The sequence below is a fragment of the Tenrec ecaudatus genome, chromosome 18 (genome assembly GCF_050624435.1).
Source record: "Tenrec ecaudatus isolate mTenEca1 chromosome 18, mTenEca1.hap1, whole genome shotgun sequence".
NCBI lineage: Eukaryota > Metazoa > Chordata > Mammalia > Afrosoricida > Tenrecidae > Tenrec > Tenrec ecaudatus.
Genome location: NC_134547.1, coordinates 39,929,062 through 40,217,419, shown reverse-complemented (window position 1 = coordinate 40,217,419; position 288,358 = coordinate 39,929,062). Strand labels below are relative to the sequence as shown.

Below are 288,358 nucleotides of genomic sequence, written 5' to 3'. Positions count from 1 at the left end.
GGGAAATGCAGTCTTATTATTCTATTTCCACTTGTAAATAATTTTCAAAAGTAGGTGTTTATGAAAGCTTCTGCAGTTGGTGGGGCTGAAACAGGAATGTTGATCATTTTGTTGGCTAGGTTTCCCCTTAACTTAACACATCAAGTTGGCCAATAAAGGCTCCCTTTGAGAAATGTTATGCATGAGAGAAAGGTTATCCCCACAGTGTTAGGTTCTCTAAAGAAGCAAAACAAGTGACACTTGTATGTGTTTGTATATAGAAAGATATTTATATCAAGAAATGGCTTACATAGTTGTTCATGTCAGGCTTCTGATTCATGGAAGCTGATAAACAGGAAGCAGGATGATTAAGCAGAGAAATCAGGAGAGGGAGGCCCAGACTGGTGGATACAGAAGTCAGAAGTAGATCAGATGAATCCACCACTGGTAGTCTGTTGATAGCTCCTGGGATCAGCAGGCAACACAACAGGAACCAAATGCAAGATATAGCTCTGGAAGAAGTTGAAGGGTCAAAAATGATTCAACTCTTATACAAAAGGCATATGACACCAAGGAAATTTTCATAAGGCTCCGACCCAATTAATAGGTCTGGCTCTGCCCTACCCCCCTCCCAACCAAGAAATGTCTAGTTGGCATAATCCCTAACCCTCATAGACCATCCCTTGTCAAATTGCCACTTGTATAAAACTCTTTAACCATACATAATAACTAAATAAAGGCAATAATAAAGTCACACTTGTGCGTACCATGATACAACTAACATGTTTACAACTGAAAACACACTAATGCCAATTTAATCTTATATTTTATAAGTGAAAGAAGTAAAGTATTTGGTGCACACAAACAGAAATTACCTGTAACAATTACAGGTCACGTGGCCATAAGTGGCATTTAGAACTACCTTCTTTGTTCCTCATTCTGTATTTCCTTTACCCTCAATGACTACCTAGGCTAGGTATAGTTGTTGGCCTTGTGGGGTGACCCAATTATTCATTCCTGAAGTGGTTTGGATATTAATAGTCATGTCAGTATTGGGGTGCTGTGCTTTAGTATTGACTTTAATCATAGGACATGGTAGTTGTGTTAATCTGGGTAATCCAGGGAAACAAATCCACAGAAACTCATATGTATAAGAGAGAGTTTTATATAAAGGGTAAGTATATATTCAAAAAGCATTTCAACCCAGTGCTGTCCAAACTCATAAGTCCAATATTAGCCCATATGTCTGACACCAATCTACAAAGTCCTCCTCTCTCACAAACACATGCAATGATGCCAACTGCAGGAGGAAAGCCGAATCAGTGAGCATGTAAGCATCTCATTGCTGGCAGGGGTCTCCACATGGCTGCTCCAGCACCCAGGGCTTCATCGGGTTAGGTCCATGTGGCTACATCTCAGGGATGTCTCACAGGAAGTGAGCCTTGCCAGCTGCAGCAGGGAACTGGCTAAGGCAGCTGCACCCTGGTCCAACCATCAGAAAGCAAGTGACTCAAGAACTACAAAGGTGAGGATCACATGCATTTATTGACCAGGTTGACACAATAAACCTTAACCATCTCAGTAGTCTAAAAGATGACTTAAGGAACCCCAGACACATTTTTATTTATCAACACCAATCCAGTTTCCCCTTAGTAATCAAGATCAACCAAATCACTCAACATAGTAACACCCTTATTTACTTATTGACACAGAGGCATGAGGCATCTGAAATGGTCAGGGGGCATTCTTAACTGTCAGTTCAGTAGCTCAGCAGTGTGTTTCCAGGTGGGAGTATTCCTACCTTTGGAACTAGGACCTCCAGACTTGAAGAGGATAGGGTTGCTGGATCAGGAAGCAGAAATGTTGCCAGTGTGTCACTGGGAGTAATAGTGAGCAGTGCCACTCCTGTGTTTGCCTTTTGGTTCCTGGACAAGTGAATCTTGACTATTAGAGATACCACAACATATATTGGCTGCTAGTTTAGAGCACATAAAGCCTCCTGGAGAACAGTGCCTTAATCTTGCAAGGTGTTGTCACCTAGCTGGTACTATAATTGACTTTATAAGGCTATTCCATCAAGCCAGCTGTTTCAGAATTATGAGAAACATGCTATAGCTAGTGGATTTACCAATAGGGGCCTGCCAAAGGCTCTAAATCGCATCTCTGTACCACTGGTACTTCAAGCACCATTCGATCATATGGTCTAGGTCTCAGAGTAGCTTGCATGGCAGACTGAACCAATTGAAAAGCCTTTTCTTGTTCTGGAACCAATTAAAATGAGCAGCTTTTCAAGTCACTTGATATATAGGCTGGCGTAGCATATCCACCATATTTATGTTGCCTCCAAAATTCAAAAAGACTCAAAGGGCATTGTGCCTCCATTTTAGTTGTGGTAGGGCAAATAATTTATATCTCACTTTAGTAGGGATATCTTGATATGCCTCATTCCACTGGACCCCTATAAATTCCACTGAGGTGAAAGGCGACTGAAATATTATCAAGTTAATGTCCCACTTCTAGCATACAAATATTTTATCAATAAGTCTAAAGCCATCGATACTTCTTCCTTATGACCAATCAGCATAATGTCATCAATGTAATGGACCACTGTGACTTCTAGTGGAAGAGAAAAGCAATCAAAGTCCCTCCAGACTAAATTATGGCATATTCATTGGAGCGTTGACTTTACTCTGGGGGAGAATCATAAAAGTGTTTTATTGCCCTTGCCAGCTGAAAGGAAACTATTCCTAATTGTCCTTTGGAATCAGAATTGAGAAAAGGGCATTTGCTACTGCCACTGAGTTGGTGCCAACTCATAGTGTTCCTATAGGACAGGGTAGAAATTCCCCTTTGAGTTTCCAAGACTGTAACTTTTGACAGGAGTAGAAAGCTCCATCTTTCTCCCATGGAGCAGCTGGTGGTCTTGAACTTCAGCCTTTGTAGATCACAGCCCAAGACATAACCATGACACCACCAGGGCTCCTTTAACATGTACCATGAGAGGTATTCATTTGTTTAAGCAGCAAAATCACATTTGGAACGGCAGTTGCAATTGGAGTCACCACCTGGCTAAGTTTTCAAAAATCCACAGTCATTCACCAAGAGCTATCTGAATTTTGCACAAGCCAGATAGGTGAGGTAAATGGGGAGGTGGTCTTTGATGGTGGCATTAATCTCTGTAATTCCTCCAAAAATTTGGCCTCATTTTTCATTTACTATTTCTCTAAGCAAGGGCAGATCCAGTGTCTTCCCCTTGACCTATCCTACCATGATAGACTTTATTCCAAATTTCAGAGATAAAATACTGGGGTTTGACAGTTGCTAATTATGCTTGTTCCATTCATGCATCCTGAAACTGGGGAAATTACTGCAGGATGGATTCTGGGCCCCACTGGACTCACTTTGAGATGGATAGGAGCAAAGCCTCCATTAATATGGCATTCTTATGCTACCACTTTGACTGGTGGGCCTTCAACATGTTTTACGTCTCCTGAGACTAATTCAGAAGCAATGTCCAGTAATCTGAGAAGAGTGATTATTTTCTTTGCCCCAGTGAATAGCCACAGATCCTATTGGGTGAGACTAGGAGGAAGACTAATGGTATAAACATCTGGAGTTCTTCCTCAAACATAACTGGCCTCCCCTGTATTCACGGGGTTGTAGGCCTATAAACTGGCTCAAGTCCGGGAATTTATTGAGGGGTTTTGACTTTCTATACTGGCAATTTGGGTTAGATTGTCATTTACCTGACCTAGAATATTTCCTGCGTGTAGAGGTCAAATAAATATTTTGTACGCTTTCCATCTATTTCAATCTTAGGAACACCTTGCCTAAGTAGCCAGTGCCATAGGTCCATAAGTCAGGCTATTCTGACAACTTCTTTGACTCTGTTGTCCATTATGGTAACCATGCCAACCTTGTCTCTAAAACTTGGCCTCTATCCCCACAGAGCCAACTCAACCCCATTGCAAGCAAGTGTCTTAATACATTTAGGGAAGTTCTCATTGCCAAGCCTGGTGACATAAAAAGCAATCACAGGAATCTTCAGAGATGTTGACACTCCCTTCACAGATTCTTCTAACTTTTAGTAAAGGTATGTCCTCCATGAACTCTCTGTGGATCTGTAGTTCTATCCTGATAAATCCACTCTAGCATTCAAATTTCTCTAAGCGAGTCATTCTCAAGCTTCCAAATGCTGCGGCCCTATAATACAGTTCCTCGTGTTGTGGTGACCATCCCAACCATAAAATTATTTTCATTGCTACTGTTAGGAATCAAGTGACCCCTATGAAAGGGTCGTTTGACCCCCAAAGGGGTCATGACCCACAGGTTGAGAACCACTGCCATTGGATACCTTCTTCTATGGTATACTAAGGTAGGTCTTGACCTTCAACTTTATTTAATGCAGGCCATCTCTCAACCTATGCTTCAGCAAACCAACCGAACAATTAGATCCTCCCCTAACCTCTCTAGCTGAAATGTTGAATAAAGAATCTGTAGTTTGTGGGCATATATGACAAACTCAACCTGATCCAAGTTTCTATTCCTTTCCCCATTATACCACACCCTTAATAACTGTTCCCACACATATTCTCTAGGTTTTGGCCTGTGAATATTAGAAAACTCTAGCATTTCTTTAAGGTTATAGTAATTGTGTTTCTGGGTCACCATCTGGACTTCACCTTGGAGGATTCTTTGTGATTTAAGTCTGGTTATAGGCTTACAGGCAATAATGAATGGTTCATGGGAACCTGAAGCACTATCTTGTCAGGCAGCTGCCTCAGGCAATGCTCCAGATACAGCCTCGGATATCGTGTCAGCATGCACAATTGTGTTAATCTCCTGCAGTGTGAACGAGAGGGATCATTTTTTTACTGAGAGTGGATTAATCACTTTGGATCGGAAGAAACCACTGCAAACTTTATGCATAGCTTCAAAGTATTGTCAAATACTGAAAGTCTAAACAAAGGAATCAGAACACTGTTATAGATACTGCCCAAGGACGGGCCCATCAGGCCTGAGGGCACTCTAAATGTGACTGAAGAGGAGATGGTTTGTGACATGAGTCAGGTAAAGCCTGTGGGAGTAGAGTCTTCAGGATTTGCTGATGGAGCAGAGCTCAAGGTAAAGAGAAGCAGCTGAAAAACCTTCAAATGATTGGAACCTGAGATGTGTGAAGTATGAATTTAGAAGTCATCAAAAATGGAATGCATGACGATTGATATCTTAGGTATTAATGAGCTCAAATGGACTGGTATTGGCCATTTTAAATAAGAAAATCATGTGATTTACTATGCCAGGAATAACATAATCAAGAGAAATGGAGTGACATTCATTGTCAGGAAAGATCTCGCTAAACCCCTCATGAAATAAGATGTTATCTGTGATAGGATTATGTCTATCAAACTTGATTTAAACCCAATCAATACAACTATAATTCAACTTTATGCACCAACCACAAAGCTAGTGATGAAGAAATTGAAGAATTCTACCAATAACTTCAGTCAGAAATTAGTTAAACATGCAATCAAGATGCACTGATAGTTATTGGTGGTTGAAATGCAAAAGTTGGAAACAAAGAGGAAGAGGAAGATATGGACTTAGTGATAGAAATGAAAATGGACATCGAGTGATAGAATTTTGCAAAACCACTGACTTATTCATAGCAAATCCCATTTTTAACAATACAAAAGGTGACTATACACATGTGCTTCCCCAGATGGAAAACACAAATGAAATTGACTGCATCTGTGGGAAGACATGATGTTGAAGCGCTATGTCAACAACTAAAACTAGGTTAGGGGCTGGTCATGGAACAATCAGTTGCTTATAGGTAAGTTCGTATACTACCATGATCCGAATTCTCCCTTGCAGGGCTGGATAGGACAGAGGCTGTACACTGGTACATATGAGGGTTGGAGGTACAGGGAATCCAGGGTGGATGATACCTTCAGGACCAAGGGTGTGAGGGACGATGCTGGGAGAGTGGAGGGTGAGTGGGTTGGAAAGGGGGAACTGATTACAAGGATCCACATGTGACCTCTTCCCTGGGAGAGGGACAGCAGAGAAGGGGGGAAGGGAGACTCCGGATAGAGCAAGATATGACAAAATAACGATGTATAAATTACCAAGGGCATATGAGGGAGCGGAGAATGGGGAGGGAGGGGGGTGGGGAAAAGAGGACCTGATGCAAGGGGCTTAAGTGGAGAGCAAATGCCTTGAGAATGATTGGGGCAGGGAATGTATGGATGTGCTTTATACAATTGATGTATGTATATGTATGGATTGTGGTAAGAGTTGTTTGAGTCCCTAATAAAATGTAAAAGAAGAAAAGAGAAAAAAATGATTAGGGCAAAGACTGTACAGATGTGCTTTATACAATTGATGTATGTATATGTATAAACTGTGAAAAGAATTGTATCAGCCCCAATAAATTGTTAAAATTAAAAAAAAAAGACCTAAAAAAAAAGATAAGATAAACAGCAAAAAAAAAAAATGAGGGAGGTGCTGTCAGCCCCCAAACAGATAAGTCTGAAAAATGTTTCTAAAATTGGAATCTCAGACTTGACAAATATATTAAGTGTAATGGAGAGTACTTTGATGGTGATAAATTTGTTTTGTTAAAATAAATTTTAAATACATAGCTTTGAGAAAAAAAACAAAAAAAAACCTGAAGAACATTAAAATAAACCCACAGGTATCAAATATGACCTTGAGTGTATATCACCTGAATTCTGAGAATATCTCAAGGACATATCTTTGACTAATTGAGCACTAATGACAGAAGACCTGATGAACTATGGAAGGACACCAAGACCATCATTCAGGAAGAAAGCAAAAGGCCATTTAAAATGGGAAAGAAGAGGTAAAAGTGGACGTCAGGAGAGACTCTGAAACTTGCTCTTCATTGTAGAGTAGCTAAAGCAAAGGAAGAAAGGATGAAGTCAAGGCGCTGAATGGAAATTTTCAAATGGCAGCTTGAGAAGGCAAAGCCAAATATTATAACGAAATGTGTAAGAACCTAGAATAAGAAAACCAAAAGGGAAGAACACACTCAACACATATAAACCTGAAAGAACTCAAAGAAAAAATTCATTCTTCAAGTTGCAATTCTGGAAGATTCTATAGGCAAAATATTGAATGATGTGGGAAGTATCAAGAGAAGGTGGAAAGAATACAATCACTGTGCCAAAAAGAACCAGTCAACATTTTCCCCAATTTCAGCTTTGCCAGTTCACTGCATGAATTAACAGTGCCTTCATTACTGGTAGTGATAGGCTTACCCAGGCTTACAGAGACATATTTCTCAGATCCTGTGGGTCTAATTTGGAAGAAAGATGGAGCCTTTTACTCCCATAAAGAGTTACAGTCTCAGACTCCCACAGGGGCTGGTCCATCCTGTTTTATAGAGTCACTATGAGTCAGCATCGATTTGTTGACAATGAGGTAAGGTGGGTCTCATTAGTCTTGAGAACTTTTTTCTCACTCTGGAACCATTCCCAGTACCAAATGTGAGATGTGCTCGATTGGATTCTCTAAGTAAGCAAAACCAGAGACATTTGTATGTGTTTGTATGCAGAAAGATTTTTTAAATCGTTTTATTGGGGGCTCATACAACTCTAATCACAATCCATACATACATCTATTGTATCAAGCACATTTGTACATTTGTTGCCCTCATCATTCTCAAAACATTTGCTTTCTACTTGAGCCCTTGGTATCAACTCCTCATTTACCCCACTCGCTCCCCGCTCCCCACTCCCTTATGTACCCTTGATAATTTATAAATTATTATTACTTTGCCATATCTTACACTGTCCGATGTCTCCCTTCACTTACTTTTCTATTGTCCGTTCCCCATGGAGGAGGTTATATGTAGATCCTTGTAATTGGTTCTCCCTTTTTACCCCACTTTCCCTCCACCCTCCCGGTATAGACACTCTCACCACTGGTCCTGAGGGGTTCATCTATCCTGGATTCCCTGTGTTTCCAGTCCCTATCTGTACCAGTGTACATCCTCTGAACTAGCCAGATTTGTAAGGTAGAATTGGGATCGTGATAGTGGCAGGAAGGAAGAATTTAAGAACTGGAGGAAAGTTGTATGTTTCATTGTTGTTACCCTGCACCCTGACTGGCTCATGTATACAGAAATATTTTTATCAATGAATGGTTTACATAGTTGTAGAAATAGGTTAGAACTGTCCAGTTCAAGTCAGGATTCTCTTGAGTTGTGGAAACTGATGAACAGGAAACAGGATAACAAAACAGAGACAGTGGAGGGCACAGGCTGGTGGATGCAAACATCCCAAGTCAGCCAAATGAATCTACCGTCAGTAGTCTGTTCTTGGGATCACCGGGTGAGGTAACAGGAAATCAACGATGTAGACACAAGGTCCAGCTTCAGCAGAGGGCAGAGGGTAAAACAGTGTTCAACCTTGCTCAGTGTTTCTCTTTTACAAAAAGGCTTACGACACCTAGGAGGTGTCATCAGGCTGAAACCCAATTGATAGATTGGGCTCCACCCCTAACCTTACCCAGGAGTGTGCACTTGACGTAATTTCTTTATTTTTTAAACAATTTATTAGGGGCTCATACAACTCTTATTACAATCCATACATACAGCAATTGTATAAAACACATCTGTATATTCTTTGCCCTCATCATTTTCATAGCATTTGCTCTCCACTTAAGCCCTTTGCATCAAGTACTCTTTTTCCCCTCCTCGCTCCCCTCTCCCTCATGAGCCCTTGATAATTTATAAATTATTATTTTGCCATATCTTGCCCTGTCTTTGACATAATTTCTAACCATCACACTTCCCTGTAGGAGTTGGCCATTAATGCTACATGTTTGGATCCTGGAGACCTTCCTTGGCCGAACCTTCCTATTCTCTAGACAGAACAGATATATTTAGACAGATTGAAAGGCAGGCAACATTTAAGTTGGGGGTTGTCTCAAAGATTCCAACTCATAGTGAGTGACTCTATGTACAGCAGAATTAAATATGGTCCATTGCTGTACTATCCTCATAATTGTTCTTATGTTTGCCAGGGTGTCACTTTACCAAGCATGTGGTCCTTCTCCAGGGACTGGTCTCTCTTGATAATATGTCCAAAATACACGAGCCAAAATCTTGCCATCCTTGCCTCTAAGGAGCACTCTGGCTGTACTTCTTCCCAGATAGATCTTTTTGTTCTCTTGGTAGTCTCTGATACATTCAATGTTCTTCACCACCATGGTTCAAATGCACTCAGCTTTTGTCAGTCTTCCTCATTCAGTGACCAACTTTCACATGCATATGAAGTGGTTGAAAGGACTATGGCTTGAGTCAGGCCCATCTGAGTTCTTCAAAGTAATATCCTTGCTTTTCAACAAGGATATTAAAGAGGTCTTGTGCAGCAGATTTACCAATGCATGCAGAGCATCTCACTGTCATCAATTTGATTCTGGTTCATAACCACCCTATAGGACAGGGGAGAATTGTCCTTGTGGGTTTCCAAGACTGTAACTGTTTACAGGAGGAGAAAGCCTTGTCTTCCTCCATGAGTGGCTGATTGTTTCAAACTGCTGATCTTGTAGTTTGCCCAATAAACAACCATACGCCACCGGGCTCCTTTCAATGCAGTGAATTACGTTAAGTAGCAGAACAGGGACCAGGGATGTCTACCGGGCATGTGCTAATTCAGGCTCTGAGCCAGGCGGGGAGTGGTACACCTGGGTGGGCTCAAAGTAGGCCAGGTGGGCTTAATTCAGCCAATGGGCTCAACCAGTACCATCAAGCACGCCTCCCAGTGGAAGACATCAAAAGGCTGGAACTTGGGAGACCACCATCTTCTTTTTCCAGCTGTTCCACAACCTTCCACTCAGTTGTGCCACAGTCTCTCTCTCTCTCTCTCTCTCTCTCCCCCCCCTTGCCCCCCTCAGGCTGCCACATGTGCGTGTGCAGTTCCATGAGGGTACCTATGTTCAGTTAACTGTAAAGCCTGAAACTTCTTCTATCCTTTATAAAAACTCACATTGATCACAAACCAGGCTTCAGCCTGAATTTTTTTCTCGTGCGAAGTCAAGAACTGAGGTACTTCCCACCTGAGAAATCTAACAAATACATGTCCACATGCAAATCTGTGTTATGTACATAAGGAATTTTTACTAAACATTAAGTCCTTGGGTGATGCAAATGGTTAACATTCTCAGCTGCTAACTAGAAGGTTGGATGTTTGAGCCCACCAAGGGGCATTTCTGAAAGTCTAGGTGATCTAATTCCAAAAAAAAGCAATGGAAAACTGAAGTTGAGTTCTACTGTGACAAATGTGGGGTTGCCATCAGTAAGAGTCATTTTGACAATAGTAATAAGCAAGCTCATGAGAACATTGTTGGTTCAGTGATAGAAGTCTCACATTCCACACAAAAAAAACCATTTTTAAATGTCCGGGTTATGCACCTCATGCTCAGCCAACCGTCTTGCTGTCAGTGGAGGCTTGCATGTGCTTCGGAACACATAGGAGGCAGCTTTCAGATTAAGACCAACTATGAAGAAAGGCCTGGAAATCCATTTCTAAAAGTCAGCCAGTGATTATTTGATGTTCCTTTTAACCATTCTATAGTTGTTTCAGATTTTTAATAAACGTGGAGGGTAAATACATGAGGATTGAGTCTCTAATGAATACCCTCTGGCCATAAACCAGGGACGTGAATAGTCTTGCTATAATACAGAATGCATTGGAAAGTGAATTATTGCAGATGTAACCAGGTTAAAATTGAACAATTTATCATTTGATCTACCTTTTGATGAATTTTAATATTTTCTAGTTTTTAATATCTTCAACTTTCTTTTCAATTGGAGTTTTTTTTGTTATACTTTTTTATTGTTGTTAGGTTTGTATGGGGAGTTTGGCATGTGTTTCTGTATTTGATATCCAGAATAGGTAAATCTATAGAGATGGGACTAAATTAATGATTTCTTGAGGATATGACAAGAAGTTTAGGGGGGAATGAGGAGCTAATAACAATAAGTGTAAGAAAGGAGAAAATGTTCTAAAATCAATTGTGGTGATGATTGCACAATTCAATATGACTGACTTATTGAGTTGTATGGCATGTGGACTATGTGTCAATGAAATGGTTAAAAAGAAAAAAAAAACACCCGGTGAGAAGCCTATGGGTCACAATGATGTGATTCGCAGCCCATCGCAGGAACGGTGCAGGACCAGGCAGCATTTCCAATATGCCTGAGCTAATTTGATGGCAACTGAGGAAAACTACCAAGCACATTGGAGGGTTGCTTCTATGCTGAAATGTGGAGATTAACAAATGATAATAACTTTTATAAACTATGAACTCCATTTGGTTTACGGAATTTTGTAACTTTTTCAGCTCTTAGAAATGTCAAAGGAAACACTGGCATCGAAATCCCATGCCTGAACCAATGCATGTTTGTGGCTAGTGCCTCCAGCCGCCCCACCCCCACCATCTATCTCTCTTGCAGGTTTATTGGCTCTGTCGGGGTGTCCTGGCCACCATCAGCCAGGCCCATGGTTTGGAGAGTACCATGGGTTGGCAGCCTTACCGCACTGGATAGAACAAACAGTGTCGGGTCTAACATGGGCACCTCCCACGGCAACAGCAGGGTAGCCTGCTTTTTTTTTCCTGAACATCTTTGAGCTCAAGATCAGACATAAGAAAAGATTAAAACAAATACGAATTGAATCAAGGGATTCTGCTATCCTGGGGTAAAAATAGGAGCCTGCTGACATAGAGAGAGGCTGCAGCACCAGGGAACCAGAGACGAATCAAAGCCCTTGCTTACCACTAACTGCTCAGATGATCTATATCATAAAAACAAAAAAGAAAAATAATTATTAATTCTTTTTGATGTTGTAGCTCACTCAGCAGCAACTCACTTTTTAAAGAGAGCAAGGTCAAAACTAAGTTATTGTTTTCGCCTGAAACTTTGACAGGGGCTCTGAGTTCTTCTGTGTGACCTACTTAGATGAGAGACATAGGAAAGTCAGAAATGTTCATTTTTTTATTCTGGGCCATGGATTAGGGCTTCCTTGATTCTTCTGCCCTCCTCTTCTCCATTTTCCTCTCCTCTCTCTTCTCACTAAGGAACTGAATGAGATGTAGGACATCCAAGCAAAGGCCATGAAGCAGAAGTTATGTCTTTTTTACGAAATGCTAAGAGCCAAGGTGTCCAAGGTGGGTCAGAGAAAGGTCACCTGTCACTCACTAGTTCACTCATCAGACAGTCGCCATGTAACTTCTATGGCATAGTTGCTATTGTTTATATGTGCTGTGGAATCGATTCTGATTCATAGCAACCCTATGTGACAGAATCTTCACTGAAGTACATAGCCACATATTTTTCCCATGAGTTCAATCTGCTGGCCTTCTGATCACCAGCCAAGCACTTAACCGTTGTCAGCAGGACTCCTACAATGTGGGTACAGCACCTAATGCCAGGGGCACAATGATGAATGAGTCAAGGATCATCCCTGCTCTCAGCGAGCTCTTCTTTCACAGGAAGACATACAATGAAATGTTATTGTTGTTATCCACCATAAAATCAGTTTCAACTCATGGTGACCTTATAATGCATGAGTCTATTGTTATAATGATCTATCGATCCAAAAGCAGAACAGAATACTGGCGCTATCAAACGTTATCATTACTATATAGACTAAAAACACGTTCTGAAGATGATTTTAAAATGAGTATTGTCACTCATTGACAGAGAACAACCAGAAGTTCAAGCCATATTCAAAGGGAACCTGTAATGAGAGATCTCACTGGGAATGATCAAATGGATCTTGTTTGAAAGCAGAGAATTCCCAAACCGCATTTACCTCTATTTTATCACCTATGTGATGGTATTTGACTTTGTGAATCATATAAAATGATGAATAATGTTACCAGAGTGTGAATTCTTTTTACAAGGAATGCACATGTTAAACCTGTACATGGATCAATAGACAGTTGTTTGAAACTAACTGATGATACTGCATGATTAAGAATTGGAAAATTCAAAATTAAATTAAAAAAGAATTGGAATACAGGTGCAACGGGGTTATCTCCTTTTATCTCGTGGAAAGATGTGCAGCAATTAAATTTGTTGCTGCTGTTGTTAGTTGCTGAATCCATTCCAACTCACGATGACCCCATGTGCAGAATAGAACTGCTCCATTGGGCTTTCAAGTTTGACCTTTTGGAAGCAAATCTCCAGCCTCATCTTCCAAGATGCCTCTGGGTTGGTTCAAACTACCAACCTTTAGTCAAGTGCTGAACCCAAGCACTCCTGTTGTAATTAAATAACCTGTTACAATTTTAATAGCTCTATGAATTCACAGGGGTTCATGAGAATACAGGCTCTTCTAGTCTAGACTAAGGGATTCAGAGACACTCTTGGTGGAAGTGGCATTTAATCTAACTCTGGAGGATGAGTATACATTGTCCATCATGAAAGGGAGGAAAGTGTGTTCCAGAAAGGAAGAATAGCATACAGTAAGGCCAGGAGATGAGAAAAGGTACGAATCAAAATTGCTTCTGCTCTGCACATGTAGGTGAGTGTAAACAGAGAGCATGTTGAGACTGGAGGTTTAACTGGAACCAGCTCCTTGGGACCTTGACAGACCCTACAAGGGGTGTGAAGTTCCTCTTCAAAGCAATAGGAAATCACAGCAAAGGCTTTGAGGTGAGGAGGAATGTGTCTAATTTGATTCAGAAAGTCACTCAAGCATGAGTGGGCTACAGGGAGGCGAGATTAGAAGGGAAAGATGACACTGGCTGGGGTCTGAGGTGTGTCATGTGAACGCAGGACAGTTGAGAGCTTTGAAAAAGAAGCCTGCATAAAGGATACAAGCCCCTGCAGACCAGAGAGGGAACAGGATCAAGGCCAGTGCTCACCTTTGTTCCCGGCACCAGCAGGACAGTGAAGGAAGCTGGTTTGGTTACAGAGAGAGGAAGAGGTGGTATTATATTTTGACATTTGTGGATGCAGACGGAGACATCTGATAGGAGGAGTGGGACTGGGGCTTAGGACACTAGAGTCAGGATATATAGAATTATGAGGCCCAGGCACCTGCAAACATGGCCATCCACTATAACTTGCTACCACCTTTTTTTAATCTTCTGGTTTTTGTGCTCGAAAGCTATCCCTTTGATTCGGCAACCTGATATTGAAAACTTGCTGGATGAGCCCCTCATATAGTGCCAAGCCTGGGCATGGGGTGGGAGTGGGCATGTGTACAAGAAGCAGCAACATACATGGCTTCAAGCCTATTAGATTTTCCTAGTTCAAAGGGAAATAAGGCACACTGTGTCCCAGGCTCAGTTCCCCCAGGCAGCCTTAGAAACCAGGATGTGAGTACACGCAGCTGATGGGAGAATGAGCAAAGCAGCTAGCACAGAGAAGCTATGCTAATATGTAGGTTACTGCTGAGTGTAAGTCAGACTTAAAAGGACAAATATTATATGATCTCACTTAAATGAAATCTGCTTTTATTACAGAGCAAGAGCTCAAAATATTACAGAGCAAGAGCCGCCTTCTCAAAGTAGAGTCGACTATAAGACATGAATGGAGTAAATCCTGTGGGAATAAAGTCTTTAGGGCCTTTATTTTTTGATGGGGTATTACTCAAAATGAGAGGGAACATCTGCAAAAGTCTACTAATAATTGGAACTTGGAATGTATGAGAGATGAGGAAGATTTGAAGTAAAAAATTATATGGAACATATCAAGATTACTGTAATGTCCTAGTAATTAGCAAGCTGAAATTTACTGACATTAGTCATTATGAATCAGAAAATCATATCGTTTGCTATGTCAGGAATGACAAGTTCAAGAATATATGATTGCACCTATCATCAAAAAGGACATTTCAAGATCTATCTTGAAGTATAATGTTGTCTGTGATGGATTATGTTATGTGTATCTACATTCAGTGTAAAGGGGTCAACACAACTCTGTTTCAAATTTATGCACCCACCATTAAAGTTTGTGATGAAGAAACTGCAGAACTCTACCATTGTCTTCTGTCTGATTTGGGCCAAACATATAATCTAGATGCATTGATAGTTACTGGTAACTGGAATGCAAAAGTTGGGAACAAAGAAAAGAAATTGTAAAATATGGTCTTGGTGATAAAAACAAAGCTAGAGATTTTGTGTTAGATTTTTGCAAGACTAATGAGTTGTTCATAGAAAATGCCTTTTTAAATTTTTTTTTGCAACTGTACACATGGACTTCTCCAGATAGGATACACAGAGATCAAATTGACTACATTGGTTGGAAGAGATGATGGAGAAATGCACTATCAGTAGCTAGTAGTGAGGCCAAGGGCTGATTATGGAAAAGACCACCAATTTTCTCTTCGGTAAGTTCAGGTTAAAGTTGAGGCAAATTAAAATAAATCCACTAGAGTCAAAATACAACATTGAGTATATCCAACTTGACTTTCCAGAGCATCTCAAGAAGAGGTTTGCTCCACTGATGAGCTGTGGGAGGACATCAAGTACATTGTTTATGAAGAAAACAAAAAGGTCATTAAAAAGAAAGAAAGAAAGGTCAAAGTAGCTGTCAGAGACCCTGAAACTTGCTCTTGACAATCGAGGAGCTACGGCAAATGGAAGACATGGTGACGTCAAAGAGCTGAATAGAGAATCTCAAAGGGCAGCTTGAGAAGGCAAAGTAAAATATTAAAATGGAATGTGCAAAGACCTACAGATAGAAAACCAAAAAGAAAAAACACACTTGGCATATCTTAACCTCAAAGAAGCCAAGAAAATAGTCAAGCTAAAAGCTGAAATGTTGAAAGATTCTCTGGACAAAATATTGCAGGAAACACCAAAAAAAGATGGAAAAAAACATAGTCACTGTACCAAAAAATAAGTCTGAGCTGCACTGAACGTCTTAGCCAAAAGCTGGGCTCCAGGAAGTAATAGAATCCCAGTTGAAATGTCTCAACCAGCTGATGGACGCACTCACCTGTCTAGGCCAGGGAATTTGGAAGGCAATTACTTGGCCAACTGACTGAAAGAGATCTGAATTTGTACCTATTCCATAAAAATGTGACCCAACAAAATTCACAAATTTTAAAACAATCTCATTAATGTCACATGCAAATAAAATTTTGCTGAAGATCACCCAACAAGGTTGCCATGGTACCTTGACAGGGGGCTGTCAGAAATTCAGGCCAGATTCAAAAGAGAAAGTGGAACAAAGTGTGTTGGAACTTGGCTGAAAACGGAGAAGACCAGACAGATGTTTATTTGTGTTTTATTGACTTGGCCAAAGCATGTGACTATGTGGGTCCTAACAAACAAGGGATGTCCTTGAGAATGATGGTGTTTCCAGAACCATCTATGCTCTCCTCTGGAACCTGTACATGGATCAAGAGGCAGTTGTGCAAACAGAATCGGAAATGCTGCATGGGTGAAAACGAGAAACAGGTGTGAGTCAGGGTGGTATCCTCTCACCACAGTTATTAAATCTGTGTGCTGAACAATCAGAGAAGTTGGATTACATAAAGAATGTGGCTTCAGGATTGGAGGAAGGCTTAACAGCCTGTGATATGCAGATGACACAACCTTGCTTGCTGAAAGTGAGGAGGACTTGAAGTATTTGCGAAAGACAAGAATTTCAGCAATCAGTATGGATTACAACTCAATGTAAAGAAAACCAAAATCCTCACAATTGGACCAATAAGTAACACCATGACAAACAGAGAAAAGATAGAAACTGTCGTGAACTTCACCTTATTTAGGGCCACAATCAATCCTCATAGAAGCAGTAGTCAAGAGATCAAAGGACACAAAGTATTGGATTAATTGTTGTATAAAACCTCTTTAAATTGTTGGAAAACAAGATGTTACTTTTTAAAAATCATTTTATTGGGGGCTCATACAACTCTTATCACAATCCATTCGTACACCCATTGTATGTCAAGCACATTTGAACATTTGTTGCCCTCATTCTCAAAACATTTGCTTTCTACTTGAGCCCTTGGTATCAGCTCCTCATTTTCCCCCTCCATCATGAGCACCTGATGATTTATAAATTATTATTATTTTGTCATATCTTTCACTGTTGTCTATCCCCCACGGAAGAAGGAATATGCAGATTCTTATAATTGGTTCCCCTTTCTACCCCACCTTCCCTCCACCCTCTTCGTATCGCTACTCTCACCACTGGTCCTGAAGGGATCATCTGTCCTGGATTCCCTGTGTTTCTGTTTCCTATATGTACCAGTGTACCTCCTATGGTCCAGCCAAATTTGTAAGGTAGAATTGGGATCATGATAGTGGGCAGGGGTGACAAGGGGCCAGGGGAGAAAGCATTTAAGAACTAGAGGATAGTTGTATGTTTCATCTTTGTTACACTGCACCCTGACTGGCTTATTTCCTCCCTTCCACCCTTCTGTAAGGGGATGTCCAGTTGCCTATAGATGGACTTTGGGACCCCAAACTGCACTCCCCGTCTTTTACAATGATATGATTTTTTTATCTTGATGTCTGATAGCTGATACCTTCTACACCTCATGATCACACAGGCTGGTGTGCTTCTTCCATATGGGCTTTATTGCTTCTGAGCTAGATGGCCACTTGTTTACCTTCAAGCCTTTAAGACCCCAAACACTATATCTTTTGATAGCTAGGCATCATCTGTTTTCTTCACCACATTCGCTTATGTACCCATTTGTCTTCAGCAATCGTGTTGGGAAGGTGAGCATCATGGAATGCCAGTTTAATAGAACAAAGTATTCTTGAATTGAAGGAGTACTTGAGTGGAGGCCCAATGTCCATCTGGTACCTTTATATTAAACCTCTAAATATATGCAAATAGATCTATTTCCCGATCATCAGATCATGATATATAAATATATTTACATATGTACATGCCTGTATTTAGACCTCCATAAATGCCCTTTGCTTCTTAGTTCTTTCCTCTATTTCCTTTTACTTTCCTCTTGTCTCACTCTACTCAGCCTTCATTTGGGTTGCAGTAATTCCTCTTGGTTACATTGCCCTTGCTCAAGCACTACCAGGCCTCTTACACCCTCCTTGCCAATGATTTTGAATCACTTATTGTTGCCTTGTCCCTCGGTTGGTCAACACCACCTCCTTTCCCCCACATTCCCCTCTCCCATGTCCCCGCGGAACTGTTGGTCCCATTGTTTTCTCTTCTAGACTGCTCACCCAGCCTATCTTATCTAGATAGACCTGCAGAGATAATAATGTGCACACAAAAACCAAGACAGAGTAAAACAAAGTAACAAAAGAAAACAAAAACCAATGACAAAAATTTAATTAGTAGATTAATTAAAATAAATAAATAAAATAAAAACCTGTAAATAGTTCAAGGTCTGGTTGTTGACCTCTAGGAGTGTCCTCTGGTCCGGTCCAATGGGGTGCCACGCCCTGGCCCCAAAGTCTATCCTTGGAACTCCCTCAGGACCTCCCTGATCTGCTCCCCCCGCAGATCTGCCTCATTGTGGTGGGGCCAAACCAGGCCAATCCCGACACTCTGTCTCCAGTGCTGTCCCCGTAGGGCCATGGGTCAGCGAGGGACATCATGTCTCATAGTGGGGCAAGCCATATGGTCCACTCTGTACATTGGCTGTTCTGAACAGGGATATCATCCTCAAGGCTTGGTGGGCCAGGATGTTCTCGATTCTCTCTTCCTCCCCCTTCATTTGCTCCCGTGTGCTCTGATCAGACATGTCCCTCTCCCCAAGCTGCATTTTCAGTGCTGTCTTCTAATGTAAATTCTTCTGGGAGGTGGGGCAGCTGTCCACATACTTGAGATTGGGGCAGGGCCCTCAGACCTCTCCACTGGCTCCCTACTCCATGCCAGCATGTTGCAGTCACATCCCAGAACACCGGGTTGAAGTCTGGTCCCTCTTTCCCTGTGGAGATATGAACAATACCTTCCCCTTGGGTGACTTAGTACCCTGTTCCCCCACTACACATTTATTTTTCTTTCTCCTTTTTTTCTCTCCCCCACCCCACCCGCCCCATCCTTTTTAGTTGGCTACCACATGTACCCCTGGATTTGGTCTGGCCCCTGCCATACTACCTGGACCTCATCCCAGGAATATTTGTATACAGTAACTTTTTCCCTATGCCTCTTTTGACTTTTTCTAAAGCTTACCTCAGCAGACTCAGGCTGTATTTGTCCTTTTGCGCTTGGCTTACTTCACTTAGAATAGTTTCCTACAGGTCTTCCCATGTGGAAATATGCTTCATGCATTCATCACTGCTTTTTAGCAATACATTGTACTCCATTGTATGAATGAACCACCGTTTTTAATCTATTGGTCTGTGGACGGAAATTTGGGTTGTTTCTAACTCCTTGCAATTGTGACCTGTGCCACAATGAACATTGTAGCACAGATGTCTGGCCCTGGTTTGTTTCTTGCCTCTTCTGGGTATATGCCCAGTAGAGGGATTGCTGGGTTGTATGGTAGCTCAATTTCCATCTGCTTTAGAAATCACCACATTGATTTACATAATGGCTGTACATACCAATATGTCCACCAGCAGTGGATGAGAGTTCCTATCTCACCATGGCCCCTCCAACACTTTTTGCTTTCTGCTTTTTTGAACTGGGCTATCTTTGAGGGTGTTAGGTAGTATCTCATAGTTGTTTTAATTTGCATTTCTCTTATGGCTAATTAATGAGAACATTTTCTCATGTTTATTGGCCATTCAGATGTCTGCCCCTGTGAAACTTTTGTTTCAGGTCCTTTGCCCACCTCCTCGGTGGTCCGTTGGTTTTTCTCTTAATGTAAGCTTTCAAAGTATTGTAGATTTTAGTAATAAGGCCTTTAACTGATATGTCATTGCTAAAGATGTTTTCCCAGTAGGTGGGCTCTCTTGGTGAATTCTTATTTTACTCTCTTGGTGAATTCTGTTGATGTACACAGGTGATTTATCTTCACTATAGCCCACTTGTCAATTTGTGGCTCCTCAGTATTTGTATCCTTACTTATTTCCAATAGCCTATGTATTCCCTGGGCCAAGGTGCTCAGGTTTGTCCCAATTTCCTCATTAATGGCCCTAGTGTTTGGGGGTTTGCCTTAAGTTCTGTGATCTACCTTGAGTTTGTTCTTATGCATGGAGTGAGGTAAGGATCTTGCTTCATTTTTCTGCAGGTAGATATGTATTTTTTCCAGCACCATTTATTGAATAAGGCATTGGCTTCCCATCTGATATTTTGGTGCCCTTATCAAAAATCAGTTGTCTGTATGCTGATGTTTTTATTTCTGGGTCTTCCGCTCTTTTCTATTGGTCTGAATAGCTGTCGTTATACCAGTACCTTGCTGTTTTGACTACTGTGGCAGTATAATCCATGCTAAAGTAGGGTAGAGCACGTTCTCCCACTTTGTCCTTCTTCTTGAAGAGTTCTATACTAATTCTGGGCTCTTCTTTCTCCATATAAAGTTGGTAATCAGTTTTTCCAATTATTTGAAGAAGGATGGTGGTGTTTGTATCAGGATAGCATTAAATTTATATAATGCCTTGGGCAGGACCGACATCATTACTACATTGTGACCTCCAATCCATGAATGTGGGATATTCTTCCATTTGTTGAGGTCACTTTTGGTTTCTTGTAATAGAGTTCTATAATTTTCCTCGTACAAATTTTTCAGTTTTTTAGTCACATATATTCCTAGATATTTCCATTTGTGCGTGGCTGTCATAAAGGTACTACCCTTTTAATTGTCTCACCTGTGATCTTGTCTGATGTGTATAGCAGACCGATGAACTTCTGTTTGTTCATCTTGTATCCTGCCATTCTGCCATATTCCCCTTTTCTTCCAACACTCCACTTGTGGAATTTAGGGGATTTTCAATGTATTGAATCATATCGTCTGCGAATAATAATAATCTCGCCTCTTCCTTCTCCAGATGAATATCGTTGATGTTTTTTCTTTGGTGTTAGCTAGAACCTCCAGTACCTAGTTAAACAGGAGTGGGGACAAAGGGCACCCTTATCTGGTCCCCTTTTTCAGAGGAATTTAATTTGTCTTTTCTCCACTGACTACCACGTTGGCTGTTGGTTTTTCATATACAGCTTGTATAATATTGAGGAATTTTCCTCCTATTCCTATCTTCTTGAGTCTCTTAAACAGGAATGGGTGTTGGATGTTGTCAAATGCTTTTTCTGCATCTATTGATATTATCATGTGGTTCTTATCATTTTTCTTGCCAATGTGGCCAATAATACTGATAGTCTTTCATATGTTGAACCAGTATTCTGTTAAGGTTTTTTGCTTTGATGTTCATTAGGGATATTGGCCTGTAGTTCTCAATTCTTGTGGGATTCTTTCCCGCTTTAGGTATCAGAGTAATGCTAGCTTCATAGAAAGAGTTTGGAAGTTTTCCATCTTTTTCTATGTTCTGGAACAGTTTGTGTAGGATTGGTGTCAGTTCTTCCCTGAATGCTTGGTAAAATTCTCCTGTAAAGCCATCTGGTCCCTGGGATTTTTTGGTTGGTAATCCCTTAATAACCTTGTCTATTTCTTCCATTGCTATGGGTCTGTTGAGGTTCTTGACATCCATCTGGGATAGTCTAGGGAGGCATTGTGTTTCCAAGTATTTGTTCATGTCTTCCAACTTGTTGAATTTGTTAGAGTACAGGCCTTTCACACTACTGTGTAACTATCCTTTTGACTTCATTAGGGTCCATTGTAATATCCCCTGCTTCATTCTTCATACTTGCAATTGACATTTGTTCCTTCCTTTCTTTGCTTAGGTTTACCAGCAGTCTATCAATTCGGTTAATCCTTTCAAAGAACCAACTTTTAGCTGCATTAATTTTTCCGTAGTTTTCTTGTTCCCCTTCCACTGTATCTCAGCTCTAAATTTTATTACTTATATCCTTTTGTTATTATTAGGATTGTTCTCTTGACTCTAATTGGTATAAGTTTTGTGCCAACATATCAACCACAAGTCTCTCTTCTTTTTCCTTCTGTGCATTTATTGCTATCAGCCTTCATCTGATAAATGCCTTTGCTGTGTCCCAAAGATTTTGGTACATCGTATTTTCATTCTCATTGGTTTCTAGAAACTTCCTGATTTCTTCTCTGATCTGGGCCAATAACCAATCCTTTTGCAATATAGAATTACTCTTCCTCCAGTTGTTTGCCCATGTTTTCTTCACTGTCCTTCTGTTCATTTAGAGCCTTATGGCACAGTGATTAGAGAGAGGCGTCTGTATAATCTCTATGTGCTTTAATTTACTCAAGTTCAACAGGTCAAGTCATCCAATTATGCTGTTTAGATCTGTAGCCTCCTTGTTGAGTGTCTTTTCCAATTATTTGTGTTTTTCAGAGTGGTGTATAAAGTCACCTACTATAATTGTTGAACTTGTGATTTCTTTTCTCATCTTTTGGAGTGTTTGATTTATGAATTTCATGGGTCTCTTGTGCATGTACATATTTATTATGCTCACTAGTTCTTGGTCTACTGTTCCCTTGAGCACTATATAGTGCCCCTTATTATCTCTTATTATGGCTTGTACCTTGAGATCAATTTTGTCAGGTATTAAGATCGCTACCCCTGCTTTTTTTTTTTTTTTTTTTTTTTGCATTGCCGTTTGCTTGGTATATTTTTCTCCAGCCTTTAATTCTCAACCTGATTTTGTCTGTAAGCTTGAGATGTTTTCTGAGCCAGTCTGTTAGCCTCTGCCTTTTAATGCCTGAGTTTATGCCATTGATATTCAGCGTTGTTACGTCCATCTGTGAATTCTGTGATGTCATCTTATACCTTTTGTATTAGGTATTTTCTTACCTACCTGTCTTATCCATTTGTGTTATGTGTGTGTGTGTGTATTTCATTCTTGCCTTCGTTCCACTATTGAGCCAATGCTATCTTGAGGTCTGTTTTCTCTTTGTCACTCTCTGGGTGGAGTTGTTCTATGTGATGGTCTCTTATTTCTGCTAGGTGAGTGTTGATCTTCTGCACATCCTGGATTGGCAAGGATCTTTTGTAGGGCTGGTTTCTTTTATGTATTCTTTAAGTTTGTCTTTGTCTGGGAAGACTTACTTCTCCATCTATCTGACTAGATAATTTCGGCGGGTATGGTATTCTTGGGTTTGCGTTATTTTCCTTCAGTTTTTGGATTATGTTACTCCATCCCCTCTTCTTCATTGTGTCCGCTGATAGGTCTGAACATATTCTTATTTGGGTACCTTTATATTTGACTATTTGCTTTTCCCTAACTGCTCTTATGATCTCCTTTTCCTGATAGTTGGATAATTTAACATTTATGGCTTGGTGACTTCTTGGAATTCAGTCTGGCTGGTATTCTTTCATTCTCCTGAATGATTTCCCAATTTTCATCTATTAAGCTGGGGAAGTTTTCCTCAAAGAATTCCCTCACTTTTTTCACTGCTGGCTTCTTTGTTGTGTCTTGTTATGTAGTCTAATTATTCTAATATTGTCCCTATTCATAGAATCAGACAAGGTTCTCAGGTTTTCTTCAGCTTCTCTGATTGTCTTATTTGACTGATTTTACCATTTGTTGAGGTCTGCTTGTTTATCCTCTAAGTCACTGGTGTGATTCTCTACCTCCTCAAGTATGTTGGCACAAAGTCTGTCAATTTGCCACTAGATTTTGTTATTTCATCCCTTAAATCTTTTGTATTTCCCATTGGTGCATTGCCTTTATATATCATTTCATGATTTTTCTTTATTGCATCCCTCATATCCTGTATGATTCCAAGCAGCATTATGAAATTTTCGTCTGTGGCAGGTCAATATCTGCTTCTTCTATACATATCATTAGGTTTGTGACTACTTCTGGCATTGTCTTCTGTTTATCCTGATTTTTTGGTTGTTGTTGAGGCTGTTGGGGCTGATTGCTTTTTGCATGCTATTTTTGAGGAGCCTAGAGCCATCTTCCAGATTCAAAGAGCACTGGGCTCTCTTAGGGGACTCATATTAGTGTTTCTATGGACCACCTGCAGGTAGCTGCACTCGGGGGTCGGTCTACTGCTGTATCTTCCTGTGGTTTCACGCTTACCCTAGCCAACTGGTATTCTGTTATGTGGAATATAAGTTGGATAGTCCTCTTATGAGATGCTGGTCAGATGATTGTGGGTCCACGAGGGTGGTGTTTCACTGGCTGATCTCTACATAATCCATAGTGGTTTGTCTCATGGTTCTTTGAGTGTCTCAGGTGGCATGTTGTGTTTCTCTCTGCAACTGGAGTGCCACAGAGGGTGTGTCAGAATACCCTCCTTGATATAGAGCACTGTACCTGGGAGGTGAAATTATCTTAGTCAGAGAGATCACGATGGAGGTTAGGCAGATCTTCCCATGGCAACATGGAGCATCACCTATAGGAGTTCCCCCAGTCACGTGTAGGGCCTCAGGGTTTAGTCTGGCGTTCCCCCAGCTATTTGAAGGTGAGAACACCCAGCCGCATGGGGTATGGAGGAGGACTGGTGTGATTTCCCCAGCTGTGTGTAAAGCCAACAAATGCTGGTGGGAGCTCCCCCAACTGGGCCTTCAGAGTTGCTCTAGGCGAGGGGAGTAGCCTGGAGGTTTATCATGGCTTGTGAAAGTAAAGAGAGAGAAGAGAAGAAAAAGAAAGGTGAGAGAAGGGAAGAAAACTAGAGAAAAGAGAAAACAAAGACAAGAGGATAAATACCTAGCAAACTAACATGTATTCACCCAAAACTGCAAAGATAAAACACAAAACTAAAAACAGTCAAAAAAAAGAAAACAACAAAAATGGACAACTAAATCTGCTAAGACTGTGGCAGGAAAGAGAGAAAAGATGGAAGAAGAGGAGGAAAGAAGGAAAAGTGTAAGAAGAACAAAAGAAAGGGAAAACGCAAAGAAGAGAGAGAGAAAGATAAGAGATAGCTGAGCCCCATGCTGTGCTGTGTGCAGCACTGTCACAGGGGGCAGGCTATAGCTCTCCTCACTGGGTGGGCAAAGGGTAGGGGGCTGGAAACCAGAAGTGGCTTTTGGAAGGAAAGAGAGGGAGAGGAGAGAAACAGAAAAACAGAAAGAGAAGAGAAGAGAAAAAGAGAGATAGAAGAAAGAAAGAGAAAGAAGGGGAAAACACACCTGTGCTTACTAAGATTTACTGTGATGGTAAAGAGAGAAGAAAGAGGGTGGGAAAAACTAAAGAATAAAGAGACAGCTGATCCCTGATTGTCTGAATGTGGGGTTGGCAGATTTTAAACCCTGCTCCAAGAGGACAGGTTGGTGTGCTCTTTTAGTGCAGGGTCCCAGTAGTGCAGGGTGGAATTGCCCTAGTTGGCAAGACCACCTTAGAGGCCGATGGAGATTTCTTCAGCAGCGTGGAGCACTGCAGAGGGCTGTCACAGCTGCCTTGTGAGGTGTGTAGTGCTCCCATAGAAGGCAGGCTGGAAATCCGCTGTTTGAGTTGAGTTTCCCTAGGCAGTGGCCTAGGAGCCAGCAGTGGTGTATGATAGGAAAGAGAGGGAGAGAAGAGGAGAAAGAACAAAAAAGAAAAAAAGAGTCGGCCTGTTGAGATCGACTGTGGTGGGAAATCTAGAAGGGTGAGAGAATATAGAGAGAAGAAATAGAGTGGTAAGTAAGGAGATAGCTGAGGCTTGATCACCTGACCATGAGGCTGAAGGAGTTCCAACTTGGCCTCAAGGTAATGGGGTGTTGTGCCCACTTGGTGTAGGGTCCCACAGATGCTGGGTGTGATTACTCTTGAAGGAAAATTCACAGCAGAGGCCAGACAGTGGTTCCTACAGTGGTATTGAGCACTGGATTTCACTGGTATGTCTGCCTTGTGCTGTATGTAGCACTACAACTGGGTGCAGGGTGCTGGGTTGTTCCCTCAACCCTGTGTAGGGCCCCAGGTCAGGCATGACTTCCCCAGCTGTGTGTAGAATCACTGAGAGGGAGCTGGGCTTATTGTTCAATCTAGACTGCTGATGCTCTAATAGCTCAGAAGTTTATTTTGTTTTTGTTTCCCCTGGCCAGCTAGAATAGAATTAAATTAAATTTGCTCCCTGGGCTCTGGATCTATGTTCACTTATAAGCTGAGACTTGCTCCAGAGGGTCTTTGTTATGTTGAAAGGCTCCAGGAACTGTAGCTATCTTCTGGTATTCCGAATTAACCTGGGCTTCCTTATTATGCAAATGTATGTTAAGGGACTCCTTCTGCCTGATGCCTTGGAATTGAACAGTGAACCTGGGATTTGTAGTTTGTACCAAGAAAATATTTTTTTCTCTTGCTTTTTTTTCATATTGGGCTTATGAGGTGCCCTGATTTGGGGGCTGTCACGCTGTCCTCCAGAGGGGAATATCCAGCTTTCAGAGAGGTTGTTTGCTTCTTGGCCAACTGGAGCTGAATTCACCCTCCTAGATTATGACTATCCGCTTATCTTCTGCTCCACCACGATCTGACTCAGATAAATTCCTGCTTTTTCCTCTATTCTATTCTATTTCAAACCTATGGCTACCTGCCAACCCTGCTCCCCAGGCTATGAGCTCAAGGAAGCTAACGGAGCAGGGAGCTGTGATGTGGGGTTCTCCTCGTGTCTGGGATTACTAGAGCAATTTAATGCACTCTTGGTTCACTCTGTGAGTGGAAATCATTAGATTTCTCTCATGGGAGATATATACCTTGATCATTGGCTTATCACAAGAAAAGAGTCATGCCAAAGCCTGGTTTGTGATCCAAGTGAGTTTTATGAAGGTAAAAGAAGCTTCAGGTTTACATAGGCGCCTCAGGGCACTTCAAACCCGCTTGTGGAGTTCTGAGTCCAGAGGATATCGCTGCACAACCTCCGACCTCTGAGGAGCAGCTTGGGAAGCAGAAGAGGCCCACAAGGCTCTGGATTCTGGCCTTTCATGTCCTCCGCCAGGAAGCATGGTCAATGATCCTGGTCAACCCCATTGGCTGAATTGAATTCACCTGGCCCAGATGGATGGGCCAATCCATGTGTGATGCCCACCTACATGTACCACACCTTCCTGGCCAGAAACTTGAACCTATAAGCATGCGTAATAGACACCCCAGTCCTTATGCTAGCTACCTGACATCACAAAAAATCAGGGTTCCAGACAGACCCTTGTATGCTAGTTCTAATTTCAGAACTCCACCTCCAAATCTCTTTCACCTTACCTCCAAATTTTTTCGTCTGGCAGCAGAAGCTCCAGGGGGTTGAGCCTTAATTAGACGCCATCTTCTTCCTCCTCACAAAGATGTTACTTTGAGGACTAAGGTGCACCTGACCCAAGTCACAGTATTTTCAATTGCCTCATATGAATGTGAAAGGGCATTGGCGAAGGAAGATCAAAGAAGAATCGATGCATTTGAATTATGATCCTAGCAAAGAATACTGAAAATATCATAGATTAACACATAAGCAAATCTGTCTTGGAAGAAGTATAACCAAAATATTCCTTCTACAAAAGGATGACAAGATTTTGTCTCTAGTACTTTGAACATGTCATCAGGAGATACCAGTCCCTAGATAAGGATGTCATGCTTGGTAGATTGAGGGCAGTGAAGAAGAGGAAGACCTTCAACAAAATGGATTGACACTGTGGCTGCAACAATGAACTCAAACATAAGAACAACTGTGAAGCTATCACAGTACTAGGTAGTGTATTGTTCTGTTGTACATAGATTAGCTATGAGTTAGAATGAACTAAATGGCACCTAACAACATAGGAAAACTAGAATAAGCAAAGGCATAAAAACCAAAGTACTAGGCATCAACAGTAGCTAAAAGCATTTGGGAGATGAGGAGTTAAGGATTAAGGCATACCAAGTTTTCATCTGTTTAGGATGCTTTTAAATTTTTGAAAACAGATGATGGTGATGTTGGCACAACATGGTGAGTGTAATTATGGTCACTGAATTTACACTTTAAAAAGTGGAACATATATGTTATATGAATATTACCACAATTAAACAAACCAAAGACTCAATTCAAACAAGACCACTGGAACATGCCTAAAGGTTGCCTTACACAAGTGGTAACATGTGCCTATTGATGTTTAATGGATTCTGATTCATGGTGACTCCATATGGAACTGAGTACCATCTAATTTTCTTAGCTGTAATTTTTTTTAAATGGATCACCAGATCTTTCATTCAGAACATTGTTGAGTCTTTCAAACGGCACTACCCAGAAATCTCAAGTAGGAATAACGGTGAGGTATTTACTTGTATTTAAAAGTGTTTACCCCCTGACACATCAGATCTGCCCTGTGTGGGTGTGGTCAACCTCCTGACACTAAAGAATGGTGTCAGGTAAAGTTGCAGGTTGAACTAAGAAGTTAAAAATGACGTTTGCCCTCATGAAGAGATGACTGAAGATATGGGTGCTATAGCATAAGGTGGTGAAGAAACCAGATGGTGCCTGGATATGAGGGGTCTTAAAGGCTTGTCTTCAAGCAAGCAGTCTTCTAAGTGAGGTATCAGATAAGTCCACATGGAAGATATATACCAGCCTGTGGGATCCAAGGATTGTAAATAATAAAATCCAAATTTGAAGGGGGGAATGGTATCACAGTTTAAATTTTGAGTAGCAGGTTTACAGTAGGCTATGTATGACTGTGTAAACCAAACATCATTTGCAGGGTCCACACATGTTGAATCACTGGTGACCATAGCTGAGGGATGTGATAACATATGAGACAAAGAGCACAGTAAAATGGATTGTGACAAATGTCGTTAGGTTAAAATGTAATATCTTATCATTTGATCTCCCTTTGGACTGATTTGAAAGATATTTCTGTTTTTTTAAAAAGTGAAGGGTAAATTGTATCCACCCATGGGGATTAAGCCTCTGGTGAATCCCCTCTGACCGTAATCCAGGGCTGTGAACAGCCTTGCTATCATACAGAATGCATTGGAAACTGGATTATTGCAGATGCAGTTAGGTTAAAATTTAATACCTTATCATTTTATCTCCATTTTAAATTTGTTCTAGTTTTTAAAATCTGCTTTCTTTCCATTGAGGTTTGTCTGTTTTACTTACTCTTAGTGATTTATTTTGTTTGTTTGTTTTTTTGGAAGGGGGTTGGGTTGCTGTAATTTTTCCATATTTTTCTGTATATGAAATTCAGAGTAGGTAAATCTATAGCGACAATAACTGGATTAATGTTTCTTGGGAAACCGCTGGTCTCTCCTTACAATATGTCCAAAGAATATAAGGCAAAGTCTTACACCCTTGTCTCTAAGGCGCACTCAGACCTTACTTCTCCTAGAACAGACGGCTTTGTCTTTTTAGCACTCTCTAGTAATTTCCTTTTTTGTTCCCATTAGTTGGGATTTCATACATATTACTATCGTTCCATATTTCAACAATCAGTTTCTCAGTTTCCATTCTTTTTCTACATGGACTCTTGACATCTCCTCCCTTTTACCTACTGCCATCACTGCACCTCCTTCCCCCCGAGCCCCTTATTCTACTTGCTGTCCTTATAGGTTCATCAATCCTCGGTTTCACATGCCGAGAAATGGGAAAGCATATGGCACAGCTGTAAGAGGGCCACCTCCATTTACATAACACATCTAAGATATGCTCTACTGTGAACAAACAAACCAACAATACAGAAAATGTTAGAAACCAGACTGGGACCAGCCTGCGTCATAGAGAGGACCTACTGACAAAGTGTTAACTGTTCGGGTCAGATTTATGCCTTTGATCTTCTATACTCCTCTCTCCCAAGCACTCTGTTCAGTGATCGCTTTCCTCCCATCCCTCAATTTTAGATTGGGGGAGTTCTCTGGAGGTTTATTTCCTATGTAGTTTCACAAATGAACTACTGTCATTCATTGTCTGTGAACACTGGATTCTTACAATTTAGGCTCTGGTATTGATCCCTCCTTCCACTTCAGATTATATGGCTTCCCATCCTTTGGTGACTGGTGGTGGTGTGCTTCCTCCATTTGATTTAGTTGACATTTCTCTTATATGGCTATTTGTTTGGAGACAAGTTTTTAAGACCCCAGATGCTATTTTGTCTGATATCTAAATTCTTCACCCATATTTTCTATGCTTCCTTCTTGTGGGCAAGTATTGACCAGGGACATGATGTAAGGACTAATTTTTCTTAAGTTGGAGCTAGGATTTAGTACAAGCCCAAAACCCATTCTTGGATTTATGTACTGCCCCCCCCAACCTCTTTCTTTTGATTTGCTGTAACTTTGGAGTTAATATCTATGTCATATCATTCCATAGTTCAATCATGTCAAACAGAATTATACATTTTCTTTCATAATCAGTTTCCAAACATACTCATCCTTCCTAGACTCCTTGATATCATTTCTCTTTTATTGCTACCATCCCTCTATATCCCCCATCCCCCCCAAAAAAAAAAACCTTGTTCTATTTACTTTTCCTATAGGCTCACTCTCCCAGGGTTTCATTTACCAAAAAAGATCAACAAGTAACACAACTTCAAGAGGGTGACCCCCAATTGGTGATGCACATTAGTTACACCCTAATGTGAACGTGCATAGCAACATATGACAGAATAACCTTGACAGGCTTGCCAGCATAATGTGTATCTTTTTTTTTAGTAATTTTAACAATTTATTAGGGGCTCATACAATTCTTATCATAGTTCATACATATACATACATCAATTATATAAAGCACATCTGTACAGTCTTTGCCCTAATCATTTTTTTCTCCTCTTTTCTTTTTTTACACATAATGTGTATCTTAATACAGCATACAGGGTGTTGATGTAGCCAGGTCTTGTTTGCCCACAAACCAACAGTACACCACTCTTGGTACAGGTGTCTTCTGCTTCCTCAGGTGCCATGCATATTCCGGCTTAAGTCCTCAGGTTACAAAGGAAAGTACCATAGAGTGCTAAAAGTGGGTTTGAGGTAGAATCCAGTTCCCTCAGTGGAGTTCCCTTATGAGGTCTAAACAATGCAGACTCTGGAGCATACCGTGCACCCAGAGATCCAGGATTTACTGTCCCAGAATTGCAAGGCACGTGGTCTGGGTTCCCAGGATATGTCTAGATGCCCTAGTTCAATTTTGCCCACTAGTGCACATGACTAAAGACACTACCCACTTAATAATGCTTCCCAAAGCATCCTCAGTCACTCTTACCCCTACCCACCCTCCCCTCAACAGACGTGCAACTATATTTCTCCCAAACATAACCAGTCCCTCTCCCCTTCCCTGCGCTGCCCCTCCGTAAGCTACATCCCTCTGACAGGACTGCCCCCCTCTCCAGGCAACTTCACACTAGACCTGCATAGCAACCACTCAGCAGACAGCATCCCCCGACCCCCTTTTTCCTTCCCCAACCATTTGATCCCAGCTCCCATGAGGTGCCCTCCGGCTACAGACACTATTCATATCTGGAACAATGATGTGTGGTTCATTGGCCCTGGTCCGGCTCTTTACCAGGCTGTCTGGTCCGAGCCAGAACACTGGATGCCCTGCTAGCTTGTGCTTGTTCTTACGCCCAGACCCGTTCTGCTGCTTATTCCAACCGCAGTGGAGTATTTGTCCTTTTGTGCTTCACTAACTTCATTCAGCATAATATCTTACAGGTCCCTCCACATCTTGAGGTGCTACATGGTATTATCACTGTTTTTGAGGGATGCATAGTATTCCGGTGTGTATATATACTAGGGTCTTTTCATCCACTTTTCTACTGATGGAAATTTAGGCTGTTTCCAACTTCTTGCTATTGTGAACTGTGCTGTGATAAACCTGGGGAGTAAATGTCTGTTTGTGATCTGTTTCTTATTTCTTTGGGGTATGGGCCCATAACAGTATTGTTGAATCACATGGTCGTTCAATTGCCATCTGTTTTAGGTAATGCCATGTCACTTTCCACAGTGACTGTGTGTATTTACAAGTCCACCAGCAGTGGATAAGAACTTCAATCTCATCTCAGCCCTTTCAACATTTGTTATTCGCAGTTTTTTTTAAATTGGGCTACAGGTATGGGCACCAGATGGTATCTCACGATTGTTTTGACTTGCATTTCCTGGCTGCCTAATGGCGGGAGAGCATTCCTTGTTGTGCTTATTGCCACTTGAGTGTCATCCTTTGTGAATAGTCTGTTTGGGTCCTTTGCCCATCTCCTCCGAGGGCTGTTTTTTTCTTGTTGTAAACTTGTAGAATGCTGTATATTTTAGTAATTAGTCCTTTGTTATGCCATTACTAAATATCCTTTCCCAGTCTATGGGCTCTCTTTTTACTCTTTTAATGAAGTCTTTTGATGCACACGAGTGTTTTATTTTTAATAGATACCATTCATCTATTTTATCTTCCATGGAGTGTTTCCTTTGTTATTTCTGAGAGCCTGGGTATTCTGTGCACTGTAGCTTTTAGCTTTGTCCCAATTTTCTCATTGCTGATGCTGATAGCTTTGGGTTTTGCATTTAGGTCTTTGATCCACCTTGCATTTGTTCTTGTGACTGGAGTGAGCTGTGGGCCTTGTTTCATCCTTCTGCAAGTGGATATCCAGCTTTTCCAACACCATTTATTGAAGAGGACATCTGCTTTTCAATCAATGTTTTGGGGACCTTGGTCAAAAATCAGTTGCCTATATGCAGATGTTTTTATTTGGGGGGTTTCCGTCCTGATCCACTGGTCTGAATATCTGTCATTATACCAGCACCAGGCTGTGTTGGCAACTATGGCTGTGCAGTAGGTTTTGCGATCAGGTGGTACAAGGCCACCTACTTTGTTTTTCTTGAGTTCTTTGCCAATCCTGAGCTTCTTCCATTTCCATATGAAGTTGGCGATCGGTTTTTACATTTCTTTAGAGAATGATGCTGGAATTCTGATCAGGATTGCATTGAATTTCTAGAGTGCTTTAGGTGGTACTGACATTTTCACAATAATGAACCTTGCGATCCATGAACAGGGAATATGTTTCCATTTGTGTAGATCCCTTTTCATTTCTTGTAGTAATGCTCTGCAGTTTTCTTTGTATGGGCCTTTTGTTTTTGGGGGTAAGCTTATTTCTAGGCATTTCAGTTCTTGCATGGCTATTGTTAATGGAACTGATTTTTATATATTTTCTGCATTCTCATCACTGGTAGATAGGAATCCAATTGATTTCTGCTTGTTACTCTTGTATCCTGCTACTCCACTAAACTCCTCTATTGTTTCCAGCAATCCTATTGTGGACACCTTAGGATTCTCAATATATAAAATCATGTTGTTTGCAAATAGCAAAAATTTCACTTCTTACCCAATTGTACACACTTGATACCTTGCTTTTGTCTTATAGTATTGGCTAGGACTTCCATCACAATGTTGGATTGAAATGGGGATAAGGGACATCCATGTTAGGTTCCCAAATTGAGTGGAAATATTTTCATCTTTCTCCATTGAGTGTAATATTGGCTATTGGTTTTTCCTATAGGGTTTTTATTGTATTGGGCATTTCCCCCTTCTATTCCTATACTCTTGAGAGTCATTATCAGGAATCGGTATTGGATGATATCAAATGCTTTTTCTGCATCAATTGATATGATCATATGGTTCTTGTTTTTTTCTTGTTGATGTGGTAGCTTACATTAATTAATTTTTGAATGTTGAAATATCCCTTCAACTGAAATAAATCCCTCTTGATCATGATGTGTTTCTTTTATATGTTGTTGGATTCTATTGGCCACGATTTTGTTGAGAATTTTTGCATCTATGTTCAAAACCAAGTCTTTGCCTGGTTTTGGTATCAGGGTTATGCAGGCTTCATAGAATGAGTTTGGGAGTTTACTGTTCCTCTCTATGTTCTGGAAGAGTTTGTGTGGGATCAGTGTCAGCTCTTCTCTGGATGTTTGGTAGAATTCTGGGAAGCCATCCGAACCAGGGCTCTTTTTTCATAGGGAGTTTCTTGAAGACCTCTTCAAGAGAGATATGGTTCTATTCAAGTCCTTAATGTCCATATACATTAATTTGGGGAGAGGGTGATTTTCTAGGTATTTGTCCAAGTCCTCCAAATTATTGAATTTGTTAGAATACAGTCATTCATAATACTGGGTAATCAATCTCTTTTTATTATTAGGGTCTGTTGGGATTTCCCCTGTTTTATTCCTAATTCTAGATATTAATGTATGTTCCTTCTTTGACTCTGTTAAATTTGCTAGCAGTTTGTTAATTTTGGCTTTCAAAGAATTAACTTTTGGCTTTGCTGACTTTTCCCATTGTTCTTTAGTTTTCCGGTTCATTTATTTCTGCTCTAATTTTTATGATTTCTTTTCTTTTGCTGCTGGAAGGATTATGCTGTTGACTCAGTTCTAACTGCTGTGTTAAGATGCTAACCATACATATCTCCTCTTTTTTCACACTAGTACATAGTGTGATAAAGTGAGCTTTGATAACTGCCATTGCTGTATCCCATAGGTTTTGTTATGTTGTACTGTCATTCTCATATGTCTCTAAGAACTTCCTAAGTTCCTCTCTAATTTGGGCTATTAACCATTCTCTTTTGAGAAGTGTCCTATTGAATCTTCAAGTGGTTTTGTTTGTTTGTTTGTTTTGTTCTTTCTATTGTTGATTTCCAGCTTTATGGCACTGTTGTCATAGAAGATGGTTTAAATGACCTCCATGCATTTGAGTTTTCTCAAGCTTGCTCTGGGTCCCAGAATGCGGTCTATTTTCAAATATGAGCATTGAAAAAAAATGTGTATTTTTCTGCTGTTGGTTGAAGAGCTCTGAAAATGTCTAGGAGGTAGAGTTGTTCAATTATATTGTTCAGCTCTTCAGTTTCTCTATGGATTTTCTTACCTGTTAATCTATCTTTCTTCGAGAGTGGTGTGCTGAAATCACCTCCTATAATTGTCAATCTGGTGATTTCCCTTTTCATCTTTTTGAGGATTTGGTTGATAAAATGTGAGGGTCTTTCACTGGGTACATATATGTTTATATCCATGTGAGGTAGTTAGTTTATTGTGCCAACCTGACTGATAAACACATGTGGGGTTAATTGAAGGGCGGAGAGATAAAAGGCTTGGTGTGCTTTGCCTTTCTAGTTCTTGGGTCTCTTGCTTTCTGATGGTCGGACCAGGGTGCAGCCGCCTTAGCCAGTTCTCTGCTTCGGCTGGCAAGGCTCACTTCCTGCAAGACATCCCCAAAGAGAAGCTGCATGGACCTACCCCGATGCAGCCCTGGGTGCTGGAGCAGCCGTGTGGAGACCCCCTGCTAGTGCTGAGATGCTTACACATTCACTGATTCAGCTTTCCTCCTGCAGTCAGCATGATAGTGTGTGTTTTGTGAGATGGAGGGAGACTTTGTGGATTGGTGTTGGACATATGGGTTAATGTTGGACTTGTGAGCTTGGGCAGCACTGGGTTGGGATGTTTTCTTGATGTGCACTTACCCTTTATATAAAACTCTCTCTTATACAAGAGTTTCTGTGGATTTGTTTCTCTAAAGTACCCAGACTAATACACCATGGTACTTTTAATATTCTTCTCCTGCACCACAATTCAAATGCATCAATCCTTCTTCAGTCTTCTTATTCAATGTCCAATCGTCACATATATATTAGACAATTGAAAATATCATGATTTGGGTCAGGTGTACCTAAGTGCTCAAAGTGACATCCTTGTTCTTCAGTACTCTAAAGAATTCTTAGGTGGCCACGTCATCTCCCCTGCCGTGCTGCCGCCGCTGTCGCCCCGTCTACAGCACTTCGGTCACCGGCTCCCGCAAAATCAAGTCCCAGCAGAGTGAGGTGACGCGAATCCTGGATGGGAAGCGCATCCACTACCAGCTAGTGGACATCTCCCAGGACAACGCCCTGTGGGATGAGATGCGAACCTTGGCGGGCAACCCCAAGGCCACCCCGCCCCAGATTGTCAACGGGGACCAGTACTGTGGAGACTATGAGCTCTTGGTGGAGGCTGTGGAGCAGAACACACTGCAGGAGTTCCTGAAGCTGGCTGAGCCAAGCCCACCACAGTCAGCCTCCGCCCCCGGCACACTCCCCAGTCCTCGCCCCACCAGCGGCCGCCCGCTGTGAAGGGCCTTGTGACCAGTTACATCATTCCTAACCTGACTTTGGCGCCCTTCCCCCAGCCCAGGCCCCCCCTCCCCTCTAACTGTAGCCCCTCTTCCCACTCAAAGGCAACATTCCAAACTCACTAGTCTTCAACCACAGTCCCAGGGCCGGCTGGCTACCCTAGCCAGGCCCGAGGCGGCCACCTGCCCAGTATTGGCCAGCAGGCACTTCTATTGGTGCCAGCAGTCAGGGCTCTGCCAAAGGCCCCGCAATCCCTGTCATGGGAGCACCCAAAGACAATTAAATGGTCCATTCCAAAAAAAGAATTCTTATGTGGCAGATTTATTGAATGAAACATGACTTTTAATCTCTTGACTGCTTCTTCCAAGGGCATTGATTGTGGATCCAAGTAAGACAAAATCCGTGGCAACTTCATACTTTTCTCCATTTATCATGAATTTACCTATTGGCCCAGTTGTGATTTGGGGTTTGGTTTTCAATATTTTTAAATTGGAAAATAACCACATCTTTGTTTCAAAAATCTCATGGATATTTTGATGTTGGTTACAATTGTATTTTTACTGATGTTTTTCATTTCCTTTTTTCCTTGTAGTTTGGCTGGGAGTTTATACAGCAGCAAATTAATTTTCCATTCAACAATTTATGCACATTCTGTTTCATGATATTGGTTGCAATGACCTCAAGTAACAGCGTCCTTCCCACTTCTTTCCTGGGTTCCCTGTTTCCATTCATCCCTCTTTCCTGTCCTTTTCTGACTGCTGAGTCAATTGGCATAACATAGTCCACAAAACAGTGTTCTAGATCCTACTTTGGTGAGAAGCAATTCAAGTTCTAAAAGCTTCCCAGTGGACATCTAATACACAACTATTGATGTAAATTGTTTTAAATAGTAAGCTTTATCCTCAAACTCTGGAAGAATGCTATCTAACTCCATTGAGAACTGGACTGAGTGATAGAGATAATAAAGAACAATATTTTGTTAAATTATTACAAAGAAAAACAATCATTGGGAAAATAAAAGAAAAACTTTTAAAGACCACTTTATTGAGGTCTCTTGTAGCCAAACATCATTCAACAATCCATACATCAATTGTATTAAGTATATTTATAGATATGTTGCTATAATTATTTTCTAAATATTTACTTTCTATTTGAGCCCTTGATATCAGCTCCTCTTTTTATCTTCCCATCTCCTCTTTCACCCTTGTGACCCCCTTGATAAATTTTAAATTAATATTTTCATATCTTACACTGATCACTGTCTCCCTTCTCCTGTGGTTTCTTCCCCCCTTCTCTACCCACCTCTCTCTTTACCTCCTAGTATCACTACTCCCATTTCTGGTCCTGAGAGGTTTATCTGACCTGGATTCTGTGTGTCATGAGCTCTTATCTGTACCTGTATACTTGCTCCAGCCTAGCCCACAGTGAAAGACAGGATTGAGGTCATGATAGTGGGGAGTGAGAAAGCCTCAAGTAACCAGAGGAATATTATATGTCTCATCGGTACAATACTTCATCCTGGTTGACTCATCCCTTCCTTGCTATATTCTGTGAGGGGCTGTCCTGTTCTCTACAGATGGGTTTGGGGTCTCTGCTCCGAATCCCCTCTTTCTCAACAATATGGTTTGTTTGTTTGTTTGTTTGTTTTAGGTCTTCTGATGTCTGTTACCTGATTTTGTTGACACCTCATTATCTCACAGGCTGGTGTGCTTCTTCTATGTGGGCTTGTTGATTTTCTGCTAAATGACCACTTGTTTAACTTAAAGCCTTTAAGAACCCAGATGCTATATCTTTGGATAGCTAGACACCATCCGCTTTCTTTGCCACATTTCCTCATGCACCCATTTTGTCTTCAGCAATCATGTCAGGAGAGTGAGCATCACAGAATGCCAGGTTGTGAGAACAAAGTATTCTTGCATTGAGGGAGGGACTAAGCAGAGGCCCAAAGTCCATCCACTTCCTCAATGTATTGCTTTATAAGTATATGTACATAGGCCAATGTCTATTTTTATTAATCAATGTATTTATATATGTACACACCTATGCTAATATCTCTATCCATAGCTTTGCTTCCTAGATCTTCCCTCTGTTTCCTTTTAAGTTCCTCCTTTCCCACCATCACACACATGCCCTTCTTCCACCTCTTAGTAATTCCTCTCAGCTAGATTGCTATTGCTCCAACATCCCCAGGATCTCTACATCCTCTCATTGTTGATTTTAATAATCTCGTTGTAATCTATAGTGAAGGCTGCATTCCTTGATCTTCATGAGCAAGTGCTTTAATTCTTCCTCACTTTCAGCAAGCAAGGTCATGTCATCAGCATATCTCAGGATGTTAATAAGCTTTTCTACAATCTTGATGGCACAGTCTTCCTCATATTATCCAGCTTCTCTGAGGATTTGCATAGCATACAGATTGAGTAAATACGGTGAGAGGATACAAGCCTGACACAAACTTTTTCTGATCTTAAACAATGCAATGTGCTCTTGTTCTGTTTGTATAACTGCCTCTTGATCCATGTACAAATTCCAAATGAGCACAATCTAGTGTTCAATAATTCCCATTCTTTTCAAGGTTATGCACAGTCTATTAAGATCCACGCAGTTGAATGTCTTTGCATATTCAATGAAACACAAGTAAACATCTTTCTGGTATTCTCTACCTTTGAGCAAGATCCAGCTAACATTATAAATGATATCCCTCATTCCACATCTTCTGAATTCCCTGCCAACGTACTGCTGCAACCATTGTTGAATAATCTTAAGCAAAAGTTTGTGATATTAGTGGTATTGTTCCATAGTTCCATAGCCTTCAGTTGGGTCACCTTTCTTTGGATTGCGCACAAATATGAGTCTCTTCCAATCAGTTGGCCCATTAGCTGCCTTCTAAATTTCCTGGAATAGCCATGTGAGTGCTTCCAGTGCTTCTTCAGCTTTCTGAAACATTTCAGTGGGGTGTTCTTTTGTTTGCGCTAATGCCTTCAGTGCAGCTTGAACTTCTTCCCTCACATCTTGCTCATCTCCTACCTCCTGAAATGGTGGAGTGTTGACCACTCCTTTTTGGAAGAGTTACTCTGTGTATTCTTTCCATCTTCCTTTGATGTTTCCTGCATCGTTCAATAGTTTGCGATAGGATCCTTCAAGGCTTGTGTCTCAAGGCTTGAGTTTTTTTTCTTTTCTTGACTTCTTTCAGTTTCAGATATACTGTTTTCTTCCCCTTTGGTTTTCTAATTCTAGTATTTGAATTCCAAATAATAAAACATACTTGAGTTCTAAATCGTTGTGTTAGTCTAGGTGGACTAGAGAAACAAATTCATAAACACTTATACACTTACGCTTATATGTGTATAAGAAAGAACTTTATATCAAAGAGCAATTGCATATTGAGAAAACATCACAGCTCCATCCAGTTCAAGTCTATAAGTCTGATATTAGCCCTTATGTCCAATACCAGTCTATAAATTCCTCTTCAGACTCACACAACACATGCAATGGAAGATCATAGGCCAGTGGTGGAACATATTGTGGATCCAGTGGTGGTGGAAGCATCTCAGCGCTGACATGGGTCTCCACATGGCTCCTCCAGCTCCAGGGCTCTGGTTCCATCGGTGTAGCTCCATGTGGCTTGTCAACAGGAATGTCTTGCAGGAGAAGAAGCAGAGAGAGAGTGGGTCTGGGCTTCTGTTAGCTATTTATGTCCTTCACACCTCCAAATGAGGTCATCAAGCTGTGACCTGTTTGATAGGCTAGACTCCACCCCTTCACAAGTAGACAGGAGATTATGTAACTGCCACAATAGTAAAACTTGAACACACTTAGGCCTGAGTGGACATCAGTTTCCTTTTCTAAGTCTAAGCCTCTCCAAACTTATTGCACTCAAATTGATGCTGACTCATAGCAACCCTATAGGACAGAGTAAAACTACTCCTGTGAATTTCCAAGACCGTAACTCTTTATGGGGGTAGTAAGCCATGTCTATCCACTGAGAAGCTGCTGGTGGTTTCAAACTGCTGGCCTATGGTTAGCAACCCAACACATAACCACTATGTTGCTCGGTATCTGCCTTGCAGGTCCAAGGGCCTTCTATCCCTGGCTTCATCTGACTCGTCAGATTTCTGTAGTAAGATAGCTTTACTACTCTGAAGAAAAATGTCCTTTATAGTAACCCCCAGCCAGGTAAGAAGAGTTTCTTCATCCAGAGTTCCAAAATCTTGGACTCCAGGGAACATGTGAAGTTTCCCCGAGTCTTCCTCATTGTTCTCTTCCAGCACAGCACAATTGATTCTTGCATAAAATTCTAGAATGATGCCTTTTAATAGCTGTCCTCTCTAACTCATTGGTCAATATCATCCGGTATCACTGTCTGCTTCTCATCCTTTTCATATCAAGGCTCCTCGGGTCAGGATGACCTCAGAGGGGTCCATCACAGATGATAAGCTGTTGAGGCAGTGCCTGTGTCCAAGGCGACAGAGCTTACATCTTTCTGAAGGTGTTCCAGTTGTTCTTTCTGCTGCTAACACTGTTTATTAGCCCGTGTTCATATTCAGGATGATATTCCCCTTTATTCTCTTCTGCAGCACCGGTAACTAGCTATACCCAGAGCAGCAGAGATAGCCACCACCTGCGTGAACTGTAACTCTCATCTAACACGAGCTTCCTGGAATGAGTCCGGCTAGTGACATCTGTAGTGTCTTGATTTAAGGCAACTTGGAAAGCTCAAAATTCTGTGTCCAATCCAGTGCAAAACTATGATCAATGAATTCAGTTTTATTCGTGACCACCATGAAAGGTAGCTTGGTTTTATACAAAATGGTACACGCGCGGAGCTTATTGGACATGAAAGTCACTGGGCTGGTACTTCATGATATGCCCCTTACATACATGTCAGCTGTTCGAAATGCGGGTGCAAGGACTTTAGTGACAAATGTCCCAGAAACTGACCAGGTAAAACCTCAATCTGTCCAGGTGTGTCAATCAAGACATATTTAAATATTTTGAGTCTTCTCAATAAATTTTATCATCTGATCCAATCTAGTAGCAGAGATTGAAGGATGTCACTATGCCAACACTGGACCAAATCCCTATTGTTTTGTGACCTCTTTATACCTCACTGTGTCACTAATAGCTATAATAGTCTTATCTAGACCATTTCAGAAAGATATCTTAAAGTCTTCCAACGGCCCTGGGACAATGTTTTTCCTGGGTGTTAGTGAGCTCAAATGAACCAACATTGGCCATTTTAAATCAGAAAATTATGATTGGCTATGCCAGGAATAAGCCATCAAAGAATGGCTTTGCATTCTGTGTCAAAAATCACATTGCAAAAAAAAAAAAGCAAAAAAAATCACATTGCAAAATTAATCTTGAAGTAAAATTCTGTCTGCGATAAGATTATATCTGTCTTCTTTCAAGGAAATCCGATAAATACAACTGGTATTCAAATGTATATACCCACCACAACAGTTCTCCAAAAAACAAACTCACTGGTGTCGAGTCAATTACGGCTCATAGCCACTCCCTGTAGTTTTCCAAGACTGTGACTGACTATGAGAGTAGAAGGTACATACAGTCTTTGTCCCCTGGAGCTGCTGGTGTGTTTGTACTGCTGACAATCCAGATCAAAACCCAACAAAAACTAGTGTGCTATTTACATAATCTCCTGTTAACTTGAAGGTATTAAGAGTGAAGGAGTGGAGTCTAGTGGATTGAAGAACCTGTCAATCAGGTCATAGCCTGATGATGCCTCCTTGTGGATGTGGCCTTCTCATCAGGATTCTGGGAACTTCCTCTCTCTCTCTTTCACCTGCCCGTTGACTAGCCGTGGAAGTCTGGCTGAGCCCAACAAGAGCTGCTGTCTCTCTGCTTCACCTTCCTGTTGAGGAGCCAGACCCGGAGAGCTAAAGGAGCCTCATGGAGAACGGCACCAGCACTGAGATGCTCCACCAACATTGGATCCACAAGACTTGTGTGACTCAGTAGTTAAGCATTCAGCTGCTAACCACAAGGTGGTTACTTAAAACCACTAGACCCTCCACAGGATAAAAGGACTGATGGTCCACTCCCATAAAAATTACAACCTATGGGCTTCCAGGAACATGGCACCAATGTAGAAACACTGCCTAGATCTCCCAGTGTGTGACCAGGAGATTCACAGGTGAGGAGGCCAACTTTGGGAAATCGGACACAAGACCTAGACTCTCAGTCTCCCGGGTTTTTTCAGACCTCCCTCTCTGATTTTTGCCCACAGAGAGCTCAGTGAAGCTCACTGAAGTCTTCCTTTCTCACGGCACCCGCTCACAGGTTTCCCTCTCCTCCACCCAAACAGTCAATGGGGCCTTGGCTGCTAGTCTCCACCTCTCACCTCTATTTCTGCCAATTGACAGCATGGTGAAAGATCTCCAGACAGACTGCCCCCCAAGTGCAGTCCACAGCCCCAAGGCCTCTTGGACCTCTGAAGCCCCAGATGCCAGAGCCCGTGGCACCTACTCAACACAGCTCCCCTAGTTACAATCCCTTACTGGAGCCCTGCCTTCAAGGGCGCAACTCTCCAGATAGATGCCCCAGCCAACTCAAAAGAGAGCCGTGCCAAATAAGACAGGAACACAGCTTGAACCCACATTGGGCTCCAAGAGGTTTATAAGACTTGCTCCTAGTTTCTTTTGAGAACAAAAACCACAGAACTATTTTTCCCACCAGAGTAACCAGTACCCAGCATTCCCAGGTTTCTTGGTGACTTCCCCTCCCCTATATAGGCAACTGGCAGACATTGGGACCCACTTTCCTTAGCAGGACCGTCCCCTGATTGGAAGCCCATCCTCCTCCTCCACCTTGGACCCTCACTCCAATAGCCTGTTTCCCCCCTGGGACCGCATGCAAGGAGCAGATATTACTGAGTTGAGCAGAAATCCACAATAAAAGGGCTTTCTGTTATAAAAATAAAAAAAGCAGAAGGGCTGCACTCTCCCTATTTAATGTACAGGGATGATCAGTGACTCTGGTATAGTTAATATACCCCTCACCTACCCCAACCACCATTACCTCAAAACCCTGCATCCTCCACCTCAGTAAGGCACACTCTCTTATAACCTACCAAGTAACATTACATCTCTTGTACGACTCTTCTCTAACTCATAAAAAAATTATTATACTCAACAGGAAGACTTCCTAGGATTAATACCACACTTAAAACCTATCCCAAGAACCTATATTCTATTCTTCCCTCCCACCCAACTATCACTCCCTCCTCATCTACATACAATATAATTACCAGCATCTATCTAATACTCCTCTAACCTAGAGGCAACCCCTCCCCCACCCTACACGAACCAAAGCCTACACATCACCTGCAACTCAACCACTATGTGTCAGAAATCATAGCTATCAGTAACTACCACAAAAAAAGTTAAGAGAAACAAAAGTCAACAACTGAAGATTGCCCAAACTCAATGGAATATACAGAAGAAGTCCCCGGATTGCCAGAGAATACAAGGAAATGGTGCTTGAGACTTTACTTAGGGGATCAATCCTGAAAACAGATCTTTTTAAAATGGAGGTACTAGAAACCTTATACCCAAAGGAAATTCAGGAGCTAAGAAATGACGTAGCAGAAATAAAAATAAAAAACAAATTACAAGATCTAACCAATATAATGGAAGAAATGGAAACTCCAATCAATGAATCTGAACACAACCAAGCAGATTTCAGCAAATAAGAGAAACCATAAAGCAAACGATTTTGAAGAAAACCTGGGGATTATGTGGGATTCCATGAAGTGAAATAATATTCAAATTATTTGGGGTACCTGAACAGGAAGAAACAAATAAGTCCACAGTTAAAATAGTACGGGAATTCTCAGAAGAAAATCTCCCTGATATCACAAAGGCGGATATGTCACCATTGTCCAGTACTGTCTATAATAAGAGTTTGGTGGTCATATTGTAAGAAGTCATGTGGAAGTGAATAGGCATATGCATACAATATTTAAACAGTAAGTAACAAAGGTTAAATTATAATTCTGTGAGTGACTTTAAAATCATCCACCATAACTCCCTTACAGAGCTGGAGTACCATGTCTTCTGCAGCCATATGCACATATACCCACTGTAATAGCCTGGTACCCCTACACAGGCCTTTTCCTTTCTGTTTCTGATAAACTGGGGAAGGGAAATATTTCATTTAACTTTAAATATCTATTCTTAAGTTTTTAAAATAACTTTAAATTTCATTCATTCTAAATGAAACTTGAAAGTTCGGGCCTGGGGTGAATCCTTAGGTAAGGAATCCTCATGAAATGCAATTTGTTTTACACATTCTCATGGGGAAATCACTTTATGTCTTTGCTTGTCCTCACACAATTATGACCTTTAATGAATCCAAATTCTCCTTGGTCTACTCTCTGACCTGATGGGAAAGAAGAAGAAAAAAGTGTAATCCTAACCCTGACCCTACTACTACTACACATCCCTCAGGAATTACCCACACTTGACAGTTAAAGGCCTACTAAAGGATTACAGAGGCTGTCTGGGCTGTATTCAGCAACAAATGCAGCAGCTGTGGTATCAGGTTCAATTTAGAAGATAAGGGAGCCAGAAGGTCACAGAGGCCTCAGTCTAAGGACAGAAACCAGAGCCCCAGACCAAGACACCACTGGAGAGGGTAGGAAGAAATCATACAGATAAGAAATATGAACATCACACAGGAAGATAGAGATAAAGACAAAGAGATAGGGCATACTCCTCCCTTCCCCCTTCCTGGCGCATCGCATCTCCCCACAACATATCTAACTCTGTCTGTTCCCTGGGGCTGAGGACAATATGGGGAGATGGAAAGACCATTTAAAACTATTGAGCATTTTGAGCAACTACATTAGTTTACAGTCTTCTCAGCTTGTATAATGAGGGCAGAAGTTAATGGGTTCAGATGCGTACAAGGGGTGGTGTTCCACATGATCACTCCCTGGGAAACACTCAGAGAGATCCCAGGGATCAACTTGATCTCTTTACCAAGGCTCCACAGGCCAAAGTCCATAGTCCCTGAATCATGTGTGATAGTTACATGGTTTAGGGTCATCTCTAAGATATAAAACTGTAGGGATGGAGTCTAGACTGTCAATCAGGTCACAACCTGATGGTGCCTCCTTGTGGGCATGACCTTTTCATAAGGAGGGTCATGGGAACCCTCCTCTCTCTGACTTCACCTTCATGCTGGTGAGCCATGCTGAGAACTGCATGAACCCTGTGATGCGGCCACCACCATTAGACCCATGCAACCCTGCACCCACCGACTCTGCTCTTCCTGAATTCTGCATCATTGCATGTGGCTGCATGAGTCTGAAGAGGGATTTGTGGACTAGTATCATAACTAAAGACTTGATCTGTACTGGTTGGGATGTTTGCTAGATATATCATTACTTCTTTATATAAAGCTCTCTCTTACACATATATGAGTGTCACTGGATTTGTTTCTCTAGTCAATCCAGCCTAACACACCATGCACAGTAGCAATTTGGGGGAAAGCAGGGGTGGGGGGGGGACATGGGGTAGCAGCCTAGACCCTGATCATATCTTTCCATAAGACCTGAATGCCATTTCCCATGAGACATCCTCCTTTGACAGCATCTGACCCCTCCAGTAGAACATGGACTTAGGCTCTTGCTTTGTTCCTAACCAGAAATATGACTTCCCAGGTCCTCCGTCCACCATACCTGCAGCTCAGGACCTTTCCAGGGCCGTCTTTCTAAGGTCCTGTGATTCTTTTCGTCCTCACTACCTATCAAAACCAAAAGCTGTACTCCGGTAATTTGTGAAAGTTTTGCAAAAGTTTACACCAACAATTTAAAAATTAGATGAAATGGACAACTTTCTAGAGGCACATAACCTACATAAACAAACAAGAAACAGAAAATCTCAACATACATAATTAGTAATAACAGCATCCAGGCCTACACACATGCGCGCATACACACACACACACACACACACACACACACACAGCTATCTGGATCAAATGGATTCACCGGGGAATTTTATCAAACATTAAGCTAAATTGACAACAATCCTGCTCGTACTCTTTTAAGTAAAGAGTGGGAAGGAATACTCTCTAACTTGTTTCTATGAAGCCAGAATTACCTTAATACCAAAGCCAAAGATAATGCAGAAAACGCAACTTTTGAAGAAGCTGACACTGTCTAGAGGTATGACATTGGATTTTATAGGGGTCAGATATCAGTACCCCATTGGATCATCTCATCCTTTATCTTGCTTTCCCATTGGCCCTTATTCCTGCCTTCTGATTGGTCCTTACTCCCACATAATGGTTGGTCCCATACTTTAAGGCTGGTGCACCTCATTATCATATGAGGCAGTATTAGTTGATAGGTTATCTGGACCAGATCTCTTCAATGGATAATGTCAGGCAATTTGGGATGGGTCATTCAAATCTCTAATTATCCTTGATATAATTGGTACAATGGATTAATGGAATGGATCAGGTGAGATAATTCAAGATACTTCATTCAGACCTCATAGGTCATCCAGGCCTCTAGCTGACTCACAGGAAGCATCAAAAGAAAATGGAAGGTATACACAAAATCACCGTATCAGAAAAGATTACTCAACATTCAATCCTTTCAAGAGATGGCCTATTATCAAGAACAACAGAACAGAAGGAAGAAATCCAAGATGCAATGAAGCCATTAGAGAAAAACAAGACTCCAGGAATTGATGGAATCAAATCACTAATCTGTACTGGAAGCACTCACTAGTCTATGCTAAGAAATTTGAAAGACAACTACTAGGCCAACCAACTGGAGAACATTCATGTTTATGCTGTAATAGAGCTTAAGTTCTGAGCCCCTATATGCGCTACAACATCCAGGGACAAATTTGTAACAAAGGGAAATACATATGTACATATGTCTCCTGCCAAACCTATTTATGTGTGGGAACATACTTCCACTATTCCTCCCATATCCTTTCAGTTTGCTTCATCTACTCATATGTAGGTTATAGGAGGAAGACATCGTATAAGAAGAGGCAGGCTAGCAAAAAATAATGGAGGCAGGAGAAGATACTGGGAGGAGTGCTAGCATTATAGGCAACAGAGGTAAATACTGTTATATATACTCCTACAATTATGATGATCAACAACAGTTTTTGAAAGAGTCTAATGTTCAAGGCAGACATTTTAGTAATTAAGCTAAATGATTATTTGGCCTTAAGAAGACTTCAGATGGTATTCGGGGTTTGAGGTTCAAGATTATATAAAGGCACTTGTTTCGGGGATTTATTTATTCTACATAGCTCCAGAAAGTGGTGCCCATGAAATTTTGTTATACATTTAGCCTCTGTGGTAGTTACATAATCTGTAACTTGAGACTATTAAAAGGGTGGTGTTTAGCTTATCGATCAGGTTGCTGCTTGATAAGCTCATTTGGAGACACTACAGAGATAAATAGTTCACTGGAGGTGGGACACATAGACTTTATGCTTGGTATTCCTGATGACAAGACACATGGAGCTACACTAGAGCCTTAGAGCTAAAGAAGCCACATGGAGACCCGTGCCAACACTGAGATAGTTCCACCATCACTAGATCCACAAGACTTTCCACCCACTGGCCTGTGATCTTTCTGCATTTGGCATCATTGCATGGCTGTGTGAGTCTGATGGGGAATTTATGGGCCAGTATCGACATATGGGGTAATATCGGACTTAGGGACTTGATCTGGACTGGGATGGGATGATTTCTTACTGTACAATTGTTCTTTGATATAAAATTATCTAACATTTAAGTGTGCTGGATTTGTTTCTCTAGTCAACCCTGACTAACACACCCTTCTTTGATGATAACTCTTCTAATTTAGAATGTTAACGTTAGAAAGCAGGCACCATTCATTTCTTCAGGTCTCATTGCAAAGGAGGCAGTTCTTCTTGGAGGTAAATAAAAACAAATTCCATATCCTCCTCCAAATCCTGATTCTCTCCTTCTTCCGTTGATTCAAGTGAGTAAAAACCAATTGTTGCACCTTAGATGGCTGATGGCAGGATTTGAAGACCCCAAACACTGTGAACAAACTGGATGATAGAACAGACGCACTCCACATATTATTAGGCAATTAACCAGGATGTCCTATGAAACAATGATTCTAAATCCTCAAACCAAGAAACCAAATCCAATGCGACATTTGGTGGCACATAACAGCTTCAGCAGGTATTCATTTCTTTTGGTTTGGTTTGTTTCCGTGGTTGTTGTAAATACTCATATCTATAACACAATTCTTGTCCATTAAACTTTTTACAGAAGTATAATTTATTGACAATAATTATAATAATCAGCTGTGCAACCACCAACCCTCCCAGCTAAATTTTGTTTGTTTGTTTAAAGTGACTTCAGGGGATACTTTAGGTGTAAAGCTCATTTTTCCCCCACAGGAAGAGATTCAGGGATTCCTCCAGTCTCTGTGGGTCCAATAAGTTTCAGTTCCATAAATATCTGGAATTCTGTTTTATATCTTCGCTACCTTTTAGGCATGTGACTCAAGCATTTATTTAATTGGTTCTAAAATTAATGTACATATTATACTTACATTTAATTGACAAGACTTCTTAAAGGTTATACCCACTCCTGTCAAGTCAATTCTGACACATAGCAGCCCTATAGACAGAGTAGAACAGCTTGATAGGGTTTCAGAGTCTGTAAATCATTACGGGAGCCGACAGCATCATCTTTCTCAGAGCCTCTTGGTAGCTTGAAACTTGCAATCACTGTGTCACCAGATCTCCTTTAAAAGTTATAAGAGACCTAAATACTCCCATGTTTGAGGTTCCTGTCATGTAAAATATATCAAGCAATGTTAGAATTAATGTGACAACTGTACATGTGAAAATGTTGAAATAGTAACATGTTTAGTTACATATGTTCATTATGATGATCTTAGACTGGGTTCTCTAGAGAAACAAAACCAATGACACGTGTATGTGTATGTATATAGAAAGAGATTAATATTAAGAAATGGCTCACGTTTATAGAAATGGGTAAGTCCAGTATGGTTCAAGTCCATGGTCAAATGTAAGCAGAAGACTTCTCCTGACTTCTGTAGCTGCAGGAGACTATGAACAAGAATTAGAAAGATGCAGCAGGAATACCACAGGCTGGTGGATGCTGAGCTGAACAAATCCTTGATCAGCCAAATAAATGCAAGGTCTGCAGTCTGCTGATGGCTCTGGGGAGCAGCAGGTGGCATAGCAGAGGTTGGTAGACTTGAAGCAGGATCCAAGTCAAGCAGTAGATGCCTACTTGCTTCCACACACTGTCAGTTGATACTAATGAAACTTCCCTCGATTGTTTCAAGGCTTTGACCAAATTAAAGAAAGCTATTCTCCCCACAACTACTTGCACTAAAGATCCCATCGTGAAATTGACCACACTATATCAGATCAGATCATTGGAGAATCCTGACCCACCCAAGTTTTTCATCACAATTATAAAAACGGTTTTAAATATTATAACACTTTTTAATCTTTACTTTTGTATGTTAAAGCTTTCAACTTCCACAAAGTTATGACTGTACATAAATTCAATAAACATAACTTCGGAAGGCCATGTTTGCTACCCTTCCCAGCTTTTCCTGAAGTGGTTGATCCAACATCAATGTTGATAGTGACAGCAATCAAATGATGTATTGCATTGGGGACATCCGCTGCAGAAGACGTCTTTAAGGTGTTGAAAAGCAGTGATGTCACCTTGAGGACTAAGAAGCCATGGTATTTTCAGTTGCTTCATATGCATGTGAAAGTTGGACATTGAATGAGGAAGACCACTGAGCTGGTGCATCTGAATTGTGGTGCTGATGAAGATACCTAAAGCACTGTGGACTGCCAGAAAGTCAAACAACCATGTCTTGGGAAAAGCATCGTCAGAATGTTCCTTAGAAATGACGATCGATAGTGAGCTTTCATTCCAAGTACTTTGGACATGTTGCCAGAAGAGACGGATTCCTTGGAAGGGCATCATGCTTGGTAAATTGGAAAGGGTAGGAGATGGAGTAATGCAGTGGCTGTAATAATGGGCACAAACATAACAAGGATTGTGAAGATCATGTAGGACCGAGCCGTGTTTCATTCTGTGTACATGGGGTTGCTATGAGTCAGAACCCAATCGACAGCATCGCACTTTATTTAATGCTCTGCTGTCATTGCTGGTTACATGACTGACCATCTCAAGAGTATGTACGATATTTGAATCAGAGGGTACCGGGTCTAGTAAATGCTCCATAAACATTTATTGAATTAATGTGTAGAACAGTGGGTCCACTTTCATGCCAGAACCCCTATACCATCTTTTAAAATATTGAGGACCTCAAACAATTTTTCTTTATTTCAGTTGTTGTTGCTGGGTATTAGTGAGTCCATTCCAATTTACAGTGATGCATGTGACAGATTAGAATGACCCTATAGGAGTTTCTGGGCTGCAATCTTGTTTTGTTGTTTTAGCTGTCTGTATGCTGATGCTTTTATTTCTGGGTTTTCATCTGTCATTGTACCAATACCATGCAGTTTTGAGAACTGTGGCTGTATAGTATATGCCAAAGTCAGGTAAAGCAAGCCCTCCCACTGCGTCCTTCTTCTTGAGGAGTTCTCTGCTAATTCTGGGCTTCTTCCCTCTCCATATGAAGTTGGTAATCAGTTTTTCCATTTCTTCGAAGAAAGATAATGGTAATTGTATCGGGATGGCATTAAACTTATATAGTGCTTTTGGCAGATCTGACATCTTAACTATATTAAGTCTCCCAATCCAAGAGCATGGAATATTCTTCCATTTGTTGAGGTCGCTCTTGGTTTCTTGTAAAAGTGTTCTATAGTTTTCCCTGTATAGATCTTTTGTTTTTTCAGTCAGGTGTATCCCTAGATATTTCAATTTGTGTTTGGCTATTGTGAAGGGTACCACCTTTTTTATCCCTTCTTCTGTGGTCTTATCTGATGTGTATAACAGTCCGATGGACTTCTGTTTATTGATCTTGTATCCTGCCACTCTGCCAAACTCCTCTATTGCTTCCAGTACTCCCCTTGTGGAACTTTTGGGATTTTCCATATATAAAATCATATCATCTGCAAATAACAATAATTTCACCTCTTCCTTCCCCAGATGAAACCTTTGATGTCACTTCTTTGCCTTATGCTGTTAGCTAAAACCTCCAGCACATTATTAAATATGAGTGGCTACAAGGGGCATCCTTGTCTGGTCCCCTTTTTCAGTGGGATTGTGTTAGTCTTTTCTCCGTTGACTACCACTTTGGCTGTTAGTTTTTCATATATACCTTGTATTGTCATGAGGAACTTTCCTTCCATTCCTATCTTCGCTAGTGTCTTAAACAGGAATTGGTGTTGGATGTTGTCGAATACTTTTTCTGCGTCTATTGATATCATGTGATTCTTATACTTTTTCATGCCAATGTGATGAATAATACTAATGGTTTTTCGTATGCTGAGCCATCCCTGCATCCCTGGTATGAATCCCACTTGGTCATGGTGAATTATTTGTTTTATATACTCTTATATTCTGTTGGCTAGTATTTTGTTAAGGATTTTTGCATCAATGTTCATTAGGGATATTGGTCTGTAGTTCTCAATTCTTGTGGGATCCTTGCTGGGCTGCAATCTTTAGGGAACTAGATGACCAGGTTTGGTTTGTTTTTCTGTTTCTTAATTTTGTTGACCTTGGAAATTTACAAAGGAAAATTGACACCCATTCAACAGTGTCTACATGCATAATTTAGTGATATTGATGACATTCTTAGAGTTATGCAACCTTTTTTCCCTTCTTTTATGAGTTGCCCTTCCTTCAGTAAAATAAACTCTGTTCCATAAGATTTCTATCTCATCTTTTGACTTGCTGTTGTCAATTTGATCTCAAAAGACTATGATACTCAAAGCTTAGCCTTCTTTACTAGTTAAGCTAAGCTATTACTGGCTTTATGATTACTTTAGGAAATATTTTGTTTAAATATTTAAAGATTAATTTTTTTCATTTTCAAAATTTGATATTTCATTGACCCCACATTTCTCCAGAAAGTCTACAGTCTATGAGAATTTGAAATTCTGCTATGAATTTTCCCATTTATCAGAATTCTTATACATGTTAGTTCTTCTGGTCTTATGCCAAAAGAGGCAGTTGTTGATGGGGGTAATTAGCCACACATTCTACACACTTCTATTCCTGACTCTCCTTTCTCTGTTACTTCTGGTAAAAAGAAGCCAATTTGTGTGGGTTGGCAGCTTGCAAGCTTTTAAGACTCAATGCACTACACAACAAACTAGGAGACAGAACAGAAGCACTGAGCATATCACTAGGGCCATTGAAAGAAATGTTCCATTAAACACATGACCCTAATGTCTCAAATCAAGGAACCAAATCCCATGAGCTGTTTGGTTGTATACAAGCAGCCTCAGCAGGTGGGTGTTGTTTTCTGCTATCATTTTTGTGAATGTATTCATTACATAACCATGACCAATTCCATCTTTATGTGGTTATTGTTGTCAGGTGTCTTAAATTGGTTCTGACACATAGCAACCCAATTTAAAACAAAACAGAAACATGGGACAGTTCTGCCCCATCCTCACAATTGTTATGCTTCAGTCCATTGTTGCAGACACCATGTCAATCCTTTTGTTGGGGATTTTTCTTTACCAAGCATGATGTCATTTTTCCAGGGTCTCTCCTTCTACTGGTCTTTCTACTGGTCTTCTACTGGTCTTCTACTGGTCTTTCATGCTAATATGTCTAAAATGCATGAGAGAAAAATGTCATCATCCTTACTTCTAAGGAGATTCTGATTTTACTTCCCTCCAGGATGGATTCGTTTGTTCTTCTGGCATAGTACAATATCTGCGTGCAAGAGGTTGGGAAATTAACCCAACAAAGATCCATGCACCATCCATCTCAGTAACATTTCTAGGGGTCCAGTGGTGTGGGGCATGTCAAGCCATTCCTACTAAAGTGAAGAATAAGCTATTGCATCTGGCCCCAACAACAACTAATCAGGTAACACAATGCCTTGTAGGCCTCTTCAGATTTTGAAGGCAACATATCTCTCACTTGGGTGTTCTACTTTGACCTATTTATCAAGTGACACAAAAGGCCAACTATTGAATGGGCCCCAGAACAAGAAAAGGCTCTGCAACAGGTTCAGGCTGCCGTGCAAGCTGCTTTGCCACTGGGACCATGTGATCCAGCTGACCCAATGGTGCTAGAGGTGTCAGAAGTAGATAAAGATGCAGTGTGGAGTCTTTGGCAGACCCCTATTGGTGAATCACAGTGTAGACTGTTGGGATTTTGGAGTAAAGTCCTGCCATCCTCTACAGACAACTACTCCCCCTTTGAAAAACAGCTGGTGGCCTGCTACTGCACATTGGTGGAGACTGAACACCTCACCATGGGCCACCAAGTCACCATGAGGCCTGAGCTGCCCATCATGAACTGGGTATTGTCTGACCCACAGAGTCATAAAGTTGGACATGCACAGCAACGTTCCATTGTTAAGTATAAGTGGTATATACGAGATTGGGCCAAAGCAGGACATGAAGGTACAAGTTAGCTGTATGAAGAAGTGGCCCAAATGTCCACTTCCTGTCACAGTACCTTCCTTCTCCCAGTCTGCACTTATGGCCTCCTGGGGAGTTCCTTACCATACTTTAACTGAAGACCAAAAATGTCATGCTTAGTTTACAGATGGCTCTGCACGATATGCAGGTGCCACTAGTAAGTAGACAGCAGCAGCACTACAACCCCTTTCTGGGATCTCCCTAAAGGACAGTGGTGAAGGGAAATCCTCCCAATGGCAGAACTTTGAGCAGTGCACCTGGCCATTCAGTTTGCCTGAAAAGAAAAATGGCCACATGTGAGACTGTATACTGATTCATGGGTTGTGGCTAACAGCTTGGCTGGATGGTCAGGGAATTGGAAGGAACATGATTGGAAAATTGGTGACAAGGAGGTGTGGGGAAGAGGTATGTGGATAGACCTCTCTGAGTGGGCCAAGAAAGTGAAGATAATCATTTCTCGTGTAAATGCTCACCAAAGGGTTACCTCTGAAGAGGAAGACTTTAATAATCAAGTGGATAAGATGACATGCGTTGTGGAGACTGGTCCTCTTCTGCCATTCCTGTCATCGCCCAATGGGCACATGAACAATGTGGACATGGTGGCAGGGATGGAAGTTATGCATGGGCGCAGCAACATGGACTTCCACTCACCAAGGCTGACTTGGCCACTGCCACTGCTGAGTGCCCCATCTGCCAGCAGCAGAAACCAACATTAAGTCTAAGATAAGGGACCATTCCTCTAGGAGATCAACCAGCAACTTGGTGGCAGGTTGATTACATAGGACCACTTCCATCATGGAGGGGACGGCGTTTTGTTCTTACTGGAATAGACACCTACTCTGGATATGGATTTGCCTTCCCTGCATGTGATGCTTCTGCCAAAACTACTATTCGTGGACTTACAGAATGCCTCATTCACCGGCATGGCATCCCACATAGCATTGCTTCAGATCAAGGAACTCACTTCACAGCAAGTGCAGTGCGGCAATGGGCCCATTCCCATGGAATCCACTGGTCGTATCATGTTCCTCATCATCCTGAAGCTGCCGGCTTGATAGAACGATGGAATGTCCTCCTAAAGACACAATTACGGCACCAACTAGGTGGCAATAACTTGCGGAGCTAGGGCAATGTTCTCCAGGAAGCTGTACATACTTTAAACCAGTGGCCAACATATGGTGCTGTGTCTCCAATAGCCAGAATTCATGGGACCAGGAACCAAGGGATGGAAACTGGCGGGGCACCACTCACTATTACTCCTAGTGATCCACTTGCAGCATTTTTGCTTCCTGTCCCAACAACCCTATGCGTTTTAGGCCTGGAGGTCCTGGTCCCGAAGCAAGGAACTCTTCCACCTGGAAACACAGCACGGATTCCACTGAACTGGCAGCTGAGAATGCCCACTGGCCACTTTGGACTTCTCATGCCTTTGGATCAACAGAAAAGGAAGGGTGTCACTGTACTGAGTGGTGTGATTGATCCTGATTACCAAGGAGAAATTGAACTGGTGCTACATAATGGAGGTAAAGAAGAATATGTCTGGAATCCAGGAGATCCCATAGGCCGACTCTTAGTGTTACCATGTCCTGTTACTAAAGTAAATGGTAAATTATAGCAACCCAATCCTGACAGGACTTATAATGACCCAGACCCCTCAGGAATGAAGGTCTGGGTCACCCCACCAGGCAAAAAAAAACACAGCCAGCTAAGGTGTTTGCTGAGGGCAAAAGTAATACAGAATGGGTAGTAGAAGAAGGTAGTTCTACCTATCACTTATGATCATGTGATCAATTTTAAAAGTGAGATTTGTGATTGTTTATTTTCTTTATATGTGCTTATTGAATATCTTTCCTTTGTTCACGTATGATACATCAGATACCATTGAACTCAGTGTGTTTTCATTTATATGTAGATGTTTGATGTTAAGTATAAGTGTGATTTCATTAATGTCTGGAAATGATATATAGCTAAAGAATTGCATACAGATGCCAAGATGGCAAGGGATGGATTATGATAGGTAGATTTATTGCACCAACCTGGCCAATTAACATATGTGGGATTAATTAAAGGGCAGATAGATAAATGGCTCGGCAAGCCTCAACTTTCTTATCTCTTGGTCTTTGATGATCAGACCAGTGTGCATCTACCTTAGCTTGTCCTCTGCCTCAATTTTCACGCTATACTGCCTGTGGGATACCTAACCCGTAGACTGTGTCATTGTAGTCTGAGGTTCCTTCAAGACCTGCTTCGCCACACTACTGGAATATATATCGCGTGAGTTGGAGACTTTCAGACTATGTCATCTGACTGACTGTTGGTGACCTGCCTTGCTGTTTGCTGGCTGTGGCCAGATAGCTTGAATTGCTCTACAGAGGACTCAGTTGGCTGCTTCCTTGACTTGCACCCAGCGACCCTTAAGACTTGAAGGACTGCCAGTGTATTAGCTGTCTCACAGAAGTGAGTTGCACTGAGCCATTTGTACTACTCTATAGATAAATTAGCTGTTTATTTCTTGTTATATCTATCTATTTATCTATATAAATATATATAATCGTAATTGTCCTGTTTTGTTTCTCTAGTGAACCCTGTCTAGCATAAGTTGTATTAAAGAATTATCTCCATCAGATCAAATTTTCATCAGTAACAACAAGCATAGCTGAGCAGTTCATGGGGTAATGAGTCTGACGCATGGAAGTGAAATAAAAGGGAGTAAGATAAGCAAAAACGGTGATAGAACATGAAAGAAATAGAACCAGTGTCACTGTAGTGTATCATGGGGCATCCCAAAGTTCTTGGAAAATGTAATGGAAAATATAATGGAAAATTTTCATGAGCTCTTTCACGTCCCACAAACATACATTCTTGTTAGGAACCTTGGAGTCCATTCTGACTCACAGCAACTCTGTGTACAACACTGCCCGGTCCTGTTCAGTTGTCCATTGCTGCTACTGAGCCAGGCCATCACATTGAGTGGTTTCCTCTTTTTGCTGCCCTTCTACTTTACCAAGCAAAACATACACCAGTTCAACCATTTCTACATGTATCGTTTCATGCATATAGAAATTGTTGAATGGGTGTATGGTCTCTTTTGCATATTTTCATAAAAATTAAATGGCAATGCCACTGAATTCATGTTAATTCATAGCAATCACATATGAGAGAATAGAACTCCTTCATAGGGTTTTCTAGGCTGAAATTTTCATAGCAGCAAATTGCTAAGGGTATCTCTTGAGGTACCGCCAAGTGGAACAAGGGCCATGAATTATTTAATATTGCTCTTCTCGTCAACGTCTCTAACTTCGCCAAGCAACCTTTCCCTGCATGGGTCTGGTAAGAGAGTGGGGTTGGCACTAATAGGATTTTCCTGCCATCCTGCTGGTCCCTTTGAGAAGCAGGAGGGGGTTCTCAATACTAGCAAAAGCCAGGAGTCCAAAGTTTCCTTTAGCTCCAAGATACCACCCATCCAAGGAGCCAGCGCATGGAACACAGTGGTAGACTTCCCAACTCACGCAGCAAGTAAAGCTGGGTGTTTTTTTGAAAGAAGCTGGCTTGTGCAGTGGAGTGTCACTGAGCATTTAATTGGGGAAACTGGGCTTGCTGATCCATGGAAGCGAGCGGAGTGTTTTAGGGCTGAGGCTTACTGGATTGGGAGCCTCTGGTTGCTGGGTTTGCTGACCCATGGAGCTTAAAGTGAATGCATTCGTGTTGGGGTGACCAGTGTAGTGGTATGCCCCTTTGGGGAATTTATTAACAGATTGGAAAGAACTTTGGTACAGATCCTGATCAACTGTATCATGCGCATTTCTCAGGTGTGCTACAACCTGTCGGTTTTCTTAATAAACTCTTTAATCATGACTACTGTCTGTGAGTTCTTTGCAGCTGTTGCCAAGTATATTAGAACCTAAAGCTAAAATGGAAAACACAGAGTAAGACAACACATCTGGGCCCTTCACTGAGAGAACAAGACACCAAGTCACCACCAGAACTCACTCCCATCGAGTCAACGGTGACTACTAGCGACCCTCCTAGGGGTTCCTGAGACTGTAAGTGTTTACAGGAATCAAAAGCCCCGTCTTTTTCTTGTGGAGCTGCTGGAGGTTTCGAAGTGTCGACCATGTGGGTCGCAGCCCAATGTATAACCATCTTATCACCAGTCAGCCGAGTCGAGCAGCACTGCACCCTTCATTCCCAGAACCAAAGGAGCCCCTTCCTTCAGAGAGCAAAGGGGACGAGCCGCGTCATGCTAGTGGGAAGTACAGCCACCGCCCACTTCGGTGCCCCTGCTCCCGTAATTATTCCAGCAGGCCTTTCATCCCCTCTTGCACACATGCAAAATGTTTATTATTCTATTCTAGCCTTTTTTCCCCAGCCTTCTCTGCTTTTTATGCAAGGGCAAGGGTGTCAAGGGGTCAAAGTCTCCTCCGCCAGCTCCTCTCCCAGCTTCAGTCCTTTCAAACAAAATACCCAAAGCCATAATTTGTCTTAAAATTTCTTTTGAAAGAGCTACAAGAAAGACTAACGACTGCTCTTTTCCTCTGTTTCGGATTCCAGCCGTCCCTTTCTCTGGTTTTCATTAGAGCCTTGGCTGAGCCTCTTTTGTGGGAGAGACTTGAGGGAGCCAAGGCAGTTTTTCAGTCGCTGTGATGTTGCTAAAGATTAAAAAGGATCTTTGAAGCCGTACCAGTTCTCTCTGTGCTTCCCCCGTGCAGGACCTCAGAAAGACCCAAGTCATCTGAAAAAAACCTGACATAAAGACAAAATAAAGTGATTGAAGCAGTCTCTTCAAAGGCCAAACATAGATTTGTTGATTGGGGCATTATCTTTCATGTGTTACCGTCAGAAGTCATCAGTACACCTAGGTAATCTTGGGCCGACCAAACTGGAGTAGATGGAGGCTGCCAGTCCTCAGGAGGCTCCAAGAGGTGCCTTACTGTACCTGGTGGTGGCTGAGGGACGGACTCAAGGCTGTTGGCGATGGACTCCAGGAAATGTAACAACTGAATCTAGAGCTGAGGGCACAGTATTGCATACAGTGGTGTCTGTGAGCCCAGCCGTAACCTGATGTCCCACGCTGGGGAGGCATTCCAAAGACTGGCCAGTCTGAAGCTGCTGGGAGGCTTTCCTGAGCAGGAGGGGATGCACCTGGGGGATGAAAGGCCACATCCCTATTTGTACCCCTAACGCCCATCAGTAATGTTCGGACAGCTTCTCACAGCTCCTGGCTTGGCAAGGCCTATGCATATGGCTATTTGCCAGGCTTTGAAGGAAGGCTGCCCTTGAGAGACTGAATATTGGACAAACAAACCGAACCGAACCTGTGGTCATTAGGTTGATCCTGACTTAGAGGGCAGAACTCTTCCTTTCAGTTCCTGAGACTGTAAATCTTTATAGAAACAGATAGCCTCATTTTTCTTCTGCAGAACACATGGTGGGTTTAAACCCCTGACCTTGTAGTTAGCAGCCCAATTCAGAACCCACTGCTCCACCAGGGCTCCTTATGTACAACCCAGTACTGTATTTATGCCTCACCTGGAAGTCTATCCTCCGCTTTCCTTCTTATAAAAGAGATAGGGCCTACCCTGGCAGGGATGGAGTCCCCCTGCCTTTTGGAGACACATTGTCCATACTCCCAAAGTCTTCTATCCTGGGCACTCCACTGGCCTAAAGTGGAGACTGGTGGAGATTGAGTCAAATCCAATAATACCACTTAAGAGATACATTCACTGAGTTTTAGTCCAGAAGTGTATGAGCTAATACCCCACAAACAAACTTAGCTCATACAAAGCTTCCTACTTCTAATGTGATCTCAGACAAATCATTCCCTTCTTTGTACCTCAAGTTGCCCTGGTTGTACAATTCAATGATTGGAATGGATCATACATATTCAGGTGCTGGGGACCAAGGTTCAGTGGCTATTCCTAACAAGGTAAGAGTGGGCACAAGAGGTGGCTGAATAGGTAGACCCTCTGGGCCACCACTTTACTACAAACAATACTTCTCTGCTTTTAACCCTTACAACGTTGGGCTTCAATTTTTTTTGCTCTAAAGCTCTCCTAATTAAGACACACCTGCAGTTTTAAAGCAATAAGCATAGAGATTTCTCATTCCTTCCTTCATACCCCTTTTGATTTATGATTCTGATCAGACCCCGATGGGCTGAATTAAGAACTAAACTTTATTCTACCTAGTTTCAGCAAACTAAGGAGTTCAAAAATCAGTCCATGAGTCAACAGGCAGTGGTCTATTGAAGAACTACTCTGCAGAGTTATCCAAAGGATGCAATATTTTTTAGTCCATTCCACTCATAATAACAATGGTGCATGGGAGTAGAGCTCTGCTCTATAGACCTTTCAAGGGCTGAATTGTCAGAGGTGGATCACGAGGCCTTTCTTCCACAGCCCTTCTGAGTAGACTGGAATCGGCAACTTTTCCCAGTTAGCAGCTGATGACATCAATCGTTTGACCAATCTAGGAACTCCTCAAATCTGAGGCACAGGAAAGGTTTCTGGAGGATGTAGACCAACACAAGGGACGTGATAAATTGCCATCGGCTTACTAAACCCAAAGAAGGCCTGTCTCCAGGAGAAAGACCCTCTGACCACAGGCCCGGATGCCATTCTTCTACCTTTCACTCAAGAGAGAGGGAGGAGCAGAGTCTCACTCTCCTGCATTCCATGGAGGGCCCAGAAAGGAAACCCTCTTTCCATCTGGCTCCCAAGTGCCTTTCCTTCCTCCAGAAGCACAGCATCCCGAGTGACCGGGTGGGAAGCTCACAGCTGAGTTTCCCCACATCTTGGCAGTGGTGCACTAGCATAAAATTCGACTTCCATCCGTGTGTCCTCCCAAGGGGAGAGGAACTGTAACTCCCTGGAGAGACAGGGTCACAGAAGAAGATGCATTAAGGGGGGTGGCTTGTACACGCATTAAGGGGGGTGGCTTATCTCTGAAGGAATGCTTCCAGACAGACAAAAGGACAACGTGCCCTTTTCTAGAAATGTCTCTCTGTCTTTTCTGCCTGCCATGCTCTTGTTTATCTTCAATGAACACACTCCTTCTGTGAAGCATGTCTTCGCTTCCTGGTTCCTCAGCTCTCATATTCCCATATCCATACATCTTTTGGGAGGCTCTGGAATTGGATAGCCATACTTTTCCCATGGAAAAAATCCACACATATAAAAGTGAAAGGACTTGGGGTCAAATCTTAGCTACCTTATTCACAACTGTGAGACATTTAACAGGACAATCTGACACTTGATGCCTCTAGTTCCTCATCTTTATTGTTTATCCCCTTGGGTTAAGTCAGGCTGTGTAGAAAAACAAATCCAGGGACACTCATCTATGTATAAGAAAGAGCTTTCCATCAAGAAGTAATTGCATATCAAGAAGACACCACAGCCCAGTCCAACTCACATCCATAAGCCGAATGCTAGTCAATAAGTTCCTCTTTAGACTCATGGAGTCACATGCCAGAGACACAGAATGGTGAACCAGGAAGCAGAAAGATCACAGGGCAATGAGTGTAGCGTCATGAGGATACAAGGTCAATAGAAACATGACAGGGTTCCAGGGGCTCTCAAGTCAGATGGCCCACATGGGACCAGTCCTTGAGGCAGGCAGAAATCCAGCCGGCAGGAGAGAGAAGGGGCAGAGAGAAGCAGTTCACAGAGTTCTTCATTCTCACACAAAAAGCCATGCCCACAAAGGTGTCATCAAACTACCACATGACAGGACTAACAATTTTGACACTCCGTCTCTAGGCAGGAGTGTCTAGTTGACATAAAACCATTCAACTGCCACATCCCTAAAGTAATATAAGTGAGCGACTAAAATTCTGTTCAACACACAGAGATGCTTATAATAAATAAAATGTGATGTCAATTTGGTCCAAGATTCTCAGTGTTTTGGTAGTTGAGATCTTGTAGTCCCCCATGATATAATCCAACACAATCACTTCCACAATGGGATCTGATATGTGTAATCAATCAATTTTAAGAACATTAGGTTGCCCATCCAATGTGATCATGAGGTGTCGACAGGATCAGGTATCAAGCATCAGAAGACCCAAAACAGCCATTTCAATGTGAATGAAGGGGCTCAGAATGAAGACCCAAAGCCCATCTGTAGACAATTAGACATTCCCTCACAGAAGGGTCACAAAAAAGGAATGAGCCAGCCAGGGTGCCATACAGCACTGATGAAACATACAAGATTGCTCTAGTTCTTTAATGCTTTCTCTAACCCCCACTCCCACCCCACCCCCACCCACCTCCTATCGTGACTCCAGTTCTGTCTTACAAATCTGGCTAGACCAGAGCTTTTTCAGTAGTACAGATAAACACTCTTGACACACAGTATCCAGAACAGATAAACCCCTCAGAAATAATAATGAGAGTATTGATACCATGAGGGTAGGGGAAGGTGTGGGGAGAAGGGGAGAAAGGGGGAACCAATCACAGTGATCAACCTACAACACCCACCCCACAGGGGAACAAACAACAGAAATGTGGGTGAAGGGAGAGAGCAGATGGTATAAAATATTAAAATAAAAATAATTTATAAATTATCAATGGTTACAAGGGTGGGGGAAAGAGAGAGAGAAGGGGTGGGGGGGGGAAGAGGAGCTGATACCAAGGGCTCAAGTAGAAAGAAAATGCTTTGAAAATGATGGCAATATTTACCTGGCAGGGGAGGTAACATGATCATGAAGGTGGTTTTCCTAGGGTGAAGTTTATCCATTGTCCTCCGGATATGCTGAATCCTGCGATTTCCCCAAATGTGGGAAACTCGACTGCATAATTTGTGATAGTTGGGGACTGACTGCGTTCGTGCTCTCCCCTAAAAAAAATGATGATGGCAACATAGTTATAAATGTGCTTGACACAATGGATGAATGTATCGATTGTTGTAAGAGATATAAGAACCCCCAATAAAAGTATTTAATAATAAATTTTAAAAATAAAATGTGAGCTTCTCAAAGACAGAGACCAAGTCTTTAGTTACTCGCTCATTCATTCATTTGATCATCACCACTCAAGATGGTTATACTTGTAAATTGGTTCACCCGACAGATACTGGCCACCCACAAATGTCACAGTTGCTCTTCCTCCCTCATGAACTCCAGCAGATGCTCTGGCTGACACATCTCTCATCACACTTTGAGAACAAGACTTTTGAAGTTGTTTGGCCAATGGCAAGTCTACAGAGGGCTGAAAGTTGCCTGCCTCCTACGATGATAAATAAGCCTCTCTCCAGCAATGGTGGTACTCAGCACCAAGCCTGCACTATGAAAAGAGAAATGAAGAGGAACCATCATCCCCATTCTCAAAGTAGCCCTGCCCCAACTGGGGAGACATGCACTTCTTCCTAAGAGAGATACATGGTTCTAGCCTTGAGAAATTCACATTTTCCTAATGTTGAAGATTCTTGGTTTGATAGCACATGGATGAATTTTGGTCTGAAGAGGGAGACACAATTATCTCTGATTTTAAAATGTGTATTTGGATGTAAAAGACAAATATCTCACAATTTCAGCCCATTCTGACATTGATGGGAGTGAGACTGTCCCACCTGCAGAAAAGCACTTTATCTTATAGAAGAGGCGGCATAGACAGCAGAGAGTCAGATAAAACAAAATGTGGGAGGGAAAAATGGAATCACATATAATCCCTTTGAAACATTGAGTGTCTGTCTGTGGACTCAGAAGTGATATTCCTGGTTCTGCATGTGCACCATCCTAATCCACATGGCTGAACACAAACTAAACAGAATTGGTTCAAGCAAGCACCTAGCCAAGCCCTTCAATGGAGAATCCAAGCCAGAGACAGCCTGAGACCCCAAAGCTGGCATCTCATGTCAATCTTTCCAGCCAAAAATGTCTCATGATCAGGGACATCTGGGCTGGCCCAGCTCCCGAAGGCTACATGAAAAGCACATCATGAAGCCATTCGGTGTTTCCCAGAGGCTGCCTCCTGTTGTGACTGCATAGGACAATTCCAAGTGGCTGGGTGGCAGAGGCCAGAGTAGAATAGCAACACAGGTGAACAGTGGGACTGGAGTCCTCCCACCTGGCATCTAAACCTCTTGGCAAAACATATCTCCTCTTTGTTCTCCTGCCACTGCTTTTGACAATTCCAGGTTGTGCCTGGTCGTCAAAAGTGACTTGGTGATCCAGGGCAGTACATAGTACTGGATATACACCCAGGTTTTTGAGTCTGGTAAAGCCTGGGCGGGGGGGGGGGGGGGGAATAGCCTTTAGACTTCATTTGAGGATGGCAGAGGATTGTATAGTGTCTCATCCTGTTGTGTATAGGGTAGGTATATGTCAGACTGGTGGCATCTAACAACAACACTTACTGATCTAGTTGTGAAGATTTTGGTTTTCTTTCTATGGGTTGCACTCCACATCAAAGGCTGCAATCTTTGATCTTCATCAGCATGTACTTCAAGTCCTCCTCACTTGCAGCAAGTAAAGTTTTGCTATCTGCAAATAGGTTTCCTCCCTCCAATCCATGCAATATTCATTTTTTCTTTTTACACAACTGCCCCTGGATTCATGTACAAGTTCTGCCTGAGTACAATGAAATGTCCTTCAATTCCCATTCTTCCCAAAGCTATCCATTGTTTGTTACTGTCCACAGTTGAATGCCTTGGCATAGTCAATAAAACACAAGAAAACATTTTTCTGGTATTCTCTGCTTTCAGCCAAGACTCATCTGACATCACCAATGATATCCCTTATCCCACATCATCTTCTGAATACAGCTTGAATTTCTGACAGCCCCTTGTCAAAGTACCACTGCAACAATTGTTGAGTGATCTTCAGCGTTTTTTTGTACTTGTTGATATCAATGATATTGCTCTATAATTTGAGCATTGTGTTGGGTCACCTTTCTTTGGAATGGGTAAACATATAGGTCTTTTCCAGTCATTTAACCAAGAAGCTGTAGAATTTCTTGGCATAAGCAAGTGAGTGCTTCCAGTGTTCTTCAGCTCGTTGAAATATTTCAGTTGGTATCCCATCAGTTCCTCAAGGTTTTGGTGTTGACTCGTGTCTTCATTGCAACTTAGACTACTTCCTTCAGTGCCATTGGCTCTTGATCATATGCTGACTCTTGAATGCTAAATAGTGACTAGTCCTTTTTGGTACAGTGACTCTATGTACTTTTTTCATTCTCTATAGATGCTTCCTGCATTGTTCAATATTTTGCCCATAGAATCTTTGTATATTGAAACTCAAGGCTTGAATTATTTCTTTATTTCGGTTTAAGATATCCTGGATGTGTTCTTTCTCTCTGGTTTTCTACATCTACCTCTCTCCACATTTCATTATAATGCTTTATTTTGTCTTCTCAAGCTGCCCTTTGAAAAACTGTTAAGTTATTTAATTACCTCATTTCTTCCATTTGCCTTAGCTACTCCACAATGAAGAACAAGTTTCAGAAACTCTTCTGACATCCACTTTGCTCTTTTCTTTCTTTCCTGTCTTTATACGAGCCTTTCATTTCTTCACGTATGATATTTTTGATGTCCTCCTACAATTCATCCAGTCTTCCGTCACTAGTGTTCAATGTGTCAAATCTGTTCTTGAGATTTTGTCAACTTTCAGGTGGAATATACTCAAGGCTGTATTGTAGCTCTTATGGGCTTGTTTTAAATATCTTCAGTTCAGTTTAACTTGAACTTACATATGAGAAATAGATGGTCTGTACCCTAACCAGCTCCTAACCTGGTTTTAGCTGCTGATATCGAGCTTCTCCACTGTCTCTTCCAACAGATGTAGTCAATTTGATTTTTATGTATTCCATATGAAGAAGCCCACATGTATAGTATCCTATTGTTTGTTAACAATATTTGTGATGAAGAATTCATTAGTATTGCAAAATTCTATCATATGATCTTCTTCATTCCTATTACCAAGGCCATATTGTTCAACCATTGTTCCTTCCTCTGTTCCCAACTTTTGCATTTCAGTCCCCAATAATTATCAATACATCTTGATAATATGATTCATCAATTTCAGATGAAGATGTTCGTAAAACTTCAATTTCTTCATCACTAATTTTAGAGGTTTGTGAATAAGTTTGGATAATAGTTGCAGTGACCATTTATGTGTATGTAGATAGATATTATCTTATTGTAGACAGCATTGTATTAAACATAGATCTTGAAATCTTTTTTTAAGAAGTCTCATTTTAATTGATATGTTGAAGCATGTCAAAAGAGCCAGGAGCACACCTGTGTTGTGCTCAGGTAACCAGGAGTAAGTCTTAAACAACAGTTCTTTACTTTCCAGGGCCCCAGACATTCTGCGACATCCTATGTAAGACATATTGAAATCTCCAATAACAGTAGATCAAGAGGAACTATATTTTTACATATATATTCTTTTAAATATAAAAGTACTCTAGGAAATATCTCTATATATTTTAAACCAGCCAATCAAACACATATACATGCACATGTGCACACACAAATACATGTAATACTATTTTGAGAGCCAGTAGAATGAGCCAAAAAAGACATGAGAAAGACATGAAACAGTAGAGCCAGACCACTTGACTTCAAATTCTAGTTCAAACATTCACCAATGACACGTGGTTAAACAAATTAGCCTCTGGGGCAGGAGTTTCTTCATTCACAAAGGGGAATGATGGTCGTATAGTAACCACCTCTCAGATTGTTGTGAGGACTTGATAAATCAAAATAGTCAAAGAAATTAAAATAATACTGAGATAAAGCACTTTATAAATGATAATGATTATTTTTCAAATAACAATATCCACCTTTTAACATCGATGTTGTTTATTTCAACCATGATATGGTAAACTTTTTCATCAATATGATACTCGTTGATTCTATATTTTTAAAAAAGATCTCTTTAATTTCTGTAACAGAGCAAATCCTTTTAATCCTCCATATCACTCTATGTCTATGAAAAGGGCCGTGTGAGCACTAGACAGCATGCTAACTGGAAGCTTGAAAGAAATACAAGGTCATAGGTTCTTAGAGTGCAAAGAACAGTACAACTGGGATTTTGTGTGTGATCTCAGGCAGATCACTTGCTTTCTCTTTCTCTGAGCCTTTATAGCTTCTTTATCTGTAAGATAAAAGGTTGAGACTATGTTACCAGTATTTTCTCTTCTAATGTCCTCTTCTCAGCCATTCTGTTCCTTTATCCATAAAATGTGGGGCAAAGTACTGACCTACTGAGTGAACAATAAGCAGTAAAGTATCCAAAATATCTGTATTCCACGTGAAATATGTTAACACCTTCTTGGTCCTTGAAACACTTCTGTGATTGGAGCGCTACCTGCCAATGACATAGAAGTTAAATAGCCAAAATGGTGAATGTTTAAATTTAGACATCAGACAACTCTCATCAAAGGGTACAAAGGAGAACAAGGGAGCAGCTGCTATGTGAATGCAGAAGTAGGTCGCCCTCTTTCCAAAAGGGAATTTAAATGACTCATTGCCTCTGCCTAATAATCTAGGGCCTTGGGTTTCTTTACCTTTTATTAGTAGTTTTAATTTAATACATATATTTCTATATTTATGTAAATAATTGGGAGTTTATATATATATTCTATTTCATACTTCAATCACATTAAGCAGTATTGTACAATTGCTACCACAATCAGTTTCCAAACATTCTTTTTCTTCCTGAACTCCTTAGCATCATCGCCCTTTTACTCTGCCCCCCACCACTAAACCCTTCCCCCCCAAAATCCTTATTCTACTTGCTGTCCCTATACGTTTGTCAATCCTGAGTTTCATATATCAAATGACAGAAAGACATATAACACAACTTCAAGAGGGTGACCCCCCAATGATACAATGCCTCTGAGATAAGCCCTAATATGAACAAACAAAACAAAAACAAAAATACAGAAAATGCTGAAAACAATATCAGGTACAGTGTGTATCAGAGGGGAGATCAACTGGCAAAGTTTTAACTGTACTGGTCAGGTTTATCCCTTCGATCTTTTCTATTCGTCGCTCCAATGCACTCTGTTTAGTCACCACTTTCCTCCCAATGTAGTTCCCAAAACTGCATCTTGGGCTCTCACTGACAAACATCACCTTCTGCACCAGATTCTCACATTTAGGATCTGATACTGACCCCTCCTTCAACCTCAGATGATATGGATTCCCAGGCTTCAGTGACGGATGATGGTGTGTTTCTTCCATACAGATTTAGTTAACATCTCTCTCAGATGGCTGTTTGTTTGGAGACAGGGCTTTAAGACCCCAGACACTATTTTATCCGATATCTAAATTCTTCATTACATTTTGCTATTGCATCCATATCTTCTGTGCTTCCTTCCTGTGGGCAAGCATCGAGCAGGGCCATGATGTAAGAATCAATTGTTCCTAAATTGGAGCTAGGCTTTAGTGCAAGCTCCAAACCCATTCCGGGATCAATGCTTTTGCTTGTTTATATGTTTTGTCTTGGTTGTTTACCTGCCTTTGGTTCCCTTTCAAAATCTCCTTGTTAAATTATAGTAGAGAGTCTTATCAATCATCCTCCCGAAGCATAACGATCTTCCATCAATATTGTCGTTGATTAGCCCTAGTACTCATTTTTTAAAGCCCTGTTGATAAACGAGTATTGGCTAACTAACCAATGTAGGTTAACTCCATATCCCAGTACCTGAACTGTTCACTTTTACAGAATCCATGCCTTCATGTCTGGATGCTACTCACACAAACAATAGGGGTTAATGTTGTCATGGATTTTACAACAATAAACACTGAGAATGACAGTCACATGTTTGCCAGAATAATGCATTTCTTAATACAGCATATTGAGCATTGATGTAGCAAGACCATGTTTGTCTGCCTACCAACAGTTCAACAATCTTGGTACAGCTGTCTTCTACTTCTTCAGACACCATGTATTTTCTGACTTAAGCCCTCGGGTTTCAATGTGTCTAAGATAGCTACAGTCCAGTTCACCCAATGGAATTTCCACATTGAATCTCATTAATGTATCCCTCATCCCTCTGATAGGGCTGTTGGGGGGAGGGGGGACTCCTTATAGATTTTCATGGCAGCCACTCAGTAGACAACATCCCCTTCCTCTCCCTTGATCATTTGATCCCAGCTGACTGGAGACACTCTCAGGAAAATTGACCTTCAAAATACTTACCCTGAGCATTAGCACCAGTCAGGTTCTTCACCAGACAGTCTGACACACACACCCCGCCCCCGGCCAGCAGACTGATGCCCTGTAAGCCATAGCTTGAGCCTTTTCTGCTGCTTATTCCTAGAGCAGTGAACTCATACAATATCTGTCATTTTGTGATTGACTAAAGTCGCTCAGCATATCTTCCAGATCGCTCTACATCTTGAGGCGTTTCCTTGTTTCATTGCTGTTTTTGCTAATATGTAGTATTCCGTTGTGTGTGTACACCAGAGGGTTTTTTTTATCTACTCTACTGATGGAAATTTAAGCTGTTTCCAGATTCTGCTATTGTGAAATGTGAACTATTTTTACCTCCCTTATGTAATACCCATTCAGTTTCAATTCCCTCTTGGTACTGAGGCTCAATTACACCACTCAATCCAGTAAAGCCATCGTTGCCTGTTGACTCAGAGGCATAGGGAGCCCGAATTTTCCAGGAGCATGCTTAACTTCCTGTTCAATGAAATCAGTGAGGTGTCTACAGGTGAGACAGTATTCCTCCTTTGGAATGCACCCCAGCCTGAAGGGTACAAAGTCACAGGGACAGGAAGCCATACTTTTGTCACTAGGAGTAATAGTGAATGGTGCCATTCCTGTTTCCACTCCTTGGTTCCTGTACTTAGGAATCTTGGGTGCTGGGAAAACATCGACATATACTGCACACTCTTTTAGAGCACATACAGCCTTCTGGAGAACATTGGCCCAGCCCTGCCAGGTGTTGCCACCTAGCTGGTACCATGATTGTGTCTTTAGAAGGCCATGTACTTGCTCTATCAAGCCATCTGCTTCAGGAAAACGAGGAACTTGGTAAAACCTGTGGCTTCTATGAGCATGGGCTCATTGCTGTCTTTGATTTGTTGTGAAGGAAGGCCTTGGGCTGAGGTAGGCCAGTGTGGGAGAAAGAAAAAGCACCCATTGGTGATAACTGTGGCAGAGCACTGCGTGTAGAGAAGGAAAATCCATATCCAGAGCAAGTAAGAAATATTGCTGCCTTCACCGTGATGGAAGTCGTCACCCGTAACCCATCTGCCGCAGGTTGTTGGTTCGTCTTCCCAAGGAGTGGTAACATATCTTGGGCTCAACACATACCAGTGTTGGTCTCTGCTGCTGAAAAACTGGGCAGTCCGTCGTGACACTCACCAAGTCAGCCTTGGTGAGTGTCAATTCATGTTGCTGATGCCACACATAGCCTCTTGCCCTGTGGCTGTGGCCATTTTATTAGTGAGCCTACTGGGTACTGACAGGAGCTGCTGGGCAAAGAGGATACCTTCTTTATATGTGTCACCCTACTCACTTGATTGCTAAAATTCTCCTATGCAGAGAAAGCCCTTTGGTGCCTACTCATATGAGACACATTATCTTCTTCTTCTTCTTCTCCTCCTCCTCCTCCTCCTCCCTCCTCCTCCTCCTCCTCCTTCTTCTTCCTCTTGTTTTTCTTCTTCTTTGGGCCTCATCAGAGAAGTCTATCCATATAAGTTCTCCATATAGCTCCTTCCCACTAATTTTATGATCACGCTCCTTCCAAGTCCCTAACCATCCAGCCAAGCCATTTCCCACAGTTCATGAAGCAATATACACTTGCATACCTAGAAATGTCTCCTTCCAAGAAAATGTACCGCTCAAAGTTCTGTCCATTGAGAGAATTTCTCTTTACCACTCTCCATCAAGGGGGTCTCACAAAGACATTCTAATGCTGCTCTGTCCACTTTTGAATGGCACTTGCCCAACATGCAGACTGTCTGTAAACCAAGAATGAATTTTCTGTTCCTCAGTCAATTAATTATCAGGAACTCCCTCCCCATGAGGCCATCGGCGCAGACTGATAAAAGATGGGCAGCGTGATGTAAGTGGAAACCAAAGGCATGGGTGCCACTTCTTCACGAAGCTTCCTTGTGCCTTCAGGTCCTGCTTGTGCCTGGTGTTATATATACCACTTCTATTGAGGGTGGAGTGCTTTCGTGGGTCAGACAGCGCCTAGCTCATGACAAGTAGCTAAGGTTGCATAAGGACCTTATGGTCCACGGTAAGCATAGTGGTCTACTGAGCATGGCAGGCCTTTGCTCCAAATTCCTAAGGGTCTGCGCTACGATTCACCAAACTGCATCTCTAGATGCCACTGACACTTTGAGATGCCATTAGGTCACCTGGGTCATGTGGCCCAAGAGGCAGAGCACCTTGCATGGCAACCTGGACACATTGCAGAGTCTTCTCTTGTTTTAGATGCCACTCAAAACTGGCATCTTTTCCACTTGCTTAATAAACAGTCTAGAGTTGCACATACAATTTAGGAATATTTTGCCTCCAAAATCCAAAGCGGTTCCCCAGTCATGATGCCTCCTTTTCAGTTATGGGAAGGACCAAATGCAATAGCTTAGTCTGAAGTCATTGATACTTCCTCCTCATTAGGTCCACCCAGTGTAATGTCCTCAGTGTAATGGGCCAGTGTGACGTCTTATGGAAAGGAAAGGTGATCAAAATCCCTATTGACTAAATGCTGACAGAACTCAACAACTGATATAATCTGAGGGACATTGAAAATGTCTTACTTGCTTCTGGACCAAGATGGCAACCAAGTAGCACACACAGGAGCAACTTCAAAGAGACCAGTGCAGAGAGGCCACGGAGAGGGATAGTCTACACTTCCAGAACGCAGGGTTTTCAGTATAAAGATAAGTGTATACAAATTTTAAAAAATAAAGGGTATCACTGTCTGTCAAACCACTTCCCTTTGTCGACGGCTGCAGTAGCTGATGGAGCACAGCTTCCCAGCCCTCCTGACTGATTTTTCCCAGTCCAGGAGCTAGCTGGGGTAGCTGACATAATGCTGAGTGACCAGCCTGGGGGTTGATGGTAGGCACAGATAGGCTTGGCTCTCACCCCAAGCCAACAGAGCTCTGGTCTGATAACTTGCAGCCCTACCTCACCAGTGGCAGGGTTAGCTCACCCTCCTGAGCTACGCTGAGTGGGGATGACTGTACAGGGTAGCCTGGAGCAGCCATAAATAGTAAATAAACTAGCTCTCTACACAAGCTGAGGGAGCTCCAACCCCACTCAGCAAAACTAATTCCGCTTCCCTGAGATACAGCTCCGCATAGTCCCCCATATTAAGGTACAGCAATCTGCAGGCTTTTTAAAAAAAACTCCTTTGGTCAGCAGGCAACAAACACACATACACACACACACACACACACACACACACACTTGGTCCATTCACAAAGTATTAGCGTTACAATACAAGTATAAACTGCAAATGCAATTTTACAAAGCATAGTCAGGGAGTTTAGACATTAGATAAAAGACCAAGGGCCCCAGGACCCAGAAGCCTCAGCAGCACCCATCCCTAGCTTGCTATTCACCAGCCAAGACTCCGGTCCCTGGTCTGGGACCTAAGCTGCTCAGATAAGCAACCTGCCCTCCGAGTAGACTGTTGCTTCATTCCTCCCACCTAGGTAGATGGCAGGTACAGACCAGACTTCCCAATCTGAACTTACTATCCTCCATTATCCAACAAGAGTGAACTACATCCCCTCTGACCCGATCTACCAGAGGAATATTCCTTTAAGATAATTAACCTAAATCTTAAGCATACAGAACTCTCAGCCATACCACACAGCAAAATCATTACCGTACCTTTAATATCAACCCTACCTTGAAATCCTAAAAGACCACAAGATATCGCTACTGTGTCATGAGCTGTTATCCCTATCTGTACCTGTGTACATACTCTGGTCTGGCCTGCAGTGAAAGGCAGGACTGTGGTTATGATAGTGGGGGTTGAGGAAGCCTCAAGGAACCAGAGGAATATTGTGTGTTTCATCAGTCCTGTACTGCACCATGGTTGACTCATCTTCCTTGTGATGCTTCTGTGAGGGGATGTCTCATTGTCTTTCAGATGGGTTTTATGTCTCTGCTCTGACCGCCTTAGTTCTTGACATGGTTTTTATTTGTTTGTTCATTTGTTTGGGGTCTTCTAATGCCTGTTACTTGATCCTGTTGACACCTCATGATCGCACAGGATGGTGTGCTTCTTCCACATGGACTTGTTGCTCCTATGCTTGCTTAACTTCAAGCACTTAAGACCCCAGATGCTATATCTTTTGATAGCCGGGCATATCTGCTTTCATCGCCACATTTGTACCCACTTTGTCTTCAATGATTGTGCTTGGAGGGTGAGCACTACAGAATGCCAGTTTTGTTAGAACAAAGTGTTCTTGCATTGAGGCAGGGCTTGAGCAGAGGCCCCAAATCGTCTACTACCTCCGTGTGTTGCCATGTAAATTACATACCTAGACCAATACCTCTATTTCCATGAATTAATGTATTTACATATGTACACACCTATGTTCATACCACTATCCATAGATTTGCTTTCTAGATCTTTCCTCTGTTTCCCTTTACCTTCCCCCTGCCCCACCATCCTACTCACCCTTCTTCTGCCTATTAGTAATTCCTCTCTGCTAGATTGCTATTGCTCCAACACCCCCAGGATCTCTATGTCCTCTTCATTGTTGATTTTAATCCCCTAGTTGTTCCCCTGTCTATGACATTGGTTGTTCACCGCTCCCTTCCCCTGCCTGCTCCTCCCCCCGCCCAAGTCCCTCTGGATCCACTGATCCCATTACTTCCTCCTCAACCTTGTTTCCCATTCCTATCTTATATAGGCAGGCAAACCAACAATAATGGAACAAAACAAAAGGTGGAATTAAAAGAGAAGGGAAAAATAAAATAATAACTAGGAGGAAAAACAAGCATACATAATTTTAGATCTGTCCACTGACCAGGGGGAAGTTAAGAAGAGGATCGGAGTAAGGGGGAAACGATCACAATGATCAACTCATAAACACACACACACACACACACACACACACACCTCCAGGTGGATGAAAATAACAATGGGGGAAAGGAGACAGCGGTTGGTGTAAGATATGAAAATAATAATAATTTATAAAACTTTTCAAGAGGCCACATGGGGGAGTGGGGAAGAGAAGCTGATACCAAGGGCTCAAATAAAAGATAAATGTTTAGAAAATAATGATGGCAGCATATGTACAAATATGCTAGATACAATTGATGTATGAATTGTTATAAGAGCTTTAAGAGCCCCCAACAAAATGGTCTTTTAATAATAATAATAGTAAGACCACAAGGTAGTAAAACTACATACTACTAGAAACTGTCTCCAACTGCTCAAGAGACCTCTGCTCCCCACAATCCCGATTTTCCCAAAGGACAAGGTCTGGGCCCCGACTGTTCTATTGTGGGTTTTATATTGTTGTTGGCTCTGTGCGCTATCATTCCTATGCCCTCCCCTTCTTTAAAACCAAGTTGTTCACAATTCTTATAATCCATTCCTAATCAGGACTTTCTTATCTGGTGTTATACTTAAAGACAGGGGTGAGAGGGTTATTATTTTACTCTTTTGCTTTCAATTTACTTGTTTTCTAATCTTTCAACATATCACCCATGCACAGGAAGTACCCACATCAGAGACAAACTCCTGGACAAAGCTTAGAGCCCAAACAAACACACATTAACAGTGCTTCTGCTTCTTGCTCTTGGATTAATTTTTCTATTTTTATTTTTATGTCTTGCTCTTTCCCTCTTTAGTTCTAAAGTTTTATTTTTATTTCAAAGCCACTTTTGCATGTGTTTCTCTTTCTTCTCTTCTAATAAATTCTCTCATTTCTTATCATCATAGAATCAAACCTGACACTACCCTTACAATTTTTTTTTACATTTTATTAGGGGCTCATACAACTCTTATCACAATCCATACATATACATACATCAATTGTATAAAGCACATCCATACATTCCCTGCCCCAATCATTCTCAAAGCATTTGCTCTCCACTTAAGCCCTTTGCATAATCAAATATTATTATCCATTTCTCCATCACTGCAAACCAAGGCATTTTAATGGTCTGATTTCTTTCCTTTAAACCTACCAATTAAAATTATTTGACTCCTCCTTTTTTTTTTGCTTTCCTTTCCCTTTCTTTCACCCTAACACTTTGTCTTACAATTTTTCATCTGCAATTTAACACTTAAGGAAAAAAGAAAAGATGCAAATGCCCAGAATAAAAGATGAAAGGGTGTGAAAGGGTGACATTACAACAGATCCCAATGAAATAAAAATAATAACATACTACTAAGAAAAACTGTATTCAAACTAATTCAATAATCTAGAAGAAATGGTGCACTCAAATTAATGCACATAGATATTGAAAAAAAATCAAAGACCCATAACAAAAGAAGAAATGGAGCAGGTTATTAAAAAACAACCAACCAAGAAAAACCCAGGGCCAGGCAGTTTCACAAGAGAATTCTAACCAAATAAAGAAGATCTGCCGAATTCTACCTTGCAGGGCTGGATAGGACAGAGGCTGTACACTGGTACATATGAGGACTGGAGGCACAGGGAATCCAGGGTGGATGATACCTTCAGGACCAAGGGTGTGAGGGGCGATGCTGGGAGAGAGGAGGGTGAGTGGGTTGGAAAGGGGGAACTGATTACAGGGATCCACATGTGACCTCCTCCCTGGGAGAGGGACGGCAGAGAAGGGGGGGAAGGGAGACTCCAGATAGAGCAAGATATGACAAAATAATGATGTATAGATTACAAAGGGCACATGAGGGAGGGGGGAGCGGGGAGGGAGGGGGAAAAAAAAGAGGACCTGATGCAGAGGGCTTAAGTGGAGAGCAAATGCTTTGAGAATGATTGAGGCAGGGAATGTATGGATGTGCTTTATACAATTGATGTATGTATATGTATGGATTGTGATAAGAGTTGTATGAGTCCCTAATAAAATGTAAAAAAAGAAAAGGGAAAAAAAAGAAAGAAAAGAAAATGATTAGGGCAAAGAATGTACAGATGTGCTTTATACAATTGATGTATGTATATGTATGGACTGTGATAAGAGTTGTATGAGCCCCTAATAAAATATTTAAAACAAAAAAAATAATAAAGAAGATCTGACAAGAATACTACATAAACTCTTCCAGAACATAGAAAAATACAACACGCTCTCAACTCATTCTATGAAGCTAGCATTACACTGGTACTTAAATCAGGCAAAGACCCCATAAAGATAGAAAATTATAGATTAATATCTCTTATGGACATAGGCACTAAACTCCTTAACAAAATCTATCCAATGGAATCCAATATCATATCAAAAATATATATTCACCATGACCAAGTGGGATTCATTCCAGGGTTGCAGAGAAGGTTCAATATTCAAAAAACAATCAATATAATCCACAGCAACAAGGAAAAGATAAAAACACACGATCATATCAAGAGATGCAGAAAAGATATTTGACAATATCACTCAACCAAATAGGAATGGAAGGAAAATCACTCAACATAATAAAATCTACGTATGAAAAACCAACAGCTAACATCACACTCAATGGGGGAAACTAGAAACATTTACACTGAAAGCAGGGGCCAGACAAGTAGACCCCATATAGTATTGTTATTCAACACCATGCTGGAAGTCTTAACTCCAGCCATCAGACAACAAAAGGAAGTCAATACTAATTGGCAAAAGAGTGAAACTCTTGCTGTTGGCTCACGATATGATTCTATATATAGAAAATCCAAGTCTCCTCAAATGAACTACTGGAAATGAGGGATCTGCCAAGGTAGCAGCATACAAAATTAACAACCAGAAATATCCAACTGCCAGTGAAGAGAGCTATGAAAAAAGACCTTAGGGAAATGATACCATTTAAAATAGCACAGAAAATATTCAATACTTAGGAATAAACCTAACAAAATACCTATATTAAGAAAACATCCCAGCCTAGTCCAGATCAAGTCCGTAAGTCCAATATTAGGCCATAAAGTCCAATACTAGTCCAAAACTCCTTCTTGAGACTCAACACAGTCACATGCAATGATGCAAAAGGCAGGAAGATAAAAGGCCAGTAGGTGCACAGTCTTGTGGATCCAATGCAGTGGAAGCATCTCAGCGCAGACTCAGGTCTCCATGTGGCTCCTCCAGCTCTGTGAGTGTGGCTCTTCAAGAGGAAGGTGAAGCAGATGGAGAGAAGCACTCCTGGGGCTCAGCAGGGCTCAATGTGTCTTGTCAACAGGAAAACAAAGGCAGAGAAAAAGGAAGTTCCCAGAATCCTCATGAGAATGCCATGCCCACAAGGAGGCTCCATCAGGCTATGACCTGATTGACAGGCCAGACTCTACCCCGACTCTCAGGCCAGATTCAGAAGAGGATATGGAACAAGGGATACCATTGCTGATGTCAGGCGGATCGTGGCTCAAAGCAGAGAATACCAGAAAGATTTTACTTGTCTTTCATTGACTATGCAAAGGTATTTGACTATATGGACCATATCCAAAGCTGTGGATCGCTTTGAGAAGAATGGGAATTCCAAAACACTTCATTGTGCTCATGAGGAACGTGTCCATGAATCAAGAGGAAATTATGAGGACGGAACAAGGGAGTACTGCAAGGTTTAAGATCAGAAAAGGTTGTATCCTCTCCCCATAGATGTTCAATCTGTTTACTGAGCAAATCATCAGGTCTTGACTTGTAGTAACCAATTAACTGACCTCGCAATCCCAAGGGGATTGTTTTATTATGTTAATTATATTATTAATATGTAATACTATATTAATGATTATTGTCTGTGAGTTCTGTGTCACCATTGCAATGAATTATTGGACCCCACACAGAAATAGATCTCTGTGGGAGGAATGTTTGTTGTTAGAATAGGGTAAAGATGGATCAAGGGCGGAGGCATGTCTGACATCTGCCTGTGGCAATAGAGAAGCCGGGAGGGTCAGATATGTCTACCTCCGTGATTATTTACTGTGACTAGTTAACTCTTGTTAACGGCTGGGGATCCCTTTAGTGAAAGCTATTAGGAAGTCTAATAGCATCAACCTCTGGCAGTGTAGTGATGTCCAGCCTCAGAAGCATCTGGCCCCTGTTTCATTCAAGGGGTCACGAGTCTGTAAACTGGATCGAGTCTGGGACTTGATTACAGGGTCGTGACCCTCTAGTCTGGTGACTTGAGATAGACTGCTGTTCACCTGACCTAAAATTTTCCCACTTATACAGATCAAGTAAATATTTATTAGGTTTCCTATTTACATCACTCGCGGGGACAGCCTGCCTAAACAGCCAACACTACATCCATACAACTCGAGCTATTCTGATCAGTGTGTTGACTCTGCTGTCCATTCTGACAGCCACGCCCACCTTGTCTCTAGTGATTAAGTGCTGTCACTTGGCCCCTAGCACCACAGAGCCCAATCAGTTCCACTGTAGTGAAAAAACTCACTGCCATTGAGCTGTTTCTGATTGATAATGACCTTATAAGGCAAGGTAGAACTGCCTCGCGGTTTTGGAAACTGCAACTCTTTAAGGTCACAGAAAGTCTTGTCTTTCTCCCAAAGAGTGGCTGAGGCTTTTAAAGTGCTGACTTGTGGTTAGCAGGCCAACATGTAACCACTCACCCCCAGAGCTCCTGTCCATTGTAGTCAGGATTTTTAATTCCACGAGGGTAGTTCCCACTGTCATACCTGGCTTATATAATAATCATAGCAGCCTTCAAAGTTTCTGAGACTCCCTTCACACACTTGTTCATCAGTGTTGTTGTTGTGTGGCTCTACAATCTGTCCTGATCAATCAATTTCCCTAAGTCTTTGGATACCTTCTCCAGTATACCCAGATAGGTCTCTACTTCAACTTGACTTCCTATAAGCACCTTGAAAATCAACCAACTAAACTATTAAATCCTCCTCTACCCTCTTGAGCTAAAACACTCTATAAAGAATCTATGCTTAGTGGACCCATGTCAACAAATTCAGTCTGATCTAACATTCTTAGGAATCATTCCTTCATTCTCCAGGTTTCTGTATATATGTATTAGAAAACTCTAGCAGTTCTTTTTTTATATGTAAACACAGCATCACCCACATAATTGAATGCTCAGGCACATCTTAGATTTTCTACATTTCACCAATTTTGTTACAACATGCTGAAGTTTGAGATTATCAACAGAGCTATTTTTACAATAGTGCAAATTCTTCTGTAGTTCTCGTCCCCTCTCAAGCAGGCCAAAAGGCTCATGACCTTTGGAGAGAGTTCCTGAGTCTTAAGAATTTAATTTGCCTTAAGTCCAAAATCTTATTTTAGATGTAACCTTTTCCCTTTTCTCAGAAGGGCCCTCAAACCTGCATCCAATATCCTACTTGACATCTTCTTATGAGTTGTTCAGGAGTATCCCTAAGCCTTCCTGAATTCTTCCTCCTAAACCTCCTACCCCCCTGAACTATCCCCTTGTCCTACCCCTCCATCTCAACACTAGTCCAAGCCAGCTCCATATGCCCCCTAAAGGTCTATACCAGCTAGCTGATCCCCCTGCTTTGTATCCGAAATGACAAAGCAAAACAAATCCAAATCTCTTTGTTAAGTTGCTTCTCATTCATGAAGACTACGTTTCACAACAGAACTTCTCCATAGGGTTTTCTTTGTTAAAATCTGTATAAAAGCAGATTGGTAGATCATTCTTTTGCAGTGCTGCTGGGTGGATTAAGCCACAAACTTTATGTTTGTAGTTAAGTGTATACTGCTTGCACCACCTTGGGACTTGCACCACTTTGGGACTGCTGACTTAAACCCCTTCCAATTATTTCCCAGAGTGCTTTTTCAAATACAAATCTGGCCAGATGCCCACTTTCCTGATGTTCTGAGGTCTCCAAATACTATAACATCTGTTCTGCCTCATAAGACTCTTCCCAGGCCAGTGGTGCCCTCCGCCCAGCCTCACCTTCAGGCATTGCTACTTCATCTTTCTTGGCCCAAATTGGCCTTCTTCCCTGCCTTGAATGTACCAAACTTTCTCCCCGCTCTATGTGCATGCTACTCCCTTTGCCTGTTTAGATGGAGTACTTGATGCCATACATGGGTCTCTTTTTCTAACTGGGGTACCCCACCCCCAGCATCTTTTGAGTTTTGGCTGAAAAGAACCTAGAGCTGCCATCTTCTTGGGAAAATTACACTGGAACACACTGGGGTCACCCCAGTGGGGAGGCCACTGGTTAAACTTTTGGCTCAACACAGTGCTATGAGAAACAAGGCTCCTCTTCTGTGGGCCACATGCTCCCTACATCTCCTGTGCAGAATTAGGCTGACACTGCGTCCTCATCCTTGCCTGGCTATGGCTGCCCAGGTCTGCTGCTCTCACTCCCTGACTGCTGTCCAAGAAATCCATGTTCCAGATCCACTTCTAGAACCACCCAACCTAAGACTCATCTTCCAGGTGAAGTTCAGATTTCTCAGAAGACCTTGCCTGAACCCCCAGGCTGCGTTAGAGCACTGCTGTAGCAGGACCCTACTACTGACCTTCCTAACAGTACAAATGTAGTCAATAATTGTGCAATAGCATGTTTAATGAGTCTCCTTTATGAGACAGTAAATTTTGTAATAGTAAGACCCCATTTAATTGATTTCATTTGTGTTTCTAGGGTCTGACACAGAGTAGATACTAAAAAAATATTGGAGAAAAGAAAGGACGGTAAAGAGAGAGGGAAGAGGAAAGAAGGAAGGAAGGTGTATTGTCTTATTCTTATTTGACTGTGGGATCCAGGCTTGTTTTTACCATGACCTGCATCTGAATCCAAATGACTTTTGAGGTTTGATGCAATTAACACCATGGTCTCAATCCCGGGTCTCCAGTGTGGTAAGCGCAGAATGGGAAGAGAATGTATATGAATGAATCCTTTATTGTCAAGGGAGACCTTCACCCTTGCAAGTTGGAGATGAGTCCAAATGACACACTCATAATTAATGTTGTTCACCACTATATCCTCCTTAAGGTTAGTGCTACCTTAAGGTTACCGCTTACAAGCGCCTGGCTGATCGCCTTCTAGTGGCAGCATTGACTATAAAGGCAGGCATGTGCTCTCTAGGCTCTGAAGACAGTCACTCCCCTTACCTGCCCTCTGCACTGGTGTTAGGTGACCCCTCCAATGTACTCAGGGACCTGTAGGGTTAGGCTACAGCCAACTTTGTTCCATATATGGATAACCTGTAATTAGAGGGGTTTGCACACACCCCTGAGTGTATTCAAGCCTTGACTGGAAATATGTTCTCTCTCACTGCGTGGACCTGGCTCCTGAAGTCATGGCAGTCCCTTACATGCCTTATCTTGTCTGATATCTTTTCAATTTTACCCCTTAATGACACAACTGCCCATTGAACCCATTCGATTGTGGGGGCTGGTCACCTAAACCCCAGCAGGCATCCCTGAGGACAGGATAGCCAGGGCAGCCCAGCGTTCCCACCCAGAGGGTCGCCATCAGTTGCCTCCATTCTGGGCACTCAGAAGCAGTTGTGACGGCTCTGCTAATAAGAGCGAGCAATCAAGAAGCTGGGGTGTCAACAGCAAGTCATATGGAATCCTCTAAGGCCACTGGATCACCAAAAAGTTAGCCAGCCGAGCCCCATTGGGACCTCACCCACGAGCACTAACAGGCTGGCACCCAGAATGCCAAACAGGGCCACTTGTTACAGTGGCTGGGGGACCCGCTCAGTAAATGCCACTCCTCCTCTTCCCCCAGGGCTAAGGGGCAGAGCTCATTTCAGTGCAACCAGACGACGTAATCCCTTTCCACCTTCTCTATGTCATTTTAGTCCCTGGAAGCACTAATGGCTCATGCTTAACTATTAACTGAAAGATTGGTAGTTCGAAACTACACAATAGCACCACAGAATAAAGGTCTGGCAATCTCTTTCCATAAAATAGCCACCACTTAAAACTGTATGGGATTTACTTTGGAATTCATGGTGCTGTCATTAGTCGGAATTGATTCCGTGCGCTGGATTTAGTTTGGTTTGGTTATGTTCAGAAGGGCCGTCACGGTACACAGAGTCCATTCACCCCTCTTTGTCTGACAGCTATGAAAACGCACGTGAATGAGCACAGCTAGTTCCTTCTGTTGTTCAGGAGAAAAACAGAGATGCAATTAAAGGACTCAGGCATCGGATTTCCTCACTTCACTTCAGGAGGAAAAATGCAAATCAAGATCACTATCAGCCCAAAGCGGATTCCTATAAGGTACAGGTCAGGCCTACCTTCAGCCTCTTCAGCAGTTCTGATTGCAGTCATCCCTCCGAGGCCCCCCACTACATCTCTGATGGTTGATAATTCAATGCAATGGTAACACCCAACTCACAGACCATACTTACAATTAGGGGGCTTGGGATAGAAGTCTGAGTACAATTCAGGATCAGGAACAACTGGAAGGTAAACGGTTGTGCATCTTTGATAAGGGCAATTTATTCTCGGCTGCTACTACCAGGCCCTCACTCTTGAACTTGACCTCCACTTTCAACTGTGCCCCCTTCACCCCTTCTCCCTCTGGCAGGTGTTACTACCTTCTTTAATGCTATCATGAAAGGCACCCACTCCCCCAGTGTGCCGCCTTCCCTAACATGCAACACTCCCTTGGCTCCACTCGTCCGTTTGCCCAATGTCCTCACCCGGAAGCCTGCGGGACCGTTGCACTGGTCTCCGGTGGTGCAGCTGCTGCCTTTTCCCGGGAACTGGCCTTTGCAGCACTTCTTGCTGCTTCCGGTCATCACTAAGTTACAATTTTCTGACTCCCGGGTCTAGAAGGTTCTCAGTGTAGGGAGCCAAGTCTAAAAGACACGCCCCCCACTCCTGGCGGTTCTTCCTGATGGCAGTTCTCATCCTCCCACTGCTGGGACTGGTGCCTTTTATGCCTAACACAATGTCAAGGCTGACCAATCTCTTATTTGTTTGATTCTTTTTAAAATCCTTTTATTGGGGACGCGTACAACTCTTCTCACGATCCATCAATCCACCCATCCATCCATCCATCCATCCATCCATCCATCCATCCATCCATCCATCCATCCAAGGTGTCAAGCACATTTGTACATTTGTTGCCATCATCATTCTCAAAACATTGGCTTTCTACTTGAGCCCTTGGTATCAGCTCCTCATTTTTCCCTCCCTCCCCACCTCCTCACAAACCCTTGATAATTTTTTTAAGAAACAATTTAGGCTATTTTTAGGTAAAGATAAACAGACTTTTCCCAGGGCGACAGGTGAACTGAAGGTCAGGAGGAAGCAGGTGGGGGCTCCTCACAGCTCTTGCCATAGGAGGGGTCTCTGAAGGTAGAAGGCGCAGAACCGCGGCGGCCACTGGTGGGGCAGAGAGTTCCTTTCACAGGTGGGGTGGGTGAGGCAGCAGCTCTCCCTTGGTCACTGGATTGGTTCAAGTGTACAATTATATTTGTAGAGAATTGGCATGATTAACACTTGGAGGCAGGGGGATTAAGTTAAGGACTAACATAAGGAGCCAAGCAGTTTATTCGGTTGAATTCTGAATCACAATCAGGAAATAGTCTTTATCAGGTGCGACCATAATTTCATTTTTCTTGGAATGAATTCAAAGGAAGGTGAGGTCATTCTGGGGGTCGATTTCTCGCACAGTGCTCCTGGCCTTCTAGATGAAGTTGTGCGTGAGGTTGGCGTACTGTGCGGTGGTGGGATTGTCCATGGTGCTTTTGATGGGAATGCCTTCAGTGTTCACCACGATGATCCCCTGCACACCCTTCTGGCTCTGCAGTCACTTCAGGGTTTCTTCCTCCTCTGCCATCTCGAAGCCATCCTGCAGCTCCACGTCGCCAGCACTCGGCCAGGCTCCACCCTTGATAATTTATAAATTATTATTATTTTTTCATGTCTTACACTGTCCGATGTCTCCCTTCACCCATGTTTCTGTTGCTAACCAATCTCTTATAAGGGTGCCATGCATCTTATTGGCATCATCCCATCCAATCATTTTGTCAGGTTTAAAATCACAAATTCTGTCATCAAGTCAATTCCAACTCAGAGCAACCCTGTTGGACACAGTAAAGCCCCAGTGCTTCCCAGGCTGTAAATATTGACAGAAACAGAGAGTTTTGTTTTTCGCCTATAAAACAGACAATGGATTCAAACTGCACACTGTCTCAGCTATAGCTAGAAGGATCATAATCACTGCTAGAAGCAATTACTCCCCCAGAGGCTCAGACAAGAACAGAAGAAATTATTCCAAAGATTCCCAGTCTTGGAAGTTTCTGGTCCTGCCTCTACCACATAAGCAGAGATGAGGAGCTTAGACATCCCTGTGATTTAGGGATTTCATTTGGCCTGATCACGGTATCTATCTCATGCTGGTCTCTTTCTTCTCTCCACTGTGGTGCATATTCAGGAAAAAGGTCTCAATTGCTCTCCTAGAACGGGGGCCCTGAATTGGGTTCCCATACCCGACCAATGAATGAGTCCCTGGGTGATGTGAAGAGGTATCACATGTGACTGCTATCTAGAATATCGGTGGTACTATTTCTCCTGGCGACTGCTCAAAAAAAAAAAAAAAGCATGGCACTCTGATGCTTAAAAAAGAAAAAAAGTTGTTTTAAATAAGCCATTGAAATTCTATGGACACACAGTTCTTCAATGAGTTAGAATCAACTGGATAGTCCCTCGGGGTGGGGTGGGGGGTTGTTTGTTTATTTGCTTTGTTTTAGTTTTCAAGTGAGGGAGGTCATATTCTTTTTTTTTAATGTTTTATGAGGGGCACATACAACTCATCACAATCCATACATACATCAATTGTGTAAAGCATCCTTGTACATTCATTGCGAAGGAGGTCATATTCTAACCCAGGTTCAGGTGGTCAAGATATCAGCTTTGCCTTATTCACAGGTGCACCAAAGCCGAACTTGCTGGCTGCCACGGCCTGCCCCAGCCTGAGGTTCTTAGACAGCCAGCACCTGTGCAGAGGCCAGCTGGGCCTAGAGAACAACTCTCTCCAAGTTGAGCAAGGCAGAGCAATTTCCTAGGAATAACACACCCTCTAGTGGCCAGCCGTCTGAAGTACCTCTTCCATCCTCCGTCCCGGAGGCCACAGTCACTTCCTGGCCAAAATCAGACAATAAAAACCTTTGGAGGAGGAAGAAGGAGAGAAAAACTCATCACAGAAAAGTAATAACTAGTCATTCACTCCTTCAACAAGGATGTGTTGAGGTTTTGCATTGCGCCCAGCTCTGTGCCAAGCACAGAGGACCCAGCAGTGAGTGGGTTAGACCCAGCCCTGCCCTAAGAGAACCAAGATCCAGCTGGAAGACTTGATGAACACATGAAATGGAACAGATATGGAAGCTGATGGGGGTGATGGCATCTACTTGAGGAGCATCTCTGAGGGGCTCACACTGGAATCCAGGATGGTTTGAGGGCATGGCCCACAGTAGGATGTGCAGAGAACTGTTCTAAGCACAGGCAGAGCAAAGAAGTTCTGAGGCAGAAGCAGCCTTGCTGTGTTAGAGGAATATGAGGAGGCAAGTGAGAGGCCCAGCGAGGAGGGGGACTAGAGAGAGAGTGGGGGTCAGATCAGGGACCTGGAAGCAAAAGTCACGATTTGGCTTTGTTTCTGTTTCTGTTTCATCTCACAGTCCTGAGCAGGGAAGTGACGTTATTTTAATTGTGTTTTGTTTGTTTTTTTTTTAAAGAATCACACACACCAAAAAAATATATATATCAAACTCAATTCAATCACACAACTCAAATGTATCAAATATAATGAAGAGTGCTCAGGAGTAGGCAGCATACCATTCTGCTATAGGGATGGTCACCATGGGTCCGAGCCACCTGGACGACAGCTAACAACAGCAGCTATGTCTCTGTATCGGATATTATACTCAGTGCTTTGATCACATTATCTGCTTACATTCTTACAACGGCTCTACCCTTACAGCAGTGGGTGCTGGCGCCTGGCCCTTTTTAACAGATGAGGAGGCTGACGTTCAGATGGGTGCAGCGGTGTGTTCCTGGTCATAGATCTAATAACTGGAAAGCTAAGAGTTGAGCTCAGCTGCTGGACTCCAGGTCTATGGAGTTCCTGGTCTGGGAATTGAGAGGCTTGGATACTAATCCTCATGCCCTCCAATAAGCCATGTAAATAGGCGATTCCTGACTTTTCCTGATACTCTTATGATTGGCACTCAGCCAAGGCAGTGGGACCTGATAAGGGCTTAGGATGAGGGTATGTCACCACTTTATTGAACCGCTGCTCTGCACGATGGAAGTAATTGCTCTTCTTTTGGGCGTGGCAAGAAAGACACCAGGCACAACGTACAGACATGGAAATTGGTGTAGAGCAGCTGCTCAGTAGGTGTTATGTCCATTATTCTTCCCCAGAGCTTTAGGAGCATGTTCTAGGAATCTGGTGAGACGAGTCAACCCACCCAGCCTTCTCTAAAAGAGAAGTCATTCTGGCCCATTTTAGTGGTCATCAGCAAGTCCAGCTGCTGTGGTGGCTGACATGTTTTGCCATTTCACTTCATCTTCAAAAGGCAGTAGTCTTTGCTCTTTATCAGCAAGTGCTTCAAGGCCTCTTCCCTTTCAGAAAACAAGGTGGTGATATCTGGATGTTGAAAGTTGTTCATGAGTCTTTTTCCCAGTCCTGGTGCAATATTCTTCATATGGTCCAGCTTCTTGGATAATTTGCTCAGAATTTAGACTGAATTCAGTATGGTGAGGGGATACAACCCTGACACACATCTTTCCTGATTTTAAACCACACAATTTCCCTTTGTTCTATTCAATCAATGACCTCTTGGTGTGTGTACAGGTTTCACAGGAACACAAATATTCTGGAATTCACATTCTTCACAATGTTATCCAGAGTTTGTTATGATCCATACACTCAAATGTCTTTGCATCCTTTTCATATTCTCTGCTTTCAGGTAATATCCATCTGACATCAGCAATGATATCTCGCAGTCTAAGTCCACTTTTGAACTAGCTTGAATTTCTGGCAGCTCCTTGTTGATGTATTGCTATAGCCATTTTTAAATTATCTTCAGCAAAATTGTACTTGCATGTGATAGTAATTAAGTTGTTTGATGATTTTCACATTCTACTGGTCACCTTTCTTTGGAATGTGCACAAATACAAATCTCCTCTAGTCAGTTGGTCTGGTACCTGTCTCCCAAATTTCTTTGCATAGACTAGTGAGTGCTTCCAGGGCTGCCTCCGTTTGTTGAAATTAGCTAACTGGGTCCATTTTCTCCACCACAGATTGTCACAGAACGAGAAAGAGCTGTTAGAGGCATCTGGAGAGTAGTTGGCATTGAAGGATGGAAATGCATAGTCAGAATGAGACCAAGATTCTGCCCTCTTGTGCTTCCCATAGGTTGATGGGAAACAGATCAGTAAGTGCACAGGTTCGAACTGAATGGAGGCATCTCACCGTGGAGGTTAGATTCAGAAAGAGATTTGGCAGAATGGTGTTCCTAAAAGCAAAAAGAATTTCAATCGATGGCTGAAAGCTGAAACTAAATTTTGTCCTGTACTTAGAATTGTTGGTGGCTTGATTTCAGAGCAACAGGGGCCTCCCTTTCTCAACCCCCGCCCCTTTTGCCCCACACACTGCCCCACATTTGCCATAGAGGCTTGTTACAGGGAGGTAATAAACCAAACACATTTCCATGTAGTCGATATCATCTCATAGTGAGCCTTTAGGGCAGAGTAGAACTGCCCCTGTGGGTTTCTAGGACTATAACTCTTTAAGGAGTAGAAAGCCTTGCCTTTCTCATAAGGAGAGACTGGTGGTTTAGAACCGCTAACCTTGAGGATTGCAGGTCAACGTGGAACCACTATTCTACCAGGGCTCCATAGGGAAGTAATAGAAATATTTAATCGAGGGCTTTGAACTTGTTCAAATCTTTACTGGGAATTTACCTTCCCATCCCAGATATACTGTATCAGAATCAGAATCTTCAGTTTTCCAAGATCCTCAGGTGATAGGTAGGTAGGTAGGTAGGTAGGTAGGTAGGTAGGTAGATAGATAGATAGATAGATAGATAGATAGATAGATAGATAGATAGATAGATAGATAGATAGATAGATCTGGGGAGCTTGTTAAAAATAAGGATTCTGATTCAGTATATCTGGGGTGAGCATACAAATTCTCAGATGAGAATGATACAGAAACAAACTTGTTTGAAACCTTAATTTAATCTCCATGCAAAAGCAAATCCTGCCATTAGAGCAACCTCATCGCTTCTAGCCAGCCATGGGGGATGCGAGGGGCTGCAAATCCCAGGCTCCACTCCATTTGGTCATGGGCAGGCTTGGCATCCAAGCTGGATCGATTGTTATCTTGACCACAAAACATGGGTTCTTAGCAAAATCAGAGTCCTTCCGTGGGATTTTTCTGGATGAATATGTTACCAGCCACATTAAGAATAAAAATGTCACAGTGGAACCCAATGTTCAGAGACACAAAACAAAGACCAAAAGTGAATTTCAACAGCATCAACCCCTGCTTCCCATCCTCTCGGGCAAGCCTTATTCCTGCCCTTCCTGGATATGTGAATGATCCAATTTGTGTTTCTGTCACTTGCCAACAATAAGACCTTGAAACCGAGATGACCATTGAACTCCGACTGAAAGCAAGAAATCCCCCTGAGAGAGGCGGTCTCTCACCCTGCGCTGCCCTTGTCTGGACTCCGCCCCAGGCTCCGCCCCCCGGCTCCGGCTCCGCCCCCGGCTCCGACTCCGCCCAGCCCCGCAGGCTGCAGGGCCACCTCCGGCCTCCAGGGGCCGCCACGCGAAGGTGGCTGCCCCCTGCGCGCGCGCGGCGGGCCCTCTCTATTGCCTCAGCCCCGGCCGCTGTCCCACAGGCTGCGGCTCCCGAGCTCCGGCCAGGTCTTGCGCACGGCCTTCTCCCTAGTGGTCTCGCGCCGCCGGGCGCGCGCCGCCTCCCTGCCTCGCGGCGCAGGGCCTCGCGGGCTCCGCTCCCGCCCTCCGCTCGCCTGGCCCGGACCGGAAGCGGCGCCGCACGGCCTGGGCCTGGCGCGGGGGGCGGGCACCGGGGCCCGGTCGGACATGGGCAAGAAGCACAAAAAGCACAAGTCCGACAAACACCTCTACGAAGGTAAGGAGAGGACGGGGCCGGCGAGCTTGCGAGCCCGGGACGTGCCCTGGAGATTTCCTTCTCTCGACTGGACTCTCGAGCCCGAGGGGACGGAGCCGCGGCCGCGGCCCGGGGGACCCGGTGGGTCTGCGAATGGGGCGCGGCGAGCCAGAGGCCGCGCACCCCCGGGCGGGATTGGAACCCGGACTCACCTGGCGCCAGGTGGAGCCTGCTGAGAGGTGTGGGGCGGGCGGGAAAGCCCGCGGTCGTTGGCGGATGGCTGCGCCGCCGGGCACTTGACCAAGGTGGGTCATTCAACAGGTGCGTCTTCGAGAGTCGAGAGTGTCTCCTGCGGGCCCCAAGCGGCAGTCCCCCCTCTCTCCGCTCCCCGTCCCCCCGCGCGTCGTTACGGACCGGCGAGTCCCTCCTTTAATCGAGGCTCACTCCTTTTGTTTAAGACTATGTGGAGAAGCCCTTGAAGTTGGTCCTCAAAGTGGGAGGCAACGAAGTCACCGAGCTCTCCACGGGCAGCTCAGGGCACGACTCCAGCCTCTTCGAAGACAGGAACGACCATGACAAACACAAGGACAGAAAGCGGAAAAAGCGCAAGAAAGGAGAGAAGCCGCTTCCTGGGGAGGAGAAAGGGAGAAAACGGAGGCGAGTAAAGGTAAATACAGGTTGTTTGATTGCTCTCCGCTTTGCCGAGGGCCCCCTTTTTCTCGGTAGTCCATCCTCCCGCGCTATCTTTTCCTTTGTGTCCAGGGAGACGCTTGTTTTTGAGGCATGGCAGCGCCGACTAGAAACGGGGCTCGTGTTAGGACACCTCTATTTTTATTGCACTCGTTGATAGTTGTACTCACGCACCAGGTGAGTTCAAGTGGCTAAAGCTTGATTTTTCAAGAGGTGCTCAGGAAAGCCAAGCTTTTCAAAAACATCCATTTCAAAAAGCAGTGGGCTCTCCGGGGGTTCAGGTTTTGTTCTGAAGTAAATAGTAAAAGGTATGGTGAAAACTTTTCACTTTGTAAAATAAAGTTTTCGCCTTGGAAGAAAACATTTTATCAGAAACCTTTGAAAATTGAATGCCAGTAACAGCATTTTCTGATCCACTTGTGTTGAGTAGAAACAAATACTCGCTTTGCAAACTGGAGGAGAAAAAGCAAAACTTTCCTTCTAAGGAATGATTATATACATACTACAGATGTAAGCCTAGGTGTTTGCGTGCCCATTAAGCCAATTATTTTATCTTGAAGATTGATTTTCCATAATTAGTCTTATAATTTTTCTTATGCTTACATATACAACAGAAATGAATTCCATGTGGTTAAATTTCATTTTTAAGTCACCACATCTCAAGGGGTTTTTCTTTGGCATTGAAGTTTACTTATTTGAAAGTTTCTGAAGGTTCTTCCTTTCTTCCCATGCATTTTGCATTAGGCTAGACTAACAACAGGTGTTTCTCTTTCTTGACTAAATTATGAAAGCTATAGATGCATGTGGGCTTTTAAAAAAATCTCAATCGTAGCTAAGCAAAATGAAAAATACATTCTTCGCGCCTGTTTTCATACAGTCTATCTGTCCAGTATTATCCAGTTTGTTGTTAATTTTATGCATTGTAATTAACAAACATCCTCTTACGTTATAGAAGACTGTAAAAGCTGCCTCCTGTACCACCCCGGAGTTCAAACTGCAAGCCTTCTAGTTTTTCCTTCTGATACTTAACCTCTTTTTCTAAATGTAAGAGTGTAGGGTTTTTGTGCTTTATTAGTTTTATGCATCTACTGGCATGTTATAGAGGATGGAATTTAAATGAGCATTCTTAGCACTGCTAACTAACCCACTGCCATCTTGGAATCCTAGAAGACAATGTAGAATTGCTCCATTGAGTTTCCAAGACTGAATATTTTTGAGAGCAGACAGCTCATGTTTCTCTCAGAGTGATTTGTGGGTTTGAACCACTGACCGTGTGGCTGGCAGCCTGACATATAACCACAAACTACTACTCCACACCTGTAATTTCCCATCCTTCATTTTCACACTGTAGTTGGTTAAGTCAATATGCAGTTTGTTTTTTATTATTCACTGTGGTGACAAATGCAGTAAATAAATGCAGATCCGATCACGGCCAATGAGGTAAAGTAAATGCTTTCATTCATGTGGTAACCATCTGTTCACAAACTGACATGAAATCCAGCTGAATTCTTCTCTTCGTAAACCATCTCGCCTCCTTTTTTTTCTTTAAAGACATTATCTTGTAGCCTCTGTCCTCTCTTCTCACGAGACCAGTAGGGCTCTCTGGCCCTACTCTGTAATTTTTCTCTGCCTACTCCTTGGATTTCTTGGCTTTTCTATTTTTAAATTTATTTGTTCTCGTGGAGTCCAAACTCTAGAAACGTCCTAAGAAAGCATACATCAGAGGTAGGTTTTTGTAAATTCGTTCTTGTTTGGAAATCTTAATTCTACCCCATTGTCTGCCTGATAGGAGGCCTGGTGGTGGCTGCTGATCACAAGGTCAGCAATGAAAGCCACCTGCCACTCCTCAGGAGAAAGAAGAGGCTTTCCACCTCCTGTAGGGAGTTAGTCTCACCCCAGCCCCAGACAGAGCCAAGGCCCGAGCCTCCTGGCTTCTCATGCTTTGACAACCACCACTCCCCTCACCTCCCAGCACACCCTTCCGCAGGCTGTTTCCACTGAGGAAAAGGAATTGTATGTCCACTATCCAGAACTTCCACTCTTTTGACTGCCGATACAAGTAAGGGTGAAGACCTGCTTCCTGCTGGGACTGAGGATCATATCCATATACGAATTCAACAGAGAAATGCTAGGAAGACCCTTATTACTGTCCAAGGGATCGCTGATGATTACGATAAACAGAAATTAATGAAGGCATTTAAGAAGAAATGTGGCTGCGGTGGTACTGTGAGCATCCGGGATATGGAGAAGTGATTCAGCCACAGGGTACCAGCGCAAGGACATAGGCCAGCTCCTTGTTGAGATTGGACTGGCTAACGATGACCACCTGAAGGTTCATAGGGTTGTTTGTTTTTATTTTTTTAATGGTTATGGCTTACAGAAGCTTAAGTGAGGATTTTCTTGACATGAGTAGGAAAATTCCCTCTGTCCTTTGTCACAACTTTAAAACCTCACAGCTTGTATGTAACCATTTAAAGTCCACTTTTAACTTGGACTAGTGTAGCTCTTTCATGCAATAAACTGAAAAGAGGGGGCAGAGGAGTTTCAGAAAATCAGAGGCAATTCTACCCCTGACCTACAAGGTTGCTCTGAGTCAGAATCACTTCACTGACAGTGAGTTTTGGTTTATCATTTTTATCAGACTGATATCTTGATTTTTAATGGAATGTGTATTAAAAACTTTACTCCAAGAATTCTGAAGGAATTGCTCTACTGTGTTTTGGCTTTCAGTTTTGCTGTTGAGAAGTATTGTTCTTATTCTCAGTCATTTGTATGCAACCGTTACTTTCATTTTTAAAATCCAGTGCTCTTAACGCATGCCTTCAGTTTTGAGATGTGTACTTCTTAATTACCTGTGTGTACTTCATAATTACCTGCGATAATCTTCTCCCCTCTGTTTTCTCCCTTCTCTCTGGTGCCATTTAGCTGTTGATTCATAGACTAATTTCCCGTTTTTGTGTGTTCTGTCTTCAGAGAAACTCAAATTCACTGCCATGCCGTCAATTCTGACGCAAAGCAGCCGTGTAGGGCAGGGTAGAACTGGCCCAATGGGTTTCTAAGACCATACATCTTTGTGGGCATAGAAAACCTCATCATGCTCCCTTGGAGCGCTGCTGCTTTCAAACTGTTGACCTGGGTTATCAACTCAACTCAGAACCCACCGAGCAACCAGAACTCTTCTCTTCAAGAATAGTTCTGGAATTTTAGCTTTTCACTCTTCTGTTGAATTTTATTTCAGACCTCATTTTTAATCTAATAGTGCCATTCTTATTTTAAATGCAATGTCTTATTTCTGAGGATATTAATTGAAGGTTTTTTTCTTTTTGTTTTGTTGATTTCTATTTTCCCTTGTATTTCCCCCAAATTCAGTTTATTAGCTTAATCTCTTTTATAGATTGCAAGCATTCTTTAGTTTTTTGGATCCTTTGTAGTCTTTAAAAAAAAAAAGAATGGCATTTGATATGGGGGTGACTTCTTACCTCCTACAACTGTGCAAGGGGAGGTGAAAATAATGCTCTGCAGCATCAGCTAAAGCCTGGCTGCTGTGAGCCTGAGCCCTGGTCGCAGAGCGGGTCGCATAGTGGACTGGAACTGCAGATCAGCTGCTCTGCTCGAGAAAGATGCACGAGACTTCTGCCATAAAGACTGAATGCCGTGTTGCCCAAAGTGGGTGATACTGTTTTCCTGAGGAGGGTTGCGGGGAGCAATGAAACAGTGGGGAGACCTTGCCAAAGCAGATAGCTATACATTTTCCTGGATTAAGGACTATTGTACAAAAGTTTTTAGTGCCAGAGGACTGCTGAGTAAATTTTTCCTCATCTTTTCCACTTTCAGTGGTTCTCAACCTTCCTAATGCTGCGGCCCTTTAATATAGTTCCTCATGTTGTGGTGAGGCCCCAACCATATAATTATTTTCATTGCTACTTCATAACTAATTTTTATACTGTTCAAAATTGGCGACCCCTGTAAAAGGATCATTTGACCCCCAAAGGGGTGGTGACCCACTGGTTGAGAACAGCTGCTCTATCTTATTTTAGCTTTTTTCTCCCTTTTGAGTGATCTCTGAGCCTAAAGCCTGTCTAGTTCTAGAACATGCACTCGTGTTCTGAGCTTTTCCAGGGAACTGGGATTTGAACAGGTATCTCCACAGATGCTCTCTTTAGGCAGAAGGGTCATTGTTCTGCAAACGCCTCCATCTGCTTCCACTCTCCTACGTTTATTGTTCTCTCTCATACTTTATTGACTTTTCTTTACTTTGTTCCTGCCATCATCTGTGTCAATGGATGTTGCCGTGTAATCAGTTTCAATTATGACTGTTTAATTCTAAGAAGCCCTGATGGTGCTGGCTGCTAACTACAAGGTCAGTCACCCCTTAAGATGAGACCTTCTGCTCCCAGAAAGATTTACAGCCTCATAGTCTCTTAGGGGCATTTCGGCGCTGCTCCATAGCAATCACTTTGAGTCAGAATCGACTTTATGACACACTTTTTTTGTTTTTTACACAGCCTCACACTTAACCTCTGCTATCTATGGTTCTCAATCTTGGACTTGCTATGCAAACTTTCTGACCTCCAGTCTGCTGTGACATGACATTTTACTCAGGGGTTAACTTCTAAAGTCAGCACATAAGTGGAAATTAGGTTGTCAGATAACCTCTGAAAATGCCTTAAGTTGTTCATAATTACAATATTTATAGTCTTCATAGTCTGATTCTATACAACAAAATATAATTATACAAGGTGAAGAGAGTACTTTTACTATACAATTGTAATCAGGATGTTTTCTTCAGAGAATATAGTTGGCCCCATGCTCGTTTGAATATGTGTATATTTGAATATATGATAATTGTATTTTTATTTGTAAAGCCCAGTTCAAATGCTGCTTTCTAGGCAAAGTCGTCTATGATTCCCACCATCTCCAAGTAATCTCAGGGGCCTAGGAACTAGAAGTTGGACTCTTAACTTTATTTATCTATATACTTTGAAAAGAGTGGAGCTTTGGTGCCCATTTGAACATCTCTTAAAGATTCCCCAAGAGCAGGATTTGAGTTCTTATTCTGGAACTGTGTAACCGTAGAAAAGTTACTTGGTCTTATTTAGGAAATAGAGATTTTAATACAAAATCTCATACAGTTATGGTAAGAAGTGAGCTGAAGGATGTAGCACAGAACCTTCTGTGTAATATGTGCTTAATAAGTAACAATTATTTGTAAATGTTTTGGTAAATGACAGTGGGGTGGACAGAACTGACCTCATGGCTTTCTTATTGCCATGATCAGGGGTCCGTCATGCCTGTATGCCATCCTTCCTTAGCTATTTTGACACCAACCATTCTTTCCGGAGCAATCTACTTCTATGATGTCTTCCAGAACTCTGCAGTGGCAACAAGTGAATCAGAATGCTCATGATTAAGAGAGTTTCTTAGAAAAATTAACACAGTCAGGAGCAGCAAACAGTAAGGACACAGTCATTGGTCCACAGCAGCACCTCTCCTTAGCTAGCAGCCAGGTCTCTTCAGTCCTTAGTCTCTTGGCCACGAGATCTCTCAACCTTTGCCTCCATGGGCCAGGAAGCCAATCTACCTGTCACTGCGTTCCACAGTTCCATAGACTTGGGCCAGAAGGGGAGAGAGAGTCTTGGCACTGTTCCTCTGCGTCTCCATGCTACAGTCTGATGCCGTTGATTTCCTCAGCCTCTGCTCCTTCAGGAAGAGGTCTTGGGTCGGCTTTTCCAATGGTAATGCAATTTCTCTATGTGACTCTTGTGCACTGAGGAGGCTTTGATGGAGGCATAGCCCTCCAAAGAAAGCAAAGGATGGTATCTGAAGTCACACCCTCTAATAAAGTGTTTAGAGGCACCCAAAAAAACAAAGGGTGCAGCTTGATTCGCCCTCTAATTAAAAATTCACAGCATGAATCGATCCTGCCTAGTAGCAACCCTGTAGGACAGAGTGGAACTGCTCTTGTAGGTTTTGGAGACAATACCTCTTCACAGGTATAGAAACCTTATTCTTTCTCCCTCCGAGTGCGTGGGAATTTCAAACTACTGATCTTGTCGTTAGTAGCCCACCTCATAATGACTAACCAAGGCACTACCCTCTGCTACACCAGATCAAACTCACTGCCATTGAGTCAACTCTGACTCGTAACAACCGTATAGGACGGGGTAGAACTGCCCCTGTGAGTTTCTGAGACTGTAACTCTTTTTACAGGAGTAGAAAGCCCCATCTTTCTCCCACTGAGCAGGTGGTTTTGATCACAACCCATCTCATAACCACTATGCTACCAGGGTTCCTTACTCTGTGAAAGTCAGGTCTTAATCCTACCTTAATCTTGTCCATTCGTATAGTAGAGAATGCTCTCCAAGATGAGATAGTCATGGTGTATAAAGTCCAGAATAGCATCACATGAGAAATTATGGCTAGAAGGGCCATATTAATTGACTACAACTCAGATGTATGTGTAGTTTTGGAGTAATCATGGTAGAGATATGTACTTTAGCTGTTTTATTTAAAAGTATATAACTACTTGTCTAATTATTATAGATTATCATTTTATCCACCAAGTAGCCTACACAGAATTGTACCTGTTGCACCATAAGTTTTACTTCATTGTCCTCTTGTACATATCACTAGATTCAATGGTATAAGCATTTTAATGCACAATTTTATTTATTAGTTGTGGGAATGTTTAACTTGAAAAAATAAAGCTGAATCTTTTTCTTTAAAGGACAAACTATATAATAAGAAGTACATGCAAAAAATATAAGAATTATTTAATTATATACGAATTCTATATTATATATAATTATATAAGAATTGCATACAAATTTCTTGCCAGTAATTTTCATTCAAATGTTTAAGAAGTAATTAAACCAATGCACTTTAGTTGTCTCTATGTTACGGTCTGTTTGAAGTCAGTGCATGTTATGTGTACTCCTAATGCCCTGCTGGACATTCAGTACTGCTACTCTACAGGAACAAACGCTGTTGATCTTCTCCTGGACATGTTTAACTACTGTGGTCAGGGCCTTCTTACACAAAAGAAGAAATCACTTAGACATCATAAAAAATTGCAATTTATTCCTGAGCCAATTGTCTTGAGCAAAGAATAAAACCTAAGTCATCTTAAAACCAAATAGCTTAGCTCGACTGGTGGAAGGAACGTAAAACTGCTCTTTTTAAAGAACTATATAAAACCAAATTGACAAAAGAAATTTCAAAAATAAAGTAGAAACCTTTATAGGGCAGTGAATTTATAATAATTAGGGAGGAACAACTGAGAAAAGGATGGTGAGAATCATTGTGCAACTCACAGAATGTAATCCGTATCATTTAAATGTACATCTAGAAACTATTGAGTTGGTGTGTATATTCACAACAGCAATAAAATAAAAGTTTTAAAAGTAATACTTTTGGCACAGTTCAAGGCTGATGCATACAGTAATTGGAGCTTTTTGGGGGTGAGTTTGTTTCTTTTTACCCATAATGATTTTTCTACATGGCTTTTGCTATTCATAGTAAAACTCAAGTTTATTTATTGCCTTTGAGTTAATCCCAGCTTGAAGGTGTTTTTCCTGGACCGTAATGTTATTTGAGAGTAGAAAGCCTCATCTTTCTCCCTTAGAGCACCTGGTAGTTTTGAACTACTGACCTGGTGGTTAACAACCCAATACATAACTTGCTATGGCTCCAACCGTTCACAATTACTTGGACATTTTCTGCTCCTGCAGGTTATTCTTGCATATATAAAGGTTATCTATCAGTGTGCTACGGGGCTCCTAAAAGTTCATGAGAAAGTTTTATTATCTTTCAATTTTATTTTCCACAAACTTTTTGAAGCCCCTCATGTATAAAATATTCGTGAATAGTATTATTTTTCTAACATTTCTGGCATAGAGGAATATATGAAGCTGCCTTATATAATGTATAGTTTTAAAAGCATACTAATCATTATTTTGGAGTGTATATACTTAACCAAAGATCTCTCTACTTTTAAGGCTTTGCACACACTTGAAATCAAAAACATTAAAGGGGAGGTATATCTTTGAGAGGAGATTTTATTTTGGAAATAGCCAGTTATATCACACCTAGCAATTATAAGACTAGGAGATATCGGCAGCAGTAAAGCATTTCTGAATAATCAATATTCAAAAAGTAATTCAGAATCAAACACATCATGGAGCCAAGGAGCTTCTAGCAGCAATTGGCTGCGGTGCAAATCCCTCAGGCAAAAGCAGGTCACACATGGAGAGAATGTAAGAAGCCCTAGTGTAAATCAGAGGTTCCCAAATTTATTTGGCCGACGGTACTTTTTTTAGGAAAAAAATTACTCGGCACCTCTGGCAATTAAAAATGTTAGCCATACACTTTATCCCATAAGCCAGGATAAAGTATAGTTTTCTGCCTCTGCAGCTCCCATAGAAATATCCCATGGATACCACCCACTTTAAGAAACACAGTTCTAGACTGGGATACCCTGGTGGCACAGGGGTTACTGCTAACCACAAGGTCAGCTCTTCAGTACCACCCGTGGTTCTAAGGGAGAAAGAAAAGCCTTTCTTCCATAAGGAGTTATAGTCTCGAAAACCCACGAAGGCAGTTCTACCCTGTCCTGTAGGGTCGCTATGAGTTGGCATCACTCCATGGCAGTTAGTTTGGATAGGAGTTTTATTCTAGACTAAGGTTGGCAACCTGACCAGTATCTTTATTTCCCTAATAGACATGGCTGCTTTAATACTACATCAGCAAATTTAACCCTAATATGTGTAGCTGTTTTTATACTGAATCAGCAAAAGGTAATCGTTGTGACAGAACTGATGGGCCATAAACTCTAAAATAGTTACCATATCATTCTTTTACCGTATTCTTATAGGAACTGTTTCTCTCATGACTTTTTTACTGGATTTGATAATTAGTTGCAATAACCACACAGAACTTACAGCAAAACTTAGCATTGTGGAATTTTTAGAGAAGTTAAAAGGTAAACAAATCAGGAGTAGTAAATTGTAGGGATACAATCATTGGTCCATGCTATGCTTTTCTTCAGCCAACAGCCAAGATGCGTGTCTCTGATTAACCATATGATACCCTGGCCTCTGATCTCAACAAGAAAGCCAGGTTGCGCTAGTTCAGTCTCAGTCTTTTGGCAGTGATCTCTTAGGTCTCATGGCTTCCTTGCATTGGCCTCTTTTGGTTTGGCACGGCAGCTGCCATTTCAGAGGAGGATGTGCTCTCCTGGTGACTCTTCGTCATGAGGATCCCAGGAACTCTGTCTGTTCCTGTTCCTGGGATGGCCCATTCGTAGGGCCAGGGGAGTGGCAACTGAAACTGAACCTTCTCTTCTGTACGTGTTACGCCTGCCCTGTTTGCAGTCTCATTCAGCTACTGCGTGGGAACTAGACGTTGTGCCATCTGCTTATTGTTAATGACTTTCCTCCAGTCCTTCCTGTAGTCCATTGTCTCAGGTCGTTTGTGTGTCATACACATTAAATAAAGAGAAAGGATTACAACCCTTTCGATGCTGTTTGTTAAAATCTTAAGCCATGTTATGTATACCCTCTGGTGCAAGTTCCCCAGGTGAACATAGTGGCGAGTTACTCTGCTATTGATTACACCAATTTCTCATTCATCTACGAAGTCTGAGAGTCCCATTTTTTGACATTTTTATCAAAACTTGATATTTGTAGAAATCTGGATTTTTGCCAGTTAGGTGTGGTATGTCTTTTTAGTTTTTTAATTTATAATTTCCAAGTTCTGGGGGATTTGAGTAACTTCTCATATTTCTGAACATTTCAGGGTTTTCTTATCTGTGATAGCCTTTACCTATTTAGGGGGGGGTGTCTTTATATATGATTTCGGATGCTCAGAGTTATTAGGTTTCATCTACTTTATCACACAGTCTGTAGCTAGTCTTTAGCTTTGTGTTTTATTGGCTTTAGTTTATTGGGTTTTTTGAGTTAACATGTTAGGTGTGAATACTTAATAATTTTAGTATCAAATTTAGCAAGTTTTTTCTTCATGATTTATACTTTGTACCTTGCTTAAAGATAATTCTACTCTTATGTCATAAAAGTTCTCTACTTCTACTGAAATCTAAGTTTGCTTTGTATATTTGCCTTTGGAGTTCCTTTTTTTATACATAGGTATAATGTAAAGATTATTTGTCCATTATAATTAACCATATATACGAGCATCAGCCATTTTTCATTAATTTTTAATGTCATCCTTATGAAAACAGGATTTTTTTATGTACATTGGTTATTTTTCTAACAAGTTATTTCTGGCGGATTGGAATACTCTCCCCCTCCTCCCCTTAACACTTTATTCTCTTCTATTCCAGCAGATGTCAGTAAAAACACGTAAGATTTTATTATTAAGAATCTATTTCCAAGAACGCTCTGTATTTTCCTCTGTAATTAAAGTTTATAGATGTATAGATCTTAATTCTGAACAGTTTCTAAATTATCTTTTTTTCCACTTAGGAGGATAAAAGGAAACGCGATCGAGACCGTGTGGAGAATGAGGGAGGAAATGATTTCCAGTGTCAGGCGCCTATAAGACTAGACCTGCCTCCTGAGAAGCCTCTCACAAGTTCTTTAGCTAAGCAAGAAGGTGGGATTAGCTGCATTAACTTTCCTGATTGAGGAAACTGAACATGTTTTAAGGTTCATAGTCAAAGAAAGGGACTAGGCTTTCACTTTCTAAATTTTAAAATCACCCTCACTGCTATCAAGTCAGTTCTGACTCAGAGCAACCCTATAGGGCAGAATGCAACTGCCTTTTTTGGTTTCTGAGGTTGCAAATCTTTATGGGAATGGAAAGCTTCATCTTTTTCTCTCAGAAGGGCTGGGAGTTCGATCAACTGACCTTGCACTTAGCATTCATAATCCACTACAGCACCAGGGCTCTTAGCTTCTAAATTAAAGTATTACCCACACCCCATCTCCTTACCCTCCCCCCCAAAAAAAACAGCTAATGCCAACTTGATTAATATCAACCCTACAGGGAAAATTAGAAGTCCCTTTGGGTTTCTCGGGCTATAACTTCATTTATGGGCGTAGACTGCCTTATATTCTGTGGACTGGCTGTGGATTTGATTACCAGCCCAGTGCATAGCTAACTCACTGTGTTACCAGGGTCCCTTAAAGCATAGAAATTTTTATGTTTATTTTTTTCTGTTTTCTTAGCTGTCTTTATCACTGCATAAGAAATATCAATTCAAAACAAAAGCAAATTAGCTTGTGTTTTAAATTGGTATCCTTAAACTTCAACATAAGTGGAATTTCTGTACAAGATGTTTAAAATGTGTGTGAGAAAAATCATGTGGGAAAAAATAAGATAAGTGCTCTAGAATCTTCCTTTCAAAAATGCCCATTTTCTTTCTTCTTTGCTCTAGAAGTAGAACAGACACCCCTTCAAGAAGCTTTGAATCAACTGATGAGACAGTTGCAAAGGTAAATGTTCTTCCAACATTTTCATAATATGGAAATAGCACAAAGTATAGGGTTCACCACACCACTTCTCTCTCTCGCTCGCTCGCTCTCGCTCTCTCTTTTTTCCTTCTTTATTTGGACTACTTAAAGCCACAGCTCTGGCCTTGATTCGAATATACTAGATTTTAAATTGGATGGTAAATATTTTGTCAGGAAAAGTACTCCAAAAGGTTGACTTAGATGTTCTCATTTGGAGTGTTTTAACTGGCAAATTGAAGACTGCTACATAATACTTTTAAATATTTCATCTGAAGTAATTCCTATTGTTATCTCTTTAAAGCAGAAACAACACAATGATCATTACAGTTTTGCTAATATGACTTAAAAAGTTTATGAAACAAAGTGAAAGATCATAGAATATTTTCACAAAATTTTTGAGCCTCCTTGTACATGCAAATATTTTATGTATATTTGTGCAGTGTTCAGCAATTATTAAGCCTAGCTGTAAAATATACCATGAATTAGATTTGGGTCTTCTTTTAAATGTAGACATTTATTCTAAAAATCTCAATGTCTAGGTTAAACCTAACTCAATATTAAAATATTGTTATACCCCCATTACTCAGAATTTCAAAGACATTTATAGTATATTTTAAAATGACAGAGTTCTAAGTCGTGTCTTCTAACCGTGACTTTGAGAGTGGATTGTAAATAATTTTTTAAATATACACAGCCTCTATTTTTGTTATCTAGTAAGTACAGCTATGCCACATCACACTTAACAAAAATGATGGCTTTGGACATGAACTAAGTCTGTTTGGAAGAAGTGCACCAGGCTGTGTGATCCAGAGATGGTAAATAATAAAATCCAAGCCTGAAGAAGGAAATGATATCAGTTTAAACTGTGAACACTCAGTTTGCAGAAGACTGTGGATGACAGTGGAAGTTCAAATCCATATTCAAGGCCCCACATGGATTAAGCCTCTGATAAATCCCTCAGAACCTAATAAAGGGACATGGCTAGCCTACCGTCAGACAGAAAGCATCGTAGAATCGTTAATGGCAGATGTAGTTAGGTTAATATGTGTAATACTTGAGCCATTTTTCTCTCTTTTGACCCATTCTAAAGTAGTTTTGGTTTTTTAATATTTTCTACTTTCCTTTTGATCAAGGTTTACTGTTTTGTCTAGTTGTCGTTTTTCCTTTCTTGGTTTTTTTGTGTGATTTTCTATATATAAAATTCTACAATAGATAAATCTGTAGATACAGTCAATGGATTGCTAATTGCCTGCAAACATTGCAAGAGGAGTGGAAGAAAATGAGGGAACTAACAATAAATATGAGAAGAAAATATTCTGAAATTGATTATAGTGATTGTACAGATTTCAATATAATCGAATGGTTAAATGTTATGGTATGTGACATATATGTCAGTAAAGTGTTTAAAAGAATGTTTGGCTTTAACAAACAGAATTTATGCTCAGTTTAGGCGACTAGACGACAAATTCAGACTGCCAGCAGCACCAGGAGAAGACTTGCTCTCTTTGCTGGCTCTAGAGGAAAGCTCTTGTCCCCGCTCAGTCTCGTCAGGCCTAGTGTTTCATAGAGATTGGCAGTGTCTTGGCACTGGTCTCCCTAGGTCCAGGAGTGTCTCAGCATTGGGACCAAATAAATACATTTTCTGTTCCCAGCTCTTCTTTCTTCATGGTAGTCAGGTTCGTGCTTGTTGTTTGTTTATCTCCTTTTTCCTCTTTTAAGGTAAAAAGTGATGCAGGCCACACACATCCCATTGCATAGGATCTACGACCCGAGTAAGGGTATTTTATCCCACCTTCATCTCATTGTCGATGATTGAGCACATCAAACGACAACAGTGGTTGCATCATGACGGTAACTATGAAACCATCAAGAATCATGGTCCACCCAAGTTGACACACATTCGTAGAAGACAGAGTGTAATCCAGTGGGTCTTCCTCATGCCGCAACCCTTTAATACAGGTCCTCATGTTGTGGTGACCCCCAACCAAAAAATTATTCTCGTTGCTACCTCATAACTAAATTTTCTACTGTTAAGAATCATAATGTAGATATCTGATATTCAGGATGTATTTTCATTGTTGCAAATTGAACATAATTAAAGCATAGTGAATAATCACAGAAACAATAAGTATATGTTATGAAATATTTCTAATTACAAATAAATTAAATTTTATCTTGAAGCATGGTGTAGCATGGGTAGCAGTCTTCATACTGAGTACGTAGTCGTATGTGGGTGGACCCATCTGGAGATGGATAGAGAAGTGGTGTCTTGGTTCCTAAGACCATCGGAAATATGTTTTTTCCGATGGTCTTAGGCATCTCCTGTGAAAGGGTCGTTCAACCCCTAAAGGGGTCGCGTCCCACTGGTTGAGAACTGCTGATGTGATCCATGAAAGCCTCTAAATCTATATTTACAGCTGAGGAAATCCAGAGGCAGCTCTACTCTGTCTTACAGGGTCACTATTGGAATCAAATTGATGGAAGTGAAGTTTTAATGGTTGAAGTACTTACTTTAGGGAGCCTTTTAGGTATCTAAGAATGACAGCCCACTATCATACAATATATCATGAGTACTGTTGAAAGTCATTCGTATAAAGATCACTTGGAAATCAGGGTAATTCAAGCACCCATTAAACACCTTGTTTCTGTTGCCTGCTCCACTGATTAGTCTCTGGATAGTTTTCCTGTTCCCTTAGCAGTTATTAATTAGAATAATCAGCTCCAGGGCATGGACCTAATTTTGGGGGTAACAGCTACTATCACACAAAAAAAGAAAGAGCTTAATAATTATTCATTACAAAGCTGAATGGGTACTGAATATAGAGAAATTTAGACGCTATCATGGATTACACTGTGTCTTCTAAAATGTGTGTCAACTAGAGCGGACCATGATTCTCGATGGTTTCATGGAAGCAGAAAGCTTCATCTCCTTACAATTGGCAGCCAGTGAGTAAACCTCCATGCCATTAGGGTTACATATTTAAAACATAGTGAGTAGATAAGTAAAAATGTGCAGAGGCCACATCTGCCCTCCTCTGGCTACACCAGCCCATGGCCTGTTGCTATGAGGCAACAATCAGACATAGCTCTACCCTTTATCCTTCTTTAACTTGCAGTACCATCAACTGTTCCTCCCACAGCACTCTACTTCTCCACTGGGTTTGATTGTCTGTAGCAATGACCACACAGTACTCACGGATAATCATGAGTAAGAGAGTTCATTAGAGAAATTAGGAGGTTACCCAAAACCTAGTTCAGAAAACATTAAGTATATACAGTCATTAGTCCATAGCAACATCTCTCAGCCACCAGCCAATTCTCTTTAGGCCTCAGTTACCCCAAAGAATCCACAAGAAAGCTTTTAGAACTAATAAATGAATTCAGTAAAATTATAAGTTATAAAATTCATATAAAAATGTGTTAAGTTTCTATGTACTAGCAGTGAACACCGTCTAAAAAGGAAATTAAGCAAATAACAAATAGCTTCTCTAAATTGTAGCTAGGTAGAAATATAACCAATGAAGTGAAAGAATTGTGTGCTGAAAACTGATATATCACTGGGGAAAAATTTTTTAATTGGACTGTACACCCCTATAGTGTTGCCATAAGTCAGCATTGACTTGATGAAGGTGGAAGTGATGTCCCAGGGGGAATGATTGATAATGTTCTCTATCATAAAATGACAGTGATGTCTCCAAGGTGAACCAGAGACATATAAACCATAGATGCATGATGAATTTGGGGCTTGCACATCATTCTAGCCCCAATGTAATTAGTTCTTATGACATAGCTCTGCTTGATGCTCGAACTCATGATGAGATCACTGAAGATGTGTGTGGTGAAGAAACTAAATGGTGACCGACTATCAGGATAATGTCTGGGGTCTTAAAGGCTTGTTTTCAAACAAGCAGCCGTCTAAGTGATGGCTAAGTGTCAACTAAATCCACATGGAAGAAGCACACCAGACTGTTTGATCCAAGAATTGTAAATAATATCCAAATCTAAAGGAGAGAATGGCATCAGAGCTTAAATTGTGAAGATGACAGTGAAAGCCCAGAATCCATTTGCATGGCCCACTCGTGGATTTAGCTTCCCGTGACTCCCCTCTGATCATGTTGAGGGAGGCCAACAGCCCTGTTGCAGTGAAAAGCTGATTTTGGCAGATGGCATTAGGTCACAATATAATATGTTATCGTTTGCTTTCCCGTTGGACCCAATTTAAAGCTGTTGCATTTTTAGTTAAAGGTGAAAGGAAACTCGACTTTGGATTAATTCCCTGGTCAGTCCCCTTTGGCCATGGACAGGGTTGTGGACAGCTTTGCTAACATACAGACTGCAGTGGAGAATGGATTGTTGCAGATGCAGCTAGAATTTAGCGCCCTATCAGTCCATCTTCCTTAGGATCCATTTACATTTGTTCTAGATTTTTTAATTATTATTTAATCATTTTGTTGGGGCTCGTACAACTTATTATAATCCATATATACATCCATTGTGTCAAGCACATTTGTACATTTGTTGCCATCATCCTCAGAACATTTTCTTTCTACATGAGCCCTTGGTATAGCTCCTCATTTTCCTTCCCCTCCCTTCCCCTTCCTTCATGACCTCTTGATAATTTATAAATTATTATTTTGTCATTGTCTGACATCTCCCTTCACCCACTTTTCTGTTTTCCATCCAAAATTTGTTGTGGTTTTTAAGATTTTCTGCTTTCTTTTGTATTGAAATTTCTTTTTGTTGTTTAGTTTTTCATTTGTTTTTTAATGCTTTTCTCTATTTGAAATCTGGGATGGGTAGCATATATACTTGCGTATAAGCCGAGTTTTTCAACACATTTTCTGTGCAGTTTTTGTGGTAAAATTAGGTGCCTTTCCCGACACAATCGCTGAAGACAAATGGGTGCATAAGCATAGGTGATGAAGACAGCTGATGGTGCCCAGCTATCATAGCGTCTGGGGTCTGAAAGACTTGAAGATAAACAAGCAGCCATCTAGCTCAGAAGCAACAAAGCCCACATGGAAGACGCATACCTGCCTGTGTGACCACAGGTGGCGATGGGATGAAGTATCAGACATCTAAGACCCAGAATAAAACCATACCCAAGTTAAATGGGGGGTGGGGTATGGAGTGGAGACCCAATGCCCATCTGTATACAATTGGACATCTCCTCACAGAAGGGTCACAGGGAAGAGATGAGCCAGTCAGGGTGCAGTATAGCACTGATGAAACACAACTTTCCTCTAGCTCTTTGGTGCTTCCTTCACCCCACTATCATGACCTCAATTCTTCTACGTTATAAATCGGATGAGACCAGAGCATGCACACTGCTACAGTTTGGAGCCCGCAACCGAGGTATTCCAGGATAGATAAACCTCTCAGGGCCAACAAGGAGAATAGACATACCAGGAGGATTAGTGTAGGGGAAGAAAGGGGGAATCAATCACAAGGATCAAACTAGAACTCCCTCCCAGGGGGTCAAATAGCAGAAAAATGAGTGAGGGGTGATGGAGGACGATGGAAGATAGGAAAAAATAATCTATAACTTATTAAGGGTTCATGAGGGAAAGCGGGAAGAAATGGGGAGCTGTTATCGGGCTCAAGTGGGAAGAGAATTCTTTGAAAATAATGATGGTGGCAAATGTGCTTGACACACTGGAGGAATGTATGGATTGTGATAAGAGGCGTAAGAGCCCCCAGTAAAAGTTTGTTTTTTTAATTAGGTGCCTTGGATATTCAGGTCAGCTTATACTTGAATATATATGGTAAATCTATAGAGTAAATGCATTAATGGGTCCTTAGGTGTGTGGCAGGTGTGCTTGGGAAGGAAGTGAGCTAATGATGAATACAAGAATGAAGAAAATATTCTGAAAGTGATTGTGGTGATGATTGTACAACTCTTTATATGATTGAACTATTGTATGATACATGAGTTTTATGCTAGTAAAGCGTGTGGAGGGGCAGGGGGAGATTGAACTGCACAGGATTGACTAAACAGGAATCGAATTGTCTGCATCTATGGAGAGCTTCATTATTGCCAGTCAAGAGAAAGCCAGGCACCAATTGTTCATTTGCAAGTTCAAGTTTTAAGAAAATCAAGGCCAGTCCACAGGAATCAAAGTACAACCTTTAGTACAGCTCATCTGATGTATGTACTCACTTTTATGACTAAGTTGCGTTTGACCCAAGCCATAATCCTTTCTATCACCTCTTATGCCTATAAAAGGCTATAAAAAAGTAACATTGAGAAGAATTAATGCATTCAAACTGGAGTATCAGTAAACACTAGTGAATATAGTGTGCGCTACCAAGGTTATTAATATAAATATGAATATAAATTTAAATTGTATAATATAAATTTATATTATATTTATGAATATAAATAGTGAATATAGTGTGCACTACCAAATTTATATCAGTCTTTTTTTTCAATCACTTTATTTGGGGCTTGTACAACTCATCAATCTATATATACATCCATGTATCAAGCCCATTTGTACATTTGTTAACATCATCATTCTCAAAACATTTGCTTTCTACTTGAGCCCTTGGTATCAGCTCATTTTTTATTAAATCATTTTATTAGGGGCTCATACAACTCCTATCACAATGCATACATACATCAATTATGTAAAACACATTTGTACATTCGTTGCCCTCATTCTCAAAACATTTGTTCTCCACCCAAGCCCCTGGCATCAGGTCCTCATTTTTTCCCCTCCCTCCCCACTGCTCGCTCCCTCATGAACCCTTGATAAGTTATAAATTATTATTTTGTCATATGTTGTTCTGTGCCACATCTCCCTTCACCCACTTCTCTGTTGTCTGTCCCACAGGGAGGAGGTCACATGTACATCCTTGAAATAGGTTGCCCCTTTCCAACCCACCTTCCCTATCCCCTCCTAGTATCGCCACTCACACCACTGGTCCTGAGGGGATCATCCGCCCTGGCTTCCCTGTGTTTCCAGTTCCCATCTGTACCAGTGTACATCCTCTGGTCTAGTCAGACTAGAAAGGTATGATTTGGATCATGACAGTGGCGGGGGGTTGGGGGGAAGGAAGCATTTAGGAACTAGAGGAAAGTCATTTTCCATCATTGCTACATCACACCCTGACTGTCTCGTCTCCTCCCCAACACCCTTCTGTAAGGGGAAGTCCAGAGGCCTACAATTGGGCTTTGGGTCTCCACTCCACACTCCCCCGCTCATTCACTATGGTAAGATGTTTTGTTCTGATGGTGCCTGATACCTAATCCCTTGACACCCCATGATCCCACAGGCTGGTGTGCTTCTTCCATGTGGGCTTTGTTGCTTCTAAGCTATATGGCCGCTTGTTTACCTTCAAGCTTTTAAGACCCCAGATGCTATATCTTTTAATAGGGCATCATCAGCTTTCTTCGCCACATTTAGTTGTTCACCCACTTTGTCTTCAGCGGTTGTGTTGGGAAGGTGAGCATCATAGAATGCCAATTTAATAGAAGAAAGTATTCTTGCATTGAGGGAGTACTTGAGTCGAGGTTCAGTGTCCCTCTGCTACCTTAATACTAACCTTATAAATATATGCACATAGATCTATTTCTCCATCCTCATGTATAAATATATTTGCATATGTACATGTCTTTGTCTAGACCTCTCTAAATGCCCTCGGCCTCCCAGCTCTTTCCTCTATTTCTTTTGACTTCCTTCCTGTCCCACTATCATGCTCAGTCCCCCACCAGGGTTTCAGCAATTCCGCTTAGTTAAATTACCCTTGATCATGCCCAACCAGGCTTCCCACACCCTCACCACCACCGATTTGGGTCACTTGTTCCCTTGTCCCTGGGTTTAACCACCACTACCTTTCCCCCCAACTCCCCATCTCCCATGTCCACATGGAACTATCTGTCCCATTTTCTCCTCCAATTGTTCATCCAGCCTATCTTATTTAGACAGACCTGTGGGGATAGTAACATGCACAAAAACAAGAAAGCACAAAACTAAACAACAACAGACCAATGACAAAAACAAAACACAACAAGAACGAAAAGCTTGTAGTTAATTCAAGGATTGTTTGTTGTCCTTTAGAAGTGCTTTCCAGTCCAGTCTGTTGGGGTACCATGCCCTGGCCCCAAAGTTCACCTTCAGCATTCTCTGGGGACCTTGCCACTCCATTCCCTTGCTGTTCTGTTGCACCCCCTTAATGTTTTGCCTCGGTGTGTTGGGATCCGATCGGGTGCAGTTCCCTCACTGTGTCTCCGATATTGTCGCCTGTAGGGCTATGGGTCAGTGAGGGATGTCATGTCTCATAGTAGGGCCGGCCATGTGGTTCTCTCTGTCGACTGGCAGCTCTAATTGGGAACATAGACCTCCTGGCCTGGTGGGCCATGATGTGCTCCACTACCTCCTCCTCCCTCTTCATCTGCTCCCGTGGTGCTGGTCTGATCAGATATGTCCCTCTTACAGAGCTGTAGATTCAGTTCCGTCCTTTGAAATAAATTCTTCTGAGGGGAGGGGCAGATGTCCCCTTAGTAGTTGGGGTTGGGGCCAGCCCACAGACCTCTCCACTGGTTCCCTACTCCACGCTGACATGTTGCATTCACATCTTGGAGCACCGAGTTGAAGTCTGGTCCCTCTTTCCCTGTGGAGACACAAACAATACCCTCCTCTGGGTGGGTTAGTGCCCTGTGCCCCAGCTACCCTTTTCTTTTTAAATTTTTTTAAATCTTTCCCCACCTCCTTTTTAGTTGTCTACCATGTGCATCCCTGTTTTTGGTCTGGTCCCTGCCTTATTACCTGGTTCTCACCCCAGGAATGTTTGTATACCGTAGATTTTTCCCTATGCCCCTTTTGCCTTTTTTTTTTTTTAAGCTTACCTCAGCAACCTTTCAAGTCTTTCTATATTTAAGTCAATGCTATCTTGAGGTCTATTTTCTCTTTTTTGCCCTCTGCGTGAGGTTGTTTTTTGCCCTCTGCGTGAGGTTGTTCTATGTGGTGTCTCTTATTTGTGCTTGGTGAGTATTGTTCTTCTGCCCATACTGCCTCAGCAAGGATATTTTGTAGGGCTGGGTTTCTTCTAACAAATTCTCTGACTTTTTCCTTGTCTGGGAAGACTCTAACTTCTCCATCTATCTTGGTCGATAATTTGGCTGGGTAGAGTATTCTTAGGTTTGCATTGTTTTCCTTCAATTTTTGGAATATGTTACTCCACTCTCTCCTCTTCTTCATAGTTTCTGCTGATAGGTCTGAGCATATTGTTATTTGGGAACCTTTGTATGTGATTGCTTGTTTTTCCCTAGCTGCTCTCATGATTTTCTCCTTTTCCTCAAAGTTGGATAGTTTAACTATTATGTGCCTTGGTGACTTCTTGGGATGTAGTCTTACTGGGGTTCCTTCAGCCTCCTGAATGGTTGCCTGGTTTTCATTCATTAAGCTGGGGAAGCTTTCCTCCAAGAATTCTCTCACTATTGTTGCAGATGACTTCTTTGTTGTGTCTTTCTCCGATAAGCCAATAATTCTAATGTTGTTCCGCTTCATAGCATTAGACATAGCGCTTAAGTTTTCTTCAGCTTCTCTGATGATCTTACTAGAATTTTGTTTGCGTTTGTTAAAGTCTGCTTGGCTATCCTCCAAGTCACTCATGCGGCTCTCTTATTCCTCCAGTTGCTTCTTGAGGTCCGTGAGTCTGCTACTGGTTTTTGTTATCTCCTCCCTAAGCTCCTATATTTCTCTTAAAATCAGAATATTCCTTAGAAGCAATGATGGTGAGATTTTGGCTTTCTCCCTTTAGATGTATCAGACCAATTACTCAAAAGGACGTGGTGTTTTTTAAAGTACAGGGTAACCCTCAGTAAAGTGGATTGTCGATGTAATGCAATAGCTGTCAGCGTGCACTCAGATATTCCAGGGACCTGAAAGCTGCACAGCACTGAGTGCCTTTATTGGTCATATCTAGATTGCCGTGAGTCAGAGCCAACTCGATGGCAATCAGCAACATCTCATGGTCATGGACACGAAAACACAATATTAAGTGTCAATACTGGCATCCTCAGGTTTAATATGATTCCTATCAAAATTCCAGTAGCCTTTTTACAGAAAGGGAAAAACAGCTACATCGTTTCATACAGAATTAATAACCCTGCAAAGCCAACATGATCTTCATGAAGAGCAAAGGAGAATGCCTCCCATCCCCTGATTTCAGAACACAGTATGCTACAGTTACAGAGCTGAGGTACTAGTGGAAAGGTAGGCATGCAGACCAATGGGATAAAGGTGGTAGTCCAGAAATACATATATCGGTACTACATTGATTTTTGAGATAGGTACCAAGTTCATTCAATTTGTAAAGAATAACCCATTTGACAAATGGGGCTGGGACAACTGGATTTCTACATGCAAAAGAAAAGTTGATCTCTCACCATGTATGGAAACGACGGAAAATGAATCAGTGACATATATTTGAACCTCTCAGAAGAAAACAAAGGGGTAGTAAACCTTCAGGAGATTGTGTACTGACTTAGTGACAGTGGGGTGAACTTCTCAATGTACACATTGGATTTTTTGAACTCCTTTTGTGATTTTAATGTGTTTAGAACCTTTAATAGCAAGCATTAAGCCTCAAGTTAAGGGTATTGGGAAGACTTCTTCAGACCAACTTTTATATGCACGCATATGAAAGAAATTGTATGCACTGTTTGAGAAAATGCAGATATTCAAGGATGCAGTTATTCTGTAGCCCACCAGGAATCCATGTCTTAGAAAGCAGTATGAAAATTGTAGGTGTATGTTATCATTTCTGCCTTTTCTCCCATGATTAGGAACAATATGTAATAGTAATCTTCCAAAAGCTAAGTTCTTGTTAGTTTTAAGACACTTCATTTTCCAATTTGCATGAGGCGCTATTTATTAATTTGGCTATATATTTTAAAAGAAAAGGTCTCTGTTTAAGGGTATAACTAGTTAAATAATGTGAACTTGTTATTAAGTGATCATTATCTTTCCTTTCAATTTTCAGTGATAAATGTGTTAGCATACTCTAGGTTCTTTCTACATCTAGAGAGTTTTGCTTTTCGTAGACTAGTATATTTGTTGTAGACAAAATAAATCACGAAATTGTTTGGTTGGTTTTTTTTTTAATCTTCACAGAAAAGACCCAAGTGCTTTCTTTTCATTTCCTGTGACTGATTTTATTGCTCCTGGCTACTCTATGATCATTAAACATCCAATGGATTTTAGCACTATGAAAGAAAAGATCAAGAACAATGACTACCAGTCCATAGAAGAACTAAAGGTAATTGTAATGGTTTCTCTTTTGATTGGAGAAAGAGATAGAGTGCTCTTAAACAAACTTAAACTTTCATATCTTTAAACTCTTGGATCCTGCATATACAAAAACTTGGGGAAAATATGGAAATTTGGTATTCAGAATGCTTGCAAATCTTTTTGTTTTGATATTTAAAATATTTGTTTCTCTCTTGGAAAACTTTTATGAGCTCAGTGATAGAAAACCAGATAAAATAAGACATCTCCTATATTTTGTTTCTGGTGAATTTCTGAGTTTCACCTGTATTCTAAAATATTTTCTCAGCTTTTAAAATAAAAAGATGTTTTCACCTTATGATCAGCATAGATAAAATTAATATTTTACTGAAAGTATGATTGGAGTAGGCGCTCAGATGGCACAGTAGTTACAGGTTGTGCTGTGATCCTGACGTCTGCAGTTCAAAACCAGCAGCCAATCCTCGGGAGAAAGACAGGGCTTTCTACTTAAGTAAAGAATAGCAGTCTGAAACTCACAAGGGTAGTTCGACCCTATCTTATGGGGTCGTTATGAGTTGCTATCGACTTGATGGCAGTGAGTGAATAGTGGATAATTGGAGTAAAATTTACTTTTCTATTTCTTGATGTTTAATGTATGTCCTGCCTCTTGATAAATGGAGAAAATGCTGACGTCGGGGATTTTGTCTTTATTGGGTCCACAATCATTGCTCATGTAGGCAGCCGTCAGGAGATCAAAAGATAATGTTGCTTTAGGTAAATCTCCTGCACAAGACCTCTTTAGAGTTGAAAAGCAAGGATGTTTACTTTGAGGACTAGGTTGTGCCTCACCCAACCCATGGCATTTTCAATTGCCTCACATGTATATGAAAGTTTTGAATTGAATAAGGAAGACTGAAGAAGAATAGATGCACTTGAATTAAGGCACTGATGAAGAATATTGATAATCTGGACTGCTACAGGGACAAATCGATCTATCTTGGAAGAAGTCTGGGCAGAGTGCTCCTTACAGACAAGGATGGCAAGACGTCGTCTTACGTACTTGGGACATGTTAAGAGAACCAGTCCCTGGCGAAGGACAAGATGCTTAGTAAAGTGGAGGGACACTGAAAAAGAGAAAGCCCCTCAAGGAGATAGATGGGTTGTCGCAGTGGCTGCAAAAACGGGCTCAGGCAAAGGAACAGTCGTAAGGACGGCGCGGGACCAGGCAGTGTTTACTTCTGTTGTGCATAGAGCCGCTGTGGATCAGAACCGACTCAATGGCACCAGCACCATCTTCTGAAGTAGAGAATAGTTTACATGTCAAAAATGTGGAACAGCAGTTTAATTATATTTCCTGTTTTTATGTAAATTGATTATTCCCTGAAGCCACATATTTTGTAGCATCTTTTCCTTCAACTTCGAGGGGAAAAAATAAACTTACTAGTAAAGAGATTTGATTGCCAAGATAATGTATATGCTTTATAGTAGGAGCTTTGGTGGTGTAGTGGGTTACACATTGGACTGCTAACCTCAAGGTCAATAGTTCAGACCAGCCACTGGATAAAAATGAGGCTCTCTGTATTCATAAAGATTTGTAACCTCTGGAATCCACAGGGGCAGTTTTACTCTGACCTGTGAGGACACTATTATGCGGAATTAACCTGATGGCAGTTAGTTTAGTTAATGTTACAGTTAAAGCTTTGTCCATTATTAAAGACTCTTGGTATATTTTGATACCAAGGGTATACTTTATTGTATTCTTGCAAAGGCAAGAAACAATCAGTATTTTAAATTTGCTCTGTATCAAACCACTACAAGCATAGCTAGTGTAGGTATTTTCTACTTTACCTTTATCTTTGCCTCGAGTGGTTTAAGACATAAGGTCTGGGCCTTAAGTAATTGCAAAGGAAAATAAGACTTGAATGATATCTTTATCCTTTTTTTCCCTTACCTACACGTAGATCCACTGAGATTTATGAACAACACTGGTGTTTAATTCTATCATTATCAGTTTTTACTGTATATGTTTTTCTCGCTCTGAAAAACCTAAATTATGTTCTCATATTCAGAGATAAAATTTTTTCCCTCCTTTATTTCTGGTGAAAATTTGTCTAGAACTGTTTTGTTGTCCCAACATATTTCTAACCTATTTTTACTCGATGGAAAAATATTTCCTTGCTTTTTCTTTTATGAATGGTTAAGCATTCTCTTAAGGCAACAAAAGAAATATGTCCCCTAGGTGTTTTTTGAGCAAAGTGGATTAAGGAAAATGAATACGTTTTCTACATATTACCTTTTTTTTTCTGGGAAAGGTTCAATAGCCTAAAGTAGTATGTGCTAGCTTACATAGCTCATTAAGTTGTTAAAGTAAAAATTTACATGAAATGTGTGCAGAGCAGTTCTTTTAAATGACCAAGTACCATTACAGAAATGCCTCATAAAGCCCAAGACATTGCAGTTAAGGTATAAGGAATCTAAATTGCCTAAAGACGTCAAATCGGTGAATATTCTAGCTCAGTATACTTTTGCACAGTGTTTATTTAATGTGCGTACATAATCATGTGTCTCCTTTCGCTTGCCTTTTCTCTCCCAAAATATATATTTGATAATTTTTAATAGAATGGAAATATTTTAGGTTAAGTATAAAAGAGGTTTTAACCTGGGGTTCCATGAACCTGCTAAAATTACATGAAATAAGTTATGTTCAATCCAAAACTTGGATCATTTTTCTAAATCTAGCACCAGCAGATTGAGAGGTCAATCCAAAACTTTGATCGTTTTTCTAAATCTAGCACCAGCATAACTAGAAAGCTCAGTAGGAATATATATACTCCATCTTCAATAAATTCATTATGTATTTGAACAGTTTCCTTACTTAGTAGAATTCAGTGTACCTAGTCTCATTCCATTTGTGTGTTTCAAGTTGTCTTTACTAATTAAAAAATGAAGTTTGATTATTTGGGGAACAGGGTTCCATTTTTTGTTGTTGGATTTCATCATTTAGCAAGACACTGGCTGATCCCTTTCATATTTATATAATGTGAAAATGACTCATCCATGGGAAAAATGATGTGGGATCAAGTTGTCTAGAATGTGCTCATACTTTGAAATTTAAACCAAAAATAAAACCATTTTGATCATTTGGCTGCTCCACTTGCTGAGGTTCTACTCCTCTTTGAGACTGTTGTTGTTCACTCAATTTGAATGTGACAGGAAACATTGGGACAGCTTAGCACTCTTTCTAGTTTTCAGTCAGGATCTGAAATAATTTCATTCCAAAATGGATTGTAAAATGTTTGTTACAATTTTGAAATGTATTCTTAAGTTAGCCCTGGTGGTTTAGTGGTTATGCATTTGGCTGCGGTCTGCAAGATCAGCAGTTCAAAATCACCAACCGCTCCAAGGGGGAAAGAAGGGGCTTTCTAGTCCCATAGAGTTGTAATTTTGGAAACCCACAGGGCCAGTTCTTCCCTCTCCTATATGGTGCTGTGGGTTGGCATCGACTCAGTGGAAGTGAGTATTTTTAACTACTTAGCTACAATTATTTTATTATTTTCTTCTAATTCTTTGTCCAACAACGTTATGCTAAAGACACTCAAAAATTTCATTCTTAAATCTTAAATTTATATAATTACTGTAAAATACTTCAAATTTTAGGAGACAATGTAGCCTATTTAAATCTACAGTATTTGTTTCATTGGTAAGCCCTAATTTTTTTTAAATTATAAGTTGATATTAGTGTTGCTTAGTAAACAGTGGAAGAAGATGTCTCTTTTAAACCTTTAGACTTTCTGTATCTTAAGCCTTGGGTAGAGAGTTACTGTTTTGTTTTAATGCCTCTTTCTCCTTTATATTCTGTCTACAGGAAAATTTCAAACTAATGTGTACTAATGCTATGATTTACAACAAGCCAGAGACCATTTACTATAAAGCTGCAAAGAAGCTATTACACTCAGGGATGAAAATTCTTAGCCAGGTAAAGTAACTCTTAAATAATAATTCCTGTAAAATTTGTGTCCCTGCAGTTTTTGGTCATAAGGATACAGTCTAATACACTACTGGTCTTATTTCATTAATAGATCATATTAACAAATGATCCAAATTGGTGGTCAGGTGGGTGTGGGGGGCCTAGTAGAGCATGATCAAGGATAATATAACAAAGAAAAATTGCTGAAACCCTGGTGGGGACTGAGCATGATAGTGGGACAGGAGGAAAGTCAAGGGAAATATAGGAAAGAGCTGGGAGACAAAGAGCATTTATAGAGGTCTAGATAAAGACGTACATATGCAAATATATTTATATATGAGGATGGGAAAATGGATCTATGTGCATGTATTTATAGGTTTAGTATTAAGGTAGCAGGAGGACATTAGACCTCCACTCAAGTACTCCCTCAATGCAAGAATACTTTCTTCTATTAAATTGGTATTCTATGATGCTCACCTTCCCGACACAACCGCTGAAGACAAAGGGGGTGAATAAGCAAATGTGGTGAAGAAAACTGATGGTGCCTGGCTATCAAAGGATATAGCGTCTGGGGTCTTAAAAGCTTGAAGGTAAACAAGCAGCCATCTAGCTCAGAAGCAACAAAGCCCATATGGATGAAGCACACCAGCCTGTGTGCTCATGAGGTGTCAAAGGGATCAGTTAACAGGCATCAAAGAACAAAAACATCATATTGTGTGATCACCTCCATGATTCAATGCTGAAGACAAATGGGTGCATAAGCAAATGTGGCGAAGAAAGCTAACGGTGCCTGGTTATCAAAAGATATAGTATCTGGGGTCTTAAAGGCTTGAAGGTAAACAAGCGGTCATCTAGCTCAGAAGCAACAAAACCCACATGGAAGAGGCACACTAGCCTGTGTGATCACGAGGTGTTGAAGGGATCAGGTATCAGGCATCATCAGAACAAAAAAATCTTGCCATAGTGAATGATGGGGAGAGTGTGGAGTGGAGACCCAAAGCCCTTTTGTAGGCCACTGGAGATCCCCTTGCAGAGGGGTCTCGGTGAGGAGACGAGCCAGTCAAGGTGTGATATAGCAACGATGAAAAATACAACTTTCCTCTAGTTCCTAAATGCTTCTGCCCCCTTCACCCCTCCCTACCACCCCATGATCATGATCCCAATTCTACCTTGCAAGTCTGACTAGACCAGAGGACGTACCCTGGTACAGATAGGAACTGGAAACACAGGGATTCCAGGGTGGATGATCCCTTCAGGACCAGTGGTGTGAGTGGCAATACTGGGAGCATAGAGGGAGAGTGTGTTGGAAAGGGGAACTGATTACAAGGATGTACATGTGACCTCCTCCCTGGGGGATGGACAACAGAAAAGTGGGTGAAGGGAGATGTCGGACAGGGCAAAATATGACAAAAAAATAATTTATAAATTATCAAGAGTTCATGAGGGAGGAGGAAGCAGCGAGGGAGGGGAAAAATGAGGACCTGATGCCAGGAGCTTAAGTGAAGAGCAAATGTTTTGAAAATGATGAGAGCAATGAATGTACAAATGTGCTTTACACAATTGCTGTACATATGCATTGTGATAAGAGTTGTATGAGCCCCTAATAAAGCAATTTTTTAAAAATAGATCATATTATACTTAAAAATACTGTAGAAAATGATTTATTAAAGAGAGTAAGATTAAAGCAGGAAGATTTTCATTTGGCATTGATAAAATTAAATGTTGGCATTTACTTGTAATTATTTCTTTAGAGGCTCTTGAATTAAAGTTCACCAAATAAACTTGTTTGCTGTGGCCAAGATAATTATGCTGTGAAAGAACCACCAGCTTGAATTCTATGATGAAATTAGATTAACTAGACCTTTTAGGAGGAAAAAAAAAATCTGTATTTCCCTTGTGATGATAGAATCTAAGTTTGGGGTAGTCTTGTACTTTGTGATGCATACAAACTCAACAAAGTACACAAATGAGAAATACCGTGGTTTCCAAAACAACCTCATGCAAAATCTTCTTTAAAAGACCAGAATTGTTAACATGAGAAGACATTTGAGACTGGATAGAACCCTAGACACATCATCATCAAGTGGCATGACTGCTGCAGTTAATGGCCAAAACTGAGGCTCTTAGCAGAGTGACAGCTGATGAAAAACCTTGAAGGATAAACTGAGGTGATGACTGGATCTGCTGAAAAAGATTGAAAAAGACAGCAAATTTCCAAAAGAAAAGAAATGAGTGTCAGGCACAGGGAGGAGAAAGGAATGTAAATTTAGACTTTGAGTTTAGAACCAGAAGTGTTAGGGATAGTAGGTGAGTCCTAATTTTTTTTAAATTATAAGTTGCTATCAGTGTTGCTTAGTAAACTATAAGGTCTCTTAAGTTTCAATGTTTTAAAACATGGGTAAAGAGTTACTGTTTTAATACATCTTTATAGTCTACATGAAAATTTCAAACTAATGTGTATGATATACAATATTAGTTTGATTTAGTCATGATTAGTTACATATGGTTTTCCAATTTAGTGATTATTTTTAAATTCTTAGGATGAGCATCTCCATGACGGTTCTATGTTTAAAGCAATGTGATGTGCAGAGATCCAGGTGTCTGCTTGAGTCGGAATGATTTCGGGATATACTGAACTGGGGGATAAAAACATTTGAGCTGATGATTCTTGTACTCCTAGAATGTAGATAGCATCCATTCTCACTCTGAAGATTTGGAATACTGTAATATAGGCACCCCTACCTGGCAAAATTTGCAGAGGCAAAAGGGAATCTAAGATGTTTATCCTACTTCTGTGAAGAAGACTCAGAATCCCAAACCAAACCACATTCAAGGATTATAAACCAGCAAATGCTTGTATATGAAGGAAAAATACATCAAACAAATGCAATCTTTGTTACACCAAAATATGTGCATAGTATTTGGAGGAATAGTTAAACTTACTGATTTGACCTATAAATAATATAGTTAATGTAATATGCAGAAATTTTCAGTATTTTTATAGTGATAGGCCAGAAAAAAACACTCTGTTTTCCCTTTTCTCGCTCTTCAGAGCTCTTCCTGTTGAAAAGCCATCCCATCGCTTGTTGTAGCTTCCTGTGGACTGTTCTCTCCACCCTAGATGAGAGGGCTCCAAACACCACTAAGTATAAAATGTTTCCATTCAGACCTTTGCATTAACTATTCTAATAGCAGTACTCCCGATGGAACCTCGCACACCCTTCCATAAATGTTACTGTTACAGTGACCCATAGCAGCCCTGTGTGCAAGACTGCCTGGTCGGGGCTGTCCTGACCATTGTTCTTCAATTTGAGCCCATTGTTGTAACTACTGTGTCAGTCCATCTTGCTGAGAGCCTTCCTCTTTCCCTGTGCTTCGACTTTACTGAGCTTGATGTTCTTCTCCAGGCACTGATATCCCCTGACATGGAAAAGTAAGTGAGACAAAGGCTTGCCATCTGGCCCCTAGGGAGCACTCTGGCTGTACTTCTTCCTAGACTGATTTGTTTGTTCTTTTGGCATTGTTGATTTGGAACTTTCAGTAGGACCATAATTCAGATGCATTGATTTTTTTATCTTCCTTTTTAAATGGTCTTTTTAAATTCTTAACAGATTTTGATTATTTGCTGTAAAGTTGTAAATGTACAGTGATTCACACATACATACATTTTTAAAATCATTTTATTGGGGCCTTGTATACCTCTTATCACAGTATATACATACAGTATGTACTAAAGTATAAGCCGAGTTTTTCAGCACATTTTAATCAGTTTTTGTGGTAAAATTAGGTGCTGGCAGATACTTGGGTCAGCTTATACTCGAGCATACACGGTACATCCATTGTGTCAAGCACGTGTACATGTATTGCCATCATCATTCTCAAAACATCTTTCTGCTTGAGCCCTTGGTGTCAGCTCATTTTCCCCCTCTGCCACCCTCCCTCCCTCATGAATGCTTGATATTTTCACATCTTACACCAACTGCCGTCTCCCTTCACCTACTTTCTGTTGTCTGTCCCTCTTGGAGGGAGTTATATGTAAATCATTGTGATTGGTTCCCCCTCTGCATATTTTTTTAAGTTACACCAAAGTGTCCTTACAACCAAGTCACTAGTTGGCTGTAACTAAAAAATGATAAGACTTGGCTGCAAACAAAAGGGAATACTGTATGCTTTAAAATCAGGAGAGATGCTTCAGGGTTGTATCTCTCCCCATACTTATTCAGTCTGTATGCTGAGCAAATAATGACTAGATTATATGAAGAAGACCGATGATTTATTAACAAGCTGTGATATACAGATGATACAATCTTCTCACTTGCTGAAAGTGAGGAGGACATGAATTACTTGCTGGTGAAGTTCAGATTGCAGCCTTCGGTGTGGAGTACAACACAATGGAAAGTAAACCAAAACCCTCACAACTGGACCAATAGGTAACATCATCACAAATGTAAACTGGTTGAAATTGTCAAGGATTTCATCTTGCTTCAGTCCACATTGTCGATGGAAGCAGCAGTCAAGAGATCATTGCATTAGCAAATCTGCTGCATAAGACCTCTTTAAAGTGTTGGTAGCAGGCAGGTTACTTTGAGGACTAAGGTACATCTGACCCAAGCCATAATATTTTCAAATCCCTTGTATTCACGTGAAAGTTGAACATTGAATAAGGATGATTGTCCAAAAAATTGATGGCATTTGAACTGTGGTATTGCTAAAGAAGATTGAGAGTATAATGGACTACAAAATGAACAAACGAATCTGTCTTGGAAGATATGCAAGGATGGCAAGATTTCATCTCTCGTACTTCAGATGTGTCAACCTGGAGAGACGAGACGAGTCCCTGGAAAGGAACGTCATGCTTGGTAAAGTAGAGGGCATTGAAAAAGAGGAAGGCCATCGATGAGATCAATGGGCACAAAGACAAGAACCCCTGTGAGGATGGCACAGGATGGTGATTCACTCTCTTCTACATCAGGTCACTGTGCATTTGACCAACTCTACAACACCTACCAACTAGAAATTTTAACCTTGATGAACAATGGACATGCATATGTCGACTCTTGATCTCTGTAAATAAGTACTTGAGTAGAATACTGCATTTAATATAGCATAATGGCTTCAGACAGAATCCAGCTACTGTATATACTTGTGTATAAGCTGAGTTTTTCAGAACATTTTTCATGCAGTTTTTGTAGTAAAATTAGGTATCTCGGCTGGTATTCATGTCGGCTTATCCTCGAGTATAGACAGTAAATGGTTTATTCTACTACTGCATAAAGGATACTATGTAACTTTTCTTAGCCTTTTTACCCTGCCCTATAAAACTAGGATTAAGCTAGTGGGTGTAAGCACTCAATTAGTATTATTAATGGAAAAGAACCAAATGCTTTTACTCTGTTATTGTAAAAGTGATGATCAGTAAAGAGTATGCTAATATGAGCAAGTATTAATGACCAAAAAAGAAGAAAGCATTTCACTGAAAGTAAAATTAATTGAACTCAATTTTCCCCTTGTTTCTAAATTTAAGAGAATTTATGTAATTGAATTATATTAATTCTATGCATACTGCGTTAAAAAAAATTCTTAGTCTGGTTTTTGCTGTACATATTTTAGGATGGGTACCTAAACCCTGTGATCAAGACCCATTCATTTAACCAACATTTAGTGAGCACCTATTCTGTGCCAAAGAGCTCGTAGTGTATTTGACTGGTTCGAACCCACCAGTGGCTTTGCTAGAGGAAAGACCTGACTGTCTGCTCCAGTAAAGACTGTAGCCGGGGGGACCGTGTGGGGTACTTCTGCCTTGTCCAGTCGAGTTGCTTGCTGTGGGTCAGAATTGACTTGATGGCTCACAACAGTGTGCCAACACACTGGTGCTCAGCATACGGGGATAAGTAAGACCTAGTTTAGGTGACATACATGGAAAGGACAAATGACCATTAAACATGTTATCGACCTATCTAATGCATTAATATTCTTAAAGATATTTTTAAAAATTAAATGGCAATTTCTTAAAAACTGCATTTGGTCAGAATTCAGAGAAATTTCCAAACCCTAATAGAAACCGTGCTTGCTGGGAGGCAAGAAGCCCTGGTGGCACTGTAGGCCTAGGCATTGGGTTGCTAACCACAGCAAGATTGGTGCTTCAAACCCACTAGCTGCCCTGTGGGAGAACGATGTGATCTGCTTTCATAACGAGTTAGAGTCTTGGAGATACTATGTAGGATTGATGCAAAATTGATTCTGTGACAGTGTGTTTTTTGTTTTTGCGGGGGTTTCTAGAAGGCAATTTGGCAGTACATATCATAATCCTTAAAAATACTCATTCACTTTACGGTAGTGTTTTCCACTTGAGATTTATCCTAAAGCGTTATTAAGAAACTCTAAGAAGTTGTAAAAAGGTCCATGGGATTGATAATAGTTGAAACCCTGGGTTAGGATGTTTTCTTGATGCATACTTAACCTTTATATAAAACTCTGATTTAAAAAAAATAGTTGAAACCAATGTATAATCGAGTGCCCAAACAGTAGGATGTTAATACATACTGGTACATGATGTGGGATGAAATGCTAAGTTGTGATCAAAAGGGCTTTGAAGAGTAATGATATGGAAGAAAAATGCTTGTTACTAAGTATTCAGTATAATTTAAATTTGCTAATATGTTTACTGTTTTCAAAAACGCTTGAGTGTTCAACCTGTTAATTCTTGTTTTTCAATGGTAAGTTGATGTTTGGTTTTTCTTTCTTAACAATATCTTTTCTTTTTCTAATTAAAATATATTACATTGACAATTTTAACATTGCTTTAAACTAAAATAGCATTTCCAGCCTTTCTTCAGGCTCTCACAGTTTAAGAGCTGTGTTATTGTAGCTTAGTGTGATGAGAAAAGACCTGTCATGAGAGGCGAGATTCCCAGTCTCAGTAGGATTTCTGGGCTACATTACTCGACTTTGAGTGACCAGTCCTTCCTGGTTCTAGATTCCTTCATTATGCAAAAGTCTTTATTCTCTGCTGTTACTTTGTGGTCCTGAGAAGGCTGAGCTACACTCTGTAGTTTACACATTGAGAATTCTTGGAGTTAACTACTCCATTAACTGCTAAGTAGTTAGTAGGAGAAAATCTGCCCCTTTAAAATTGGTCCCAAAACCTCAAGGGCTAAACCAGTGGTTCTCAACCTGTGGGTCGCAACCCCTTTGAGGGTTGAACAACCCTTTCACAGGGGGTCAGTCACCTAAGACCATCAGAAAACACATAAATACTTCACAGTATATAATTACATATTGTTTTGTGATTATAATAACTATGCTTTAATTATGTTTAAATATGTTCAGTTTGTAATAATGAAAATACATCCTACCTGTCAGATATTTACATTATGATTCATAACAGTAGCAAAATGAGTTATGAAATAGCAACAAAAAAATTTTATGGTTGTGGGTCACCACACATGAGGAACTGTATTAAAGGGCCGCGGCATTAGGAACGTTAAAAACCAATGGTCTAAACAATGAGAATTTCAGTGTCTTATTGCACAAAACAGAAGAAAAAAATGGCAAAGTCTTAGGTTACCAGACTATACGGACATTTCATGTGTTCACATTAATATACACAATAATTCTTAAATTTCAAAGGTAATCCATCTTGTTTAAATCTAAAATTTTAATGCCTTATTAAATAAATCTTACTTTTTAAATTCAGTGCTTCAGACTGTTTATCTGATAGTCATAAAACATTCGCTTAAAATGGAAATTACCTGAATTAAAGGGATAGTTTTATTGTCTTGGTTTCTAAATGTGATACCCTTTTGCTTATATTTGTTTTCTTCCTTAGTTAATGCCAGAATAAATGTAAATGCTTAGGGGAGACTGCCTTGTTTGAAAAGTTAATGGCAAACAGAATAAGAATACTCTTGTATATTCTTAGGAAAGAATTCAGAGCCTGAAGCAGAGCATAGAATTCATGGCAGACTTGCAGAAAACTCGAAAGCTGAAAGATCACACAGACACCTCTCAGAGTGGTGAGGACAGCAGCTGCTGGTCAAGGGAGAAGGAACTCTCTGGAGCTGCAGAGCCACAGGCCATCAGAAGCCCCAACAAGGAAAATAAAAAGTAAGAATCTTGGGTGTATTCTGGGTGAACTCTCTTTCTCACGCTAATAAAGGGAGCTAATTCCCGACTCGCCCGTCATTGGGGAAGACCACTTCCTAATCTGTCAGCGGCGGGGTTGGCATGAGATAGCTATCATGAACAAGTCCGTGTTGATAAGTGCTGAGTCTCATGTCAAACAAAGCACTGTAATTGTTCATATAGTTCACAGAGCAATTCTGATTATAGATTCTTAATTTAAGATCAATAAACTAAGACTCATTGTCAGTGCATTTGTTGAAATAGAATATTTAAATAAAATTCCTTAGTTCTTTACCTAATCCTATAAATGGAGTTGAAATAGGTAAATACAAACACAGTTAAAGCTACTTTCTGAATAGATGGGCTGTCCCTGTGTCCACTCCACCAACACACACACACACACACACACACCTGGGCACAGTGCCATCAATTTTGGAGAACGGCATTGATAGCAGTTTGAGGTTTCTGATGTAATAATGCACTTTTGCAAAGGAACAAAACATACATGATCTCTTTGCGTGACAGCAAGTTTCCTCTGTAAAATTTATCTATTAAATATATATATATATATATATATATATACCCACCCCCTCATGTTCCTTTTTTTTCATGTTCCTTTTTTATGAATATTCCAAGAAAAATCTTAAGACAGTGGTCAAAACAAGGGGAAAGTTACCTATTAATGGTTGTCTTTCTGTTTTTACTCCTTACTGGATCATGTAGAAACTGTCTTAGTGGATGACAATTGAGCAGGGGCCTCTACTTTTAGCTGTTTTCATACTTGAAATTTCATTTGAACATTCTGATATTTTTCTTTCAATAATTGGTGTTCATGTTTCTTTTCAGGAAAGACAGAGATATCTTTGAGGATAAATGTAAAAGCAGTGCTTTAGAAAGAGAACAAGAGCAGATCGACCGGATCATTAAGGAGTCTGGAGGAAAACTGACCAGGCGCCATGTTAATAGTCAGGTGAGTGATTATTCATCCTTTCCTTTCCCATGAAAAAATGCTCACCTTCTCCTCTGTCGATTTTTATTTGGCTGTTTGTTTAAATAAATGTACAACTCTTAGTTTTTCACCTGTTTGTGCACATTTGCCCATTTGGCTTTTTAATCCATCTCCACCATGATGTCCATCATCAGGATAATACTCAAGGAAGAAGACTGATACCTCTATTGTAAAATACACCATTAATCTCGCCTCTACTAGGGAGTTCCAAAAAGTTTTTACAATACCATTATCTTTTAATTACATTTTTTTCCACAAAAATTTGAAGCTCCCTTTTATTATTGGATTTTTCTTTATTTTTTTCCTTTTTGTCAAGGTAGTATGTTGTACATCGGAAAATGGATTTATTCCAACTTAAAATGTACATACATGCTCTGGTTTGGGGAACCACATTGTTTTGCATGTTGGTTCTAAAACCGATGGTTAAATAGTTGACTTTGGGCAAGTCACTTTTTTCCAGGTCTACAAATATCCTCCTTTCTTGATAGAATGGGCAGAATTAAATGGCTTTATGGGTTTTTTGGAGTGCTTTTAAAATGCTGAAGTGGTTTTTTTCTTTTTTGCTTATCAGAACTTATATGCATGAAAAATTAATGTTTGAGCTTAATAATTATGATGTAATACTGATTTTATTAAACTAAAACGCTAGCATGCTACAGATACATAACCATTTAGTCCATGTGATTACTCTGGGTAATTGCAGTGTGAATTTGAAAGAAGGAAGCCAGATGGGACAACAACACTGGGACTTCTTCATCCTGTGGATCCTGTTGTCGGAGGTACACTCGCAGAGGGAGACCGCTAAATCCAGCTGTGATAAGTAAAATCAAGATAAACTGCCAACAGCTAGCCTTTCCCCAAAGCCTAGAATAGGAACTGTATATCTAGTCACCGTTCAAATAAAAAGCCCTGAAATGTTTTATACCTGTGAGCAGCAAAGTCGGGCGATTTAGGCAGTAATTTGTAGACATGGTTTTGTGTTCGGACGTTTCTAGAGATGTTTAAAAGCTCTCAGACTATAATTTTAGCCAATATTTAAGATTTCAGTGAATGAAATTGATATGCCTGCCACCTTGTACTTTAATAATATTGAAGTGGTTGCCCTTAACATAATGCATGGTAGTGGGTAGAAAGTTAAAAAGCTTTGAATTTACTGTTTTAGAGCCTCCATATTTACTTACCCTGGTAAATGTATTAAGGGAGCTAATAGAGGAAGCATTTTGAAATTTCATGTAAGACTAGGAATTTTTTCTCTAGAAGATTCATCTGGGAAGAAAATCATGCTTTCTGATCATGTAAATGGGAGAATTTGTTTTATAAATATTTATCTTAACAGTGTCATTGTGAGAGAGCCAAAGTATGTAAAAGTGAGTTGTGACAAAATCTTCTCACTCGGGAATAGCTATCAATGTTCACTTTTTCCGTGGGCTAGACGCAGTGTTGGGAGCTGAAAGTGGGGCGAGGGTGCAAAACTGAGAGAGACATCCTGACATTCTGCAAAGAGCAGAGCACAAGTGGAAGCCAGTCGTGTAAAGACGGGGACTTCTGTCATGGAAGAGAGCAGTTGTGGGGGTGGACAACAGTTTGGTTGTCTGCAAGGTTTCCTGTGATTGCTTCCCAAAAGAAGCAGGTGTGGAAATGAGACGCATAGAGAAAACCTTGAAACAGGAAAGATCTTGATGAATTTGAGATGAAAAACAGCTGGAGAGGATTTAGGTCGCCTGGAGAAAACTTCTCTCTCTCACAATGATAAGAAAGTGAATATTCTCCCTGAGAAAGCTGAGGCAGACTGCTCCCATAAAGACTTACAGCATGGAAACTCACAGGAGCCGTTCTGCCCTTTCCTCTGGGGTCCCTGTGAGTCAGTATTGACGTGATGGCAGGGACTCTGTGTGCTGTCGGAAAGCATCAGATCACTTGAAGGTTTTAAACTCTATCCTTGCCATTGAGTTGATGCCAACTCCTAATAACCCTGTGGTCAGAGTAGAAATAACCGTGTGGGTTTCCGAGACTGACTAACTCTTTACGAGAGTAGAAAGCCTCATCGTTCTCCTGTACTTAGTACTGTAGCAGGGAGGAAAGGCGGGGGGTGAACCCCGCTAATTTAGCTATTGAATAATAAATAAGTTCTAGGCACTTATTTTTACACAGTATCTTCTTTAGTCATGTCAATAGCCCTGTAAGAAGACTAGGTGTTGAACCTCTAGGTTGGTTCCAAGCCACCCTCTGGTCTGCGGGCAGAAGACCAGATTGGCTGGTCTTAGGGAGATTTTGCCTTGGAAACCCTGTCTAGGGTTGCTGTCCGTCAGGATTGACTTGATGGCAGTGGGTTGGATTTAGGGAGAAGATCGCCTTTGTCACACTTTATTGAGGAAGAAACCTCAAAGTTCTGTATAGCTAATCAAAACTTACTCAAAGCCTTCGGCTATGCTTACAGAAGTTGGGTGGGGCAAGAGAGAAATAAGACAGCTATCCAAATAACTTTTAATACCAAGCAAAGTATGAAGAGTGACCATTGCTTCCCACGAGTCAGAATGGACAGAGTGGCAATGGGATTGATTTTGGTTTTCCCTGAATAGATGTACCATGAACTACTTGGGGTTGCTTAGAGGAAAACAAGTCTTCCAACCTACAGACAGATTCTAGCTTCCTCACTTTTAAGCAGCTATGAAAATATTCCTGTAAGGCTGCCCATTAAAATGGGACTAGGGCTTAAAGAGGCCCGTTTAATTAAAAGTAGCCTGGTCCTCACTGTCCCAAAGCATTGTTTTCTTTGAGCCCATGGCTACAACCATTGTGTCAATATGTTTTATTGAGGCTCTTCTTGCTGACCCTCCACTTTAGCAAACATTAGGCCCTTCTCCGGGCCTCGGTCCTCCTGCTACATGTCCAGAGAATGTGAGACCAGGTCTCAGCAGCTCAAGTTTCCAGCTGCTGGAGGCAAACTGACTTCACTCCGCAAACTTCTAGCGAGGCCCCTAAAAGGCGAGTGTCGTGATGAAAGTGGCATGCCATTCCCAACTCCATCGAGCTGATTACCAGTCACAGCCATCCTGTAGGACAGAGGAGAACTGCCTCTTGAGTTTCTGAGAGTTTAAATCTTTACCGGAGCAGAAAGCATCATCTTTTTCCTATGAGGCAGTTGCTGACCTCATGGAGTTCCACACTGCTTAGCAAAAAAGAAAGAAAACCTGACATACGTGATTTCTAACAGATATTTGATGCACATTAATTGCTTATGGCAGTGTTTTCTAGAGGGAAGCATGGTAGAAAAAGGAGACAGGACTTTTGTTCTGAGCGAAAACATTCAATTTGCTATTGCTGGAGATAATTTTTCCTGATGGCATCCTTTTCATTCCTCCTAAGTGCCCACCTTAATTCTGCTTATGTTACATATTCCCAATAAGCATTATTTCAGGCATTCATTCCTGGCTTATAAAGATCACATCTTTAGAAATGATTCCTTGTTGCTTTAAAACGTACCTCCAAATAAACAAAAAGGCAAGACACTCCATCCAGTTTGTTCTGATCCACGGTGACCCTGTACAGTGGTACTCCCTAGGGCAGTGGTTCTCAACCTTCCTCATGCCATGACCCTTTCATACAGTTCCTGGTGTGGTGGTGACACCCCCCCACCCCCAACTATAAAATTATTTTCGTTGCTACTCATAACTGTAATTTTGCTAGAATCCGGCGATCCCTGTTAAAGGGTCATTCGACCCACAAAGGGGTCGCAACCCACAGGTTGAGAACCGATGCTCTAGGGTTTGTTTCCGAGGCTATACATTTTTAACAGGGGCTGACAGCCTCAACTTTATCCTGCAGAGAAACTCGTGGGTTTGAACTACAGCTTTGAGGTTAGCAGCCCAGTGCATAACCCACTGTTCTACTAGGGCATCCTAAGGTATGCCCCTACCGTAGCCTTAATTTAGCCTTACTATATTTTGAATTGTCAGATTTAATCCATCATTTTTTCTACTGATTTAGTCATCTTAACATTAGAACACTTAGCTAAAAAAAAAAATCAAAGACATTTATTTTAATGACGTCTCAGTAACTATAGCCAATTTGATTTAAAGAAACCATCATGAATGCATATTTTAATAAGCTTAGAAAATGTTCACAATTGAGTTTAAATTTTAAATAAATGTAAATTATCACCAAAAGAGATGTATCCCAAAAAAAAAGAAAAAGAGACAGGTAAGACTACATCTAAGTTATAGGAAATATTAAATCAAGGAAGAGAATGTATTCATAGGTACATTTCCAATAAAAAAGAAAATGGAGATTTGCATTTTTTTTAAAAAAAGAGATGTATCCCAGGAAACTCAGTCTCATTGTACAAAAATATTAAGTGACATGATTTTTAAAACATTAGCGTATATAATGACAAGATTCGGGTTTGGGGCCTTGGTTACATTCCTGCCATTCTAAGCATGGGTTTTTTATCTTAGGAATGAGCGTAGTAACAGTTGTCGGCTGCTTCCCAGGGTCACGGTGTCGGTGACATGAAGCATTATTAGTAAAAGCACTCTGCAGAGTACCATTTAGTTACTACTCCTCACGCCCTCACTAGCTGGTTTTCTGTTCTAGAACCAGGCTACTGTCCTGTAAAACTGGGAATGGCCACTGGAAGACTTCATTCTGGAGTGAACACTTTGCAGGGGTTCAAAGAGGATAAAAGGAACAAAGTAACTCCAGGTAAGGTTTCCAATGAATGGTTCGTATTTTTCTTTCCTGTCTTTCAGGGAGCTAGGAAAAGAAAGTATAGTTACCATTCGTTGCTAACTAAGGTTGTGATCTTTAATAAAACAAGATAACAATAGATTGATATGTAAGTTGAAAAATAATGTTAGTTTTTGTTTTCATCAACAGTGTTATACTTGAACTATGGACCCTATAGTTCGTATGCGCCACATTATGATTCTACATTTTCAAATATCAGCAAAGAAGATTCTGATTTAATCTATTCAGCCTATGGGGAAGACTCTGAATTTCCAAATGATTTCAGGTAAATAACAACATACATACGTGATTTGTAGATAGACTTACAAAGTTTTCCAAATGATGGAAAATGTGTTATTTTTTCCCTAAAATTAAATAATCCTTAGTTAACATTATCTTTTGGAGAATCTGAATATTTTCAAGAGAATGCGTCTCCAGTATTTTAATTCTTACAAACATTGTTGTAAAGATATACTACATACTTCATGTAAAACTAATGTTCAAGAGCTTCTTCAGAATGTTGACGTGTCATCTGACCTATCATATTTCTGAGCCAAAGAGTATGTCCCCAAACTTTATTAGTCTTTGGAACCCACGGAGCTATGAGATGTAAGACTTGGTGATTTGATCCCTAGGTCAACCCACATTAAGGCTGTTTCACTCAACACATACTAACTAGATAGATTTGCAGTCATAGTCCGCCATCCCTCATTACATGCTGGGGAAAGCCTTTCTCTGCTCTGATTTAGAATGCTGGCTACTATGTATTCCCTCAACAAGGTAACAGCCTGATTTTCCCTTTCTCCTGGCTGACAGTGGAGCATTCAGCTTGGATGATTCTTCCTGGGCACAAGTAGCTTTGCTAACTTTTCATTTTGTGAAAGAGAATTTAACTCTTAATCTTTCCCTGTCATCCTCACAAAGACAGAATCTGGTCACTCTGATATATATGGGTAGTGTTGTGATTAGATCCAGAACAGGATCCCTAGGTAAGAGAGTCTAGCTGAAGATCAAGCTATTTTATCCTTTAGATTGCCTATCACTAGCACAAACAGATTGTTTCCAGAGTATTCATTCACCCATGAGTTCCACGAATAGGCATTGCATGTCCACTCTGCTAGGTGTTCTTGTAGATAGTAGTAGAGGTGTTCCACAAGATAATAGCACTGACGAAGACCACATAGCCTGGTAAATGGTGATAACTGTTTTTGGACAAAGTTAAGCAGCAAAGTAGGGAGGGAATATGTTTGGAAGAGGAGTGTGATTTTAAATATGGTAGTTGGGGAGCATTTTCCTAAGACGTTAAGCAATATGTTGGGCTGGGTTCTCTAGAGACTCAAAACCAGTGATGCTTATCTATGTATATAAAGAGATAAATTCACATCAGGAAAAATGGCTCACACAGTTGAAGGGGGAGCTCATCTAGTCTAGTTCAAGTCTGTGGGTCAGATGTTAAGGTGGATGCTCTTCCTCAACCATGCAACTGCTGGAGCTCATGAACCAGGAATTAGGAAGTCAAAGCAGGAAAAGGATAGGCCGGTAGATGTCAGTATATCAGGCCTGTAGCTGGCGGAAGAGTAAAATGAATCCAAGATTGTCAGGCTCCCCGAATTGGCAAGCAGTGTAGTAGGCCGTTGGCTCAAGAACCCCAAATCATTGACAGATAAGGGATCCAGGCAGGCACGAAGATGAAGCTCTGCACAGGCAGGCCTCAACTTAAAGATCAGGCAGACCACACCTCCCAGGAGATAACCCTGGCCCAGCCAGGTGGGTACAGAAGCTAGCTGTCACAGCAAACAACCAGTGCAAACGCCACAAATTGCCAGACAATCTAGAGCATGGCTTCTGAAACTTAGTTGACCTACCACCTCCTTTTCAGGAAAAAAGTTACTCAGTACCCCCTTAGTAATTAAAAACGTGTATTATAGCCAAGATAAATGCTTTTTCGGCCTCCCAGGTCGCCCCAACATCCCCCACTTTGAGTAACACTACTGTAGGGAGCAGCCAAGGCCGCGGTGAGGTGGGTCTGTAAGGAGAGAACAAGTAAAAGTGAAGGTGGTCAGAGAAGTAAGTAACAGATGAGTGCAGAGAATGTGCAGTTTTATTCTAAATGATACAAGAAGCTAATTGGATTTTTTAACACAACAGTGAGCCACATTGACTTAAGAATTTTAAAATAATCATTTTGGGTGCTGTGTAGAGACGAGACTAGGGATGAGGACCCTAGGGAGACCACCCTCATAACCTAGAGGGGAAGTGACAGCCATGTGCGCCATCAGAGCAGCTCTTGATCTATTGAGAAATCAGCAGGGCCAATATTTCTTCCTTCATTGAAGGTACAGTGCAAAAGAGCGCCAAGGCTGGTGACTCCAGAGATTTCAGCCTAACCCTTAAAAACTGAAGTTGGTATTAAGGAAGATTTTGCAAGGAGTTGTTTTGGGAAAGATCTAAGAACTCAGTTTTAATTCTCTCGTGGTAAGGGTACCAGCTACCATGAGGGAATTATATGAAGTATGTCATGCTTAGAAAGTTGTATATTATGGTATATAAACTAAGCCTCTAGTGGAAATGTTTGATTATGTAGAAATATTAAGCCAGTAAAGATTTTTATGGAACTGACTGCCCACTCTCTCTTTCAGTGTTCACGAGTTTTTGGCTGCATGTCATGATTATCCGTATGTCATGGCTGATAGTTTACTGGACGCTTTAACAAAAGGAGGATATTCGAGGACCCTACAAGAATTAGAGATGGTAAGAACCTGTGAAAGAAACAGGGTCGTTTATTATTGACTCTTAACCATTAGTCATTCAGTGTTATGAAACCATGGTATTAACCACTGTAACAGCTGACATCCATTCCCTGAAAGACAGCCCAGCCTGGGTGGAGGACAGTGAACAGAAGCAAATGTAAGTCAGCTCCTAAGATCTTTGAGGGCCGGGATAGTGTCATTATTTCCTCATCTTGAGAATGCTGTACAATTCAAAAATGGCCTTTAGAACTCAGAGTGCTGTGTTCCCCCCAAAAGGGAAAAACTCTTACTGGTTTGAACCTAAGGTAGCTAAAATGATAATGAATCGTCTGGTGGTGATGATGCTACAGTAAACTTCAAATAACCCCCTTTTTCACTGTCTTTTATTAGCGCACGTAAACCATCTCTAGTTCAGCTAAAGGTAGTTTATATCTGGATTAATTCAAAATGCAGGAAAGAGAAACCCCTCAGGAACAGTAGTGGACGTAGTGATGTAATGAGGGTAGGGACATGGTCAGGGAGGGGGAACCCCACCCCAGCCCACCAAAGGGGATGAGTAACAGAAATGCCGGTGAAGGGAGACAGTGTAAGATATGAAATAATATATAATTGATCAAGGATTCACGAGGGTGGGGGGTAAAGAGGAGCTTATACCAAGGGCTCAAATAGAAAATGTTTTGGAAATGATGATGGCAACATAGGTAAAAACATGCTTGATACAATTTATGTATAGAATGTTATGAGAGCTGTTAGAGCCCCCAATAAAATGACTTTAAAAAAACCCTTTATATCCAAATGCCCTTAGAGGCCATAACTATCAATGCTGGCTAGAGTAGCCATGTCCTCTGCTCACGGGTAGACGTACAGGTTCCATTCTTTGACCTGTTAGCAACGCTGAAGTCAGTCCTCAAGGTTCAGTGTTGACTGCAGTGAGATTTTCTCACAAGCACTGCTTTTGTTACATGGCCTAAAGTATATTAAGCTGTATTAGTTCAAAAATACATCCTTCTCAGTAATCTGAGTTATTTTCCTGTAACAAAAATAGAGTTTCTTTCCTTGGGTTACTCTGGCAGTATGCTTCAAAATGTAAAGGTTGCCGGCCTTTCATTAAGCAGTTTCTTTCCTTGGGATTTATCCTAGAGAATAAAAATTGGGAACTTGTTAAATCACAGTACACTTTTTAAAAAAAAGATTATTATCGATTAATGTCTATGATATTTGTCTATCTTTGAAAAAATGGAATTGTGTGAAATTATCACATTCTCTGTAATATTTGAATATTTTATGATGTCACCTGTTAAAGAAGATTGCTTCATTAATGTCAAGCAGATCTAGGGTTCTTATCAGATAAATTCACTTGTTATTGAAAGCAGACTTCATTTATTTAAATAATTTATTAGGTATACTTTTTAAAATGTATATAACTTTTACGGGCCAAATGCAAGACCAAAGGATTGCAAGTGTCCTACCATACAACTCTCCAGGCTATAAATTGCTGTCCTCTAGTGACATGTCCCACTGGTGTGGGGAAAGAGACTTCTTCACGGTACTGAGCACCTGGCTGCTAACAGCTTTCCTTGCACGAAAGGGAGGCGGACCTGTTGTGTGCCTGCCCCGCCCACATGCTCTTGGTTACTCCTTGGAGGCAACATAGAAAGTACCATCCAAGATGAGTAAAGAAAATAGTACAGAGGACGAGTGGACCTCCTTGACCTTGAGACCAGAACTAGATGGTACCCAGCTACCACTACTAACTACTCTGAAAGGGATCACACAAAAGTGGATCCTGAATAGAGAGGGGAAAAAGTGGAACAAAACTCAGTCATAAATTAGAGCAAGCATATTGGTCTGATGGAAGCTGGTGGCATCCTGAGATTATGGCCTTTAGCCATTCTTCACTCCTGAAACTGAACTCGCCCCAATGACTCAAGTTTCAGCCAAACAATATGCAGGTCTAAAAAGAAAGAATAACACCCCAGAGGTTTAGATTCCTTAGAACAATCAACCAGACAAAATCAAAAGAACAGCATTTGCCTGGAGATAAAATTCTGAAAGCAGGAAAGGACGAGGAAGAAGGATGAAGTGTAATGGTGAAACAGGGAGAGAGGGAGTAGGAAGAGTGCTATCAAAGTAATGAAACAACGTATGAATTGTTGAGTGGAAAACCAAATTGTGCTATAAATCACAAAAAGTGGGGTGTTTTGCACGTGTGTGTGTATAACATTTTGATCGGGCATAGAAATAACAATCTTAAAATTACCAGTAAAATAGCGACCCCGACTCAAAATCCTAGTAATTGTATCTAACTCATTTTCAGTCACCTATATTATGATCTTAGCATGAAACATGATATTTTCCTGTTTTTTGTGTGTGTTTTAACAAAGAGCTCATTTTATCTTTCTAGTCATCACCTGAAGAGGATGGCCAAACTAGGACACTTGACATGTCGAAAGAGATGGAGGTGACTATATTTTATCCTTTACCATAAATAAAAATGGAGAGAATAAGCTAAAAGGCCTAGGTGTTAAAGTTTTATTTAAAAGAAAAATATTGTCTATCTAGGAAGCTCAGAAGTAGCCAGTGAGGCAGACAAGCCTGGACACAAGGGAGTAATGCAGTGTATTGACATGTTCTGTAAACGCAGGTTGGAGAAACACAGGGATGTACACGAATTTTTCCATAAAAGAGAGGCTGCGTGGGCTGGGTCTTGGAGGAGGGATAGATCTTAACTAAACAGGTAGGGCCAAGCAGCGTTCTGTCTCAGAGCAGCAGGTGTATGTGTGGAGAGCCCAGGAAGTTGGGGCTGAGGAAAAGAGGACCAACGGATGCGTCGTACTTGCAGTGCTGAGAAGTTAAGATTTATCTCAGAACACAGTGTGCTGTGATAAAATATGAAAAGGAGAGACTGGGACAAGAAGGACCAAGGAGAAGCTATGAATTTGTCTAAGCAAAAGATGACCAGCATGACAGTGTAAAGGAGGGTTTGAAGCCTTGTAGAACGTAAGTCGGCAGAAGCTGGTTGACAGGCCAGAGCGCTAACATTAGCTTGAATAGGAAGTAGAGGAGTAGGTCAAGGTCTAAGCCATGGCTGTGGACCTCATAAAACCAGCAACAGGTCAAAGGACCGGAACTTGGGAAGAGATTAGTTGTTGTCTAGGTAGGAAAACTGGGTTAAAGAGAAATTTTAAGGTCAGACTTAAGGACTTTAACAAAGAGAGACATTGAAGATGTGATCAAGTCAAGATAGATGCAGGACAAGAGAATCATTTTTTCCAAGAAAGATAAGGTCATGTTCTCAGTAAGGGGGCAAATGTAGAATAGAAAACTTGAAATAGGAAAGGAAGTTGGATATGGAAAGGCTCGAGTAGGGCTGAGAGCGCAGCCACAAGGGCAGACCATAAACAGATCACCTACTTCATAGGTTAGGGCCTGGCGGCACAGTGGGGTGAGCATCTGGCTGCTGCCCTCACAATCCGGAATTCAAACCCGCCAGCCGCTCCTCAGGAGAAGGCTGTCTGCTCCCAGAACCCCAGAGGGGCGATTCGCCATGTAGAGAAGAGATCAGGTATTCAGATTATCTGAATTCATCTATTGCTAAAAATAGTGATGTGATTATAGAAACTTTGAGTTCTGTGATTTCAAAAATAAAACTCCACTCTTAAGTGTTTTGTGGGGGAAAACAACAACCTAACGGCATGGGCTATCCAAGCTCTTCTTTAATAAGCCATATATACTCGAAAATAAGCCATCCAAATATCCACTGAGGCACCTAATTCTACCACCAAAACTGCATTTAAAATGTGCTCGGAAAAACTCGGCTTATACACAAATATATACAGTAAATGTGTGGGCAGAAGCCTTCGTCTCAAACATGAGAAATTGCCGTCAACACCAAAATCTCTGTATAATTCAGGCAACAAGAAGATACTGGCTGGTTTTTGTTGTTTTTTTTTCTTGGATTGGTTGCCATGTAAAAGAAATGATACAAACTATATACATCGTTATATCACAGTAGTACAGATCTGGGGGAGGGCACTTTTTGCCAGGATTTGAAATGGCATTTTAAAAGGACAGTCTGGGCAGACATTTTATAAGCATTAAATCATGGCCCCAAATTAAATTACATGGAATGACTTTGCCCATAAACACAAGCCATCTTACAAATTTCAAGTTAGTAGTGTTATAGGTCTGCAAGTTCAAGTACATCTTTCTGTTTGTTTTTTAAAAACAGGTTACAGAAATAGAGCCAGCAGAAGACTTGGACTATAGCAACCACGACAGGCTCACAGCACTGAAAGCAGTCTCAAACTTTGGCATGCCAGCTGAGGTGTTTGACACCGAAGGTGAGACTGTCTCCGTGGTGTGTGAAGGGAATGCACTGCGCACGCTCTCAAGACTTAATGACGCATGACATTGTTGCAGATCAGCATATTCTTTCACCACAGAGAAGTCCTGGTTAGTGGGTCAACAGTAAAGCATGCAGATGGTGAACAGTTCATTTGTGGGAGAGTATACCTTTAAAGGGCCCGATGCATGCTCATCTGCTGACTGAAAGGTTAGAGGTTCGAGCCCACCCAACGTCTCTAGAAGAAAAAGCTGGTGATCTGTTCTCTTCAAAGTGATGACCTAGAATGGGGGGTGGGGTGCTGAGTTCTATGTCACGTGGCATCACTATGACTCCGCTCCTTAGAGGAGAGACCTATCAGGGATTAGCAGTGGTTGGGCTCAAAGAAAAGAAAGGAAGGGGGTTCAAACATAAATGTGCCTTTGTTGGCTTTCGGGTACGCTTTTTCTCACCTTACAGAAGCTGAAATATTCCAGAGGAAACTTGATGAGACCACCAAATTGCTTAGGGAGCTCCAGGACGCCCAGAATGAACGTCTGAGCACCCGACCCCCTCCCAACATGATCTGCCTTGTGGGTCCTTCATACAGGGAAATCTCTCTCGGTAGGTGCTGCCTTGGGTACGAGGAGAGTCGGGTGCTTAAAGGGAAAATCCTTTTGGTGGTGACTTGTAAACAAACAAATAATAAATTAGCTGAATAAGTTTCGTATCTAAACCATTTCCATTTCATTGTAGCGGAACAGGTGACCAATAACCTTAAAGAACTTGCACAGCAAGTTACTCCCAGAGACATCGTAAGCGTGCGTGGAGTTCGGAAAGCAATGGGGATTTCCATTCCTGCCTCTCTCGGAGAACACAGCTTGGTCGACTTAACAGAAGGTGCGTGCGATGTTTTTATGCACCGTTAGTGTATGAACTACCTTTCCATCCTGTCTAAATAGTAGTTTACCACATTCGAATAATATAGCTTGACTAGCAGTTAATCTTTTGGTTGCTAGCCTTCCGTGTACTTACCTCTTTTTAATTAAAAGGCAGGGAAAGTTGAATGAAAGGGAGGTCATTATGTCGTTTTCTTTCAGATCTTGAAGAATCAAACAAGACTGATGCTACTGACTGTACTTGATGGCCTTTGAAGCAAACTGGGTGTATATAATGTACATGTTTTCACTCTTGACTTGGGAATGCTTTTCAGAAGATACTAAATATTTGTAAATTGTGTTTTTTAATTAAACTTTGGAACAATTTTAATGTTCCAGAAATTGGACTTCTATTAAGTAATAAAGTTGATCCTGAAACTGAATTATATCGTGTATGTCAGCTAAGCCCGTGGCCTTTCTGGGAGCTAAATCTGAGGCTGTAGTGATAAAGATAAGAGGTTAAAAATATTGAAAAACAAGCCCCCAAATAATTGGAGCCCTACATTTACAAGACTGAATTATAACTTATAAGGCTCATCTTGTTTCATTCTAGTAATGACTTTAATCGCCCTTATCAAGAAGGAAAGTGGCATTGGACTATTGCTATACCCAGCACCCAACAGAAAGTGGAAGTGGACCTGGGCCAGGTTCTGGGTAGGAGGTAATCCTTAGGTTTCACAAGATAGAAGGAAACCCCTCCCCACTTTTTTTTAATGCCTCTATTCAGTGAGATTTTTCTATTTATATCTTGAAGAGCAAAGAAACAAACAATTTTAGAATTTACTACCATTGTTTAACCCACTAAGTACCTGATGGGGGTGATTTGAGGGATGATGAGTCTCTGGAAAAACAGCTTTACAGCATTAACATGTCTGTTTGTTGAGAGGGATATCTGGAACGTCTAGCAGAGGGACTAAGGTAAACACCTATGATTGAGAAAATAGTGTATTAAAAGGTATTTCTTTAAGCTTAGTAATTGTCCTAAAGTTTACATCTGGTCATGCCTTCCCACTGAAGTAGTCTTGGTCAATTTCACCTGCAACATTATGGTCGAGTGCCCAATTTAAACTGGACTTGCTAGTCTAGTTTAATTAAATATGAGAAATATACCTCACACCACTATCTTCACCTCGCCCCAATCTTCTATAGCCAATAACTGGTCTGTTGGAGGCGATTTTTTTAGTCTGTTTAAATTTATAACTTGTTTAGGCTAAAATAAAGTAGAAGAATAAAAATAAAGGATATATGTCACGCAAGTAGGTAGCGAATTAAATAAGCCCCGCTAGCATTGTGTGGAGTCTGCTTGTGAAATACCCAGTCAGGAGGAACCTTTCCGTGGTGGCCGTCTCAGTTCACTGTTTTGAATTTGATTTGACATTCAGCTAGAACAAATAAAAGCAACGCTGATTCTCTGAAGAGTTGATCTCTTTAAAAAAAATCTTGGCCAAAAGAATTCTAAACATCAGTCAAAATACATTTCATCATTTAGTCCAACATTAATCGTTAACAAAGTTTTTTCAGTAATTGATTCTTAATCTTTAAGAACTTGGCTAAAGACCACGAAAAACATGACAATTCAGAACACTTCAGGGCATTCAATTTTCACATTGCTAATGTGTGAAAAAGCAGTTAAACAAAGCTTAGAAACCATGATACTTTATAAAAATGCTAAGTATTATGAACATGGTAAAACTTGTTAAAGATTTTTAAATATTCGATATGCAGAATAAACTAGTTATTTGTATGCATATGCATATTAAAGCATATTTTTACATTGGTTTATTACATACAGTGGTTAGTGCTCTGTTAGGATATGTTCTTAAGCCAGAAAACTAGGCATTATTTTCCCATGAGACTGCCTTACTGGAAACTAAGCAAGTCTATAACTTATACAGAAAAAATCAGCACACGTTTACTCATTCCTCTCAAACACAAAATGACATTTGTGAAGAAATTAGTTGGTAATTAGAATGCATTTCTAAAAATAACTGCATATGACTTAATGGTTATATTCTATGACCTAGACATTAAGAACTTAAAAAAATACTCCCCAAGCCCAGAGCTTTCATTGGAAATAAAAATACATAGTACCCAGTTATTTTTAAAACTCCCAATTGGGGTTCTAGTTACTAGAGAAGAAACGTGACTTGAATATTGGCAGGAATAGAAAGAGGCCCGACCACTGACACATGTCTCCGTTATGTCAGTAGGCCTGATTTCCTAGGAGGACACCCCTAGCTAACCTTGGTCCCTGAACTTGCCTGGGACCAGCCCTTCATATGAAATGTTGGCATTTGGTGGCAGCGGGAGGAAGGGGGATCAAGTTTTAGTTCCCTTACCAGAGCTTTTGCCATAAAATTTCTTTACATTGCACATTCACTGCCGCTGTCCCACTCAATCCCTGTGCGCACGTGTGATGGTTACTCACTGATCTGCTAACCATAAGGTCGGGCAGCAGGTTGAAACCACCGGCTGTGCCACAGGGGAAAGACAGTCTCCTCCCATAAAGAGTTCAGCCCGGAAACTTACAGGGGCAGTTCTGCCCTGTCCTATAGGGTTGCTGTGAATCTCAGAATTGACTCAGTGGCACAGAGTCCCTTTCTTGGGCTGTTGGACACAAGGCCAGCAGACAGTCCTTGTTCAGTGACCTCTTCGGGCACAATGGGGTTGCTGGTCGCCGATCTCCAACCCTGCGGAAGCATTTGAAGGCTCCCCTTTACGATGTTTTCTGCGTCACCTTAGGGAATGTTCTGCTCAGAAGTGACATTCCGTTGAATTGGAAACTCTGTGTGTGCTCCACATGTCAGTCTTTGTGCTCTGGTGATGGAGCAGTTCGGGGTGTCCCTCACCTTCAAGCAGGTGATTTGTTACAACCGATTAGGCCTTTTGCACATGTTCAGAACATGCACATCTTTTGTGAGAGGACTGTCTTGCTAAAAGCAGGGATCTCTGTGCTGGTTCAGTAGATCTTTCCAGTTTAGAAACTCTTAAAAAGGATCAAAAGAGGGAAAGTACTATATATACATGAGTATAAGCCAACTCAAATATCAACCGAGGCACCTAATTTTACCCCAAAAACTTCATAGAAGTGCTGTGAAAAACTCAGCTTATACACAAGAATATACAGTAATATTACAGGTTGTCCCAAGTTTTCGCTATGTATTCTTTTCCAAAACAAATGCTAAAATAGAATGGGCTTCCAAAAGTGCAGAGATTCTTTTAACTCCAGTTTTCTATGTAATTTTTGAAGCCACTCATAGCTGAAGATTGCAAAGAACTCAAAAATGCATGAATGGCCAGGGAAAGATCTATTCCTGCCTTTTCTAGGTTTCCAGCTCTTTGAACCTAGCCCAAAGGTTTGTGTCAAAAGTTCTCTGATTCACAACCAAGGCTCCTTGACCTTCTTGCTGGAAGGTCTGTCCCCACAGCGCACACTTCAGATATTCACAAGCTAATCCCATAAACTAATCCTGGACAGTTAAACATTCCCAAGATGGCAAGCAGGAAAGGAGCAAGTGTCACTTTTGGTTTTCCTATCATTGGAAGCCGTTTGTAGATTATAAACACTTTCCCCACTTAGAATGCGTATGTAAATGATCATAGAATCCACGATCATGTCCAGCTAGAAAGAAGCAAGTCCCCAACTCATTCCAGACAACTTGTCTTAATGCGCCTTGGTAACTAGAAAACTAGTTCTTAACTCGTACTCCCTCACAAGTACTAAGGGGGGTGTGCTCTAAGCCCATCCCCCTTCCCTGCCCCACAATACCTAAGGGAACAAGGAAGTAAAATAGTACAACTGTAAGAAGTGAGCCTCTTCCTGTTTGGGAGAGTGCCGTGTAGGCCCCCAACAGCATGGCAGGATGGCTGCAGGCAGTTGGAGTCAGCATCTGATGTGCACATCAGAGGTTGTCCATTGTAACACAAGGAAGTCAGGTACAGCCTTTCAGGGTTGGTCATGGCCAAACCACCTCAATACCTGTGTGGCTGGCATGGTGGCCTTGGCTTGCATCAGGAAAGGAAACGGCTTCCCAGCATATGCTGAACCCACCGAACGCTCTCAGTTCAGTCCTAGCCCCTGGAACTTGGCAGTGTCTGTGAGACAAAGTAAGTCCTCAGTTCGCCCTTGCCTTTGACATTAATCAGTCCACGGCACTCACAGGAATAGCCAAGTCCTTGCAGGATGGTGCATGTCTCTTCAGTAACCTAAACAGGAAAGAGGTTAGAAGGAAGTCTGGGTGATGCAGTGATAGAAATGGGCATTGTGCCACTCCAAGCACAGGGCTAACTGGTGGCAAGAGCCAGGTCTTAAGCCTAGGTTCCTTAACTTCTAGGAAGTTCTCGTTCCCCCTTGGTTACCTGGACTTTCCCAAGTTCCCCAGTGCTCTCCATTCGGCTGGCAACGTTGACTGTGTTTCCCCATATGTCATACTGAGGTTTCCTGGCTCCAATCACCCCAGCAATTACAGGCCCGTGGTTTATACCTGGAATTGGAGAAGCAGTTAGCAATCAGAGAGAGACAGGACACCTTGGGCTTCAGTCCTTCGGCAGGCATCTAATCACAGAAAGTGTTAGCCACCAGAATGGACTGAAGGGAAGACTGGAGCCGTGCTTCTCAAAGTGTGCGCACCAGGTTTTCCATGGGAGGTGAGAAAGCCATTCTCCGGGCAGTTTCTTCCCAGAATTCCCAAACATTTCAAGGAGAAATCTGAGCTTGATGTTAACACTCTCCTAGTATCTGTAAATCTCCCTTTTAGCAAAAAAAAATAAATTGACTTTGAGTTGCAGTCCTTTTAGCTAACAGATTTAACCACTGCTTTGTTCTCATTGTGTTTGAATTTCACCTGTTTACAGCAAGTGATTTTGTTTCTCCATTTTCAGTAATACTATTTTTAAACATGTCAATAAAGGTAGATTTCTTAGTGGTATGTAAGAAAATCATAATAATTATGTAACTACTTGGATTGTAAAATTTAATCAAGGAGGGGGTTTCTAAAAATATCCAAAATACGCTGAAGACAAATGGGTGCATAAGCAAATGTGGTGAAGAAAGCTGATGGTGCCAGCTATCAAAAGATACAGCATCTGGGGTCTTAAAGGCTTGCATCTAGCATCCATCTAGCTCAGAATCAACAAAACCCACATGGAAGAAGCACACCAGCCTGTGTGACCAGGAGGTGTTGAAGGGATCAGATGTCAGGCATCAAAGAACAAAAAATCGTATCATTGTGAATGAAGGCGGGGTGGGGGAGTACAGATTGGGAACCCAAAGCCCATCTGTAGGTAACAGGACATCCCCTTACAGAAGGGTCTCAGTGAGCCAATCAGGGTGCAGTGTAGCAACAATGAAACATACAACTTTCCTCTAATTCTTAAATGCTTCTTACCCCCCACTATTATCCCAATTCTACCTTAAATCCGGCTAGATCAGAGATGTACACTGGTACGGACAGAAACTGGAAACACAGGGACTCCAGGATAGATGACCCCTTCAGGACCAGTGGTGAGAGTGGTGATATTGGAGGGTGGAGGAAAGGTGGGGTAGAAAGAGGGAACCAATTACAAGGATCTACAAATAACCTCCTTCCTGGGGGATGGACAACAGAAAAGTGGGTGAAGGGAAGGAGACGTCGGACAGTGTAAGACATGACAAAATAATAATTTATAAATTATCAAGAGTTCATAAGAGAAGGAGTGGGGAAGAAGGCAAAAAATGAGCTGATACCAAGGGCTTAAGTGGAGAGCAAATGTTTTGAGAATGATGAGGGCAACAAATGTACAAATATGCTTGACACAATGGATGTATGGATTGTGATAAAAGTGGCATGCGCCCCCAATAAAATGATTTTTAAATTATATATATATATGTGTATATATATCGCCATAATACATGGCAAAGGACAGCTTCTGTAGACCATCCTCAAGCTTGGAAGCAGGGGTCTGGGGCTGCATAATACCTCTACCCCGACCCCACCCAATCCCAGCTTCCTGCTAGGGCCCTCACCAACTCGGAGGCGGAAGGAATTGAACGAGTGCCTGTTGATGCCATCCAGCTTACTCATCAGGGCGACACTGAATTCCACCATGATGCCAATGTGGGCGTGCTGCCGCTCCAGGTCCTGTGAGACAGAGGCAGTCCACTCAGGGCTTGGTTCGTGTCAGCCTGCAGCCCACAATACCTTGAGCTGGCACACCGGTGTACTGCGTTCATAGGAAAGCCATCAACGAGGGCCATGACCGTCTCCCTCGCATGGGCCCCAGGAAAGTACCTGTGACCCCAGAAGGCAGCACTCAGAGGTCTCACTGCCCCCACCAACACTCTCCTTTGTCCCTTTCACAAGGTGGGCTGGGATGCTCCCTGAAAGGGGGACAAGTCTGGGGACACCGCCACCAGACCAACCCGGTACCTGGTTCTCGTGCCCAGAGGTGACGCTGAGCCCTGCAGCCGCCATGTATGTGCTGCCGATGGTCTTGATTTTCTCCACACCACTGAACTTGGGCTTTAGCAGCAGCTGTGGGGCGCAGAGGGAAGTAGGAGGGGGTGGGGCCCTAGACTTCACAACTGCAGCCCAGGCCTGTCCCAGATTTGGCTGCAGCAATTCAAACCCCTTTTCCAAGTGTCCCGTTCACCACAATTTTTCACGCAGACTCTCATAATTGGTCCTCTCAGTCAGCTCAGAAGCAAGTGGGAACATGGCCTCTGGGCTACCCCTCTGCTCCTCCCGTCTTCCCCAGCATTTTCTTTCTCTGCTTCATTCCTTCCATCTTCAGCTGTTCTCTTTAAGGATCGAGTGCAGGTCAAGCATAATCCACAAAGACGTGTGGGCTTAGTTGGTCTAGCAAAGAGTTAAGCACAACTGGCTTCCTCTGAAATCCGCTGAGGGCGTATGCCGAGTTGGAACTGCAGCTATTCTATGAATGTCTTGAGCCTAAATCCAGTCTTCCAGGGGCCTGGCCCCGAGAAAGTCTTAACAAACAGTAGAAAGGGCCAATGTGTACTGTTTACCACTTGTGTAAGGTATGTGCTTCCCAAGGGAGCTATGTCCGCTTTTATAGGACGGACCGTTTTGAATGCTCCACGGTACTGCTGGGTCTAGGTACCTCGTCAAAGTCTGAGATGATCTCGTTGAGCAGGCGCAGGCACTCCAGCCCTTCCTTGTTGACGTCACACTCTGTGTAGAACACTTTGAAGTCCGGCACAGATGCAAACATGACACACACGCAATCGTACGACTGGTGGTACCAGTCCTGGATTCAGGGAGGGGAAGAGCAGGCTGAGGTGGCTTTAGGAGATGTTAACCTAACCCGCAGTAGAGATTACTAGCTAGGACCATGGCAATGACTAGTGAGATTCCGAACCAGTGGGTTAGGAAAGGGCCAGGATCAAGTTTTTGTGATTTTTTTTTTTTAGATACCTCCGGCCCCACACACCCCACCCCCACCCCAATGATTCTGCGTGTAACTGGGGTAGAAAACAGCAAGTCACCAGACATATCTATAACCTCTACCCCTTTTTTACAAACAACTGTTGAACGCTATCAGTACAGAATGTCTACAAGCACCTGGCCACATTTGATCGCCGTGACAACCTTGTGAGCCCTGTCGACCCCATTTACAAATAAAGCTAAGACTCCAGGCGGGGCTGAAGTATCTAGGATCACACGACCCAGATCTTGGACACCCAAGCCTGTATTCTTGCAGTGCTGCCCCAAATTAGCCAAGGTCAAGGAATCCCTCCTCAGAGAGCACCTTCCATGGATTAATACTGACTCAGCCGGGCTGTACACTTGTTCCCTCTCCCCACCCCGGGCCCTTGTCCCACCACACCTCATTTAACTTGTCGCCAATGAAGTGAGCGGCTACGTGGGCTGGCAGCACATTCTCCAGAAGAAGACGATTCACACTCTCCCTGGTTTCAAATTCTTCATGTTCCTGCTTGAACTTCTTCTTCCACAAGTAATCCAAACGGCAGTAATAATCAAGCTGCACAGAGCAGGAGTCAGTGTCCTATCTGTCGGCCAAAAACGCCCCACCTAGCAGCTGGCAGGGCTCTGTGGTAACCTCGGGGCGGCCTCACCTGGCAGCTCGGTACTGCCTACTCTTGCTAATGGCAGACCTCTAACTGAGCAGGGCTCACCAGTGACCTTAAAATCTCTTAGCACTTCATTCAGCCTTAACTAGTGACTGTGACCCATGGGGTTAAGTGTGTCACTTGTGTCCTGAAGGGAGTGACCCGAGAACCAGAGCCCTCCCTCCAGGCCCATCTGCTGTCGATTGCTAGTCCTAACCTCAGGCTACCCCCACACCCACTACATTGCCATATGGAGTCAAGAAAAGACTACCAACTAAAACTGTGGACACGAAACGATGGGCATTTTCCAGTCTACCTGTATAGACAGCACGATGAGGGTGATGTAAAACAGGACCAGGTAGAAGTTAGTCATTGTCTTCAATGAACTGGGGAGATAAAGAGCAAAGGTCGGATTTGTTCCTGTCACATGACACCTCCCAATAGGTACACCCTGGTTCGATCCCAGGTTTCGACACCAAAAAAATCAAATAGGTGCACCCAGGCCCCGTGCAGGAGGTGGTCCGTAACCTCCCGTGCAGACCGGCGCTTCAGTCAGTGTTCTTTGCTACCCAGGGAAAGAGGAGGAACACGCCAGATCTCTGACCTCTCAGTGGCCACATCATAGTGGAAAGATCGGAAACCAGACCATTTCAAACTGGAAGGAGAAGAGTGTAAAGGAGAGATTGGCTGCAGGTGAGATGACATGACATCACACCTGGATGACAGGGACTAATCCACAGCCAGCTTCAGAGAGGGAGCAGCCAGAAGGCAGCTCAGAGAGTAAGGGAAGCCCCGCCAGGCCATGCGGTGACTGGGCGTTTGCAGAAGGAACAACAGAAGGCCCGCCTTAATCTCCAGGTACTCACAGGCCAGACCCACAAGAGCAGCCAGTTGTTCGGGGTCCAGAGCTTCCAGTTTAAAGACAGCCAGCTAGCTAGCTCTTGTCAGGCCCTGGCGGGGTAGGTAGGGCTGCTAGAACTGCCCCCCACCCCCGTGGTCTGGTGAGCCCCTCTCAGGCGACTGGTATCACTTCCCCTCCGGAGAGCGAGCAAAAGCAGCTGCCTTTCGGTGAAGGTAGGAGTAGCAAGAGCCTCCCTCCCTCTTTTCTAACCTTTACAATAGGTTCAAACAGTCCACCCTGTCTGTCGATAGCAGTGGGGTGGGGTGCACCTCTGTAACTCTGACCCAGCTTATTGAAGAATAGCAAAAGCCATGTATTGAGTCCAAACTGTCATGACACTGGGAGGTGCAAATGGTGACTGGCTCATCTGCTAACTGAACAGTTGGAGGCTCGAGTCTACGCAGAGGTGCCCGAGAAGAAAAGCCTGACTGCGTACTCAGCCCCGGAGCACCGTCTGCTCCACCACGTGAGTAGCTATGAACAACGGGACGGAGGAGGAAAAAACTCACATTTTCTCAGCACTAACTCAGCAGGGTACTCTGCATGTGTTAAAACAAGAAAACAAGCAGCTGCCTTTTCCATGACTGGGGAGCCAGGCCATGACCTACGGAGGAACAGGGCATGAGCCAGGTCTCTCTCTCTAGCCTCTGTGGCCTCGAAAGCAGGCACATGCCCTGGGGCACAGACTCCCCAGCTCTGAGTGCACAATACTGGGAAAGTCACTACCCTGCATAAAAGGGAAACCCTGGCTCCGAGCCTCAACCCCACAAGCACCTGGCGCTGAAATGGGACTGAAATAAAATGTGCCGCACTCTTCGGGCCAGTGAGATGTACAGGGGGGGTTGGGGTCCCAGAAGTGGGCCTACCTGAGGGTGCCATTGGTCTCGGTGCGGTTGCACAGGTGACAGTCGCAGCAATTGCACTGCCAGAATGCGGAGATGTTAAAGAACGCCAGGTAGGCCGCCAAGGCCACGGTTAGCAGCAGGAACTTCAGCTCCAGGCTCATCCGCAGGAAGATGGAGCAAGCAACAAAACCCAGGATGCAGCTGCAGGTGTAATACTGGGGGGGGGGGGGGGTTTACTCCGGTGGGCCAAGGTCATGCCACCGCTGTGCCACCGATGAAGCATTCCTGCTGGACCAGGCCTTACCGCGGCGACAGGTGCCGTTAGTGTTAACTAACCCTGACACACGGACTCTCTTGCCCCTCTTGGGGTTTTATAGCAGCGTGTCTTTAACACGACTTCCCTGCCTTGCTGATGTCCCATGTTGACAAAGAGCAGACAATAAAATCTAAACATTTGTGCCATTGCTGTGTACTCACTGTACGCGGTTTAGGATCAGTGAGGTCTGTGAAAGGGAAAACATGTAAAGAAACATGGAGGTGGTAGATGGACATTAAAGGCACAGGTGTGTACTAGCAGGCCCAGGTTCTGCGATGAGCTTGCCCTTCCCAAACTCTATCTCTACCCACATTGTTCCCTGGCTCCAGATCACGCTGTGGCTCCCCGTTGCCCTCAGAGTAAAGCTAAAATATTCACCCTGGCACTCATGCTGTGCCCTAACCTGGATCAAAGTGACTTTCCTGGCTACATTTCCCTATTTCCTGCCACTAACCTCTCCTATGCTCTCTCCACCAGGGGGGGGGGAATCATCTGACAATCAGTCCTACTGCTCCCATTACAACCCTCAGCCTTTTCTCATCCTAGCGCCTCCACCATTCAGAAGAAGCAATCACCTCTGGATGCCCACAACCCTCATTCTGTGACCACTGGGACATTTCAGGGAAGTCTGAGGCACCAGGGTCAGTCTGCCTGAGGCCCAATCCTGGCCGACCACCGCTGTAGACAAGTCGGTTAACCTCAGAGCCCTGCTTCCCTGTCTATAAATAAGGTCTGGCCCTGTGACTGAAGGAGCTCCTCCCACCCACCTCAGATTAAACATGCAAAACAAGACGCCTCGATGTTCCAGGCCCAGAGACAAATTCAGCCCTGTGTGTTCGCGAAAGGCTAGGCTTGGTACCTGTACATGCCTGAGCATCTGTGACCTGACTGCAGTGGGGACTGGCAGCACTGCTTGGAGTGTGGGGGCTGGTGCACTCACCAGTAGGAGCTCACATGACACCTGGCTGTCCTGAATCCCGAGGTTCGTCTGGTTCCCTGCAGACAGCCCTGGTGCTGGGATTGGCAACAGTATCTACAGAGGAAACAAGACCCAGTGAGGGCCAGTGACTCAGAACCTGGCATGGCCCAGCAGGGCACAGTGGCAGCAAGAGGGGGTGCTAAGGACCAGGCCCCAAAGCCCCAGTGAACTGCCAAACCCATCTCCAAGCACTATCAGAGCTGAGTCATGGGGCTAAGGGTGCAAAGCAAATTGAAGATACGGGGACACAACTCCCAGAGTGTTAGAGACTGGCCCAGCTTACAAAAAACATCTTGTTCTATGGTCCCTTCTCTTGAGGTGCCCTTGAGGAAAGGGATCACAGAAACATACTTTAAGGCTGATGTTCTACAGTATGGAAGTAGGGCTGGGGAAAGACCCTAATCCTTAGGAGCCAGGAGGACTAGTCCAGCTACTGACCACCTTCTGCACCAGTGCATTGACACAGAGAAGCAGGGCTGTCACCCCTGTCTCAACTCGGGCCCGTAGAGACATCCCAGTCTCAGATTCAGGGGGCCCAGAGGACTAGGATTTCAAGTATACAACCCAATGGGGTCCGTCACTTAAGTTCTCTGGGGTCCTCAAGACTACATTTGGCCTTGGTGAAGTCTGAAATAGGGAGATGGGGAGCCCTGGTGACAGAGGGGTTACATGTTGGGCTGCTCACCACAAGGTTAGCCATTCAAACTACCAGTGGCTTTAACGAGGCTTTCTACTCCTGTACAAAGTTACAGCCCCGTAAGCCCACTGAGTCAGTTCTACCGAGGCCTGTAGGATCACTATGAATCAGCATCGACTCAGTAACAATGTCTGGTTTGGTTTCTATCACCCACCCACAGAGCTCTAACCCCAAGCGCCACTGCTATCAAACCAATTCCAACTAACAGTGACTCTGTAGGACATAGAATGTTCCTTAGTTTCTAAGACTGAAAACCGTTATGGAAGCAGACAGCCTCGCAAGACCTGTATCTCCCAAGACACAGCTGGTGGGTTTGAACCATTAATTTTATGGTTAGCAGCCCGATGCTTTAACCCAGAGTGCCACAGGGGTCCTACTTATAAAGTAAGACAGCAAGAGTCCAGGGTTCCAGGACCTTGAGATTCCCAGTGTGCTGCCATGGGCACGAGGGACTCACCAGGTTGATGATGGCGATCGTGAGCAGGCTGCCAAGGGTCAGGATGGCCAGGAACACTCTCAGCAGGGGTTGTGTCTCCACCCTCTCAGGGATGACTCGAAGCATCCCCCAGGCTGGGCAGCACCTCTGTGGGAAACCAGGACCGAGTCAGCGGGGCAGGCACATGAAGCAGGTGGGAGCTTGCTGAAGACTGCGCTGTGAGGCCCTGGAAGGCCTTGGCCCCAGAGTCCAGAAGAGCTCCTGAGAGCAGACTGACAGCTCCTCTTCGGGTGGTGGAGGGTTCATGACCGTGCCCACTGTGCCTAGCACGAGGTGAGTCTTCATTGAGTGTGCAAACAGGAGGGGGAGTCTCGCCACTGGAAAGCCATGGGCAGTTACTTGGGAAACTCCAGCAAAATGCAGGAAGTCAGACTTTCAAAAGTGGCCGAGCACCCCGCCAGTTGTCTTTGAGGCAGGAAGTGCTGAGTCAGGCACCCAACTTGCTCAGAGCCCAAGCAGGAGGGTCTGGTGGGGCAAGGGCTGCGTGAGCACTGCTTGCCCATTTGGGTGATCAGGGAGCAGGAGCCCTCCGGCTGTCTTTCCTAGGGCTTCTCTACTCACCAGGAACTCGTCGGCAAAGCACAGGACCAGCACCAGCACCAGCACGCAGGCCACCAGCCCGAAGGACACACCTGGAGCTGCCATCCTGAGTTGGAGGAGAATGATTAAATCCTGAGAGCTCATGGCCCAAGAGCGAGCCACAAGAAACATGCCACCATTTTCAACTAAATTCTCTAGCTCTCAAGTATCTTCTGCCCCTTTCCCAACTGCCATTCTGCTCTCAGAAAGCCGGGGTCCTATTTGTTACATAAGACACCTGACCAAAACCCACAGCTCATAGTAGCATGGCATCTCCCAGGTGGGACTCGGTCTATAAGAAATGAAGACTACCTTGGTGTCCTTCTGTCTAGCACACGGTACACGCCATACGGAAGAAGTCTCCCCTACTGTGTCCTTAGTAAGAAGATCCTAGCCAAGACCCTAGTGACTCTTTTTATAGAAACCATTGAATTACATGTCAATGACCCCATTTTTAAAAATCCTAACATGTACACTGGTGCAGATAGGAGCTGCACCAGGGCGGACGATACCTTTAGGACCAGGAGTGTGAGGGGCGATACTGGAAGAGTAGAGGGTGAGGGGGTTGGAAAGGGGGAACCAATTACAAGGATCTACATGTGACCTCCTCCCTGGGAGATGGACAACAGAAAAGGGGGTGAAGGGAGATGCTGGACAGGGCAAGATATGACAAAATAATAATCTAAATTATCAAGGGCGCATGAGGGAGGGGGAAAAAGAGGACTTGATGCAAAAGGCTTAAGTGGAGAGCAAATGCTTTGAAAATGATGAGGACAAAGAATGTACAGATGTGCTGTATACAATTGATATATGTATGGATTGTGATAAGAGTTATATGAGTCCCTAATAAAATGTTTTTTAAAAATCCTAACTGCGGTCTTGGTTCATCTCTCAACCAATTATCCTTCTAGAAATCAAGTAACTGGCCTTATGCACCCTGCCCTTTGACCTCCTCTTATCCCAGCCCTGACCAACAAGGCCCTTGAGCAAAAGTGCGGATCTCAGTGGCTCTTGAGGTATTTGCCGTGCTGCCTTGTATACATTATTAACTTCTCTGAGCCTCACTTTGCTCACATATAAAAGAGGTGGCTGTGATTTGAGGAGTCTACAGTTCTGGGACCCCGTGAACTTAAAGGAGGCTTCATAAGCCAAGAGGCCAGCAATGGCTAAGCAGAAGAGAGACTGCAGAGTTTGGGTGATACTGGAAAACAGTGAGGACTGTGACTTCAATGGGCAACACATCGGTGCCGGTCTTTCCAGATGCCGGCCCCGCCACGGCCCACAGTTTCCAGGAGCTGCTGCTCGTGAATCCCAACAGCCAGCCCTTCAGGCCTGATGCTGCAACTTCAGGAGTTGCCTGCAGGTTTTCTGGTGGGTTCTGCCAAGGTCACCATCACGCCTCCAGCTGGATCGTCCATCCCACCCCCAACTGACCTGGGTATCAGCAGGACGTGGACGAGCAGGATGCACAGGAAGACAAGGCTAGCACAGGCGAAGTAGTGGCGGGCCCGGGGTATGGGTGTCAAGCGGTACTAGGGTTGACAGGAGAGGTAGGGGTCACTCACCTGAGCATCATGGCCCTACCTGCAGGGTCAGTTCCTCCTACTCCTCTGCAGGCCTCACCCAAGTCCGTCTCCTTAAATATAATCTCACCTCCCTCTAAGTGTGGCAAGTGATGGTGTCGCATTTAATAATGGCCATCCCTCTCTCGGTTGCTGTCCCTTTTTTGTATTTCGAAGCAATACTACCCTTTTCTCCTTAACCAGGTCTCCTGGTTATATTTCTGAGGCTCCTAAAAAGCCCCATGCCTAGAGTTGAAGATGGGCATTCGCTGTTTGAGTTCTCGGGGCTGGTACAGCTGATGTGGATGGGGGTCTGCCCTCACCCAAATCAATGGTTAAGACTGGTCCCAAACCTTGAAGCTGGTGCTGGTGATGAGAAGGGGTCTTACTGTCATTTAAGGCCAATCCAGGAAGGTCTACAGATTGGAAAATCAAGGCCAAGATAAGTTAGCAGCCTGTCCAGGGTACCAGCAGAAGGCCATCCGGGCAAGTTTCACAGAGGTCACATCTGCCTCCAAGGAGCCTGGGCTTGAAGTGCTTAAACACTCGGCTGCTAACAAAAAAGTCTCCATTTGAACCGACCAGCTAATCTGGAGGAGAAAGACATGACAGTCTGCTTCCATGAAAACTAAGACTTGCAAACCCTGGGGGGCAGTTCAGTACTGTTTGGAAAAGTTGACTTGAGTCTAAATCAACTTGATTGCTCCCAACAGCAACAGCCTGCCTCCAGACTCAAAGCTCCTGGCCTAGGGAGCCCCGAATTTGAGGAGCATCCACAAGGGTAAGTCTCTGCCCTGCCGTCCAGGAGAAGAGTGCTTTCCTGTTGCCTCAAGCTGGCAGGAGAGAATCAGGTCCCAGTACTGGACCCTGTGGGCTGTGACCATCCCCAGGGTGTCCCTGAAATGAAGAGTCTGCTTTAGCCTGCACATTTAACATCGCAGGCCCACAACTAGCTTCCTGCCTGTGCAATGAGGGGACCAGCTCCCACTTTACCCAACTGTTATGAGGGTTAGATTATATAGCATATGGGCCTACGCGGGTGTCAGACCCAGTTCACTATTACTACAAAAGCCATGTCATCCAATCAGGTCCCTTTCAACCAGGAGACTACAGCTTGGGTGGTTTTCTTGTTTTCACTTATAGGGCCAATACTCTCAGCCTGCGTGTTCCCAGTCCTGGGCAGCTGAGGTCCTGGTATTTGATGGCTGGTATTTGGTGACTTACCATCACGGTGGCGTGGGAGTGGGGGTTGAGGGGATGGAGAAGGATGTCCAGAAAAGGAGGGAGGTCACAGGAAGAGAATCTAAGACAGTGGTTCTCAACCTTCCTAATGCTGTGATCCTTTCATACAGTTCCACCATAAAATTATTTTCGTTGCTACTTCATAACTGTCATCTTGCTACTGTTATGAATCAGGCAACCCCTGTGAAAGGGTCATTCAACTACCAAAGGGGTCGTAACCCACAGGTTGAGAACCGTTGAGCTAAGAGATTGAGATAGGTAGGTTTATTGTGCCAACCTGGCTGATAGGAACATTTGGGATTAATAAGGTTGCAGTTTGACTGGAGGGCAAAGAGATAAATGGCTTGACATGCCCGCCTGTCTCTCTCTTGCTGGCGATCAGACCAGCATGCGGCTGCCTTAGCTACTTCTCTGCCTCAACTCATGAGCTACGCTAACTGTGGGACACCCACCCGTGGATCGGGTCACTCGAGCTTAAGGTTCCTTCGAGACCTGCTTTGCCACGCTGCTGGTGTATACATCACTTGAGCTTGGGGTATCAGATCCTATCTTCTTGTTGACTGTTGGTGACCCACCCTGCTCTTTGTTGTCTGTGGCTGGACTGCCTGCATTGCTCTAAGGAAGACTCAGCTGTCTGCTCCCTTGACCTTGGACCCAGCAGCCCTGTGAGTTGAAGGACTTCCAGTATATTAACTGTTCCACAGAAGTGAGTTGAACTGAGCCCTCTGTACTGCTGTGTGGACTAATTAGCTGTTATATTCTTCCATGCTATATCTATCTATCTATCTATCTATCTATCTATCTATCTATCTATCTATCTATCTAATCGTAAGTGTCCTTCTGGATTTGTTTCTCTAGAAAAACCTGTCTAACACAGAGATGGACTAAAATATTCACTTGGATTCTAGGAGTGTTATTTTGACTGACCCACAACCCGCACTCCTACCCCACCCCAGCCACTGGAGACTAGTCCCTTGGGGATGTGGGCTGCCCCAGGGCCCTCACCTCTCGCTCAAAGCCCATCTCCAGGAAAAGGGGCACACAGATGCGGGTGTAGAAGTCATCTGACTTGGAGCAGCAGGGCCTGGGGACAGCAGGACTGGGCATGAGGAGTGGGCCCAGGAGAGTAGTAAGGTTGAGCCTCCACCCACCACCCTTGGGACACAGCATCAACAAAGTGGGAAGGAGCTATCTGGGGCCACAACTGGAGGTGGGCCACACTAGGGCAGGTGCTCGGTATGTCTGTAGGAAGCATCCCATTTGGGGCCCAGCGTCAAAGAGCCTCACCTTGCTGAGCTGAGCCCCTCGATGGTTGACAGCATCTCATCATCGCAGGCATCATCCTCTGACCACCCCTTCGGAGATGTACTTCTGGAACCAGACACCCCCCACTGAATGCCCTCGGGGTCCCCTGTCTACAGCCCAGCAGCAGAGGAAGAGGAGAGAGGACTTACCCATGTGCTGCACCCTGCACTTATGGAGGCCACGCCCCCCCCCTCACACAGGGGAGATGAGGGAGGGTCCCCCTGAGGCCCACAGAAGGCAGGTGGCAAGCAAGCCCAGACACATTGGGTGGCCATTCACTCAGCCGGAAGCAGAAGACAGGCCTTGCCCCCACCTAGACCCTCTTCTCCTCCGCCCACAGGGCTCCCGTGAAAACCAGTCTCCCTGATGTCACACACAGGTCAGGTCAACACTAGGAGCTCAACCACTGCTCAGGACCATGCAGGAAAGGCACGGAGCAGGCAGTTCTGGTTCCTACAAACACTCTCGCCTCAGCCACAGCAAACTCCTGGTTAGGGCGGCCTGCCTGGTGGCGCTAACAGGCTTAGCCGGGAAGGCAGGACATTGCTGGGGAAAGGGAAGGGACAGCATACATACCTTTCTAGAGTCCGGTGGCGCCTCAGGGGAATGGCCTGGAAGGGAGAATCATATGACCCAGACACTTCCCAGAAGGCTTGGTCTGAAGCCCATGGGATCGCTGCTGTATCATCCAGGGCCCACTTCAGATTCACAAGGGGAAGTGCCAGGCTTGCCCAACCAAGATGCAGGGACCCTGAATTCAATCTAGATTCTGTCTAGGGAGTGAGGCGGCAAGGACATTACTGGTCGTCTGAGGTATTCCACCAATGCTTGGCATTTTCCCTAGCCCCAGGAGGCAATCTGGGCAGAGACGGACCACTTCAGAAGTGAAGAAGGTGAAGTTCCAAAGGATCCCTGGGCAGAACTCCCCCGCCTCCCCCAGGACTCCGCTCCACAGCTCTCCGGCAGTGGGGCACTCACCCTGGGCCTCCGGACAGGAGGAGCAGGGGCCTCGCTGCTGCTCACACTGTCCCGGTGGTTGAGGTGTGCAAAGGGCCGGGCAGCCCCCCAGGACTCCAGGTAGCGGGTCACCCGCACCGATGCCCTCATCTTCAAAGCCGCCTCCCCCTTGGACTTCGGGAGGTGCTGGCTAGCTGAGGGCAGCTGCTGACTCTGTAGGCAGAGATTGGGTCTCTCCTCAGGAAGGGGGCCTTCGCCTCCCAAAACACAACATGTTCTAGAATGGTCATCGAGAGAACTAGGCAAACTACACAGTCCTCGGGTCCCCTTCGGGACAAACTGAAGACCAAAGCAGCTTCGGCTCCATTGTTAGGAGATTGTGCTCAGCATCTGTCCCTGCCCCAGGCAAGGACGCAGCTGTCCATGGCCCCTTCGGGCCAACTGAAGTTCTGGTTCAACTTGTCCCTGACAGGCTCCTCCAAACCAAATGCTGGGGGCCGAAAGTAGGGAGGGTGGATGATGAAAGGTCCTGGAGCCACTAGAGATAAACTGAGGTCATCACATGAGTCAGCAAGGACTGTCTGTCCCCAAACACTCTCTGTCTCCTCCGGAGGCTGCAGGCACCCACAGATATGAGCGCCCATGACCACAGTGCTCGTTTCTCTCCGCCTTTGGGCATGGGAATGTGTGAAAGCCCCTAGCCGTGGTCAGGGGAGGTCGCAGGTTGTCAGGAAGCCGCACCGGCTGCAGTGCTCTGAAGCTTCCGGACGAAGGCGGAAAGAAAGGCCTGGTGATGAAACTCGACCAATGAACCCCTGCTGGATCCTCGGCAGCGAACTGATGGTGGGCACGGGGAAGCATTTGATTGCATGATCCACGGAGTGAGTCACCCTGAGTGGGGCCAAGTCGAGGGCGATTTAACACCAAGAGTGTTGGCTGGAGGACAGAGGCACGAGGAAAGCCTTTCACTACATGCGTCCTGTGCCTGCTAAAGCTTCAGCTACGCGAGTGCATAACTCGCTTAAGAACATATATATTAAAAAATAATTTAATTAAATTAAAAAAAACAACAACAAAGAATACATATATTAAACAAGGGGATGAGCGAGGCTGCCAGCACCCTGTAAATGCTACCCGAGCCACGCTGCTGATAGGAACGCCGACACGGTTTAGCTGAAATCTAAATGTGCCTGGGTGTTCTGAAGTCTCACGTACTGAACCTGGTGGCCTTGGGGGGAGTGGGTTTTGGGGCCATGCCTCCTGCTTGCTTTTGTGGCAGGGGTTGTGCTTCATTCATTCCCTAAGGACCTGGGTGCCTGCTCCCGGCCTGCGCTGTTCTGGGTCTGGAAGCTGTGGCTGCAGTCTGGTGAGGAAGCACCGGGAGCTCCTGCGGCTTGGAGCCCGCACTGATGACACACATGCATGCTGGGACAGAGGAAGAGGGCTCTGGGCAGAGGAGCAGGCATGGGAAAGACTGTGGAGGAGCTGGGAGAGAGAGCGTGTGGTTGACACCACGGGGCACAAGAGTGGAGATGGGAGGGTTAATAGCGGTGGAGTCTGAGTGTGGCCGGGTTCCAGGGACTTTCCTGAGTGACAAATTCAGTGTTAAATAAGAGTATTCCCTGGGTGATGGCACCATGGAGGAATCCACAGGGGAACAAGCCTGGTGCCAGAGACGGGTGAATGGAAGGCCAATGAGGAGACCCCAGGCTGCCTTGACTGCCTTGAAATTGCAGTCAGGACAGGCTGGAGGTCCAGACCCGTGGGAAACTGGTAAAATCCCGTCATTCCTGACATGTCCTGATCTCGCACCAAAGATGATTCACCCAAGAGGCTGCCGGATGAGCTGTGTAAGGTAGTGGGAGGGGTGCTTGGGCTGGGCAAACTCCGGAGCCATGCAGCTTATCCCACGGGGCCCTTGGGCAGACTTGGGAACACAAGAACAGGCTTGAAGGAGGGGAAAAGGCAGCTGACGCCAGGGTCAGAATCCAGGACATTCATAGGTCCCTGACCAGGAGCCCCCTGGCCATTCACTTCTGGACCGCCTGGTTCTCATCCAAAGTGTGTTTTGAAAATGTGATTTGAAAATCTGAGGGACCAGCAAGCACGTGGGGGAAAATCCGCTCCTAGTGACTGCTATGTCTAGTCTAGAGTGGCTATGACCCAGCCAGGGTGGGGGAACACACCGCTGAAATGACCTCTTTCACTCCTTTCCAGGGTGCGTACCCCCCCACCCCCCACCTCATAGCAAGAGTAGAGCAACCCCAGAGATGAGGCGCTCGCCCCTGCTCTGGTAGGTGGCTCCCCTGAGCCAGCTACAGAGAGGCAGCCACGCCATCGCTATCTCCCCCAAGGTCTCTTCAGCCTTCCCCACCCCCATACCCCTTCATACCCGAGGGTCGATGACCAGATAGGTCTGGATGTTCATTTCCTTCAGGTAGGCGTCCCTCTGCTGACCGTGCCCATCCTCCACCTCGTATGCCTTGCCCAGGTGGTTCAGTGTAGCCTCCGTGATATGCACCCGACTAAGGGATGGGAGATTCAGACAGAGCCCAGACTCCTGGGACCTGCTGGGGAGCACTGAGGGCAGGGCCCTGGCTGCTCCCCGACTACAGGTCCACCCCTGCTGCCGCCCAGCCACCGCAGGCTGCCCCTGGCCTTGGCCTCTGCTTCAGTGAGTCTCACCCAGGAACTCCAGCCGCCTCCATCCTGTTGGCCAGGGACACGTCATGGGACCACACGTCATACTGCCATTTCCGAAGCCCAATGACCCCGCAGAGCACATTCCCTGAGTGGATGCCCACACGCATGCTGATGTCCACACCTGTGGCCTCCCGCACCTGCCTGGGCAGAGTGAGTCAGTCACCCCATGGCCTGAACTCTGGGTGGGTGGGTGGGTGGGTGGTGGAATGACTGGGGGGCAGAGCACGGTGGTGGTAGAGGATGCAGCAAAATACAGGAAACTCAACTTCCAGGAGAGAATGTTCTCATGCTGACAGGCTACATCCTACAGAGGAACCAAGCCGCCTGACCCTTGGAGTGTGCCAGGGACGTGTCACCCAAGTTCAAAGGAAGAATGGCCCATGTCACACACTACAAAAGACCTTGTAATTGGGTCTCTACTTCACCCTGGGTGTTTCCCTGCCTGGCAGCCTGCCTGGGTTTGAAAGGACTGTCCTCGGCTACAGAGGGACAAGGCACCACCCTAACCCCTGCTGAGATAACTGCCCTATGTGGTTTTGACCCCCCATCTCTGGAAGTTGGGAGCCTTGTGAACTGCTGGCCCCAGGACATTACTCCGCACTGGATCTCAAGCCCCTTATCAGGGAGCTCCACCGGCCCCCGAGTTGCCCTCCAAACATAAGCAGTACCCGAGTATCTTTAAAGAGTGAGTGGGGGGCAGAGTACAGCCAGTGTCATGTGTCCTCCCATCAAGAGAGCTGCCAGGGTCAAAGCCCGAGAAGGTCTGAAGGGTTTCCGTATGGCCTCTGGAATCCAGAAGAAAGGTAGACACACCTTCCTGAGGTCACACAACTGGGACATAGTCAGGCAAGAACCACGACGCCTTAGGGCTTTCCATGGCAGCTCTAGCCACTTCTGGGAAAGCCGGAGAAGCTGATGGGCCCACCTCTGGACCCAGCCGAAGCACGGGTCAACTTGTGGGCACAGAGAACCTCACAAGACTTAATCTCTGGCTTCTGTTCTTAAGGTGTTCTTGCAGCGTAAGGTCTCCCTGCTGCTCCAGATCTTCAGAGAGGAAATGACGCAGTCGAAGCCTTTTCTGAACGTTCTCCTGCTGTCTGTCCTGAAGTCTTCCTGCTGATGCTAAAACTCAGTTCTTGACAGAAATGGAGCTCAGTTGCCCCACCCCAGATAGGAGTTGGGAGACTTTTCTAGACCAAAAGCCCTGGCACAGTGAGTACATAGAGAAGATGTAAGCATACTGATGTGGCCCCTCCAGCTTGCTGCCCGAGCCCACCATCCTCCTCTGGGAACTGGGAGCGAAGCCCACTCCCCTCCTCATGCACGGGGAGGCAGGAGCAGCTCGTGGTGCAAACAGGTCTGCCCCTAGTACCTACTTAATGGCCTCACATATGTCCAGCCCCATCTGCACACAGTTCCGGGCGTGGGTGGGCAGGGACACAGGCAGGCCCGACACACAGTAGTAACAGTCACCCAGGATCTTGATCCGCATGCATTCGTTGGCCTGTGGGACCAGGAAGAGGCTGGGTCAGTGGAGAGCTGGGGTCCTGAAACTGCCTCTCCCTCCTAGGGCGAGTCAGGCCTTTTCCCAGCCAGGAGCTGCCTCCTGGGATATGCGTCACCAGGAACTTCTGCCGGGGCCGAGTAAAAGAGGAATCCCATCCCCTCAGCCAAGCTTCCAGTGTTCCTAAGGGCGGCCACTGAATGCTTCTCGTGGTGTAGTTGCCTTTGTTTCATTTGTCCATGCAATGTCTGAGTGCCCACTGAATGCCTAGTCTTGGAATATATCAGTCAAGAAACAAAAGCCCCTGGGACCCCAGAGCTCATGTGTGGTGGGAGAGTTAGCCACTAAACAAACAACAATCCAATCAGGATAGCAAATGGCGATGAGTATTGCAGAGACAAGCAAAGCACAGAAAGAGAAAAGAAATCCCTAGGAGGCGAGAAGGCCTCTCAAAGGTGGTGACATTTGAAAAAAGCAGCATTGTGTACAAAGGTCCAGAGTGAGTGAGGAGAGAGAGGGACAGGAGTGAATAAGGCAAGAAATTTGGGCAAAGCACCTGACTTGAATACCTGGGACACAGGCGAGACCCCAATCAGAGGCAGCAGTGTCAAGGTAACCCAAAAGATGGCTGTGCGGCTAGGCGTGGAAAATGCGCAGGGCTTGCAAGGTGAAAGATGTGTGTAGGGGGCAGGACTTACGAAGGTTGCGGTCTCATGGAGCAAGGCTAGTGTGAAGAAATAACCAGAGAGGGGGCATAAGGAGAGGGGTGTCCAAGGATCCACTTGGGATGATGCTGTGGTCACAGGGATCCTAGGCAAAATCCACACAGACAACTGCCTTGGCCCTCCATCCCACTTCCCACTCTCAGCCAACCCTAGCCCTCCTGCTCTCTGTGGGACCATCAAAAGTCTTAGGCTCTCCTCTTAGAGAGTTCAGCCGTGGCGGGTCAGAGGAGCGAGGCAAGGGGGCTGGTGCGACGGAATTCCAGCATCTGCTTCCCCCATGCCCTTCAGGCCAGCTGCCAGGGACTCAGCACAGCCCCAGCCTTCCCGGAGCTCCCTTGCACCTGTACACCCGCGCCCCCCCCCCCCACCTTGTAGATGTCCTAGTCCCTTTCCTTCACCCTCCTTTAGTGGGTGCCAAGTCTATCTTGCCAGGCCTGTCTGGCAGAACCTGGGTTCTGGAAGGTGGGAGGGATATGAGGACAGAGCTTTTCAAGAGAGAGAGTGGCAGAAAGTTGGGCGAGGCTTTGGACAGCTCGGGCCTGGCTCGGGCTCCAGTTGCCCTTCTCCTCACTTAGGCTTGTACAGGACTGCCTTCTGGATTCATCCCAGCTAGTATCCGCTATCAGGAATTGGTATAGACATGGGAGTCTGGCACCAAGGCCATATTTCTCCATGCCATTCCCCTGGATGGTAAGTCCACTGTGGTGTCTGAAAGTTACAATTTTAGTATATGTGCTGCCGAAGCAAGCACAGTGTCTGAAGGTTACAATTGGAGTTTGGGGGGAATACGCCTGAGCCCAGCTGACAGGGTAATCCTCAGAGAGAACATGGCCTGGTCCCCATGAGAGGTTACTGGTTATGGATGGAAGAATTGGCCAGGACCATCTCTGCCCAGAGGCTGAACTCTCCATGCCGGAGGCTGCGCCTGCCCTGGCCTCCCTTTCCCTATCTGGACCCTGGGGCCCCTCCTTCTGAGCATGCGGGGAAGGAGAAGCTGCTGGCAGCAAGAGGTCCAAATGCACAGTGAGGCCTGGGCCCTCTGCCCACCTATGGCCAGCCCCTGGGCTTCCCACCCAGAGGTTCAGATGTGGGAGTTCCTGGATAGATGGACTGGTGGAGCACCTAGCCGCTGATATCTATGACAGGACACTTCTCCCCCAAAGCCCTGGCAAAGGCCCTCACAACCTGGAATACTGCTCCACATTCATTCCATGGACATGCCGTCTTCTTGTTAGTCTAGCCAAGGGGGTCATGGCCCTGTGATGAGCAGCCCAGCCCTCGATGTCAGAGTCCCTCCGACATTGAGAGGGCCACCTCCTGGCTTGAGCAGCTCTGATCAAAAGAACTCAACCTAGAGTGGGACCAGTACTTTCCTCCCATCGAGTTCCATACCCTTGGTCTTTCACACAAAGGGGGCTCTTGAAAATGTTGATGGGTGTAGGGAACGGGCACTGATGTTCAAGTTTCCCACGTGATTCAACCATGCAACCAAGGTAAAGGGCCACTCCTTACACCCACACTGCAGTCTCCTCTTGAAGCCGCTCCTGACCACTTCACACCGAGCTAAGTGTGCCCCAGGTGAACCCCTCTTCAAAGCACCTGTCATGTTGACCATGAACAATTTCCAGGCTGGCCTGGCAGTCACCCAGTTTCAAGACCACTTGGTGAATGAATGAATGAATGAGTATTCCTCCCGCCCACAGCATATGTTCATACCGACATACATGCCTCGAGCTGGGTGCTGCTCATAAAGATAAAATCGACAGTGAAGGAGACCACAGCAGAGCCCTGTCTTGTCTCCAAATCCCTCCTCAGTCAGCTACACACTAGAGCCCCTCCCTGCCCAGTGCCCTTCTCCTGGTGGGCACTTGCCCTGCTCCTCCTCACCTCATCCCTCAAATCTTTGAGTATCTGGCCTTTGCCACTTTGTGCCCTCTTAGTCTGCGTCCCACACTGAGTCATAGCCATTCAGTGTATGAAGCTTTTGCACATACTGTTTGTTCACTAACCTATATGTTGTTGCTTTTCTTCTGAATCTTCTACCTTTCTTTCTGGCTTCCCCAAGCACGAATGTGCACATAATCCACCTAGCAGCAGCCTGGCATTCTAAGATCTAGGAGGCCAAGGCTGTGGCTTTGTACAGAGAGGATGAGTCATACTCCTGCAAGCAACCTTCCTAAGCTTTTCTGAGCTCCGACGGTACCCATGTATTCCTCCGGCAAACACCGTCCTTCTTTTTGTGGAGGGTTCTGATGGATTGACCCACTTCTACCTTCTCCTGTAGCTCAGGCTGGTGCACAGTAGGCACTGGGGATCAATTGTGGACTGAATGCTAAGATTCATCCAAGGCTTGTCTGTCCTGATCCCAGCGCCATGCTGGGCACAGCCCATCCATCATGGATGCAGTGGGAGGGTGCAATGATCGGCAGAGGAAAGGGTGGGGTCACATAGCAGCCACACGGGGCAGAAGGACTGGCAGGCATGCTCACCTTGGCAATCTGGTCAAATTTACCGAAGAGTTCATTGAGCACCATCACTAGCTCTTTGGGGGAGCAATCACTGGCCAGTCTCGTGAAGCCCACGATGTCCGCATAGAGGATGCTAGGGGCGAGGGGCATTGGAAGGTTAAAGTCAGCTCTCTGGAAGGTAGGACAACACAAGCAAGTGGCCAACTTGGGAGCCCTGAGCATCCGCCAGCCCTGAGTTAAAGACTCCCTCACCCACCACGGCCCCAACTGCCCCTGCCTATTACCAGTTTCCATAAAGAAGGGAGCGTAAACATAAGTCTAGACTTCTTGTCTAACTCAAGCAGTTCTGCTTTGGATTGCCTCGTATGTATGTGAAAGTTGAACCAAAATTCCAAACTCGCTGTCTGCCATCAACTCTATCCTGACTCATAGCAACACTATAGGACAGGATAGAAATCTCCCTTTGGGTTTCCAAGACTGTAAATCTTCCTGGGAGCAGGCAGCCTCATCTTTCTCCCAAGGAGCCACTGGTGGGTTTGAACTGCTAACCTTGCCTTTAGTTAGCAGCCCAACACGTAGCACCCACTGTTAACACCAAGGCTCCTTTGGCAGCTGGACAATTAATATGAAAAACTGAAGAACAATCAATTCTTTGATTTATGCTGATATATATATATAATACCATGGGGCTTCAAATTTTTGTGGAAAATTGGATTAAAAGATGATTTTATAAACAATTTTTAAGTCTTCTATATTCCACAGAGTGGCAGAAAAATCAAAAATCTATCTTGAAGGAAGTATAGCCAGAAGGTTCCCTAGAAATGCAGATGGCAAAACTGCATCTCTTACACTTTGAGCCTGTATGTCACCACGAGGGACCGGTGCCTGGAGAGTGCAATGCTTAGTGGAGGGCCAGTGAAAAAGAAAGCCCTCAAGGAGACGGAGTGACACAGTGGCTGCACCCCTGGGCTCCAACATAGCTCCCACTGTGAGGACGGGAGGGACCGGGCCGTGCTTCATTCTGTAGTGCATAGAACCACGATGGGTCAGAAGCTGATTTAAGAGCAATCTAACAACTTCCTGGGGAGCATCGCTGGATAGTGCAAACATTTCAGGGGTCCAGCTACTCACTGGAAAGTTGTGGGCTTAGATTTTAGACTCCAGAGCAGGGAGACCACCTGCGAGGGCTGGGTGAACTCGATGCGCTACCCACCTGACATTCTGGTGTCGCCTGACATAGAGGCTGTGGAAGTTTTTGTCCGGCATGTAGCGGCGGTCCCTGTGCTCCTTGAGCCGCTCGATGATGGCTAGCTTCATGCCCATGGAGATGTGGACTGGCAGCACTGAGAGCAGCAGGCTCTCCTGGGAACGGGCAGGCCAGTAGGAAGAGGAAGGTGGCATCAGGGCTTGGCATGGCCTCTATTCTCCCTGCCCACAATGACTCCATCTTGCTGAGTTAGGTCCTGTCACCATCTCCCCCAACCCCACAATCTCCCCATCCCCTGGAATGAGACCCTGTGGGTATCTGGCCAGTCTCGCCAGATACATGGCTGCTCCGAAAGATCTGAGGGTCCAACAGAGGAAATGAAAGATGGAGGTGAGGTCGCAGTATGGGGCATGTTGGGGGAATGGAGGGAGGAGTTGAGGGGAATATAGTGTAAGGATTGTAGGGGTAGCAGGAAAATGGGAGGCAGAGGTGGAGTGGGGTCATGAGAGAGGAGGTAGAGCATTTGAGGGAGTGTCAGGGTAGGGCATATGAGGATATGTGGGGAGTGGGAAGTGGTGGTGAGGTTGTGGCGGAGAGGCAGGCTTTGGAAAAGGTAAGATCAGGGAATAAGGAATTAGGAAATGGGATTCTGGAATCAAGTCAGGGTGAAGGGTGGGGGCAAGCCCACAGCAGGCAGTGGCTCTAGTGGGGTGGGGGGTGGGGCACCTGCTGACGCTTCTCGATGCGCAGCTTGCTTCGGATCTGGATGCACTTCACAGTGTAGGTGAAGAGGTCTCGGGAGGCATCCTGCATCTGGTACTTGTGGAAGGCCCCCGTGAAATTGCCACAGAGGAGGATAATGGCATTACCTAGTAGCTGGGGGCAGGCAGAGTGGGGGGTTACATTCACTCTAGTCATGTCCTCATTCTACTCAGACCCAGGCCAGCTAGGTGTTTCCACCCCACCCCTCCCACTTTCTGAGACTCAGCCCACTCAGGCTGAGCCTCTGCATCCTCCAGGCCAAAGACAGGGAGGCAGAGGCAGCACCACCTCAGGGAGCCCAGAGACTAAGTGAGCACCAAGGGTGCTCTTGGAGAGTCCAGCATTCCATGCCACCAGAGTGGACTCAGCTTCAGCTGAGGCAAAACAAAGGAGGAGTCACCATGGATTAATAATAGGCTCACCTCACTCAACACAAACTGACAGGATGCTATGCCCAGAGAGACCCCCGGGCCTGCCAGTAAGACGGGAAATGTCGAGGACAGTAACTGACAGCAGTGGGCACATGGCCTGGGCAGGGAGATCAGGGCCAGGACTGAGGGGAGCCCTTGGCCACCAAAGAAGAAAGCAGGCAGCTGCTTCAGTAGCCAATATAGGGGACACTGTGACCTGTCTTCAGATCCTGCTTTGAGGCATCAGGGTCCAATTAATCCCATGGGGCCTGGGTTGCCCGTAACCCCAAACCACATATCTTGCCCTAAAGGGCCCCATCCTGCCTCTCACCTTTAATCCCACAGGGTCATTAGGCGCCACTCTGGTCCCCATCAGGACTCCAAGCACAAGGAGGTGGGAGATGGTGGAGACAATTCCCACGGCGATGGCCCCCCACATATTGAAGGGCAACAGTGTGTAACCCACGAAGATGATGAACAAGAAGAAGGGTACCTGGGAACATGCCACCATTAGGCTCAAGTCATCAGTCACCTTGCAGGGATGTGCCTAGCCAAGTTGCCCAAGCCCTAAGACAAAGCCCCACGGCTGAACTGAGAGCAGTGTGCTGTGCCGCATGTGCAGCTAACTCAGTCCTTAGCTCCTCAGAGTGAGACATAGCCAGGGCCCTCCATGGACATGCAATGGAACAAGAAAAGGTCAAACTGGGCTCTAGGTCCTAAACATCCAGCACTACCCATTGTTTCCTAGGCTCTGGTTTGGTTCTGTGGCCAAGCCTGAGCATCCTTAGGCACAAGATTCCACATCCCCATGTGGCAGGACAGTAATTACAGAAACGTCCTTAGGTGCGGGTATCCATCTGCTGCGTATCCATTCCGGGAGTATGGATCAGTGAGACTCCTACCTGCCCTGAGCTTTCCCTCTCACCTTTGAACTCTCGATCTATGTGCTTTAAGGAACACTGACCCCATGCCAGCAAAGATGTGGGTCCAGGGACACTGAGCAGAGTGGACCATCCTTCACCCACCATGTCCACGAGTCTCAAGGTAGGGTCTGTTGCTGGTTGGTTTATAGCCCTCTCGTTTTTGTAGCGTGGCTAAGCTGGTAGATGGGTCGTCTGGGGCTGCTAATTGACATTCCCGCTCTAAGTGGGGCAGTCTATGCGGGAACAAGCACCATAGGAAAGCAAGGCCAAGAGCTGGGACTAGAGACGCCAGATCTGCATGGGTGGAGCCCCAGGACTAAGCCCTCAACTCTTCCCAGTACATGTGACAATTTGTACCTCTTAGCCTCTTCAAGTTAAAGCTTCCGCCATTTCTAACCAAATAGGATATGAACTCTTCTACTCTGTCTTATGAGGTTGCTATGAGTGGGAATCACCTTGATAGCAATGGGTTTGGCTTGAGAGGGTCCACCCACAAGCATACAGCCAGCCATTCTACCTGCCTCCACTAGCCAAGCCCCATCCTAAGTCTCAGAGCACAGTGAGGAGGAGTGGGCAGGGAGCCATCCCATTACCTGGTCACACGCACGGGTCACATTTACCCAGGAATCGAACAGCAGCACATAGCCCAGCGTCATGAGGCAAACCCAGATCAGCAAGGCCAAGGCCCTGAGCCCCCGTCGTATGAGGCAGTCGACATAGACCAGCAGGTATAGGGCAACAAATATGAAAAGCATCAGGGATACTATCACCAGGACGATCTTGTAGCTGGAGTGCTCCTGGATGGGAAGATAGACACATAAACGCTGCAGCTCCCCCCCCCACCCCGAGAGCGGCCCTGACCAACACCACTGCAGGCACTGTCCACGTGCGTCAAGTCATGGCTCTGCCAGGTAGTTCCTGACCTAGGAGCCTTCATCAATGATATGTGTAGCAATGCAGTAGGATCACAGGGAAGGGCTTGTCTGTGGGCAGAGAGCCCTGGGAAGCTTTCTTGGGGGTGGGGATGGGGGGCATTATTCCTAACTCTCAAAGAATAAACTGAGGCGTGTGAAGGGATGATCTGAAAGGCCTCTCAGAGGGAGGAGCTTGAGGAAAGATGCACAGGTGGGACCGGTGGCGAGCGCAGGAAAGAAAGGTGTGCTCCTGGAACAGCGCCCAGCAGGTGTTGGTTGCTGAGATTTCTGTTTCCCCAAGTAGCTCCTTGGGGGCAGAGGCATCTCGGAAGAAATGCTGGCACTCTAGTTCTGCAAAAATATCGGTCATTGAAAACCCGATGGAGTACATATCTCCTCTGACATACTCGGGCGATCGGGAGGCAGAGTCCTCTTGGTGGCAGCTCCTTTGAGGAGTCTGTACGGAGTACAAACGGTCACTGTGCTCAGTTTCTGACCGAAAAGTTGGAGGCGCAATAGAGCCACGAGTGTCTTGGCAGAAATCCTAGCTTTCTACTGAAAAACACCCGACCCCTTCAAAACCCCGAAGGAGTACAGTTCTACTCGGTCAGTCACGGGGTTACCAGAATCCACTTAAAGAAAACTAGTGTAAATATAGGAAACAGGGAAAGAGCACCTACTCTGTACTCATTTACTAAGAACACTTCCATTGAAACAGCATACAATCTCCCATGCTGCCTTCTAGAACTCTGCTTCCTGGTAGCCACTAGGCACGTGTCACGATTTCACCTTAAACGTATACTAATAAAACTTAAAATTTTTCCATTCAGTTGGTCGCATCATAACATCGCAAGTGCGCTGGAGACACAATAGCCATAGTGGCTGAGTACGACAAGTCTAAGCCAGAGATGCAGAGGTACAGGCGCTCCGGAGAGTTATGTGGAGGAAGAGTGCTGGGATCAATTAGTCATGTCTGCCAGCTGTGGAGCGGGTGGAAGCAGGTAGACACAAGCCATCCCTGACCTCGGTCTTCAATAAAACCTACTATCATCATTGTGGGGAAAAGTGTGGGTATTCAGTCAAAGTAATGTAATATCTAAATCTACCTCAGACTTTAAAAAAAGAGGAAACTCTTGTCTTCCACCAGTCTAAATGTCTTCCAAACTACTTTTCAGATGAGGAATCTGAGGTTGAAAGAAGGCAGGTACTCCCCCAAAGTCTTTTCAGTACAGAGTGTCTGAGTTGAGGTTGAGTCCCAGCATCCTCTGCCTACCCAGACACCGTGGTCACTCACCCTATTAATAACGGTGATGGGGATGAGAGCGGCGCAGGCCAGGATAGCCACAAACAGGAGCATGAGCAGCAGTGGCCCCTGCAGGTTGGTGATGCTGTACTTCTCAAAGAGTGCATTTTGGTCTGTGCTCTCTTCCCCCTCACTGAGGAAGTAGCGCCCCTTGGTTGGCATTCTCCACCCTTTGGACATTCACACCAGCCCACTCAGGAGACCTGATGGTCTCAGCCACATCTGTCTACTGATACTGTCCCCTGCAGGTCTGTGCTTCGGGCCTCCTCAGGCCTGGCAGGTGAGGCTCAGGAGCAGCCTCCAGCACCTGCTATGCCGTGAGCCCCGTGGTGCCTGCACACACCAGCTGCCAGCCGGCTCGGTGCATTCCTGGTATCTTGCTCTGTATCCAGGCCAGACTGATCAGACAGGTAGGGTTCTCAGTTCTGCAGAGACACAAGAAAGACCTAGGATTATACCTTGATACGCTGAACCATAAAGGGTGACTTCAGGGAAGGGAAGAGCAGGGTCACTGGGACCAATTTATCAATTTAATCCTAACCCAACTTGTTCTATTGTTGTTCCTTGCAACCAAATCAGCCTCGGATGCATGGTGGATTCCCAGCACAATGGAATGAAATGCTGCCCGGTCGTATTCCGGCCCGGTGATCCATTGTGGATTGAACGATTGCGATCCAGAGGGATTGTACTGGCTGAGTTTTGAAACATCACCAGGACTTTCTCCCTACTCCATCTCAGTCTTGAAGCTCTGCTGAATGAAACCTGTTTAGTATCTTAGCAATAGCCACTCCTCCACTGACAGGTGCCTGCGATATAAGCCTGCTACCTGTATATTTTTTATTCACCAGCCCCTGCAATCCCATGAGCCAGCAGAAGTCTCCAGTCGGCCTCCTGACATAGTGTGTGAGGTCTGTGTGGAGTGTGTCAATATGTCCCCCAACTAGATGCTGTTGGCAGAAGGGATTGCTATGGAAATAGCTAAGCAGTGGAGTCTGCTGGCATAGTAAACACTCACCAGGCCTCCCTGTGAGCCCTATAGCACTGGCCTTCCAAACCAACAACAGTACTTAACCCCTGTGGAGGCAACTCAGATCTCTTTGTTCCCCCTTCTTATTGGGACTGAAGATTACTGAGTGAGGCTGTTGCATACTAGGAAGCAAGCAGATGACCTTTTGTAGAAACGTCAGTCATAGCCAACATACTTCTGGGCAGATTGTAATAACAGGCTGCCGTGGGAGTCTGTTTAAAATGTGACTGACTGCTCCTCCTGCAACCACTAACTATGAGTTGATGAGCTGATAAAAATTCCTGCAGGAAATTCCTCACACTGGAGTCAGAAAGTGGCTCACTTAGTGGAGACTGCTCCCTCAACTGCCACAAGGACACTGGCTTTCTGAAAAACGGCAAGGCATCTTCGGAAGGTCCTTCTGGGGAGTGCCAGTCCCGCCTCCACCTGAAATGGAGGAGGAGCTTCCCTTCAAGGTCGGCTTGACATAAACAGTCTCCACAGGACAGAGAGAAACCTCCCTGTAGAAGCAGAGGCCAACACCCAGCCTCAGAGGGAACTTGCTGGGTGTGGATTTTCTGACTGAAAAACATGCTTGCCGAAATGGAGAAGGGAAACAAAAAATATCTAGAGAAAGGGACTTTGTCCCCTGTTGGACAGGATGATTAGTACACTCGTGGACAGGCGAGCCACACCATATCCACTGGTGTGTGGAAGAGACTGAAAGTTGGAAAATAAGATCTGAAACTGTGGGATGCCAATTAAGCCTGGGAGAGAGGAGGAGTTAGCACATAGAGAGAGAGCGCAATAAAACAAGTAAGCAAAGGCTTATGCCTCTACCCACCTCTTGCAGAAAGTAGTGTGGGTAAAAACACCAAATTCTGAGGAACACTGAGAAATTCCACACCCTCAAAAATTCTAATGCCTCGCTAGACAAAAAAAATCACAAAACATACAAATGACAGGGAAACTATGGCCCATCTAAATGAACATGACAAAGGGAGTGAAAGTGCATCTAGAGATGACCAAATGATGGGGGGGGGGGAGGCGGGGGGAGAACATAATACATCAGACATAATTGAAAGCATAAGGAAAAAGAACAAAAAGGATATGGAAAACAATGTAGAACAAAATTCGTATCTAAGAAAAGAGATACTACAAAAGGACAATAACTAAAATGTAAAAGAAACACACTAGAGGGACATAATAGACTTAATCAAAGAGTAGACAGAATCAGTGAGTTAGAGGATGAAATTGTTAGGATTACAGATGCTGAAAAGCAACAAGATGAAATCTCAAGAAGGTTGGGCAAAGTTTAATGAAACTATGTGACAGCAAGTGATCTAATACACACATCATGGGAATTCCAGGAGGAGCTGAAATAGAGATAGGGACAGAAAAATGTCCAAATCTAACAAAAGATAATGGATCTAAAAAAATCTAAGGAGCTTAAAGAACCCCAAACAGGATAAACCCAAAGAGATCTATACCAAGATAAACCATTACTTAAAAAAAAAAAAAACACCCCTCCAAACTCCCTGCATAGAGTCAATTCCAGCTCACAGCAACCCTATGGGACAGGGTAGAACTGCCCCTGTGGGATTCTGAGACTTACAGGTAAAAAGCCTAGTCTTTCTTTGGCAGAGTAGCTGGTGTTTTCAAATTGCTGACCTTGTGGCTAACAGCCCAACACTATACCACCAGGACTCTCAAAAAATAAAAAGAGAGTCTTGAAAGCAGAGAGAAAAAGGCAAGCAGTTACATACAAAGGATCCCTAACGTTCTGATTTTCCTTCAGGAACATTGGAAGCCCGAAGGAAATGGGATAATATATTTGAAATGCCAAAAGGAGGGGTGGGGTCGGGGTACGGTCACTCAAGAATACTATATTCAACAAAACCACCCTTCATAAAATGAGGATAAAAGGAAAACATTCCCAAACAGACTGAAGCTGAGAAAAGTCATACTTTCCAGGCTGCCTTGCAAAAACAGCAGCTCTGTAGATGGAAGGAAAAGGCACTAGTAATTCAAAGTCAGACATAAAAAGAAAGCTCCCCAACAAGATAACAAGATTAAGGGCTAGTAATAATGTATCTATTGAGATAGTTAAAGTTTATTGTGCCAACCTGGCCGATAAAAACATGTGGAGTTATTTGAAGGGCGGAGGGATAAATGGCTCAGTGAGCCTCGCCTTTTGAATTCTCGGGTCTCTTTGCTTTGTCATGGTGGGACCAGGGTACAGCTGCCTTAGCCAGTTCCCCGCTTCAGCTGTCAAGGCTCACTTCCTGCAAGACATCCCCGAGGAGAAGCCACATGGCCCTACTCCGATGCAGCCCTGGTTGCTGGAGCAGCCGTGTGGAGACCCCTGCCAGCGCTGAGATGCTTACACACCGACTGACTCGGCTTTCCTCCTGCAGTCGGCAACATTATGTGTGTTTTGTGAGATGGACTTTGTGGATCGGTGTCACACATATGGGTTAATGTTGGACTTGTGGGCTTGGGAAGCACTGGGTTGGGATGTTTTCCTTTTTAAAAAAAATATTAATAACCTCCTATCACATGGGACTTGAGAGTTGAGTGAGTGGGATGTTTTCTTAATGTGCACTTTTTATATCAAACTCTCCCTTATACATATAAGTTTCTGTGGATTTGTTTCTCTAATGTACCCAGACTAACACATCTATAATTGATCATTCTGTCCTGTCCTTCGTGTTTCTAAAATAACAAATATATAAAAGGAAAGGTTAACTATATTACAAGGAAATGTAATGTATTACATTAGTTAGTGGTAACAAGAATAAAAGTGGGAGGAGAGGAATGGTATACAGATTTTTTATAAGCTATTGAAGTTGATACCAACTTAACCAAGAATATTAAAAAGAAACTCTTAAACACAATCGCCATGGCAGTTACTAAGGCAGTACATTAAGAAAAACAATGTCAAAGGAATGAGATGTAGACATTTTGTTACATATAAACTCACATAAGTCTTTAAATTCCCTATAGGTGGCTATAATGAATAACTCTTCACTTGTTGCATACATTGTAGCAAAAAAGAGAGAAAGAAAAAAATACACAAATGGAAAGGAGAAAGGAACCAAAAAGGCTCACTAAAATAAACCGACAAAGCAACAACAAAAAGGTTTAGCACAGCAAATCACAAAACAGCTGACACATGTAATTACAGCAACTGTAAATGAATAAAACGTGCCAATCAAAACAGGGAATGACAGAATGGGCAAAACACAAAAACATGATCAAACTGTATGATGATTATAAGAGACATGCCTTAAACCCAAAGACACAAAGGTGAAAAGTGAAAGGACAGGAAAAAATATTCCTTGAAATAATAACCAAAAGAGAACTGGGATGGAAATCTTAAAGTAAACTTTAAGACAAAATCTGTCAGAAGACATGAAGATGGAGAACAATGATAAAACAATCAATTAATCGAGAATATTTAACAACAAGCATACTTACATCCAACATCAGAACACCTAAATATATAAAGAAAACACTGATAGAATTGAAAGAAGAAATACCATTACAATAACAGCTGGAGACCTGAATGTGCTAGTTTCCGTTTTGGACAGAATGTATCAAGTAGATCAAGAAACAGGATCAGAATGATGCTATAAACAAATTACTTAACAGATACATATAGGAAAGACCTTCCCAAAACAACAGGGTGCACGTGATACTCCTGTGCACCTGGGTCATTCCCCAGGACACATCACAAAGTCCTTCTTGAACATTTGAAAACATACAAAATATTTTCTCTGATCACAATAGAGTGAGGCTAGGCATCAATAAGGGGTTGGGGGCAATATAGAAAATATATAAACATGGGAATTAAACAACACACTAAATACCAATGGGTCAAGAAAGAAATCAATGTAGAAGCTTGACTGAACGAACTGAGCCCTACCTCAAAACTACCTGTATCCTTAGATTTAGAATTGAAATACTCTGATGGGAAAAGAAGCAAAGGATGGCCACCCAAGACTGTGGAAATGGTGATCATTGGACCTTGGGTGAGACCCCTGGCTTAGTCAGTATCTGCTGACAGGGGATTCAGAACCACCATATATTTAGTACCTCAGTGATTACTTTGCCTTGATATTACAAGCTGTAATCTGATAGACAAGGATCTGAACTGGTAAAAAAATTATACAGAACATTTTCCCTTGACACCAACCCCCATGCTCAGTGTAAGCAGAGCCCAATCAGTTGAGAAATCAATCTGTACAAAGCTCATGGATTGGACTATATACACATAAACTCCTCATATCAATAGTATCTTAAATTCTATGTCATTCAAAAATTATTGATGTTACCAATCCAATGACCTTAAACCCCAGGGGGTTTGGATTGACAATGCTATTCTTTTTTGTTTCTTTGTTTTTTTGCCTTTTGTTTGTTTTTGCTCTTGGTTTTCATTTTTTGTTTTGGTCATATGACCCCGCCAAAGTAAACCCAGGGACAAACAGATGGATTCGGGGCTCCCACTTAATTCTAGCCCCAATCCAAGAACAGTTAGTTCTTATAATATAGCTCTGTTTGATACTCATCTTCATGAAGAGATCACTGAAGATAGAAGAGTGCTACCGCAACATGTGGTGAAGAAAGCAGTTGGTGCCTGGTTATCAATTGGAAAGTGTCTGAGGTCTTAAACGGCTGTGTTCAAACAGCCTTCTAAGTGAGCCATTAAATAAGCCCACATCAATGAAGCACACAAGCCTATGTGATCCAAAGATGACCATTGCAAAATCCAAATATGATGATGGCAAAAGTATCAGAGCCTAAATTGTGAACACCCAATTTGTAGAAGGCTATTGAGGGTGGTGGGCGCCCAGCCCAAATCCATCTGCAGAGTGTCTAGTCAGATTAAGCCTCTGGCGGATCCCCTCTAGACTTAACAGCTTTACTATGAGACAGAGATTATTGTAAACTCGATTGTGGTGAATCAAACTACAGTATAATATGATCCTTGGTCAGTTGTCCTCCCTCTTGACCCAACTAAATTTGCTCTAGACTCAAATATTTCTCACTTGTTCCATGACAGAAATTTCTTCTCTGGCTTTTTAAATATTGATGATGGTCTTTTCTTTCTTACTCTTTATTTTTACTATTATTTTCCTCTTGCTGTTACATTTTTGTTTTTATTATGTTTCCCAGTTTTAAAGCATAAAAGGAGTGGCTGCATAGAGACAAAAACTGATACACTGGTTTATCAGGGACATTGGGGTACGAGAGGGGGGAGGGAGAGGGGATTTTGGGAGTAAGTAATGAATGCAGTAGGGGACAAGGAGCATTAGAACTGATTGTGATGATGTATATACAACTCCTTTTTTAAGTGATTTATCTACGGAAGGGTATATGTTAATACTACTAGAATACAGCCAGAGGCACTTTTTATTGATCATTTGCTTTTCTTATAGAGGGACACTAGTAAAACGTAGTCCTATTTCATGTACTCTATCCCTATTGTTAGAAAAATCTGTCTTAATTTTTGGTCAAACCACAATAATAGGAAACAAAATAAGTCCAACAAAACCCGGGGGGAGGAAAAGATTGACAAGTTTTTAGCTAGACCGACAAAGAAAATACACAATTAATTAAATTTTAAAATGTAAGGTGACATTGCAATTGACCCAAAAGTAAAGATAATTATGACAGAATTAGATAACCTAGAAAAATGGTCAAATTCCTAGACACATACAACTTATGCAAACTGATTCAAGAGGAAAGAGAAAATCTCATGAGATTCATAGCAAGTGAAGAAATTTAATCAGTGATAAAATTCTTCCAAGATTGGCCCAGACCAGATAGTGTCACTGGGGAATTCTACCAAATAGAGACAAATTAACACCACAAGTGTTTAAACTCTTCCAAAAAGATAGATAAAAAGTCGTTTTTAATTCACTCTATGAAGCAAACATAACTGATACTCAAATCAGATGAAGCCACCACAGAAAAATAAAATTTCAAGCCAGTATTTCTAATAAATAATAGGTATAAAACCTCTCAACCAAATAGTAGCAAGCAGAAATCAACAGTGTATTAAAAGAAGCGTACACCATGAATATGTGACAATTATTCCAGATGTATAGGAATGCTTCAATATTAGAAAATCAATCAGTGGACCATGCATATCAGTAGAACAAAGGAAAGAACCACACAACCATCTCTTTGGAGGCAAAAAAAAAGCACTTGATAAAATCCAACACCTTTTTTTGATGAAAATTGTATATTCAGTATCTTTTTGGAACATATGTGAAAAATTAACCACCAACATTATACTTAAAGAAATACTGAGATGTTTCCCCCTTTTAATTGAGAACAAAACAAAGGTACCACTCTCATCTATTCTGTTCAATATCTTCTTAGGCATCCTAGCAGAGAAATTAGACAAGAAAAAGATAAAAGGTATTCAGATTGGAAAAGAGGAAGTTGGATTATCTCTACTCATGGGTGGCATACCCTACATATAGAATATCCCAAAGAGCCCACAAGAAAACTTTTAGCAGTGGTTGTCATCCTTCCTAATGCTGTGACCCTGTAACACAGTTCCTCATGTGTGGTGATCCCCAACCATAAAATTATTTTCATTGCTCCTTCATAACAATAACTTTGCTGTTATGAATCATAACATAAATATCTGATATTCCAAATGTAGTTACATTGTTACAAATTGAACATAATGAAAGCAGAGTGATTAATCACAAAACAATATGTAATTATGTATTGTGAAATATTTATTTCTAACTACAAATAAATGAAATTTTGTCTTGAAACATGGTGGATCACGAGTAACAGTCTTAATATAACAATGGTAAACTACATTGCTACATTTTGCCACACTATGCATAAAAACCCCACAGCAATGCCAAGGTCGAGATAGCTTCATTCTCACCAGATCAGCATATCTGCATGTGGGAGGATCCGACTGGAGATGGAGAGAGGAGCGGTGTCTCGGTTCCTAAGACCATGGAAAATGTGTTTTCCAAAGGTCGTAGGCGACCCCTGTGAAAGGGTCGTTCGACCCCGAAAGGGGTCGCGACCCACAGGTTGAGAACCACGGTAATAATAGAGGAATTTAGCAGTGTTGCGGGGTACAAGGTGAAAAAATAAAATGTCAGGTTCCTAAACACTAGCAATGAAAAATCCAAAAGGGCAATTAGGGACCAATTCCATTTACAATAGCATCTGTAGGAATAAATTTAACCAGAGTTGTGAAGGATTTATGCAATGAAAACTATAAAACACTGCTGAAAGCAATTAAGAAAGACTTAAATAAATGAAAAGATGTTCCACATTCATAGATTGGAAGACTTCCTATTGTTATTATATCAATACTACCAGAAGCGACCTTTGAATTCAACTCAATTTCAATAAAAACGTCAACAGCCTTCTTTAGAGAAAAAGAAGAAACAATTCTCAACATGATATAGAAAAGCAGGGGAACCTGGACAGCAATGTTGAAAGAAAAGAATAAAGTAGGAGGACCATCTTTCATAATTTTAAGACATATGTGTATGTGTTGGACGGCTTACCACTAGTCCAGTGGAGAGATGGGGCTATCTGTTCCCACAGAGCTGTGCAGCCTGGGGACTCTATGTAGGATCACTGAGTCAAACTGGCTCCACGGCAGTGGGTTTGGTTTATACCACAACAGTAATCAAAACATGTTGGTACTGGGTACAGCAACAAACACGTAAGCCACTGGAAAGGGCTGAGAGTCCAGAAATAAACCCACACATCTACAGTCAACTGATTTTCTCCCTCAGATTCTGACAATCTTTTATTATACAAAAATAAGCAACACTAGGCACTGGATCTTGCAAAATACAAGGGTGTACCCCTCAAAAAATCCTGTCATACGCATATTTCCCCAGCTAGGTGATTACTAAGCAACTCGCTCTGAGTTAGTGCACTCAGTGGAGTTGCCTGGGAAGGTTCTTTCCAGTCACAGTGAATTTTTTTGTAAAAGCAATTTTGTTTGAAACTCATTTTTGGTGATGGCTCATTTAAGGGAAGTGTATGACTATGAAGCTTTGCTTCCTGCTCTGGAAAAGTGCTGCAGAAACTGTTGTGATGTTGAACACAGTTCACAAGGATAGCACTATGGGAAAAACTCAAGTGTGCAAGTGGTTTTCTCATTTCCAAAAAGGTGAATTATCAATGACAAACCTCATTCTGGAAGTCCATCAACTTCCCACATAGAAGAGAATGTCAACTCAGAGTGCATTTGGAGTTTGTTCCACCGGGTTAGACTGTTAATCAAGCTTTCTAGTTAGAGTTTCTGAAAAGGCTGTGTAACAGTGTGCAACCAAAAGGCCTGATTCACAGCAGACGGGGGACTGGTTCTGCCACAAAAATACACACGCTCACACAGTCATCTCAGTGTGCCAGTTTTGGGCAAAACATGGCATGCCTCTCATGCTTTCCACACCTTATCCACCTGACCTCACTCTGAGTGACTTCTTTTTGTTTCCATGAATGCAGAGAGACATGAAAAGACAGCAATGTGACCATGTAGAAGAAGTGAAGAAAAAAACAAGGGAGGGGCTGTCAGCCATCCAAACAGATGAGTTTGAAAAATGTTTCCAAAAATAGAATCACAGATTTGACAAATTTATTAAGTGTAATGGAAAGTGCATTGAAATGTGATAGCATTGTTTTGTTTTTTAAAAAAAACAATTCATAGCTTGGGGAGGAAAAAATATCTTTCTTTGGGGTTCCCCCTTGTATGTCTTAATCAACTCTAAAACTTTCCGAAATGAAAAATGCCTTAACCACCTCTGTAAGGTTTTTAGTGAACAGAAAAAGTCCAAATTTTCATATGCATAACTGATCACTGTATAACTGGCAATCTCAAAGCTAGATATTACATTTTCTTCAACAAATTTCAGGGTTGAGGGTGGGGGGAAACGAGGAATGTTCATCCCAGTAAGTATAACACTACATTTCGGATTTACATGTAAAAAGAACTTTTGAGGAAAAATGGCTGCTACTATCCTCAGATTTATTCTCATATTAGCGTTCACTGCTGTCGGCCTGTCGGTCCATCTTGGGGAGGGTCTTTCTCTTCGGCTGACCTTTACTTGACCAAGCTTGATGTCCTTCCCCCGAGGCTGGTCCCTCCTGAGGATATGTACAAAGGACGTGAGACCTTTTGGTATCCTTGCTTCTAAAAAACATTCTGGTTGTATTTCTTCCACTATAAATGTGTTCATTTTTAAAAAATCATTGTATTGGGGGCCATACAATTCTTATCACAATCCCATACATTCATCCATGTGTCAAGTGCATATGTACATTTGTTGCCATCATCATTCTCAAAATATTTGCCTTCTACTTGAGCCCTTAATATCTGCTGCTCATTTTCCCCCTCCCTCACCACTCTCCCCTACCTCATGAACCCTTTATCATTCATATATTATTTAATGTGTTCATTCTTTGGGCAGTATAGGGTACCTTCAATATTCTTCTCCAGCACCAAAATTCAAAGGTATCAATCTGTCCATGGCCTTCCTTATTCGTTGTTCAGCTTTCATATGTATACAAGGCAATTAAAAACACCATGGCTTGAGTCAGGGGCACCTTCATACTCAAAGTGACACTTTACAGTGGTCTTTTGGAGCGGTTTCGCCCAATGTAATACATCATTTCATTTCTTAACTGTTGCTTCCATAAACATTGATGTGAGTCCAATAAAATGAAATCCTTAATACTGTCAATCTTTTCTCCATTTATCACGATGTTGCTTATTGGTCTAATTTCAAGATTTTCTGATTTTTGTTAAAGTTGTTGTCTTTGATCTATATCAGCAACTGCTTCAAGTCCTCTTGACTTTCAACAAGGTTGTTTCATCTGCATATCACATGCTGTTAATGAGCCCTCTTCAATCTTGATATCATTTTCTTCATTTTGCCCATGTTCTCAGATTATTTGCGCAGCATGCCCTTTGAATAAGTAGGTGGCAGAATGCAGCCTTGACACACCTTTCCTAATTTTAAACACTGATTCTGGTCACATGACTGACTCCTAATCTACAAAAAATAAACACAAGCAACTAGTTCTTAGAAGAACAGCAGGGATGATGCTCTCTGGTCTAGTTTTCAACAATGGATGATCCAATACAACAATTGCAGTAAACAGCATGAGGACCTTATCTGACCTCCTCTGGCTTCCCTATTGCCATGAGGCAGGGGTCATACGAGCTTCTGATTCTTCTTGCTTTATTCTGACACTAACAGTCCCTCCCGTGCTACTCTACATACATGCTGGGTTCAATAATTTGTTGTAATGGCCAAACAACTCAAAGACAATGCTCACAATTAAGGGGGCTTACTAAGGAAGACAATAGGCTAAGACAATCAAGATCTGCAAAACAGTAAGGATACAGTCATTGGTCTCCTCCGCCAACAGCCATGTCTCTCTTCAGTTTAGTCTCTGAGCCAGGTGGTCCCTTGGCTTTCGCCTTCATGGGCAAGGGAGCCAGCCCACCTGTCCCTCTGTCCTACAGTTCCTCAGTCTCAGGCTAGATAAGAAGGTCCCTCACAGCCTCAGCACTGCCCTTCTGAAGGAGTCTCCAGGCCACAATCTGTGATTGATGTGTCCCAGCAGCCTCCACCACTTCAGTCATAATCCTAAACACACTCTTCCAAGGTCCTTCGAAGATGGCTCATCCTCACAGACAGGGTGGTGGTAACAAAAACTGACCAAGCTCCTCTATTTGTCTCACACATCCCCTGTTTACAATGTCCCATCCAATCATTTACTGGTAGTTTCAGAGACTGGGGTATAAGAGTAAAAGTCACTTAGCAGTTGTAGCCAGCCTATACTTGTATAATATCTTTTCCTTAACAGTGTTTTATAAAATTGGCTAAATTAATGACACTAAATAGCATTAACTTAAGCTCCAGGGGGATGATTGATAAGTCTCTATCATAAATTGATAATGGTGTCTCTAAAGTGAACCAAATACATACATATATATGTATATATACATACATATGTGTGTATATATATATCTAAATGGATTTGGGGGTTTGTTCCTAATTCTGGCCCCCATCTAAGAACAATTCATTCTTATAACATGGCCCTGTTTGATGCCTGCTTTCCTAGAGAGATCACTGAAGATATGCATGTTACAGTGAAGTGTGGTGAAGAAAGCAGATGGTGCTCGGCTATCAGAAAGCAGAGGCTCTGGCATCTTAAAGGCTTATCTGAAAACAAGCAGCTACCTGAGTGAGGCATCAACTACGTCCACAGAGAAGAAGCACATCAGCCTGTGTGATCCAAGAATTGTAAATGATAAAATCCAAATCCGAAGGAGGAAATGACATCAGAGCTGCTTAAACTGTGAACACCCAGTTTGCAGAAGGCTGTGGATGACAGTGGAAACCCCAAATCTATTTTCAGGATCCACACCTGGATTAAGTCTCCGGTGAATTCCCTCTGACCATAGTTGAAGGATGTGAATAACCTTGTAATCAGAAACCATTGTAAAGGTGATTATGGAAAATGTACTTAAGTTAAAATGCAATAACTTATCATTTGATCTCCCTTTTGAACTATTTCAGGGTTGTTTCTATTTTTAAAGAACAAATGAATGGTAATACACATGGATTAAGCCTCTGGTGAAGTCCCTCTGACCATAGACCAGGGATGTGAATTGCCTTGCTCTCACACAGTGCACTGGAAAGGGGATGATTGCAGATGCAGGCAGGTTAAATTTTCACACTATCATTGGATCTCCCTTTGATCTCATTTTTAATGTCTTCTGTTTCCTTTTTATTGAGGTTTTTCTTTGTTTTATTTTGTTATTGCTGTTGGATTTTTTGTTTATTTTGGCTTGTTTTTCTTTTAAATAAATAACTTGTGGTATTTTCATTAATTTGGATATTACACAACAAGAGTGTAAATTTTGCTACACATAATGTGGATGAAATAACAAATATATTTTAAAAGTCAGTACCAAATGTCTGAAGTGAATAAAAAAGTACTGATACAGAATCATAGAACCCCTTATTAAATAAAGCTATCAAAATATAAAGCTACTGTTTCTCTACAGTTCTTCTATCTAGGTCTACAAATGTGTGTGTGTGTGTGTGTGTGTGTGTGTGTGTGTGTGTGTGTGTGTAATGTGAAAATAGCCTTTATTTTTTTGGTCCCATATAATATGTGCATTTTCTGTGTATGAAATTCAGGGTAGTAAAATTACAGAGAGAGTAACTGGAAGAATGGCTCCTAGGGGGATGGAAGAGGGGGTTGAGGGGAAATAGGGAGCTAGTAACATGAGGGCAAGGAAGAAGAAAATGTTCTAAACTTGATTACGGTAATGGTTGTACAACTCTTTAATATGACTAAACTTTTGCATTGTATGATATGTGAATTACATGGCAATTAAAATTGTTTTAAAAAGTGATGCAGGGGGAGATACAGAACAGAATTTCCACTTTTCATTGCCTCTAGACTTTCTGGGATATTAAGGTAGATGAACTCCTGAAAGTATTATTCTGAGATAGAGTCTCTTTTGTACTCTAAAACAAAGTTCAAAAGTCAAAGGATTTTAATCTTGATTTAGAGTGCAAAGAGATCTCAAATATAGTTTGAGAATATTTATTAAGTCTTCAACGGACAAGACACAGACACATCATCTAGATGAAGGAGACCATTAGCACAAGGCCATATGGTGTCCAAGTATCTATAAACACACAGCTACTTAAGTAAAGCAATGGCTCCCAAAAGGAATCGTCACTGCCCTCTCAGAAGGGTCACAGCCAGGGCACAGTAGAGCAACAATGAAACACACAATATTCTTCTGATGTGGCTTCCTCAACCCCAATGTCATGACCCCAGTCTTGCCTTTCACTGTGGACTAGATCGGAGCATATACACAGGTACAAATAAGAGATAAGAGCTCACATCACATGGAACACAGGAACAGGAATGTGAGTAGCGATGCCAGGAGGGTAGGGGGAGGTGGGAAGAGGAGAGAAGAGGGGGGAACCGATTGCAATGATTGACTCATAACTACCACCATCCCCCCTCCAGAGGGATGAACAACAGAAACGGTGGGGGAAGGGACACAGCAGTTGATATAAGATATGAAAATAATAATAATTTGTAATTATCAAGGGGTCACCAGGGTGGGAAATGGGGAGGATGGAAGAAAGAGGAGCTGATACCAAGCGCTCAAATAGAAAGTAAGTATTTTGAAAATAACGATGGAAACATAGGTACTAATATGCTTGATTCAATTAATGTATGATTATAAGAGCTGTAAGAGCCCCCAATAAAATGATCTTTTATTTTAAAAAGGGAACGGTCACAAAATCCTTTGATCTGTGTTCAAAATGATCCTATGATCAGTGGCAAATCAATAGATCACAGTTACATTTGAGACTACAGAAATGGGAAAGGACCATGACTGGACTCATACATTGTTAGGTAGAAGAACTTACAAGATTGGTCCAGGGCCGACCAATTAAGACGGTCAGGGAAAGACTGAGAGGGCATGACTAGGCCCCGACTAGGGGACCCCTAGTACGATCCCTAAGGGAGAATGCCTCTCCCTGGGCTGGCTGCAGAAAAGGGTAAAGGTCGTCTACTTTCTAATACACTCTACCTGAGAGCAAGACTATTCACATTCTTGTTGATGGTTAGCAAGAATTCAGTGGAGGCTTAATCCTAGTGAGGATTCTGCAAATGGATTTTGGGCTTTCGATGTCATCTATAGCCTTCTACAAACAGGGTACACATTTGGCCAGGCAGCTAAAATAGGCAGAGCTCAAAGAAGTACATATGTGTTCACACATACCACCTTTATATGCATTGTACACACACACACGTGTCCAAACTGCTCTTCCAGTTACGCAAATCCCACTGAGCTAGTCCGAGAAAGAGAAGGTGCGGAGAGTCCATAGAAATCCAAGCATGATAAACATTTCTGTCAGGAATCTAATTAGGCTGCTTCCTGAGCAATGGCAGGTGGGAATAGGCAGATAATGGACAGTACTTGGCATCTAGGGATCTCTATCAGATCCTAAAACAAGACAGGTTATATGAGGCGGGCATGGAGGGACACAGGAGAATCGAAGATCAGTAGACACGTCCACAAGCCAACTTCTCTGTAGCAGCCACCACCAAAGCTAGATACAAAAGTCCTCCCCCACACACACATATATCTTGGCAAGGGAGGGTTTCCAGGCTTATCTAATCATCAGTTCTTCTGCCAGTCATGGGTGCAAGTAATCCTGGCAGGGTCCCTCTGAGATCACTGAATGAAAGAATCCATCGGCACATGTCCAACAAATGGTCTTGTAGCCTCAACGTTAGCAACAAATGGTCTTGGAGCCTCAACGTTAGCAACAAATGGTCTTGTAGCACACCACTTTACAGAGATGTCCCATCCATCACCGGCATTTCTGGCTGTGAGGAAATTCTAACCTACCTCCCCACTGGTATCTACCTGACCCCTAAAACCCCTCAAGAAAGGATGTGCACTTGGTGGAGTCCAGGTCCCTTTACCTGGAGGGGCTACAGTCGCAGGAACCCCTGAATGCCGTTCTCACCTCAAAGCCACCCTGGTGGCTGAGCAGCAGGTACAGTTCTACCTGACAGGGAAGCTGAGGTCCTGCAAGGGTGCGATTTGAGAGGAAGGCATTTCTTATTTCGGCTCGGCAATATCCCCTACTCCTCTCAGCATCCTTGTTCCAATGGCCTCATGACCCAGGTCTGGCTAAATTGAATAGTCTCTCCTAAGCTCCAGCAAGTAGTTTAGAGAGGGATATGTGACCACAATCAATTTAATAAAAATATTCTTCAGGATTTACACTGACCCATGGGAAAGGACATTCTTTCACCACCTGTGTCATTGTAAGGCAATAGCCCACCTGAGAAAATGCCCAACACAGAAAACTGGAGAGAGACAGAGGCCTGACAACACTCCCTGAGCCCATGGATCTAATTTTGCCAGGTGTTCGGAAGTCTCCAGGCAGTTTAATCACATGGGATAATCAATGTTCCTTTCAGCTTAAGCCAATTTAAGTTTCTGTCACTTGCAACCAAGAATTCCAAATTTCATGTCAGGCTTCCTGCCCCTTAAAGTGTCTAAGGAAGCCTCCAGGACTCCTCATTGGGTTCAGAGTCAGGGGGAGGGTCCTACTGACCTTGGAGATGAGACTGGCTCCCCTGCAGATACTGCCCAGTATCCTATGATCTCCGGCTAGGAGCGAGGCTAAGGAAGCAGCACTCTAAGGCATACCTTTCTGACTTAGGTCTCAGACGCTACAGCTCAGGCCTAGTCAGGCTTTAGAGAACATGGGGAAACTGGGGAGGAAGTGGTCTGGGGCTGGGAGGGACCAGGGGTTTTCCAGCATCATCTTCAGTTGCCTCCAGATGAGCCTTGAAGAAGGGACTAGGGAACTCGGATGCAATACTTAAATTGAAATCAATACAAGAAGAGTCTTGCTTGCACCGCAAGTATTCTCATCCTGTGATAGAAGCAGGAAGGAGATGCCCTGAACACAATCCGTGAAACACTTAATGGTGCCAGGCATTGTGAGTTCTTTACAGCTTCACAACTGCCCTAGAGGTGACTATGAAGTTTTCTCCATTTTATGTATCCATAAACTGAGGCACAAAGAGTCACACGCTCAAAAGAGAGAAAGCTGAAATTTAAATGGAGATCATTCAGAGTCTATTCTTCATCCTGCCTATCATCTTCATGGTGTCATCCACAGCCCATTACATATCCCTCTCTTTCCCACCCCTTTTACAAGGTCCAGGTCAGAGCTATGGACAAGAAAAACAAGAAACAAAACTCACTGCCATCAAATCAATGCCCACTCATCGTGACCCTCTAGTCCAGTAGAGCTGCTCCTTGTGAGTTTACGAGGCTGTGACTGTTTCTAGGAGTAGAAAGCCCCATCTCAGTTGGGGAAAGTAAACCTTATAAGGTCAGGCACCAAGCCAGGAAGCCTTCTCTGAGTCAGAGAGAGGTCTACTAGGACTTCCTCTTCCAGGAAGTCCTCTGAGCTAACCCCCCCAAAACAACACACATATTCTCCTTTCCTGTCCCCTAGGTCTCTGTTTGATATCAATTGATGCCATTCAGAAAAGCTGCTGTGGGTAGAAGGCTGATCCCATCTTTTGAGTATTGTAGGACTGGATCCTAAGGGGTGCTTAGGAAGCCCTTTCCCAGAAAAACGGGCAGCATCCCAATCTTAGCACAACCACCGGGATGAGAGTATTCTAAACTATCCCCAGCTTTCGCAAGGAACACAGACAATACTCAGGGGACCCACTTCCTTACTTAGTAGGTGTTTCCAGGAACATCAGCCAACCTTTGGGGCCCAGCCCCAGCAGACCCCAGACCTGAACAGGTGCTGGTAACCTCAGACACGGGAAGTGAGGGGTCTTGATGTATGATGAGGGGCAGTCGGGCCAGAAGAAAGAAGGGTTAGGCCCCAGTTAGATCTCGAGGCTGGGCCCTGCACCCACGCCTAACCAGGGTAACCATGTTGCTGCGGTCAAAGACCACAGGCACAAGACTTTGCCTTCCGGGTCAGCCAACTGCACGCTTTCCTTGCTAATCCGTATCACAGGCTCGGGCTTTCTTTACCGGGGAGTCTCGCGCCCATGCCTTCTCACGGCGATACCAACACTCTTTTCAGAACATGTCTGCTCACAGGGGTGCCCAGGAAATGGAGGAGGGAAAATATCAAGAGGATTCCAGCCTGGGATCACTTTAGTCTTCAAAACCTCTCAGGTCTCACTTCTGCCACCCTCACTTCCCCTCTACAAGTCCCCGAACACCCGTCCCTGAGCCTGAGAGCCTTAGACAGTCATATCGGCGTAGGCTGGTGCCAAATCTGATGTTTACCCCACATCTGATCCCTCCGCCCACTTCACGATGGGGAGGAACAGAAACAGGAAGTTAAGCTGGCCTTCAGGATCTCATGTGGTTCCAGCCCTGTCCAGGATAGCATGACAGGAGATGCCTATTGATTTCACGCTATGCCCGGGAGCCCCCGTGGCGATGATGAGGCATAAATGAAAGTAGGACACAGGAGAAGAGACCATTCCACATATCCAACAATGGCTGAAAGCAGGAGCCTGGTTAAACAGGAGTTCTGTAGGGGGATAGAAGGTTACATTTGACTCTTAATTCCTGTATTGTCAGTTACTTGTATAAACAGGAGCAAGAGAACCTAGATCTACAGCCTATACAGAATGAGTTCCAAAGATGGCAAAAACCTGTAAGAGAATTAATCTATATTGTGATCTATGTTGTAAAATAATACAGCCTTTCTAACCTGACATAAAATGCAAAGCTATAAAGAATAATATATTGAATTACACAAAAATAAATTTTACTATATGGTTAAAAACCATAGAAACCCAAATCAAAATATGAGTGACATATTAGGAAAATATATTTCCAATTCATATCACAAGGATCTAATTACTCTCATGTGTAAAGCACTCCTACATATAAAAAGACCAACAACCCAATAGAAAAATTGGAGAATATGAATAATGAGTTCACAGAAAACACAACCAACATGGCTCAAATTGAGGGACAATGAGCTTTACTGTGGCTCTGCCAGCAAAGTCTCTAACTACTGCCACATGACCTGTCCCTGCCTGGGTCTGGTAAAAGTGGGGGGAAGATACTGATACGATCACCTGTGAATAATTGCAAATAGGATTTGCTGGAGTGCCATCTTCCTATGTAAATGAGGAACCCTTTGGGAAGCAGGAGGCGGGATCTCATTACCAGCAAGAGCCCGGAGTGGAGCACATCCTCTGGGCTGGAGACCCCTGCACAGTGAGCCAGCGCCACCCTGATGACAGCTATGACACCAGAGCAGGAGCCAGAGCATGGAACAGAGCGATGGACTTCCCCACCCACTGTGTAAGCAAAGCTGGGTGCTTTCATGCAGAAGGCTAGCTTGCAAAGTCGGGTGTTTCTGAGCCCTTAGCTGGGGAAGCTGGGCTTGCTGACCAGGGAAGTAAAGTGGGGTGCCTTCAGGCTGTCTTTTTTTTTTTAATGATTTTTTTTGGGACTCATAAAACTCTAATCACAATCCATACATCAATTGAATCAGGCATGTTTGTACATACGCTGCCCTAATTCTCTTCTAGACATTTACTCTCTATTGAGCCTTCAGTACCGGCTCTTTTTCTCCCCACGACCCACCCGGATAGCCCCCTGATAGATTGTACATTTTTAATATTTCATCTCTCACACCGACCACTGTCTCCCTTCCCCCGTATTTTCTATTGTTCTTCTCCCTGTAGAGGAGTGTATGGTTATATGTTGATCAGTGTGATCAGTTCCCCCTTTCTCCCTTCCTCTCCCCGTCCTCCCCCTACCCTTCGCATTACCATTCCCACTCCTGGATTCTGGGTGTCGTGAGCTCCCACCCCTTTCTATACCTGTGTACATGTTCCAGTCTAATCTGAACTGGGAAGCAGCAGTGGGGTCATGGTAGTTGGGAGTGAGGAAGCCTCAAGGAACCAGAGGAATATGGTGTTTCATCGATGCCTACTGTTATGTGTCTGCTGATCAGGCTGTCTTACAGCAGAATGGTTTGCCCTTTGGGCATTTATGAGTAGACTTGACAGAAAGTTGTAGTCCGTCAAATGTACAACTCAGCTTTCAGCATTTCTCATTGTAAATACAACTTGTTAACTTCCTTAATGGACCTTTCGATCATGAATTATGTCTGTGATTTCTGTGTAGCAATTACAATAGATAGTAGAAGCTAGAGAAGTAAAATGGGGAACTTGAATAAGACAGTATAATAAATATTTGGAACAAAGTTGCTTTCACCTATGGCAACAAAAATGCACATTAAAACTACCACAAACAACCATTTCTACCTATCAACTTGGCAAATATCAAGACATTTATTAGTTTGGGTTGGCAAGTCTATGGAAAAACAGACCATTTATAGTCACTATTTCACAGGCATAGAACCCAGGACAACTCCTATGGAAGGCAATTCAGTAATATCTAACCATGTTACCAACATGAAAACATAACTTTATTTTGTAATATGCCACAATTTTTATTGTAACGTGGCCATTTTTGTGAGGTGAAGAGTTGAACTCAAAAACAACGTTCCATTTAAGGCTCTTTTACACAGAAATCGCCCTCATGACTGATATTCAAAATATTCTTTAGTGTTGCGACATCACATGGCAAACATAAAACTTCTAAACTCAGTAGTGTGCCCTGAGTGGAAAACCAAAGGGCATTAACAGCGATCGCTTTCACAAAGACATGCAATGCAGGGGACGGGAATGAACACTCAGGTCCCGGGACAAGTTGATGACACAGTATCTGCTACTTCACTGGCATTCCTCTCACGGGAGGGGGGGGGGGCGGAGGGTTAAACGCATTACAAAAAAGTGTGTTCAATGCACAGTGTTTGCTCTGCGCTGCCAAATAGGCAAACATGGGCTTGCCAAGGCAGGTGAGGTGGGTGAATGCTTGAGCTCCGCAGAGCTGCAACCAAGGGCAACGATTACAAAGAATGAATGAAGTCTACCATCTGACCAGTGGGTCACACTTTCCAAGGCATTCAATTAGCTTACTCTTGACAGTGACAACCACCTTCCCTGTGGCACTTGCCCAGGGGAGCCACGTAGCCATTGTTTTGGCTAAAGAAAGGCATTCCTTGAGTTCTATATAAAAGTAGCAGTTGTCACAGTCTAATGGCAATCACTGATGGGCTGCTTAATGAATGCTATCTCCTTTATTCATGGTTGAAAGGACCAGGGGGAGGGGAGAAAACGAACAAACAAGAACCCTAATACAATTCCAATGGCCTGGACTGGGGTGAGGAAAGCTCCTAAGATCCAGATGGCACGTGACTGTCATTTTATAAGGGTTTTCCTTCAAGTGAAACTACTCCATTGCCTCCCAACTTCTCCCCAAGGGTCCAGCCATCCTTTTTTTGTTGTTGTTTATTTGGGGTTTTCTAAATCCTTTTATTGGGGGCTCGTAGACAGCCATCCTTAATATCACCCAAGCCATTAACTTGCCACTTGTGTTTACTGCCTGGAAACTTCTTTTTAATGGCATCTTTAGATCTAGCATCAATCATCTTGCCTTTTAAAGGTGCACTGTCCCGAGGCCAGAATATGCATACTAGGTCGTCTTTCTTAGACCCTTTTGTTTCCTATCATACAAAGCATATGGCAATCATTCAGAGGTAGCAACTTCACAAAAGGTGTGTCTTCTACAGTCTCCCCACCAGGATCTGCTTTGCTTCCTCTACAATTATGTGTCTTTTGTCATCGCTTAAACAGAAGAGGACAGCTTTCTTGGTGGTTTTTTTTTATTTCCTCTTGTGTAGAAGATTTTCTTACTTTCATATCATTAAAAACTTTGATGATTTCATCATTCACTGTAACTCCAGAAGCCACGGTGCCGGGGCTATGGCTGCGACAGCTGTTCAGGCCGCTGGGTAGGAGTTGGAGGAGGGCCGGAGACAGCAGGGAGTGGGGGGCACACGGGGCACTGCACTGCAGCCAGCGAAAACATAACTTTTGACAGACCCCAATTCAGTTTTATCCTACACACATGTGTGAAATAACATGTGTGAAATCACATGACTAATTACAGTATTACCTGTAATAGCAAACGGCTAAGACAACGTACGTGTCTACCAGGGACTGGTAAGACAAACTACGATAGTCCCTGAACCCTGAGTCCTGGTGGTGCAACAGTTAAGTGCTCGCCTGCTAACAGGGTAGTTGGTTGGTAGCTCAAACCCACCAAGCAGCACTGGGGGAGGAAGACCTAACACAGCAAAAAGAATACACAAAGAAAACCCTGGGGAGCGGTTCAAATCTGTGGCCCGGGGTTACTAGAAATCAGCATGTTCTGTGGCACGCACACGAGAACGGGAAGAATACTTTGTGGCTCTCCGAAGGATGGGTCAGTTGATCATGGGGTGTCCTACAAACAATTCACATGGTGAGAGTGATACCAGGGTGAACAGATAAGGACATGGAACAAACAAATCCTGCTTTGACGGAACAGATCTCTCGCTCTCTTTATTTCCCCCCTACTGTCACAATATAATTTCTAAAATTCCCTTTTTTTCCAATTAGAGAAAACACAAAGATCAGGCCATCATGTCAAAGTTTTATGACCCAAAGCAAGTTTCCCTTTTCCTCATCTAAGCAAAATGGAGCATCTAACCACACAGGGGCCTGAGTTACTCCCTGGTCACCTCTTGCTCCTGGCATTGAGCATGTACAGCACGTTTGACCAAGCTGACAGCAAGGGGCCTAAAGTACAGAAAGCGAGTGGGCCAGCTTGTTCCGGTTCCATCCTACCTCAACCTCGACTGACAGAGATCGAGAGGCCCAGCCCCCACTCCCTCTGCTCTGGGAGTAGCCTGGCCTGCAGAGGCGATTGGGAACTGAGCTGTCAGATGAGTTGACACCCACTGGGTGGTGCCTAGTTGGGCCTTGAAAGGGTGACAGTACAGTGAAACCCAGGGTCAGCCGGAGGTAGAAATGCTGCCTGAGTAAGGAGCCCCAGGTGGCATGGCCCTTACCCCAGGCCTTCCAAACCCAATACCAGGAAAGAAAGCACAATGCCCAGCCCTCAAAACATGATCCATAACTCTGAACCCATTTTGAGTGACAGAAAGAGCAGAAAAATGCCCAGGGAGGCTCCATTTCTTGAGATCGGTACTGTGGGTTCATGAGGAGAAAGCAAGTTCTAGCTCAGTGATCACCTGTGAGAACCAGACTCTTCTACACTGGACCCTTAGTGGGGAGGTGTGTGGGTACTCTCCATTTCTCAACAAGGGAATTGATTCCTGAAGTCTAACACAGGTTTCCAAAACCCCCTAGCTAGGGAGCTGTAGAGCTGGGATTCAATCTGGGTCTGCCCCTATTCTTTCTTAACCCAAACATCTACATTCCCTTAACAATAACAGTTGCACATAGCACAGAGTATGGGGATCAGCTCATTTATCTATTCATGGGCCCGTGGACCAGCCCTAAACTTGACTTCCCTTAGTGAAAAGAGCAGGACCCAGAGGGGAGGCCAGAGTGGGCAGAACATGACTTCCCTCCACTCCCTGGCTCAGCGTTCCTAGCCTCTCTCAGGGTAAGGCAAAGAGAAGGCCCGCCCGCCCGCCTCAATTTTCTAATCTATCATAGGTTAAAAAAATAAAAGTACTGGAGACAGAGGTCTGGGCTACAGCTCTAAGGCACAGTTCAAGCTGCACTGCCGCACGCTCGCTGTGTGACTTGGGCAATTCCTCACCCTCTCTGGGCCTAGCTCTTTACAGGAAGGCACAGCAACCAAGTCTTGAGGCCTCTCCTGCTCAGACCCAGCAGAGAAGCAGATCTTAGGGGGGGTCAGTGAGTGAAGCGAATGGTAAAAGGAACCCCTTCCATAATTCAGTAGGCCACCCAAAGGGTGAAAGGGGACCGTGCCATAGCCTCTTCTGTGCCATCTGCAGAATTCAGAGAAGCAATACTGCCTCGTCTGGTCCCTCGTACCCATTCATTACAAGCCCGAAGTCATCCTTTGGCCCAGAATCCCGCAGGTCAGGCCCTACCATGCCAGCTCATCCTAGGGCTAAGACCTCCACCTACCCCAGAATGCCTCATAATCTGACCAGGCCAAAGAGGTGGCAGGCCAGGGCTTCCTCATGAGTCTGAGCCGCGCACCCAGAAGAACTCTTCTCTGCAGGAGAAGCAGCCCTGCCCAACCTTCCCCCACTAAACCACAGCCCTGACTTCCGGAGTTACACCCACACAGGGGTTCAGGAGGCCCTCACCACAGCTGTCTGGAGCCCAACCCCCCTCTCCCTCCCCCAGCCCCCATCGTCACTCACTCCTTCAACAAACATTTGTCTTCTGACGCCAGGTTCTGGGCTAGATACCAGGAGTTCGCCGCGATGGTATCTTGGCTCACAGCAGACTCTGTACCCCAGGCCTCCCATAGATGGTCCACCATGGGACCCCACAACTGTCCTGGACCCCAAGGAGACCAGACTGTCTTTGCTCACTCCTTAACCAAATAGCTCTGTGGCTCCCGTGGCCTTCCTGGTTGCATGATTTGGCTGATTTCAGTTCCCCAATAAGCCACACCCTTTCATCCGCAGTCTCTGACAGCCTAAAAAAGCTGCACATCCCGAAGATTCCCTACCCATCACCCTTCAAAGCAAGCCCACTGGGGTGCTGTCTGGTCCCCTCCCAGTCTAGTCTGGGTGCCTGCTTGGGGCTTCCGTGGTGTCTGCATTTTCTATCAAGGCTTTGGCCTTCAGCTTCCTGGTTGCTGGCCATCACCTCACCTATTCTCCCACTGCCCACAGAGGACTGGATATTCAGGAGGTCACTGAAGAGCTTCCAGATCCGATCCTCTGCCTAGCACATAGGGGTCGCTAATCCCTTCTTTAACGGACTGCCTCTAACATGGCAAGCGTGGAACAGATAGTAGGGTGCTGACCCCAACTTAGTATCCCTAATCCTGTCCAAGAGAGTTTGGCAGCTCACCTGCGTCTCAGGACCTTCTCACCTGTGTAATGGTGTTGATGTACAGTGGTTGGTGTAAGAGATGAAACTATTCTGGGGAGGGGGAAAAATGAAAAGCTGATACCAAGGGCTTAAGTGGAGAGCAAATATTTTGAGAATGATGAGGGCAATGAATGTACAAATGTGCTTGACACAATGGATGGATGTATGGATTGTGATAAGAGTTGTATGAGCCCCCAATAAAATGATTTTTAAATGATTTGTTAAAGAAAAGAAAATATTCTGAAATGAAACAAGTTCATGGCTATAAAATCTTCTTATAATAAGGTAACTTTAGACAGGGTGGAGCCATTGTTTCTACCACACAGAAAAAGGCCCCAACTTGGTTCCTGATGCCTTCACTGAAGTCCTCGGACTCTTCATTTAAAATATTTAGCCCAAGGATGCCTGGTTGGGCTTGATCAAGGGCAATGTACCTGAGAGGAATTAATGAAACCTGAATGAAGGTCAAATATGATAGTGGGAAAAGAGGGAAGTAAAAGGAAATATAGGAAAGGACTAGGAGACAAAGGACATTTATAGAGGTCTCAGTATAGGCATGTACATATGTAAACATATTTATATATAATGATAGAGACCTAGATCTATGTTCATATATTAAATGTTAAATATAAGGCAGCAGATGGACATTGGACCTCGAGTCACGTCCTCCCTCAACACAAGAACACTTTGTTCTAATAATCTGGCATTCTGTGATGTTCACCTTCCCAACATGATTGCTGAAGATATAATGGATACATAAGCAAATGTGGTGAAGACAGCTGATAGTGCTTGGGTATCAAAAGATATGGCATCTGGGGTCTTAAAGGCTTGAAGATAAACAAGCGGCCATCTAGCTAGAAAGCAACAAAGCCCACATGGAAGAAACATTGCAGATCAGGGATCAGAAGACCTAGAAGAATCATATCAATGAGAACAAAGGGGCTGCAGAGTAGAGACCCACAGCCCATCTGTAGACAATTAGACATGCTCTCACAGAAGGGTCCCAAGGAAGGGATGAACCAGCCACGGTGTACTATACCATGAATGAAACATGCAATTTTCCTCTAGTTCTTTAATGCATCCTTCCCCCACCATGATCATGACTCTAATTCTACCTTACAAGTCCGGCTAGACCAGAGCATGTACACTGGTACAGATAAGAGCTCTTGACACACGGAATCCAGGATGGATGAACAACTCAGACACAATCATGAGAGGAGCGATACCATGAGGGTAGGGGGAAGGTTGGGGAAGAAAGGGGGAACTGATCACAATGATCAACGTATAATCGCCACCCCCCCCCCCAAGGGGGACAGACAACAGAAACGTGAGTGAAGGGAGAAAGTAGTTGGTGTAAGACATGAAAATAATAATTATTTATAAATTATCAAGGGTTTGTGTGGGAGGGAGGGTGGGAGAGGACAAAAATGAGGAGCTGATCCCAAGGGCTCAAGTAGAAAGAAAATGTTTTGAAAAGGATGATGGCAACAAAGGTACAAATGTGCTTGACACAATGGATACATGGATTGTTATAAGAGCTGTAAAAGTCCCCCTCGAAATTATTTAATAAAATGTTTAGCCTGTGGATGGCAATAAGATATCCAAGAAGTCAGATTGCATGTCTTATTTAACGATTCCCTTTTCCTAAACAATTCACGTTGTTGAAATGTGAAGAAGTCCCTGAGTGGTGCAAGCAGGTCATGCACTCAGCTAGTAATCGACAGGTTCGAGTCCACCTGAAGTGCTGCAGATGAACAGCCTGACATCTCCTAACAAAACAATCAGCCCCCGAGAGCCCTGTGGAGCACAGGTCTACTCTAACACACATGGAAACGACCCCAGCAACTCCCACTCCCACCAAGTCGATTCCAACTCATAGAAAGCCTGGACAGGGCTTCCAAAGCTAATTCATGAAAAGAGCAGGCAGCTTCCTCTTTCTTCCACGAAGTGGATGGATGGTAGGTTCGAACCATGACCTTGCAAATTAGTAGCCTAATACCTAGTCCAGTGTCTTCAGTTCAAGTTAGACATGTACATTCGTGTACAGGCTAAAACCACTTCAGGGTTTCCAGTGGTGCCCAGGACAAATTGAGAAATGTAGAGGTCACCTGGCCCCACGGGCCACCCAGCTCCATGGCTGTGTGGTAGGTGCTATATCTCCGCAACTTGATCCCACAGGAATTTGCTCAAGTGTTTGCTGGGATCGCACCATGTACCAGGTGTAGGTGAGGAGTGTAGACTAAAATATGCAGGGCAGACAAGGGGTTCCCTGTGGAGGTCACATTGTGGGGAGAAGAGATGCCCAATAAATGATACATGGGGAAAGGGCTTAGGGGTTAAGGCAATCGTCTCACCTGACCTCAAAAAGAACAGGTGTGTTAATTAGGGGTTTTTTGTGCCAACATAGCACCTGTAAGAAGGTGTGGGTGGTGTTTAGCCTGTCAAACAGGTCACAGCTTGATGACCTCATTTGGGATGTGACAGAGAAAAATGGCTCTCTGGAGGCCCCCCTCACCCCTTTCCTCCCTGGTGGTTGGACCAGTGAGTTTCCTGATCAAGCTGCTCCACCTCCTCACGTGCCTGTGCCACCTGTGGGCCATGTAGCGCTCTGCTCCACCTGGAGAAGCCAACCATGGACCGAGTCGCAGTGCCGCGCTGTTCCACACTACAGCACCGCCCCTTCCTGCCTTGTCTGCTGCCTGTGGGCCAACTCCGGTCACCTTGCCATTAACTCCATACACCGCGCCTCCAGCCAGCCACTTCGCATCGCTACACCGCTACACTGTAAGGCACCGCTGTGACCTGCTCCACCTCGCTGCGCTACTGGCGCCTGTCTCATACATCTCATCTTCCCACTGTGCTTCCTTGGCCTTGGGCTAGTGGCCACGTGAGTTGGAAGACCTTCGGTATCTTCACTGAAAGTGAGTTGGACTGAGCTCTCTGTACTGCTGTGTGGACTACTTTGCTGTTATATTCCTTGTTGCAATATATATTTGTAAGTGTCCTGGTTTTGCTTCTCTAGAGAATCCTGCTTAATACAAGAGCTTTGAACTTCTCTACTTTGGGGAAATTGCATGACCCTGGGCATGTTAATTAACCTCTCTGGCCCATTTTCTCAACCACAGAATAGACTGTAAATGAGACTTAATACACAGGGCCTACCACAGCCGCCTACATACAATGAGTTATCTCCAAACAAACAGGAGGGTTGGCAGTCTGAGAGAGCCAGGAAACTGGCACTGAGGACACCTCTTCAATTCCAGGATTTCATTTCCTTTCTGCTGTCCCCGTCCTTCCATCCCCAAACACATGCATGCATGCACACAGGCACTTACCCATTTCCCTGCTGCCCTAGAGCTGAGTCTACCAAAGGGGTGCTGAAGTGCTGGGACTCTTCCCAGGCTTGACTTCCCAGGTAAGACACCCCTTCCCCAGAGGGCTTGGCGGGGCCACGTGGACTTGGGTAGTGGCTCCAGGGAAGCTAGACATTTTAAAGGTAGTCCCTTTCATCCAGGTCCTCCATTAAAGCAGTACCTCTACCTTATTTCAAAAGGCTCTTCTTCCCCAGTCCAACGAGCCCCAGCAGAGGGATGGGGGAGGCTGGAAACAGGGCTAGGCAAAATGGACATCCATAACTGCATCCTAGGGGGATGCACAGACGGTAGAATGAGTGCACCTCCTGGAGAGTTAGAGAAACTGGGGGGAGAAGGAGGAGAGAACTTTAGAACACAGGACTAGGATGAGTCTCCCAAGATTGGCCCCACATCTCATGAGTGAAGATAGGTCAAATGGCAGAGAGGAGAGAGAGTGAGATGGGAGTAGGGGAAACGAGGAGAGAGAAGCAGCCCTCCAAATCATGTCAGCCCCATCCCACCCCACCCCACCAGGAATACCCACACGCTCCCTGAGCTGAGGAACACTGTAAGCCTCAGTTTCCCATCTATGCAGAGAGCAACTGGACTCCAGGATCCTGGGCTTCTCCCTGCACAGCCAGTGACTCCAAGAGACAGTAACTTAAAATGAATTGCACCCAAGGAATGTAAACTGAGTCATCTACAGGTAGGGGAGCGATAGCAGGGGCAAGAAAGGTCCAGGTAAGCAGCCAGGGCCTGAGAGGTAGCTCGGACCTGCTTATAGGGATGTCAGGTTTCCTAAAAGCCAGCTCTGTCACGCTCTAAGCTTCAAACCATAAGTGGGACACCAGCTCTTTCTGAGGACAGGCCATGGCCAGTGTCTGAGTCATGACTGATCTTTCTACTCCTTCGATCCTCAGGTTGGGCCTGGGCACCCAGGTAGGAAGAAAAGGAAGATGGCCCCTAGGAGCCAGGAAATAGGTCCCCAAACTTGGAATTCCAATAACAAAGGCATCTATTTGTTTCCCGGTCCCTCAAGCACAGTTGCAGGGTAATTCCCTCTAGTGATTAACCCAGCAGGGCAGAAGGGGCAAAAGTGGCACAGCGGGGAGGCTGGAGAAAGCAGGGTCTTTCTGGTGTCCTCCAGGTACCAACAGAAAGGGTGGGTGTCTCAAAAGGGTCAGAAGAGTCACAAAGTGGACCAAAGTCCCTTCAGAGGAGCTGAAGTTCCTCCTCAAACTAGTGAGAGTCCCTAAACCCAATCCCCATTAACCTGCAAGCCCCACTCTCCGGGACCCCTATGCTCAGTTTTGGGTCTCACCAAAGACCTAATGCAGGGTCTTGAGTTCACCTCCAGGCATACTGAATTGTAGTTCTCCATGAGAGATGGCGTGTGCAAGTGGGTATTCTTGGTAGCCAACCATGTGACCCAGGAGAGGACACTGTCTCTCTGGGCCTCAGCTGTCTCCTCCGCAAATGTGAGGTCACTAGCACCTACCACATAGGGCAGTGGGGGGGGGGTGAGGGGGTGGGAATGGACTAAGCCAGTAGTGAAAATGTTAAAAAGAAGTGCACATCTCCTATTGTTGTACTTGGTAGGTGCCATTGAGTTGGTTCCAACTCACAGTGACCAAAACACTTTCCAGTCTTGTGCCATCAACACAATTGTTGCTTGAGCCCATTGCTGCAGCCACTCTATCAATCCCTCTCATTGAGGATCTTGTCTTCAGCTGACCCTCCATTTTACCAAGCATGATGCCCTTTTCCAGGGACTGGCTCCTCCTGGTCCAAAGTACGTGAGACAAAGCCCTCTCATTTTTGCCTCTAAGGAACATTCTGGCCATATTTCCTCGAAGCCATATTTGTGTTTTTGGCCATCCATGGTATATGCAATATTCTTTGCCATGATCATAACTTAAATGCATCCGTTTTTCTCTACTCATTATTTATTGTCCAATTTTTACATGCATCTGAGGTGATTGAAAATACCCGGGCTTAGGTCAGAAACACATTAATGTTCAAAAAGACACCTTTATTCTTTAACATTTTTTAAAAATACTTTTATTGGGGGGCTCTTACATCTCATCACAAGCCATACATTACTCCAATGTGTCAAGCACATTTGCACATATACCGCCATCATCATTTTCAAAGCATTCTCTTCCCACTTGAGCCCCTGATATCAGCTCCCGATTTATTCCCTCTCCCTCCCCCATATTCTTTAATATTTTAAAGCAGTCTTTTGCAGCAGTTTTGCCCAATGGTATGCTTTCTTGACTAGTGCTTTCATAAGCATTGATTATGAATCCAAGTAAAATTTAATTTTTGATTATTTAAATACTTCTCTATTTATGGTGATGTTGTTTATAAGTCAAATAGCGAGGCTTTTAAATTTTCTTTCTATTACACTATAATCCATACTGGAGGCTGTCGTCTTTGATCTATATTAGTAATAGCTTCAAGTCCTGGCTTCCAGCAAGAAAAATAAAGTCTGTGTCTGCATATAACAGATTGTTAATGAGCCTCAAATTACAGCACAGAAGGATGTAATGGGGAAACTATTGAATAATGGAGGAAAAGACACTGTATCAAAAAAAATTGGCTTACATCGAACTATTTCAAGAAGTAGCTTATGGTTAAGAAGGAAGGGAGAAGTCCAAGCTGTACTGAAGGCATTCATGAAAAACAAGGTTCCAAAACTGATGAAAAAACCATTGAAATGTTGCAACAGCTGCAGCAGCACTAAAAACACTCTCGAGTCTATGCCAAGACATGTGGAAGGTTTCTGGCTAACATATTGTAAGAGATCCATATTTGTGCCCATTCCAAATGAACATGACCCAAAATAATACAGAAATTATTAGATAATAGGAACTTGTCCATGAATCAAGAGGCAGTTTTGAAAAGAGAGAAAATGAATCCCGCACGGTTTATAATCAGGAAAGGTGGGGATCCTGGTTGTATCCTCTCACCATCCTTGTTCAATTGTCTGCTGAGCAAACATCAGAGAAGCTGGCTGAGCTGAAGAGTGTGGCATCAGGATTGGAGGACGCCTTATGTAACTGCGATATGCAGTTGACCCAAACTTGCTTGCTCAGAGTGACAAAGACCTGAAATGCTTGCTGCTGAAGATCATGGATTGCAGTCCTCAGGGTGGGTTACAATACAATTTGGTAAAGAAAACCAAAATCCTCACAACTGCATCCATAGGTAACATCATGATAAAAGGAGAAAAATTTTAAGTTGCCGAAGATTTTGTCTTGCTTGGATCCACAATCAATGCCCATGGGAAGCAGCCAACAGATCAAAAAATGAGTTCATGAGGTAAATCTGCTGCATAAGACCTCTTAGGGAGTATTGAGAAGTAAGGTGCTTCCACTGTAGTGGCTAGTGTGCCAACCCATCTCACCAGGGGTCTCACAGGCACTTATTGGTCCTCTCCTTCACCAAGCTTGATGCCCTTCTCTAGCCATGTATCCCTCCTGATGACATGCGCAAAGCAAGTGAGCCAGTTTTCTATTAGGATCCATAGGATTTCATGGACTTATTTCCAGAAATAGATAGCCTGCTTCTAGATATTTGTCCAAGCTAAAAATGCACATAAGCACATATGTTCATGAAATACTTGTACCCAAACGTTAACTGCAGGTTTATTCAAAAGACAAATTCACTGCCATCGAGTCAATTCTGACACATAGCAACCCTAAAGGACAAGGATCTGCCCTGGTGAGTTTCGGAGACTATGACTGTTTACAGGAGGAGAAAGTCCTGTCTTTCTCCCAAGGAACTACTGGGGGTTCTTACTGTTGACCTTAAGGGTCGCAGCCCAGTGCCTAACCACTATACCACCGGGGCTCCCTTATTCACAAGCATAAACCTGAAAACCACCCAAATGTCCATTGAGGTAAATAAACATGCTATTATATATTCAGGCAATAAAACGTAATAGTCTACAACACTCCACTACCAATGAATCTGAGAGTAAGCTAAGGGAAAGAGCCAGACACAAGAGTATGTTCTATATGGTTCTCTATAGATAAAACTTTAGTAAAGACAAATTTATAGTGCTAGAAAGCTAGATAGTGCTACTGTCTACTGGCTTGGAAAGGGCACGCGATTTTCTTGGAGTGTATGCATAAAAGAAGTTATACTTCATTATCTAGGGGCTGCCAACACAGGTCTATGTATTGTACACTTAAATTTTGTGGAAATTATCAAATGGAAAGGGGAGTTGGCTAGTTCAGTCAATGGAATTATGTGGACAGTGTAAAAAAATGGGTAGATATGGAGCCTGTGCGGGGACAGCAATAAGCAAAGGGGAAATGGTATTCGATAGGGCTGGGAGGTTGTCAAGATATGCCACGCAGATCTCCTGGGCAAGGATTCCCAAGGGGGCTGAGAGGTCACTGACAAGGGACAGTGAGAAATCCAAAAGATTGACTCAGCTGCATCTTGGAGTAGGCTTGGAGAGACCACATGTAGAAGCCAGAATGTGCATTGGGAGGTACCTCAATGTCTACAGTAGGATCTGTACTAGCCATTGAAAAGTGTAGCCTGATCCACAACACCAGGCTCAGTGCTGGTCATACATCAAATTTATATATATATATGATTCTATTTTATATATACATATATATAATTCCAAATCATGATGGTGTGTCACAATAGAATTGAATTACACAAGGCTTACAATGACTGCGATATTTCAGAAGTAGCAGCCAACTTTTCTTTTAAAGTGACCGGGTGGATTTGAACCACTACCCTTTCAGATTAGTAGTCCAGTACTTAAACATTTGTACCACCTGGACTCAAACTCTGGTATTTCGCCACAGAGAAGGAAATAGAGCCCGTTTCCCTAGTTACCACCTCCTGCCCTCTGTTCTTACTCTTGCTAGTCACACTGTTCCTTGCATTGTTCTGCAGCCACAACTATGATGGAACGAACTGAAACTCCCTCCCACAACTCTTTCCAGCACTAGACACCTGGAGCTTGATACCCCCAGCCCCTGTGGTAGTTATATCATCTGTTGTCAATTTGAGAGGATTAAGAGTGAATGGAGTGACGTTTAGCCTGTCAATCAGGCCGCAGCTTGATGACCTCATTTTGAGGTGCTAAGGAGATAAACAGCTCGCTAGAGACAGGATGCAGGCTCAGTCCCTGCGAGACATTCTTGTTGACAAGCCACATGGAGACAGGCTGATGGTAGCCAGAACCTCAGTGCTAGAGGAGTCACGTGGAGACCCCTGCCAGCACTGAGATGCTTACACCACCATGGATCCACAAGACTTTCCACCCACTGGCCTGTGATCATCCTGCATTCAGCATCATTGCACATCAATTTACAGATTGGTATCAGACATATGGACTAATGCCGGACTTATGGACTTGATCTGAGATGTTTTCTTCGTATTCAAATTCTCTTGTATAGAAAGCTTCTTTCTTATACTCATATCTGAGTGCCTCTGATTTGTTTCTCTAGCCAACCCAGACTAACGCCACAACCCCCAGATCCCCAACCCCTCATGGCATCAGTAAAGCCCCTGTGAACGTGACCTGTTTACCTCAGCCACTACATGCAGACTAATGTTATGTGGGACCACACTGTCAGCACAGCACAGCACAGCTTCCCTCGCTTACCAGGTAAGATCTGCCTCTCGTCCCCTATGCTTTCACTCACCCTGTGACACACTCCCTAGGAAAAAGGCAGGACTTGTTTAGGAATAGGCTGTTCCTACACCCATTAGACCTGCCTTGGTGGGGTTCCTGCATCCCAAGATCCCCAAATCTCCAACGCGGTTCCCAGGCCAGAACAATACCCTTTCTCTTCTTCAATTCCCTCCAAAGGTGGGGGAAGCTCAAGCCTTCTCACCATGAGTCAGGAATCCTGGTCCCTGCTTGCTCAAGATGCTAGGGCATAAAGCATCACTCAGGAAACACCCACCTACCTACCTACCTGTGGGCCAGATTTTTCCCTGATCCTGGGGAAACAAACATGACTTGGACACAGTCCCTAATATGCAACCTCCATAGTTGGGAGGATGGCCTAATGGGTAAAATAATGCCCACCAATGGCTTAGCACAAAGATCAAGGGACAAAGTATGAAAAGAAAATATGGGGTCCAGATTCCACGTGAGAGAGATCCCACCCATCGATGGGAAGTTGTGAGGAGGGATCCCAAACTGGGATGTTTCAAGCTTGGTGATGGCCTGTGGCAGGCACTGTTGTCAGACAGTGGAAAGGCTGTGGAATTGTGGGTAGAAACAAAACTAGCAAAACCAGGCAATCAATGGTTGTAATTCAGTTGTCAACCAGTGGTTGTCAATCAGTTAACAAGGTAGTCAATGGTTGTCAAGTAGCTAAACAATGCAGAGTAATGAGCAAACAGCTTAGCCCCATTAAACAAACCAAGATGTTGCCTTTTTTTTCTTTTTGGACAGTCCCACAACACATTTCCAACCTGTGCATTCTTCCTGAGAATAGAAGTGGCATTCCAATGCCCCTAACTTCCTGACGTCTGCCGTCATTTATCCTCAGTTGGATATGCTAAGTGCACATCCTTCGCCAGGTTGGAAACCTACAGGAATGCTATGGTTTACCTACTCAATCAACAGGCAGGAAATTGGGGTTACAAGACAAGAAGGGGCTTTCTGAGGTCACGTAACTGGGCAAAAGTCTTAAGGCAGAACTGGGGCCTTTAGTGGTGGTCATAAAAGTTCTTTGGGGGGTGAGTCCCAAAGCCACTCCCCATAAATGCATGTTCCAAGCATCTTTGTTGTCAACTGAACTTTCCTTAGCCACGGTCACTGCCACATGGAAACTGAAATAGCTGTTTCTTTCCCCAAATATAATGCCAACGTATGTGAGGATGAGCAAACCTATCGTATGGGTGGTAGGCCTCCCTAAAGGCAAGAGGCTGGCCCATTGCCCCTGAGATCCCAGCTCCAGGAGGGAGACCTGGGCAGCTATGACTTTGGAGAAGGAGAGGGCAATTAAGGTCACTGTGCTGCGCAACAGCAGAGCATTCTGTAGGAACAGATGTGAAAGGGATGGGCCTGCCAACTCGGAATCATACTGCTGGGAAAACCTGGCACTTGGGCTGCACTGGTGGCAGCCTCCCTCCACCAGATGCGGGGAAACAGGGGGGCCACGATCCCCTCTCTGGGATGGAACTTGACAAAGTTAAGTAAACTGTTCCCCCAGAGGAATATGATCCCTTTTTCATTTAATACAGCAGATGTACATTTATTTGTTTTGCACACAAGAAAATCTACGAGGAAACGCTTTCAATTTTAAGGGCTATTATTAAGTCATAGAATTGAGCAGTTTTTGTTTAGGATTTGTCTCTGTGTGTCATCTGTTTCCCAGTTTTCTCTAATGAAAACATACTACCCACACAGTTTAAAGGTAAAGGGAGAAACTATACAGACCCTCTCCAAGGGTGGGAACATCCACCTCACAAGCCATTCACCACCAAATCAAACTCACGGCCATCAAGTTGATGTTGACTCAGTGACCCTAATAGACAGGGTAGAACCGACCCTGTGAGTTTCTGAGACTCTCTAACTCCTTACAGTAGCTGAGTAGCTGGTGGTTTCGAACTGCCGACCTTGCAGTTTGAAGTCCAATGAGTATCCACCAGCCACCAGTGCTTTCTTGCATGCTACCGAAGAACCACCAATACCACTAACATCATATGCCTCATCAAAGAGAAGCAATTCCAGCGATCACATTAAGGATGAGTTAACTAAATGTTTGACCAAACATAGCAGGCTAAGTAAATATATATATGTACATGTGTATATATATATATATATATACATATATATACATGTTTATTGGCATGATTCACAAATCATACAATTCAATGGTTCAGTCACATTAAGAAGATTTGTACAGTCGTCACCACAATCCGTTTTAGAACATTTTTTGCATTCTTGTACTTATCGTTATTAGCTCCTCGGTTCTCCCCAACCTTTCCTGCTACACTCCCAAGGAAACATTAACCCAGTTACCGTGTCTCTATATTTACCTACCTTGGATTTCAGATATAGAAAAACTTTTTAAACGAACAAAAATAAAGTAAAACAGAAACACCTCAATTGAAAAGAAAGCAGAAAATATTAAAAACTAGAACAAATTTTAAATGGGTCAAAAGGGAGATCAAATGATAATACATTTTAACCTAATTATATCTGCCACAGTCAACTTTCCAGTGCGCTCTTCTGATAACCAGGTTATTAACGGCCCTCAGCTCTGGTCAGGGGGAATGACCTGAGGCTTAATCCATGTGTGGATTCTGGAAATGGACTGGGGGCTTCCGTTGTCACCCACAGCCTTTTGCAAAATAAGCATCCACTGTTTAAGCTCTGATGTCATTTCTTCTTTCAAATGTGGATTTTATCATTTACAATCTCTTTATCACACAGGCTGGTGTGTTTCTTCCATGTGGACTTAGTTGATGCCTCACTCAGATGGCTTCTTGTTTTAAGACAAGCCTTTAAGACCCCGGATGCTATGCTCTTTAATAGCCGGGCACCCTCTGGTTTCTTCACCCTTCGTGATCTCTTCATGAGGGTTAACTGAGAAGAACTAAGTGTTCTTAGATTGGGTATAGAAGTAAGTGTGGGCCAAAAATCCATTCATATATCTATGGTTTATGCATGTCTTTGCTTCACCTTAGAGACAGCATTGTCATTTTTTGTTAGAGAACATTATGAATCATCACCCCTGGGACATAAGATAATTGTACCAATAGTCTCATTGATGTAGCCAATGGTATAGCCCTTAAAATACTATTGAGAAAAGTAAACTATATGCTTATAGGCCAACTATGAACTGCAATACATGAATTGTTGGCTTGCACAGATTAAACCTATAAGTGATTGCACACTGTTACGTATTCTTTCACAATGGCAGAGTCACGCTTACCAGATTAATACGTCATAAGAAAAGCAAGGAGGGCATAAAATAATAAATATTCTTTAAAAATATTATTTAAAACAAAAAATTAATAAAATAAGGATATCGTAATTCTGGACTACCATTCAGAATGAAATCCAGCATCTGCCAATTATATGCCCTTGGGACAGCAGTCATCTGCTTCTTTTCACTAGGGAAGTTCAGCCTAAAGTCCAAGGGCTACAGGTGACTTTAAGGTAAAACCCAGTTTACTTAGTAGGGTTTCCACATCGAATCCTTCTGGTGCAGCCCATGACGGATGCTGTGAGCCTCAAGGAACAAAGTCTAAAGTCCCGGTAGTCCACAGCACATGGCCTGGCTCACTGAGTGTTGCATAGGAACTAGATGAAAGTGTCCAATTAGGTAGACAGCACCAGGTGTAGAGTCCTGGCTCGTCCTCCCTTCATCCTCCAAGCAACTGGCAGCACCCCACACTCCCTCAGCCCTTGCTCTCCTTGAGGCTGCAGCCTCACCCTGAGGGATTGGGCCTGTGAATTTCCCCTCAATCACCACATCAGCAGGATTTGTAGTGCCTGACAAGTGGCCTGTCTTCAGTCACCCCTGGGAGGCCAATATTTATTTCCTGGACTCCTTTCCAGGTGCCCTGACCCCCAGTAGCCCTCTGGGCCTGAAACTCAGGGACTGAATACCTTCCAGAAGCAAGTACCCCGATCACAGCAACCTCTGAGCTAGTAACAAACTACTTCTGGATCCAGTGCACTGGCTCAAGACAACATCTAGGATGACATGATCTATGTCTAGGACAGGGCATCCCATTCCTTCACTTTCCCCATGCGCTTCTTGGCTGACGGAGGTGGGAGCCCATTGGGTCCCCTCGTTCCATAATTTCCTCCCCATAATTGCTGGTTTTTTCTATTGGCCTAGTTCAAGCACCTGGTGCTTTGTCCAAGTCACTCGGCTGCCTCAACTGGCTGCCCGCTTCCATGGTCGCCTTGGCTTTCTCTCAGCCATCTAGCTCACTCGGTTGCCACTGGTTGAAGTGAGTCACTCAGTGTATGAGACTGGTGCTTTCTCCAGGCTGCCTGCTCCTTCAGTTGCCTGTGAGTTCACGTGATTGCCTTGGTCCCCAGTAGTCCTCACAGTGTGTGTAGAGTTCATATACAGCTCTGCCAGCCATAGCCCCACACTGGCTATCTCCCTCAACGGCCTTCTGGTTAAAATGATTGACTTCTTTTGTACTGGGTGCTTTTTCCTGGCCAGCTGGCTCTTCCCGTTGTCTACTGGTTCATGCAATTGCTTTAGCTCCCTGCCAGTGCTCCTGCCTGGTACTTTAACCGCCCACTGATTTCAGTGATTGACCTGATTCATGCACCTTGACCTTCTCTGACTCCCCAGCTTCCTCAACTTCCCCCCTCATTTTAGTAATTGCCTCAGCTTCCCACCAGTCCACACATTCTCCTTGCCTGGCTCCTGGCTGGTCAGAATGTCTAATGTTTTCTCTCTGCTCTCAGCCTCCAGTTGTTTCCTGTGCCTCTCCGTGATGGGCTGAATCACAAGGCCACCGGAGTGGGCCTTTCACACTCCCCAGATGCCACCCACGTTTGCCTTGCCTTGCCCTCTCTGCCAGAATGAACCCAAAGCCCTCCGCAGGGCTCTACCATCTTCGTGGTGGTGATATACCATGCTTTTGACCACTCTAGCCGCAACACCCTTAAGCAGAGGGAGGAACCCAACTAAACAGATTTCTCTCCTTTTTATTTATTTTTGTTACAATTTTAAAAATTTGAACAAGCTTCTCTCTTTTGTCTTTTTTCCATAAAGGTCTCATTATATAACTTATTAATTAGTAAAGCCCTATTTTCATTCTCCTCCTCTTTTCTTGCTCTTCTCTTTCTCCCTTCTCCTGTTTCCCTCTATTTATTTTGATAGTTTTATCATTCCTGTCCTGCACCACCTGAGGAACCCTGACTGCATAGCAGTTATGAGTTAGGCTAACTGTAAGGTGACCAGTTCAAACCCACCAGGCGTTCCCCAGAAGAAAGACGGAGCTGTCTGCGCCCATAAAGACTTACAGTCTCACAGAGGGAGTTCTGCCCTGTCCTGTAGGGTTGCGATGAGTTGGCATCAACCCAGACCTAACAGCTGCTTCAAGATGTTAAGGAAACAGAAAATATCAGTCCACATGAAAAGCAAACAAAGTAAAACAAGATACGAACAATTCAGCAAAACCCAGACCCAAAAAGATTGGTGGAAGATGTATAAGCTCTGGAAATAGGAGGACAAGAAGTCATGAAAATGGTGATTGGGAACTATCAATGGATGGAGAATATTCTAAGAGAAAAACAGAAAAACTAGAGACCTTACAAGAAAAGCTCCAAACAGACACAAAGATGTAGATTAAGACATTACATATGGAGGCTGGCCCCAATCCCAACTACGTGGATAGCACCCCCCCCACCCAACCACCCACCCTGCAGAAGAATTCACTTCAGAGGACAGCATTGAAGCTACAGCTCAGGGAGAGGGACATGTCTGATCGGAGCACATGGGAGCAAATGAAGGGGGAGGAAGAGAGAGTGGAACATATCCTAGCCCACTAGCCCTGAAGATGATATCCATGCTTAGAGCAGCCAATGCACAGAGAGGATCATAGGGTCAGCCCCACTAATAGCCACAATGTCCCTCATGACCCATAGCACTATGGGGGACAACACTGGAGACACAGTGAAGCAATTGTGCCCAATCTGACCCCACCACACCGAGGCGAAACACTAAGGATGTGCAACAGAATAGCAAGGGAACAGAGCAATGACGCCCCCACGGAATACCAAAAATAAACTTGAGGGCCAGGGTGTTGCACTCCATCAGACTCGACAGGAAAACATTACTAAAGGTCAACAAACAGATCTTGAACTATTTACAGGCTTTTATATTTGTGTGTCTTTTTTGTTGTTCTTGTTGCTGTTTTTTCTTTCGTTGCTTTGTTTTGCTCTGTCTTGTTTTTGTGCATATTCTTCTCTCTGCAGGTCTGTTTAGATAAGATTGGCAGGATAAACAATCTGGAGGAGAAAACAATAGGACCAATGGTTCCAGGGGGACATGGGAGAGGGGATGGTGGGGAAATGATCCAAAATCAATGGCGAGGAGGGTGTAGGAGGTCTGGTAGGGCTTGATCAAGGGCAATGTAACAGAGTTTACTGAAACCCAAATGAAGGTTGAACATGATAGTGGGACAAGAGGAAAGTAAAAGGAAGCAGAGAAAAGAACTAGAAGGCAAAGGGTATTTATAGAGATCTAAATACAGGCAGGCACATATGTAAATATATTTATACATGATGATGGGTAAATAGATCTATGTGCATATATGTATAGGTTTAGTATTAAGGTAGCAATAGACATTGGGCCTCCACTCAAGTACTCCCTCAATGCAAGAACACTTTCTTCTATTAAACTGGCATCCCATGATGCTCATCTTCCCAACACAATCTCTGAAGACAAAGAAAATGTGGTGAAGAAAGCTGATGATGTCTGGCTATCAAAAGATATATAGTACCTGGGGTCTTAAAGGCTTGAAGATAAACAAGTGGCCATCTAGCTGAGAAGCAACAAAGCCCACATAGAAGAAGCACACCAGCCTGTGTCATCAAGCGGTGTTGATAGGATCAGGTATCAGGCATCAAAGAACAAAAAAATCATATCATTGTGAATGAGGGGGAATACAGAGCGGAGACCAAAGCCCATCTATAAGCAACCAGACATCCCTTACAGAAGAGTCGCAGGGAGGAGACGAGCCAGTCAGGGTACAGTATATAGCACCTATGAAACATACAACTTTCTTCTAGTTATTTAATGCTTCCTCCCTCATCACCCCCCCCCCACTATCATGATCCCTATTCTATCATACAAATCTGGGTACACTGGGCATCTACTGTACACTGGTATAGATAAGAGCTGCAGATACAGGGAATCCAGGACAGATAAATCCCTCAGGACCACTATTGAGTGTAGTGATTCCAGGAGGGGAAGGGGAAGGTGGAGGAGAAAGGGGGAACCGATCACAATGATCTACATATAATCCCCTCCCTGGGGGATGGACAGAAAAGTGGGTGAAGGGAGACATCGGACAGTGTAAGATATGACAAAATATTTATAATTTATACATTATCAAGGATTCATGAGGGAGGGAGGTGGTAAAATGAGTAGCTGATACCAAGGGCTCAAGTAGAAAGCAAATGTTTTGAGAATGATGATGGCAGCAAATGTACAAATGTGCTTGACACAATGGATGCATGTATAGATTGTGATAAAAGTTGTATGAGCCCCCACTAAAATGAGTTTTTTTTTTAATTCAGCCACTGTGGGAGGAGGAAGATCTGTAAGTGTCCCCAATAAAATCAGCTTTTATTTAAAAAATAAAAGACATTACACTGGTAAAACAGAATTACACAACACTATAAAAGAACAGGCCAATAGAAGTGAAGAAATAGAAAGTCAAATTAGTGAAACTAAAGACAAAACATTCTAATAAGAATAGTAATCTACAAGAAGAGCAATGAAATCCGAAGAAAATCTAATAATTGTGTGGGACACAATCAAGAGAAACACCTTAAATCTCATTGGGGCTCCAAAATTGGGACTTCTTCAGAAGAAAAGCTCCCACCCAAAAAAATCCACAGAGGAAAAGTATAGTAACTCCTGGAAGAAAACTTCCCTACAAGAATAAATAAAGAAAAAATATCTATCCAGGAAGCTGAGAGAACCACACACAGGATAAACTTCAAAAAGAAAAACAGTTCAACATATTATAGTCAAACCCTCAAACATCAAGAACAAGAGAGAATTCTGAGAGCAACCAGGAGTAAAAAGACATACAAAGGAAAACCAGTTAGAATAAAGTAATTGTTTCCAGCAGAAATTATGCAGGTAGGAAGTCAATGGAGTGATATGTACAAAATCATGAAAGAATAAAACTGCCAGCAAAATTATAATTCAAAAGAGAGAAATAAGACTATTCTAAATGTCCCGCGGCATTTTTAAAAAGTTCCGATTTTTGGAAAGAATGCATGACAAGCTAGGGTATACGGTTTTTGGCTGCCATGTGGCTATTTCACCAGGTTATGAGTTTTATCAATGGTGTCCCACTGGTATCCCGCTTTACCAATGTTAAAATCTGGTCCAGAGAAGGATAAATTAAAGGAATGTCTAAAAACAAGACCAGTATCGCAGAAAATAGTAAGTGGGGTACTCTGGACAAATAATGAACCATAAATAACAGGTAAACTTGAAAATCATATGCAACACAACTCTATACAAAACTCAACACACCACAAATTTACAGGAAAAACAAAGAAACAAAGCACACAAATAACAGCAACAAGCCCACCCATATTAACAATGACACTGAACATTAATGAGTAAACAGATCAGGCAAGACTGCATAACAAAACAAGTCTCTTCAATATGCTGCTTCCAGGAAGCACACCTTAGACACAAAGGGGAAAAAATAGGCTAAAAAAACATCAAAGGATGGGAAATATATATACTAAGCGAATGGGAATCAAAAACAGCAAGAGGTGGAATATTAATCGCTAATAAAAACAGATTTCAAGAAAAAATCTATCATGAAAACAAAGCGCATTCATTATATAATGACTAAGGAAACAATAGGACCAGAAGACATAGCATAATAAACATATACACACTCAATGAGTCATGAAATACCTTAATCAAATACTTAAAAAAATTTTTTAATCAAATACTTTTAACACTGAAAAGAAAAAGAAGATTCGACGATAATAGTGGGAACTTCAATGTACAACTCTCAAAGAAAGGCAAATCATTGGGAAAGAAACTCACTAAGCATATACATAAACGAACGAAACGCAACCAACACACTTTTGGACATGTGTGCAGCACAGCCCCCAACATGGAAATACACATTCTTCCGCAGTACTTATGGAACACTGTCCAGAGCAGACCATACAGTTAGGCCACAAAGTAAGCATTACTAAATTTCAAAATATAGAGATCCTGAAGCGTCCTGGGAAAGAAAGGAAGCGGACGTCTTCAGGGAAGGAGCGGAGGGTCTTAAATCCAGTTGGGCTGTGGAACCGGCAGGGAAAGGGGGTGGGAGGCTGAAAAAAAAAAAAGAGATCCTACAATCTATTTTCTCAGACCATCAAAACTCACTGCCATTAAGTTGATGCTGACTCATAGCAACCCTATCAGACAGGACAAACTTCCCCTGTGAGTTTCCGAGACTGTAATCTTTACAGAAAGATAAAAACCCCATCATTTTCTAGTAGAGTGGCTGGGGGTTTCAAACTGCTGACCTTGCAGTTAGCAGCCCAACATGTAACCACTAGGTCATCAGGCTCCTCTCTTCGTGGACCATAATGCTATAAAATTAGACATGAACAGTAGAAAGACCAAAGACAAAAAAAAACCCCAAAACTATTTATAGACCAATATAAATTTTTTAAAACCCTTGATCAAGTGGGATCCATACGAGGCACACAAGATGGTTCAACATTAGAAAAACAATTAATGTAATCAACCACAGAACAGAATAAGAACCACATGGTCACATCGATTAATGCAGAAAAGGCATTTGACAATATCCAACACCTATTCCTGACAAAAACACTCAGCAAGATTGGAAAAGAAGTGAATTTTCTTAACACCATAAAGCCCACACATACACTAACCTACCAAAGTGGGGGGTATTGTTTGTGTCTCCCCAGGAAAGGGAGAACCTCATTCCAGCATGCCAGTCCACGAGGACAATGTTCCTGAATGGAGCACCTCGTTCCCAGAGCTGACTGCAGGGCCCGGCTCAGCTCAAGACTTAACTGCCTCTCCCTAGATGGCCAAGTTGCAGAGTACGACCCTGAAGACACAGCTCAGGGAAAGCAACTGGTCTGACCCGCCTTCTGGGGGCAAACTAAGAGGGGAGTGCACCAGACCAGTGATGGGAGCCAAACCATAAGCTCCCAAGAAACCCTGATTGTCGACTTCTGACTCCAGGGGCTGTACTTGGCACCCCACTTGAACTGGTTGGGGATTACTCACAAGGGGACCACGTTGAAGATCTAAGGCATACATTGGGCTGGGGGTGGGACATGAGACTGCTCCATCCTCAACTGTGGGAATAGCAACTTGGACCTATGGGAAACTCGCCTTTTGGACATGAATGTGGCTCCATGTCATGATCCCTGTTAGTCTGGTGGCTATCTGTATATTGATGTTTTCTTTTATAATTTTGGTTTTTGTTTTTTGGTGTTGACATATACAAGAAATGCAGGATGGGAAGTCTTATGGAGACAGTGGCTGGACCAATGGTGTCTGGGGGCGTGGGAGGGGAGGTGGCGAGAGGTGAGCAGGAAGCCAACAATGGTGGGTAAAGGGAATAGTAAGAGTTCTAAATTGGACTGCAAAGCAGGTGTAGCTTGTCTGGGTGCGTTTGACCGATCGAATTGTATCTGAGAGGTGAAAAGCAGGCAAGCATAACAGTGAGGTAGGAGGCAAAACCAGAAACAAACCCGATATATATGTGCATATATACACATATGTGAATACATGTATGTTTGTGTATGTATCTATATGTAAAGGTAACAGACTCAGATGGACTTTGGGCCTCTACTGAAATCTTACCTCTGGACAAGAATGCTTTGTACTAATTACATGGCACTATATGATACCCACCTCCCTAACACGATCGCTGAAGACAAAATGGGTGCATAAGCAAATATGGTGAAGGAAGCTGATAGTGCCTGGTTATCAAAAGATATAGCATCTGGGTTTAAAGGCTTGTAGTTTAACAAGTGACCATCTAGCAGGGAAGCAATGAAGCCCACATGGAAGAAGCACACCAGCCGGTGTGATTGCAAACTGCTGACAGGATGAGATAACAGAAGTTCAAAAACCGCACATCCAAATTGATATGAATGGGAGTGGATGTAGTGGAGACGCGAAGTCCACCAGCCAGACAAATGGATAGTCCCTCTCAGAAGAGCCCCAGGAATGGAGGATAAACCCAGGATGCGGTGTGGCACTGAAGATCCATTGATGAATTATCTTCTAGTTCTTTAAGATTTCCTCCCCTTACTGTATGGTTCATATGGGATGTACTTCATTAGTCAAGTTAGACTTGCAGATGTTCATCTGTGCATTTGAGATCGTTCGGTACTTGGTAGTCAAAATAGATGATCCCTCAGACACGGACCGGAGTGAGGGTCCCCTGAGGGTACGGAAAGTGACAGTGGTGGGGGGCGGGGGAAGCAGGGAGTTGATAGTATTGATTATACAGCCTCGCCCAATGGGGTTGAACAACAGAACAGTACGGGAAGGGAAGGGATCTATTGGATTGAGTAAGATATGTCAATAAAATATTATTCTAAAAAAGAAAAAGCCCATCGATGAAAAACCAATAGCCAACATCTCACTCAATGAGAAAAAAAACAACCCAGAATGCATTCCCCTTATGAACAGGAACCAGACAAGAATACCCTTTATCACCACTCTTTAAAAAAACAAAAACTTTTATTGGGGGATCTTATATCTCTTATCACAATCCATACATTCATCCAGTGTGGCAAGCACATTTACACAGATGCTGCCCTCATTATTTTCAAAGTATTCTCTTCCCACTTGAGCCCCTGATATCAGCTCCCCATTTCTTCTCCCTCCTTTTCCCACCTGCCTTCCCTCCCTCATAAACCCTCGATAAGTTATCGATCATTATTTTCATATTTGACATCGTCCTCCATCACCCGTCACCCACTTTTCCATTGCTCGTCCCCCTTGTCTATCACTGTTACGCAACATTGTGCTGGCAGTCTTAGCTAGTAACCTGAGATAACACAAAGAAATCAAAGACAAAAAGAACATTCGCAGACGCTAGGATGTCGTGCTTAGAAAAGACCAATGACTCCACAACGAACGTTGAAAACGGTCAAGAGATGCGGCAGCATGGCAGGACACAAGCTGGACAGTTAAAAAATAATCGGATTCTTGTATACTAATGAAGAGAGTTCTGGAATGTAAATCAAGAAAAGAATGCCATTTACCATAGCCACACACAAAAATGAAATACTTAGGAATCAGCCTAACCAGAGAAACAAAAGATTGAACAGGGAGAACTACGGGAAACTACTTCAAGAAACCAAGAGACCTTCAAAAGTGGAAGAATAATCTATGTTCATGGGTAAGAGGGCAAAATATTGTGAAAGTGCCAATATTCCCCAAACAATCAACAAATATAATGCAATTCCAATCCAGATCCCACCTTGGATCTTTAAATAAATGGAAAGGAAGAGACTCAGGACAAGCAAAGAAGTTCTTAAGAAGAGGCCTATCGTTTCCCAATCTCAAAAACACCTATTACCTAGTTACAGTAGTTAAAGTTGCCTGGTACCGGTACAATGATACATAGACAAATGGAACAGAATAGAGAACCCAGAAATAAAATCATCAACTTACAGATAATTGATCTTCAACAGAGGGCCAGAATATATTAAACTGAAAAATATATAGTCTCTTCAACAAATGATGCTGGCAACATTGAATTTCCATATGTAGGAAAATTATATAGGAACCATATCATACCCTATGCACAAAAACTAACTCAAGCTGGATTGCAGGCCTAAATGTAAAAAGCATCAATATTTTACATATCAAGATCATCAATGAGAAGACAGAGGTAAACTTAAGAGCCCTATTGCAAGGCATAGACACATTATCAAGGAATGCACACATGGAGATGACAAAACAGATGACTGGACCTACTAAAAATAAGACACTCGTGTGCATCAAAAACCTCATCAAAAAAGTAGAGAGAGCCGACGGAATAGGACATTTTTTTTCAATGCCACAATGGACTAGAGACTAATCTTTACACTACATAGAAAACGGCAGCACCAGTTTAAAAGTGGGCAAAAAAACATGAATAGAGAATACACGAAGGATGACCTCCAAATTGTCGACAAACATGAAGAAATTCTCATGATTACTAGTCATCTGAGAGATGTAGATAAAAACGAGGACATTTACATGGACACCCAAGTGTGATAAAAAATGAAAATAACAAATGCCAGAGATGCTGTAGAGAGATTAGAACACTCATACATGCTGGTATATGTCCAACCACTATGGAACATGATACAGCATAGTCTCATGATCCAGCAACCCCTCTGCTAGGTATTCATCCTGAAGTAGTCAGAGCCATAACATCGACAGCCATATGCACACCCATCTTCAGTGCAGCAACGTTCATGATGGCAAAAAGATGAAAACGAACAAAAATACCCATCAGTAGAAGTATCGGGAAAGAAATTCTTGGGCGGGAAATTCTGTCCCTCACAAGTTTAAAAATTATTTGAGAGCTATAGTTTTACAAATGAAATCACTATTATCTAAATTAAAATGAAATCACTGCCATAATATCCTTTAAATGAAACTATGATAGTTTTCATTTTCATGGGGGGGGGGAGAGGAGGAGTTTTAATTTTCATTGGCAGGGGACAGGCAGTGTTTCAGCATGTGCTTTAATACTACGGGCATTAATACACCAGAGAGTTATTTTTAGGAACAAAAAGTCTTCAGTTATGTCCTGGGTTTCCTTGATATCCACCCTCATCTGCTTGGCAGTAATTCCACTGATCTGTGTTTGGCGGATTCAGGGGCAGCAGGCGCCGAGATGGTAAGAATCAGCACCACCAGACACCTCGGAAGAAAGCTTGGGAGGACCTCGCAGTTGTCCTTTTTAAATTAGCCGTTAATGTAGGGCACCCAGTCCAGGATCAGCCTCCAGCTGGTGGCCCACACTAGCCTGCAGAACCCATGGTGCCCCCCTCCCCACAGATGTTTGCCAGCTCCCAGTAGCCCAGGCACCTGTTCAGTATCACAGTGCACTCGATAGCCCTCACGGTCACCCTGGCCCGGAAGTAGCTCGATTCATTGTCAGCTTCAGAGCTACCATCCATAGCCAAAGAGATGCATGTGCGTCTTGAGCTGCAGTTTGCCAACCCCTGTTCTAGTATATACACACAATGGTATAATAATAAAAGCATAAAGTACCTCATGATATGTCTAGATCTGGGGAGCATCATGCTGAGCGAAATTAGTCAATACCTTAGAATAATCACAGTTGTGATCAAAAGGGCAGCACTTAGCCACAGACAAATTTCAGGATTAGACAGGAAGAGGCATAGAAACAGGAAACAAAGGGAGAGTGATGTATTGAGGAAATTGCAATGAATGAAACGAAGCAAAATGTACATGAATTGATGATATGCTCTGTAAACTCTCACCCCATTCGCAACAGAAAAAAAAACCTCTAAAAAGAGATTAAAAAGAAAAAGCAATTACAATGCAGACAAAACCAAACTCATTTCCGTTGAGTCAATTCCAATTCATGGGGACCCTAGAAGACAAAATAGAACTGCCACTGTGGGTTTCAGGACCTGTACTGAAACAGAAAGCTTCATCATTCTCCGGTGAAGCAGCTGGTGGTTTCAAACTTCTGACCCCACAATTAGCAGTCCAACGCATAACTACTACAATATCAGGGCTCTTCCGCTTGCCTGTCAGTGTTTGGTGCTCTGGGATCTTGTGGCTTGCTGTGGTGGTGGAAGCTTTGTCACTGGTATTTCAAATAGCAGCAGGCTCCCCCAAAGGGCACAGATGTGCCAGAGCTTTCCGACTAAGAACAGGACTAAAAAGAAGTCCTAAGCTGTCCGTTCAGGGGCATTAGCCACTATATGGACCGCATGGAAACACTTTCAGAAACTGACAACCTCATGACTGACTAGAACACTGTCCGAGACAGAGCAAAAAGATGCAGGCCTGAAGTCTTGGGACCTTCCTGTGCCGATGAGGCATGACGCAAAATGAGATGGAACAGCTACAAATGTCAATTAATAATTGCAACTTGGAAGTGCAAAGTTACACATTTAGGAACATTGGAAGGTGGGAAAATTAAAAAGTGAAATAACATCAATAATCCAGGTGTTCATGAGCTGACATGGAGTGGGATTGGCAATTTTGAATCAGAAAATCTTATGGTTTACTATTCCAGGAATGACAGATTCACGAGTCATGGTATATTCGTCATTAAATGGGCTTTTCAGACTTCCAGGAAGATGGCGATGAGTAACACATACCAGAGGGAGCCCGCAGAAATGAGCGCAAGAGAGTTGCTAAGAGGGAAATTCCACACTGCCGGTTGCAGGAGGAGCAGCATAAAGATAAGTAGGCACAGATCCAGTAGATTTTGAGGAGCTGGGGCTTCTGGCTTACCACAGTGGAGGCCGGCTAGGGGGTGACCTTAGCCCGGCCACTGTCTCGGCCGGAGCCGGGACCATTTGGAGCCGGCACAGGGCTTTATTTGAACACAGCCACAGCTTGCTGCTGCCTCAGGGCAGGGAGTAAGCACCTCCAGCCCCAGGATTAGGGATGGGGGTTCTGCTATATCGTTACTTTTGTTTCCCTCTCTTCTCTCTTTCCCCCCACAGTCTCAGTGGGCTTAGTTTCTTTTCTCTCTCTCTCTCTCTCTCTCTCTCTCTCACATGCCACTGCTGACACAATGGATGGATGTATGGATTGTGATAACAGTTCTAAGAGGTCCCAATAAAATTATTTTTTTAAAAAGAACTCTTCAAGATCTATATTGAAGGACAGTGTTGTCTGTGATAGGATAATATCTACCTGCATACAAGAAAATCTAGTCATTACAATTATTATTCAATAGCACATCAACCACTAATGCTAGTGATGCAGAAATTGAAGAATTCTACCAACGTGTCTAGTCTGAAATTGATCAGTCAAGATACATTAATAATTATTAGCAATTGGAAACAGCAGTCCAATAGTACTTGGAAAATATGATCGTAGTGATAGAAACAAACCTGGAAATCTCACTACAGAATTCTGAAAGATCAAAGATTTCTCCAGAGCAAATATCCTGTTTTAAACAATAAAAAGGCAACTATACACATAAGCTCCTCCAAGTGGAATACCCAGGAAGCAAACTGACAACATCTGTGGGAAGAGATGGAGAACCTCAACATCAATGGCAAAAACAAAGCCAGGGCTGACTGGAACAGACCATCTTCATTCCTTGTAAATTCAGGCTGAAGCTGAAGAAAATTAAAGCAAGTCCGTCTGAGCTAAATTAGGATTTTAAGTCTAACCCATCTAAATTTTGAGACCAACTCAAGAACAGATTTGACACATTGAACATTAATGACAGAAGACCTGATCAACTGTGGCATGATATCAGAAACGCACGTTAAGAAAATAAAAGGTAATTAAAAGGACAGGAAAGAAAAATATCAGAAGAGATTCTGAAACTTGCTCTTTATTATACAGTAGCTAAGGCAAATGGAAGAAACAATGAAGTCAACGAACTTTATTTTTAAACAGTTTAAAATTTTAATAGTAAAATCAGTTTAAATTCTATGCTTTCTAAAGTTTTTTTAAAATTATTTTATTGGGGCTCATACAACTCTTATCGCAATCCATACATACATCAATTGCATAAAGCACATTTGTACATTCATTACCCCCATCATTCTCAAAGCATTTGCTCTCCAGCTAAGCCCCTGGCATCAGCTCCTCAAAGTCAAAGAACTTAAATTTTCAAAGGACAACTCCAGAAGACAAAGCAAAATATGATAATAAAATGTGCAAAGACTTAGAGTTAAAAAAACAAAAGGGGAGAACACACAAAGCATATCTTATACTGAAAAATGTCAAGAAAAATTCAACCCTTAAGTTGCAATATTGAGAGCTTCTATAGGCAAAGTTCTTGCTTTTCAGCACTTTAAAGATGCCTGTGCAGGAGATTTACCAAATGCAAATAATCGTTTGATTTCTTGAATACTGCTTCCATAAGCATTGGTTGTGCATCCCAGCAAGACAAAATGTCACAAGTTTAATCTTTTCTCCAGTTATGATGTTAATATCTATTGGTCCAGCTGTGAAGATCCTTGTTTCCTTTAGATTAAGCTGCAATCCTAATTGATGCCTGCAATCCTTGGTCTCCATCAACAAGTGCTTCAAGTCCTCCACCCCTTCAGCAAGGGTGTGTCATCTGCATATCGCTGGTTATTAGTAAGCTTTCCTCTAATCCCAGTGCTGAATCCTTCTCCTATAACCTAGTTTCTCAGATTATTTACTCAGAATACAGATTGAATAAGGATGATGAGAGGCTATGACCCTGATGTTACTTTGAGGACTAAGGTGCACCTGACCCAAACTATGGTATTTTCCTTAACATCATACACATGGGAAAGTTGTATATTGAATAAGGAAGACCAAAATCTTGATGTATTTGAATTATGGCATGGGTGAGGAATATCGAAAGTCCCAGGGACTCCCAAAAGAAATAAAAAATCTTTCTGTGAAGATGTACAGCCAGAATGCTCCTTAGAGTCAAGGATGGTCAGACTTCATCTCACATACTTTAAACATCTTGTCAGGAGAGAACAGACCCTGGAGAAGGTAGAGGGTCAGCAAAAAAAAAAAAAAAAAAAGGAAGGCCCTCAACAGGGCAGATGGACACAATGTCTACAATGATGGGCTCAAACATAACTATTATTCTGAAAATGGTACAAGCCTGGTCTGGAAATGCTAGAGAGTAAACATAATAGACTCCAAAGTGCTTGGGAGTATAGGGAACTGTCTAAATATGGGATGATATGATTCATGGTTCATTACAATCAAACGACACAGAAAACAGACTGGTCTGTTAATTAAATAATTTCATGTCAACTTGAAGATATGTAAAAGTGTGGGGGTGTTATTCAGCCTGTCAATCAGGTCACAGCCTGATGGTAACTCCTCATGGGTGTGGTCTTCTCTTAAGGAGGACCATGGGAACCTCTTTCTCCTCTCCCCCTCCCCTCCCCTTCTCTCTGCCGTCACCTTCCTGCTGGTTAACCTGAGATTGCTGCCAGAGGCACCACCATTGGATCCACACAACTTTGCACCTACCGGCCTGCGATCTTCCTGCATTCTGCACCATTTCATGTGGCTGTGTGAGTCTAAAGGGGCAATTATGGACTAGTATCAGACATATGGACTTGAGTTGGACAGGGCTGGGATGTTTCCTTGATATACAATTACTAGTTGATATAAAGCTCTTTCTTACACAGCTATGAGTGTCGCTGGATTTATTTCTCTAGTCAACCCAGCCTAACGTAACTGGACAGTGTTTTGTTCTGTTGTATACATAGTTGCTATGTGTTAGAACCAATACAATAGCACCTAAGAACAATATAATGGGCGAAACATGGGATATTAGGAAACAACAAAAGAGGATACAATTAATACACCGAGTTACTGAATCAAAAAAGAACTAACCGTATATACTGGTGTATAAGCCAAGTTTTTCAGCACAAAAAATGTGCTGAAAAACTGAGGTTCGGCTTATACACGGGTCAGTGGCATGAAGGGATGTCATCTGGTCAAGCCCGACTAACAAAAGGAGGAAATCTCATGAAGCCTGACAGAGTTAATAGCAAAGTGGGTTCGAGATGCATGGGAAGACATTCCAGAAGATATGGTGCGACGTGCCTTCCAGAAATGTAGTATTAGTAATGCTATGGATGGCAGTGAAGACTGCGCTTTGTATGAAAATGACAGCAGTGATGGTGATGACGGCGATCTCAGTGAGGACAGCGTCTATGATGACCTCACACCAGCTGAAGCTCTGCATTGGGATACAGATGATGACGAGGAATCCAGTTTTGAAGGATTTTAACTCTTTACATTTTAGCTTGGTTGCTGACTGTGCTCAGGGAATAGTACTCGTAAGGTATCATTGTTGATACCTTATTGTTTTTGTTGAACCTATTTTCCACTTACTGTGCTGGTTTACTAATGTTAAATGACTTGTCTTTTTCTTTATGTTTTTTATTTAAAATAAATATTTAAATACATTACCCCACTGATGTCTCAATTTTTAGTAATTTTATTTTCATTTGTTTGATTATTGAAACTCACCAATAGCTTCTGCATTTTCCACCCTAGGCTTATACTCGAGTCAATCAGTTTTTCTGGTTTCCCAGGTAATAATTAGGTACTTCAACTTATACTCGGGTCGGCTTATATTTGAGTATATACGGTAGTCTACATTCAGCCATTTCAAGAAGTAGCATATGAGCAAGAACTAATGGTACTGAAGCAAGAAGTTCAAGCTGCACTGAGCAATAGCCAAAAACATGGCCCCAGGAATTGGTGAAATACCATTTGAAATGTTTTAAAAAGCTGATGAATCATTGGACACACTTATGCATCTATGCCATGAAATTTGGTAGACAACTACTTGGCCAACTGACTGGATGAAATCCATATATGTACCCATTCCAAGGAGATGTCACCCAGTAGAATGCTCAAATTACAGAGCTATATCATTAATATCACATGCAAGTAAAATTTTGCTGGAGATCATCAATCAACAATTGCCACAGTAGAACAAGGGATATAACGGCTAAAGTCAGATGGATCCTGGCTCAAATCAGGGACTACCAGAGAGAAGTTGACTGTGTTTTATCGACTATTAAAAGGCATTCTATTGTGGAGATCAGGGGTCCTCAAACTACAGCCGGAGGGCCACATGCGGTCCTCTAAGGATATTTATCCAAGCTACCAGGTGTTTTTGCCCTGTTTTGGTTTTTACTTCAAAATAAGATATGTGCAGTGTACACAGAATTTGCTCATAGTTGTTTTTACAAACTACAGTCCGGCCCTCCAACGGGTCTGAGGGACAGTGAACTGGCCCCTTTTAAAAAGCGTGAGTACCCCTGGTGTAGATCATAAGAAACCATGCATAGCCTTGAGAAGAATGGGAATTCCAAAATATTTAATTGTGCTTATGTGGAACTTGTACATGGATCAAGAAGCAGTTGTATGAGCAAAACAAGGGACTAGTACATGTTTTAAAGTCAGGAAAGGTGTGCATCAGGTGTGTAGCCCCTCATCATACTTATGATATAGTTTGATACTTTTGTAATGGGACATGTAGTCACCCTTCATGATAAGATCTGTTATGAGTAGCCAGTCAAGGGATTTTCTTTGGGTGTAGACTAAATCCAAGATAAGGTAACATTCTGGTATAGTTTTCTAGCATTTTGCTTGCTCTGTATTCTGCATCTAGTTCTCACCATCTGATCTCAAGTTTTTGAAACTTGAGCCAGCAGCCTGCTATATTGCCTGCCAAACTTGGGATTCATTGTCTCTGTAGCCTGTGAGTCAGCAGCCAGCTGACCGATCTGACTTAGTTTCATCAGTCCCTGAAATTATGTGAGTCAGGAGAAATCTCCAGCCTGGCCTGACCCATGTACTTGGGATTTGCCAACCTTTACAGCCAGATGAGTCATTTCCACAGTGTACTTATTCTGTATGTGTAAATCTTAACCTCTATGTTAACAAGGTGGGAATAGAAGCACCTTAATGAGTAAGGATAAAATACACAAAATTAAGCTGTATCTTCAGTATCAAACAACACTTTGATGCTATGCATAAGATTTGCAGTGGTCAATTCCTCCTAAGTGGGCAGCTGAGGCACTGAATTATAGTTCTAAGGGACAATGTGGAAAGTACCATGAACTGCCAAAAGATCACACAAATCTGTCTTGGAAGTACATCCAGAATACTCCTTAGAGGTAAGAATGGCAAGATTTCATCTCACGTATTTTTGGACGTCAGGAGAGACCAGTCCCTGGAGAAAGACATCGTGCTTGGTAAAGGAGAGGGGCAGCGAAAGAGAGGAAGGCCTTCACACAGATGGATCAACACAGTGCCTGCAACAATGGTTTCAGACGTAAGACCAATTATGAAGATGGCACAGGAATGGGAGGTGTTCTGTTCTGTGGTTGGTACATTGGGTCTCACTGAGTTGGAGCTGACTCATTAGCACCTAACAAGTACAGGTTGTGTCTTGGATAAATTTCTTTGGAGACCTAAAAGGGATGAAACCATCACAAAGACATGAGAGGAACCTCAACATGTCCAAGAAAGACGAGCTAGGAGAGCAGTGTGACCCCTCCAGGGCCAGGACAAACAGAAATACCCACCTAGAACAGCAGCCCTCAACCTGTGGGTCGCGGCCCCTTTGGGGGTTGAATGACCCTTTCACAGGGGTCACCTGATTCATAACAGTAGCAAAATGACAGTTATGATGTAGCAACAAAAATACTGTCATGGTTGGTGGGTCACCACAACATGAACTGTACTAAAAAGTCACGGCAATAGGAAGGTGAAGAACCACTGCCCTAGAACTTGCACCCCGAATTTGGATTTTAGACCCTAAAACCAAGTTTGGTAAAACTATTCACTTGTGTTATTTCTGTGATAGCAGAAATATGCAATGTAGATATGTAATATTTACAAAATGGGCAATCACACACAAAAAAAGCTGCCAGGGCTGCTAATACAAACAAAAACTTCATGGGATTTGCTATCTTTTAGGCCAAGCAGTTGGCCTGAAAGCGTGGTTAATGCTTCTTGTCTACCCACTCGTTCAATATATAGGGCTCAAATCTCACAGGCTTTCAAACAGCCACCCAAGACACACCAATCTGTCTCTATTCATCCGGAACAACAAAGGAAGTGGGAGAAGGTCAGGAATGTGACTCCACTGCCTCGGTACAGGATCAGAAGAACTGAGCGTGCCAACCTACCATCACTGAAAAATGTGACTAAACATTCTTGGGAAGAATCCTGATTAAAAGGGCAAAACATAGAACAAAATTTAAAATTCGAATGAACACGAGACTTCCTGGAGCCATGGAGAAGGTAAGGCCCCTTTAAACGATTGCTCTGAAATAATCTTTGAACCTTAAGCCAAATTTGTCCCCTAGAGTCTGCATAAAGCTAAATGAGAGTTTAAGCATAACTGGTAAAAATATTACCTTTGATTACTAGGTTATTTTAAGAACTATACATATGGGATTAAACTGATAACTAAAAAATTACATAGGAATCTTCTAGAGCAATGAATTTATGTTAATCAAGGTGAAACAATTCCGAAAAGAGCAGTCAAGTTGAAAATACAGAGGAATAGACAATGGTTGGAAAATATGCCCTTGGCGATAGCAACAAAGCTAGAAATGGCATGATCAAGTTTTACAAGATTAAGGACATTGTTACTATAAGTATCTTTTCTCAACAACATAAACAGCAACTATATACACAGACATCACCAGACAGAATAGGCATCAAACCGACTACATCTACAGGAAGACACAAAGCAGTCGAAATGAGAGCAGGGGTTGACTCTGGAACAATCAATCAATTGAAATATTTCACCAAGCTGATGAAACACTGCAAGCACTCACGAGTTTATACCAATAAATTTGGAAGACAGCCAGACCAACCAACTGAAAGATTAATATTTGTATCCATCCCAAAAAGAAGACTCAACAAAATTATCAAATTATCAGAAATTATGAGAAATCAAAGTCCTTACAACCGGACTAATAGACAACATCTCGATGAACAAAGAAAAGACTGAACTTGCTAAGAATTACATTTGCTTGATCCACCGCCAATGCTCATGAAAGCAGCAATCAAGAAACCAAGTGACATATTACAATGGGCAACCTGCTGCCCAAGACCTCTTTACAGTATTGATGAGCAGGAATGCCATTTTTCTGTTTTTATTTTGTTTTAACTTCGTTTTATTGGCATATAATTCACATAATCGTAAAATTCAATAGCTCAATCGCATCAGGAAGAGTTGAACATCATCACCACAGACCATTTCAGAACATTTCAGAGTAAATTTTAAGTGGATCAAAAGGGAGCTCAAATGATAAAGCATTAAATTTTAACCTAACTGCACCTGTCATCACTCACTTTCCAGTGCATTCTACGTGAGAGCAAGATTCACATGTCTGATCTCTAGACAGAGGAGATTCAAAGAGGCTTAGTCCACATGTATTTCCCATTCACTCTTTTTTAACTCAAACAACTTTAAAATAGGGCAAAGGGAGATCAAATAATAAGATATTACATTTTAACCTAACTACATCTGTCATAATAGACTTCTCAATGCTCTCTGTCTGCTGACACGGCTATTCACATCCCTCTACTATGGTCAGCGGAGAATCACCTAAAGCCAGATACATGTGTGGACACTGGAGATAGATTTGAGGCTTCCAATGCCATTCAGAGCCAGGGTTCACAGGGTTAAACTCTGATGCCATTCCCTCTTTTAGATTTGGATTTTATTATTTACAATCTTTGAATCATAAGGGCTGATGTGCTTCTTCCATGTGAGTGTAGTTGACACCTCACTTAGACGGTTGTTTGTTTGAAGACAAGCCTTTAAAGCCCAGATGTTATTTCTTCTGATCGCTGGGAAGCATCTAGTTTCTTCACCACACTGTCCTATAGTATCCATACCTTCATTGATCTCTTCATGAGGGCGAGCATCAAGCAGGATTATGTCATAAAGACTGTCACCACTTAACAGACTAAAGCTTGCGACGTAGCTGGCTCCAAGTAGTTCTTAGACTTATTTTTATTAGCTCCCAAGGAAAAAACCACAGGGCTCCTTTTCCTCACCAGAGAAATGGGAACTCAGCATGTCAGGGTTACTCACCGATATTCCTTGCCCCTGGAGAGGTAGACAGAGTATATGAGGTCCCACTGGCCATACTCAGACCACCTTCTGATCAGAAGCCCCTCCTTCCTAGGGCACCAACTACAATAGACTATAGCTACCCTGGGACCGTACATATGTAGCAGACAATTCTGAGTTGTGTAGCAATCAAGGGAGCCTTCTGTCATAAACACTAACAATTGAAAGAAAGCACTCTCCCTTTCATAAATTACAGGACCAAAAAGGGACTCTGGTAGATTGAATATACCCTGCAAGCACCCCAACCATCACAATCTCTGGAACCTGCTTCCTACACCTCAACAATACCCATTTCTCCTCCAACTTGCCAAGTAAAAACAAATCTCCAATAACCCTCTTCACCAACTCATTAAAAAATAACACACTTACTTGGAAGGCTTCCTACGAGTAATATCCTAAAACATGCTCCCAAGCACTTATATCTTGTTTCTCCTATACACCCAACTAATATACCTTTCTCTGTCACCTAGCTGATCCTCCCCAAAGTTACAGACGCAGGCCCTCCACCCTACAAATCACAGAAGCCAACACAGAACCTTACTTCATCCACGATGTGATACAGACAAGAGCCAACACGAGCAGCTGCCACAAAAAATCTGGAGAAGCAAAAATCAATTACAGAAGATGACCCAAACTTAAGAATCTACACAAAAGACCTTGGATTGCCAGGTAGAGAATTCAAGGAGAAATCACTTAATCGACAATTATAGTATGTGATTTTAACACACCACTCTCAAGGAAAGATAGATCAATAGGCAATAAACTCAATAAAGGAAGGAATGAGCTGAGCAAGATGGTTGATCAACTTGACCTCATAGATACTTAGAGCTCTCCATCCATCAGCCAAAAAATGTGCATTCTTCTTTAATGCACGTGGATCGTATTTTAGAATAGACCAAATGCTGGGACATAAAGGAAGCCTGAGAAAATTTAAACACATAGAGATCATTCAATTCATCGTCTCCAACCACTGTGCAATTAAGCTGGAAATCAACAATAGAAAGAACAAATACAGACAATAAGTTGGAGACTCAACAATTCAGTAATTCAAGTAAGAGAAAATTAGCAAATTCCTAGAAACTAACGAGAATAACATGACATACCTACACCCTAGAGGATGCAGCGAAAGCTGTTATCAGAGGTCACTTCATTGTAATAAATGCACACATAAAAAGACTCAAAGTCCTTGTGGTTCTTCTTTTAATCTGGTGCCAACTAGAGACTACTAAGAGTGAAGGTGTGGAGTTTAGCCTGTCAGTCAGGTTGCAGCTTGATGACCTCATTTGGAAGTGCTACGGAAACAAATAGCTCGCTGGAGGGTGGACACAGACACTCTCTCCAAGACATTCCTGCTGACAAGCCAGATGGAACTATACTGATGCAGCAAGGGTTTGGAGCTGAAGGATCCACATGGAGACCCAGACCAGAGTTAAGATGCTTCCACTGCCACTGGATCCAAAAACTTTCCACCTACTGGCCTGTGATCTTCCTGCACCCAACATCATTGCAGGTGTTGCATGAATCTGAAAAGGAACTTATGGACTGGTATTGAATATGTGTGTTAATATCAGACTTGTGGACTTATTCTGGACTGGGCTGGGATGTTTCCTCAATATACAATTGCTCTTTTATTTAAATCTTTTTCTTATACACATGAATGTCTATGAGTTTGTTTCTCTAGAGTACCTGGACTAGTACAGTCCTTAACAAAGCATCTCCAATAATTAGAACACAGACAATAGTATAATCCCTCCAAAAACAAATGGGGAAAAAAACTAGAACAGAAATAAATGAATGGAAAACAGAAAAATAATGGAAAAAATGAACAAGAAGCTGGTTCTTTGAAAGGATTAACAAAATCAACAAACTGTTAGCAAACTTAACAAGGAAAAGAAGGAGCAGACATCAATATCAAGAATTAGTGATGAAACAGGGAAAGTCACAACAGACCCTAAAGAAATAAAAATATTAATAACACAGAAATCAATTGGGTTACTCTGGGAATACAGTGATGGGAGCACCAAAAAAGATATCAAGAAAATAATACCATTCTCAATAACTATGCAGAAGCTAAAATATTTAGACACAAACCTAATCCCAAACCCTACAGAATTGTACAAAGAAAACTACAGCGCATTACTACAAGAAACCAGAAGGGATCTACAACAAATGGAAGAGTATCCCATGTTGGTGAATTGAAACACTCAATATTGTAAAAACATCAATATTACCTAAAGCACTATACAGATTCAATGCAATTCTGATCTAAATCTCAACATCATTCATCAAAGATTTGGGACAAAATGATTGCCAACTTCTTAAGTAGAAGGAAGAAGCCTAGGATAGGCAAAGAACTCGTCAAAGAGAACAAAATAGGTCATCTTGCTACATCAGACCTCAAAAACTACTACACAGTTACAGTTGTTAAAACAGCTTGGTACTGGTAAACAGACTAATTAATCAGGACAGAAAACCCAGAAATAAAAACATCTGCATACAGACAATTGATTTTTGACAAAGGCCCAAAAAATATTAAATGGGAAGCAGATGTCCTCTTCAATAAATGGTGTTAGAAAAGCTGGATACCCACTTGCAGAAGAATGAAACAGGAACCTTATCTCACTCCACACACAAAAACCAACTCAAGGTGGATCAAAGACCTAAATGTAAAACTCAAAGCTATCAGGATCATCAATGAGAAACTTGGGACAAAGCTAGGATCCCTACTGCAGGGAATACACAGCTATCAGAATTAACAAATGAAGCACGTGCCCTGGAAGATAAAGTAGATGAATGGGACCTATTAAAAATAAAACACTTGCGTACATTGAAAGACTTTATTAAAAGAGTAAAGAGAGCCCACAGACTGAGAGAAGATGTTTAGTAAAGACATAAGAGACAAAGGACTAATTACTAAAACCTACAGAATTTTACAAGCTTATAAGAAAAAACTAACAGCCCTTTGAGGAGGTGGGCAAAAGACCTGAACAGACAATTCTCAAAAGACACAAAATGACACTGAAATGGCTAATAAGTACATGAGAAAATGCTCCCAGTCATTAGCCATCCATGAAATGCAAATCAAAACAACCATGAGATACCACCTAACGCCTATTACTGTAGTCCAATTTGAAAATCTGAGAACAAATGTGGGAGAGGGTGTGGTGAGATAGGAACTCGTATCCACTCTGGTGGACTCAGAAATATGTACAGCCACTGTGGAAGGCGATTGACGATGAAACAGATGGCAACTGAACTGCCATTTGACCCAGTAATATCATTACTGGGCATAGACTCCAATAAATGAGAACAGATCACCAGCAGACATTTCCTCCCCTGTATTCATCAATAGCATGAAGCTGGAAACAGCCTAAGTTCCCATCAGTAGAAGAGTGGATAAAAAATCTCTAGTACAACCAGTGGTATGAGTGGCGATACTGGGAGGGTAGAGGGAGAGTGGGTTGGAAAGAGGGAACCAATTACACTATCTCCATGTGACTTCCTCCCTGGGGGACAGACAACAGAAAAGTGGGTGAAGGGAGACGTTGGACAGGGCAAGATACGACAAAATAACAATTTATAAATTATCAAGGGCTCATGAGGGAGGGGGCAGCGGGGAGGGAGGGGAAAAAAGAGGACCTGAGGCAAAGGGCTTAAGTGGAGAGCAAATGATTAGGGCAAAGAATGTACAGATGTGCTTTGCACAATTGATGTATGTGTGGATTGTGAGAAGAGTTGCATGAGCCCCTAATAAAACAATTTTAAAAAACTAGTACATACACACAATGAAATACTATGAATCTCTAAAAAAACATCGATGAAACCATGAAACACTTCAACTCATGAAGGGATCTGGAAGACATTAGGCTGAGTGAACTTAGTCAAGTACTAAAGGACAAATACTGTGTGCGTAGAAACAAGCAGCAGAAAAGGCACAAGTTCAAGAGTGTAGGCCATCCTGTCTGCTAGCCGAAGACCAGACAGCCTGCTATAGAGGCAGACCAGTGCCAGTGAACCACCTGTCATCCACTCCAGGTAAGCATAGTGCAGCTCACTTGGCAGGAAGGCACCTCATGACAGCTGAGATCAAATGGACGGGGGAGAATGGGGGGATGCTGTCTCCTGTGTGGTAGCCATGCAGATGTGGAGTGAGGCCCCCCAGAAAGGGAGGCGACCCTGTCAGAGGGATGAGGCTTACTGATGGGAGAGGCAAGGCAGAAGTGGGAAGGGGGAATCGTCAAGTTTGTGGGGGAACATAGGTGCATGTCTGTTATGGGGAGGGGAGGGAGGGCTGACCTCCAGGTGTGGGGAGGAGAGATTAAGGGTGCTCATGGGAACATTAGGTGGGGAGGGTCTTTAGTGGCATGCAGCGGGTGGGCAGAACTGACCTAGGGCATTTGGGGATGTCCCGGGAACCCAGGTCGGACGCCGAAGAATGCTTGGAAATTGAATCCTGCACCCTCAGGGTGCATGACATGCTCCAGAAGCTGCATCAGGGAGACCCCATACGGAACCCCATTGGATGACTCTACCTCAGACACCCTTGTAACCTGAGAACTTCAGGCAGAAAACACATAATGTCTGAGGAAGCAGATATCCCAAGAGTGGTGCACTTGGTGGGCAAACAAGATCTTGCTACATCAACACCCAGGATGCCATGTTAAGATATGTACTACAGGATGGTGCCCAGCTATTAAAAGATACAGTGTCTGGGATTCAAGTTAAACAAGTGGCCACCCAACAGTGAAGCAACAAGTCCACGTGGACGAAGCACACCAGCCACTGCGATTGTGAGGTGTCATCGGGACTGGGCAACAGGCATCAGAAGATTCACAACAAACAATAAACAAACAAAAAGCATTGGTGAGAATGGAGAGGGTAGGAGGGGAGACACAAAGCCCATCTATGGACAATGGAATACCCCCCCTCAGAGGGGTCACAGAGAGGGGGTGAGTCAATCAGGGTGCAGTAGAGCACTAATGGGTCACGCAATATACCTGTGTTCCCTGGAGGCCTCCTCACCGCGCGGCCCCCCCCCCCACACACACACACTGCTATCATGACCTCAGTGCCGCCTCCCAATTAAGATTAGATGGGGGAGCATGTAATAGGTATAGACAAGAGATAAAACTCACAACAGATGGAACCCAGCTACAGGAATGGGAATAGAGAAACCAAAAGGGTAGGGGAAAGGGTGGAGGAGACGAGGGGGGAGAGAGGCGAGCACTGATCACAATGAATGTCACATAACCACACACTCCCAGCCAGGGGGAAGAACAGCAGAAACCAGAGGGGAAAGGAGACAGCAGTCAGTGTGAGATTTGAAAATAATTAGCAATCTACAATCTCTCAGGGGGCCACAATGGTTGGGGAGGGTGGGGTAGGCGAGGAGGGAGGGAAAAAAGAGGAGCTGATCCCAAGGGCTCAATGTAAAGTAAATGTCTAGAAAAGAACGATGGAATATATGTATTAATATGTTGGATACAATTGATGTATGGTTTGTAACAAGAGTTGTAAGAGTACCCAATAAAATAATTTTAAAAAGATATGTACTATTTCAGCAATCCCTTAACAGCTCTCCTGTTATATTTTGCTTATACATGTGTATATTAGGGTGTGTATCAGAGGTGAGCCCCAACTGGGGGTCACTCTCTTGAAGCTGTGTGATTTGTTTCTCTTTTTCAGTAAATGAAACCCAGGAACATTGAGTCGACAGGGAAAGAAAACATAACAAGGGCTTGGGAGGAGGGGTGAGATAGAGGGGTGGGGATGATAGGAAAGAAATTATATCAAGAAGCCCAGGAAGGAAAAGTGTGTTTGGAGCCGAATTATGGAAACAAGTGTATGATTATGTTTGACATGATTGAACTATGGAATGATGTGACATATGTATTAATTCCCAAGTTATAGCAATTTTTTTTAAAAAAAGAAGCAAGACCCAGGAATAATATCTGGGCTCTCGTTAAATCCTAGCTCCCACCTTCATGAAATGATCACTGAAAATAAGGGTGCAAAGTGTAATGAAGAAAGTAGATGGTGCCCCGCTATCAATAGAAATAGTGTCTGGGGTCATAAAGGCTTGTATGCAAAGAAGCAGCCATCTAAGCAAGGAATCAGCTAAGTCCACACAGAAGCAGCACACCAGGCTTGTGTGATCCAAAGATACCAATAACAAAGTTCGAAAACGGTGAAAAATTTCAGAGCTAAAATTATGAACACCCAATTTGGTGTTATAGGCAATGCTGAGGTGGGGGGATGGGTGAGCGGGAGGGAAGGGGGATTTAGGGAGTAAATAATGGAGCGGGGGAGGGAGAGAGCACCATAACTGATGGTGATTGTACAACTCAGTTTAAAGGCGATTTAATCATGGTGGGGAGGTGGGGGGCAGTTCTAAGATAGAGGTGGTGGTAATTGTACAACTTCCCTTGATATGATAGAATGATTGAACTACTAAATTGTATGATATGTAAATTATGTGCCAATAAAACTGCTGGGAAAAAATGTGGAACCAGGATTGGAGGAAGTTTCATTAGCAACCTGCAATATGCATATGACATACTTTTGCGCACAGAAGCAAGCGCTTAATGATGAAGATCAAAGACTTCCGCCTTCCATACTGATTATGATATAAAGAAAACAAAAATCCTTACAGCTGGACTAAAGCCATTATCATAACCCAAGAAAAGACGGACGGTGTCAAAGATTTACTTTTACTTGGATCCACCATCGACACTCGTGGAAGCAACAGTCAAGAATGAAGTGATACATTGAATTGGGCAGATGCAGGTAAATCTCCTGCAACACATCTTTAAGGTGTTAAAGAAAAATGTTGAGGACTTTGAGGACAAAGGTGATCCTAACCCAAGCTAGAGTATTTTTCATCACTGAACAGCAAATAAGGAAGACCAAAGAATTTTGGTGCTGGTGAAGAAAACTGAATATACCACGGACCACTAGAAGAACAAATAAATCCATGTTGGAAGATGGACAGCCAGATAGTTACTTGGCAGTGAGGATGACAAGACTTTATTCCTTGAACTTCGGGCATGCTATTGGGAGGGGCCCGTCCCTGGAGAAGGGCGTCAAGGTAAAGTCGAGGGTCTTCCGAAGAGTGGAGAGTCTCAGTGAGATGGCTTCAACAATGATCTCAAACATTACAAGTTTTGTGAAGATGGCTCAGGACTGGGCAGTGTTGTGCCGTTGTGCACAGGGTTGCTCTAAGTTGAAACCATCTCAAGAACTCCTAACAGTAACAAATGGCACAGGTAGAAATGGTAAGCAGACATGTTTTTTCTCATAAAATTGATAGAATATTTTAGCTTAACTAGTAAAATGTTTTTAAAAATACATATATTCAAGGGGAAAGATACTATCTTAGAGTCCTTTGGGAGGAAGAGCAGGAGTCTGCAAAGACCAAGCATGCATCCCTACCTCCAGCACAGAGGTAATCCCGCAGGTACGTTCCCTATCGATTCACTTCACCCCCAGGGGCTTAAAGACTTCAATCCCCAGCCTGCGTGGTGGCATCTCTCTCTTGGGGAGCCCTTCTCCCTTTCATCCTGTGACCATAAAGCAATTTATAGAGACCAGGAACTCTCAGCCCTTGAGAGTTCTACTTGCACCTCTGCTTTCAGCCCAGAGTGGCCACAGAGTTGACAAATGTGCCCATTTTAATGCCCCAGATATTCAGCGACCGAACTACATGGGAGTTTATCGCAGTGCTCTAACTGCAAGCAATCTACTTGTGTAGCAATAGGGGACAGAGAAACAGGAATCCTCCTGTTTCAAGTCCTGGGGTGACCACACCCACCCAACAACTCTACACACAAAGCCTGAAAGCAAGCTGGATACATATGTATATAAAGCTCCTTAAAAGATATTAGGGAAAACAGTGAGTGGCTCAATATTTTTCTTGGCATATGTCAGAGGAAAGAGACGTCACTGGTGAGGACATGAAACAAACTAGTAATGAGTACTTCGAAGAGTAAAGATTCTAAAGTTTTTTTCCCTCTTAGTTTATCGCTGTGTTTCCTATTTCTTCCAATAATAAATGTGCATTACCTCTATAATTAACAAAAAAAACTAAATTCATTTAAAACTACAAATGGCCACTTATCTGTCAGCTTATCTTACTTTGTGGTGGTGTATTGCTCTGACGCTGGAAGGTGTTCTACAAGATGGACTGACACTGTGGCTGCGACAAGGTACTCAAATATAAAAACTATTTTGAGGCCGGCACAGGACCTGGCAGTGTTTCCTTCCGCTGTACATGGGGTCGCTATGACTCAGAACCTACTTGACGGCACCTAACAACAACAACAACAAGATCCTGGAAACCATGCATCAGTATCCGCAAAGCGAAGAGACTAGGAAGGCCTATTTCTGGAAATCAGTCCATGAAATCCTATGGATCCTAACAGGACACTGGCTCACTTGCTTTGCTCATGTCATCAGGAGGGATACATGGCTAGAGAAGGGCATCGATCTTGGTGAAGGAGAGGACCAATAAGTGCCTGTGAGACGCTTGGTGAGATGGGTTGGCACACTAGCCACTACAATGGACTTGAGCATGTCGGTGATTCAGAAGACGATACATGCAATGATCTGCTATGCTTAAGATTGCTTAGTCTGAGTTGATTCAGCAGCAGCTCAATGAAATAGACCGACTTTCTCCACGTCCCAGCAATGTAGCTCAGTGAGCTTTGCCCAAGAGGAAGAAGGTCTGGCCTCCAGTCAGCATTGCTGCTGCCTGAATGCTATATTGCATCTCTTCTCTGAGCTTCAGTTTCTCCACCTTCCACCTATCAAGTCTATTTCCTCCTCTGGGAGATAAAGTCCATTAGGGAAACCTTCAAGATTACGTAAGATGCCTACACAGTCCCTGTCTACTACGGAGCTCCTGGTGCAGGTTCTGCTTCTGCTCAGCTGTTCCTTAGCCTCTCTCACCTCCACTGAGCAAAGGGCACTGTTTCAAGGCTGGTGGGAGCCAGGGGTATCAGAAGCCAAGCAATCATCATAGCCATATACCACTCTGAACCCACTTCAGGCCTTCCAATCCTTCCAACTGCCCTCTGATTCAGACAGTAGATCTGCATCTTACAGACACTGCTGCTACATCAGGCAGAAATGAAGACTGCAGTTGGGGGGTCCTCTGGGAGTTCCTTTGTACCTTCCTGATAGGTAGATCACCCAACAACTTTGCACCTCTTCTGCGGAGCCAGGTGCACCCCTCCTGCTGCTGTTGGCGAACAGAGGGAAAAGTGGGGGCCCCAGCAGGTTGGAACCCGCAAGTCTCTCCCTCTGCAGCTCTCTCCCCACACGCACATGTGGGTATTTCAGGATGCTGCGTTTAGCAGGTGCTATCATATTGGTTCCAACAAAACAGTGTCTTGTCTTGTGCCATCCCTAGAATCACTGCTGCTTCAGCCCCTCGTGGCAGCCACCATGTCAATCCATCTCATCAAGGGGGTTCCTTCTCCAGGGACTGGTCTTTTTTTTTTTAAAACATTTTATTAGTGGCTCATACAACTCTTACCACAATCCATACCTATACATACATCAATTGTATAAAGCACATCTGCACATTCCCTGCCCCAATCATTCTCAAAGCATTTGCTCTCCACTTAAGCCCTTTGCATCAGGTCCTTTTTTTTTCCCCTCCCTCCCCGCTCCCCCCTCCCTCATGTGCCCTTTGTAATTTATACATCGTTATTTTGTCATATCTTGCCCTATCCGGAGTCTCCCTTCCCCCCCTTCTCTGCCGTCCATCGCCCAGGGAGGAGGTCACATGTGGATCCTTGTAATCAGTTCCCCCTTTCCAACCCACTCACCCTCCACTCTCCCAGCATCACCCCTCACACCCTTGGTCCTTGCAGGACTGGATAGGGCAGAGGTTGTACACTGGTGCATATGGGGGCTGGAGGCCCAGGGAATCCAGGGTGGATGATACCTTCAGGACCAAGGGACTGGTCTTTCTTGATCACATGTTCAAAGTCCCATGACCCTTTGTTCCAAGATAAAGTCTGCCTGTACTTCAGAGCTCGAGTAACACACTCACTGTCATCAAGTCCATTTGGACTTATTGCAAGCCTATAGGACAGTATAGAACTGCCACCGGACATTTCCAAAACTAACTCTTTAGGGGAGTAGAAAGCCTCATCCTTCCTCCATTGCACAGCTGGTGATTTCAAACTGCTGGCCGTGTGGTAAGCAGCAACACCTAACCCACTAAGGCAAGGGCAAAGCAGTACCTTCTAGGCACAGGAGCTGGTGACGGACGGGAAGGAGCCCGGATGGACATAATGGAGGAGAGGCAGAGCACACGTCTTGAGGCCTGGCACCTAAGATCAGATGTAAAACGCCACCTCCTTTAGGGGCATCAGCAATTAGGCTGACTGGCTGGGTGGGGAGTGGGGCAAATTGGAAGCCCAAGCCGCGTATGTTGCTGTTGCTGAGTTACAGCCTGTAATTCCCACATAGTAGAGTCAATTTTCATATAAAATCTTGTGCTTTTAATTGTTGGCAATTGATCCAACTTCTAAAGATCCCTGCAGTCCTCCTATCAGAGACCCGGGAGGCTAAAAGGCCCTGAGAAAATCATGTAATCTCTTGATGTTTCATTTTCCCCATCTGTACAGGGGAGATCCAGCATCTGTCTATCAGGTTTACTGCGAGAATGAGGTGAAATACACTTTGCCTATGTAATTATAATCAAAAGTGAAAGTAGCAATAACAGCTAATGTTCCCGAAGACCACTCAGACACTGTTAAAAATGTTTCACACGAATTAGTGTCATTTCATTCACAACAGAAAGTTGTGAGAAAAATACAAAGAACCCTCCGATATTGTTTATCCAGATTTGCCAATTTCTAATAGTTTGCCAAGTTTTCAATATAATTCTCCAATGTTTATCTATAACGTTTGAGAGCGCGTTGCTTATGCGATGCCCTTTTACTCCTAAATACCTCTGTGTGTATTTCCAAAGAAAAGCAGATCTCAAGTCATTTGATACTGATACGACACTTAGCTGCTTACTCTAGGCCATACTGCAATGCCCTCGGTTTTGCTAATAATGGGATGGTGAGGAGATATTTTCCCAGTCTAGACACACCTATTGCATTTGGTTTGATCTTTTTAAAATTAACTTGGAACTTAGGCCTTTGTCTTTAAATATTCTAATTGCCCTAACTTTCCACATAGGGAAACTGAGGATTAGACAGATGGAAGCACTTCCCTAGTCACTAAGCTATCACAAGCTGGGACGCTAGCCTAGCAGGCTCCCTCCAGAGTTTCAGGTCAATAGCGTGCAAATAAGGGCCCTCATTAACGGAAAACAGCCCCCTCTGCTACTCAGGAGACAGTCATTAGGTGAAGAGTTGCCGCTCCTGCACACACCTGCTGGGCCTTGTGCTTCCAATACTCCCACATGGCATTGGCATGATCTGATGCTCACCACCCCCACCGTCTCAAGCCCCTTATTTAGCCGTTTCCAGATGAAGAATGGGCTCAGGTTTGGAGGAGTCTCTTCCTCTACAGGGGGACAGAGAAGGCCAGCCCTCATTTCCTTTTTTGCTTCTTAAAGTGACAGTACAGATCCAAATGCCCATGAGTCCAAAAAGTCTTGACAAATTCCCCAGAGCCTGAAGTCATGAGTCCCCAAGTCACAACACTGGCTCAAACGACGCAGAGCAGAAAGTGGCCCCATAGATCGCTGTCTAAGGCAAGCATTGTGTGGATACACAGAAGGGAAAGGTTTACAGGGTAAAGAACAGAGTGGTGCAAGGTATCACCACAGAGCAACAAGGACCCAGCAGTCACATGCTGTGGGACTATAGTAGGGAGGGCCTGTGGGCTGCCCCACATCGTCACCTGCATTTCATCGGGACCAATCAGAGCAGGTTGCAAGAACCAAGAGGCCAGCGAGACCCTAATCCCAACTCCATGCCTAATTTGCTAAAAAAGAAAGAAAAAGAAAAAACCTTATGCTCTCAGTTTTCCCACCTGTAAACGGGACTGGTACTCTAGGCCTGCCTCACCGGAGGGGTAACAAACATCAGACAAGGGAAGTATAACCTAGCCTGCCCTTGAACTAGAGAAGTGTCCACACTGTTGTTCTTACTGCATTTGCTTCCCATCCCAACCCTCAGCTTGGCCCTCACACTTCCTCTCCCCTTGAACTTTAACTTAAAGCGGCCCTAGACAAGATTCACGCCAGCCTTGGCCTTGGCCAAGACTGGGAAAAGTGACAGACCAGCCTCCTTCTGCCATGGGATGGGGTTTCCCAGGGAGCGGTCTAAGGGTGACCGTAGAGCAGGGGCGGCAACACCACTCTGTGTCCCTCTGTCGGCTCCAGTCTTATCTTCCGGAAAGTGGGGAAACTGAGAAGCCTGAGGTCACTGTGTTTACCTGGGAGGCCAGGGATGACGGAGGGCAACTGGAGGCTTTTGAAAAGATCAGACTCAAACAGGAGAAAAGGGGAAGATTATAGGGGGGAGAGCATACCAGCCCAGGGCGGAGAGCAGAGCCGGCCGGCCCGGCGGGGCGGGTGCTGCAAGGCTCCCGCGGGTCAGAGGGACCACTAGCCCTCCCCGCCCCCCCCCCCCCCGCAGCCATCACCCTCAAACAAAACCCCAAGAGGGCCCTAAGGGGGCCGCCAAGATTCAGGGCTGCGACCCTACGCCTCCGTTTGGGTGGGTTCTGTTCTGGCCCGCGCATGGTGAGGACCCTCGCCCCGCCCGGGCATCCTCGCCCTTGTCCCCCACCGCAGGGGCTCGGGCCCAGGACCAGCAGGGGACACTCACGCCGGGAACCGCCGCGCTCGGGCCTCCGCGCCGCTCGCCGGCGTTTTCCGGTCCCGCCGCCGCCGCCGCGTTCACCTGCCGCTGCCGCCGACGCCCGTGGGCCCAGGGCGGGCTCCGCGCCGAGTGGCCCGAGTGGCGGCGCGACCTCAGGCGCCCCCGCTGGCCACCCTGCAGTCCGGCCCGGCGCTGGGCGGCGTCCCGCGGCGGCGATGGCCCGGCCAGTGTGGGACCCTAGGACCTGGCCCCCTTCCCAGCGCAGCTTTGCTCCCGAAGTGCTGGCCAAGCGCAAACGGCCCCCGGCCCCCGCTGGCCTCCCCCAAGGAGGCGTGGGAGGAAGGGCCAGGCAAAACCTTCAATAGGCATCAGGGGGGGCAAACGGTTTCCAAAACAAGTAAGGTTTTGCTTGGGTTTTCTCCCAAAGAAGCCTTACCTGTTGGAAAACACCGCACTCGGCCCCACCCGCAGAGGGAAACATTTTCCAGCAAACCCTCCTTTTAAGCTGTTTCAGCTTCACATCTTACTCCACCCCTGCCTGCCCCTCCCTCTGAAGCACGGCCCAAGCCTAATTTCTGGAAGGATCCGCAGACAGTTACCTTAGTGTTCCTTCTGGGGAGAGCGGGAACCCTTCCCTCCTCCTTGGTCTCATGCAGGTGGAAAGCGCCTAAGAGTGTCCACAGGTGGGTACCAGTTAGCATACCCCTGCACGTGGGGGCCTTTATTGCCTGTGGTTCAGTCCTTAGCAACAGGATGATGACAACTGAGAAAATAGTGTCCTCCACGAAGAGCTGAAGAGCGCATCAACTGTGATCTAAAGACGGCAATAACAAAATCCAAATACGAAGGGGAAAATATCAGACCTTAAACTGTGAACACCCAATTGGTAGAAGGGGAAGGAGGCCAGTGTGACCCCCAAATCCATCTGTAATCAACTAAGCCTCTAGCCACAGGTGGGGGAAATGAACAGCTTACTCTCAGAGTTGATTGCTAACTTGATTATGGTGGATTGAACCTTGATCTAATATGATACTCAGTTGAGCTCCCTCTTTTCGTTTTTCAAAACAATTTTATTGGGAGTTAATACAAATATCATATCATTCCATACTTCAGTCACATCGAGCAGTGTAGTAAAATTGCTACCACAATCAGTTTCAAAACATTATTTTCCTTCTTGAACTCTTCACACCAGCTTCCTATTACCACCACTGTACCCCTTCCCACCCCACCCAGAAACCCTTTTTCTTCCTGCTGTCCCTATGGGTTCATCCACCCAGGGTTTTATATACTGAAAAACAGAAAGACATAAAACAAAAATTCAAGAGAGCCATTACCATTGGCAAACATATATGAGATAAACCCCGATAGGAACCAACAACAAATACATAGAATGTGTTGAAAACCACATCAGGCCTAATGTGCCTCAGAGGGAATATCAACTGACAAGGTTTTAACCGGTTGAGGTAGTTCATTGTGCCAACCTGGCAGATAAACACATGTGGGGTTAATTGAAGGGTGGAGGGAGGGATAAATGGCTCGGTGAGCCTCACCTTTCGAGTTCTCAGGTCTCTTGCTTTCTGATGGTTGGACCAGGGTGCAGCTGCCTAAGCCAGTTCTCTCCTTCACTTTCAAGGCTCACTTCCTGCAAGACATCCCCAAGGAGAAGCCACATCGACTTACCCTGATGCAGCCCTGGGTGCTGGAGTAGCCGTGTGGAGACCCTGCCAGCGCTGAGATGCTTACACATTCACTGATTCGGTTTTCCTCCTGCAGTCAGCATCATAGTGTGTGTTTTGTGAGATGGAGGACTTTGTGGATTAGTGTTGGACGTATGAGTTAATGTTGGACTTGTGGGCTTGGGCAGCACTGGGTTGGGATGTTTTCTTGATGTGCACCTGACCCTTTATATAACACTCTCTCTTATACATATGAGTTTCTGTGGATCTGTTTCTCTGAAGGACTCAGACAGACTAACGCACGGGTCAAGTCAGGTTATCATTGTGACCTTCCCTCCAGTGCACTATGGAAACCTTCCCTATTATGGGTAGAAGGAGATCACCAAAGCCTATTTCCTATGTAGATCCCACAAATCTGTCTGGGGCTCCCAGTGCCGTTCATATCCTTTGGCAAAGCAGACTCTCACAATGTAGGCTCTGGCACTATTTCTTCCTTCTGCTTTGGATTATATTATTTACAATCCTTTGGTCCCTGGTGTTGGTGTGCTTCTTCCTGGTGGACTTTGATGTCTCTCACTTAGATGGCTGCTTGTTTGGGGAGAAAAAGCCTTTAAGGCCACAGACACTATTTTATCTGACAGCCGGACACCATCTAATGCCCTCAGCACCCTTTGCTGTGGCACCCATATCTTCTTTGTTCCCCTCCTGAGGGCAAGTATCCGGCAGGGTCAAGATGTCAGAACTAATCGTTCTTAAATTGGAGCTAGGATTTGGGGCGAACCCCAAACCCATTCCTGCATCTATGTTGTTGTTGTTTTTTATCCGCTTTTGGCTCCCTTTCAAAGCCTCCTGTTACTTTATGGCAAAGAGTCTTATCGATCATCTCCCTAGGGAATAAAGGTCTTCAGTTCATATTGTCCTTGATTAGCCCCTGGTACTTATGTTTTAAAGACCTGTTGAGAAAGGGATATTGGGCCAATGTAGGCCAGCTCCATATCGCAGTACCTGAATTATTCACTTGTACAGAATCAATCCTTTCGTGGCTGGATGCTATTTACACAAACAATGGGAGTTGTTTGTCAGAGAAAATTCACAATAATATTCAGTAAGAAAGTCAGTCACAGGTTTGCCAGAATAATATATATCTTAATACAGCATAGAGGGCGATGATGTAGCAAGACTGTGGTTGTCTACCTTCCAAGAGTTCAAAAATCTTGGTACAGCTGTCTTCTGCTTCCTCAGATATTAAGACTTTTCCATCCTAAATCCTCAAGTTACAAGTGTGTCTGAGACATCTAGCACACCAGCCTGTGTGATCAGGAGGTGTCAACGGGATCAGGCATCAGAAGACAAGTATATCCATGTGAACAATGGGCGTCAGAGTGGAGACCCAAAGCCCATCTGTGGGAAAATGGACATCCCCTCCCATAAGGGTCACAAAGGGATGAGCCAGCCAGGGTGCAGCATAGCATCGACGAAACACAACATTCCTCTAGTTCTTTAATGCTTCCCCTACCCCACCCCACCCCCACCACTATCATGACCCCAGTTCTACTGTACAAATCTGGCTCAAGCAGAGAATGTACACTGTGACAGATAAGAGCTCTCGGCGTGGAATCCAGGACAGATGAAGCCCTCAGGAACAATAATGGCAGCAGTGATACCATGAGAGTATGAGGAAGGTGGGAGGAGAAGGAGGAGAAAGGGGGTATCCATCGTAATGATCGATGTATAACCCGCCACCACCCCCCACCCCACCCACCAGTCTGGGACAAACAACAAACATGGGTGAAAGGGACGGTGTAAGATATGAAAATAAAAATTTATAATTTATCAAGGGCCCACAAAGGTGTGAGGGTTGGGGGTGGGAGGAAAAAGAAGAGCTGATACCAAATGCTCAAGTAGAAAGAAAATGTTTTGAAAATGATGATGGCAACATATGAACAAATGTGCTTGATATAATTGATGAATGGATTGTTATAAGAGCTGTCAGAGCCCCCCAATAAAATGATTATTTAAAAAATCGTGTATCAGAGGTTGTCCAGTTCACCCAGTGAATTTTCCACATCAGATCTCACTGATGCATCCTCTGGAGTGTGCCCTGCACCCTGAAAATCTAGGAGTCAATGCCCCAGAGTTCCACGTCATCGGCCTGGGTCCCCAAGAGGCCCCCAGAAAACCGGATCAATTTGGCCCATTCAGTGCATACTACCAGGGACAAATCCCCAGGGTCCTCCAAAGCATTTTCATTCTTCTCCCCACCTGGTGGTGGGTCCTCCCACATTTCCTGCCAACAGTCATACATTTGTGCTCCCCAAGTGTGTTTGCTCCATTTCCACTCTCCTGACTAGTTTCCCAGCAGTCTCCCTCATCCCTCTGACTGTCTAACTGTCCCAGGGAGGAGGGGCGCAAGGAGAGTTCTTATCTGTACTAGTACACTCAGTAGACAATATCCCTTTCCCATCTCTTAACATCTCTGATCTCAGCACACGCCCTCTGGCAAAGTGACCTTCAAGATACATACTTAGAGAGGATGGTGTGTGGTTCATTGGCACCAGTCAGGCTCTCTGCCAGGCTGTCTGGCCCCCTTGGCTAGCAGACTGGGTGCCCTGGAAGCCTGAGCTTGTGTCCATCCAGTTGCTTGTTCCTACATCAGTGGACTCATACAATTGTTGTCCTTTTGTGATTGACTAACTTCACTCAGCATAATGTCTTCCAGATCCCTCCATGTCATGAGGTGTTTCGTGGTTCATGGCTGTTTTTTCAGGGATGCATAGTATTCCATTGTGTGTATACACCAGAGTTTTTTTTCATCCAAATTTCTACTGATGGGAATTTAGGCTGTTTCCAACTGCTTGCTATTGTGAACTGTGCTGCGATAAACATATGTCCGTTCGTGATCTGTATCTTATCTCTCTGGGGCATATTCTCAGTAATAGTATAGTAGTTCTATTGCCATCTGTTTTAGGACTCTCCATGTCTCTTTCCACGGTGGCTATACTTATGTACAAATCCACCGGTAGTGAATAAGAGTTCCAGTCTCACCACACCCTCTCCAGCATTTGTTGTTGGCAGGTTTTCTTACCGGGACTATGATTATGCATGTTAGATGGTATCTCATGGTTGTTTTCACTTGCATTTCCTGAATGACTAGTAGTGAGAGTATTTCCTCATCTCTTCATAAGCCATTTGGATGTCACCCTTTGTGAATCATCAGTTCAGGCCCTTTGCTCACCTTCTCAAAGGGTTGTTAGTTTTTTTCTTGTAGGCTGGTGTATACTGTAGATTCTAGCAATTAGTATTTTTCTGTTATGGCATTACTAAATGTATTTTCCCAATCTGTGGCCACTTGTTTTACTTTTTTAATGAAGTCTTTCAATGTACATGGGTGCTTTATTTTTAACAGGTCTCAATCATCTATTTTATCTTCCTCGGAGTGTGCTTCCTTTGTTACATCTGGTAGGCCGTGTATTCACTGTACTAGGGCACTTAGATGTGTGCCAATTTCCTCATTGATGATCTTGATAGTTTGGGGAATTACATATAGATCTTTGATCCACCTTGAGTTTGCTTTTGTGCATGGAGTGAGATAGGGGTCTGGCTTCATTCTCCTGCAAGTGGATATCCACATTTTCTAACACCATTTGTTGCAGTGGGCATCCGCTTCCCATTTAATGCTTTTTCTCATTGTTTTTCTCTTTTCCAGGTCATTGATTTCTGCTCTAATGTTTATGAATGTTTTCTTTCTTTCTTTTCTTGGAAAGTTTATACTGTTGACCCTCTTCTATTTGTTGGAGGTGTTGTGATACGGTGTTGAACATGATTCTCCCTTCTCTCTTCATTCCTGTGTGCCTTCATTGCTACAAAGTGACTTCTCTGATACCTGCTCTTGCTGTACCGCAAAGGCTTTGATATGTTACATGATCATTCTCCTTTATTTATAGGAACTTTCTGACGTCATCTCTTATTTGGCCTAGTCCCCAGTCTTTTTGGAGTAGTGTGCTGTTGAAACTCCAACTATTTGTCTTTGTTTCTCTATTCTATCTTAAATTTCCAGTTTGATGGAATTTGTTCAATCTTGCTTTATGGCAAGATGCGGTCTATGTTAGAATATGAGCCATATGTGTTGAAGAGGAATACGTATTTTTTGCTCTTGGTTGGATAATTATGTAAATATCTTGGAGGTCAAGTTGTTTGATTGTGTTGTTCAGCTCTTCCATTTTGTTTTTGAGTTTCTTACCTTTTGATGTATCTTTCTTTGAGAATGGTGTTTTATAGTCTCCTACTATAATTGTTGATCTAGTAATTTATCTTTTTATCTCTTTGAGGATTTGGTTGGCAAATTTTGAGGATGTTTCATAGAGTGAATATATTTATTATGTTTATGTGGCCTTGGTGTATTAATCCCTTGATCATTGTGTAATGCACATTCTTGTCTCTTGTTTTATCTGGTACCTTGAAGTCTATTTTGTCAGAGATTAATATTGCCACCCTGGTTTGTTTGTTTTTGCCATTAGCTTGGTAAATTTTTCACCAAATTTTGATTCAGTCTATATTTGTCTTTGAGTTTGAAATGTGTCTCCTGAAGGCAGCAAACTGATGAGTCTTGTTGCCTCATCCACTCTGTTCCTCTTTGTCTATTGATTGGTGAATTTAGTCTATTGACATGCAGTGTAATTAAATATAAATGTAGATTAGTCGCTGTCATCTCATATTATTTGTGCTTGATATTTTCCTTCTAACCCCCTTTGATGGTGTGTGTGTGTGTGTGTGTGTTTATTTGTGTCTTCATTTCCCCAATAAATCGCTGTTGGTTTCTTGGTGTTCTTACACTCTGTGGTGGTCTCATGTTTGGAATGCTGAAATTGTTGGATTTCTGACCATAAAGAACTGGCTAATACTTTTTGTAGTGTTGTTTTTGTTTTTATGAATTCTCTAAATATATCCTTGTTTGAGAAAATATTTTATATGTCCTTCAAATTTGATGGATAGCTTTGGTGAATAAAGGATTCTTGGATGACAATTGTCTTTCAACTTTCAGAATATGTTGCTTCAGTTTCTTCTTTCTTTTTAAAAAAATAATTTTATTACAGGCTCTTCCAGCTCTTATAATATTCCATACATTAATTGTATCAGGCTTATTTGTAATATGTTGCCATCATAATTTTCTAAACATTTACTTTCCATTGGAGCCCTTGGTATCAGCTCCTCTTTTTTCCCTCCCTCCCCATACCCCATCCACCTCACTCCTTGATAAATTATAAATTATTATTATTTTCATATCTTACACCAATCACTGTCTCCCTTCACCCACATATCTGTTGTCCGTCCTCCTGGGGAGGGGAGTGGTTATGCATCAATCATTGTGATAGGTTACCCCTTCCTCCCCTCCTTTCCCCCATGTTTCCCCTCCCTTCCTGGTATTGCTACTCCCATTTCTGTTCCTGAGAGTTTTATCTGACCTGGATTCCATGTGTTGTGAGCTCTTATCTGTACCAGTGTACATGTACCGGTCTAGCCAGAACTGAAAAGCAGATCTGGGGTCATGATAGTGGGGGGTGAGGAAGTCTCAAAGAACCAGAGGAGTACTGTATGTTTCATCAGTGCTGTACTATGCCCTGGTTGACTCATCCCATCAGTTTCTTCATTTTTGCATGATTTCTGAGGAGAGGTCTGAGCTTCTGTTTATCTTTTTACGTGACTCTCTAGCTGCACTCAGGATATTCTCTTTTTTCCTGGAAGTTGGATAATTTGACTACTATAAGTCTTGGTGGTTTCTTTTTTGGAGGGGGTGAGGGGGTTTATCAGTTTAGTGCTCAGTCTGCTTCCTGGTTAGTTATTGTCTCCTTCTTTGTGATATTGGGGAGAGTGTCTTCTAAGAAACTGTAGACTTATTTTTTTAATTCCTGCTCAGCACCCTAATAATTCTAATATTATTTATCTTCATGGCATCCCACATCCTCTTCAGTTTTCAGATTCTTTCAGGGTTTTTGTGTTTGATTGTTTCTCTTGTTTGCAGAAGTCTGCTTCTTTGTCTTCAAGTTCACTTAATCAATTTTACTTTTCATCCATTCTATTGCTGAGCTCTTGCACCATGTTTTTTATTTCTGCTAACTCATCACTTAATTTTTAAAATTTTCTTTGGGAGTGAGATTTTTAGTATCTCCATTTCTTCTTTGGTTTTCTGGACTGATCCCTTGATCACTTGTATGGCCCTAAACACCATTCTCTTTCTGGTGGTTAAAGGACTTCTTTTTATGTATATCCCACTAGGTTTGGGTAATCTCCACTGGCTAACTTGATTTTCTCTTGATTTTTTTGTGGTAGCTGCTGATGTCTGTTTGCACCGCATAGTGTCTCAGCTGTAGATGATGTGTAGGCTTCTGGGTTGTTTAGGGCTGGAGGAAGGGGTTGGCTCTTTGGGTCAGAGAAGGATCAGACAGGAACTAGAAATTATATCGTGTGAAAATCAGAGTGTGATAGTTGGGTGGGTAGGAGGAATAAGAACTAGGTGCTCAATAATGGGTTTTAAGTGGTGGAATTAATCACAGGAATATAGTAAGTTTTCATGAGTTAGGAAATATGATTATAAGAAGTGTGTGTTACTTGGTAGGTTATGAGAGAGTCTGGGTTACTGAGGCGGGAGGAATAGGGTCTCGAGGTAATGGGGGTTGGGGTAAGTAAGGGGTATATTAAGAAGCCTACAGAGTGATTTATCAGCCTTATATATTATACAGGGAGAGTGCAGCTGGTCTGCTATTTTGTTTCTATCAGAAGGCCCTTATTCTATCCGAAGGGTATGCAGTTTCCCTGTTCTCTAGGAGGGTAAGTCTCACATTATATTATGGCTCAATATTGGTTTCTGCACCACTCAGTACTGTCCACTTTTCACGTCAGTATCACAAGTAAAAAATACGCTACTGGAGTGGAGACCCAAAGGGGCAGGGGGGAGGGACTCACAATCAGAGGGAGGCCTTGTGTTAGGCTGGGTTAAATAGAGAAACAAAATCTCTCTTAAATATGTTTGTAAGAGAGAGCTTGATGTCAAAGAGCAATTGTATATTGAGAAAACATCTCAACCCAATCCAGATCAAGTCCATAAGCACTATATTAGCCCACAAATCCAATACTAGTCCATAAATCCCTCTTCAGACTCACGCAGTCACATGCAATGATGCAAACGGCAGCAAGATCACAGGCCAGTGGGTACACAATCTTGTGAATCCAAAGACAGTGGAAGCATCTCAGCGCTGACTCGGGTTTCCACATGGCTTCTCCAGCTCTCCAAGTGTGGCTCTTGAACAAGAAGGTGAAGCAGAGAGAGAGTGTGTGGCCCACCTCCAGGGAGAAATCTGCAACCTGATTAACAAGCTAACCTCGGCCCACATGTTCTTACGGAGCCAAGTTAGCCAGAACACCTACTGTGTTTCCCTGAAAGTAAGACATCCCCCCAAAATAAGACCTACTTACAGTTATACCTCTCGCTGAAATATAAGGCACCCCCCCAAAATAAGACCTCCCTGAAAATAAGGCCCCCCGGAGGTACCGCAACTCTGGACACTGGACCATAGCGGTGGGCTCCTCCGCGCAGCTCACTGTTGGACGCAGTGCAGCCAGAGCAGACATGAAGTGCAAGGTCTCTTTTAATAAAACAATAAATGTATACCATATTCTTCATGGAAAAATAAGATATCCCCTGAAAACAAGTTCTAGCGCATCTTCGAGAGCAAAAATTAATATAAGACACTGTCTTATTTTCGGGGAAACAGGGTAACTATCGCAGACTGTAAGTCCAAATATCAAGACAGATGCCTAAGTAGGGGAGGGGGAGCCCTCAAGAAACACTGGAATATCCCAGGCCCTCTGGTGGGAAAAAGAGTTTTGTGGTTTTATTCTAGGAAAGAAACAGGACAAAAATCTAACATAATCTTGAAGCCCCCAGAGTTCAAGTTGTGTTCCTGGCTTACGTGGGTGGGCTTCCTGGTTGAAATAGATGGGAGTCATTAGAGCTTTGCTATTGCAAGGAGATGAGGAGAGAGAATCTGGTAAGGGGGTGAAACCCTGCAGGCTCCCTTCCTCATCCACTGTGAACTCCAGCCTCCAGGGCTCCCAGTGGTCCACAGGGTGAGGGGTTGGGGGTTCCACTAGGGAGGTGGTCTGCCATGGGATATTCCCCTACACCCACAGGTCACAGAGCTAGAGAAAAAAGGAGGAAGCTGGCCCTCCCTGCCCCACTGACCCCATTGATCCAAGGAAGAGAGGGACCACAGAGAGATCAGCTGCTTTTTCTGGGGTGCTGAGAATCCAGGGCCCGAGTCTAAATTCCCAGAATTGGCCTCCTTGCCGACTGATATCTGGGCCACACAAGGGCACTTCTAGGCAGGGCACTCTACCTTTCCAGGTCTTGATCTCCCTCTTGACCCAACCGGAATTTTCTCTAGGCTTAAATACTTCTCACTTGTTGCACAACAAATATTTTTTCTATGGCTTTTTAATATTGTCGGTGGTCTTTTCTTACTCCATATTTTAATTTTTATCTTTATGTTATTGTTATTTCTGTTTCATCTTGTTTTTGTTTTCTATTGTTTCTGCCATCTCTCCCAGTTTATGAAGCACAGAAGGAGCAGACGCATACCGTCAATAACTGGTGCAATGGTCTATCGGGGAGGGGGAGGGGGACTGAGAAAGGGGAGGGTGCACTAGAACGGATTGTGATCATGTACATGCAACTCCTTTTAAAAGCAACTTAACTATGTAAGTGGATGATGTGTGAATTTTACATCAATGAAACTTAAGAAAATAGATGTTATAACCCCATAATGAGCCCAATCATTTCCTGTGATCCAGATTGGGACCCCAGCGCTGTCTGGTGTCCAAGGTGCTCAGACTGGGTGAGATGGAAACACTCCTCTGGATCGCCTGAGGGATGCTCCAGTGTCAGAGACCCTGGAATTCTTTGCATCCAGCTCATAATTCTCTTCTTTCCTGTCTATCCACACTACCATATTTCCACTGTGAAATGCCCATTAGTTGGGAATATAGTTTACCAAGCACCCAAGTGACCCTAACTCATAGAAACTAGCTCCCCATTTGGGTTTCTGAGACTTTAAATCTTTAGAGCAGTAAAACTTCATCTTGCTCTCAGAGCCGCAGGTGCATCAGCACCAAAGACTTTGTACTTAGCGGCTCAACTCATTCCACTATTCAACCAGAGATCCTCCCGGTGATTCCGGACCCGTCAAACACACAGAAGAATGGTGCGTCTGAAGTAAGGTGCTGGGAAAGAACAAACAAATCCGTCTTGGAAGAAAGATAGCCAGAGTGCTTCTTAGAAATGGGAACGGCTCCGAATGCTACCGTGCAGGGCTGGATAGGGCAGAGGTTGTACACTGGTACGTATGGGGGCTGGAGGCACAGGGAATCCAGGGAGGATGATACCTTCAGGACCAAGGGTGTGAGGGGCGATGCTGGGAGAGTGGAGGGTGAGTGGGTTGGAAAGGGGGAACTGGGAGAGTGGAGGGTGAGTGGGTTGGAAAGGGGAAACTGATTACAAGGATCCACATGTGACCTCCTCCCTGGGAGAGGGACAGCAGAGAAGGGGGGAAGGGAGACTCCGGATAGGGCAAGATATGACAAAATATCAATGTATAAATTATCAAGGTTTCTTGAGGGAGGGGGGAGTGGGGAGGGAGCGGAAAAAATGAGGACCTGATGCAAAGGGCATAAGTGGAGAGCAAATGCTTTGAGAATGATTGGGGCAGGGAATGTGCTGATGTGCTTTATACAATTGATGTATGTATATGTATGGATTGTGACAAGAGTTGTATGAGCCCCTAATAAAATGTAAAAAAAGAAAAAAGGAGAAAAAAAAGAAAGAAAATGATTAGGGCAAAGAATGTACAGATGTGCTTTATACAATTGATGTATGTATGTATATGGATTGTGATAAGAGTTGTATGAGCCCCTAATAAAATGTTTAAAAATAAATAAAATTTTTTAAAAAAGAAATGAGAATGGCAAGACTTCATCTGATGTCCTTTGGACATGTTATCAGGAGGGACCAGTACCTGGAAAAGAACATCATCTTTGATAAAGAAGAGTGTTAGCACAAAAGAGGAAGATCCTCACGAAGATGAATTGACACAGCAGCTGCAGCAATGGCTAAAACATAACAATTGTGGGGATGACACAGAACTGGGCAGTGTTTTGTTCGGTTGTGCTTGGGGTCACTATGTGGTGGAACTATAACAGCAACAAGAAGTGATCCTTATGTGGACACTGGTACAGATGGGAACTGGAAACGCAGGGACTCCATGGCGGATGATCCCCTCAGGACCAGTGCTGTGAGTGGCGATACTGGGAGGGTGGGTTGGAAAGGGGGAACCGATTTCAAGGATCTACATGTGACCTCCTCCCTAGAGGACAGACAACAGAAAAGTGGGTGAAGGGAGACGTGGGACAGAGCAAGATATGACCAAATAATCATTTATAAATTATCAAGGTTTCTTGAGGGAGGGGGGAGTGGGGAGGGAGCGGAAAAAATGAGGACCTGATGCCAGGGGCTTGGGTGGAGAGCAGACGTTTTGAAAATGATGAAGGCAACGGATGTACAAATGTGCTTTACACAATGGATGGATGGATGGATGGTGATAAGAGTTGTATGAGCCCCTAATAAAATGTTTTGGTTTTTGTTTTTTAAAAAAGAAGTGATCTTTATGACAGGTAGGTTGGTGAGTCTGGTTGGTTAGAACATTCCTATCTCTCGTTCTGATGTATCTGCTCTCGAGAAATGTCTGGGAGGTTCCCTTCCTATCCAAGCACTTCTATTAAAGAGTTTAAAGATCCCAATAATATGATCGTACCTGGCATGATATCTATATAATTCTCACAACCACTTTACCCATCAAAGACAGGGAGAGTCTGGATATTGGCACATCAGAGAGGTGATGACATTCATGCCCAGAATTGGGATAAACCAGTGGGTTCTGATGCAGTTGCCCAACGAGACCCTAATTGGATTTATCAGCTTGGTCCGGGCGACCAGACTCTCAGAGATGACATGGTTACCCGTTTCATTAAGGGCTTCCTCAAAACAGCCAAGGCAGTCAATTATGACAAAATCACAGAAATCCTTCAGGACCCAAAAGAAAGCCCTGCCCAATTTTAACTCAACTCTCGAGGCTCTACTTCAATATCCCGGAGTCGAACTCTAGACACCAGCTAGTTCTACTTCACTTCTTTCACAGCCAGCTCCTGACATACAGGAATAGGGGAGAGGGGTGTGTGTGTGTGTGTGTGTGTGTGTGTGTGTGTGTGTGTGTGTGTGTGTGTGTGTGTGTGTGTTTAATAGAGTATGGCCCTCAGACTGTGTGTGTGTGTGTCTGTTTAATAGAGTATGGCCCTCAGACTGTGTGTGTGTTTAATAGAGTATGGCCCTCAGACTGTGTGTGTGTGAGTGTGTGTTTAATAGAGTATGGCCCTCAGACTGTGTGTGTGTGTGTGTCTGTTTAATAGAGTATGGCCCTCAGACTGTGTGTGTGTGTGTGTGTTTAATAGAGTATGGCCCTCAGACTGTGTGTGTGTGCGTGTTTAATAGAGTATGGCCCTCAGGCTGTGTGTGTGTGTGTGTGTGTGTGTGTGTGTGTGTGTGTAATAGAGTATGGCCCTCAGACTGTGTGTGTGTGTGTTTAATAGAGTATGGCCCTCAGACTCCGCAACGAGACTTTCTAAATGCAGCATTCAAAGTTTCCAATAATAGGGAGGAACAGGAAAAATTAAGCAAACTACAAAGGGACAAAGCTAAATATCAACTGCTGGCTAACACCCTTCAGGCTAAAAGGGTGAATACTAGCCATTTTACACTGGCCACAGGCAGGTGAGCCAACTAGACCCTGCTTTAAATGTTCCCAGATGGGACATTGGACATGAGAATGCTCCCATCCTCGCCCTCTACCAAAGCCTTGCTCACGTTGCAGACAAGGAGGGCATTGGGGAGTTGACTGCCCTTTCAGTGTAGCAACAATGAAACTCAAAACCTTCCTCTAGTTCTTGAACGCTTCCTCCCCTCCCAATTATCATGACCCCAATTCTACCTTGCGGACCTGGTTAGGCCAGGGGATGTACAGCGGTGCAGTAGGGATCTGGAAACACAGGGAATCTAGGACGGATGAAGCCCTCAACACCAGCGGTGGGAGTGGCGACACCGGGAGGTAAGGGGGTGTAGAAAGGGAGAACCGATCTTGAAGATCTGTGTGTAACCTCCTCTCTGGGAGATGGGCAATGGGAAGGTGGATAAGGGGAGACGCCGGGCAGTGTAAGATAAAATAATTATTTATAAACTATTAAGGGAGCAGGGGAAAGGAGTGATCAGGGAGGGAGGGAGGAGAAAAAAGGAAAGCAAGCTGATTCCAGGAACCCAAGTGGAAGGCGAATTTTGAGAATGATGAGGGCAACGAATATATAAGGGTGCTTTGTTCAATTGATGTGTGTATGGATTGTGATAAGAGTTGTATGAGCCCCAATAAAAAGATTTATTAATTTAAAAAATAATATTTTTTTAAAAGAAGGCAGGAAGGATAGACTCTTCCATAACACCTCCAGAGCAACCTGCTTAAGCTGCTTCATTGTCAGGCTGTTAGGACTGGTGATGGAAGATTGATGATGCCCAGGATGGAGGGTCCCCACAGAGATCACCTATCTCACACCCAGGGTCATGATAATCAGTTCAGGTAAGCCAATTTCTTTCCTTTTAGACATGGGGATCACTTATTCAACACTACCTGAACACTCAGGACAAACTTCTTTAGTCCCCACCACTATTGTAGGAATCTTAGGCATCATTTCACAACCACTTTTATGGAGACTTTATAATGTACAATTCCCACTTCAGTTTCTAGTAATCCCAAAGTGCCCCATCCCCTTACTGGGCAGAGATACTCTTACTAAATTCAAAACTGTTATAACTTTGTATTGGCCAGGGGCCTCTAGGCTCCAAACTTACTACTTCTTTTGCAAGCCATGCCATACACTCTACCTGCCTCCATCTCCCCCCAAGATAACTCTACAGTCTTGACAACCCCCACCAATTTCCTTCCTTTACCTCTGGGTAATCCACGTGTGTGGGATGTCACCCAGCCTTCAGTTGCTAGACATCACTAGCCCGTTTATATCATATTAAAAGACAACTCAAAATTTCCTAATATTCTCCAATATCCCATAGGTCTCCAACACCTAAAGGGCCTTAAAACTATAATCCTCAAACTCCTCAAATCAGACCAGTTAAGCCCCACCCACTCTCCCTACAACACACCCATTTTACCAGTTACTAAACCCAATGGCAGTTCCAGGCGTGTTCAAGATCTAAGAACCATCAACTCCAGTGTCTTGCCAATCCATCCTGTTGTTCCCAAGCTCTATACTGTTTTTTACTAGACCACCTCATACCACTCACCATACTTTTTGGATTTAAAGGATCCCTCTCGATGAAAGGTCTCAAGACCCTTTGGCCTCCACCTGGGTGGCTCCTGACGCACTACATTCTCACCAATTACGAAGGGGTGTCTTCCTCCAAGGGTTCTTAAATAGCAGTCACTTGTGTAGTCAAGCCCTAGAGACAGACCACTTGTCTTTAAACCTTTCCCTCAGCTTTCTCATCCTGTGTATAGATTACCTCCTACTATGTAGCCCTTCCCTTCTGTATTCACAACATCACGTCAATGTTCTCCTCAACCTCCTAGCAGATAAAGTGTCCCCCACCAAGGTCCAGGTTTTTCTATCCTCATGCATCTATAGCTGGCTCAGAGACAAGAGCCAGGGAAGGCAGAGTGCCCAATGAGGAACAAAGTATTTGCCAAATCCAGGACTCCCTCAGTCCTGTGGGGTTCAGAGCCCAGCCACACAGAGAAGATAGCCTAAGATCAAGTGTCCTCAAAACCAGCTCCTTCATTCACTCACTCATCCATCCATCCTGTGATTGCTTCTGGACATTGAGTATGAGCCAGGCATGATAGGGGTTATGCTGGGCTCACATTAAACAAATGTGCAAAAAGGACTAATTTCAGAAAGTGAGGGATTACAAGGCAGAAAACAACAGGGGACGACTGGCAGCTGAGGTAGGGTGAGAGGAGAGGGCTCTACGGCAGCAACTTGGCACAGATTGTCTTCTCCATGGTCTGGAAGCCCTTCTCTCTCCTTTTGCCTCCAGATTAACTCCTAACAGCATTCTTCAATGTTCTGCTCAGTTGTGGCTTCATCCAGGAAGCCCTCCCTGAACACTCAGCCTAGGTTGGCTAGCTTTGCTCCAGCCTCATAGAATTTTAGAATGCCTGGGTGCAATTATACCCTTGTTTGTGGAATTCTTTGAGGCTGTCTCCTGTCGCTTGTGGAAGAATGGTAAGGCGTCAGTTTCTACCCCTCAGTCCCAGCACTAAGCACAGCACCTGATCACATGAAAGGAATGCAATACTTATTTGTACAGTGAATGACTGTTGTGTGAAGGAATAAATGAGAGAGTATATTAGACAGGGTTCTCTAGAGAAACAAAATGAGGAAATTTATGATTTTATAGATTGAGAGATATAATATAATAAACAGCTAATTAGGCTACAGAGGACTACAAATGGCTCAGTTCAACTCACTTCCATTAGACAGTCAATACACTGGCAGTCCTTCAACTCAAGAGGGCTGCTGGGTGCAAGTCAAGGAAGCAGACAGCTGAGTCTTCTGTAGAGCAATACAGGCAGTCAGGCCACAGGCAGTAAAGAGCAGAGCAGATCACCAACAGTCAGCCAGATGACAGGGTCTGACAGTCCCCAGCTCAAGTGATATATATATATATATATATATATATATATATATACCAGCAGTGTGGTGAAGCAGGTTTCAAAGAAACCTCAAATTATATTGACACAGTGCACGGGTTGGGTGTCCCACAGGTGGTGTAGCTCACAAGTTGAGGCAAAGAATTAGCTAAGGTAGCCAAACACTAGTGCGATCATCAGAGAGAAAGGTGAGGCTCACCGAGCCATTTATCTCTTTGCCCTTCAATTAAATTGCAACCTTATTAACCCCACATGTGTTTATTGGCCAGGTTGGCACAATAATCCAACCTATCACAAAGAGTAAATGAATAAAAGTTGGTGGATGAAGTCCAAATTCACCTACAACAAACAGCTTGTTCAAAAATATATTGCTTTATCTTTGTAAACTCATTAAAATGTTCCATCTTATTCTTTAGCCAGATTTAATATGAAGTAATGTCTTACATTACCCGCTGCCATGTGAAATTGATGATCCAGGGAAACATAGGTGCATCTATAGTCTTATGTAAATTCTAGCACACCATTATGTCTCCTCAGATGATATATGGGTCATTGTTTTAGAAGCCAAGATAATTGTGTGCCTGCCACCTCTTGTATGATCCCTGTGAAGGAGAGGTCAGGATTCTCTCATCTCAGCGAACATTTGGGTCTCAGATTCGAACTTGCAGACACAGGAGGATAACAGGATTTCCCACAGAACATGGAGCTTAGTGGCTCTCTTTATTTATATTTTACTTACTTATACCTTAAATAATATTTAAGTGTGCCCTTGGAAGGTAGGTAAGAAAACGAAACTGTAAATGTTTCCTCCCTCTTTGACTCTCAGAGTCACTACTTGAGTGAGTTTGAGCAAGTTCAATGAGTTTTCTTGCCATAAAATGAGGAGAATCGGAGTCCATAGTCCAGAGGGTTGTTGTGAGGACTGAGAGAGTCCTCACCAAACTCACAGGACTTGGTAAGGACACATTAAGGCTTAGCTGTTGCTGTTCATAATCACATCTTGGGGCTTGGGGAGTGGGAAGTCAGAGAGCTGAGTCTGGCCTTCAAGAGACGGGAGCTACACACAGATCCTTGGACTCACTGAACATGGGAAGGCAGGTCACGCGTTGGGAAAAGAAGAAAGTTCTGTGGAGACCACTGTGTCTCTCTTCAGGTGTGGCTGAATGGGTTCGTTGAGAAGACAAATCAGCAAGGGAGTATTTGTGTTCACTGACCCCCAGCAGGTGGTAGGGTTGGTAATAGCCAGGCCTTGGGTCACCATGAGTTATTTCCAGGTCCTTGGATCAAAAGGGTGTGGGGGGCTTTTCTATCGGTAAGGAGTCCTATGAGGAGGCTTCAAAAAGCTTGTGGAAAGTGGCATTAAAAAATCATGGAATTTTCCACCAAATCTTTGAAGCCCCTTTGGATGTAGGAGTGGGGACGAGGGGTGTTCCTCTCCTTGGGTTAGCTCCTTGGCCATTCTCCCCACCCACTGAGCTGCTTTTCTCAAGGAGCTTAAGAGTTAAAAATGACCAATGAAAACTGGAAGCTGAGGTGGTAAGAGTAGCTAGTTAGTGCCCTGGAATGCAGAGATAGATCAGGACATGGGCATAATTACTTAATTGGTTTTGACCATAGCATGGATCTTTTCGGGGTCCCATTTCGAACATCACTGAACAGAGAGATGTCTTGTTTTTGTTTGTTTATTTGACAATTGTTGTTTTCTATATGCTGACAGCATTGAACCATGCTCGGGCCAGACTCCATCTCTCCCTCACCTCCCTCAAATGATCTCCATTCACTGAAACCCATAGCATATAATTAACATGTTGCCATTTAAAATTATGCTAACCCTCATGGTAGTGGTAGATGTAGCCAGGGAAAATGTTTGGGGAAGAAATAATATAAATAACTTAGAAAGGCTGCTGAAATACCTCATGATACATGTATTGGTACACACAAACATACTTTGTTTCGCAGCATAGTTTTCTTGTGTCTCAACTCACCATCTCTCAGTGGAAGTGAGAATGTTCAAGTTCAATTTACTCATATGGAGAGTGTGTTTCCCTCCCTCATGCTCTAATAGTGTTGGTTGTTCTAATCTTATTTCAGCTAAAGAATGAAGGCTGATACAACAACCATGTCTTAATGTAATACTTGTTACTGTAGGTGGTTGAACCCATGGCAAAGCAATCAGAGAAAACGTTACAATGCGTCCACCTCAGACCGAGAACAATGTTCACTGTAGTTGTTGGGAAGATTCAAATTTATTCGTTCTCTCCATTGGTCTCTGTGGGTTTTTCCTTATCTTTGGCTTACTCATCAGGATATGAAACACCCATGAGTTTAGGCGACCAAGCAAAACCCTATCATTGTAAAAGTGACAAGGAAACATTGGCCACGATTCCTGTCTTTGACTTAAGTAAGCTGCTTTTGCTTTTCAGCAAAGCTTGGCCCAAGATCCTTCCCCCAAACAGGACCTAGAGGAAGAGTAGTCCAATTGTTCTTTGAAGCGATCAAAGACTTCCCAGAGCTAACTTTTGGAGTCATTTTCATTCACAATGTCCATCGCTGTTTTCATGTCATCCTCGACAGTGTCCTGGTGTTCAAGAGGGCAGGACTGTGACACTATTGCTGGTGAGTGGGTCTCTAGTTCAATGCAGTGAGAACCAAAGAGGGGTCAGGTTCAATTCTAGTTCTGCCACTTGTGAACTAGACAGCTACGGATGAGTTCTGTGAAATTACAATCTCTTCTCTAGTCATTCTCCCCTGTGGGTTCTTCCTCCTTTGTAAACCAGTATAACATTGCCCAGCCACATTCAATCCTAGGTCCTTTTTCTTATGGCCCGACTCTTTCTATCATCTGCAAAAAAACATCTAGATATACTTCCATGAATTGTCAATACCCAAACAAACTCCTTTAATCTTCAGACATTTATATTCATCACCAGATGCCCACTTTCAGGATGGCCTGTCCAGATTCGACTTTGCTTATGGATGTGGACTCTTTAAAGGTCCCAACTGGAATGAAGTTTCTTTACAACAAAGAATATGATTGTCTCCTCAGAGCACTGGATTAATGTAAGTAGGCAGTACAGAAATTGGTTACCAAAAAAAAAAAAGCATAAAGTGGCTTGCTTACAAACTTTTGTAGACAGTGAATATAATAGGATTATAGGATTAAGATATAGGTGATCACTTAACTGCAATTATCAGGCATAGAATATTATTGTTTTATTCAATTTTAGAATATTATGCTTGAATGGTTTAAATGAGGCTGGCACATATTGAATTTTAGCCTGTTAGGCACATCTATGATTTTAATACTGTCCTTGTTTTAAGAATTATATAGGGCTAAAGAGTTGTGTAAATGTGTCAAATTGACAAGTCTGGGAGTTGCACAATTTCATGTCAACTTGATAAATAAGAATGAAGGGGTAGAGTCTAGTCTGTCAATCAGGTCACAGTCTGATGATGCCTCCTTGTTGGGCATGGCCTTCTCATGACGATTCTAAGACTTCTTCTCTTCCTCGCTGGAGATGGGACACTATCTGCTTCATATTCCTGTTGACACGCCACATGGAGCCACGCTGATGGCAGCCATAGCCCTGGAGATGCATCCACCGCCATTGGACCCACAGGACTTTCTACCCACTGGCCTGTGATCTTCCTGCATTCGGCATCATTGCATGTGCTGTGTGAGTCTGAAGAGGAATTCGTGGGCTAATAATGACCTTATAGGCTAATATCGAACTTTTGGACTTGATGTGGACTGGCCTGGTAAATTTCATTGACGCACAATTACTTTTTGATATAAAGATCTCTCACATATATGAGTGTCTCTGAACTTGTTTCTCTAGTTAACCCAGTGTAATCCAGTGTCTACTCACAAAACATTCCAGAGCGATTGTAGTGGACAGGAAGCAGCTTCTTGCTCAACTTCCACTCCTTCTACAAAAACTGAAATACTTTCCCTTTTAGGCCTCGCAAGCTATCTCAGGCTGTGGATTCCTAATTTTAGTGTGTTAGCTAAACACTAATTTTAGTGCGATGCCCTCTATGAAGTGGCAAAAGGGGATCTCACTAAACATCTACACCCAGCAACAGCTATTGAAAAGCAGAACCCTTCAATCTGTCTTGCTTTCAGCTCCTGCGCTCTCTTCCGATCTAGCCCTCCCTTTTGCTCTGTAAGGAAGTGAAACTTGTTCTATGGCCATGGTAGTCCTAGGCCAGGAAGTAAGACCCTCCTTCCCTGGAGCCACCTATTTATCCAAACAGTTAGATCCAGCCCTCCGAGAGTGGTACCCATGCCTATGGGCCCTGGAAGCAGCCTCTCTCCTAGCCCCCAAAAAGCAAAAAATTACCTTTAGCCAAGATCCCTGCACTACATCCCCTCGTCATCTGAAAGACCTAGTCTCCCACTATGCTGTGTTGGCCCTTATACCCGCTCATCTACAGCTATTTCATCTCACCTTTATTGAAAATTCAAATTTTATATTCCAGCCATGCTCACCACTAAATCCAGCTACACTAACTTCCATTTCTTCATCTCCAGTCCAACGCTCCTCTACTGAAGCCCTTGATCTCTTTGCCGCTCCACTCTCTCTCATCTCTGCCTCACCCCTGCCCGACTCAGATCCCACGTGGATAACAGATGTCATCTCCAAGGGTGTCTAACAGGCTGGCTATGTCATATCCATCCCTCAGGCACTGTCGAGGCATGTCCTCCTCCCAACAACACCATGTCTCTGAAGGCAGAGCTAATCCCTCTGACATGAGTCCTCATGTCAGCCAAAGATAAAAGGTAAACGTTTACACAGAATGTAATTATTCTTTTCGTAGTTTGCATTCTTTTTTGTTTATTAAAAGATCATTTTATTGGGGGCTCTTACAGCTCTTCTAGCAATCCATATATCAAGCATATTTATACATATGTTGCCATCATCATTTTCTAAACATTTACTTTTTTTAGTTTTTTTTTAACATTTTATTAGGAGCTCATACAACTCATATTTTGCATTCTTATGGCACTATCTGGTGGGAAAGAGTTTATATGACAACCAAAGGAGGGTCTATTACAAGTGGCAACCCAATACACTGGCTTTTATAGCCTTGTCTCCTCCCACAGCAGGCAGCCATCCTCCACTGCAAGGGACATCAACATTCCACTGACCCTACAGTGGTGGAGAAGGACAGGGCAGACCCTGAAGCCCAAGAAGCTTCCCTACCAACCCCACCTGATCTACACCGAATAACCATTCCTCTTGTCCACCTAACTACACCACTACAGAAAAACAAGAACTTCCTTTTAAAGGGGCTCAATTCACAGTCGGGTGGATCATGATGGAAGGCCTATGTGTCTTACCAGACACACAAGCACTGAACATTCTAATGTACATAATACTCTGCATGTGGTTACTGTCCTCTTTGGCAATTAATCAAAACTGCTTTTTCTCACCCACCCCTATCCACAATGCTCCAACAGCTCCCACAAGGGGGTACTATGTTCTCCATGACAACATCTCAGGGGGGAATCCATCCCCGCTCATTTCCCTCCCACCCACCAGACAAGGGGATATGTTCCTGAACAAGACTGGTCAATCGATTTCACACCCGTGCCCCCTCATAAAAAGATCATATACTTGACCACCTGGTTGGCACTGTCTCGGGATGGGTGGAAGCATTTCCTTCTACCTCAGAAGGAGCAAATCAAGTCATCCAGGTACTCATAGATAAAATCATTCCTCATTTTGACTTACCAGCATCCCTACAATCAGACAATGGTCCAGCCTTCCTCTCACAAGAAACAGGTCACATCTCAGGCTCCCAACTACAATGGAATCTACACATACCTTCCCATGCTAGGAAAAGCAGAAAAGGCCAATCATATCCTTAATCATCTCCAGTCCATCTATCGAAATTCACTTGCCTTGGGCTCAGCTCTTACCTCTCTACCTAATGCACATACGGGTCACACCTCATAAACCTCTCCTCAGCCCATTCAAGTTCATGTATGAGGGACTGTTCCTTTGAGGCACCTCCCTTCCTCATCGCCTCCAATAGAAGATAATATATATCCGATCTAAGCCTTGTTAGACATCTTCTCAGCATACAAGCAAATATGCACCTACCTCAACCTTAGCCCACTGGCAAGATACACTTTTCAGATTCTCTCCAGGACAACATGTATTATTAAAGTCAAAACAACTGCGTTCACTAGCACCTAGCTGGGAAGGACCATACATGGTCCTTCTAACTCCTCCCACAGCAGTACAGCTCTTAGGGAAACCTTCCTGCGATCATCTTTCAACGATCAAGTACATAAGTCCGATATTATCCCATATGTCCTAAGCCAGACTATAAATTCAGACTCACGCAATACATGCAATGATGCCGAATGCAGGAAGATCACAGGCCAGTGAGTGGAAAGTCTTGCGGATGCAGTGGCAGTGGAAGCAGCTCAGTGCTGGTGTGGGTCTCCATGTGGCTCCTCCAGCTCCAGGGCTCTGGTTCTATCAGGAATTTCCAGGTGGCTTGTCAGCAGGAAGACAAGCAGAGTGGCTGTGTGTATCTGGCCTCCAGTCAGCTATTTATCTCTGTCGAGGCACCAATCAAGCTCCACCCCTTCGTAAATTGATGAGAAATTATGTAACTGCCACGTAAAGAGATGAACCAATAAGCGTTGTACGAGCCCCCAATAAAATGCTAAAAAAGAGAGAGAGAGAGATTAACCTGTCCAATGATTCCTACTCCTCTCAAGTATTAGGACGAATGAAGTTTAAATTATCTCGCTGGCTCTTGGCGTCCTGAAGAGACAGATGCTCTCACTGACAGATGCAGCGCTGGTTTCAGCCCTTTCCTGCCTGTGCTCTAGATGCGATCACCTGGTTCACCCCTGCTGCCATCTGCGAGTGGATGTAAGACCTCTGGTTACAGGGTCTTTATGGTATTTTCCTGTAAGGAAATTGAATTTTTCTTGTTGCTTCTAATTTGCTCCCTAGTTCTACTGTCTCTTCCACCACTAGAGATCCCGCGGGCGGGAGCTTATCCAAAGACCCTGTTAGCATTGTATGTCTCATTGGGCGCTTTCTCACAGGGCTCCTGTTTGGCATTGGTTTAAGTAGCTGTTCCTCCAAAAGACTGGGGCCAAGTCCAAGAATGTCTACTTGTGAGCGTATACTGAGCGATGATTTACTCATGTTACTTTAGTCAGTGGACAACAGATGCGCTTCAGCTCCATAGTTGCCCTGAAACCCTCAGACACCTAGCACTAAATATCACTTAGTCTTTCCTGATGGATGTGTGAAACCCACACAGTTATATTGGTTATATAGGTTCTGGGGGAAATATAGCGAATTTTGGACTTTCCATGCATGTCGGAGTTCATGTCAGCCCTGCTGCTTTCAAACTTGCCAATCAGGAAGATGTGCATCACTCTCACACCTATTAAGCACAGCCAGGAGGCATATTAATGCATGGTTTCTTTGGGTAGTCCCTTGTGCCTGCTCTTGCTGTTCTATTTCTCCCCACCAGGTTTCTCTACTGGTCCTGGCTTCCCCACCTTGCCTCTCCCTGCTCTCTGTTTCTCCACCTATTCCCCACTTTATCTTTTTCATTTTTCTACCCTCCTAGAAAAACCTGCAGGTCATGTATTTCCAAAGAAAGTTGTAAGGTCTCTCTCTTCCGGGCTAGGTTTCAGCCTCGGTCCTTGGCTCCGCGCGAGAAAGATTTCACGCCGAAGCCGGGCTCATGATCCAAGTGAATTTAATGAGAGTTAAAAGAAGCTTCAGGTTTTACGCGGCACCCATAGGATTCCTTTGACCATGCGGCCTGGTCACAGAGACTGCTCCAGGTCACGCAAGGATCTCTCTCCTCCCACAAAGACGACCAGACCACCAAGCAAGACCCTCTCCCTCTCGGTTCCTGCCTTTTTAAGGGTTCCCCGGGGAGGCGTGGTGAACGACCCCAGATCGCTCCCATTGGCTGAATTGCAATCACCTGGCCCAGGTGGGCTGCTCCAGGTGTAACGCCCATCTGCACCCACCGGCGGGAAAATCCAGCTTTGTCCTTTGCTGGCTCTCCTGGGCATGCGTCAATGGACTTCCCAATTCCCTAGGCTAAGCTGCCTAACAGTCTGTTAATCGATACTCACTTTCCATTCCAGTCTGTAATTTCTATACTCGCCATATCTAAATCTGAATGAGCACAAGAAAAAATTCAAGCCTCGAGTTGCAAAATTAAAAGATTCCACAGACAAAATATTGAATTAAAAAATAAATTTTGAATTATGCAGGAAGCATCAATAGAAAATGGAAAGAATATACAAAACCAGACAGGGCAGGGACTCGTGGAGAACAACACAAAGGAGGCACTGAGAGGGACACACTACGCTTCCAGAACACACTCTTCCCATCATAAAAATAAGTAGACGCAAATTTACTAAAATTAGAGAGCAGCAACATCTGCCCATTAGAATCCCCTTGGTCATCTCCCCATGGTATTTGGCAGGCTGGAAGCAGAATCCCAGGTCTGCAGACCCAAGAGCTTGGGGCGGCAGGGAGGGGGTCTAGTCCAGGGTGGATAAAAATACCTTGGTGGATAAATAGCTTTGGTTCTCTGCCCAGGCCAGAAGATCCCCGCTGGATAACCAATAGCAGGGACAACACAGCCTACCAAGCCGCATGGGGTGAGTCAACAGCACTGCCAAGGGCAATGTAAGTGGAAAACCCAAGCCCAGGGAGCTCCAGCCCCACCGGATCAATCTAATCCCCCACACCCTGAGGTACAGCTCGGCACAGCCTCAGATTCCAAGACACCACAAATTCCCAAGACCTTAAAAAACACGGGCACTCTGGGGCTTCTTTTTTTTTTTTTACTTCTTAAACTTCTCTGGAATGCAGCTATCGCACCCTTGGTTCATTAACAAATTAGTAGCATAACAAAATAAGGAGAAACTGCAACAGGGTTTTTGGGGTTTTTTTTGTATTTTGTTTTGTTTTTTTAAATCATTTTATTGGGGGCTCATACAACTCTTATCACAATCCACACATACATCCATTGTGTCAAGCACATTTGTACATTTGTTGCCATCATCATTCTCAAAACATTTGCTTTCTGCTTGAGCCCTTGGTATCAGCTCCTCATTTTTCTCCTCCCTCCCCACTCCCCCCTCCCTCATGAACCCTTGATAATCTATAAATTATTATTATTTTGTCATATCTTACCCACTTTTCTGTTGTTCATCCCCCAGGGAGGAGGTTATATGTAGATCCTTGTAATTGGGTCCCCCTTTCCACCCTCCCTCCACCTTCCCAGTATCACCACTCACACCACTGGTCCTGAAGGGATCATCTGTCCTGGATTCCCTGTGTTTCCAGTTGCTCTCTGGACCAGTGTACGTCCTCTGGTCTAGCCGGATTCAGCAGCAGGTTTTACAACCATAATAGCTTTACGGATGATTGCAGCGACATTAGGCTTGAGACAGACCTAGGAGCTCAGAAGCCACTCTTGGCTCATCTACATAGCTACGCAGGCCCCAGTCAGTAACCCAAGCTTGTCACACAAGCCACCTGCCCTCTGAGTAGGTCATTGCTTTGTTGCACCCGCCTAGTGTTAGGTAGCAAGAGACAGGGACAGGGGTTGCCCCTCTCCATGCCTGAAGACCCCTTACAGGAGGTTGGGAGAAAATCAGATGAGCCTTAGCCAGCCATAAAGACTACTGGGCATGCTCCAAATTCATCCCCAGCCCCGCCCCCAACCCCAGTCAGGTGGGTGGTATACCTAGTTGGCCCAAACTAGGCCCAGGTGGGCTTCATTTAGTCAATGGGGTCAACCAATATCTTTGACCATGCCTCCCAACCAGGGCCCTCAAATACCTTGACCTCGGCACTTCCAGCCACCTGCTCAGTCTTACCATGGTCTCTCTGGCCTCAGGCTACTACTACCTGTGGGTCATTCCCACAAGGCTGCCTGTGTTCAGTGACTATAAAACCTGACACTTCCATCCTTTATAAAAGCCCATTCAGATCACAAACCAGGCTTCAGCATGAATTCTTTCCTGTGCAAAGCCAAGAACCCAGGGATTTCCTACCCGAGAACTCTAACACTAGGACACCTAAGTAGGTTGTAGGTATAGCCCCATTCCCTACTTGGTCACCACCACCAATCTGAAAAGAGCGAACCCCACACCTCTGACCTGATTCACCAGAGGTCTATTCTCTCAAGATAATTGACTTAAATCACAAGAATACAAGAATTTCCCTGGCCCTATTCTCAACCCTACTGTGACACCCTACAAGAATGCAAGATTGTAATAGATCACACTGCCAGACACTGTCTCCAGCTTCATCAAAGACCTCTGCCCTGCACGGTACCGACTTGCCCCACCCCCACCCTCCCTGCCGCCCCCAGAGAAAGATGGGGGACCCGGCAACTCTTTTGCTGGTACGGATGTGTTTGACACAATGGATATATGTATGGATTGTGATAAGAGCTATAAGACACCCTCCCCAATAAAATTTTTTTAAAGATGTCACTTGGATATTTAAACCTAAAAGAAAATAAATAAAATAGTCTGGCACTGGTACATGAGAAGCATAGACCAATGGATCAGAACCGAACCGAAAACCCAGGCATCAATGCATCAGCCTACAGGCATCCAATGGGAGAAAGACAGCCTCTTCAGCAAACGGTGTTGGACAAACTGGATTTCCACATGCAGAAGAATGAAACAAGACCCCTACCTTTCTCCATGCACAAAAATGAACTCAAGATGGGTTAAAGATCTAAATGTAAACCCCAAAGCTCTCAGTGTCATCATTGAGAAGACTGGAAGAAACGTTAGGGCCCTATTGCAAGGTCTGTATAGAGTACCAAGTATAATGCAGGAGGCAACACAGCAGAAGATAGATGATTGGGACATGTTGAAATTACATCATACGATTTCATCAGGACAATGAAACAAGAGCACGCAGAGTGGGAAAACAATTTTACAAAAGACACATCAGACAAAGGGATAATTCCCAAAATATACAGAACTCTACAACAGCTCAATAAGAAAATAGCAACAGACCCAATTAAGAAATGGAAAAAGATATAAACACCCACTTTACCAAAAATTAAGTACAAGTGTCTCACAAACACATAAAAAAGTGATCACCACAGCTAGTCATCAGGGAGATGCAAATTAAAACCAAAATGAGATACCACTTTATACCCACAAGGCTAGCTGAAATCAGAAAAACAGGAAGCAACAAATGCCAGAATGAATGTGGAGAGATTGGAACTTGTATACACTGTTGGTGGACTTATAAATACATACAGCCACTGTAGAAAACGAATCTTAAAGCAACTGGGAGTTGAAATCACATATGATCCAACAATACCACTCTTAGGCATATGCCCTAAGGAAATAAGACACAAAACACAAGTGGAGGTATGATCTCCCATGTTCATAGCAGCACACCCCACAGTAACAAGAAACTGGAAGCCGCCCAAATGCCCAACAGTGGAAGAATGGATAAAGAAACTATTGAACATACACTCAATGGAATATTATGTATCCCTAAAATACATTGATGAAAGCATGAAATACTGCATGACATTCACTGCATGACCTGAAAACCATGATGATGAATTAAATAAGTCAATCACAAAAGGACAAGTACTGTATGAGTCCACTATTATAAGAACACCAATTAAACAAATCTTAGGAACCAATTCCTGAACAAAAGTTGAGACGTCTACCTACCATCTATGAAGCATGCATCACCTCCCTTTTGTGAACTTCATAAGAGCCAGCTTGAAGGAGGAGACTTCACGTTGTCTGGGACCCCTCCTTGAAGAGTGGGGAAGAAGAGATGTCCATCTACTTGAGACTATACTGCATGGTGACAAGACTGGTGTAAATCGATGGGTCCCCCACAGGAATGGATGGAGAATTGTACTAGAAAATCAAGGTAAGACCAGGGTAGAAGACCACCCACATTTTGGAGGAGACGTCGATATGGTTGGTGACATTGGTGAGGATGGTGGGTCATTGGGGAGAACTAACCTCGCATGGGTAAGGGATGCTAAACAATAATTATAGGGGACCTAGGGGCACCTAGATTTATGTTCCTCAGTAGACACTACGAATAAGTTTCTAACCAGCCTTTGGTGAACTACACCATGGACTAAGCACGGTGATGATTGTGGAAGCTGACTTGCAGGCAGCTTGCATGACATAACACAGGGCCACATTACAATGATTTGGCATGAGGTCTGGCTGTAAGAACTGAGCCCTGCCTCAAAGTTGCCTGCACCCTTGGACTGAGGACGAGGGTACTTGGATAAGAGAGGAAGCAAAGAGTGCCCAACCCAGGACTCTGGAAATGGCAGTCAATGGACGTTGATGGGAACATCCTGGCTTATTGAGGGTCCAGTGGAAAGAGACCAAGAATCACCATGTATTTAGTACATCTATGCCCACCTGCAGTTACATGACAGGGTTCCGTCTGCTGGGAAGGGATTTGCACTTGGAGGAACTGATCCAAGAAAGTCCACCCTGGCACCAATCCCCATACTTAGAGTGAACAGCACAATCGAATGGGAGATTGAATTGTGTAGGGCAACAACTCACGGACGGCAGCTCAAGGTGGAAATGTTATTGCATAGACTGCTCATACTGACAGTGTCCAGAGGGCTGTGTCATTCGGGAAATTGATGATGCTCTCAGTGTGATCACCTTATACCCCAGGGGCATGGTTGACAATGTTATACATTTTTCCTGCCTTTAGCTTCTTTTCCCTTTTCCTGTTAGTTTGTTTGCTGGTTGGCTTGTTGCTGTTATTGGCGGAGTTGGTGTTACAGGGTTTTGATTTTGTCATATTACAGCCGTGAAAGTAAATCTGAGTCATGCATGTCCCATGAATATGCAGATGGATTTTGGGGCTCTTACTGAACTCTATCCCAATCCAAAAACAGTTCTGATCACATGACCCTGCTCGCTACTCACATTCCTGAAAGGACCACTGACAATAAGGGTGCTACAGCAAAGTGCAGTGAAGAAAGCAGACGGTCTTTGGCTATCAATTGGAATAGTGTCTGTGGTCTTGAAGGATTATATTCAAACAAGCAGCCATCTAATGAGGAATGAACTAGGTACACATGGAAGAAGCACACCAATTTGTGTCATCCAAAGATGATGCTAACAAAATTCAAACATGACAAAGGGGAAAGTATCTGAACTAAAATTTCAACACTCAATTGGTAAAAGGCGATGGAGGCCAGTGGGAGCCCAAGACTCATCTGCAGACTAACTAGTTAGATTAAGCCACTGGCGGATCCCCACAGGCCCCAGGCAAGGGTCTCGAAGAGCCTTACTGTCAGACAGAGATCACTGGAATCTTGATTATGCTGGATTGAACTTGAGACTTGGTCAGTTGCCCTCACTATTGACCCAACCTGAATTAGTTCTAGGTGCCAGCATCTCTTGCATGTTCCATGATGAACATTTCTTCCCTGGCTTTTTAAATATTGAGGGTGGCCTTTTCTTTCTTACTCGTTATTTGTATTTTTATTATTTCTGTTGGCTTTCCCAGTTTGTGAAGCACAGAAGGAGTGGATGCAGAGAGGTACTAACTGATGCAAGGGTTTGCAGGGAATGTCAGGGTGGGGGTTGGGAGATAGGAGGCTGAGGACATTTCAGGAGTGAACAATGAAGGTGGGATGGAGGAGGGAGCACTAGAATGGACTGTTGTTATTACACAAGACCTTTCAAAGGCGATTTAACCCTGGCGTGTGGGGGGCGGAGGGGGGGTGTTTAATTGTTCTAAAATTGATTGTGGTCATGATTGTACAACTCTTTTTGATACGATTGAATGATTATGTATGTGGATTAGATACCAATAAAATGTAAAAAATCAAAAAGATTGCGGTCTAAAAATACAAAAAGAACAACAAATCTGCTTTAGAAGAAGTACAACTATAAAGGTCCTGAGAAGCAAGGATAGCAAGCCTCATCTCACTTACTCTTGGACACGTTATCAGGGTCTCACCTGTCTCTGTATGACCGGTAAGCCTGGTCTCTTTTATGACTGAATTTTGTTCTACATTTTTCTCTCACTCTATCCAGGAACTTCTAATTTGGTCCATTTCAGAGCAGGTGGTAGTGGTAGCTAGGCACCATCTAATTCTGCTGGTCCCATGGTTGAGAAGACAGATGCTTGTACAGTTCATTAAGCTATTGGACTAATTAATTCCATATGTATTTCAATTCTCATCACTCTTTATTTCCTTCTGAATTGGGAGACTTACAATATATTTGAGCACAAATAATTGTTAATTTTCCTTTAATCTTATAAAGTTGGTACTTTTATTGCCAGTGGAGTGTCTAGGTGGTACAACTACTTAATATCCTTTGCAACTAACTGAAAGGTTGGAGGTTTGAGTCTACCCAGACATACCAAGGAAGAAAGACCTGGGAATCTACTTCTGGGAAACCAACCAACAAAACTATATGGACCACAGTTGTCCTATTGCTCATTTGGGGCTACAGTGAATCAGAACCCACTTTTGATGGTAGCTGGTCCTACTATTGTGCTTATTTTGTAGTTATTAACTCAAAGATTAGGGTAATATCCCTACAGGGCCATAGTTAGAAAAACCAAAAAACGTCTGCTCATTTGCCCAACCACTGTAAAATAATTCCAGCAGAAGGAAAGTGATACAGAGCCAAACTGTTTAAAAATTTTTTAGTTTTGAACATGTTAAAAAATACCAGTTTACACCTATATTAATAATTTTCTCTTTCTCCCAAACTGCAAGTTATTAGAGTGAAATAAAATTATCATGACTTCATTTTCTCCCCTAAAAGTAAATGATTGCTGTAGTATAGAAGTAGTGATTAAGAAAGCTTGTAAGTAGGATTTCTTTTTCTATTTCCCTTCCTGTCTTATCTGTATCTAAGGTGCAGAAAGGTAAGTTAATTGTAATCTTTGTGTAGCACATGGTATTGATCAAGACGCCACTCCTCTTTCATTAATCTCTTCACAATATTAGTTTAACCCTATCAGAAACATCTGTATGACTTAAGATCTCTCAATACATGGAATCCAGGACAGATAAACCCCTCTGGAACAATAATGAGAGAAGCAATACCATGAGGGTAGGGGAAGGTGGGTGGAGAAGGGAGAGAAAGAGGAGCCAATCACAAGGATTGATGTAAAACACACCACCCCACCAAGGGGGACAAACAGCAGAAAAGTTGGTGAAAGGAGACAGTAGACAATGTAAGATATGAAAATAATAATAATTTATAATATATCATGGGGTCACGGGGGTGGGAGGATGGGGTAGTGAGAACAAAAAGAGGAGGTGATAACAAGGGTTTTAGTAGAAAGAAAATGTTTTGAAAATGATGATGGCAACATATGTACAAATGTGCTTGATACAATTGGTATATGGATTTATAAGAGCCCCCAATAAAATTATCTATTAAAAAAAGAAATATCTGTATATGTCTTCAGTTACTTAAGGTTGTTTTTTCTTTATTTTTTATTATTATATCTATCACTTTACTGTGAGCTCCTACAGATATAGCATTCCATAATTCAATCACATCAAGCAGTAGTGTACAATTGCTACCACAATCAGTTTCAAAACATTTTCTTTCTTCTTGAACTTCTTGATATCAGCTCCCCTTTATCCCTTCCCTCCCGCACCCTATCCCCCAGGAACCAATTTTTTTTCCTATAATAGTTTTGTTGTTTGTATGCATATCTTATACAATCCAATATATCCATTCACATACAATTCTCTTGTTTGAACCCATTGAGTGGGATTGTACAATCATCAATACTATCTGCTCCCTATTCCCCCTTATTACCCCCATCCCTCCACTCTTCCTGGACCCTCAGGTAACCATTGCTCCTGTTATCTATCTGGCTTTCATATACTGAATAATCTTACATATAAAAATGAACATATACAAATTTAACATTATTTGGGGTAAAACAAATAAAAACCATCATAGTAAATATTAAAGAACTAGAGGATAGTTATATGGTTCATCAGTACAATACCACGTCCTGGATTTATCATCCCTTCTATGTGGCCCTTCTGAGAGGGACTGTCCATTTATCTTACAGGTGGGTTTTGGGTCTCCACTACATCCATGCCCCCTTATCAATTTGGTTGCTTGTTTTTGAACTTCTGATACCTCTTCCTGTTGACACCTCATAATCACACAGGCCAGTGTGCTTCCTCCCTGTGGGCTTTGTTGCTTCCCTGTTAGATGGCCGCTTGCTTAACTACAAGCTTTTAAGACCCCCAGATGCTTAATTTTTTAATAGCTGGGCACCATCAGCTTTCTTCACCACATTTGCTTATGCACCCATTTTATCTTCAACGATCATGTCAGGAAGGTGAGTATCATACAATACCACATTATTAAAACAAATCATTCTTGTATTGAAGTAAGATTTAAGCAGAGGCCCAAGGTACACCTTGTAACATTTACTCATATATACATATATAAACAGATACACATATATTTATATATTTGTACATATACATTTCCTTTATTTCCTCTTTTTTCTTTTTCCCTCCTGCCCCACTGTCATGTTTACCATCGTTGTTCACCCCTCCCTAATTCCTCTCCAAAACAATTTGATTATCAAGCATGATCAGAAAAACTGCATCCTACTCACCATTAATGTAGGAACACTTACTATTCCCCTGTACCCATCATTACTGGCTCACCACTCACCTCCTTTCCTCCAATACCCCCCAGGAACCATTGGTTCAGTCTCTGTCTCTGTAAGATTGCCTATCCTGCCTATCTTATATAGATCAATTAAAAAAAAAAGGAACATACACATAGTCACAAGTCTAATGGGGATCCTGACATTGAGCAATTGAGCAGATGGATATCTCTCTGTTAAATAGAGAGACAGACATGTCACAAACAATCAGTCCAGTCCCCATTTCTTTCCAGGTTACTGATCCCGGATCCCGCTCACCTAACAACACACACCCTTATATCTTCAGCATTCAAATCTGAGAAGTATGCATCCTAAAAGTCCCCATTGCTATTGCCACACTTAGGTCTAGTGCTCCCCCTCCCCCCACTCATTAGACCGTTAGACTTTCAGACTGGCCCCTTTGTGAGTAACCCCCAACCAGTTCAGATGGGGTGCCAAGTGCTGCCACCCAAGTCAGATGTCTGCAATCAGGATTCCTCAGGACTTCCTGGCTTAGCTCCTGTCACTTGTCTATAGAACTCCCCTCTTGGTTTGCTCCCATGTGGGCGGGTCAGACAGGCTGCTCTCCTGGAACTGTATCTTCCTGGCTGTCTTTTGCAGCATTGTCCTCTAGGGAAAGGACTTCACATCTCAATCTGAGGCTGGCCCTGAAAGTCATCTCTGGGAATGAGTTGGTTTGAGCAGGATCATTGCCCTCAAGGATTATGGGTACTTTAGAGAAAAAAATCCACAGAAACTCATGTATAAGAGGAGTTTTATATAAAGGGTAAGTGAGCATCAGGACAACATCCCAACCCAGTGCTACCCAAACCCACAAGTCCAACATTAACCCAGATTTCTGACACCAGTCCACAAAGTCCTCCATCTCACAAAACACACACTATGACGCCGACTGCAGGAAGAAAGCCAAATCAATGAGTGTGTACACATCTCAGCCCTGGCAGGGGTCTCCACACGGCTGCTCCAGCACCCAGGGCTGCATCAGAGTAGGTCCATGTGGCTTCTCCTTGGGGGTGTCTTGCAGGAAGTGAGCCTTTCCAGCTGAAGCAGGGAACTGGCTAAGGCAGCTGCACCCTGGTCAGACTATCACAAAGCAAGAGACCCGAAAACTAGAAAGGCGAGATTCACTGAGCCATTTATCCCTCTGCTCTTCAATTAACCCCACGTGTGTTTATCGGCCAGGTTGGCGCAATAAACTAAACAGATTAACACACTGGAATGAGGTCTAGTCTCACTCTCACTTTCCTGTAGAAATATAAACAATATCCTACCCTTGAGTGGGTTAGTGCCCTGGCATCACCCTCCCCCCATTATGTCGTTTACCTCTCCCCATGCCTCTGTGGATCTTAAAGACACTGAAGGCCTTATAGGTGCTCTCTGCATCTGGTTTGATGACATATAAATCCTTGGGTTTGGGATGGCTCACACCAGCATATCTGGTTCTCAGCCCGGGATTGGGGTGTTGTGAGCATTTTCCCTTATGCCAATTCTGCTGTTTGAACTTACCTCCGTGGACTCATGTTGTACTTGACCTTTTGTGCTTGGCTAACTTCACTCAGAGTAATATTCTCCAACTCTTTCCATGAGATGAGATGTTTCATTGTTTCACCACTATGTTTTAGGGATACATAGTATTCCATTGTGTGACTATAGCAGTTTTTTAATCAATTCATCTGTTGATGAAAATTTAGGCTGCTTCCAATCCTTTGTGATTGCAGACTGTGCAGTGATAAACAATGAGGAGCAGATGTCTGGTCATGGTCTGTTTCTTATTTCTTCTGGGTGTATATCCAGAAGTGGAATTGCTGGGTCATAGGGTAACTTGATTTCATCTATTTGAGGTATCACCAAATTGCTTTCCACAGTGGCTGTACCTATCTACAAAACCAGTAAATGGGAGTTCCTATCTCACCACACCCACTCCAACATTTGTTCTTTCTGGTTTGTTTGTTTTTTAATTGGGCTATCTTTGTGGGGGTGTTCGGTGGTATCTGATAGTTGTTTTGATCTGCAGTTCCTGGACGGCTAATGATAGGAAACATTTACTCACATATTTATTGGCCATTTGGATTCCCTCCTTTGTGAATCTTCTGTTCAAGTCTGTTGCCCACCTCTTCAGTGACCTATTAGGTTTTTTCTTGTTGCAAGTTTGCAGGATTCTGTACATTTTAATAATAAGCCCTTTCTCGATATGTCATTACTAAATATCTTTTCCCAGTCTGTGGGTTCTCTTATTACTCTCTTGATGAAATCTTTTGATGTATACAAGTGTTTTATCTTTACTAGGTCCCACTCATCTATTTTATCTTCCTCTGGGTGTGTATCCAAGTTTATTCAAGAAAACTTTTGCCTCACCTTCAATTTTGATAGAAAGTTTGGCAGGATAGATTTTTGGAAGATGCCACTCCTCTTCTTCGTGATTTCTGCTGGTAGGGCTGTGCATATTCTTATCTGATTACCCTAATAGGTAATTGCATTTTTTTTTCTCTAGCTAGTCTTATGATTTTCTTCTTTTTGTCAAAGTTCGATAATTTGACTACTATATGCCTTCGTGTGTTCTTTGGGGGATTGAGTGTAGTTGGTGACCTCTCTGCTTCCTGGATGATTGCCAGATCCTCCTTTATTATATTGGGGAAGTTTTCTTCCAGGAATTTCCTTGCTATTTTAGCTGTTGACGTCTTCATTACGTCTTGCTCTGGTATCCCAATTATGAGAATATTGTTTCTCTTCATATCATCACTCATTTTTCTCAGGTTTTTCCTCAGCTCCCTTAATTTGTTTGATAGTCTTTCTTTGTGTTGAATTCTGGTTGCCTGTCTTCGAGGTCATGGATACGGCTCTTCACTTCTTCCAGATTGTTTTGAAGTCTTTTATCATCTTCTTTGCTTCTGTTGCATCGTCCTTAACTCTTACATTTCCCTTGGTATGTGGACTCTATCCTATTATTTCATCCTTTTCCTGTATTGATTCTGGCATATCCTGCATGGCTCTAAGTAGCATTCTGAAGGTTTCTTTCTGTGGCAGTTCAGAATCTACTTCTTCTATGTATGTTGGATTTCCTGTCCATCTCAGACATTCTGTTTTGTTTTTCTTGCTTTCTTGTAATGGTTGCTGATGTGGGTTGTGGTCTGCATGTCATTTTGTTTCACCTTGGCGCCATTTTCCCAGGAGACTAGAAGCCCTATATATATATTTTTTTCAAAGAGGCTAGTAAGAATGATTCTAAGGACTACCTGGAGCCAACTGCACAGGATCAAGCTGTGTCTATTTCAGTGGGGTTGACCCTCTCCCTAGAAAACCGAGTTTATCTATTTTGTGGGCAGCATGGGTGACACTCTTAGGAATCACAGGCAGGGCAGTTTCAGACAGCAAAGGTGGTACTGGGAAGGCCAATCACACACAGTGCAGGCTGATGCTCACAGGCTGCGTGGGGAGGGAGTTTCTCAGGGGACCTGGGTGAAAGCTGGTCACAGGCTCCAATCATGAGTAGCAGAGCCAGGGCAGTCATTAGTGGTGAGGGCGGCACTGGGCAGGCCAATTGCATACAGACAGACCAGTGTTCTTTGGCAGTGTCGGCCAATGGAGTGACTCAGGGGACCTGGGCACAGTCCAGTCACAGGCACCAGTGGCAAGCAACTGTGCCAAGTCAGTCGTGAGCAGTGAGGGACGTACTGGACTTGCCAATCGTACACCATGTGGACCAGCATTCATGGACCACATTGGGGAAGGAAGCAACCCAGGGGACCTGGGCATCAGGGTTATGGGGGCTACGTATTTAGTTGATAAGTTATTGGAGAATAGGTACTGTCAAGGTTTAGGAAGCAGGTTCTAGAGGTTGGGGTTATTGGGAGCGTGAAGGTATACTAAATCTACCAGGGTCTCTTATCAATGCTGTATGTTGTGAAAGGGGGAGGGCAGTACTTTAATTATTTGTGTTTATGACAGCCCCTTTATAGTAGCTTGCTGCACAACTCCAAATTCTCCCCTCCTTACGTATGGTTCCAAGTTAGATATAGGGTATTGCAGTAGGAAGGGCAGAAGGTGGTCTGGGTAGAACCAGTGGGACCCTGTGTTTGCTGCCTATCTCTCCAGGGGAGGGAGGGAAGGTCTCTAAGTAACCCTGACATGCTGAGTCCCAATTCCTGTGGTGAGGAAAGAAGCTCTGTTTTCTTTTTCCAGAAGCTAATAAGAATAGGTGTAACAACTATCTGGAGCCAGCTACGCCATGAGTTCGAGTTGCATCTTTGTCTCCCTGGGGGGCTGGCTCTCTCCTTAGAAAGCTAGGGTTATCTGTCTGGAGAGCCAGGCCAAGCCCTTGAGGCATAATCCCAGCATGTCCTGAGTCTGGGATATGCTTCTATATTCCCTGATTGGCTTGCTTTGGTAGTTGGTGGGGTGCCTGTAGCAACCAGAGAGAGGCATTCCCTAGTGTAGGGAGAGGCTAACTCAGCGTGGTTTTATTGCGTTCCCCATGGACAAGGATCTGGGTGGAAAGTCTGGAATACTCCCTAGGTGCCCTGAGTCTGGGTCCCACTTCCAAAGTCCCTCAGTTGGTCTGTTTAGGTAGGGGGACAGAACTCCTGCCACAACCAGAGAGGGTAGTTCACTGGGGCAGAAAAGGGGAGACCTTAGCAGGAATCCACTGCCTTCCAGGTGGGCAAGACTTTGGGTGGGAAATCTAAATTGCTCACTCAGTGCCCTGATTCTGAGTCCTGCTTTGAAATTCCAAGTTGACCTACTTTGTTACAGGGGTGGATGTCTGGCCAGCACCAAAGAGGGGATTTCAATGATGCAGAGGGGAAAGGGGACATCAGTGTGGTTCCACTGCATTCCCCGTGGGTGTGAATCTGGGTCTAAATCGCTCCTGTGGTGCCCTGCGTTTGAGTCTTACTTCTAAATTCCCTGGGTAGGCCTGCTTTGGTAGGGTGGTGAAACTCCTGCCAGAGCCAGAGAGGGAATTTCAATGCCATGGGGTAAGAGACACCTCAGCATGGACCCGCTGCATTCTTTGTGAGATGGAATCAGAATGTGGAGTCTGAGCCATATACCATAGTTCCAAGAATCTAGGCCCTGTGTCTTGGTTCCCCAACTTGGCCTCCTTACCCGTTGTTCTCTGGGTAACATGGAGAGGTTTAAGAGCGTATTCTACTTCAGTGCCATCTTCCCAGAATTCTCCAGGTATATTAAATTTTAATGAGTTGAAGAGGGTTATGCAAGATGTGATCATACTTGGTAAGTTAGAGGAGGTTGTGTATTGCTAACATGAAAGGAAAAGGCTCCGGCAGTATGAGTGGAGTAAAGGTGGGGTATAGTGAATCCACTAGAGTCCCTTGTCGACCCTGTGTATTATGGAGGGACAGTGTTTGGTGGTATGCTGTTTTACTGCTTTGTGATCTTGTAGGGTGTCAGAGAGGGGGCAAGATTAAGGCTAGAGGATGATTTGGTGTCTGGTATGGCTGCAAGAGCTGTATTCTAGTGATTAGAATTCATTTTCTTGAGAGAATGTATCTTTGGTCAATCAGGTCAGAGGGTAAGAGGTTTTCTCTTTTAGATGGTGGAGGTGACCAAGTCAGGGCTGGAAGATGGGATCTATGCCTGTCGCCTACCTAAGTAGTCTAGGGGGATGGAGTGTAGCAGTGTCTTACTCAGCAGGCTGGTGTCTTATGTGGAAGCCTTGTTTTTGCTGACTTGCTGTTATATGGTCTTTGAGCAGTCTCTCAAAGAGTCCCCTAGAACTCTTTGTCAAGTTCAACCTGGTAAAACTTGTTTTTAGCTTAGGCTGCTGTCTTTAAGATCTTGGTGGTTTTTCCTGTTTTGTTATGTGAAAACTTTGTTAATGAACCAGGTGTGTGACAGCTGGGATCCAAAGTAAAGGAAATAAAAACAGCCTTAGAATGATTATGTTTGTTAAGTGTTTGTTTGTTTGGAGGTGCTTTTTGCACTGTTCCCCAGGGAAGGGGTATTAGATTGGCCGAGTGGATTTGGGGCTCACAGGGCCTGCATTCTCCACCTCACCTGCTCTCGGCTGCCCTACCAGCTCACTCCCGCATGATTCGGTAGATCTGAGATCTGCTGCGGGTAAATAACCAAGGAGCCTCTAATAGATAGGCACATGCCAATGCTCTCTGTAATCAGTTTGTGTGTAATCATCATTCATTACACCGTGTGAGCAGGCCACATGCGGAGCTCTTAATCTAACAATAGCACAGGGCAGGTGAGTCTTCCTCAGCGCCATCTTCCCAAAGTCTTCCTATTTTGTCTTCTACTAGAAATTTTTAATACAGCTGCCATTAAAGTGTAACAACAATTGAGAGGCATGTACATACACCAGATATGTTTAGTTCACCAAATTATGGCATTCATATAATCTCATAACAAGATTAAAAAATAGAATTGTAAAAACTGCAAAAAATAATAAAATACACAGAATCACTGTACCAAAAAGAATTAGTCGACAGACCATCATTTTAGAAGGTGGCATATGAGCAAAAACCAATGGTCCTTAAGGAAGTTCAAGCTTCACTGAAAGCATTAGCCAAAGACTCCAGAAATTGATAGACTACCAATGGAAATGTTTCAGCAAGCTGATGAAGTGCTGGAATCACTCTCTTGTCTTTGCCAAGAAATTTAGAAGACAGCTACTTGGCCAACTGACTGGAAGAGATCCATATTTGTACCCATTCCAAAGGAAGGTGACCCAACACAGAATGCCCAAATTGTAGCTATTGCATGCAAGTAAAACTTTGCTTAAAGTCATCCAGCAAGCGTTCCAGCAGCATATTAGCAGGGAGCTGCCAGAAGATGAGACCAGATTCTGAAGAGGACGTGGAATAGATCTTGGCTGAAAACAGAGAATATCAGACAGCTGTGTGGTGAGTTCCACGGACTGTGCCAAGGCATCAACTGTGTGGACCATCATAAACCGTGGGTCGCCGTGAGAAGAATGGGAATGCCAGAGTACTTCATTGTGCTCATTCGGAACTTGTACATGGATCGAGGCAGCTGTGCATACACAGCTGGGCATGGTTTCAAATCAGGAAAGATCTGTGTCAGGGTTGTATCCTCTCACCATGCTTGTTCAATCTGTCTGCTGAGCGAATGATCAGAGAAGTTGGGTTATATGAAGAAGAGTGTGGCATCAGGATTGGAGGAAGGCTTATTAACAACCTGCAGTATGCAGATGACATGACTTTGTTTGCAGAAAGCAAGGAAGAATTAAAGCACTTGCTGATGAAGATCAAAGATTGTAGCCTTCAGTACTGATTTTGACTCAATGTAGAGAAGACCAAAATTCTCACAACTGGGACAATGGGGTACATCATGATAAATGGAGAAAAGGTTGAAGTTGTCAAGGATTTTTTTTGTCTTGCTTGGATCCACAATTAATGCTCATGGAGGTTCATAGAAAGACATATTGCATTAGAGAAATCTGCACAAGATCTCTTTAGAGTATGGAAAAGCAAGGATGTCACTCTGAGGACTGAGGAGAGCCTGAGCCAAACCATGGGGTTCTCCAGTCTCATCTGCATGTGAAAGTTGGACATTGAGTAAGGAAGACAGCAGAAGAATTGGTGCGTTTGAATTGTGGTGCTGGGGAAGAGGAGCATGGGGTGCTCAGTACCATGGAGTGCTCAAGGGGCAAGCTGATTTGCACTGGAAGAATGCAGGCAGGCCAGAGTGCTGCTTAGAGGCGAGGATGGCAAGACTTCGTCTTACATATTTTGGATATATTGTCAGGAGAAACCAGTCCCTGGAAAAAGGACATCCTGCTTGTTAAAGTGGACGGGCCACAAAGGAGGGGAGGCCCTCAAGGTGATGGGCTGCCTCAGGGGCTGCATCAGTGGGATCAGGCGCAAGAACAATTGTGAGGAGGGCACAGGACCTCGCAGTGCTTCATTCTGCTGTGCATAAAGTCACTCTGGTCAGAGCCGACTCGATGGCACTTTACGACAACGAAGCTAGGATTTGGGATATGATTGAAAACAAGTTAAATCTCTTCATTTCTGTGCTTTTTAAGATTGAATCCCTACCTGTTATAGTTTTATATTTGCTTTCTATAGAAAAATGTAAGGAGTTTATTTTAAATTTATTGGCTTACTTGTGGTCTCAGAATACCACTTAAAGTAAGCATCACATTTCAGGCTGGTTTTCTAGTGAATAATACTATTATATCTGGCAACTTAAGAATACTATATACTTGCTATTTTCATACTTTTATTTGCTTTTTGTCACGTCTGTTTTGCAGACATAATCTTGCCTTAGGTTAATGAGTATTATTGACAGTTCTGCCTAATGTCTAACTCTTATTGCTTTGCAGTGTTCAGTTACTTAAGTTTTTAACCTTTAGAAGTGTACATTCATGTATGTTAGTCTAAAAAGCTTTCCTATATCTGCACATTTTCCTTTTCCAACTAACACTTTAAATTCCATACCATTGACTGGAGTAATGATAATTAGAATGATATTAGAATTGCCAAATGTCTGTCTCTTGGAGATTACTTGTCAACAAGCTGCTTCTAAAGTGGACCAGAGATACCTATACATTTTTGATATATGAATAAGTTTTCAGCTCCCATTAAGTTGTCAGCCCTAATCTAAGAACAATTAGTTCTTATAACGTGGCCCTGCTCAGTACTTGCCCTCATGAAGTGTCACTGAACATATGCCCGCTATCGCAGTGTGTTGAAGAAATCAGATGGTGCCCAGCTATCAGAAAGAATTGTGTCTGGAGTTTCCAAAGCTTTTCTTAAAACAAGCAGCCATCTAAGAGAACCGTTAGCAAGGTCCACATGGAAGGAGCATACCAACCTGTGTAATCCAAGCATTGTAAACAATAAAGTCCAAAATCAGAGGAGGGAATTGTATTTGCCCTTAAATTCTGAGCTATGGATGACAATGAAAGCCTAAATCAATTTTCAGAGTCCCCACATGTATTAAGTCACTATTGCTTTCTCTCAGACCGTTGACCAAGGATGTGAATAGTCTTGCCCTCGGAAGAAGGCATTGGTAAGTGCAGTACTGCAGATGTAGATAAAATGTAAGGTAATAGAACTTGTTTTCTCTTTCGACCCTTTTTCAGTTTCTATTATTTTCTGCTTCTCTTGGATTGATGATTTTCTTTTATTTTGTAATTGTTTGCATATTTTTAAAAAATATGAAATCCAAGATAGGTAAATTATAGAGACTCTAAATAGATTAATAGTTCCTTGGGTTTATGGCTGTGGAGATTGGGGAGTATTGGAGGGCTAATAATAATGGGTACAAGAATAAAGAACATTAAAAAACTAATATATTCAAACCACTGAATTGTATGGTTCATGTCAAAAAAAACTTTTTCAAAAATGTGATAGTGCAGGACCAAGCACTGTTTCGTTTTGTTGTATATCAGGCTGCTATGGGTCAGATTGGACTCAATTGCACCTAACACCAACATCAGCTGCTGTAGTGACTGAGGTGGCTCTTTTCCTGTTCCCTCAACCCCCAACTCCTATCCTGGTAGGGTAGCCACTGGACTTGGTTTTTACCCTCCTTTCTGGAGATGCCTGTGTTTCTGCCATAAAATATTGGGAATAAGTCTCACTTCATGAAGATATTCGGAGCTTCTCCTGCCTCTGCAATTGTTCCATCCTTCCGAGAGTAGAAAGCTTTGTCTTTCTCCCAGGGAGCGGCTGGGAGTTTCAAACAGGATAGCTATGAAAGTGAGATCTACCTGATTACAGGGATCCACATGTGACCTCCTCCCTGGGAGATGGACGGCAGAGAAGGGGGGGGAAAGGAGACTCCGGATAGGGCGAGATATGACCAAATAACAATGTATAAATTACCAAGGGCACATGAGGGAGGGGGGAGCGGGGAGGGAGGGGAAAAAAAAAAGAGGACCTGATGCAAAGGGCTTAAGTGGAGAGCAAATGCTTTGAGAATGATTGGGGCAGGGAATGTGCGGATGTGCTTTATACAATTGATGTATGTATATGTATGGATTGTGATAAGAGTTGTATGAGCCCCTAATAAAATGTTTAAAAAAAAAAAAAAGAAAGTGAGATCTACACAGAAGCCCCCTTTAACAAATAATGTTGTAATAGTCGGCACAAAGCGAATTCCTAGAAGGCAGAGACCCTGCTCTCCACTTTCCAACCTCCTCCCTGTTTGACTCCAGACGCCCCTCCCTGCAGCAGTCTACTTCACAGTTAAGTTTGTAAAATCACTGGAACATCTCATCCCAAACTCACGAACTGTGCTTCTTTGAGGTTATGAGGCGTAATGGGCTATAAGACACACTCAGAAGAATTGGACTCTACAGGAAAGAGCATCATGGGTAGCTACGCTCAGGAGAGGCTATGAAGGGCCATGGCATTACTGCGTCAGTCATCAATGGACTTATTGTCCGTCCTTACCCACGTGGGCTTCCTGACGAGCCCCCCTCAAGAGCACAGCCCTTCGATTGTGTTAATGGGGCTCAACTACTTCCTGGATTATGTTAGAGACCAAGGAAGATTCCTAACATCTTTAGGTAAAGTAACAACCCCACACTTTTCATTTTTCTTTCCCCCATACCGTTTTATTAAGAGGTAAGCCAGATGTCATACATCAGCCATTGTTGTCATATCAAGCCATGCTGTACAATCAGTTCCAAAACATTTTCTTCTTTCTTAAACTCCTTGATATCAGCTGCCCTGTGCCCCAACCCCCGCTCCACTGTGCCTGCCAGCAACGCTTATTCTAGTTGTCTCTACAGACTCACCTATCCTGGGTTTCATATACCAAAAAACATAGAAAAACACATTAGAAGCAAGAAGGCTACCAACCATGCAAAAATACACCAGACAAACCCCAATATGGAAAAAAAACAGGAAAATATTAAAAATGAGATCAAGCACAAAAGTGTATCAGAAGGGAGATCAGTGACAAGGTTTTAACCATTCATGTCAGATTGATCATTTTAATCTACTATAGGTGTCTCTCCAACAGTCCCTGTCTAATAATCAGGTTATTCCAAGCCTTCAGTTATGGTTAGAGGAAAATCACCAAAGGCCTATTTCTGGTAAATGTATTTTGGGCATTCACTGTCTTCCATAGCTGTGTTTATTATGATAAACTTGCCCCAGGGGCGCACGCGCGCGCGCACACACACACAAGTGTTGTTAAGATTTTCCCATAGAAAATTAATAGACAGTACTTAGGTTTCACAGGCATACAGTTGATTTGTTTATAGTAGTCACAGCAAGGCACACAAGTAAGGCCCCATAACATTAAAAACAGAAACAGAAAACAAAAACCCCACCCCGAGTCATGTTGAACTCATAGGAACCCCGTGTACGGTTTATGAGACTTTGTAAATCTTTTGGGGAGCGGATATCGCCTCATCTTTCTCCCTTCGAGTGCCTGATGAGTTTGAACCAAGAGCTGGGCGGTTAGCACTCCAAATCCTACCGACATTGCCATCAGGGTTCCTTTAAAGACGTTTTAGAAGCAGAACTCAGACTCAACCATTAAAATGCTAGGTCGATGGTCAGAACTTAAATATTTAGACCTTTGACTAGCAGTCTCAGTAGGAAGGCTTAACCACAACTTGAACTTGGTGGAGGTTCCCTATACCTAGGGTCAAGGTCAGTGGTAGCTGACAAAAAACTTAATTTCATGTTTTCTCTCAGTGAGAACTTTGTTGTTCGGTGTGACTGAGTCAATTCCATCTGCTCTGACTCATAAAGAAGCGATACAGAACAGAATGCTGCTCCGTCATAGGCCATGTTCACGGTTATGGCTGTGCTCGAGTCTACTGCAGCAATCACTGTGCCAATCCATCTCATTGAGGGGCTTTCCTCTTTTGGGCTCCCTGCCAAGCAGGATATCCTTCACCTGGGACAGGACCCTCCTTGTCCAAGGACACAAGATGAAGTCTTGCTATCCTCCCTTTTCAAAGTGTTCTATTTCTTCCAAGACAGATTTGTTCATTCTTCCGATAGTCCATGGTACCTTCAATAGCATTCATCCACACTATAATCCAACTGTGACAACCTCTTCTTTTTGTTTTCTAGATTCCACATGTATACGAAGCTATTGAAAAATCCCATGGCTTGGGACAAAGTGACATCTTTTTTTTTAGTTCTATAAAGAGGCCTTTTGCAGCTGAGCAGTTTAGGGTGTATATATTGATTTATTCCCTTGGCCCCACACAACAGGCGAGTGTGACATTAATGAACAGTGGGTTATCTTTTCTCTAGGGCTAAGAAAATAGGCAGGTGACAATTTTTTTCTTTAATATTAAAAATTAGGGAGGTTGCCTAGATTTATTTTTTCAATAGTTTAAGAAAATTAGCTGTTAGGTCTTTTTTTGATAAAAGTATGTCAGATAAAAGCCAACTAAAAGTTGTTGACAATCTTTACATTTCATTAGCATGCTTCCATGTTTCTATGTCTAAGTTGAAAGATATATTTTTGCAAATCAGTATGACTGCAAATGTAATTTTTCAACATAAAGAGCCACTATACACAGACTAGATGGAATCCTCAGGACTAAAACAGACATCTGTGGGGAAAGCTTGGTATTAGCTGCCAAAATGAGACCAGGAGATGACTACAATAGATCACCAATTGCTTATATGTAAGTTCAAGTTGAAGTTAAGGAAAATTAACCCAGGCCCACTAGAGCCAAAATACAACCTTTAATACATCACACCTGAGATCATCTCAAGAACTGAGTTGATGCACTGAACAATAATGACCCAAGACCTGACAAGCTGTGGGATTACATCAGGAACATAATACATGAAGAAAAGCCAGAAAAAGCAAAATCTGTCGGAAGAGACTCTGAAACTTGTTCTTGACTGTACACTTACTACAGCAAATGAGATAAACGACGAAGTAAAAGAGCTGAACAGAACATTCCAAAGGGTCTCTCAAGAAGACAAAGTAAAATGAAATGTGCGCAGACATGGAGTGATAATGCCAAACAGGAAGATTGTAAGTAGCTTATCTCGAGTTGAAAGAACTGAAGAAAAAAATTCAAACCTTGAGTTGCAATATTGAAAGATTTTAGGGGCAAAATATTAAACAGTGCAGGAGCCATCCAAAGAAGAGGGAAGTCCTGAAGCAACACGTTGAGGCTTGAAGCAGAAACATATTTGATATATACTGTTCCCTTGTACATCACAAATAAATGACATACAAAAGAAGGAATGAACAGTCACTGTATCAAAAAGAACTGGTTGATGTTCCACCATTTCAGGAGGCAGCACGATCAAGAACAAGTGGTATAGAAGGAAGAAGTTGGAGATGCCTGGGGATTGTATCAACTAAAACTCCTAGGTAATGGCAGGGGCACTAGAGAATCCAACCTCACACATAATCCATGCTGTACTAAAAGCTTTAGAGAAAACCAAGGATCCAGAAATTGACAGAATTTTCATGGAAAGGTTTCAGCAAACTGGAAGCACTCATTTGTCTATGCCAGGAAATCTGGAAGACAGCTCCCTGACCAACTGACTGGAAGAGATCCATATTTGTGCTCCTTCCCAAGAAAGATGACCCAACCCAATGAGGAAACTTGCACTGACAAGGAGCTGGCAGAAACTCAAGTCAGGTAGAGAAGAGAATGTGGCATATGCTGAGGTCAGCTGGCTCTCGGCGGGGAGGAGAGTACCGGGAAAACGCCTACGTGGTGCTTTACTGACTATGGAAAGGCATTTGATCCTAACAAACTGGGTAGTATTGAGAAGAATGGGAATTCCAGAACACTTCAATGTGCTCATGAAGATCAAGCGAACGGCACGTGGTTTAAAATCAGGTGTGTGTTAGGGTTGGATCCTTTCACCACATTGAATCATCTGTACGCTGAGCAAATAATCTATATGAAGAACACAGCATCAGCGATGAAGGAAAGCCTAACAACCGGCAATGTGCAGATCACTCACCTTGAAATGACAGACTTTAATGCTGCTTTAATGCTTTAATGCTTTTATGGATCACAGCGAGTGTATAGAAATCCAAAATCCTCACTGCCGGGAAACGTGGAGACAACATCGTGATAGAGAAAAATCTTCAAGTGGTCCAGGATTTCATTTTGCGTGGATCCCTAATCAATCTTCATGGAAACCTCGGAAGCCATCAAATGCATGGGGCAAGTCTGCTGCACAAGACCTCTGTAGTATGCAAGAGCAAGGATGTCACTGTGAGGCTAAGGTGCAACTGACCCAAGGCAGGGTACAGTTGCCTCATATGCATGTGAAAGCTAGCCACTGAATAAGGAAGACCAAAGACTTGACGTATGTGATGTATGATGTTGGTGAAGAACCTTGAACTGTGGACGGCCACGACAAACAGATTTGTCTTGGAAGAAGTACAGCCAGAATCTTCCTTAGAAGCACACACTTGAACATCAGGAGAGGCCAGTCCTGGAAAAAGATACAATGCTTGGTAACATAAAGGGCCAGTGGAAATAAGGGACACTCTGCGAGATGGAATGACACAGCGGCTGGGACATAGGCTCAAGCACAGTAACGGTGAGGACCTAGCAGGGTTTCATTCTGTTGCACACAGGGCCATTATGAGTCAGAATTGACTCGACAGCCCCTACCAATGACTTATATAAGTTTATTTAGCAATTTTCAAGTAAAACTCACCATACTAAAAAGAAATAACACAGATCTCTGTGTGTACTGATAGGGAAAGATCGCTGTGGAGGGAGACTTGCAGACGACTACAGTACGATCCCGTTTGTGTAAAAGTATCCCTGCATACTTGCATTTATACATGTAAATGTCCTAGAATTAAGCTTAGAAGGATTTTTCCCCAAAATAATTTTATTAGGAGCTAATCTAGATATGATCCCATTCCATAGTTCAATCATATCAAGCAGTGCTGTACCATCACTATGACAATCATTTTCTAAACATTTTTTTCTTCCTTCTTGAATTCCTTGGTATCAGCTTCCCCTTCCCCACCCCTTCCCCCACCTCTCCTGTCATACCTGCCAGGAACCTTTTTCTAGCTATTGTCTCCGTAGATTCACCTATCCTGGGTTTCATATACCAGAAAATATAGAAAAATACATAACAGAGAGTCAAAAAAGCTACCAACAATTACAAAATACAACAGAGACAAGGCCCAATATTGGGGGTGGGTGGGCCACAAAAATATTAAAAACCAGATCAAGCTCAAGTGTATCAAAAGGGAGATCAAATGACAAAGTTTCAACCACCCAAGTTAGATGTATCATGTTAATTGTAGTCATCTCTGCCTGATAATCATGTCAATCTTAAGAAGGATGGTTTCTCAATTTAAAGTAGGGTTAGCTCGGGGAGTAGGTAGGAATACACCAGAAGAGGGACTATGTTTACCTACTTGTACCCTTAATATTGACATTTCTTCACAATAGACATATCTATATATTCCTTTTGAAATTAATTCACCAAATAGATGGACAAAATTGTTCTGTATATATTCAGTTGAATCTCTTTATTCACCACTTGAGAACTTCAGCGATATAATTTAATAGGATTATACCCTTGCTTTTTTAAAGAGAATTTCAGATTTATGTTTAAGAAGTGAGAAGAAACCAGGTTAGGGTAGGCAGTCTTGTTGAATAGCCAGTTGTCTATATACTGCTGAGCAATTCTTCATCCTAAATCCAGTGATTATCTAAGTGCAAATTACTGTTTTCTCCATTATCACTCAGACAGCTGCCAGTGCAAACTAAAAGAGGGAGTATAATTTTCATTATTCTGTCTGTGTAAACTCTCCTCCATCTCACAGGTGGTAGAATATTTCAGTTTCTTAGTGTAATGAGCAGAAACCCTTACATTAAAGAAGGTAACAGTGCGACTCGTATTTGCAAATGGCCAAATCCTAGGGAGTTAGCTTCCATGACTGGGAAGGTCAACCGATACAGGCAAAACGACCTTCTAAAGCATCCCCGTTTCACGGCGAGCATGTAAAAGGATGGAAATCCAGCATAAGAAAACTTCCCACTGGTCTAACCAGAGCTATCTTTAGAATTGGAAGATAAATTCATACAAACAAACAAGAACCTGGTCTTTCAAGTTTTGCATAAAAAGATT

At 43.2% G+C, this 288,358-nt stretch overlaps 2 protein-coding genes, 1 non-coding gene and 3 pseudogenes across 3 annotated transcripts; 3 read left to right on the top strand and 3 right to left on the bottom strand.

Annotated features, from left to right (window-relative positions):
* Positions 1-25,585: 25,585 nt before the first annotated feature.
* On the top strand, positions 25,586-35,943 carry LOC142431708 (SH3 domain-binding glutamic acid-rich-like protein 3 pseudogene; annotated as a pseudogene).
* A 4,156-nt stretch (positions 35,944-40,099) lies between these two features.
* On the bottom strand, positions 40,100-40,964 carry LOC142431707 (GPN-loop GTPase 1 pseudogene; annotated as a pseudogene).
* A 21,249-nt stretch (positions 40,965-62,213) lies between these two features.
* On the top strand, positions 62,214-62,381 carry LOC142432972 (U1 spliceosomal RNA). Its single transcript, XR_012781045.1, has one exon. It is a non-coding gene; the product is annotated as a U1 spliceosomal RNA (small nuclear RNA).
* Positions 62,382-83,096: 20,715 nt separating this feature from the next.
* LOC142432396 (dynein light chain roadblock-type 1 pseudogene) lies at positions 83,097-83,387 on the bottom strand (annotated as a pseudogene).
* Positions 83,388-88,443: 5,056 nt separating this feature from the next.
* BRD7 (bromodomain containing 7) lies at positions 88,444-138,302 on the top strand. The gene is made up of 17 exons (XM_075536387.1): positions 88,444-88,712; positions 89,150-89,358; positions 99,863-99,992; positions 100,777-100,834; positions 111,973-112,117; positions 115,952-116,062; positions 123,975-124,159; positions 125,024-125,147; positions 125,890-125,965; positions 129,780-129,887; positions 130,062-130,197; positions 132,551-132,662; positions 135,066-135,122; positions 136,893-137,004; positions 137,466-137,609; positions 137,742-137,885; positions 138,086-138,302. Exons 1-17 carry the CDS (start codon positions 88,664-88,666, stop codon positions 138,127-138,129), a joined length of 1,944 nt encoding a protein of 647 aa, XP_075392502.1. The 5' UTR covers positions 88,444-88,663; the 3' UTR covers positions 138,130-138,302.
* A 1,028-nt stretch (positions 138,303-139,330) lies between these two features.
* On the bottom strand, positions 139,331-239,426 carry ADCY7 (adenylate cyclase 7). The gene is given in 27 exon segments (XM_075536386.1): positions 139,331-142,024; positions 142,027-142,129; positions 142,283-142,407; positions 143,928-144,042; positions 144,331-144,435; positions 145,025-145,171; positions 145,751-145,906; positions 146,311-146,380; positions 147,762-147,955; positions 148,997-149,089; positions 150,190-150,315; positions 150,790-150,874; positions 152,242-152,339; positions 154,617-154,695; positions 154,899-154,982; positions 155,493-155,527; positions 155,895-156,086; positions 158,266-158,398; positions 158,559-158,717; positions 159,953-160,080; positions 163,295-163,406; positions 164,487-164,635; positions 165,207-165,356; positions 165,984-166,145; positions 167,169-167,372; positions 168,784-169,217; positions 239,094-239,426. Coding segments are annotated over 26 exon segments (3,234 nt in total). The 5' UTR covers positions 168,973-169,217; positions 239,094-239,426; the 3' UTR covers positions 139,331-141,983.
* Between the last annotated feature and the right edge of the window lie 48,932 nt (positions 239,427-288,358).

What these genes read in the sequence shown, in the direction of transcription:
- BRD7 (XM_075536387.1), top strand. Translation starts at nt 88,664, where the DNA reads ATGGGCAAGAAGCACAAAAAGCACAAGTCCGACAAACACCTCTACGAA. An exon ending in TGTGGATCCTGTTGTCGGAG is followed by an intron (nt 125,966 to 129,779) that starts GTACACTCGCAG and finishes TTTCTGTTCTAG; the next exon opens with AACCAGGCTACTGTCCTGTA. An exon ending in ATACAGGGAAATCTCTCTCG is followed by an intron (nt 137,610 to 137,741) that starts GTAGGTGCTGCC and finishes ATTTCATTGTAG; the next exon opens with CGGAACAGGTGACCAATAAC.